Below are 288,358 nucleotides of genomic sequence, written 5' to 3' on the forward strand. Positions count from 1 at the left end.
TGAGACCAAGAGAAATTCATTTATAATAATATAATAATAGTATGTTGTTGGGCTTTCAATAAAATTTTATAGATTTTATCGCAACCAAACTATTTAAAATGTTTGCCTAAATATAATAAAAATTTCAATTATTTATACAAGTATTTCAAAATTAACAAAAACTATATTATGCTCACCTCGGTGTAAAAAATATAATATAATATTTAAAGAAAAACAGCTGTTAATTTAATTGACCAATGATATTCTATTCTGTAACAGATACAGCGCACCAAATAATTGTTTCAAATTAATTTATTTCTTTCTAAAACTTAAAACTTCTTATTTTGAATTATTCTCTTGCTATAAATATTATTACCCTAATCGACGCTAGAAAAGATCTTGACTGGAGCAATTGTGAGGGTCTGGAGGGCGAGACTGCATGGTATCTTCATAGGGTGGTATTGCTTTGTGATCTTCGCTGACTTTTTCCACCGCCTCCATTACCCTGAGAAGATTTAAGCCAGCCAGCTTCTTTAATTCTTCAATAGACCAGCCGTTGGCCATTAGTTCAGCAAACAATAGCGGGTAGGACGACACATCTTCTAAACCACGAGGTGTGCTGAAAAATTAAAAAAAATATATTTTATTATTTTATTTAAAGAATATGAAAATTATTTGTTTTACACTTCCGTTAATACTTTTGAGATATGATCAGATACATATTTGATGTTATTGTTTAATTTACATTATAAATTCCGGATGTTTTTATCATTCCATTTTCGTGGATTCCCATCTTTAATATAAATAGATATTCTGTGAAAGAAATCATTACAAATATTTCACGTCTACTGACTTTTATTATGATTGAGCATATAAAACGTTTTTGTTACTTACTTCTTCCAATCCTAAAATCCCAAAAATCTACATTTTGTACATTGACACAAAACATTTTTTTATAACAAATCATCAAGAAATATAAAGAATTATAAATTTATAAATACAATACCCATCGGGTGTAATATAAATAGTGAGAGTGTAATTTCCCCATAAATATTGTCAAAATGATTCAATACTGAACATAGTAATTATATTTCAAACTAACAATTTTCTTGTTGGGAGTTAAAGCTCTTTGGTTTACAAAAATATGTTATTTGTAATGTAAATTTTAATAATATAATTATGATAAATAATTCCTAAATGTTTTTAAACTCGAAATCAACATACCAAGAAAGATTTAGACATTTAAAATCCTAATGAATACTTGTTCTGATCTCATTGGGGTCACCAATTGTAGACGTATTTTAGTTACTGCTAATTCACGCTTTTATTGTAACTAACACACAACTATTTTTAATTGTTCATGTTTAATGATGGAATCAATATGAAAAACTGAAAAGTGACTAATTTATTTCAAAACAAATGAAAATAATAAAAAGTGTAAGCATGACTCGCTTATTTTTAAAACAAAATAAAATGCAGTAAAATGCAATACCGCTCGAGCTCTCATTTATTATTTTCGCCAATTGATATCACTACAATTTAACTAAATACACGAGACCATTATTTTATCGAAAAATATAATTTAAATTAACTTTATTAATAATATTTCAAATATAATATCTGACACTAACGCTACAACCAGATTATTTTTATTCAAATTTAAAATTCTTGCAATAATAATTTTTGAATAATATCGAATAATTTACCAAATTAATAAATAAATGTAATTCTGTACCACATAATATAACCTAATATTTTGACGTGGATATAATAACAGTGTCTATAATATGTCTTCGTTACAAATATCAAAATAAGGTATTTTCTGGTCAAAATGAATACATCCATTACTAATCATTTATGGGTCATATTCAAAAAACTTATTCATCTAGATAACATAATATTATTTTAGATAAATTGAATACCAAAGAGATGTATCACTTACTAATTTATTCCGTCATAACCAGCTCCAAGTCCCACGTTATCTACACCTGCTACTTCTCGTATGTGATTTATATGGGCTGAAAAACAAATCATGAAAGCATTAATTTTCCGACGAATCCTAAAAAAAAAGAATGTGTACACGTGGAGAAAAATATAAATAATTAATGTTATCAAAACACCTCAAATGTAACAAAATTTGGATTAAGGTTAAACATTGTTCTACATTTATTATTATTATTACGATAATAATATGTAAACGTTGTTTTTTTGCGTGCAATTATTTTTTAGAGTTGTATTAAAAAACGATCGTTATCTGGATATTTGCGATGTACTTTAGTTCATTTATCAAATTTTGTCTCAATTTTATGTCAAAATAACTGCAATAATTTTGACTCGGTTATGATATTGAAATATATATAGGTATACCTACAATGCATAAAACTTGATTAAGTTAGTTTATTTGTGACATTGGATTTCTCAATTAAGTTACATCCGATGGCCAAGCGGTTACGCATCAAGATTATAATTTCGCAGATCTCGGGTTTGAATCCCGGCTCACATGTCATTTTTCAATGTGTTTTTCACTAGAGTAGTTGAGCAAGTGACTAAAATCTGTTAACAATTTGTTATTACAGCCTCTACTTTTTTGAGTTGGTTTATAAAAAAAATAGGATACACAGTAAGAAACAACTAGTAATCTCAAAATATTCGTGCTGTCATCTCCGTTTAATGCGTAATTGAAGAATTTGGGGAGTGAGGGTAATGAATATAATATTTACTAGCTTTATATTATGAAGATTTCTCATTGAGTTATCTACTGATTGCATTATATAGAGAAGGAATTAATTTGTCAGAATATATTATACAGTTAATATTTTCAAATACAGCATTCAAGTTACTTAGGTAAGTTTGAGGTGAAAAAATATTAAATAATTTTTTTTAAATGATATGTTTTAATGTTTTTTTTTATTAAATAATATAAACATGTTGTATTAAATTTTAAGAAATACTCTTGCATAAATTAGTACATTGTTATTTTATGCATTTTATGTAATACGATGGATAGTTGATAGTTATATTTGATTTCCATAGTAACGCACGTATATATTAATAATTTAGTTGCTAAGATCGCTTCCTTAGCAACCAATAATAGTCTTTTACTTTTTACGGATTTTTCTTAAATAACTTTCCATACAAAAAAGAAAATTAACTGAAAATTAATTCAATTCTGCTTAAAGATGGCTAAAAGTATTAAAAGAATGCATTGGCATCGTAATCTGATATATTCTAAAAGTTTCAAATGTCTAGCTAGTCGGGAAGTTAGTTAAAAATCGATTGAAAGATTTGTACTGGACAAACAACCACCGGACAAACAAGAATACGAGCTAATAAAAACGTTGTAAAATAGTGTCTTTTCAAATCAACGAAAAACTTACATACGTACATATTATTTATTAATACATAGAAGCATTAAATTTGTATAATAATCAATGTATTGATCTGACACGTGTTTCGAATAATAATATTCTAAATTTAAATGTGTACTTTTTTATGTTCGTTTACCTCAGAATCAAAAACTTTTCAAATAATATCATAGTCTCCTAATATTTTTTTCATATCTCTCGGTGAATTTTAGTCTACCATTCGAGAAATTTTACACAAGTATGGATACAGAAGTATTACTTCAAAAAGTCTATTAATTAACTCAGTTTCGTGGAGGCACATATGATATACTATGTAGTTATAAATAAAATGATAATTTACTTTTAAAAATAATTTTTAAATTTTATAAGGGAATATTTTTTGGGTTTATCATAATATAGTTTTAATAATTGTGTATCCAGTTGCCTTATTTCAAAACAATGAAAATCTAGCATAGGTACACAGTTAAGTTTATTCTAGTTCCAATGCCAAATGTGCCTTGATGAAATTTCAAGTGAAGCGAGAAGAGATTAGCTGTTCTAATCAAACCAAGATTTGGCCTATTTCAAAGCGAGGCAAACAATTTTACTGCTATATTAATTTCTACAGTAAACTGCTTTCTCTGTTTGAATCCATTTGGTAATGAGAGAGTTCAAAATACACATGAATGATTTAGTGATTGGAGATTCTAATGCAACTAGATAATGATAGTACTATTTCAGAAGCGGAATATGCCGAGAGAAGCAAAATCTTATTTGAAATTCAAATACTTAATCGTCTATCTATCCACATTTATATTGAATTCAAATAAACGTTTATTAAAATGAATTCTTTGATTAAAATAGTAATAATAAAACGATGTCAGATTCCTTTTTTACTGTCAACAATATGACGTAGGTATAGTTTCACACTACGTCTAGAGATAAAAGTGAAATCAATAATTAAGGTTATAAACACATAAGTATAGCAAATTGGTAGTGACCGTAAATAATAATTTATTATGCAGAACCACTGAATAAAATTGACATGGAGTGCATTCGACTGTCTGAGCGTTTTTTTCAAGAGCGAACTCTCATTGTGTCTCGCATGGTATTTAAACACTTAAGCAATGTTCCAGCGCTCACATATTCATGTGAAACTTAGTCTCTTAGTAATAATTAAATTCGTCAATTAAAATTCTTTATTTACATATAGTGAACTTTACAAATTACAAATTCACGACGTTCACAATATAACATGAAAAAATAGTATTAAACAGTATAAACAATAAATACAAAATTAATTATAAAATAAGTACACGGAAGTACGCCAAATGAGTTAAGTAGACACTATTTTAAGAATTTATACAACAACGTCCACCTAAACTCATTCTCACGTTGGTGGAATATAATTGTGGGGTTCGATTTGAGATACCACTGTGGGAGTGGTCGATATGAGGGTCGATGGTGTTGTAGATGAAAGACAATCGTGGTTATTCTTGATGATGGAGAAGTGACAGTTCATTTATGGTTACATAAATACAAGGGTACAATAGTATGTTACAATACTTATGATAATGTTCAGAGGTCCGAGTTTCGGTACAATGAGATGTTGTGCGAAGCGATATAGAGAGTGAGATTCTAACAGGCCGGGAACTTAGATTCGAGTGACATTTCCGATGAATTATTATTTGCTATTTATACAATAAAAATATTATTCTTTTTACTGAAATAATCGACTCAGCTATTGTGTGACATTTGGGTCAATGGATGACTGACTAAGTGAAAAATGGATATGCAGAATTTCTTATTGAGCTCAGCTCCTTACCGAGTTTGTTATAATTTGACACCATGGAAAATAGATATTTAATTTGTAATTCTAATATTATATGAAGAAAATTGGTTTGACATAGTTATTTCCCGCCCAATTGGCATTACACATGGCATGTTGGTTCTTCATATTGGGAGAACAAACATCTGGAGTCAATTTTCTTTATGATCAATACGGTAATTATTGATGACGTAACAGACGTCTGACGCTAGTCAAGTTAGATTATTGGTGTTTTTCTTGTACTTATAAAAATAATGAAATGATTACTTTGTTTTATTCAACACTTATTTATACACAAGGTGTAAAAATTTCACATTCTTTATTAAAGAAAAAAAACTTTTTACCAATGTAATTGTGTATTTATGTAGATACCTTCCGCAATTTTATCGATTTTCTTTATCTAAATTAATTTGGACACCTTATTTAATACGTATGTATTACTTTGTTCATTTTATTTGAATTTATACTAAATACAGGATTCTGACTTTGTGATATCGTGTACAAACAGTTGTCCTGAATTCGACTAATTTTATTGATATTCTGTTCAAACCGCCGGATTTATTTTTTGTAAATTAATATGTATGGGCGAATTATTTTGGTAGATTTTTTTCTGTCACAACGATAAAGTACTCATTTGTCAACAGAACACGCCGACGATGTAACTTTTACTCATTAGTGGGAGGATGTTTTCAAACAAAATAAATGCTAAAAAAACCTCTAATGAAAAGTTTATTTATATCGTACCGCACATACACCTACGCAAAATTCCGTGACATGAGAATAGAAACAAGTATCGTACGTAATTATTAATCTATTTTAGTGGTATATATAAAAAAAAACACTACAAAAATAACCGATATTACTTCGAGTCGAAGAAAATTATATGATACATAAAAGTTTCTATATGTACTAAGTGATATCGCAATGGATTAATATATACGATTATGATCTCAGAATAGGTTAAAATAAGATTAAATAGGTACATATTCAATGTAAAAATATGACACATATCGTAAATTACGTCATTTTAGATAGCTTTAGATTGTTTTCTTTGCTGATAGTGTCAACCAATGATGAATTGAAAGGACTTAAACGTTTGTTAATTGAAAAAAACTGCACACCTTAAAAATCATATTAAGATCCTTAGATCCCTAAATTGCTAGATCCATAATCTACCAGCATCCTTAAAATTACAGTCCACTGCTAAAATCGCCACCACCTATTCATATTTTTAACATAGTTTATGATTTCACCAGCGTGTTCATTCCGATTTTGAAACCGTCGAGTATCCTTTAATTACCATAACATATCCATGCAGCCAGGCAGATGTCACCGTTGAATTTAAATAAATACATTAGTTAAATAATATCGTAATAAATCAATGTAAACATAATATATTAATTAATCATTTACTATCGAGTCTTTGCGTCTTGTACTTTTAAATTAAGATCTAAAATAATCGCTTAGCAAGAAGTCTTTGCTACTGGTGTCAACTAAATATGCCCAAGGGAAGTTAATATAAAACAGATACTTACCTATGTAAAAATAAATAGTAATTATGATATAAAACGAGATAAACTAGTTTAGGTAACTCGCGTTTAGATTGGCAGCAGCGTATCGGTAAGGCATCGAGAATAACGTTCAACCACGGAGGTGATTTAGAGAGGCATTCATTTGACATCGTTTTACAGTAAAGAGAAGAATGAACGTATAAGAACAAAGCACTAATGAGTCTCAACGGATGTTCGCTGACCGCTGAAGCCTTCAGATAATGTTTACAAAAATTCAGGAAAAAAAATCGGAACGATTAATATATTAACACTAATTTATATTAATATGTTTTAGTTAAAATTCTTCATTAATTAATTTTCTTTTATGTATATACCTAATTATATTTTAATTAAACGCATTTCTTTAATGAAGTATCATTATTTGTCAAAATATAAGTTTTCTCGTCTCTCAAAGTACGTATATTTTTAAAATGACTTCAACCCAATTTGTATAATGCTTTAAATAGGTATATTTTTAGCTTCTTTTATTTTGTTAACTGCCAATTCATGGTGGAACTGCATTGTATTTTTGTTTAATTTAATAAAACTGAGTTGAAAATGTTCCTCTGAGGAGGACGAAACCGGTCCTAATTTATTGATTAAAAGTGGAATAAGTACTACAAAAAAACTTGCTTTTCATTAAATTAAACAACAATATATTTTTAGCGTTTATTTGCGGTATAATATTTCAAATCTTCAATTCTTCAAATATCTGTGTAAAAATTTCTAAGCATGCGCTTCATGGCTCACGCCTCAACTTAATAATATGTTGTTTTAAGTGCGTTGTCTTTGAAAAGTTCCTTTTAATATTTTATGAATCGCGATGAAAGTTTACTTTGATGCCAATAATTTAATTTGTATTGTAAACTGTACATGGCTTGGTAGTTTTTTATTTATGTTATAACCAAACAAACGGACAGACAGAACATATACTTAGAAGTTAATTTACAAGCGAATGAATTATTTCAAGAAGTTAACTAAATATTTATTTTTTTAACAACAATTATTGAAATAAGTATAGTTTTACCATTTAATACAACATGGTGACCCTATGCCAGCCAACCTTTCCAATAATAATCGACACGTCTGAACATTGATCACTCGGCAGACGAGCAGAGCTCCTCACGAATACATGAGTCTTTACAATATACCCTTTTAGTATTCTCTTTTTAACACATACTGTTATAGACAGTGCTAAGCTACCTCTCAAATGAAAACTTATAATGGTGAAACTTAACACCTACAACTTCCAACAGATTTTTAGTAAGTGACGGTGACCGATACTTTTGTTGGTTGAAATAACTAATATGCATTTCAGAATTTACTTTACTTTACGAATTATGCAATTTATTACAATAAACTGATAATATACACTTAAAGAGACTTAAAGGTCGTGATCATTAGCCAGCTGCTGAAATACGTTCGCTTCCAAAATAGAATAATCCTTTCGAAAATGACAAAAAGATTTTTGAAATTTTATTTATTTTAATTAAAAATATAAATGTGTATTCTATATAATCCTTTTTATTTAGATCGAATTAACTTTCAGTTTTGTAGTTTTAATGGAATCAATATAAACCAGAAAGATTTAATTACGATTAAGTGTGTATTAATTAAAATAATTAAAAAATGTAAATTATCAGTTGTATTAAATTGCATGTTTTTTTATTCTACAGCTAGGTATCTTTAATAGCATGACACTTAAAAGTTAATAAACACTACATACTAAATTCAATTCTATGAAAACATAAAAACTGTCAACCACTAAAATATTGCCATATTATGGATACTGCTGGCTATTTGGCCTCATTACATTACTCATTTGTGAAGCGAAAACAAATTATAAATATTTAGAGTAGCTCGATATAAATTGTCGTCATTAAGACGTATGTCTTGATAAAGACATTAAAATTGTCCTTTAAATTTGATTTGACATATAAAATAGTGGTGGGGTTCTTACAAGAATTAAATAACTATAATTTTCCAAGTAATCAATAGTATTTGTATTTTTAATGTCCTCAACTGTTTTTCGCCAGAACGGTTATAAAATACAATAGTTTGTTATTATTTAATATTTCAGAACACAAAATACAATATGTAGCTGGTTGCACAAAAATATCTGTACCTCAGAGGCATACGGATGCAAGTGCCAAATACCCAATTGTTCAGGAGAGCCAAAAAACAATTTTTATTTTAAACGAATATTCATAACTTCCAAGAAAATATACGTAGAATAGTCATTATTTTTTGTATTCTAATTCAATTAAAATACTTCTGGAATATGTAAGAAAGAAATAAATATAATACAATTTTATATCTAAAAAAAAAAAAAACTTAGTGTGGATTTGCATCCTTCTGCCTCTAAAGATATTTTGTTAATGTGGACTTGTATCTTATTTACCTAGCCAAAATAAAACAATTTATAAATTTATAGGTATAAATGTAACAAAGCAAAACACATTTTTTTTAAATTTTATTATGTCATCATCAGCCTGAATCTATTCACTGCTAGATGAAGGCCTCGTTAATCTCCAAGCTGATTCCACTTCTCTCGTTCCTGTGCGTTGCGTTGCCAAGTACTTCCGCAGAACTTTATCATTTCATCGATCCAGCAGCTTCTAGGTCTACCTTGCGGACGTTTTGTACCTCTTGGATACCACTGGACATGGCCCCCACAAAGGGGGGGCTGATAGGGCTCTAGCCTGGAGGCCCGGGCTCAGGAGGGGCCCGGTGTAGCGAGTCGACCAGATAAGTGGGATATACATACATCACAAATTCTCTCTGATAGTAAAAAAAGTCGCCCGCTGCGCTATTTTTCTTCTATAATGTTATTTAAAATAATGTGGTTGTACGATACAATTTTTAATTCTGAATCGATACTCGACAACTCCATAATTCAAAAGGATGTATTATATACAAAAAAACACTACAATATAAACATTAATTTTACCGCGTACACCATTTGGAAAACGCTACTGTCGAGCGTCACACTGCCTTTATCGTTAGCGATAGGTAGGGGGTCCGCCAAAGATCCTTGCCTGGGGGCCCGCTTCAGGATATGGGGGCCATGCCACTGGATGACTAAATTTGTCCAACGATTGTCCTTTATTCGAGCTATGTGTCCAGCCCATTTCCATTTGAGGTTTTTAGCAAACTCTATCACATCATAAATCCTTGTCTGTTCCCTTGTCCACTCTTTCCTCTTTTTGTCCTTTTACGTTATGCCCAGAATGCACCTTTTGTATCACGTTGTGCTACTCTAAGTTTCTGGATCTCTCTTTTACTTAAGGTCAATGTTTCACACGCATGTGATTACGGGAAGCACACACTGGTTGAACACTTTGCGTTTTAGGCACAGTGGGAGGTCATTTTTGAAGAAATTATTTAGGCGGCCAAAAGCACTCCAGCCTAGCTTTACTCTGCGAACAATTTCATCAAATATACATCCATCTATAGACACTTGTGCCAGATAGATGTAGTTTTTCACCTGTTCGAGCTGAATGCCATTGATGAGGATATCTTTTTGGCCCGCAAAGCAGTTGAACATGACTTTCTTCTTTGATACATTTATTTTCAAGCCAACTTTATGTTTACTTCAGCGAGTTCCTGCATTCTGCTTTGGAGATCTTCTGATTGCAAACTACTATGTATTGTCATCGGCAAAACGCATATGTCAAGGGTAGCTGTAAATAGTTTAGGTGAGATTGTATCACCTTATTGGACTCCTTTGCTGATAGGAAATGCGCGATGGTTTATGATGGAGATGTTGTTGCGCTACTGTATAGGTATATTACTGAAAATATTTATATAGCTCCCGGGAATTCCTTGATTACTGAGTGCATCGAGTATTGACAATTTCTTTATGGAATCGAACGCTTTCTCATAGTCATAGTTAAAAAAAACTCATTTTCCCCAAAAATGGAGTTGCATCCGTCTGCCTCTGAGGTACAGATATTATCCAGTGAGATAATATTCATCATGTTTCACTAAATGGTAGCTATACCTTTGAACATTATTGTTTGTGAGGTTTATGTGTGTCTATAGAAGAAAGAAATTGTTTAATTAAAATAAAATATTTATATAGTGTATAAATGTACGTATATAACCGTTATAATATGATCATATTTTTAATAAAAAAGGTTTCGTGCAAAAACGGCTATCAAAATTTAATAGCCATTCGAATTTATTCCATTGTAGCTTTGTGAATCAAAATGCAATTTGAATCCCTTAGTAAATGCTTTACTAAAAAATATCATTAAAAAGCAATATCTTTCGAGGCATTCAACCACTTCGTCAGTCGTATATATTATGAATTGTAAATTAATTGTTTGCCAAACGCTTTATTCTTTATACTCATAGTTTGATTATTTTTTTTAAAAGAAAATTGATAGATTTTACCCATTCATTAAAATTAAATATTTTAAATATCGATCAAAAGTTTTTGATTACATATTTACTGCAATTAATTTTACCATTTGTCAATGTTATGTGGTATAATAGTTCAATAATGTAGTGAAATAATTAAACTTTATTATTTCCATTATACGCCAATTATGTTAATATAAATATGTTTAGCGTCAAGGCTCATTTTTGGAATAACAGCTTTGTCAATAAACAAAATTGACAAATCTGGACGAGTGAATATATTCAAGTGATCCATGGCCATCCATTTTATTCTGAAAATGGGACTGTCTGGTGCAGACTTTATGATCCGTATTTCTTCCGAGATGAGACCTATACTTTATTAGATATTTATGGCAACGGATATCGGTTCAATGATCTTGAATTTCTTTTGTTTTCAATTAGAATGTATTAATCTAACACACATAATTATTATAGTTCCAATAAAATGATGCGTACATGCAATATATCTCGGGTAACTATGGATTTAATGAAAAGGTTTTCAAAGATCACCGTATCTTAACAAAAACTCATTATTATAATAATATTATATTTCACATTCTAAATTAATGTAAATAACTCTGAGTAAAATATTCCATTTGAAATTACAAAATGTAATTGATAAAATAATAAATAATCCTACACCGCAATATCTCATTAAATGTATTCGCACGCCTTCCTCCCCACATACGCTTTGACACAAAACAGCCTTAAATAAGCATATTTGTATAGTGGAGGTATTTTGCGTAATCTTGAGATTCCGACGAAAGTGCTCCAATAGGACAAAAACATAGTAAGGCGATATGCGACGACGAAGTGACGTGCAAGATAAATAATTTAAATTATTTTATAACATGACAATAATGAGAAAATTCATACGAAATTACACTGCATACAATCATTCGTACCTCGCGTCTATTTTCTTCACTGATGGTAGAATTAGTCCAACAGTTTCTCATATCTGAGTCTGGATGGTTAATAAATATGATTTTATGTATCATCTATTCATGCGAATTTTACTTTCATTTGAAAACATTTTTCAAGAAAAGAATATTAATTTTCAGATTTCTCTCAAAATTAATAAAAATCTTACATGCATACTCATGTACATAGTATCTAAGGAATTGTTATGAAATAATTAAATATAATATTATAAATAATACGTTTTTCAAACTCCACTTCAGACCGAATACGTATAAGTATACATCCGCTACAATAATAGAGGTGGTTTAATAAGCTTTTTATGAGAATTTCTTGGATACGTTTTTTTCAGCCATTATTAATAAGTGAAAATATGGGAATGGAAAAGGGAATGATTACAAACACCTCTACTTTAAATGTTCCGATAGATATTTCTTCTAATAACAATATAATAGTATGTATATATTTCACCTAGACAACGCGATATGAGCAGTGGAACATTTAATCAGAATCTTATTAGAGTACTGTATATATAATATCCCTCAATCACTGGTGCACTTAGGTATATTTACAGTTACAGCTTTAATTTATGCGTCGTAAGAAGTCAGATAGATAAATCGGATATACTATCCCGATATTTTAATGTACGTGTCACTCACGTATTGTAACATCCATAAATCAGTCAATCACGCAGTTTAACTATGAATTCACAACACTGTCTATTAGAAGCTTGTTTTTTCATTTCCTAATTGATGTCTTTATCAGATCACAACTCACAAATACTACAAAAACGTTCACAAAATGTAATGTCACACCGTATTGAAAAATGTTAATATTAGATATCACAATATGGTTCTACTGCGCTAATCATCATCATCATCATCATCATCATCATCATCATCATCATCATCATCATCATCATCATCATCATCATCACCATCATCATCATCATCATCATCATCATCATCATCATCATCATCATCATCATCATCATCATCATCATCATCATCATCATCATCATCATCATCGTCATCATCATCATCGTCATCATCGTCATCATCATCAGCACTGACTGGTCCATCGGTTGGGCACTACCATTTAGGCACAACGGAAGGTCAACTTCGAAGGTTCTATTCCGGTGTCAAATACACGTCACGCCATAATTTTACTGAACATTAATATCCATGGTTTGCAATGAGAGTAATGTTGTAAAATATCGATTTTAAAAATATATATGTATGTAATTTAACTATATACGTATCACCCATGGTAGCATAGTTGTTAGACCGGTTCTCTTTGTAGAAATACGAAGCCGTGAAACGTACATTCAAAAGAAATACTCAATATTTTTTCAGTGTGTATATTTGATCAAATACATAAATCGAATGAATCGAGCGAATACCTAACAACATTCTTTGTAAAAAGTCTTTGCGGATCCTAAAATCTCTGCTTAAAAACGAATATTATAGAAATTTACTTTAATTCGACTATATCATAAAATCACCAGTAAACTAGATTGCATCTAATTAAAAACGAGTTGTCCGACTATTGAAACTCTGCTATCCTCGGTAATATTGACTTGTGTATCCATGATAATTATCTTAGAAATTGGGAGCATCCGTTGTTTGTTGTCTCAAGGTGCAGAAGTAAACTGCCATTGGTAATGCATATTAGGAGGGCAATAACTTTGTTAAATAAAATCGCTTTTAGATATTGATATAGTCCACTTACGTTTGAGTGAGTTTAGATAGACTTTTTTTTATAAATTTTTAAATTTATAAACTGTATAGGTATTTTTTATTTCATGTCGTGATGTTTTAAATTTTTAATATGTCATGTTCATAATAATATGTAAAATAAATAACATTGAATTTGAAAACTCGTATATTGTTAAGTAAGCAAAATATTATATAAGTAGGTATGTTAAAACTTTTTCCGCAATTTTATATATTTTAATATTTCTGAAAATATATTCCTATGTAAATTAATCAATGCCTCAAGCGTGGTAGAGAATTTATTTTAAGAAGTCAATGCTTAATAAAAAAAATAATGGTCCATGACACATTGTCGGAAGTTCAGGTGTTTGAAGGACATTTCGCCAATTTTACGCTATCTTCGTCTTCTCGTGTCACGCTAGATTCAGACGCCAGTCTCTTTTCGCTTCGTGAACATTAAAATCGCCCTAATAATATAAAAATGGAATAATATTCATGGAATAAATTGAAATGGCTATTAAATTTTAATAGCGGACTCTGCACGTATTTTATTAACTCTTTTTATTGCAAAAGGTCGTCGAGCGATTATTCACTTAAACGAATAAACAGAATCGTAGTTTAATAAAATAATTTTTCATGTAGCTACGAAGATTCTTCGTAGTGTGTACAAAAAAATTCGGAATGTGTACAAAAGAATATTTAATAATTATTAAATAAAAAAGTAAGTTGATAGTTTTCAATTCTAGTAGTTAATAATATTATAATTCTTTCTCTTCCTATTGATGTCCCTCACTGTAGACGATCGTGATTCATTAAAAATATCCTGGTTTTATCTCACCAGCAATCTCCGTATTACATCAACGTAAATCGACTACACGAATACTATAACAAGCATAACATATTATCAGCAGCATGATTGGTGCTTCTTCTGGTGAGACCCTGCCCTTACGTGCAATTACCGTACATAGTCACTGGCATAAATAAGTACACACAAACTGCATTAAATAATTCAATTTCGATGTTCCGTGAAAATCTGTAAATGTAAAGTTGAAATAAATAAAATTTGTAGGTACTGAATTTTTTTTTTAAACAATGTACTTTGATATTATTTATTTTGCAAACATAAAACACTATATTATTTAAAATCAATGCATTTTGTACAAATGTTTGATTCTCTGATAAAGATACCCTCATTTTCTTTACTGCGGAAAGCATTTTTTCCTATTTATCATTATTTTTAAATAGTACAAAAAGGCGGTAAGAGCTTTTTTATAGTTTATGGGTGTGCATTCTTAGAAGGTTTAATGTTATGTTATTTCTTTTTATAATATTTAAAATATTTGAAAGTTTGACGGGACACTAGAAGGACATGCACGTTCCACTGGTTGGAAAACACTGTACGAAATAAATTTTTAGATACATGGAAGAATTATTAACGAAATAATCGGAATTTATATTTCACTAACAACAATATTGTATTAGAAAATACGATATGGACGCAACCATATATGTTATATAATATATGAAAACGTAAAAATGAAATAAAGAATATCAACACAAACTAGATGCATGCAATAGTATCTAATTTATTCTTAATTATAAAGAACTTTATACGAGCATATAATAATTATGATTTAGGTAGATGTCTCATGTAAAATTATAAAAAAAGATTTCCTATATAATATGGTAACTAATTCCATTATCATTTGACTACTGCCAAGGAAAAAATCTGTCGTATATAATCATCCATATTGCAATAATTTCTTCTGAAAACTTCCAAAATAAATTATGATTTTAAAAACATTCTCCAATACTTAAGTGATTGCTTATTCGCGTGTATTTTTAGTTATAACTATTTTTCGTCCCGTAGCAACGCTACTTGTATTATTTGTTTTATTCATTTGTCATTATAGTCATCAACTGTCTTCAAGATTTTTTGAAATTGGTACAAAATAGAATAGCCCATTTACACATGCATGGATTAACTACTGGCAGCACGTATTGTCATGATAATAAAAATAGAATGCAAATGTAAACATATATTGTCTTGAAAGTTGCAAGATTGTATACGTACTCTTAGATCAAAAACGTTTAGCAGCTTATGAATATTCATATTGTAAAATGAGCATGGTGACTCTGGCACTTAAAAATTGTGCGACAATCAGCATTTTTATGTGTCACGACAGCAAAAAGACCCGTGAGTCTTCAGGTTTTAAAATTTGTAAAATTGTAAACATATTTGAAATAATATGGGCAGCATGTAGCCATAGAAGATAATAAACAGATTTTATAAATTTTCAATTATATTAGTATGCAAATTATGATGTACTTAACTGAAATATGTAGAATAGATCTATTCTTTTGGCAAATGAAAATGACAAGGACGCAATCTCCCACGCGTGACGGGACCCCCTCCGTGACAAATACACGCGTCAATTTAATTTTGAATAATAATTATTATTGTTGAACCCTCCTTAATGCCATATGGCTGCCGCATAGCGCCGCGTTATCGTGCCCGGGAAATTGAATTCCTGTTTTTGAATTTAGAATTTACATGAATGGAGAGTTTTGATCCCAAATCACGAATTTGGCGGATACGAATCTAGCCGTGCGTTTATTTGTGAATTAACCCCCAGCTTATTTCAGTGGCCATAAATCTTTTTTCGCACAGTAGAACAAGGAAGTTTAATTTCTCGACTTTAGATTTTGATTAATGCTTTTCGATTACAATTAAGATTTTGTCTGCATCGTTTTATATTTTAGCATTTGTGACTTCTGTGTTTTTTTCTTTATAAATAAATGAGATTTAAGTAATTACGTCACACTTCCACTATTCAAGCTTTAACCGTGGTACAAAACCACGAACAATAGAATTATCATGAACCATAAAATTTAGTATTATCAACCAAAGTGCGCTTTCAACTTAATACTGAATACAATTTAATTAAATTCTATATTCTTACGTTATTTTTTTACATACAGTCATAATCCCTCTCACTACATTTTGTATGAAGAAAAAATGAAAAATATTAATATTCTTATTATCATTATGCCGACTGAAAGACTAGCAGTGTAAGTATAAGTAGCGATCAAGAAGAATGGAAAGAGCTTTAAATATATGTACCTTAATTTTGCTAGTGAATCGACGCTGATTAAACATAATGTCAAATTTATTTAATGTTAGTTGAAGGTCACTTCTAACTATTGGATTATTTACTATAGTTATAGACGACTTTAAACTATTTTGTTGAATTAAAGTTTATAGTAGTTAATATTTAGCAATTCTATAAGGCAAATTATTTGTCTAAGCAAATAATAACCCAATAATAATTTTACGTCTTTCCCTAATATTACTACTATTAATTGATATTAGTAAGTGGCTGTTATAAAATTGTATTGAGATCGTAGGAACAGATTGAGTACCGAATAGAAAGATTTTTTGCTCAACTTCCATTCATTTCTCATTTTTTTTATATAATCGCAATAAATTAAGTAAATTTCACGAATTTTGACCATTCATGAAGTTTTAATTACGAATAATATTAAAATTAGTGTCATCAAAATAAATTTAAAATACAACTAGAATAATAATTATGTTTTTATAATTATGAAAGCGTAGTATTGACATCTCTAAAAGACTTTTCCAATCATCTTTAAGACAAAATTACCCTGTTTATTTTTATTTTTCATTATTCGTATATATTTAAATACTAAATAATATTATATATATATAGTATTAAAATATATTTTACATAATATGACACCCTCGGTTATACATTCCCAACTGATTTCGTATGCATGCCTCAATACGCAGATAAACTTATGGTCGGCACAAGTGGGATATTATGTACCAATTTCTGAGTTACAGAATTCTCTCAGCCACATACATATATGAAATAATATACTTTATTATACTGCTCAGTTATCTACAGAAACTAGAACGCGTTATAGAGAATACCATCGAGGGTGTAACATATGGAGTAAGTATATTATAGCGTCTTCATAATACAAAAAATAAAGCCAATATTGATAAGAACTGTTGGCAACTTCTTAGTATTCATGTGACTTTTACCACATAACCATTGTCTTGTAATAATGTTACATAAATAATGAAATAATATTAACACTTTCAGATGAATGCTGATGGGGGACCGAACTAATGCACTTACTTTTTCTCTACTTAAGACTACAATATAATATAATGTAGTAATATATTAAAAAACGAGGCTTTTTTTTAATTTTCTAGAGAGGAAAAGGATTTATTTAGGGTGATTTTATAACAATAATCAATATACAATTCAACGTCAATTACTTCTACTTTTTTATAAAATATATTTCCAAAGTATATTAATTTTATGTTCATACTCGTAACTATCAAAACCAGCTTCTGCAAAGTAGTTAACTAGTTAGTATTAGACAAGAGTTTGGTTGCATAGATAGTCAGTTATATTTATCAGGTGTCATTAATTATTTTAAATCTTTCATCCAATTTAAGCATGAATTTACAATGATGTTAATGTAGTTTATATTTGTATTTAATTTTATTTGGTCAGTTGCATTTTTAAAAATAGTTATTAAAATTTTTGCTAAAAATCTATTAACAATCCTATAGTTGTTAGCAGTTTTTTTGTGATTATCACAAAATTGTTCGTGGAGGTAATGGACTGTGAAACCAAAAGCCTTATGTGGTTGTCTGATACTGTCTTATGAAACATGAAACAGTATTTTTTTTAAATATTCATATAAAAATAAAATACAATTATCTATATACTAGATAGAATTTAAGAAATTATTTTATATTTAGATATTTTTTGTACCTATATAGTGGAAAATGAAGGGAATGAAAACCTTTGAAGTAATAGGCTTGCTTTATAAGTATATTTACTGAAGATTTCACTTCATTTTCCAAGAGCCATTTTACGTAAACATTTAAATAAAATACACCCAAGTCCTTTTAAGATTGAACGATTAAAAAGAAGATAAAAACACAAAAGTTTTTGAAGGAACGTATTTTGAATTATCTTTGCAATATGCTCAAAAAGTTTGTCGTTCTGATAAATAGTGAAAACAAACAATTTATCTCGGGCTATTTAAAATGAAATTCGTATTCAACGGAAAAAGACAATTAGAGTCAGCTCCATAAAATCAGATCAAAAGTTTCCGTTTTCTATTACGCGGATAACATAAATAAGACAAGTACGAAATTAGATGAATTAAAAGCCTTCTGTCACACGGGAGACATTAAGGAAATTTAACAACACAATAATTTGACGATTTAAATTATTAAAATATATGATGTGTAAGATTTTTTAATATAATTAAATATTTTTTATCTATGTACGCAATGAGTTAATTGCTAGAATGTTTACAATTAATGTGTGCTGTAAACCTTTCTACTTTGTAACCTTGTCTAATTATTAGTCCACGCTACATCAATAAAAATTCATGATTTTATATATAATATCGTTCGTCATGTTTTTTAAAGAACCAAAATATTTTTCGTTCGATGTTGAATAAAATAAATACTTATGTCTCATAAAATTATTAAATAATTTAAATACATACCAGTCACTCAATTATTTTTTAAAGTTTATAACCACTGGATAAAATATTGATAATTTTGATTGATTTGGAAACAAAGTTTTTGTTAATAATATAATATTTGTGTTACGTGAGTCAATAGCTATTTTAGAATATATATACTTTTTCTTTAAAAAGATCAAATATAATCCATTAATTATTGAAAGGGCGTTTACGGAGTAGGCTCCGTTATAAAAACTATTACAAGAAAATAGACCGAACTGGTCTTGAATCCACATAATAAAACAGATGTAGGTTCAATCGTAATCAGCTTCACAAATTTAGGTAAAGGTTTCAGCTCAAACACTATATAATATATGCAAAAATATACTAATTATTTCGCATCTAAGGCATCATTTTAAATTATTAGAGTGAAATAAAGTATAATAGCTTTTTAAATTATGTTGTGATTTAATAAAAATATATAAAAATGTTATTCAATATGCGGTTATTTAAGTTGACAGCTATTTCGAAATAATTGTTTGTTAGTAACGTTTTTGTTAATTCCACAATATTTGAGTAAGTATTTTATTTTTTAATATGTATATTATGTTTTACCGCTCACCGTGACATTAAAATAAAATCTGTGCCGAGTGTAACGAAAAATGTTACCATTACTATTTTATTATAATTATTCACATCATCGCAACGACCACGGTGGCCTTGCAGTCTAAAGGCTGCAGTAATTGTAAAAAAATGAATTGAAGTTCTGTTGGAGTGAGTTCGAATCCAACTTCCGATAAATATTTCATATTATATTTTATTACTAATATAAATATGTATTTCTTAAATTATTAATTTATATTTTTAACCTTAGTAAGATAAATATACAATAAAATATACGTTAATAAGTGAAGACTAGAGTAAAAAACAAACTGACGATATAAAATATTCTTCTATTTATAAAATATATAAAATTGTGTATGGTTTAATGGCATAATTAATTTTAGATATTTAATAAATAAATAAATATTTTTTTGACTATTATCTAATATGATAAAAGGTAACAAACACTATCTACATCAGTGGTCGGTAACCTTTTGAGAGACTGGGTAAAAACATATTTGGTTAGTGGGTCAGAAGTGCGTTTGAATGTGGATATGTGTCTTCAATCACTCTTAGACAAATACATGTTCCAATGTACTTCCGTGTAGCGGAGGTACTCAGCATCAGGCTACTGATGCATTTATATATTATGTTTGCTTGTAGATTTATTTATTAGTAAAATTACCGTAATCATTTCAAATGAACCAGTGCAATAAATCCTTGAATAATTTTAATTAATTTATAATAAAAAATACACAATTAATGTATATATCTTTTTTATGAAATATTAATTTACTCCTTTATATTTAAGGTATTTATTTTAAATTAAAAAATGTTGTATTTTTTTCTGTACAAGTAAGTTCTGGAATGTTTTTACCGTTTATTATGACAAATAATTTGTTTACAAATTACTAAATAAGGCTTGAATCGTAACGTAAATTGTTTTTAAAAACCTTACAGTAAAATTAAACGAATTTTTAACTACAGCACAGAACAGATTAATGCACGAATGATAAATTTCCCTTATTATCCCTCTGCTGAAATAAAACGTAACTTTAATGCTCGTCATATTTCAACTCAACAGCCCAAAATATACGCTAGTTGAAATAAGAACGCCGTTTCATTAAAATTAATGGTTCGTCCATTCTCATTCAAATGCTCCTATCTTAGCTGCGATTATTATCCCCCGGAAAAGAATGTTATCGCAAATTCGCGTTGAATTATTCGGACGTTTTACTTATGAGGTTAAATCTACAAATACATATAAATGAACCGCCTAGAAAAGTCTTTAACCCGACGCAATCCTTTTTCTAGCAAAAGGGATGGGACCCCCTAAAAGATATAATCGCACACAATTCCTTGAGTGCTTTTAGCTGAAACACTAGTATTTGTAGAAAAATATTGTTAGTCGGTTTTGGGTTACTCTATATTTATTTTGTGTTTACTTTGAAAGAGAAGGCCATAAAGTTTCCCATAAACTATCGCCATTATTAACACAAATATTCAGATAACAGACCATTTATACACTCGATACGCTTACTAAAAAAAACTACACATTACAACATTTACAATAAACATAATATGCCGGATAAATTTCAATTAATTATTTTGGCAAAGAGAAGTTTTATTATTCTTATAGAAATATATTATTTTCTCTTAATTTTTTTAGTATAATATGAAAACAACTGATTCCTTGAATTAATACAAATATTCATTCATAATATACTTAAATCAATCATTACGTAGGTATTATATGTTTATGATAAAGAAAATAAACGTGTATCTTAAGATCATGGCAATAACATTAAGTAGAGTTATCTATCATAAATTAGTATAATATCATATTATAGTATAATATATTAGTATTATATCTCCTGAGCCCGGGCCCTTAGGCTAGAGCCCTGTCAGCCATCGCTTTGTGGGGACCATGATCATAATGTTTCTTTTTTTAAATAACTGCAAAATGTATATTACATAAACCCATAGATATAGGTTTGAAATATTGGTACTGTTCTGTTATCAGGAATACAGCGGAAAACAGATTTTAAAAATACCCGATATACTGGATTATTTGTTAGTTTGGATTAGTTTAGGTTAGGTTAGGTTGGGTTAGGTTGGGTTAGGTTAGGTTAGGTTAGGTTAGGTTTGGTAAGGTTAACCTAACAAATAATCCAGTTTATCGGCTATTTTTAAAGTGTATTTTCCGCTGTATTCCTGATAACCGAACAGTACCGAAATATTTAATACAATCCTAATTTTACTTATATACAAATGGTATTATAATTTTCTTCACTATCGTTACAAATCTGTTTACTGGAATCCAGGTGGGAACAGCGCCTATTTTCATAGCCGATTTTGGCAAAAATCGTGAATTCAAGAATGATAACCTAAACTAACAAATTTAATAATCCAGAATATCTAAAACAGAACCAAAAAAAAATTATAAATATATCTGATTATTCAAAAATATTACTGATAATACGTGAAAAAATCTTTTGCACGGTACTCTAGGTCTAGACGTAGAAAAAATATGATTTATTCTTACCTATAGCATCTTGAACAGTCGCGACAGTGTTGCACGTCAAGAACTTGGAGTAAAAGTTCACCATCACCAGACCCCGGTTTGCAGCCACCCTCTTTAGCATATTGTCAGGGACGTTACGCGAAGAATTGCAGATGGCATGCGCCGATGAGTGGGAGAATATCACAGGTGCCTTGGAAACAGCGATGGCGTCCTTCATCGTCTTTATGGAGACGTGTGAGAGATCCACGATGATCCCCAGGCGATTCATCTCTTTGACGATCAGCTGGAAAATGTAAATTTCATCTGTTGGAATAACATTTATTTGCAGCGTTATATGAAGGACAATTTTCTTTTGAAATATGATATGACAGACGGTGAAAAAATTGTTTCAAAAAGAATATTTATATATTATACTTTTTTTTAAAACATTTTTTTATTACTTAATAATATATATTATTATCCAGTGTGTAGATAAGTTAAAACGATTGTTAGAGTTTATTAATAATCTATTATTAGGTTTCATAATGTATGTTAATGGTATTGAAATTTTATATTAATCTTGATATTGAACTTAAAACATCATCAATTCGTTTGTAAAAATATATTTTATATTACAAATTAAATAAATTATTATAATACTAACAATCTTTAATTAATAAATATATTTGTATTTTAAAATAAAATTATACAGTATATAGGTTTAAAAATACAAATGTACCAATTTGTATGGTAATTACATTAAATTTTGAATGATGATAATATTATACTGCAGTCTGCAATTTAGAAGAAATCTTTATTTAGCTACGTATTTTTTTCAACTTATACGAGGTATAAATGAGAACTCTGCCATTATGGGCAGTGTTGACCTGTGTGTCCCTGATAACTATCTTAGAAATAGAGACCATCAGTTGTTTATTGTCCCTAGGTGCAGAACCAACCTGTCACTGGCAATGCCAATTGGGAGGGCGATAGCTATGTTCAACGAAATTGCTTTGGGTGTTGATATATTCCACCTACGTGAGAACGAGTTTAGGTGGACGTTGTTTTATAAATTCTTAAAATAGGGTCTTCTTAACTCATCCGGTGTACTTCCTTGTACCTATCTAACTTATATACTCATCTATCTCTTTTTTTATGTAATACTGTCATTTGTATATATCTTTGTTTCTAAATGTCATGTTCTGAACGTCTTAAACTTATAATTTGTAATGTCCACAATATGTTAAAAAAAAATTGAAATTGAAATAAATTGAATTATTATTTCCAAATTACAATGTTTAAATGAGTCTTCGAGTCGCAGCAACCAATCTGGATTCAAAACATTCGATGGATATTTTTAGAACCCGTTTTTTTATAAATTACGTGATATTTCTTTGCAAATTTACGTAACTATCATCATTGTATCATATCAATAAATATTATAAAATAATATTATATTTATTGACGCAGTCATAGTAGATGATAAACGTATTCTGTGATTTTTTTTGTTAAATAGAAAAATTCTCCAACGCGGATTTTGTGACTCAACATCTCAAATACTTTACACTAACATAAATTAATTACAAAATTATGTTTGTTTTATATAACATTGCAATTAGTTGTTTTTTAAACGTGGTTGAACAATCTTATTGTATCTTTTTTATTACTGTTGCAATAAAATTACTTAATAAGAAGGTAATTGTAATAAAATGTGTGCCCTAAAAGGGCCTAGTAGGTTCAAATACACTAAATAGAATATAAAGGGAAAAACAAAATAAAGAACACGATTACTCATTATCTTTCCATTTCCGCTACAGGTATAAAGATGTTTTTTTACATACATACAAAGACACGCACTTAAATATATAATTTATTCATCTGTTTTGCTACATAAATATAAGGTTTCTTGATAACTATATATTTTACGCATATTTATGTTTAATAGATAAGAAAAACATTGTTGATTGGTTAGCAAATAAGCTGTAAAATATAAAATAATACAGAAAAGGTGCTTCGTATAACAATGAAATCGCAAAAAATATTCTATATTTATTTTTAATGGTTAAAATCAACGTAGAATACAGTAAGCTAAAAGGATACCAATGGAGTATTTGCTTTAATACATTCAACTCGTGGCTAAAGGGTGAAATATAAAATTAAATTACATTTATGAAATGATTCTGAAAACTTCTTTTATTAACATAACATGAATAATACAATTCAGGTTTCTTTGTATTTTTAAAGCAATTCAGATCACGAACTTAATTTTGCTCAAACTAATAATAAAATTCTGTTACTTAAATTATTACTAATAATAATAAGAAAACTTTGCAGACATGTGGTTTTATGTAGCTACGCCAAATATATAAAATGTAAATGCCTATTTTCTCCATAATTGAAGCCAATATGTTTATTAACTCTTAATTAACTTCTTATACGGAATTGTTCTAGGCCATTTGCACAACCAATTAACCCATTACTCTAGATTAAAAGTAATTGAAAATACAATATATAATATACTAGCTATCTAGTGCTACTGTCTATATGAAGAAATGTGATATAGTGTGGGACTTTCTATTTGGAAGTAATTTTAATATTAGATACAACTAGAGTATTATATGGCGATAATAAAACAGAAACAAACTGTGTTAAAAAACAAAAAAAGTGGATAATTTGTAAATATATCAACATAATTTAGCTTCCTTACTTCATTCCAGTGCGTAATAAAATTGAGAGAAAGAAACATTCATTTGTTTTGAATTTATATCATTAAGTATTGAATATAAAATGCATATATTTCAAAATTGAATTTTGACTTAACAAAAAGATGTTACAATATAAAAATATCTCCTCATTTCTATTATGCTATGTGTACTTATAAGATGGTCACTAATATTTATGATCACATGTATTATTATTTTTTTATTATTATTCATCATAGACTATTGATGTATTAAAGTCAGTGTTAATTCCCCAGTTATCTTTAAAACAACATTTTGATTTATGTAGTGAGTATTTTTCAATATAACTAGCGTAGTGAAAGACATGTTCCTGAAATGAATAAATGTAATTTAATAGACTGAACGATATAAGTATATAGCCTTCACCACAGTAATTGCAAGCGTAGCAAAAAATATTTATTTATTGCTGATGTATGTACTGAAAAAATTAAAATAAATAAATAACACGATTATAAATAGTAAATACCCCGAAAATGTTTTTAACCATGAGACGTGAAGTTAGTCTTTTTTATTTTGAGTGTGTACGCCTAACAACAAAAGAAAGATTACTTTCCCCTTCGCAGTGATTTATTATTATTTTTTCGAGATGCATGTGGAACGTGTTGAAAATTAGTTCGTCCTTAGAGAGTGGAGTGCTTTGGAAGCACGTGTCGTAGGAATTGTGAATGGTCATATATATGCGATATATTAAATCGAAAAGGACGTACGTGCTCTGCTCAATATTAAACGAAATACACATGGAGTGCCTATTTAATATTTCTATTCCCGCATGACCACAGTCGAGAAACAATCCATAGATGTTAGTTATATTTTCATTAGTTTGTTAGAAATAACATGTTTCTACTCCTAATAAAACTGGTAAGTAAAATTTGTATAAAATAGTGAAAGAATAATTTAAGAGAATGTGGCCAACTATTGAAATTGTAATAAAATACTTAAATAGAGTAAGTATCCCATTGAACCTTTTTTTATTACCAATCTTCACAAAAAATAATTATTTTGTAGTGAACATTATCAAATGTGAAGTATTCAACCATTGTGTGCTACCAGTACTCATATATACTTAAAAACATGGACTCTTAATGTAAGAGAAATATAAACAATACAATTAGCCTAACGTGGCATGATAAGATGAATGTAATGCATAACGACTACAAAATAAATAAATTTATAAGGAAGCAAACACGATTTCTCAATGTGATAGAGGTCGCTAAGTAGATGAAATGGCAATGGAGTGGACAACCACTGGAATAATGCTGTTATACAGTGGTACACAAGGAATATTAAACGATCACCGCCCTTAACAACAACTGATTTTATAAATATTATATTGTTCAAAGTTTTTTAATTATGTTTTAGTTATGTCAATCTGGATGAAACAAGTAGTAGGTTAAAATTATAAATTAACTGTGGAAAAGTACAAAAAAAATACAACTTTAACAAATTATCAAAGTATTTTTTTTTATTCCAATTAGGTATATTTTAATTGATGTAAATTTACTTATTTTAAGCATTCATTTTGATCTTATAAGATATTGAACTCTGTTATTTCACTTACCATATTATCACATGAAAAGTTAGTTAAATCATTGAGAAAATTGGCTTTTTGCAGAAATTCTTAGAAGTGACACTATTTGATTGATAACGTACTAAGTTCCAAATAGGAAACTAATATGGAAAAGTAAGCGTGACTTCGTAACTATAAATTATATTATATAAGACAGGTAATAACTTTTCATAAAATACTTACGTTTTTATTAATAATAGTAAAGTTAATAATGTATTATCTGTTTGGCATTGCTCCATATGTGTGCAAACGTCGCGTGGTGTGCGACTTGCTATTTAATAGTGATTTTAATATTTCATAAAAGCAGAACATTATAATCATACTGCCCATTCCACATCAGTGTGCAATGCTACATTATTTTATTTAAAATGTATATCACAATTGTAAAATGCGGCGCGATAAAAATGTATAGAATATTATTGCAAGTCATTGTAAAATACGCACAAAATAGTCCGTCGTTTAAAAAGTCAGAATAAAAGATATACTCTCAACTATATGTATGAGATGAACTCCTCAGTTATTTTCCCAAGTCACTTGGGAGGGGGTGAGGGTAATATCTTGGAAAACTCATCATAGGCAACGTAAGTGGCATAAAGGAAGAGAAAGAATTCTTGTATGTTAAACTGCTCAATTCGTGAATGTGACAGGATTTTTATCGGTGTCGGCAATCATTTAAGTTCTACGTCAGGAGCTCATGAATTGTACGAAAAGTAGTAATTATTCATGAAGATAATAATCCTCAGTAATGAGGCAATTTAATAAAAATAAATCGTACTGATTTAATTAATATCGTTTTTTTGTCATTAAACTTTCCAGGTGCACAGAATAAATCCCAGAACACTCGTCCAATATAGGTGTAAGTAGGATACTTTGAAAATATACGTTATACTAAAAAACCATTTTGAATATTATTTACATCTGATTTTGAAATCATTTTTGTGCTCTGTCATTTTGCCTTATTGTGTCGTCGCCCTCCACGGTATTGTAGACACGTGTACACGTGGACGTGCCCTCAGAGGTATCGAGCAAAATTTTGACAAATGTTACAGAAAAAATGCGTAGGAAATCGAAAAGCCACATACACGTATATTTCCTTATACCCGCCATGTTAGTAATGATTTCAATATGTCCATGTATAAACTCACACAGTATAATATGATATTGTTTCCCAACCTTTTACATATGACGGAATACTAACATAATTTTCGCGGGGCACTGAAAGGAGTTTTTATTTTTTTATTTATTTATTTTTAAGCATTTACACATTTTTGCAGATTTTATTTGAAAAATGGCCAGATGATTTTTTTTTTTAATAATGTTGTTTTGTAATAGTATAACATACTTATATTATTCAATGTCATATTAAAACCTAACGATAATAATTATGCAAACTTGCATGTCGCCAGATTTCATATAATATTATGTTCCATGACATCTAATACTGGGTAGGTACCTACTATAACAACTAATGCTAATAATTATCTTCAGTGTATTTTTTATTAAAGAATATGTTCATCATTGGCAATTAACAAAATTATTTGCTTTTGTGCTACTATATCGTTTTATACATTATTGTCATATTTATTTTTATATATTTCAAGTTTACTTTTCATATATATTTATATAATATATTTATTCTGTATTTATTTCAATTAGTTTACTTCATTTATTTCTTTAATTATTAATGGCCATAATTAGATATTTTGTAGTTTTCTTGTGTTATTTTATTGTTTCGTATTTTGTGTGATTTTTGGGGGTCAATTTCATGATTATGCTATCTGCACAGAGCTCTAAGAATTCATCACTTCTTCTCTAGTATTTGGCAGTAGTTAGACATGTCGCATTGTTCAATATGACATGTTGTCATCTTTTTTAGTCATTTATACTCCGTATTATGATGCATTTCCTAACTGTTATGAAATAATACTGTTTTAATAAATAAATAAATAAAATAATAATAGATAGTTCTATTGAACAAAACAATATTACAATAAAGTTATTCATCGGTGATTAATTCTTTAAAAAACATATATTTGCACTTGTTTGAGACACCACAGGTAATTTCTTCTTCGTCTATGCTTTAAAAAGCTGCTCACGATTCCTGATAAAAAATGTTTAAAATTACCTTTTTGAATTCTTAATTCAACTAACCATTGATGTATGCAACAAAATCTTGTACCTTACAATCGTTGGCAATATTCTAGTTCAGAAGCTCTGGTATACGCACAAAATATAATCTAATAGAAGAAAGGAGTAGTTTCATCAAAAAAAAAATTAAGTGAAAATATAAAATAAATAATATCTATCAATCATCACAGCAATATTGTATTATTGTACCTACGGCTACAAACAATGAATCTTAGTTAAAATGTTTTCCTTGGATTAGATTCTGGATTAGTTTTCTTTGAGTGTTGTTGGATGTAAGAATGTATAGTTACCAATTAACCTACTACATATTATTGTGTAGAACTACCTTCATGAATTGGTTTTTATTTGGTATGGCTAGTTGGTTATTTATTTACTTACTTTATTTAATGGAATATATACAATAATCATATAAATATAATGAAATGATGTAGGCTATTTACATTGTCATATTTATCTAAAATTATTGTTATCATACCGATGTATGTATTTTATAAAATGCGAATATAAATAAAATTCTCAAAGAAATCACTTATTTAGATTGCAGTCCATTATTTTCATTTTTCGAATAAGTTATTTTATTCTTTCTTTTTCTGTATCCAGATAATCTTAAAATCATCGTTGAATATGGATCATTTTTCCCATCTGCGACTTACACAAAGAAAATTTGTGTTCTTTTACATTCGGACAGTATATTATATATATATATATATATATATATATATTGTGATGTCAAAATAATGATGCAATAAGACCCATACCATAGCATTGATTACAGATACGATTTTATTCGATAAATTAATGATAATTATGGTATTTTTAAAAACAAAGTAGACATATTATTTGGTGCTTCTTAACTGACATACCATTTACTATATTATTAATATAAATGAATAAAATAAATATTCAGTCATTTTGGAGTTGTCATTTTGGACAATGGTTCAAAAAATTAAAACATAAAATATTATTATTACACTATAAATAAGTAAACGATAGTACGGCGGCATTATACGGCGAGCGAGGAGGTCTTTTCTCATCGAGAATTGGCCGTAGTAGGGATCACGCACACTCTAGTGCACGCCAACCAAGGTCTTGGGAAGTTGCTCCTGGGACACTTTCGGCACAAATTTGAACAGCGCCTATCGTTCGTTACGCCACGGTATACGCCTGCATAACGGGTGTGGAGATGTGGCGGGTAGTGGAGGGAAAAGCAAGTATTTAAAAAAAAACATTAAATCCGGAAATATACTTACACAAAATTGTGTTTTTAATGTAATGATTGTGGAACTGTTTTTATTAACCAATGACATTATTAAATGGACAACTCACTTCATACCGGCGCGCGCGAGAAATCGTGAATGAAAGTCATTCACAGATGTATAGGTAGATGTCACGTGACCATATGACGTATCCATTTCCATTATGCGATACAAGCTTCGAGAATTTATAGTAATATAACCTTTATTGTAATGGCGTATTAGTGTCATGACTCATTGCGTTAGAAACAGATCCTCGGTTACTTACGACTTCTCGGAGATTAGACGCATATCAGGTGACTGTCCAATGGTTTCTGTCATTCAATTGCATTGAATAAACATTATCTTAAAATGGCATTTTATAAATAATAAATAATACTAACACATGAAAAGTGATATCCCATCTTTCTTGGAGTGTTTAGTAGATTTTTTTTACAATTTTTAACTAGGCACATTGGCATTTTGTAACACAATAATAACGGTGGATTCAAAACCTGACAGTCAGAAATTTTGTATGGGCAGACCCAGCGGTGTCGCCAGACCGCTTGCAAGCAGAATGTTCATTTGAGCGTAGGATACCGATATTAAAATATGAATTTCGCCATCCGGCAGACCCGACACAAAGTGAGTGTCATTTTATTTTCTAGATGCTTCGTCCATATTAATGTCATTGTTATTAACATATTATATTTTAACAACATATCTACGTATATAGTGATAACTAAAAATTCATTAAAACTGTTTCATACTATACAACAGTTTAAGTAGCTATGTAAGAAAGATGTGTTAATTGTAAATGAAATTTCATTGCATCTTTTTCATTATATTAAGAAAATATAAAAAATATACTTCGGTATAAAAAAATGTTTCAATATATAAGTAATGAATTACACTTTTCAATAATAATACGTTGTATTTATTACATCCATGCTTTTATTATATTATAAATGCATTTGTGTCCTTAATAATATTACCTACATATTAATAAATAACCTTCATACTATACAAAATATAATGCTTTTTTTTTGTATTCCTTTTTATTATAAAATAACTCTATTAATTTGTAATTTGATTCATTTCTATACGTAAAAAGTAAAGGCACTTTTTTATAAAACGTGTACTTTTTATTCTATAATATGTAAAGCAAATTTATTTCCCGAAAGCAAGTTACAAAACATACGCAAACATTATGTAGGTACTGTAGTTGAAAATATACACTGAAAGTATTTTTTTTATAAAAACAAAAACATCTTTTCATGGATGGAATTACGACATGTCTCTACATAGCCAACGAAATTATAAATCTTAAATTCTTACATACTTCAAACCTATGTTCACGCTGTTTTACATAATATAATTAGTACATAGTTTATTTAGGTATTTCGTTTTTTATTATAGCTTAGTAACATAATTATTAAATTATTATAAATAATTAAACAATAAGTAAACGTGCGGTGTAAGTACAATTTACGAATTCGATCATGCGTTTTTTTGATTCGCTGTATTTATACTTGATTCAGGCATTGGTAACGAACTTGTTGAAATGCGTCAGCTAGTCTATAACCATTAATTATTGTTAAAACATCACCATTGGCTGATGGTAAAACAAAACGAATTAATAAAAGAGAGTAACCATCATACAGTGTTATTAATGGAAGAATAATAATACTCGTTTTACATACCGAATAATTTAATAATTGAAAAGTAAATTTTATTATTATCAAATAATGAAGTAACAAGATAAAAATGATATTGCCTAACGATTACTAAAATTTGATGGTTAAATCAGATATCGTAATTGTTATAAATAAAATATAGGAAATTCCTACTGTTTCAATCGTAATCCCAGAATTTTTGATGAACAATATCGAATCATTAGTATTCAATTTGAATTATAATGTTATATTTAAAAATTTAATCATTAATTAGATGTACTACTAGTTTATCAAAGTCATTGAAATGCCACTCAACATATTAAGTGTTTTATTAAAATTCTTTCCAAGTAGGTAAATCTAATGCTTCAAATACTTTATCATCACGTTATGTGCTGCCACGTGCCATCGACTAATTTGGTCTACGGTTTCGTCATTTTGCAGAATATTTTGAATGATCACTACCACTATAAATTCAATGATAGGGAGTGCCAAATCTAATGCATTAGTATTTTGAATTATTATGCATTATTCATGCTAACTTCAATTAATTTTAATAGTTTCTATGTATTCGTACGTTAAAATAATTTACGATATTGCATCCACAGATAATATTTTGAACAGAAGCCAACCAGGTGACCATATGTTGTAATAGACTCAAACAGCAGAAATAGATAATAGTTTAATAGAAAATCAACAGAGAAAACCACTAAAAACAAAGAAAGACTAAAATGCGTAGGAAAAAAACCTTCACTGTACTAGTGCGGTTCATGATGAAGCACGATACGCTTGAGGTGACCTCATTGTTGTTATGGCGATTTTGGCAGATTTCGCTAACTGAAAATGTTCATTTTAAGGTCCATAATGTTCTACGGGATGGGACCATCAGACTGATAACATTTTAAATACCAAGAAAAACGACGTTATACCTTTTTCCCCATAGCAGCAGCTTAGGCCATCCTCCCACGGCGCAACTGAAATCTGATGGAACTGGTTTGTGAAGGAACTCATAAACTGACCAATGTAATGCTTCGCACATGGCGCTACTGAAACCCAGTTGAAATAATAATCACATAACCTCAAACTAACAAACTGCATTGTCAGCTGTGTTGTGCAAAAACTGACAATACGCGCGCTGCAACGTGATTATAATCTATTTGAAGTATTACTGTCAATAACACAGTCAAGCAAAATCGTGTAGATAATTATTTGAGAAAGCCTAATTTGGTGAGTTGTAACTCTATAAGGTAAGTTGAAATTTTAATGATAGTCACATTATTTTCCCTGCCGTTAGAATGATATACAGCAATTCCACCAATTCTGATGTCAGACCGTTTGAATTTCATTACTAGCGGTAGCAAACATTTCGCATGCAGAAAACTTATATAAGTGTTAGGCACGTGCGGAAATTCTACTTGCACGTGATAGAACTACCTACGGTAGAATATCAACCGGGACGACACGAAACGTCCAAAAAAAATAAAGTGCATCGATGAGACGTAGCTTCTGGTAAATATGGAAAAGTCCCTTAGACTCTGGGTGCATATTTCTTTTCGATGAAAAACCTGACAAAAAGAAAAGCTAAAACAAGTTTCTAATACAGGCTTGTCCAATATACGGGAGAAAAGCTGTTCGCATTTTTTTTGTTTTTTAGAAGGTAGAGCAAAAAAAAATCTTTGGAGAAAAGGTGCTTGCTCGAATCAACATTTTTTTTTGTTTCTTCGCTCCTAAGTATAAAAATCTACGCCACCCCTGCACTACACAAATAAATTTAGATATTATGCCTACTTTCTCTCTATTTTTCAAACACATTTAGGAGCGAAGTATAGTACTCGTATAATATTTTTTGTCTGCCCTATTTTATCGAAGAGATCTGTTACATGTACACAAGTAAAAATAAAGATTAAGAATCCTGTTTAATTTCGGGCTCTTGTCATTATTATCAAACCAGTTTTTTACATATCCATTGAATTCTCATCTTAGACCACTTGTATCATTTTTTCTTGAGCTTTTAGATCATTTTTCATGTAAACCATAACAGACGTTATCATTAGCATGTGTTTATATAGTAAATACCAAGCGGTTTCTCGATCTGTAATTTCAACTATATTATCATTCATATTCCTAGAAATTCCAACGATGTCGAATTTAGAATATTTGAAGAATGTGTTCACCTCATTCAAACCATAGAAAATAACTAGTGTGCCATTAATCCACAACATGCAATGTAGACTTTAGTAATTTCTTTGATCGATATACCGTGAGAGTGACAAAGAGATCGCAGAGTGTAGTTCTCACTAAATATTTTCACAACAAAAATATTATTACTTATAATGAAGAGAAATATTAAGTAAGTATGCTAGTTATATAATTTTATTCAAATTAAGTTTGGCAAATATTTCATCCAGTTCCTTGGATGCCTCATGTGTTTCGAAAACAGTGACCGCGTTATTTCTTGATTATTATTTTTTCATATTCGCTTCGTTCTGTCGGTCAACCGACGATCAATCTCTGCCACCGCCTTCGAATTAGAGAGTCCCCAGGGTTGAAATGTCTCGAAACCCAGGAGACAGTATATGAATTATAGCCATAGGCAGTCATAGTCAAGAGAGCTGCTTAACTCGATGAATTTATGTATATAAAAAAATATAATATTATATCATTACTAGCTGACCCGGCAAACGTTGTTCTGCCATATAAATTATTTATAGTGAATATTTTGGTTGTTAAATAAAAAATAACGAATGTATCGCAAGTGTGTGGGGATGGGATCTATGACAGAAAGAGGAATAGAGCGCTGTAGACGATGACCGCCGATAAAAACAAAAAAAACATCAACTATTCATTTTCTCAATTCAAAATGAGTAATGATGTTCATAATGAATGAATTACCTGTGACAGGATCTCGTTGTTTAATGTTTATGCAATATCCGTCTTGTCCCTTCCAGAAAATTAGCGGATATTGGAGAGCGTCGTATGAACAGTGTGTGTCAGCGATGAACTCCAAATTATTGTTTCATCTTCGAATAACGATTTTTCGCGTCGATGTGCGGTCGCCAACCATGATTCCAGCAATGTCGTCAACAACAGGCACACGTGCTCTCCAGCTGATGTTTTATCGGGATTGATGACAATAGCGTGATTGTCACTTTGCAATTCGTGCATGTGTGCTTTGAAGGATTTCAATAATTCATTGTGCTCATTCAACAGGGCGTCCAGTTCGCCGACGATGCGCCTGGCATTAGGCAAATTGAGGCTATTGTAGCCGCAACGTGCATCCAGATGATTGATGTCCTCACCGCCCATGAAGTAGATTTGTAAAAATTTATGTGGTTTGTTTGGCATTGGCAGCAATGAGCCTACTTTGAGGTATACTTGGCCTTTGATTTTGAACGTAGAATGGAATTGTTGACCATTTGCCGCAGTATTGTGAACTATTTCTGTTGCTCCGGACGAAGTCATTTGGAAGCATAAATTGAATGCGCGAATGGACTTCAGGAACAGGTTTGAATCTGGAACCGTGCCGATGAGCAAGCCGTTCAATGGTTCTAGTGGTATCTCAATTCCTGGTAGTTGCACTTTTCCTGATGCGCAACATATCCCTGCTGACTCATGTTTGAATTTGAGCGCATGACAGTGAGGACATTCTTTGTCCATAGCACCAATCAGCACTTTCGGATGAGCGGAATATTCAATATCTGGCTCGTACTCGAATGCGAGACGAAGAAATGAAGCGGATATAAATGTTCGATGTACTTGTTGGCGTTGTCGGTCATTTGCTCTGCGTGTGTTAACTACGAACCGGTGCGCTTGGCTCCGTTCCAATTGTCGTTGTTGATTTCGTTCAGCTCATGCCTCCTGTGATTGAGATGCACGCAATTGCGACATGCTTACACGCACATTTTTGTTATCTTGTTGGATTTGTTCGTCTGTTCTTTCTGCTCTACTATTTCGCAAGTTTGTTGCTTTATTCGTTTGACGGCCCAAATGGCCCCCCCTTGCGTCTTGATGGCATTGTGACTTTGATACACGCACATAAAAATAGATAAATTAAAATAAATCGTACAAAATTTTGCATGCACTGCGTTGTGATATGCCGAATGAAATGTCAAAATGACGCGACGCTTCTCTTGAATTTTTCTTGGACGTAACGCCATCTGTCATTCAACAACATAAATAATTTCGTTCTGTTTGAAATACGAACCACGGTTAAATTTGTTCATACAAAAATAATATAATCGCGATTAAAAAATGGGAGTAGGAGAGCGAAAATTTGGAGTTAAATGTATTTTTTTATGACAAATAATAAAAAAAATACAAAAAAAAAATTGTCAAAAAAATAAAAGAAAAATTTTCTGGATAGAGATACCCTAATCACCTAGCGGTATGATATATACTTGTTGACCTATTCTCATACCTAACAAATATACATAAAAAAAATCATAAAAATCGGTCGAGCCATTTCGGAGGAGTTCGACCACAAACATCGTGACACGAGATTTATATATATATAGAGATTATCTTAATTGTACTAATTTAACTATCACTACACTTCATCAAAATTACACAGTATAATTGAACATTTTCTAGAATATAGTTAAAGGTCCCATTAGATCGATTGGATGTGAGATTAGGTCAGCTGTAACCAAATCGATACCTGTGTAATATTAAGATAGGGTAGCAAAATTGAATCAAACCTTTCCAAATGCGGTGAGTCCACCGTGCTCTAGTTTGGTTCGTGAGTCCGCCAGCGCGCACTCCGCCCAGGGTGTGTTGCAGGTCGACGTGAGGGTGAGGTACCGCACACCGACCCTGTAGAGGGTCCTCAGGACCCCGAGTGACCCTCCGAGCGCGTGACCGCCCTCCACGCCTACGAGCGAGCACATGCGTTGGCTGGCATGAGCCTCTCGTATGTCTAAATTAAAAATACATAAAGTAATTTTAATATTTTTACCATTATGAATTTCATTATAAATATTACATAAATTTTTAATACCATTCTATATTCTGCTATAATATTTTAAATATAAAATCATACCTCAAAATGTAAATATATGTGTATCAATATAAACTATTTCTTTTATTCAACAAATAATTCTCAAGATTCGAGAATGTAACACTTCAGTTATATACTAACTAGAAAAACTATTTTTTTCTGTTTTATACAACAGCTGATAGGACTTTAACCTGTAACCACTAGATTTGCGCCAATGTGCTTTACCAATTAAACTACGTGTATTTAACTAGAAGTTCTTACATGAAATGTATATCAAATTGCGCTCATGCTGGCTATCGAGTTTTGTGTTTTAAATCAAGGTATCAATTATGAGCCCTAATTATTAACTGATGCCTGGATCACTCCACATTTTATTTAAAACGTACATGCACTTGCTAATATTTTTGATAAACATTTTTCTAGTAGGTATATATCTGATGTATTTTTTTAATTATGTATATTCAGTGTATCAATATAGTTATTGTATTTTTTTTAAATAATTTAAAATATGAAATAAAGAAAAGATTTTTTCAAAAGATTCGGCGTTTACTTGATGCTAATTCATAATAATTTATAAAATGAGTTGATCGGATTGATTGACGATACGTGTTTAATTCACATATTGAGATTTTTTGAAGAAGTTGTTGCTACCTGATAAAAACTCACAATGTGAACAAAACGCGTCCCACAAAGCAATCTTTATAGGTGGTAAATAGTACCTAAGTGATAAACTTGTTTCATAAATTATTATAAAATCATTTTCAACTACGTAGATACTATTTTTATACAAAATTGTGTACATAGTATAACTATTTAACATATAAAATATAGAATAAAGGCCCAATTAAAAACAGTTTCGTCTTATAATATATTTTTTAAGACGCGCATTAGTCAATAATGAAAATTCTTTTATTTATTTATTGGAGCTTGCAATATTAATAGATATTAAATGTGCTAATTACTTTGAGGCAAATTTAATGTATATGATAATTTATTGAAAACTTAATACATGCTTAGCTATCATATATTATTATAACAAAGTTTTTTTTTTATTTTGTTGATTTATAGATACAATTGCAAATAGTAAGTTTATACAATAATGAAAGAAAATATATCAAAGCGCAATTTCCTATATTTTTTGTTTAATATATCTTACACGTTTGAATAACCTACGGAATCCATAATTCATATTTATACTATAAGAGAAGTCACTTACATGACCTCTCTTAAGTACAGAGTAAAATACTGCCCAAACATAACGTTGTTTGCTATTTTTATTAACAGTAATGTTCTGTAGAAAAACAGTTTTCTTGTACTTATAAATTTTTCCGAGACACAAAGTGAAAAGTTTCTTGGTAACAGCTTTTAAATCTAGCAAGATACCAAGTGAACTGCGGAGATAAAAAGGTAAAAGACCGTCGGGTGTTTGGGAGTGAAATCTAAACACAGACGTGGCATCTCTAAAACTTCTTATTCAGTACATTTGGCGCACTTTTTTATGCATAAAAAGCGAAAACGATTTTTCTCCACGAGTCATAAAACTTTCCAGACTAATGAAAAATATAAAGTTTTTCTCTGCCAACTGTGGATGCAAGTAATCGCAGTTTTGTTTCACGCAAGCTTAACTTATGGCAATATTAAGTTGCGCAATTAAATTTTACTGAACTCAACCAGAAGACAAGAAGCACTATTATGATAGTAATATTTTAATGTATGCTACTTTCATAATAAAATACATACAAAATTGACTATATTATGTATAATTCAGCTTAATATATTAGATAGGTACTAATCTCAATAATATTGTAGTAGGTAGTCAACCATTTTTTTTTCTTTTATGATAGTAAATTGTCCATTCTCGGTAGAAATATTAATTCAAATAAATCACAGTAAATAGTTGTCATACTAATGTTTCTGAAAAGATATGTAAATTGGATTGATTTATTTTTGAACAGAAAATTTCTTAGTATATTTAATTATTGGTTATATCTTCAATAAAATATAGTTTTGCCTTTAAATTGTCTGTATTAATATTTGTTATATATTATACCAGCAGATTATGTCTCCTTGAAGCTGATAAAACTGGTCGTGATTATTTAACTAAGTAAAACAAGTAGGTACCGTCTTATATTTTCATTGAAGTTTACCACTAAAGCACATGCGTAAATATAATGTCAACTAATATAATTTCAATCATTTCAAGAAACATTACCAACTGTTAGATATTATAAATAGGAGATAACCTATAGTGATATTAAATTGTTTCACTAATCATGATAATATCAACAATATTTAGTATAAAACAATTATCAGATGATATATGTGTCGCTAGATCCATAATAGAATAATAAGAGAAGAACAGCTTTTTATTTTCTAAAGTACACAGTCACAGGCGTGAATGTTTATATTATTTCGAGTATAGAATATTTAAAATTAATAAGTTCCACATTTCTATAAACTAAAATCGCATCGTCCGGTGTAATATAGCTGTTTTAGGCACTCAGGCCGCAAGATTGTGGTACGATTGCGCACTTTGCTGACGATTGTTTTTTATAAAGGCTCTACTAGTGCGCAACTTTTCATTTTATTCCCGTGGAAAATTGGATGCACGCCAAATGGCCTTGATTAAAAAGTTGATATGCCAAGTAGCTTGCTAACAGAATAATAGTACAAAGAGGGATAAATTATGATAAAAACTTTTCTAATGTAATCGGCGCATCTAAAAATAGAAAGCAAATCTAATTTAAAATTTTCAGCATTTAGAACAGACGATTTATCAAAATTGTTTTGCATTTATTTTTTATTTTTGTTCAGATAACTTTTTGATAAACCATGAGAACTTCTGCAAGGTAATTTTATTTTCAAAATAAATTCATAGCTTAATAATATACACATAGAATATTTTGATAAAATTTAAATATTACTAAAATACCTATTTACTTAATCAAAATAAATAAAAATGAATCATGTACTTAATACCTAGTTATTTTATATAATTTGTTAATGATCAGGATGAGTTTCGTCCACTTCGATAGAATATTCCTAACTGATCATATTATGTGGAATAATAATTAAATAATATTGTATTTTTTTACTTATTGTAATATATTTTCACCAAAAATTGATAATTAATTAAATGCTGTTTTTCGAAAACGTTACATGTCACATTTTAAAAAAGATTGGCATATTCTTCTTCTTCTTATTCCACCCTGTCACATCTCAACATTGGGGCATAGGACAAGCACAAGTTGGCGTCACTTCCCTCGGTCCATCGCCAACTCCTGCGCCTCCCGCCATGTCAGACCTGCAGCACGTAGGTCGCTTTTGTAGCACCGCTGCAGGTTCAGGGAGGGCCGGCCACGGCGACGGAACCCTTGAGGCTGTGCCACAAGGGTACGACGTGCCGCACTCTTTGGTGGCATCCGGAATACGTGTCCCAGCCACGTAAATCGTCTCCTCGTGATAATTTCAATCACCGAAGGCTGTTGTGTCTGCTCACGAACTCGGGTGTTTGTAACGCGATCGTACCAATGTACCCCTAAGATTCGGCGGAGACATCGATTCTTAAAGCTCAAAAGCCGAGGCTCTTGAAGTTTAGTAAGATGCCATGTCTCACAGCCATACAGGAGCACAGGTAGCACGTACGTGTTAAACAAACGACATTTGGTCCTCACAGAATACAGCCTTGACCTCCATGCGACTCCAAGTTGGTTGAACGCAGAGCCCGCCACACCCATGCAGATTCAAAGCTCACTAGAAATACCACCATCATCGGCAACCGTGGCACCCAAGTATTTGAATCTGGACACCAGCTCGACGGGCAGACCGGAAACCCGCAGAGGAGTGTCGGCGTCGATGCATGCAGCACTGCACATGGATTTGGTCTTAGCCGCATTCAGATGAAGACCCACACGTTTCGAGTTGAAACAACAGTTAACAATAATAAATACCATAAAATATTATTCTTCATATAAAAACTTTTCACTATCAATTTTTTTATAGGATATTTTTTACTATTTTGACTAACACACTAGTGACTTATAACGTTTTAGAAATACAGCATGTTTTAATAGATTTTATATCAATATCGGTACAATATTGATAAATAGATGTGCTAGCTCTAGTCAAGTGATTAAATTTCCACTTTTGGAGCCGTAGGTAGAATCATTCGTATAGCAGCTTCAGATGTTGTTTTGGATCCAGAACAAGATTTAAATTGCGTGCAGCCATTTCTCAATACAACAAAAAAAACTTTGAGAAATCTTTTCAGATGACGGCTAAGATCTACATCAGATTTTAGAAGTGATAATACTTTAAAACATCAGTAATATCATTGGAAAGGTTTTTATAACGGTAAAGATTAGGGAGTATTATAAAAAATATATTTACGTTTATGTTAGTAATAAGAACTTAAAATCGAAATAATTAAAATACAGTACCTTCTGCAGTAGTACAGAGTGTCAGCGAAGGTTGATATCGTTCAGTCAGACGTCTTATCAAATCAATTTGTTCAAACGCTAACTGAACAGCATCACGGTGCTGAGCATCGCAAGGAACATAGGCTGCCCAAAACTGAAATTGTAAAAAATAATAATTATAATAGTATGTTTAATAATATTATATACGATTGTACATAATATTATTAATTAAGTTATTCTACCATTTAAAACACCAAAAATTACTTATAATAGTTAATAAATAATGAGCACAAATAATATTCTAATATAGTTATCAATTACATAATATATCAAAATACTATTTAGGTACTATAAAACATTAATTAAATATAAAATCACCTACTCGTTTTACGACTTAGTGGTATCGATAAACAAAAATTCTATAGATAATATACCTATACCTAAATAAATACATACTGATATACTTATATACATAACATATTGTATATTTTCACACGTCATTATGTTATCACAAGGCTTATAAATTCTTATTATCCGCGAAGAAAGGGAGAATACCAAAATTTTGTGAAATATGACTTATTTACGTAATTTTCTTGATAAAGTGGTAATTTTTCCTGTTTATAGTCTATTATGTTATTTTTCAAGCTTCTACGACGGAATTATTGATGAAGTTGTTACATTATTGTATTTAATACCTTTAATTAAATTAATATTATAGCTATCCCGATTATACATAGACTCATAAAAAAACGTATTTTAAAATTGGAATATAAATAGGCTATATACGTACAATAAATCATAATATAATATTATGATGTCCCCACGGTGGCCGCGCGGCATAAGCGTTGGACTATAAAGCCGTGGGTCCCAGGTTCGAATCCTGGGTCTGGCAAGTACACATATTGTTTTTCAATTTGTGTGTGTCAGAGTATGGACCTAATAGGTTGAGCAAGAGGCTGACATCCATTTCTCATAAAAAACAAAATCTGTCAAAACAAACTTCCACTCTGTGGAGGCCCATATGATCCTATCAGGATCGGACATGGTCGAAAAAAAAATGATGTGATTATACATACTAAAACTTTAACCCATGTCTTTGCTCGTATCTGTATTATGTTGTACTTTTAATTGGTTTCACTGCATATGCTGCAGTTTTCTTATTAGCAAATCCGTTAAACCAAAAATAACCCACATCGCTGAACGTAATTATTTTGTGATACAACAACTGGTCAGTTTCCAATGCCCAAACGGCAAAATAAAGATACATATTATGATGGTCTCGTAGCTATAATTCTTACACCAACTGGATCTTATACGGGTATAGGCTAAGATCGTTGCGAAAAATTCGTTAATAGTGGACGGCCAAGGCCTAATTGCTGCGAATCGATAAGTGTGGATCTTCTTCCACACTATCATTTGCAGCGGCGATTACTGAAGACTAGGGAATCCAATCCCGAGCCAAAATTCTGATCCCGGGATTTCGGAATTACAATTTGACGATCCCGGGATCCTGGGACTGGTCCCGGGATTGGCATTCTTTTCCATTGTCATTTTTATAAATAACATTGATAAAATCGGTCAAAAATAAATCTAGTATCATTTATATTATTCAAGATATTTATTGTTAATATTGTATACGTTCAATCTTGGAAATACATAAGTTTAATGGAGTAAATATTATTGTAATATAAATATTAATGTGAATTTAATATGGATTGCAGTTTCTGATAGTAAAAGCATATTAAATGGGTTAGCGAGATTTAAAATAGTAAAGCAAATCGTGGTGTACATATGGCCTTTCCGCTTCATAAATCTAATTAGTCAGCCAAATATGAAACTGCCGTAAAACGTATGAGATCATGGTGAAATAACTTTTTTTAAAAGTGCGAAGCATTATTTTTTTCCAATCTTTCTCATTCTCAATAATTTATTTGAAAAAATAAAATGAATCGGCAACTTACACGTGGGTATAAATCAAACTTCATTCAAACTCAGTTTATTTCTAATGTTGTTATTTGTTATTAAAAGAATATTTTTTCTGTTATATTTTCGTTTTTATTTTATTTTCCATAAAAATTGATAAAAAAAAATCAAGTTTATCAATCCCGGGATTCATCGATATCGAAAATAGCTCGGGATCCCGGGATCCCGGGATTGGAATCCCTACTGAAGACTATATGCACAATATTTCTTCAACATGTTGACGTTATTGAATCATTTATAAACTAGGTATTTGGTACGAATTCTATCCACTATTCGACGGATGGCTTGCTCAGATGAGAGATTATAATTATGCGCCATGATAATCACGAAGTCGTATATAAGTTGCGCGAATCTACGACCGAGTTTTCAAAGTAAATTTGGATAATTTGGTAGCGTGACTTTATTCTTGATGATTTGCCATACCATAGGTACTGTTCATAATTTTTTTAAAGTGAACGCAGTATCAAAGCTTGATTTGACACTACTTAAGAGTATACATAAGTAAAACGGCAAATAATTTTCAACAATAGGTGGGATGAAATTTTGCACTCGTCGCCAATCGGAGAGCGGTAGTCGAGGTGTGACTACGTCAATTTGTTTTCTGTTATGACAAATTATGTTTTGTTCACTACGCGTCATTTGCACAATCCGCGCGTCGCATAGTCACGATCTTTTCAGACCATGCCTTAACGTAAATTTGTAAGTTATATCTAGCAACAAAAAAACACCAGTCAGTAGTAGAATTTTATATATAAAAAATAATTAATAATATTATTAATATAATAAAGAGTTTTGATTAAAAAAAGAGAGAAAACTCACACTTTATACGAAAAAGTTATGTATATGCATTGCTTATAAATAAAATGAAGAAAACACCGCGTACAAATAAATGAATGGTCTGGTTTGTTGCATGATGAATCCAAGAAACTTACTCGCACGTAGAGCCGTATAAGTTATATGCGAGTGAAACGATAATTAAGAATTAAAAATTATCCCAAGATCTTGCGCCTCAGATTGACGCTTTAATAAACTTTTTGACATAATATAATTATAATATTTAATCGGAGTTCTTGACCTAGAAAAAGTAATACAGAAACATTTGTCAGTATCTAATTTATTCTTTATTGACCAACTTTCAAGTGAACAGAGATTTCGCTGTAATATGCAACAGTCCAACTCATTGCGGATTGGTGCATATAATTTAAAATCATCTGCGAAATGTAAAAATTCAAATCCATCCATGGCTTTCATTATAACATTGACAATTTATAGAATGGGTTAAAACTCATGGTGAATTTATATGTCAAAATAATAATTGTAATTTCTTTGAACGTTCAGCTTTTTCAATTGATAAAAAGAATATCAAACAAATCCATTAATTTTGCAAACAGCACGACGTTTCACCTCGTTGCGAATAATACATTTACTGACACTAAGGATTTAGGGGATTTTTGACCATGCAAATTACGGTTCCAAACACGGAGTGCAACCGATTATAGCCATTTGCAGTTACATATTATAATATAAGCTAGTAAGTAGTCATCAACAGTTTTTATAATATGCTAAGTTCTGGATATCGTCACGAATTATTAAAACAAATAATTAGTAAACAAACTTTACAGCAAAAGCAATCTGACAACTATCGTTTCAATAAGTGATACCTACATTTTGGACATCCTCCAAAAATAAGCTATAACCGTCATTTGGCAGTCAAATAAGCGGTGTTAGCTGGAACCTTCATAATATGAAGATTTATTTATTTATGTACAAGTGACCATCAGGTGTTATTGCCATTTTTTTTTCGAGAAAGAGTCCTCAAAACTATGATAAAATCAAGGAATAAAATCATTCATATTACCGCTCATTTTGATCTATACTGTAACATTGGTATGTTAACTCTCTATTAATACCAAATTTATTTATTAAAAAAAAAAAATGTAAATTGTGTTGTAATTCGTTGTTATTCACCCACCCTACACTACATCCTGATAATACATATTATAATACGCTAACTCGGGGGCGTATCTTCAGCTACAGTATTTATTTTCGCGGAGCCTATTTTGGAAACGCTGCTCTAATAGATATACATCAGAATACAAGCATCTCATATTTTTACAACATGCTCCCTTAATCGTTGTAAAATGTTATTTTTAGTAAAATAACCGTTTAAATTGAATGACTCCTTGTTTTCTACGAAAGGTTGAAAGTGAATTAAAAAAGGCATTCCAATCAATATAACCGTATTATCTGTATACATTGACTAACAGCTTTATTTATCTTTGCACGGAAAAACATCAATCCAGGAATGTTTAATGTTTAAAGAAACACAATTTAAAGTCCACTTTATTTCAGATGTTTAATTCTATTAAAGGTTGCACTTTATTTATACGGATTTTTTTTTAAGAAATAAATTATTTCTGAGAATTCTGCAGTTTTATTTGTGAAAACGTGAAACATTTCTTTGCAAACGTAACAACAAAATATAATTTATATAATCACCAATCATAATGTAAAAAACATACAAGTGCGTTATCCATGTTTCTAAAAAGAAATTAGGTACATCTAAAATTAATGTCGAGAGTTTTTTTTTAGATTTCGTTTCAATTTTTTTTTCAGATATCGGTGAGATTTATGATTAATCTATATGTTTGTGAACGAAATATAAATTAATTCATTAAACTACTATCGAACTGAGATTTATGAATATTAATTTGGCGGCTGGGTTCAAATGCCTTGTATTCTTTTGCGATTATATTTTTGGTTAAAAATAAAAAATATCTGTTTAAAAGTTAGATACCACTTGTGATTTTAAATAAAGTTGTCAATATTTTATATATTCTGTTTATATAAAATTCAAACAATATTTTTAACAAGACCAACAAGACCATTTGCCATTTCAGTATTATGACATATTGTAAAATAATACGCTCATCATTATCCTGTTTATACGGAATAAGATTTGATTATAATATTATGTTAAGTTTATTGATCAATAAAAGTGACAATCAAAACTCACTTACTTATTGATAATACTCATTCCTGGTTTAAAGCTATATTATAAAATACAATACAACAATTTAATTAGTATTGTGCAAGGTATTATTTTCATAAAGCTACACCACGCTAGCCAAACGTTAACGTGTCACCATGTGATGTTGGGCTACATGTAAGTTGTACGTATGCAGTTCATCGTGGGATACTTATTCGTGCGCCCCAGTACGTGAAACATGAGTTCGTATAACATTTTATCAAATGATGAGTTCTTCGTTGAACATATCACCGTGGAATACATTTAAACGTATCTCACACAATGCTGCGATAGTTTGCAGATAGTACTGTTACAATTAGATTAACCCTAACCTAACCCAACCTAACCTAGTAAAGACATTTCATAAATTCGCCACATGTTGTAGCAGATGTACAAATATACTCCATGGTGAAATGTTCAACGAAGAACTCGTCATTTGATTAAATGTTACACGATCTCATGTTTCACGTACTGCGGCGCACAAATAAGTGTCCTGCAGTGAACTTTTTACGTACAAATTTCCGGATACGGTAATGTTCTGGGTCTCGAAATCGAATTTGTCTTAATGTCTGATAAATGCAAATGATAAAATTTTCAATATATGTTTGGCCTAATATGTAAAAAAAAAAAAACTGTTAATACAGCCTCCATTCTGTAAAGGCCTATTTATACTTTAATAATTTATAAAAATAACAAACATGAATATAAAAAAATAGATTAACAGGGAAGAAAGTCTGTAAACACATATTTATATCAGTGCAATTAAATTCCATTTAATCTCTTTGAAAACGTACATTTTCAGCAAAGGAACGCAATGTGTGCAAAAGATTTGTTGGGTACGTGAAATAATAACTACATTGTTTATTAAAGCGGATATTTAATTTAATTTACGAGAAAACGTTTCCCAGTTTATTTATGTATGTTGTAAATTCATTATTGGTTAGATACTCGTATAATAAATAATAAAGCACACGTTGCGAGATATTACTAACATAATATTATCTAGTTTATGCAATAGATACTATATAATAAGTTCAGTACAAAAATACGCTGTCACAATAATAAGCACTTAAAAGGGCAGATAAAACTAAGGTAACTATTTATCATCATCATCATTAGCCTGATACAATACAATAATATATGAAGACCTCTTCTATATCTTTCCCTAGGGGTGGCAGGTTATATGAAAGTATGGTGAAACAGGGTGGTATGGTGAAAAAGTATGGTGAGGCGGGCTGGTAATCAAGTTGTGGCAAAATTTCTACGTTAACATTATATTATATGAGTACGTTATGATGACCAAAGTTAATTCTCCGTGATGCTCTGATTTTTTTTATCGCGTCGCCATTTCTCTTAAGTTGTCGGCTATTGTTGGCCTGCTTCATTCAGTTGTATGAGAAAGCCGATTCCTTGCTCCTCTTTTCATTTAATATCTCTATGATCTTTCCACTTTTCTTGGTCCCTAGGTTTTCACTGTTATGTACATCCATCGAAACTCAGGTAAGTTTGTCATTACAGTTTTTGCTTGAGGAGAGATTTTTATTTTTAAAAATATTTTTTTGAAGCTGAAAACACTTTTTCCTTTGATGTCTCAGTTTTATAAAAGGGTCTATCCTGGTCTTCAAAATAATGCTTCATGCCGCTACTTTATACAATCATTGTTCGAGTCATTTTTCTCACGTCGAAATCTTTTACAAAAATGCAAAATATATTAAATCGACATTCATTAAAAGTGATATCGTGTTTTTGTCTGATATCAGATATTGCCAATAGCAATAAAATGGCTAAATTTATCTTCAAATATAAATTAAGTCGTGCCAGTTTATTATAAATTGTCTGATGCTGCATTTTTTTGGATGACCTGTGTTCTATATGCAAGTATTTATTTTCATTTATGGACTACGATTCTATAACGTACTTGATTTAAGTAAGCAATATTCATCGGTATATTTTAGTATTAATATATTAAAATAATGACAAAATCAACAATAATAAACATGGAATTGCAAACTAATTTTGTTTAATTTGTATATTAAATATTGTATACCTACTAATAGTACTTTTCTACTACTCATTAAACTTCATTCCGTTAGTGAAATTGGAAGTGAAGTCAAAATTAAAAAGAGTATTGATATTTTTTTTTGACCAATGGCGGTAAGTATAATATGATTTTCTAATAATTAATATGATGTAAAATGATTTAATATATTTTTGTCTAAGCAAATACTCTAACTGTTATCCTTAAAAATATGTATCATAGCTAATTTTAGTGAATAATAGCGCTTGTACACGTGCATGGATTATTTGCAACAATAGTGTGTATTTTAAACTATCGCGATAATAACTGTTTACATGTGAAAGTGCTCGCACAATCTCATTTTTCAAGAGTAAGCGAGACGCGATGTTGTCATTTTATAGTACGATCTGACAGGTCGTGAAAATCGGTTAATCTCAATATGAGTCTACGCGATGTAGTTCGTTTTTTTACCAGAAAATTTGCCACTATCGTTCTACTGCGCAGGCGCAGCTGTCGCGTAAAAATTCAGAAACTTCCGAACTTTTTTGATTCATGCATGCAATTTTGCATGATAATACATGACGTCTACACGTGCATTTTCTTGTCATGGCCACGATAATACGTACTGTCAGCAGCAAATCCATGCACGTGTAAACGGGGTATAATTCGAAGTTACAATTTATCAATGTAACTGATATTAGAACCAAACACCTCAAATAATTATGTCGTCATAAATGTATTGTGGGTGCAATTACAAAAAATATATTTAGTTGTTTTATAGTGAAATCATTTAACCTTGAATATATCCAGATGCGATATCTTCTAGTATGTTTCTAGTATTTATATATAGATGATGTGATTATTTTTATGATTTTTAATATAGACTTTACTTACATTAAGCATATTGCAATACTTTTCTCGATCTCCGCCCTACGTTTTTTTTTCACGCAAAAACTATTAAACTTCATGCTTATGTAGCTTGTTTATCTAAAAAAAATCTAGAGGTTCTAAACTAAATTTATAAAATATCAATAAAAATGTTTTCTTCTGGTTAAATTTCGATTCAGAAGCATTAAAAGCAAATTGGTAGATTTGTTTATGTGGAATGAATAAAATTCGTCTCGCTGTCGAATATCCAAGTACTATCATTATTCTATTTAATGTTCCCACTTTGGTATTGCAAGCTACAAACCGTCCATTTACAGGGCACTTTTATTAGAGTTTATTGCTGAGCACATATTGGGGCACATTGAACCTTCGGGCAATAGCCATTTTAAAATAATACTATAATCTCGTTGCATTTGGCAGAATGTTCAAAAACAGTACCCCGAGTGTTATTTACAAGCTGGCTGTATAGTGTAGTGGTGCTCAACACGTAGCATACTGCAAATACTTGGCACAATGTGAACTTTAATTCGGAAGGATACAAAAGAAAATTGACTTTGCTTTTGTGAAGAAAAATTCAAATCAAAATACTTTTTAAATAGTTTGTCTTTAAGAAACATAATATCATTTTAAATAATTTATTAAATGTTATTTTTTTTAGATTGAGCTATTTTAAAAATCTACACCAAGAATATAAAATTAAACAATAATATATTATATAATCAATATTATATCATCATCATCAGCCAGGCTCAATCCACTGCTTGATTCCATTCATCTCTCCCAAGTACTTCCACAAATTAGCAGCGTCTAAGTTTTGTACTTCTTAGGTATCACTGTATAACTTTATCTAGCGGTACTAAAGTATCTTAATGTACAGAACTTTGTTTTTTATACTTTGTTTATCCTTACGCGTTATTGCCAGCATGCACCTTGGTACACCACGATGTGCTTCTGTTATTTTCTGGAGTTGTATCATTCTGAGAATCTATGGTCTGTATGCATATTATGTAATTATAAGGGGTGCTGGTTGAACACGTTGCATCATTTTACGCATAATGTGAGGTCACTTTTTTTAGACATTCTTTATACGGCTAAGCGTATTCCATCTTAACCTTGATCTTCGAGCATTTTCATCAACCATACATTCATATATATATTGTTCCATATAAATGGATATAGTTGTTTATCAGATTAAACTGAGTACTGTTTGTGAATCTTTTTTCGACTTTTGTCGTTGTTAGTTTTATTTTTTTATTCGTAACTTCCTTCAGCGAAATTCTAGAAGTACCTAGTGAATTAATAATTATTTTTGACCCACTTTTCTGTACGTGAGATACATAACAATCGACACTTTTTTAGTTTTGACATGGGTGTGAATCCATATCGTTGATAAATTCTAAATTGAATAAAGTGACAACCGTATATTGGATTGACTTGACCATTGACCGTAATATAATGAGCAAAGACGCGACCCTTGTCGGTGGCTATGACGTATATTAACATAGGTTAATCCATTCGCTCATAATACATATTTATTATTATATTTTTACATTAATCTACCTCTTATTGGTTCAATATGAATATATTGCTATACTACAAGGGTCAATGGTTTTTCTGGGAAACAACTTTGAAATTGGGTATCTAAAATGTTTCAATTACTAACTGTTACAATTTAAAGTATTTCTTTTAAAATCAAACATTGCCATGATACGAGTAATTTAAAATTATACGTAAATTTATAATTCATCTAAACTCGGCAGTAGTTGCTATTCATTAAAGAGTCGAGTCCTCTTTAGAATTTGTTATCTGTGGTAAAAATTATAATATGCATAACTTAATTTAATTTTGATGGTTGATTAAAAAACATTTACGAACATGAAAAATTGCATATCTTACCGACTCATTTCTAATATCTCCAAGAATACGAACTAAACTACGAAGAATAAATTTACAAAGTGAAAGAAAATTGCCTGGGTGGCATCATTTTATTTGCTACAATAAAATCTTTAAAGAGACTCTTCATTGCATAAAATAAAACAAGATTTTATGACTAAATTAATTGGAAAATGTTGGCTTAAACACGAATTAAAGATGGCATTACGAAGGGATTTTAAGTTTTAACCAAACGTTTGCTGGGAAAATAAATTTTCCAATATCAACAAGAAAATAGCCGCTTGATTACAAGACATTATTGATTATATTTAATAAAACTATATACCCTTATTATAAATATAAGCAGATGTAACTGAGTTTCTAATTAACTAAGGGTTTCACTAAAAATATAAAAATTCTGGTCATTTATTGGTAGATATTTTTATGTGTGCTACTAGCGCGCCATTTACATAGTAGGTATACATTATTAAAATTTTATACAAACATTAATCCTTTTCATTATAAATATACATAGTTGAATCATAATTCAACATTGATTTGTAGGCCAGATATGTTTTAAATTTTGAAAAAATGTTAACAACATTATCTTTTTTTGTTATAGAATAAAATTTGTGTTCGATGTAAATACATATATGACTCCGGTAATATTCGGCGTTCAATCAAATTTATCTTGATGGAATTTGTTTACAGCTGTCTGACTCCTATAAATGAAAGTTAGCTCTCTGAATAAAAATAAAAGCTTTATTATCTACATCACTGGCATTAAAAATCAAACAATCCATCAATCCCCAGTGAACAGAGAGCCTTGAAACGTCATAAAAGTTAATATTGTTTTATTTCGTATCGAACATTCAAAATTCCTTAGACTAAAACATTTGGCATTTTAGAAAACCAATCGCTCGACAAATAGCGTTTAAATTAAATTGACTTAAGCGCTCGCTAAAGCATTCTTTGATAAACTTTTAGATTTTACACCCCGATTCGTAGGAGAGATCAAATAAAAAATAAACGTTCCAAATTTAAAATTGCGCTTTCTCTCCCAGGGGTGAGATGAAAAACACTCAACACGTTTGGGGCTATTGTAGTATTTCCAGTCTCCAATACAGACTCTCTCGTCTAAGAGATGTATCTCAAACAAGAGAATTTGAATTACAAATTGGTTCTCTGGCTGCGACTTCACAATGGTTTTGCTACAGGGTATCCCCGCTGGTAGCTGTGATTCATGCGGCAGCAAATTTTCAATGAAGAATCATATCAATTATTAGACTAGCACTCTATCGTAGATTTCGAGTGACTCCTTTTCAATTTTTCTCTAACCCGGGGATTTGGAGCGAATTGATCGATATTCCTTATAAAATAAACTTTTTAGTTCAGCTTAACATTATTGAAACTCCATCTTGTCAAAAGAGTTCAAGTAATAAAGAATAGTCTAGGGTTCCAACAGAGAGTATAATTTAGTGTCATTTGTCATTTTATATTCGGGTTTATAGAGACGAATAAAAAAGGTTTTTAAGGGTCTAGAACCGTAATATATTTTTAAGATATTACATTCTATTGCCTTTCACTATTCTTAATAAATAAACATTTTAAAGAATATTTAAATAACAATATAAAAACTACACGATATTTTTATTTTAATCTTTACAATTTATTTTATTTAAAATTGTGAATCAAAGTCAATTTATAAAACAGTCTTCAAAAATATACAATATTGGTTATATATAGAGAAATCACTCAATCAATAATTATATTCATATTTTTAATGATAAATTAAATTTCATAATAAACGTTTTGCTTCTGGATTTAACTGTTAATAATATAATTATAATAAAAACCCTACATTAACTATAAATTTATTTAATTTCTGAATGAAGTACAGGGTATGGAACTGGTTACAATGCAAATGAACTAGAGAAATATGTTAATCTTGAAATTATCATAATCCAGTGCTTGAAAATGTGGCAATTTCCATAAATCATTATCGGCTGATAATAATGAAAGGTATTCAACCGGTCGCACTAAATCAACAAAAGGGTAGTGGGTGTGTTTTAATTTTGGGGGAGTTCCACCTCTGAAGAGTCTAAAACACTCCAGCCAGGGCATTTAAACGTGACAAATCGATTTGTTCGAAGCCAAATTTGCATAAAATAGTATTTCGGGACATAACGCAGACAGCATTCGAATAATATATTACAATTAACGATAAACGCTAAATTTAATACTTACATCTAAATATATTTAAAATATTTGTCAGTATAATATCCGGATAACAAAACATTGCATAATACAGCAATATAAAAATATATCAAGGAAAAAATATCTCAAAGATTCAATGAATAGAGTGATTATTATAAACATTATATAATTAATTATTATGTCTTATCGCTAAATTTTTGATTTCAAAGATATTATTAATAAATTATTTTTATTTGATTTAGATATATGTGTATATAAATAATAACTTAAAACTAAGCCTGTGAGAAAATAATATAAACATACACACATCGGAGTATACGTCAAATAATAAAAAATAAAATACAGTAAGTACTAAATATAACACCTTTCATCCTAATTAATAAGAGTTGTTGAGTATTTAACAAATATAAGAGGCAATCAATTGAAAAATTAGGACCATGTGACCACATAGTATTATGTGCACCAATATTAATTAATACTGTTTTTTATCCAAAATTAGCAGCATTTATTTATTCCTAACATTGAATTTTATCTCATCTATATGGTATTCAAGCTGTTGTTATTATTGTCATAACGTACTTATATAATTTGATAAACTATTTTTTCAACGAATGGTTCACGTTATAATTATTGTTAATTTGGAACATTAGAATTCGATGGATTTCTGTGGTGTTAACCAGATTATGTATGTATATAATTTGAATGTTTTAGCATGACTTGTTCTCGTACAAATACTAAAAATATTAATAAACACTAAACATATATTTGTTATAGTAATCATGTATCATTTGAGAATAAGACTCTATTTACAGAATGTCGGAAACAAAAAACCATGTTGAAATAATTTTCTTACTATATATTAAAATATTTTACTATGAAGTTGATTTATCCAACACAGTTACTATTAATTAATTTGTATTATATTAATAATTAATTTAATCCTCATTACTTTGATTAAGGATTAAAATATTTGTTAAAATAATAACCAAATCCAGATTATATTTATGAACATGATAATTTTGTAGGTTAATTGTGTTTGTTGAAAACTTTAGTGGGGCAATTGGTAAATCAGCCCTGCCATTTTGTTGAGCAACTCCGCCCAAGCTATCTGAAGCAATGAGAGGAATGTCACTTGCCATTGTTTGTTCCAAAGTGAGCTCACTAACTTATTTGATGGAGAAACTTTGATTTTGTCCAGGGACGGTGTTTGTTATTCTTGATAAAACGTGAATCTTAAGTGAATATTGCTGTACGTGAAGGTACGAGGGTGGGTCAATAATTCCTTAGAAAAAAGCATTAAAACAGTTTTTATTTTTGTATTTTTTTTTTATTTCTCAACATAATCTCCTCGGAGCTCAATACACTTGGTTAGACGTTTCTCAATTTTTTTTAAACCGTCAGAAAAATAAATTTTCGGAAGGTCCTCAAAATAAGCATTTGTCCGATCGATGACTTCTTCATTTGAAAAAAAACGTTGTCCACTTAGCCATTTTTTTAAGTTTGGGAAAAGGAAAAAGTCACTGGGGGCTAAATCTGGCGAATACGGTGGGTGGTCGACCAATTCGAACTTCAATTCTTCAATTTTAGCCATTGATCGTAAACATGTGTGAACACGGGCATTGTCCTGATGAAAGAGGTTCTTTTTCCTGTTTAAATGAGGCCGTTTTTCTTCAATTTTGTTTTTTAGCTGGTCCAGTAAAGATGCATAATAATCCCCTGTTATTGTTTTTCCTTTTTCCAAATAGTCAACGAAAATAATTTCACGTGCATCCCAAAATACAGTAGCCATAACCTTACCAGCTGATTTTACGGTTTTCGCCTTCTTTGGACATGGTTTGCCTTCGCAATCCACTGCTTTGACTGTTCTTTCGTCTCGGGAGTATAGTGGTGTATCCATGTTTCATCTACAGTCAGAAAGCGACGAAAAAATTCATCCGGATTGCGTTGCATGAGCGACAACAGGGCTTTAGAGGCCACCACCCTATTGCGTTTATTGTCGACTGTGAGCAAACGCGGCACCCATCTTGCAGAAATATTTTTCATGCCCAATTTGTCATGTAAAATAGAAATGACGCTACCTTTTGAGATCCCTGTAACCTCAATTATCTTACTCAACTATAATCTTCGGTCACTTAACACCATTTTGTGGATTTTATTGATCATTTCTGGTGTAGTCACCTCTACAGGACGTCCTGAGCGTGGTTCATCCTTTGTTGATGTACGACCACGTTTAAATTCATTTAACCAGTTATAAATAGTTGCAAGTGAAGGAGCAGATATGCCGTGAACTAAATCCAACTCATTTTTTATTTCCTTTGCTGTTAACCCTTTTATATTAAAATGTTTAATAACAGCTCTAAACTCAATTTTCTCTATTTTCTATTTTTCCATTTTCCACAAGCAAATTTGTTTTTTCAATGTACGAGAAACACACAACAACCCGACCAATCTGATTGAAACTTCGCAGCATACTGAATCGGTAGTGCCGCTGCATGAAAACAAACCGCTTACAGTACTAGTCGCGCCACCTGTCGGCTTTTCTAAGGACTTATTGACCCACCCTCGTACTACGTGTGAAAATATAGACACTTCGATTAAGTTTCAACGGAGCTAATAAATAATCTGGCTAATAATTAATGGCAGGTGTTTCCAAGTTTCTACAGTTTAAAAATGTTTGAATTCTGCCCTTTGTTTATCTTTTTCTTAGATAAAATACGAGTATGTAACTATAGGTGACTCAAATATTTTGATTTGATTTGGTAAGCCAATAATTTTTAAAATAAATTAAAAAATCACTGTATTTAAATAATCATTTAAGTTAATCCTTCCAATGTTCAGACTTTGTTTACACGCCGTTTTCCTTTCAAGTACTCACACAAAAATAAATCTGGTACCTACTGCTAAATCGGGTGATCTTGGTGGTCAGTGCATTTTGTTAAAATGTGAAATTAAATTACCAGAGAAGAACTCATTGTTTGTCTTATTGTATTATAATATAATATTGTTCGTTTCTAGGTTTTGCCATCTGGGGTGACAGAATTTTATTATTATTATTACAACGTTTTTCTTAGCTCATATTTTTATTTGTCCGATACAAATCTTTCAATCGATTTTTAGCTAACTTCCTACTTCCTACTAACTAGCTAGACATTTGAAACTCTTAGAATATATCAGAACACGATGCCAATGCATTTTTTAAATACTTTTAGCGATCTTTAAGTAGAATTTAATTCATTTTCAGTTAATTCTGTTTTGAATGAAAAGTTATGTCGATACCGTTATTGGTTGCTAGGGGTCCTAGCAACTAAATTATTAATATATACGTGCATTGCCACGAAAATCAATATGAAATGATATTCCATTATTCAGTATTTCTATCAAGTACAATTGTTTTTGATCGTTTAAGCTAGTCAAGTCAAGTTTATATGATTCAACAGAAAATTTAAAAACGTTGTATTTAAAAAGTTCTTTTTATCTTTATGTTTCTATTATTTGTCTGCAGCACTCTCCATTCATTATTTTCGTGGCACCATTTTAGTTATCAAATAAATATGGTCTCATATTTTTTTCTTGGATTTTCAATTCCCCAATATGGGTCTAGGACAGATTCGATTCCGGGACATGTGGGTGCCACGCAATCGAATGAAATTCAAAAACAAATAGACGTTTGTGAATTATAGGTACTTTTATAAAATATAAATTAAACATTATTATTTATATTTAAAATATTATTTAATACTAAATATGCACACGTAAATAATTATGTAATTGTGCACATGTTTAAGTTGCAATGATAAGAGACTTTTTTATTTTTATATAAAGACCCAGGCGTAATAATTCTCAATTCACAATAAAAAAACATTATGTTAAGGGGGGACATGCTCGTCGAAGGTCAAAATTGAGTTTTTATTGTATTTTCAAACCATGATCCTGGACACTCCTTAAACGTTGTAGATAATCTATTTATATAATTTCGAAGCCTTATTATCCTTTATAGTTATTTTATACATTTGATGACTGCATGAAGTATTTTTGTTACATAAAATAGTATTCTTTTAAACCTCTCGCTCTAATGTTTTAGAATAAAGTCATATTTCGGTACAGAACTGTGCAGTGGTGTTAAGATTTTTTACATTTATTAATTTTTAAACGCATTTATAAAACCATTAGTATAATTTATTACGAGATAATTTTTGTAAAATATTCACGATAAAAAATTATTTTGATAATCTCTGTGATCCCAAATTTGACAAGAATTAGGCATTTTATTATTCAAAAAATCGGCAAGATTAACACATTTGAAGATGATTCTAAAGATATTTATTATAAGCTATGTTTTTGACCATTCAAGTGTGATAAAAATCTTATGAATAATGATTGCTTTATAATAATTATTGACCTAAGAATAAGGTAGTGTTTTTTTGAAATACGCCATTTCTTTTGTCATTCCCTAGTGGTTAAGCTACAACATACGGCCGTAGCCATAAAATGACAAACTATAATTAAAATAGGGAGTAAAATTATGTTAACGCGCGTGTTTGAACATGTACCTAACTGAATTTTTTTTTATTTTTTTTTAAACGGTACATGTTCAAACACGCGCGTTAATATCATTTTACTCCCTACTTCAATTATAGTTTGTCAATTAATGGCTACGGCCGTATGTTGTAGCTTAACCACTGGGGAATGACAAAAGAAATGGCGTATTTCAAAAAAACACTACCTTATTCTTAGGTCAATAATTATTATAAAGCAATCATTATTCATAAGATTTTTATCACACTTGAATGGTCAAAGACATAGCTTATAATATATATTTTTAGAATCATCTTCAAATGTGTTAATCTTGCCGATTTTTTGAATAATAAAATGCCTAATTCTTGTCAAATTTGGGATCACAGAGATTATCAATATAATTTTTTATCGTGAATATTTTACAAAAATTATCTCGTAATAAATTATGCTAATAGTTTTATAAATGCGTTTAAAAATTAATAAATGTAAAAAATCTTAACACCACTGCACAGTTATGTACCGAAATATGACTATATTCTAAAACATTGGAGCGAGAGGTTTAAAAGAATACTATTTTATGTAACAAAAATACTTTATGCAGTCATCAAATGTTTAAAATAACTATAAAGGATAATAAGGCTTCAAAATTATATAAATAGATTATCTACAACGTTTAAGGAGTGTCCAGGATCATGGTTTGAAAATACAATAAAAACTCAATTTTGACCTTCGACGAGCATGTCCCCCCTTAAGGGCAGCATGAATTAAAACTACTAAGTATTAGATAGAAACTGATTAAACTTGCTCGTCCACTTTCAGTATAAAATCGTAACGAATGTCTATTTATTTCATTCGACAGTGCGGCGCCCAATTATCCTGGCGTCCAGTTGTTCCAGTCCCCCCAATATTGCTTATTTTTTTTACTGATTTATGTTCATTTAGATAAAAGTGGGCTTTGTCACTGATACCTCTATACGTTAGCACAATTAAAAAGAGTATCGATTGTATGAAAATTATGAAAAATATTGCACATTCTGTTACACACTGTCTGCACAAAAATCAAATATGATAATTTAAAAGGAAATTACGGAATCTTTTAATAAGGTGATGATAATATATGCACCAGCCTGTATAATAGAATACTTAATATACAAAAGCGTACAAAAGACATAACAAATAAATCACAAATACACATCTTAAACTACTAACTACTGATTTTAAAAACTTTTGTAGAAGCTATTATTTATTTCAGAAAAAAAAGATTTCGCTATTGTAATGGATTAAAGTTGGTATATGTATGTTCATTCTTCTTTTGATGTCGTCTTCTATCAAAGGTTCGTGACCGAATTCCAACACATCTCTCTATCTTGTACCAACACAAACATACACCCTTCCAAACCAACCCACTTCGCACCAGACGCGTGTCAATCGGGCGTATCATGAGGCCATACGTTTGAATGTGAAGAATTGTTATGCCTGGGAATGTCTCAAGAGATTGAGATTACCGCATACTCAAGTTTATTTTAACTGAGTTAACATGACTTTAAGTTAAGAGTTTAAGAGAACAGCATGGAAAAGAAACAATAAGCATTAATATAATTTAAATTCAATTTAAATATAGAAATACAGAAAGCCATTATCACATTTTCAGTATGACACCAGATTTTTTTAAAGCAAAAGAATCGCTTTAATCGGTAATTCAAACTGTCAGATGGGCCAAATAACTGGTTGGACCAACTTGAGAAACTCTTCCATTTGTTTTGAGCCTAAACAAACATATGTATATATGTTTGTATACACAAACCAACCGTTCCATACCACACTCAGTTTTACTCCAGCGTAGCAAGGAGCCATGGGAATGTATTAGGAGCAGTTATAAAAGACTAAGGTCGCTACTCGCTAAAGTGTGCTTTGGTTGAAGTGTAATTGACGTTTTTAATAAAATGTGTTAATGGCAAAGAGAAGCACGCAGAACTAACAAAAATAAAAAAATTAAATAATATAAAAAGTAATTCAAAGCTGACGAACGTTAAATATGTGAAAATAACTTTACATTCAAATCCTTTATCTTAATCCAGTCATATCTGATCATCAGCATATTGAATATTGAGCGACTTACAGAGGTTGCGTGGTCGAGAGCATCTACTCCCTGTTTATAACTTTTAGAATCGTGCTGACACATTATGCATTAAGTTCGATACATGATCGCTAGATAAATTGGATTATCTAGTGGTAATCAAGAGGTACGCAACGTCTAAAGGACAAATTTAGATATTATTATACATAACTATATCGCGATAGAAAAAAAATTGTTAAAAAAGAAAAAGACATTAGAAAAGCTTCCGGGTTATCCTAGTGTATGGCTAAAACTTCTCCAGGGAAGGCATACATGTTGCACGACTCCGTGATGTTACGTTACTAAAACGACTGAATAGTTCTGCGGAAGTACTTTGCAATGCAACGCACAAGGGCTAGAGTCAAAAGAAATTAAACCAGTTTGGAGAGGCCATCATCATGGTTTGATCATAATAAATTAATGATATTTCACAAAATTACTTGTATATACCAGTACCTTTATATATACAAACCTACAATTGACCATTCAAGAAAAAATATATAGCATTATAATATTTAAAAGAAAAATATTTCTGGCACTGTAAGTTGTCATATTACATTAAAGTCATATTTAAGTTACCCGTTTACTCGTATTATCAGTGTTCTACTAACCTGTGCTGATATTCTTCCCTGCCTCATTCGCGGAAGATCAGTATGACTCCATGGGCTGGTAGACCATGGAGGGATTGTTCTCAAGTCTTCATCAAACCTTGAAAATAAAAATAAAACATAATACAACTATATAAATATTCAAAAAAAAAAATAATACATAATATTTTACCCAGATTTCTTCACATAATTAGTGTTAATTAACTTTTTATTTGTGTGCTTAGAGTGAACGCTTAATTTTTTCTATACAAATTACGCAAGCACTGAATTATACCTACTTGCATACCTATTATATTTGTTATTTACTTCAATTCAAATTTTGCTCGCCATTTTTTTAATTTTAAATTGTACCTACATCATAATATCTCATCAACTTTCTTTCGTCTCACAAAGCTAGCATAATGGAGTTTTAGCTCTAGCAAAAAATATCAAAACATTTTAATCTAAAATAAAATCCACTCCATCAAAACAAATGCCTTTAAATTCACATTTTAATATGGTCCACAACTCACGCTTGTAATAAATCCTTATTTTCTTTTAATGTTTTTTTGTAAAATTCACATACATTTCTGATATAACCGTGCCATCTTTAATCAAAAATCTTTTTTTTTAATTATGCATTTTTTTGTTTTGACTTTTAACGGATATTTTATAACAATTTTTACACATTTTTAATTTCTTCAAAAATAAGAATTTTTTGTTTTTTTATAATTAAAAACGTTTTACTTATATTTTTACCATAATATTATAATATTTGTAGAAGTAATTTATAATAGCACAATAAAAGAAAATACGAGATACCTTTATAAATACCATAAACATATTTATTTTTCTTCAATATTATCTAAATATACTTAATAAAAGTGGTACATATATCAATTATTATAAGATAATATTATATTTAGAAACTTCAACTTATAATATTGTATAAAACTCTATACTAATATATCTACTGTATATGTATTTTGAAAAAAAAATCTCTCATTTAATAAAATTGATTCAAACGAAAACCAATTTCCTATCAGGATTTGATAAGCTGGTATTTGACAGCTATCGAATCATCAGTTCTGTAGTAGAATTTATTTATTTTCCGTTCACATAATGCATTGCCCATATCAATCTATTGATATAAAATGTGAACTATGTTATTTAAAAAAAATATATCCTGTATACATGTAATGAATAATAAAAATATGGTTACAATTAGATATCAAAATATAGTTATATATATTTAAATCTATTTATAGTATTTTTGAAATCTGGCGACGCTCGTATTCTAATTCTTAAGGCACTGAACACGTCAAGGATTCCAAATTAGATTCCGGGTGAGTTTAAATTAGTTTATTATTTTATGATTTCATGAATCCTAGCTCGTATAACCAGTTTTAGTGTATAAACAAAATAAATATATAACTTGAAGAATTTTACAAAAATATTACAATACACTATTTTTCTCAATTTTCCAATAAATCCTTTTAAAATACGTTCTAACACGGCTACATTTAGAATAGGTACCCGACAAATTTAATAATAACTTTAAATAAAATTTAATTATATTATATTTCAGTATAATATTATTATACTCGTGATTTAATTTTTAGTAAATACTTTATGATATATATATATATTTTATTTTGTAACTATAAAACAAACTATGAACAAAATATCAACCGTAAAAGCTATGATGACGGGGTAAAAGGATATATTTTTATTGACGTACAAATGTTTATCTATTTATTTAAGTCTGTTTATTCTTTTCCCTTTCACTCATGCCTACAATTCAAGGGTTGAGTCCGATTTTATCGATCGTATTGTATTTTTCTATAAACCATTTCAAATCCCTTTAACCAAACAATATATCTCCATTCTCGCTCGGATTGGAGTAAATCTTTTTCCAATTCATTATTAACTAAAAGGGGTTGTAGAGCACGAGTGCGTGGATACATATCCCTAGTCGACGGGAAATATGAAAAATGTTTCCCAGCAGTGGTGGAACTCTCATGAATGTACTTGACCCGGATGCGTCATCTTGCAGCCCGAAACCTACGTCAAATGCGATTCCTCTCTCTCCTAGGAATACTCTTTCCCCGAACTGTCCGTCATGGCAACACATGGCTAGTTACAGACTGCCGCAGTTATCATACTGCAGTTTGTCTAGCGGTTAGTCTAGGGTTTACGAACCTATTTTATCCAAGGGCCTTTAATGCAGTTTTAAAAATTGTAGAACAAACATAACAATAAGAACTATTTGAGCGTAGTTATGCACAAAGCAGCCAAGCCACAATTTTGAAAAAAATGAGTTATTGTGATTTCCATAATCTCACACGTTTGTTTTACGTTCTGCACAAATCAACCAAGCTGCTGTCATACAAACATCTCATATAAATGCGTTTTAAAGATTTTGCAAATCGCAGAATATGACATTTTCGATTTGTATAAAGCATCCAAGCTGCTGTCATACAAAAATGTCATATAAATGCGTTCTAAAACTATGCAATATTCATTCTGCAAAAAGCAGCCAAACGATAATATTATGTACTTACGTAAATTTTAAAAATCGTGACTATAAGGTGTGTTTTTCTACATTCAATTAATAAACATTATTTTCTCAATTACATTATATATTTTTCATTTTATTATATATAATATAATATACAGATTTTTCAAATAAAAAATAGTGCCAGGCAGCTAAATATTGATGTATAATTTACAAGTTTTTCGAATTATTTTCAGAATTTTCAAATTCCCATAATAATTTAGTAACTTAGAATGCTATTTTTAAAGAAAACAATCAAAAATAAAGACTTTTCTTACAAAAATAAGAGATGGCTGCATTCTGCAGAATGCACATTCTAAAAAAAATCATTTTACTCAAAACACCTGGACTGCTAAAACACCAAAATTTCATAGATTATATGCTTTTATCTCTTCAAAAGTTATACAAAATCATTTATATATATAATATCTATCATTCAAAAAGTATACACAGTATACAGAGGCTTTGCTGATTTAAAGAAACACAATTTACATAAAAGTGCTTCTATCTCTGTTTGAGGTTTGTGTGGCTCGGCTGCTTTGTGCATAACTACGCTCAATGCCATATTTATTTAAATTTATATTAACATGACAACAAAAATAAAACTTAAACTGACATTTGAGCATGTTAAATGTAATTAAAATAAAACTTAGGTTTGTTATACTACCAAGTTTAATGTAACATTAAACAATCTTTAATTTCATTATTTTTAAGATTCTTTTTAAACCACATACATAATATAAACAGCAATTGAATCCATCATATTCCGCATTAATTAAGTAATACGTGCTATATTATCTAGTTAGTAATACTGCACATTGTTACTTCAAACAGCATACACGTAATATTTTAATTGAAATAACAAAAAATATATTTTTCAAAGAATAACACATTTTAAAAATATAAATACATTTATTTTTATTATTTGTCTTTTTATTAAACACCGCAATAGGCCGTGTAGCCCAATAATAGTAGTAAAACTCCCAGACTTGAGGAATTTACATGATTAGATTATGTAAATATATTTTGACCTCACCGTGAATCGAACACAGAAATCCGGGATGGAAGGCCAGAGCCTTACACACTGCACCATGATATAATTTTTACGTTGGATTTGTTGATAATATATTTCTCCTTATTGAGCATAATCAGCAAGACCCATTATAGTCAGGCCGTGTCATAAAACTGTAAACTTCGATTTGAGTACTAATTATTGCTCATACTCATAGAGTTTATAGCAAGAATATGTATTATAGATACCTACCTACATTATGAGATATTTTAAAGAGAAAGAATGATTTTCAATATCTATGAAATTGGTATTCTTTTTATCATCAAAAGTACAATACAACATTTGGAAAACACCGAGGATGCATAATACACACTTTATAGATAGGTACCTACCCGGTAGTTAGTTTTATTTTAAGTGTTTTTTTTTACTTTTTTATTTATTATTTTATAGTTATTATCAATGCTTAAACCTTACATTGTCGGACCCTATTCTAGAGTATCAATATTGTTGGCAGCAATTATTGTGACGTAAATCCCATATTTTTGCCCTACCTACTACATTAATCGTTGTCATCCAGAGACTTTAATCAATGTTAATTGAGTGACTTTTCAACCGTGTTTGTAAAAAGCTAGTTACCTATAGACCACGAGAGCGACAAGATATCCACTAGTTTGACCGTCAATCGTCACGCATACAGGGTGACTCATCCATCAGTTATCTTTCGACCTTCGTTGTCTCCTATATCTGCCATGATTGGAACGAACGTCATAAATCATATAAATCATCATAAACTCAGTACCATCTTTATCCCAAACAGGTAAAGTGTAACCGTGAGAGTGATAAACCGCACCGTGATAATACTACTTGTGTGAGTGCGTGAACCCGAAACCAGCTCAGCCATCTCAACATCAAAGGTTAGTGCCTGGACTAAATTCCTGTGTAACCGTCCTCCCCCAGGTTTGTAATACCAGTCGAGGCCTGGGGAAGGAAGGTCAAACTGTCTTTCTCCGCGGAGAAAACGAAGGCCTTATTCTTTACTAGGAGGCGCGTCTCTCCGCCTTCGCTGGTGATGAATGGGCAACCTCTATCTTTTTCTAGGGATCTTAAACTTTTAGGGGTTGTAATCGATGACAAACTAAATTGGTCAAAGCATGCGGACAGCATCTGCAAAAGAGCCGCGGTGACTTCGCTCAAACTAGCAAGAATGGCCAAACCCACATGGGGTGTATCTTCTGAAGCTCTTCAAATTCTCTACACTTGTGCTATTGAGCCTATGATCACGTATGCGGCCAGCATATGGCATGAAGCTGCCAAACGGAAAAACATAGCAAAAAAACTCAATACGGTTCAGCGAGCACTAGCGATACGAATATGCAGAGCTTACCGAACGGCTTCGCTCAATTCAACGCAAGCTCTAGCAGGACTTATGCCTCTAGATTTACGTTTAAAACAAATCGCTCTCATTTACAGAGCTAAGAAGGGCGAGGAGGGCCTCGCAGGTTTTCTGCCTGACGACAGGCTTTACGAAAAACCGGTGGACTATAGAAGGCTGCCACACCCGGCTAGACTATTTTCTGAAGTGATTTCTTATCCTGCAACGTTGGAAAGCAACAAATGCAATAACATGCCGATTTTCACGGATGGGAGCAAAATTGATGGCGGTACTGGTGCAGGGTTTGTGGCATACATTAATGGCGGTGAGATAGCGGCTCGTAAGTACCGCCTTGCCAGCTATTGTACGGTAATGCAGGCCGAACTCTATGCCATCCAATGCGCTCTGGAGTGGGCAGGCTCAGATCCAATTCAGCGAAAGCTCACCGAAAACCATAGTATTTGTATTTATTCGGACTCCAAAAGCTCAATCCAAGCAATTGGAAATCCGTTGTCTACTAATCTGATTGTCTTTTCTATTCACAGCGAGTCCGCTCTACTGAGACGGCGCCACCCCGAGGTGCACTTCAAGTGGATAAGGGGACACACCGGGATAGAAGGAAATGAAAGAGCTGACAAATTGGCTCGGCATGGTGCCTCTGAACCCAAGACCGCGGTAGCTTATGACAAATTTCCTCTGAGCTACGCGAAAATTACAATTTCAGACATGGTGAAAAACGAATGGAACTCACGATACATAAACTCATCGACAGGGGAGTTGACCCGAAAGTTTTTACCTTCAATTTTAGCAGCACGAGACGTCAGGGTGCATAAGGGACTGTGTTTTGAGATGACTCAGATTCTTACAGGTCACGGAGTCATGCGAGCATACCTGCACCGGTTTAAAATAACATCTGATGGAAAGTGTCCATGCGACGACGGAAGCGACCAGGACGTCTTACATTTACTCCTAGATTGTCAAATCTTTAGCAAGGAGCGGCACAACCTGAACTTTTTATTACAGATGGCAGACGCGGACATTCGAGACCTTCCGGGGACCATGGCAAACGAGGCCGGAAGAGATGCCCTTTTTAATTTCTGTATTGATGTAATAAAAAGAATAAAAATAATAAATGGTGACATGTAAAGATGATTCATGCCTTTCAGATCCAGTGACTGCAATCATATAAGATAGGATAAGTATATACTTAGAACATTAGTCCAATGCGACATTTCTTTTACCACGGGAAAAAACTCGACTACAAATCGCAGTCCTCAGTTCCCAATGAATACGACAAAATATTCATCAGAATCACCTCCGCCTTGCGCTACTAAGAATTTTCCAGGGTTTTTGCAAGGCGGTATCATAGGCCCTGGCCGAATTCAAATTAGCAATACCCGATGCGGGTAGAAGAACAGTTTCAATAAGGCATATTCTCTCAGCCGGCACAATTTTCATTTGACTAGCATCAAGTAGAGTAGTTTGCGTGCCAAAGTCCTTAAGAAACCTCGATAGTAAATGCGAGGTATCCATAAAGGCATCTAGAAAAAAAAAAAAAAAAAAAAAAAAAAATACCAGATTTAGTTTTTACGAGAAATGGGTGTCAGGCACTTGCTCAACCTATTAGGTCCATACTCTGTCTCATACACAAATTGAAAAACAATAAGTGTACTTTGCCAGACCTAGTATTCGAATCTATTCGAAGTATTAATCGTGACCAAAATCTTTCTTATTAAATTATAGTAATTAAGAGATTCGGTCCACTAATGATAAAGAGTAACGAAAAAACACTTGACATACATTACTTTTTATGAAATCATTTAAATTATAAATGTTTCATAATTGATACATAATATTGGAATAATATATTTGAAAACCGTAAATAAAATATACTTGTATTAATTTTATATCATTAATATAATGAAACTAGCTGACCAGGCAAACGTTGTTCTGCCATATAAATTATTTCTAGTGAATATTTTGGTTGTTAAATAAAAATTAAGGAATGTATCGTAAGTGTGTGGGGATGGGATCTATGACAGAAAGAGGAATAGAGCACTGTAGACGATGACCGCCGATAAAAACAAAAAAACATCAACCATTCATTTTCTCAATTCAAAATGAGTAATGATGTTCATAATGAATGAATTACCTGTGACAGGATCTCGCTGTTTAATGTTTATGCAATATCCGTCTTGTCCCTTCCAGAAAATTAGCGGATATTGGAGAGCGTCGTATGAACGCTGTGTGTCAGCGATGAACTCCAGATTATTGTTTCTTCTTCGAATCACGATTTCTCGCGTCGATGTGCGGTCGCCAACCATGATTTTAGCAATGTCTTCAACAACAGTCGCATAGAATCTACGTACGTTCATTGTGCTCATTCATTGTGCTCATTCAACAGGGCGTCCAGTTCACCGACGATGCGCCTGACATTTTAGGCGAATTGAGGCTATTGAAGCCGCAACGTGCATCCACATGATTGATGTCCTCACCGCCGCGCCCATGAAGTAGATTTGTAAAAATGTATGTGGTTCGTTTGGCATTAGCAGCAATGAGCCTACTTTGTGGTATACTTGACCTTTGATTTTTGAACGTAGAATGGAATTGTTGACCATTTGCCGCAGTATTGTGAACTATTTCTGTTGCTCCGGACGAAGTCATTTGGAAGCATGAATTGAATATGCGAATGGACTTCAGGAACAGGGTTGAATCCGGAACCGTGCCAATGAGCAAGCTGTTCAATGGTTCTGGTGGTATCTCAATTTCTGGTAGTTGCACTTTTCCTGATGCGCAACACATCCCGGCTGACTCATGTTTGAATTTGAGCGCATGACAATGGGAACATTCTTTGTCCGTAGCACCAATCAGCACTTTAGGATGAACGGAATATTCAATATCTGGCTCGTACTCAAATGCGAGACGAAGGAACGAAGCGGATGTAAATGCTCGATGTACTTGTTGGCGTTGTCGGTCATTTTCTCTGCGTGTGTTAACTACGAACCGGCGCGCTTGGCTCCGTTCCAATTGCCGTTGTTGATTTCGTTCAGCTCGTGCCTCTTATGATTGAGATGCACGCAATTGCGAGATGCTTACACGCACGTTTTTGTTATCTTGTTGAATTTGTTCGTCTGTTCTTTCTACTCTACTATTTCGCATGTTTGTTGATTTATTTGTTCGACGGCCCAAATGGCCCCCCTTGCGTCTTGCTGGCATTGTGCACTGTAATACACGCACATAAAAATAGATAAATTAAAATAAATCCTACAAAATTTTGCATGCACTGCGTTGTGATTTGCCGAATGAAATGTCAAAATGACGCGACGCTTCTCTTGAATTCTTCTCGGACGTAGTGCCATCTATTCTGTCATTCAACAACATAAATAATTTCGTTCTGTTTGAAATACGAACGACGGTTAAATTTGTTCATACAAAAATAATAAAATCACGATTAAAAAATGGGAAGATGGGGTTAGGAAAGTGAAAATTTGAGGTTATATGTATTTTTTTATGCCAAATAAAAAAAAAATACAAAAAAAAATTGTCAAAAAAATAAAAGGAAATTTTCTGGATAGAGATACCCTAATCACCTAGCGGTATGAAATATACTTGTTGACCTATTCTCATACCTAACAAATATACATAAAAAAATTCATAAAAATCAGTCGAGCCATTTCGGAGGAGTTCGACCACAAACATCGTGACACGAGATTTTTATATATATAGAGATAAATCATATTCCAACCATTTAAATATGTTGCGTTTTAATAATAATAATATGTGATTAATTTTCTTTTCATGACAAGTCTAAATTTAGATAACTTTTATTTTAGGTAGATTACTTATTGAAAGCGTAGATAGGAGTTCAATTTATAATGTCATTATGATAAAAATATTCACTGATAATCAAATGTATTTCACTAATGTTCTCAAATTTCTTTTGTTTTATTCGAAGAATTCTCTGTCACTCAGCTTGTCAGATGATCGTACTGTAGCTCACACGATATGTCTAAATATATTATATTTGATAGAAAATTTCACTCAAGCGAGCATGCAACGATGTCATAAGAAAATTTTCCTTGGCGGGCTACATAGTCTGAAGTTTTAGGAGCATGTCAGAATGTGTCAGTGCTAAACCTTATAACGGGCTTGTAATTTTCGAATAAGCTGTCTTGATATTATCTATTTTTATATTTTATCTATGTATGCGTGGCAAATAAGAGACTGATTAATACTATTACAACCTTCACTTCAAGGGCATTATGAATATTAGTTATCTTATAATGGAAATAAAAAAAGGTTATTGAAATTATACGCTTCACATAAAATGTGAGGCCCGAGGTAATTAGTATTTTTGAGGCCCTATTTATTAGTTTTTAAACCTTTTAAACCCAGGGGGGAAAAGGCCAGTGGGAAAGTCACGCACACGATGGGGTGATAACATTACAAAAGATGCCAACCAGCTGCTAAAAATCAGGAACTGAAAAAGACGTGCGGAGGACCGTTCCGGTTGGAGGACAGCGGTGAAGGAGGCCAAGGCTCGACTTGAGCTGTAGCGCCATTGAAGAAGAAGAAGAAGATTTATTAGTTGTACGTGGTATTTAATAAAATAATTATTAAAAAAAAAAGTTTTGCCCGATATTGCACTAGCAAATTTATTTTAGAAGATAATCTTAAGATATCCAGAGTTAAATACATCTTTCCGTAAAAAAAGAACAAACATTTTCATTGTTTTTATTCGGACAAGGTGTGTTCATATTTTTTTACTAATCCATCGGATGAAGCAACGCGTCATCTTGTGGAATATTAAATGTGGACTGTCCAAACTACATTTAATTTGATAAGAGTATTTATATGTGTGAACATTTATTGAGTTTCTAATACATTATGATAGTGAAAAAGGTACAAACATTGTATAATTTCGACTGTAGAAAGGAAAAATGACGTAATCCACACAAATTAAATTTTACAGGACGCACAAAAACGTATTTGTTATGGTTTTCGGTCGAAGTTAATATGTGAATACTGTGAAGTGCATTAAAATTATTAATTTAGTTTTTATATTTCTAATCTGATATTAATTATTGAGTCAATTAAAGATAAACCATTAAAAATGAAGGTTAAGTAAGTCGTTTTTCCAAATGCCAGCTAAATTTAGATACTAAATCGGCATTTTCAGCCCTTTGGACACAACGTGTATTTATTTTAATAGTTAGTGTCCAACGTATTTATCCAATAAAACCTATTTTAATAAAACTGGGGGTGACGTCCTTTTTCCTTTCTACAGTCGATTTTTATCGTATGTACATTTTATATATTATGATGAGTTTAGTATATTATATTTTGTACTTTTCTAAAGTCCAAAATTAGAATATTTATCAAGCGGCTGAAGATTTTTAATTACGTTTTCCTGAAAGTGACCTTTTTGGACATACGATAGGTACATTGGCTCTTGTGTATAGAAATTTAATAAATCATATCATTTTTCCTGTACAGTTAATAAATGATGTGTGGATGAAATTAATGAAACGTATGCAGTGAGTTCAAATTAATATCAAAATGTTGTCACACAATGTATTATTGTTAGAAGATAAATAACACATTATTATCATATCAAATGAATATGGTAGTCGCGTATGAGTTGAATGTTAGGTACAAGCAGAGTTTTGTATTCTCAATCAGAGGAATTAATTGATACTGACTGAAATACTTGAATAGGCGAAAACGTTGAATGAAATACAATATTGCATCATTAATCAGGCATTGGCCTAATTGTGCCATTGTTTATAATAATTGGTTATAATATGTTGCATTATTATGTAATTGATTGATATCAATTATATCTTACAACAAGAATAAAAACAATAAATTTAAAGAAGTATTTTATTTACTACATTTATCAAATTAGAATACGATCTAATATAATATACCTAAACATAATTTCGGTTAGACATAATATTATACACTTCCTATTTAAAACAGAAAATCCACTTTTGTTCAACTGTGATTATTTTACTTCGATGCTGAATATCATCCGGGATCAATCCACTGCTGGATAAAGGCCTCCCCAAGCTTCTTCCAACTCTCTCAGTCCTGTGTCTTTCGCTGCCACGTATTTCCGCCGAACTTTCCCAGTTCGTCAATCCAGCGGCTTTTAGGGCGACCCTGTGGCCGTTTCGTGACCCTTGGGTACCACTGGATGACGGCATTTGTCCAGCGGCCGTCCTTTCGGCGAGCAATGTGCCCCGCCCATCTCCATTTCAGCTGTTTGGCAACGTCTATTACATCGCGTACTTATGTCTGCTTTCTAACCCATTCGTTTCTCTTACGGTCCTTTCGCGTGATGCCCAACATACACCTCTCCATGCCTCGCTGTACGACTCTTAGCTTTTGGACATCTCTCGTGTTGAGGATACACGTTTTGTAGCCATACATGAGCACGAGTAGCACACATTGGTTGAACACCTTACGCTTAAGACATAATGGTAGGTCACTCTTGAAGATGCTATTCAGTCGTCCAAAACCACTCCATCCCAGCTTTATTCTTCGTACAATTTCATCGTGCATCCTTCCGACTATGGGCACATGCTGTCCGATATAGACGTAGCTGCTGACTTGCTCGAGTTGGGTGCCATTAATACAGATAATCGCAGGGTCCGAAAAACAGTTCCTCATCACTTTTGCCTTTGAGACATTTATCTTTAGGCCGACCGTTTGACTGACATCCGCGAGTTCTTACATTCTACCTTGGAGGTCTTTCGGGTCTTGTGAGAGTATAACAATATTATCTGCAAAGCACAAGTGACTGAGGTGCTCCCCATTCATTGGAACACCTTTTTCCTCCCAATCAAGTTTCCTGAATAAGTCCTCAAGAGTAGCGATGAATAGTTTAAGTGAAATGGTATTACCTTGCCGGACACCTTTGTTAATGGGGAATTTACACGACCGTTTGTGGAGTTTCACGCATGCTGTGGCATCACTGCCAATTAGTCATCGACCAATTAGTCTACTGCCAATTCTGTATAAGGTTTTCACGAAAATACTCTCAAACCGTCTCGAAACAGTTCTAGATGAGAACTAACCAAGAGAGCAAGCCGGATTCAGAAGAGGCTATAGTACTATGGATCATATACAGGTCGTCAGGGAAATCTAGAGCGCTACCAGGAATACAAACTGCCATTATATTTTGGTTTTATAGACTATGAAAAGGCATTTGATTCCATCAAAAAATTCTCAATTATAGACGCCCTTAGCAACCAAAGAATTTTCAGATGCTACATAAACATATTGATACTGAATATAGCAAAATATAATAATATGAAAGAAAAAAAACTGTCAGTATGTACCTAATATCATTTAAAATGTTAATTATTTACCTGTGGGTTAAAAACGTGGCTTAGCTGCCTTCATATAATACAATATACCAAAATTTGATATATTTAATAACATTACTATACCAGTAATTTCCAAGATTTTTGTTCGGCAGTATCCTTGAAGCATGATATATTAAAAATTCTGGAAATCCCTAATCATTACATGACACACATTAAGAAGGACAGTAAATTTTTTTGCAAGAACTGCAATTAAATAATTTTACAGATAACTTTTTTAATAATCAATATAAATATTTTTTAACGCTAAAATATTTTTATAAGCTTAAGCGTCGGCTTATAATTTTGTGGGTCCCAGGTTGAAACTCTGGAAACATTGTTTTTCAATTTGTGTTTGGAATCAGAGTACATACCTAATAGGTTGAGCACGTGACTAACATCAGTTTCTCATAAAACAAAATCCGTTAATACAACCTCCACCCTGTGGAGGCCTTAATGATACTCTAAGAATTCAACATGATGAAGTAGTAGGTAATCGTCAAAAAATAAACTTAAAAATTTTAAATGTGCGTTTTTTTGACAAAAAGATTTTATTGAAAGAAGATTGATCATATTTTATAAATATTTTCGGTGTGTACGGTACTGGATTTTCATCCGAAGTCTCCGGTCTCAATTCGCTTTGAGGGCACAATCTATTTATGTGATCATTCCAATTCTATTACTAGACTACTGTTTTGCTACACTAATACCAAAAGGATATATTTTGTATATAATATAATAATATGTAAAAGAATTAATGTTGTTTTAATTAAATAACCATAATATGTGGACAAAATAATCAATAGCTCTGAAATTTTCACACCTATTAAACCCATTACAGTGACTGACTAATCAGTCACCCACCAATGTTAAAATACCAATATATGCACTGCTGGGTTGACATATAAAGAGAAACATTAAATATGTAGTACTAGATTGAAGAATATGTTACGAAAGTATGCTTGCCCTATTTTAAACGATAGGTAGATAATGTAGTAAAAATATACCTAGCTCAAAACCTTAGCATAATTATGTGCCTCCATGTAATGAAGGTTGTATTAAAGATTACTAGAAATAGCTTTGGGCATTCGTTCAACTTATTGGACCTTTTCTTATACTGGATCAAATACAGATTGAAAATAAAAAAGATACATGCATTTTAACCAATGTTTGAACCGGCAACCGATAGCTTCGTATTTATACAAAAACATACTATGCCAACGTGAGTACTTCTGATAAAAAAAATCTCTTAATAAATTAGGTAAATCTTTACATTATCTATTTTATATTATTTATGAAGCATAATAAAACACGTCGATACAAAAAAAATCTTTTATATAAATGATATATGACGGCATCTGTAGGGTGACTACCTACTGAATTGGATGCCGTAAATTGGAAAACTTTTCATGTCAGGTTTTTTATTCTTATAAACTTTGTGGATCTAGAACTACCTACCCATTGTTTATCTGCTAAAATACATAACCAATACTATTTGCACGTTTAATATACTTTATATAATTATTATATATTAGTCCAAACAAATAAACATTATTGTGTATATATCTCGCAAATAAATTGTATTTTTTTTAACAATAACGTTTGAATCCACTGTCGTTTAATTTTTATTCAGTTAGTTGTAGTCTCTAATTGTAATCATTATACTTTTTTAGTCACTTAAGGTTCAAATAGACTATATGACGATCGGGCACATATATGCTAAGAGCGTTTTAGTGTCTATGATCAAATCTATGCCATTCCGACATATTATACATACATATTGTATGACAGCTACGACATCCTATTTACACTCTGTAACACCCTGTGACACAGGACGCCAACATAAGAAACGGGTTTTTCGACATATATATGACCGATCGTCATAGAGTGTATTTGAAGCATTAAAGACTTTTTTTTTTCACCGATAAGTGACTTTTTTATTGAACAAATATAGTCCATTCACTGCGTATTTACAATTTTCATATTTGTACTGTTTTTTTTTCTACTGAAAGTTGATGATGTGTCTATTTCCAGTATAAATTATATTGACATTATTATATAATATAATAATATATATATTTTCATTTTAAAATATAGTTGGTTACCTTCGAGAAAATACACGTCAATAGATAACAAGTGATTTACATGAATATCCTTTCAATATCATTTTCCGGAGCAATTTTTGGATGCTGAAGATGCTACTTTATATAATCTAACCCTATAAATAACTCATGTTTACAATTACGCCACTAATTCTTTTTTTGAATTGAAACCTACGATACAATGTTGTACCTACTTATCATAGTTTATTTAAATTTTTGTATTTATATATTATATTACATGTTTTCAATTTAATTTTGTTGTTTTTCTTTTTACTTTTTCTTTAAGTGTGGACGTTTTAAACTTATAAGTTTCTATGTTCGCACAATTTTATTTAAACTTGAATTTAAACGTAGAACAGTAGCGTAGAATAACAAACAAACGGAAACATTTACGACTAAAAAAGTATATTCGGAGTAACGAGTGCGATGCGAAATGAAACCCGATATTCCGTGTATTGCCACTTTGGATCCTGGCCGTTTTGCTGAAAAGGGATACTTGTCATTTAAATTCGGGCAGAGAACATGTATGCCACTTGAACGCGTTTGTAGTGCGTATTTATTAGCATACATTTCTTTCAAAATATCTTTTTTTACTCGGTTATCCCAAGAAAATGTGATGAACGAAAATGTTATATGAAAACAGAAAGCATGCAACGAATACTATAAATTTGTTATTGGATATAATAGAAAGGGCGAAATAAACCTACGTTAATACCTATTCAAGTTTAAATATATTGATTCCATTCGATGTACGAGTAGAAAAGTCTTTTCTTTATAATTCAATAAAGAAAAATCAGAAATGTCTTCAACCGGTCATAAAGTCGAATAATCCTTTCTGGGATTAATCATTAATTTAATTATAAATGGGAATGTCAGGATTTATTATTTGTTCAACTGTAAAATTTCATTGTGCCATTGTTAAGTTCATTTGAACCAAATAAAAAATAAACCCATTTACTTCAAAAATCAATGCTTTAATTTTGAAATGAGAATTTGTGCAACTTTTTTAACGCCATTATCATTAACAAGGTATTTTTAAATATTTCCTCATAGAGCTAAGGTATCGATATCAAGTTTTTGAAGTTATACTTCTTTTGGCGCATTTGGGAAAACAGATTAGACTGTATTTTTCGCGTGTGACCGGCCGCTATGTAACAAATAATTTTTATAATTTATATTCATTCGGGTTGCGTAATACTTAGAAATATTTATCGTTGTGTTAGGCGGATTCAAAGTTGTTTCTGTTAACTTTCCTAATTAATAATTAAGGAATGAAGCAATAAAATGATTTTAAACTAGCGGCGCTCCAATAAGCGGCCCTTATTCTGAGGTGTAATTTAACAAGATATTTAAAATAGTAATAGTAAATAATATTAATAAATACGGAATGAAGCAACAAGATAATTTTAAACCAGCGGCACTCTATTTCAACTTCCCACCAATAAGAAAAACAAATAATTTGGAACGTTCAATGAACCAAAGAAACACTTTCATTTATTTTGTGAACCTGATTCTAAATCACCACACCAGAGCTAGTCGAAGAATCTATGTTATCACAAGTTTTATTTTTGTTTTGTTACGCCAAAGAAGTATAACTTCTAACGCGCGTACATAAGTACACACACCGATTTTTTTACATTATAATAATATTATAATTCTTGACAGCATTTGATATAATAGTAGTTATTTTAATTTTTTAATTATTATTAATAATATGAAATAAAATTAATTATTAAGGAAAAGAATAAGAAACTACGAGGTTGACAGCATGTTTGATGGAAAGATTTGAGAAATAATGTATACACACAAATAATTACATAATTCCTATTAAGTGAATTACTTTTAAAACCAATTTACAGTCATCCAGATTTAATAACAGAATGTTAATAAGAATTTAAATTTGACGACATATTATATAATAAACAATACCATCTTCTATTCTATCAAATTCATACTATTACATAGTAACAAAAATTTTATTTAGTAATAAATTACTCCATAAAGTAAGAGAAAACGTATTTATTGTTAATAGTTGATAGAAATACGTAGTATTAGAAGTAACAAACATTATGTTAGTTATATCTTATTTTTCGTATTTACTTCCAAAATTATTACAATCAAGGTCGATTTCGACTTACGGAATATATCTATGTTCTAAATTCTCCAAAATCTGTCAATACAAACCTCCACTCTGTGGAGGCTCATATGATCCTATCAGGATCGGACATGGTCGAAAAAAAAATCTTCAATTGAATATTTATTATTATATTTATACAACTAATATAATGTTGTTATTTAATATGTAATTATGTTTTAAAGTTTTTGTTTCTTCTAATAACAGAAATTTTGTCAAAATATAATTTTTCGATTTTCAAACCTATAAATCAGAATATTGATATTATATTAATTATCTTATGACTAATTTCTATTATTAACATAGTAATTACTGACTATATTTATATTACTTCTATGTATATTCTTTACGGTAGCATTGAAAAATTATTATTCATTTCGATAAAAGGGATAAGTTACAAGTACCCACCGACAAATAAACAGACGTTCAGAATCTGGTGAATACCTGTTTTTACGAAAAAGTAAAAAAAATCAAATGGTGTGTTTCGGCCCGTAAACCGCAAGTTGGACATACCTTATCTAGAGTAAGGACCAAATATATTGGGTGCCTAAAAACTTAATAAACTCACACCGTGGAGATCCATATTATACTTAGTATGGATGTACTTAAAAATTAGAGATGTACCTATACAAAATATTTTCCAAATAATATAATCCAACTCACTTGAAATCCTTGAGTCGGTTATGTAAAAATTTCCTAATATTCCACGGAAGATCGTTGTGTCCATCTATAAGCGGCGTCTCGTGGAGAAGCTGATTGGCAATTTCCAGCCGCTCAGCCAGTGGCGCTCCCGCTGAGGCCCGCAATGCTATAGGGCCTGCGACGCCCGCGGCGCCTGCCACCAACACGAGTGCCACCACCAGCGACCATTGTCTGCTACGCATATTGAGCCCTGGAAAAAATAGAATACACAAATATTTAAAAGATATATACTTACATCTTACTCATACAAATACAAAATTATATGTGCAAAGAAATGGTGAGAATATATTATATATTATATAACATTACATTATACCCCGTTTACACGTGCATGGATTTACTGTTGACAGTAAGTATTATCGCGGCCATAACAATAAAATGAATGGGTAAACATGTATTATTCTGCAGTTTCAAGTTTGCATGCATGAATCAAACAAGTTTGGAAGTTTCTGAATTTTCATGCGACAGGGATTCGTTCGATATCTACGGTGAACCAGCCGCTAAAAATACGAACTACACCGTGCAGACTCATTTTGAGGTTAACCGATTTTCACGACCTGTCAAATAATACTATAAAATGACAACATCGCGTCTCACTTACTCTTGCAGAAAGAGATTGGCGAGCCAGTCAGCACTTTTACGTGTAAACAGTTATTGTCACGATAGTTTAAAATACGCACTTTTGCTGCCAGTAAATCCATGCACGTGTACAGGCGCTATTAGACCATCTGCTTTGAAGACGGTGGCTGAGATCTATCGTCGCTTGACTGATAAAACAGGTGAGTGCTGTTCAACTGAGTACATGAGATAGCGAATGAGCATTGAAAACCAAAGACGTAATGCAGTCGCTGTTTTGGATACATACACTGGAGGAATCTAGGGATCTGGAGGAGATATTTTATATGATACGGGAAACCAAGGATATAAAAATGTAGTTTTATAAATATTACCCACGATAGCCGCGCGGCTTAAGCGTCGGCATATAGCGACGTGGGTCCCAGGTTCGAATCCTGGGTCTGGCAAGTACACATATTGTTTTTCAATTCGTGTATAAGTCAGAGTATGGACCTAATAAGTTGAGCAAGTGGCTGACATCCATTTCTTGTAAAAACAAAATCTGTTAATAATACCTCCACTCTGTGGAGGCCAATATGATCATATTCGGACATGGTCGAAGTCGAAGAAAACTTTATTTATGTGTACTTATATCATTTAATTTTACAACTTTTCTTTTTGTTGTGTTGTGTTAGCTACTCTTTTGTTATTATTACGATATTTTTTAAATAAAAAATATACGAAACTTTCTATTAACCCATAGCTTACGGGCCGCACAAAATTGTGTTTTTGCTAATTACTTTTCAAATCCAAATTAACACGTTAATTACAAAATAAAGTAAAAGGGGTAAGCATTGTGTTAAAATATTCGTAGCCAATTATTTATAAAATCCGAGAAGTATTAAGATTATTGCGAATTTATTGTCTGCTTATTATATGTTTTATTGAAAGTATTATCACTCAAACGACAAATAATATTGAACATAATATTACGATGAACTAACTTTACTGTCTTTTCATAATAATAATAGATCGAACTAAGGTCGCTCAATAAGGACGTACTTGAAGAATTGGGGTTGGGTGACGACTTTGTTTATCTTGGCTCTTGCATTGCAAATACTGGAGGCTCCAAAAAGAGATTAATCGCAGAATTTCTATAGCAAAAGGAGCAAGGGGCTACCCAAATATTACGTAAGCATATTTTTTTGGTGATATACCACTCCTTCCCTTTTATAAGTGTCGCTAGATTTCAAAATCAGCCAAGTCCATAATAGATTTTTTGTTTTTTTTCTCAAATACACAGTCACAAGGATGAAAGTTTATATTATTTCGAGTATAGAATATTGAAAATTAATAAATTCCACATTTTGATAATGCAGAAATGTTAGAAAGCAGTAGTTCTTCAGCAATTCACAAAAAAAGTCAAAAATACCTAAAAGTGGACTTGGCTGATTATGAAATGTAGCGACATATAAGATAAAATAAGAAAACCGTATATACTCCAACGGTGGCCGCGCGGCTTAAGCGTTGGACTATAACGCTGTGGGTCCCAGGTTCGAATCCTGGGTCTGGTATGAACACATATTTTTTTTCAATTTGTGTGTAAGTCAGGGTATGGATCTAATAGGTTGAGCAAGTGGCTGACATCCATTTCTCGTAAAAAACAAAATCTGTTAATACAAACCTCCCATATGATCCTATTAGGATCGGACATGGTCGGAAAAAAAATACACTCCCCTATAGATCATAATATCGTATCCGAAAATTTGTACTTAATATGCGATTGGCCGTGTCACAATTCACCGTGAGATGTTGTGTCGTGAAAAGGTGATCGTATAGTTTCGAGATCAAATTCACGTGTAATTAAAACACTTAAAAATACGTAATATAGGAGAAAAACAAAGTAAAATAGGTAGGTAAATTTTGAAACACAATTACATCGAATATATTTTAATAAAATTTCTGGTATGGGATCATAAGTATCAAGTCACATCTATCAAATATTTGATAATAATGACAGTGTTATTATTAAATATTTGATACTAATTAATATTAAATTGATGTGGTTATTGAATTTAATGAAATTGGAACATTACTGTCATTCTCCACAAACAACGCACGACAATTCGTTACCTTACTTTGAAAAGGTTCTAACTGACACTTGGCCTAAAATGACTTTTTGGTGTGAAAAGGTTCCATTAGCCATATTCTATCGTATACGTTCATTTCAGAATCATCTATTGGCAGAGATGGAAATTAGAAGTATGCCGGACTTCTATCTATCTACATATTGTCTTTTTATATTGAAAATATGACCATTCCAAATTTCAAACGCTCATAGCTCAAAACATGGTCAAGTGCAATTAGAACCTTTTCAAAGTAAGGTAACTATGGAGTGTCGCTAGATTTCAAAATCAGCCAAGACCACCTTAAGGTATGTTTGACTTTTTTTGTGAATTGCTGAAGAACTACTGCTTTTTAACATTTCTGCATTATCGAAATGTGGAACTTATTAATTTTAAATATCCCTTAATCGAAATAATATAAACTTTCATCACAGTGATTGTGTAATTGAGAAAACTAAAAAGCTGCTTTTCTTCTATTCATCCATTATGGACTTTGATTTTGAAATCTAACGATACTAAATAATATAATATGTACAATTTACATGACTGTAACCACATAATATATAAGATTTTTAGCAAAAAATTACAAAATTATTTAATGTTTCAGTTGTGTTTAACGTATTATAATTGTTATATAGAATTTGTTCTCTTCTTAGCTAGTAAAAATAAGTAAAGTAAGAACCCCTTCCCAACCCCGAAATGTACTTACCGGATACTTAAACGACCTCTAATGACAGACTTCAACAAAATATTAAAAATTAGTGACATATAAAAAATTGTTCTAAGTTCGCTTAGTCAGGAGCTTGCCTTCTCCAGCTTTCTTCATGGTTTATACTTAGTACAAAAAAGAAAGATATAATGTTGATGCATATGTGACAAGGTGTTGGATTCCAAGCACTGAAAAGAAGACGAATATAATCTGTACTAATAAAAAAAATATGAATGGATGATTTTCTAAAACATTTGTCTCCAAAGAGCTCATCAGTTTTTTAGTCAGTTTGTCAGAAGGAAGGCAATAAATAGGATATAAATAATGTCTAGAACAATTGGTAGTAGTTTTGATCCTTTATAAAGAGAATGTAATATTATAAATATATATTCGTTTAAACAATACATCATATCTTGAACCTCAATGGCAGTAGTGTACTAAAACAATTAATATTTTAGTAGTAGAAACAAAACGATCACATAGACACTCCGGATTTGTGAAAACTACGTAAATATATTGTGACCTCATCGGAAATCAATCCCGGAGACCCTCAGTGAGAGCCTAGTGTCTTACGTCCTGGAACAGAAGGGCCAACATTAGTCATCAAGTGACTACACATGAGCAGAGTTCAAATGTTGTATGCAATTAAGTAGGTACTGTATGGAAAATCTACTGAATTTAAAAAAAAAAATGCTTAATCTAAAAACATATTTTTGGGTTTCCACCGCGTCGACGTTTCGGGTTCGTTGCAGAGGCCATTATCAAGAGGTGATATGTTTTATGATAAAAATGTAGTGTAGGTATATGAATGTAAACGTTGCTCTAAAAATGTCAAAAGGAATCCGATTACCTAAGAGCAAACGTTGCTCAGAGTAATGTGTCAATCGTTACGACTAGAGATACCCAAAAATTTACTACGATCAAAAACAATCGTGAAAGCCTCAAACACTAGAAATACTCATAATTTTTTTTCGGTAACAACGCAATAATTTTAATATTATTTATTATTAATATACCCTCGGAAATATTTCCGTGCATAAAAAAGTAATATTATTGCACAATATGAAAGGCACTCATTACTTGATTCGTTTGAATCATAGAAAATTTATCAAAATGCTATTTGACCACCTTTAGGTTAACCTAATATGATTGCAAACAACCATTTTCGTCAATGAACTAAGTAAATCGAATGGCGTAGGATTTTCTTATAAGCCACGTCTTCAATTATTATCTTTTAAAAGTCTTCAATTAAAAACCGCAAAAAAAATGTATATGTAGGTATCTACCCATTAACATCAGACTATCTTACTAAACTGTAAAAAAAATATTGTTGTATATTGTGTACATTTGGATTATATAATATGTTAGGTTATTAATCTTTTTTTTTTGATACATTGAAAAGAAACATCTTATAAATTGGTTTGTTTTGTAATTTTATTTATCTGACAGGCGACCATTTTTTTTAAATTTTTACATAAAATTTGATACACTTGAAAATATAAAATATTCGCCATCCCCAATATAGGAAAATATTATTATTATTGAATTTGTAGCAGTACAGAAATCTGAAAAATAAATTGCAAGTAACAATATTTTTTTACAAGATTCAATGCAATGCAATTAATAATTCATATACCAATGCCATATTCATATGCAATTAATAAATATAGAGATAATAAGTAAAATTATTTCTGGGATAAATATTATTGGCTAAAGAATTTTGCAATTCCAATTTGTGTTAGGTATATCGATCGATTTTGTAAATATATTATTCACTGTATATTGCTATGATCACGTTATTTATTATCACCACCATACGTGTACCTATTGTGGTTGCTATGTATTATGTTTATTCAGAATCGTTACTTTCTGTCATAAAAATACATTGTAGACTTCCTTTCAGTATCATATTACATAAGAAGAGCTATTCGGAAGAATATATCTTATATATTTTATTATAACTCCAGATCACCATATTTTTATAACGCACCGTTTTTATTTTCAGTCAAAAGTGGCACTTTTATCTTTATGTACCTATGCCTTATTTAATTTTGTGAACGTTTTCTTTTAAAAAAAAATGTTTTATCAAAAACTAAGAATATCTGTACATAGAAGTAAATACGTGCCTACCTACCAAAACATAAAATCAAAGAAATAAATTTTATGTTTCAAATTTCGTCTCTAGTTAGTGAACCCGGCAATGTAGTAAATAACCAAACTTGAAGCATATCGATTTTAAACTTAAAACTTTACTTTTTTAACGTAAAAAATACTGACGTAAAAAGAACTTCTCATCTCCTTCGAGGCAGTAGAGGCTACCTACCTATCGGAAAAGATTTCCGAGTTTTTACACGTCTCTCACGCAAAAATTATGACGACTGTGAGAGGTGAACTGGGCTTAGTTTATATTATATTTAACCGTGAGAATTCAGAAAATTTTGTAACGATCTGACTTTTGCACGCCTAAATGTGTCTTTCGTGATTATAAAGGACCGAAAAAAATATTCAAAGTTCGCCGTAGTTACCTGCTCGAAATCTGTTTGGTGCGCGAGAATTTGGAGCAGATATTGTTAATCAAGTTTGTAACACTCACCCTGAAAGTTTGCGTAAAATTTTCGGAATTGACGAAAGATGATTAAGGAGTTTTAAATACTTTGATACTAATTTATTTCGATTCGATGAACACAATTAAGATTATACGCCACTTCCTACAAAATAAAATGATTTCATACCATTGACAAACAATTTATTCAAATTATAGCCAGAGATTAAAACATATTAAAATTATTTTAATGAATCAATTAAAAATTTATCATTCGAACAAAATCTCTTAAGATATAAAATAATATTGGGTTCATAAATATAATATATATTTTTTTACAATTAAAAATGTTTATCCATTTATAAATAATATAAAGGAATCATTTATGTTATCAATATAACTGATAGATGCTTTGTAAATTGTAATATTAATTTTATTTTTCATTAAATAAATAGATTATTTAATAGATAATAAAATATACATTGCAAAAAATTCTGATGACCTCCAGACAATAATGCAAGACCTTGCAAAAGCGAAATTCAAAGTAGGTTTTAAGATAAATGCCTCCAAAAGAAAGGTCATGATAAACTGTTTTGTGGACTTGAAGGCAATCCATGTAAATGGAACCCAGCTCAAACAAGTCGAAAGTTACATATATCCCGGACAAGAAATGCATATATATGGAGAAATTGTCCAGAGATCAAAGCTGGGTTAGAGTACGTTTGGACGTCTAAAAATATTCACGAGTGACTTCCCACTATCACCGAAGCATCAAGTGTTTATTTATACTAATCATGATATTCTCCCAGTACTTACATAGATGTGCGAAATATTGACCCTTAATTTATAAGATTCAAAAAGTCATAGTAAGGTAGCGCAATATACTATATAGAGAGGCGCATCTATATTGGGCACAGTGGCGAAGGGTGGAGGTAGGCTGTTAAGATTCGTCATTAATAGTGTATACTAAACTTTGTCAGTCAAATGTTTTCATCAAACTAAGACTGTTATAATAATATGTAGATAGGGCTTGCTAGTTTTTAAAATTCAAATAAACCTTGACTAAACCATCCCAAAGTAGATAATAGTCAAAAGTATTCATTAATTTATAAAATATCTAAAATGATACAATTAAACCACATTTTATTTTAGATATTTTCTGTATACAAGCATGTTTTTTACCGATTGTTGTTTAGTATAGGCATAGCTTAACGAATTAAAACAAAAACTATCAAAACCATCTATAATTATGTATTCTTACGACATATTTGATGAAACAAAAAAGTATGACTGAAAAAGTGTGCATTATTCTTGTTGGATTGCTAGTATACCAAAACTATTATAGTTTGGTTTAGGCAGGGTTTAGTTGAATTTTAAAAACTAATCAGCACATATTGCAAATTGTATTCTTAATGTAATGAAAATAAATAAATATGGCTGACAAAGTTTAGTATGCATTATTTATGTCGAAACTTTACAACATACCTACAGCCTCGCCACTGGTTAGGCATAACGTGCAGGGATAATTCACGGCTATTGAATATATTATACAATGTAAGAGAGTAGAAGGATAGGTTACACTACACGAAGAAAAGATTATCGCTGTACAAATTTCATCAGTCAATCATCTCCAAGATAATGTACTAAAATATTTTATTGAATGTGAATAACAGCCCGCTGAATCAATTATAATAATATAATCTATTCATGGAACAGTACTTATGTGACAACGAAAAAATAAGTACCCAGTAGAGTGCAGATAATAATAAAGAGATCTTCATTCAGTAGTGGATTGAGTGTTGCCGCTATGAAGATAATAACATTTCGAGGATGGTGAGTGTAGAGATGAAATCTGTTCGGAGTTGCTCAGACGAATCGATATAAAAATAAACACAATAATAAAGTAATGCAATGGTTAAAATAACAAGGATGAAGTTATAACGAAGGTTACTGGTTTACTGGTATTACTGAACCAACTATATAAAAGAACTGCGATGTATTGAGGTGTTATGATCGAGTGACGAATGAGGAGTGACAGTTTCCTTTATCGTCTTTCGCTATATATACAACTGAATACTCCATACATTATAAGAGTTATTGTTTATCTAGGTTGCAATTTAATTAATCATTAAAGTCATTGTTGATCTAGGTTATGATTGATAAATCTGCTGACAGCTGCCCATCGCAACTTCGATTTGTTTTGATAACAAAATATGAACACCGAAATGTATCACACCTTTAATGCTGACATGGTATGATAACTACAATATTATAAATTAAATACCATAGTATAAGAGATATTTATGATATTGCTTCAGTACCTAGTTATAATATTACTTGCTTGAAAAATATGTCTGGTAATAAACGAGTATTTATTTATTTAAAAATTAATATAATAATTCACTGTGACTAGACATATATTGCCAAAAAAATAGATTATTAAATAGTATATTCTCCAAATGGAAATATTTTTGTGTGTGATACAAAGAATATTACAAGATATTTAAAAGGTTCATTAATTTATTGACATTTAAGTTCTAATTAAAATAATAAATTTTTCTATCTACATGAGATATAAAATAAAATAAATGTTTTTCCATCCATATACTTAACTCAAATTGTAAATGCATTTTCTCTCATCATCGTTTACTAAAATCCAATACATTAAGATACTTAGGAAATACTCAATTAATTGTGTTAACGATATATGGATGGTTTATATCCAAGTACCTACATTAGTAGGAAGATATATTACCATAGAAAACCCTAACGAAATGCTTTACGTGGTATGTTATGCTAGGCTTAAAACAAAATTGTAATGTTATATATAGCAGCATATTTATATGCCAGTACATTAAATAAACCGTATACACGAAGAGGTAGAGAAGAATAAATTAAAGATTTAAAATAAATCATTGGCATATTATAGGTATTAACTTAAAATACTAAAGGGTATTTAGTACGATGACCAGTGTTCTCTTTTTCCCATAACGGTATGGAAAGATGAACACTGAAGGTAAGCGATAGAAAAAGGTTGGTCGTTTTGGAGATAAGGTGCTGAAGGAAAATTCTCCGAATTCGCACGAACGCCTATAAACTGAATGGGCTCTTCCATTATGCGTTTGACGTATGCTCAGTTTCTTTGGCCGTATTGACCGCAGAATAGTCGACAATCTCGAAAAACTGACAGTCACCAAGCAAGTTTAAAATCGATGTGGAAGAAAACAGACTCACTGGAGTAACCAAGTGATATTCTGTCTACTGATAACAGTCGTAGTAGCAAGTCTAGGAGTAAATGACAGATAATTTAGAAGGGTAATGCAGCTGTTCTAGTCAGTGTAGTTTGCGACAATCTGCAATTATGACAATTACTAAAGTAGGTTCGATTCCTGCGGGGTGGGGTGGGGTGTCTTACTTTTTTCAAAAAAGATTATTTCCATTGTTTATAATATATTTTCTCAGAAGTATTTTCAAAATTATGTATGTTCAATAATTAGAATGTTACATTCTTAAATCTTATTAATTATTCGTTGAATAAAAATAGGTAATAAAAATTATTAGCAAGTTCAAGTAAGTTACAACAAAAAATCTTGGAGTGATCCGTGACGTCGGTTGGTAATTAAAGTAATACCTACTTTGATTTAAAATACAAAAGCCGTTCGCCAATATTATTTCAATTTGGAAAGCGGTTCCGAGAGTTTTAAGTGCAATTAGTTAAAATTTGTTGCAATTAAGTATGGCGCCTTTAGCAGAGTGGTCTATGTGCATGAGCGTGAAACCCGAAAGATCCAAGTTCGATTCCTGCGGGGTATCTTACTTTTTTCATAAAAGATTTTTTCTATTGGTTATAAAATATTTTTTTAAATAATATGTACGTTTACTAAGAAAAAGATTAATAATATATTTTTTGTATGTAATCATTCGTGTATAAAAATGTATCCAACATACAATACATTTTTGTTTATAATAAATAATAATACGTATTCTGTTATTTGGACTCGGATTTATATTATGTAAATATCTACATATACGTTGGTGAAAATTAAATGAGACACACAACATTAGTCCTTTATTTGTCACACGAATTTCATCACATAAATGTCCTGAAAAAACGTATATTTCGTCTAAATTTATAACAACGACACGTGTGCCTAAAACATTTTTTTTTTGTAAATAATGATTTATTACCATAATTCTGAAAAGATAATCGATCATTTGTTTGAACAGTGTTTGGCTATCGCGACACAATCCGCAATGAAATATGTTGAGACATGTCTTCGGATGGGGGATGCGTAAAGCATTGGAAGTGTATGTAAATGGGTACCGGAATCATAAATGACATAACAGAATGGGCTGAAAAGCGCGTTGGCACTCGATTCAATAATGGAACCGGCAGTCTGGGTGATTAATGGCAAAGCCTCGGCAGTGTTAGTACCCGGTGCCCGTTCCTGCTCGCTTTTCTCGTCCCGGTTTATTGATTAGATTGTACCTCCAAGACCTTTGGATGTTTTCCTGTATACAGATTTGCAAAGACGACAGCGGGGAAGTTCAGTCCGAACTTGTGTTCTCGGATATTAATTAAAAGTTTTCGCGCGTTTTTGCATTTTAAATGCCGAATTTTATTATTGCGTGGCTCGGTCGATTTTCAAAAGAAAGGAAACGTCCGTTGCATTCATTTATTTTGTATTGTCATCCGATAGCATTGTTTGCCGAACATTATTGTTTGCACAACGGGGACAATACTGATCCGGTTAACCGCCAACATATAAATGTGTACGATTTTATGATACACCTTATGATTTCTGAAAAAATTGCGTGTGCATGTGGAGTTGGAGACGGGAGGGGGGGGGGGGGTGGGTTTGGCGAACAAAACGTTTAAAATTAACAGTAAATTTTATTGTTTTTACTTTTCTGAAATAATATTATGCATACATAAGGTGGCGTGTTAAAATCATGTCGGGGTCACCATTTTGAAATCGGTTGTAGGCAATGACATTATAATTGGACAACGCACTCAGTACAGTAGCCAGCAAGTATATTCGCGCATAGCGGCATTCGCACATGTATAGGTAGACATCACGTGACGAAATTTCGCAATTTCCATTATGCGATATCACGCATCAGGAATTTATAGCAATGTCACCTCTATTGTAATGGCGTTAGAACAGTGTTTCTAGTGTCAATGTTCATTTGAGCGAGCGATATTGATATTAAAATATGAATAATGCCATTCGGCAGACCCGACAAAAATCATCGGGAATTTATAGCAATATCACCTTTATTGTAATGGCGTTAGAACAGATTATGCCATTCGGCAGACCCGATAAAAAAAGTGAGTGTCATTTTTTTCCAGATGCTTTGTCCATATTAATGTCATTGGTTGTAGGTGAGTTATCGGTGAAACAAGTGTGAATAGATTTGACTTCTGTTAATTTGATTTAATTAAATAAAGATGTTAATTTAGACTTGTGTGCTTGTGTAATACACGTGGTTTGCGCCCGGAGGCCTGTGATGGATTCGGTCATAAGTGAGTTGAGCGGGACGCTACAAGTATTTGTATTCTAAATAAAAGATTTATTTATTTATTAAAAGAAGTGAATTCAAAATGTCTTTCTTCATTCATAAAACATAAAAGCATAAAAAACACTAAATCTCGTAATGTAAGAAAACATGTTCCATCGAGATTTAAATTTGGATCGCCGTCGTAATTAGTGTGTTGAATTGGCGTTTCTAATTTATACATTTCGATATAATTATTATCTCTTGATAGTAAGTAACCTCTGCAAAAAACCCGAAACGTCGAAGAAAAAAGGAGGAATATGACATGGTGACACATGGTGACGACTCAAAATTCTAGAGCGATAGCAAAAAACCGTGAAAGTCTAAAACAATACGATATGTTTATTTCCTATTAAACAATTATTCAAACTTGCCATAATATGTAGTTATTTAATTTAATATAAACTAAAAGCGTTCATAAAAAACTGGGTTAACTTTCATAATAGTTTCCAAAACAATTAGTTAAATATTTATTTTATTTGTGGACCATTTAATGTCCAGTTTCAATTAATAATCTCGTACATAATATTAGAAGGAATCAAATTCGTAAAGCGATTTTTTAAATTATTTTATTGGAATCATCGAATAATCTTATTTTCTGTTTTTTTACGATTGCGGATTAATTCTGCAAGAGGTAATTTATCTGACAGAGAAGATTTTAATACTTCTAATAAAATCAATTATTCTCGTCATAAAATTAAATCAAATTCATGATATTATGTAGAAGATACAGATTAAATTTATATATTATAAATTGATTGAGAATTACCACGTAGTAAACGGTGAATCTATTGAAAAGATTGATCGTTTTATTTGGTTTTGCAGGGGTGAAAAAATGATGAATCGACGCATTGTAAAATATAATAAAACCTCAAACTTGTGCTTCACAGTGCAAGAACTTCGAACTATATTACACCAAGTTGGTTAGTGAAAGTTTTCAGCCTCTCAACACCCATTCATGACGGAACGAAAAACATTAGTTTGGTTTGAGATGCCAGCTATACCGCAACGGCTCGCCGCTCACATACTATGAATATCTTGTTATGTAATTCTCGTGTTTGCTAACCTCACAATCCGTATTTAAATAGTGAATAGCAAATAAATACCCCATATTTCACTTCGGTAAACAGACCCTTCTATATGAAGAAAATGGAGAACGTGATATATTACTTTATCACAGTGAATTTTTTTAATGCAGACACATTTTAAAAACCCTAATGAAAGTAAATGTAAATATTTTTTTCCGTTACGCTTTACGTACACATCTTTTTTGAATATCTCCCTGATAAATGTCACCTTTTATTTTTGAAAGAAATAAAAACTCATAAATAATCATATTTGCCAATACATTCCCGTCTTGATTTTAACTACCTTCAGAATAAGTTTCCATTCACTTAAATATTTATTCTAGAAACGATTTTTTTAAATTTTAGCATTATCCAACGAAAACCAACCAATCATCTCATATTCAGGTTTCCTATCTTCTTCTTGCATATTTACCTAAGTAAATATTTTTCTTTTGTATTTAGTTCAAATCAACTTAGTAATGCACAATGAAATTTTACAGCTTCACAAATAATCAACCCAGATATTTCCGTTTATAATTGAATTAATGCTTAATCCCAGAAAGGATTATTCAATATTTTGATCAGTTGAAGAAATTTTTGATTATTTTTTTGTTGAAATATTATAAAAAAGACCTTTCTACATCGACTGGAATTATTAATTCAAAACCTTGAATTTTTGAGTTGTTTGCTTATGTTGGATATCGATAATGGTGCAGATTTTTTGATGATAATACTGTATTGGTGTCTTCTACTTTTGAGATATTTTTGAACTCAATGTAGATTTTTGTAATATGTTGTTATGTGAAAAATTAAATACGTTCTCAACTAGGATAACATGATTTTTATCCATTAACTCTATGTGAATATTCGAAGTAATGTGTATATTTTTCTCGTCAGTTGATTACTGGACGAGTACATCGCTAATGGTGCTTTCTTTTTAACTCATTTTAATTCAGATTTCTTGATCAATTTATTTTTTATTTATTTTATTTTATTTGAAGAAGAGTCTTTTAGATGGTAGAGTGTTTTCCATTATTCTAATATTACCTACCTAATGGTAGCGATCTACCTGTGTAGTATGTGAAATAGTAAATGATTATATTACTAGAATTTAAGCTTTCAATTCAATTATGGTACACGGAGAGTATACATCAGCTAAAATATATTTATAGTGCGTCTGCATGTAAAACATTATTCGCGATTTTAACCGTTCCTATTCTGTGATGTAGAAGCACGTTACACAGATTCTAAAATATTTCATATTTCAGTTATGGATAATATTTTATTCATATTTTAAATATATTTAGAATCATCGTAAGTAGCAAAAATAAATAAGTACTAAATAATATAAGTGAATAATTATTTGAATCACGCGTTGAATAATATATATATATTATATTATTTTTTAAACTTTGCTCATTCGCAAAAATAAACTTTTTCTTATTATGATTAAATGTATGAATAATACGTCATTTCACTATTTGCTTATATGCTGAAAATAAATTGAATGTAAGATATCATATAGGTATTATTTTTTGCACCAATAATGCCTTTTAGCACAACTCTATAAGTTTGTTCCATTCTACTTGTGCTTGACTAATTTATAGATATTGCAAAAACAGTCATATCGTATACGGAATATGACGGTACAGAAAGAAACACAATTTATTAACACAATAAGATAAAGGTTAAATGCTATATAATCAGTTTTCAATATTTTATTAGGTATATATTTGACGTACATAATGTCGTGATACATGTATATTTTACATAATACTAAAAGCATTATCTATATATTTGAGAGCTATATGATAATGTTGGAGATGGATTAAGGGTCGTTATTGCTTGGTTGTTGAGATGAGAGTTGATAGGTTGATGCAAGAATACACTGAATATAATAATAAGGATAATGACGTGAGATTATAATCACGAGGTAATGATGTATTTCTGAGTTTTGATTCTATTAGATTAGAATAACAGATGTACTATTTCGAGTAAAAAACTCGTGACAATAGCAGTACCTACGTCTCGTGACGGACTCGATGAGTAGAATGTAGGTTCATAGATTGTTCTTCTTTTTATATTAATGTATTACATATATTGCCATAGGTAATTGTCATAATTCTCAACCAAAACAAAGACTACTGGTCTAGTTATTATTGAGTAAAAGCTGAAAATTATTATTGCTTATGTTTTGTTTTAATAACGCAACCTACAGAGTGTATCACTAATTTGATGCAAAGTAGGATAATCGCTACATATATATATGTAAGTAGGTACTTACTTACTTAATTTTGACATAGTATTCATAAAATATGCGTAAAAATACGCTTCTATTATCGTATGTCATAAAAAAGTCAAAATTACTTTTCAATAAGTAGTAAATTTGCTGTTATTTACGTAAATAGGATTTCAGCACGCCAGAAATGTTTTTCAGAATGAGGAAAGAAAATTCGCTATGTTGTCTGTCATATCAAGTTACTTATGAGTATTTTAAGTAAAAACTTACTTAAAAGCCACTAAAAATACCTTTTCAGAGTATTTTCTTACATTTATTTAGTAAAATAAGGTAAATATGTACTCTCTTGGTATTTGCAGAAAGTATCTGTATCATCGATGAGCAAGCAATCTTTAACGCTCGAATGATCGAAAACAATAAAACATAATTCTTTATATTATGAGAGTGGTAGACGTAAACAATGTTAAATACAAACACGTGCCGTTGATAAGTAACAAAAGGGCCAAAATGAAAAATGATAAACCCAGGAAACTGTGTAGTGTCGACTGAATGTGGTTAAGTACATTATCGCTTATATTTTCAAAAGCCTAGCACATTATGACGTGTACAATGAAATTTATTAATAACTCGCGATCACCTGTGGCCTGGTCCGCGTGAAATATGAAAAAAATAAACATATAATATACAGAATGAAGAAATACACCGATTCTATTTGAGTATGATTTATTCACATACTACTATAAAAATTAATAAGATGTACAACTATTGAATCTAGGTAGGTCCACCTCTGCACAATCGTTTGATTTATATAAATATCTAGTCAGTGCCGTAATGGTACGTTTACATTTGACACTAATATCGTCATATTTATGTATGACACCATATTCACTTAAGTGTAAACAGTAAGTATATTTGTATCTGCCACTTATTTTGCGTGTGTCGACTCTCACCTACCACTTATTCAATCTACTTATATACGCAAATGTAAACACCGCGTATTCGACAAGTTCGAACTTGTAGCGATATATCACCGAAGTTGGACCACCGTCTACTTTTATGTCAATTACCTGACACAATATTTGTAGTTTGACAGGTACCTAGTGAATTGCATATGTATATTTCTAAAACAACGGACAATCAATAATCATAGGTAAACCATGAATGTATGCCCAACGTTTACGTTAATAAATGTACTGTAGCGATCTGTCAAAAATCATAGACAATGAGAAATAAATCGGATGTGCCGTGTTCTATGGATTTTGTTCGAAAATAAAATATCGCTTGTTCTCGGCACGTACGATTAATTCTGATGCACTCTGTGAAGAAAAAATGCGCTTCAAATGGTATTACCTAATTCATTTTGGTCCACACCTGCACTCTTATTAGGTACGATAATATTATATTGAATATGCAATGACGATCAAGTGCTAGATATCACAATGTTACTGTTAATCGTTCTTCTACGCATTTCTGAATTGTGTGTCTTGTTTTTTGGCAAAAGGTCCAATCTTGCAAACTAAAGTTCACAAATTGAGTTGGATCTTCGATTTTAAACTCTGACATTAAACGGAAGGCACCTAGTTCTTCTCGTCGCTGAATCCATTCCCGCACCCATCTAGACCATTTTTTCCTCCTTTTTGTTGCCAAAAGACTTAAAATAATAACACTCGCTGCTTTCTTTTTTAACATTCCCATATTGACAACTGACATAACGTTTTTGAGAAGTATACAAAATAAGTGTCCGAATAAATTACAATATCATATGTAAACACCGCATATATTTATTCCAATGTTGCCATTGAATAAAGTGTCGAGACTTTATTTCAACGAGAAGTATACCAGAATTTTATGTCAGATCCATGCAGGTGTAAACAGTAAATGAAATTTTATGTCCGACACATAAAATAAGTATAACGGTATAAGTGTCAGATGTAAACGTACCATAAAACACCAGTATAACTCTCGAGTATAGCCAAGAGACCGACAATGATAAGATGAAGGTCATCTCACCACTCCATCGTTGCTATCTCATCACGTTATTGATCTGATGAATTATTGCATGTGCGTTATTTTTGTTACAAAGTACAATTAGTAATTATTCTACTATATTGTTGTATTGTTTGATTTTTTTTTTTAATTATTTTGTTTATAAAATTATTATCATTCATTGTTGTTGTTATTTTTTTTAACCATGTCCGATCCTAAAAAGATAAAATTATCGGCCTCCACAGAGTAAAGGTTTGTATTAACAGATGTCTGTTTTTACGAGAAATTGATGTAAGCCACTTGCTCGACATATTAGGTCCATACTCTGACTCCAAACACATACATATTGAAAAACAATATGTGTGTTTGCCAGACCGAAGATTCTAACCTGGGTCATTATAACCCGACGTGTAAACATCTCGGTCATATTGGGCATTTTTTTTGCGATAATGTTTTTTTTTGCTTTTATCTACTAACCTGATTTACCTACCTGTGCTTTCCTTTCTAAATATTGTCATGTTGTGAACGTCAATTTGTTATGTACCTACCTACTCAATATGTTTTTTTCTAATAGGTAAGTATATAATATTGTGAAATATCCACATAATCTATTAAATTAGTAAGTAAGTCTATAATAATATAAATTGTTTCATCAGTATGGATCCTTTGGTTTTTTTAATTACAAATAAACAGACAACCAATATTTTTTTAATTGCTATAGGTATTTTGCACATAAGTATTAAACATCAATAGCCAAACGCTAATTAAACGGAACATATTTTGAAATCACAGACACGCAAATTGTATTCGAAGTTGAAACTTTTGCATTTTTTTAAAAATACTAAATTGCTGTATTATTCACTTGTATTTCTTTGGAATTTACAGACTACAATAATTCGTACGTTGTATCATTACCAATCCAATCAATTTCAAATTACACGTCACATCAATATAACTCTCAGTTCAATCTCGGATTTCATTATTAATTAAAACGGAGACTGAATAGCAGTCAAACTAATCAATAATTGAGGTGCTGAGGATTGAACAAATACAAGTACACCGGTAGCCAAGTTGATGAAATCGACTTAAGATAAAAAAAAAATATGCGATTTTAAATTATACAAAACCGTTGTAAATGGGATGATTCCTCAAATGATACGTAATTAATATTCTGAGAAAAAAATCATATTATAAAAAATGGTATCTAAAAATAATACAGTACGACAATAATAAAATAATAGCTAAAATAGATAACAGAGGTAAATAAAATAGAAGACAAGACGTAATCATAAAAAAAGAAAAGTTAAAAAATGAACGTCTCAAAGATTAAAAAACAAGCTAAGGAGTTAACACAAAAATTTCATTTACCGTAATACTCGAACGGATGTATTAAGTATGCCAACATACGTACTATAAGAAAATTATGAATCTTTTCCATTGAAAAGTTTGATTTATAAAAATTCCATTTTTTTCTATGTCGAGTGGGAATACAAAACTGGATTATATTGAAGTACTCGAGGCAGTCAAAGATTGAATGTATGTTTATTATTATTTTCTGTCTTAGAAAAATACAAAATATTTAAATTATATATGTTTCCATGAAACTAGTAACAACATTATTTCACACACAAAATTTATTGGATATAAGGAATAAAATGCCTTTAAAACAAAACAATTACCTTATATTATAATATGTAGGTATCTATGTGGTAATCTAAAAACTACTTCAAACACATTTTAATTATAAATATATCGCTTACACTTGTATAATTCTCATCATGTCAATTAATTAAATATAAATTACGGTATTAATTAGTTGTATTATAGTTAAGACGCATATAATAATGATGCATTATGGATTAGTGGAGTAGTAGACACTGACAACTCTAAGCATATTGATTTGAATTCTGCTACACACTCAATCAAAATAAAATATTAATAATAAAAATCAATATACGGTTTAATTTACATAGGTACTAGTTTCTTTCTGATTTATCTAAAATAGATTTAAAAAAAACTGTTAATATAACTTTACCTATTGATGCCTATAATATTGTGATCTGCTATTGCATTACAATAATTATAAATTAACAAGGAGGGTAGTCTTGGTAGAAACGTTAATATAATATATGTGGGCAGTTGAGGTTCATAATTTGGTTACTTACCAGGTTATGCGATTATTTGGCGTTGAAAAAAAAATGTAGGGTTCTAATACAAATGCATGGCGATTTTATCTCAGTATGCATAGAAAGAGCACCCCGACAGTGTAATTTTTGTTAATTTTTTTGATAAAATGCGAAACAACTTGCAGCTAATCAAATAAACCACCTTAGTAACGTAAATATTAGTTAGATTTATAAAATATACTTATATATTATTATAACTCACTCATCTCAAAAGATTCTTTTTCTTCGAATATTTTGTAATTTACCTATCAAGATGTCTTAAAATCGTCGCCTTGGTACGGTAGTGAACATAGTTTTACCACGCAAATTGATTTCATTTAACTAATATATACATAATTTGAAAACACTTCTGCGAAATATAAAATAACATAGAGAAAAATTCATTTTGAAAAAAAAACTACACCAGTGTTGTATTGTTAGAACCATTAGTTAAAATTCGTCGCAATTGGATAAGATTCCAATAGCACAGTAGTCAATGCACGTGGACGCGAATCCTAAGAGATGCAGGTTCGAATACTGCTGGGTGTCGTACTTTTTTCAAAAAGATTTAAAAAAGAGAAGAATGTTATATATTTCTCAGAAGTATTCTCAAATTATGTACATTCAATAAAAAGAATGTTACATTCTTAAATCTCGTGAATTATTCGTTGAATAAAAAAATAGTTTATTTGACTAACATATCTTTAAAATCTATAATTGTATGGTGGTGAAGATATGAGAATATTTTCCAAACCCGAGATTCGAACCTGAGACACATTATATTTTATAAGCCTGGCGCGTAACCACTCGGCTATCGTGTGCATTTACTATAATTTATTATTATGTTTTATTTTAATATAAACAATATATTATATATTCACCAATAATTATTGTCATGTCATTTTCAATCTTCAGTCTATGATTATATTATTATTTTAAGTCATGTTTTTTTATAAAGAATTTTATTTAAACTGTTCGCATGTGCGTTGAAGAAATTTTACCGCAGTTAAAACAATTTTGCCATTTTTCGGCTATGTAAAAAAATAATAAAGTGAATGTTAAAAAATCGGAAATTTTATGACAAAATCATGCCAGTACCTGTTTTACAAGAAAGTTTAGTGAAGATTGTCACAACACAACGCAAATTCCCCGCAACAGGTGTTGATAACAGTGCTCGTATCGCGTGGGTTGTGAAAAACAATAAAAAACGTGAGTGTAATACCAACACAGTGTAGTGAAGTGTAACGTAGGGGGATCCCCGCATACGGCTATATACTGAAAACTTCCCCGTAACACTATCAGCCGAAAAGTAATAAAACCAGCTAACATTTTTAGCTGAAGAATTTCTGAAACGGTGATTTGGGAATAAGTAACTCTACGCTTTTATATTTTTATAAGAATGTATGTAATATGTAAAACTCTGATAAGAATATTCGTCGGTGTAGTGGCAGAAGACGATAAGTCAAAAATTGGCTGATTTGAGTTATGAATGCAGAATGATAAAGTTTAACATGCTCTATCGTCTGAAAAAACAAGTTCCGCCAAAGTCCATGTAGTTGTGACATAATTTAAAGAATTCAATACGTATTAAGTCACTTTCTTTCATACTTCATAGTGGCAAATAACAATAAGATGACTTAACGTTATTTGGCTTCAAGCTTCTAGTCACTTGTCCGTCATTTATATTGACTTATTGTCTATGCCACATACAGCTTGCAACCATTTGACAGTTGGTTCTGAATGTTGACATTTCGCGCGTATTTATATATCTCATATTTTCTACAATTGTGCTTGTAATCTATTGTATAATCGTTTTTACGACGTGTATAATTTAAGATTGGAAAATATTATGTTTCTGTATGGGCAACAGAATAAAATAAGGGAGCATGTAAAAGGTAAGCAACTTAATTCAATATAACCTCAAAATGAAGTTTGCTCTACAATTATTGATTATTTGTGTACTGATATCACATTTCTATGGCGTATTTTAATGTAATCGGAAAGACATCCTTACTAACGCATATATTTTATTTATATTTTAGATGATGCACACCAAAGTGATGTTGTGGATGGAGACAATATTAATAATAATCCTACTACTTTCATGACAACAGGTTTGTAGGACAATGGTTAAGTTTTTTAGCTCGTTCATTTGGTCCTTACAAATTATATTATAGCCTCAGGAAGGTTTTAGTAGGTAGTATAATATAAATTGTAGATGAAAAAGTATTTAGGTATTTTACCCTTGATTTACTTTCATCTTTACAATGCTAACATTATGCATTTGATTACAGAAGACGGATCGATAAATGATGAAGTTGACTTGGAGAATATACCGATAATCATGCGCTGACGAACATAAAATACTTGCGGTGACAACGGCAGCAAAATAATGTGTCAAATGGGAATGAAATTGGAAACTGAAATCTTGATAGTTTAATCACTAAACCCGGGGTGGGCTCATCTCCTCTTGTTTGTCTTGAATCGCCAGTCGGATAGAATGTCAGTATTTTCTACTTCATCTGGTCATGGTTTCTCCACGTGCGATTGTTAATCTGGTTTTACCATCCACCCAGTCTTAATAATTATAAATAATTAATAATGACAAAACATCGAGAGCGTCGAGAGCGTCGACAGCTTCAAGTACCTGGGGGTACACATCACGGGAGATAGCATTTTACAGAAAGAGCTCGTTATCCGAATGGGAATGGCTGGAGCAACATTCAACTCAATGCGAAATGTCTGAGACTCACGATTGTACTCGGTCAAAACCAAATGCCGCCTATCTGACGCTTGTATTCTGACGGTGCTGCTTTACGGTAGCGAATCGTGGCACCTTACGAAGGCTCAGAGCAACCATATACTGAGCTTCGAAAACAGATGTTTGCGATGAATACTGGGTGTGCGGTGGTATGACTTTAGGATCGAGGAGATAAGAGAATGCACCAAACAGCTTCTCATCACGCTGAGAGTGAAGAGGCGACGTTGGACCTGGCTCGGCCACGTGCTGCAGATGCCAGAAGAGAACCTCAACTTGGCTTTCCTGTTCTTCAAGCCGACCGGACTCCGGCGTCCTGGTAGGCCGCTAAATACTATCTATAGAGTATTTACGGCGAAGCTACGGGATGCTGGTTTGACCTAGAATGGAGCAAAAAGACTGGCGAGCGACAGGGATTCTTGAAGGCGCCGCGTGGTGTCCATATGCTCCAATTAAGGGGCGGTTATGGCCAAAGAAGACGAAGAAAGAGCTTCGAGCGCAAAGGGGATTTTATTTTAAGGAATGCAGACAGTGCTGCTCAAAAAACCCAAAGGGTACGAATTGCTGACGGCAAACTGCACAAGGACTCAAAATCATACCACTTTTATCAAAATGAATTAAAAGAAAGTATTTGCCAAATTTCTTTCTTAAATCTCCATATCGTTTATCCACCTGTTATCCGATGTTTCTAATAAATAAATTAAATACTGTTCTCGAACCCTTCGAGGTTGGCTATGATGAAGCGGAAATGATCTCTTAATTATATTTTAAGTTTTCTTAATTAATTTTATAGGATAATTGTTAATTTTAATTGTTTTCATACATTATTTTTGTGTAATCATCATCCCCATACCGTTTATCCACCTAACCTAACCTAACGTTCTGATAAATAAATTAAATAAAAATGTATTATTTTTATTATTTTTACCTAGTACTTAACTACACAATAATTTAATAAAGATGAAAAGTATCATAATTTAAAACAAGATTATTACTAATCGTAGATACAAAAATATCAAATTACTTCTATACCTACCTAATATTATTACCTAATAGTATCCACCTACCTAATATTATTTCTGTTTTAATTTTATTTTAAATTGGCCAGTTTCTATTATTATTAGAGTCCAATGTATTACTACTCAACTACAACATTTTATGTTTGACTATTCTATTAACTCAAAAATCGTTGTGGCAAAAAACGTTAATTCACCTTTTTGTAAATAAACTCAAAAAACTAATTATTATTACTATAAAAAATACTTGGCAATACTTAAATCGAATTCATAAATGATTACCGAATATCATAAAGTAGCAAGTTTAGGTAAAAATGTTTAAAATAATTAAATAGAGATGTTTCAATTTCTTGAATTTAGAAAAAGACGATTATCTCAAAACAAGGTTTTTTGACTTAACGCCTTTTGCCACTATACCGACGATATTATGTATGTAATGTAAATTTATTTAAAAATTATATTATAATAATATATAAGCACCATCATAATCATCAGCTTGAATCTATTCACTGCTGAATGAAAGTCTTACCAAGCTGATTCTATTTCTCTCATATTGTTATCATGAACTTAAATTAAGTATTTCATTAATCAATTATTGCTAACTTGGTCTATTTTTCGGACATTTCTTCCTCTTGGATACCATTGAATGACTAGATTTTTCGGCAATTGTCTATTTTTTGAGCAATATTTTTAATTTATTTCCACGTGATGTTTTTAACAATACTTCAAAAATTTCAAATTATTTTTCATTTTTTTTTTAATATTATCTTTCCTATCTATATGCATTATACCTAGCATGCACTTTTCATATCGCACTCTACTGTTATATATATTTAAACCTCTCTATTACTGAGTTTACATGCTTTGCCACTTTTGAAGTTATTATTACAACATTATATCGTAATAACGTAATCTGATATAGCTACATTCATACATTGACTGTTTTTCCTAGAATGGTGTAGTCCTTCAACCAATCGAGCTGAGCGTAATTTATAAGGAAATATTTTTGTTCAGTACACTTTTGTCTTTGTAACGATTATTTTTAAACTTACTTTCCTACTTACTTCGATGAGTTAATGTATTCTATTTTTGAAGTCATCTGACTTTTATAAAGTTAGGTAATTAATGTAGGTCATATTTCATTAAATTTCTTTTTATTCTTCTTCTAATGGTTCAAGCCGTGTAAGAGAAATAAAGCTCTTCTAGGTATATTTCTCAAGGTGGTACAACTAAAATATAATATATCGACTATTAAACTAAATTTATGGAATTCAATTTTATTAATATTATATAATTATAATATAATTAATTTCTACCAAGAAATTATATTTTTTTATTTACTATTCAAGGAGAAGTTAAAAAGCTACCAACTTTCAAGCTTTTCACTGATTGAAACTGGGCGATATAACTATGATAAAAGCTTGAGTATCCGAGTGCGAGAAAGAACATTTCAATCGTCGTCTTGAGGCGCTTCGTTTGGCCCTTTTTCATCCAAAGCTCTCGACGGAAATTGAACTCGTGTACTTTAAGCGGCAGTAAAATGCCCAAAGGGCTGTACTTCCTTGAGACTGTAGAATTATGCTAACCAAAATTTATATTCACCCCCCGATAATAGGTATCTTTCCAACCCTTCACATGACGTTTTCACAAAGGACAGTTCAGTTCGGTGTTATAAATATCCACTTGTGCTCAGTCTATGAACAAAGTTTGCGTTGCGATATTAAAGGTTCATTAATTGTTGTTTATGCTATTGTCATGGGAGCAGTGTAACAATAACTACTAAACAAGGGTCCCTCATTTTCCGGATCCACCTCAATATACTACTTAGTTAGCAATACGCCTAATGATATGCTTTATTCATTAAAAGTTATTTGCACAACTAGCCTACATATTCAAATTATAAAATATCTATAATACGCTAACATTAAGTTGCCTCATGATATTTTTTGCATCCTCAAATCATCGTCCCTTAAAAATAAAATTTATTAAAACTCACAAATTGTTTTAACCTATACCTATAGTCGCACATACAATATTATACAGGAAAAGATTAACCTGTGCTTTGGATACGCGTGGGACTAATACTAATTTGTAGCCGCCAACATTTGAAAAATAATAAACATAAATAGCCTTTCAATATATTTCAATATATATTTTCAATTCTTGAAATGAATTTTGTCCCAAAGATTTTTTCAAACAATATTTATTTTAAATATATCAAATTACTATTAGGGCTTCGTCATATTATTCTCATTTGTGGGTAGCTAAATTTTGTATGTAATAATAAATATAATTATTGATGCCACAGCTGGTTTAATAATTGAAACATAAGTAGATGATATTGACTGGTTAAATAATAGTAACCATACTCTTTTTGTTATTTTAAATTATTATGAAACTAAATATTATAATAATCGTAAAATTTACCTAAAATACCATTTAGGAGCTTTGAAAATATATTTTTTGTTATCATTAGAAAATAAATATAGATATGTACTATTCGAATTTAATAATCTTACCAAAATTATTTTAGATGTATATATTTCGCCAAGTTATAGTAAAAACACAATACTTAGTAATTTAATTATGCGATTACGCACATAGGTACTTATTTCATTAATAAACATTAAAAATGTGTAAACACAAATATTTTAAAGTGAATTGATGAATATTATAATAATGATAGCCGATAAGCTGAAAAACTAAAAATAACAAAAAACTACAGAAATTTAAAAAGTTATTATAAAAAAATAGTACAATGTTATAACAGCAAGCGAAAAATAATAAGAATCCAAATTATGTATTATAAAACTATCTAAAAACTATTATTATTGTCCAATAAATCATTTACGTACTCGTATATATCTACGTATGAAAAGTATTAACAATATAACATATTATTTTGTCTATCCTAAATATTTTTTTAGAGTATTTTTTTCATCAGTTGATTGAAAATAGAAGACATATGAATACATGTATATGATCGATGCAATGCTAAAAGAATATACAAAAACAATAACAAAACAAATATGGGAAAAAATAATGTAAATAATATTTGAACACACAAGGCATTCCTATATAAGTATGTTATGATGGCATTTATAAGTACTCTTTAAATTATTATAATAGTACTTACGCACAACTGAACCAAAAACAATCAACAATATATTCAAACATGTTATAAAATATATGAAATAAAATAACTGCGCAATGCATATAACTTTGACGTTCTGTGAAACTAATTACCTACTATATATGAAAGCTATGCATACTTATACACTAACATGACAACGTCACTTCCGGTAATCAAAAGGGTTGCTTTATCAGTAGATGATTGCACCAATACACTTTCATCGGATACATAACAGTTTCCTATAGCATTGGTATAGTTTTTATTAAAAATGCAATTGTATGTACCGAAAATAATGTCAACTGACGCATATGTATAATAGATACAAACCAAAGTTCAACAATTTGAATAACATAATATTATGTTGTATGTAATCAAAACTACTATATTTTCTTATTTGGGTAGATAATCGGTATTCAAAATCATTTCAATTTGTTGAAACACGATAACCAAAATTACCTATTAACTATATCTATTTAAATTCTGTTAATGATACCCTACTTGCGTATCATTAAACAATATTTCATTATCTTAAAATTGTATAAGGTGACTTATTTAAACAAAGAACACTATGCACGTGGGTCTAAGAATATTATAAGTGGTTGAGCCAATTATAGTCGCTTTCATCCCTCCTACCTCAAATCCGCAGTTATTGTCACAAGTTCAGATGACCATCAGTTACGAATGATTAATCGACTGTAATTGAATAACATTCAGTTACCTTAAGATAACGGGTGCGTGTAGGCTCGTCATAGCTAGACCATCGTCTAACTAGTAATTCCAAGCACAGACTGACTTAAAAATTTAAGTGCATACAACGAGCGTATTCAGTGCAACCGTCGTGGAAACCATAATTCTATCCGAGTCTCTGTGCAAACTTCGTTAATCAATACACATGACGTGTCTGTGTTACCGGCACAAGGTGTCTCCATATTTATCATGATATCATTTTGACATATCCCAAATTGACATCGACTAGTAATTAAAGTAATAGGTAAGTACCCACTTTGATTTTAAATACAAAAGTCGATTGCAAATCGTAGCTCAATTTGAGAAGCGCTTCAGAGAGATTATAGTATGTCAGCTTTAGCATAGTGGTCTATGCGGGGCGGGCGCGATACCTGGAGAGATGCAGGTTCGATTCCTGCGAATTGTCTTACTTTTTTCAAAAAAGATTTTTTCTATTGCTTATAATACATTTTTTCAGAAGTGTTTCTATATTTATGTATGTTCAATACTTATAATATTATATTCTTAAATCTTTTGAATTATTCGTTAAATAAAAAAAAATAGTTTATTATCATAATATCATTCATCAAAAGTGTACCGTGCGAGTGCCTACTAGGACGTGAAGGCATGCACCAGGGACCAGCTTCAGCCAGACCGGAGAACATCATAAAAGGTCAGTGCCTGGCTTTCTGCCTGGCATTGTAACCACCCTCCTAGCATCCACATTCACCATGACCATCGTTCCATCAATCAATTACAGTCGACCATGAAAACCGCAACCAATAAGATAAATAAAATCACTGCACAAAAATCAGTAAGTATTGAGATGCATCACCATAGAGCATATTTTTGTGCTTAAATGATTCAAGATTTTTACAAAGAAAAAGAAAAAGAATCAAATGAATGTGAACTGCAAAATGAAAACTAAGTTTTTAAAAATCATTTAATACAAAAAAAGTAATTAAAATTCCATGAGCATCAGTTAGTAAATGTTACCATGTCGTAGTTTTGCAATTAAGTAGAGAAAAGAAAAGTTACACCAATTAAAAATGTTTCATTTGTTTGCCCCAAATCATTAATGGTTTCGAACAATGTAGGTATAAAGACCGCTCTTAGAAAGCGATAAGTTAACACCGCCACGGTGGAATAAAATAAACGTTACCAAAATATAAACTGTTGGTTCTGTGCAAAATTTATGTTTACGTTTGTAAATTTTGCGTTTGCACGATTTCCGTGTGGGAAGGCAAACACTGAGAGCATAAAAGTATGAAATTGATGATATTTAACCTAAACCTTCATATAAATCAGGTATCTTTGAACCTATTTTATATGACGCATGGGATATACAGCAGTAACTTTTGTCCTTTCGTAAAGTAATATCGGGATATTGGCAGAGAGTATCCGTTACACAAATTTCAGATTATAATAAATTATCTATTTGCCGGACTGAGTATTAGCCAAACGTAAATCATTTACGAAAATTATAATTTCATTGTAGGGGGCTATCTTTAGGCTGTTTTGTGTATTTAAACTTACTAGATGACTTATGAAAATGGATTAAACTCTGATACATTACTATAGTGGCGAAGGATGGAAATAGGTTGTAGTAATCCGAAATAAACAGTGCACACTAAATAAACTTTATCATACAAACTTTTTTTTCATTAAAATAAGTATAACAATTGCAACTGATAGTGTTAGTTATTTTTTTAAATTCAATTTAAACCTACATAAACCAAACTATAATAGATCAAAAATAAAATTATATCAATAAATCATACAAAATTTTAGATATTTTATAGATAGAAGAATATTTTCTATTATAGTTTAGTTTAGGCAAGGTTTAATTGGGTTTCAAAAGTTGATTAACACCATCTGCAATTTGTATTCTTAGCTCAATGAAAACAAATAAGTATGCCTGATAAAAGTGAGCACTATTGTTGTCGGATCTTCACAGCCTACCTCCACTATTATGGTTTAGCTTAGGTAGGGTTCAAATGAATTTTAAAAACAAACCATTACCATCTGCAGCATTTTTTTTTTGTTTCAATGAAAACAAATAATATTAATACTATCGACTGAAGGTACTTGATGGAATTTAAATCTAAAACTTAAATTCATTAGAATTGAAAACAAATAAGTATGGCTAAAAAAGTTAGCGTGCATTATTTATGGTGGATCCCATCAGCCTACCTCCACCCTTGTATATTAATTTTTAATAATACCTTCTGAATAATATTGAAGTGTGTATTTTTTATAAATATATTCTGAAAGTTAAACTTCTTTAGTCATGGGTAAAGGTGGGGATATACTGTCAACACACTACACGCCGTGTCAACACATGGTGCCAACTGTGCACATCATACAAGCGCAACACTCCGAAATATCACCCAGTAATTAATTAATAAGTAGGTATGGATCATTAACGTATTATATCAATATTGTGGATATACTATATTATTATTCAGAGGAACATAAAAATAATAAATCAAAGTTATTTGAGAATGCGATGAGATGAAGAAAATTTTGGAAAACACATTTGATAAGTAAGAACGAAACTAAAATCTCGCATATCGTAGTTCACGGAAGACCCACTGGCCGTCGTTCTCTTGATAAAACTCAGAAAAGATAACTGAAATTGAAATCTAAAATAGATCTGACGTCCTAAAACAAGAATAAGAAAGAAAGGGAATAATTATTATCACCAAGTAAACGCTAAATTCTTCGAAAAGACTGTAAATTTATTAAAAAATAATGTAGCCCTAACAGTAATTCTAAAAGGTAGCTTAAATTATATGTCACAATTTTAAAAAACGTATAAACTCCGCTAAGCCTTTTTGCTAGGATTTTGTATCAGTGTATTTAACTTAACGAATGAGTAAAAGCTAAGAAAAGTATATTTAAAATTGTCTCTCTTAATATTCCAATATACCACAATGTCGTGCTTAGTAATTTCAGAAATATTAAACTTTACGCTTGTGTTGGCCTTTTCAAGGCTGTATTATTTCCTGATTTAGTTGCTTTTAGGATTATGCTGTATCCTTGCATTGACGACAGTGGCTTACTCTATTATAGTACCTACTAAAATTCAATGTCGATATTATTACACCGGTAATTAAATATTGACTTTTATATTTTTTTTTCTCCATTATTAATTATGTCTTCTATGAATGTCTTCAGACAATGTATATATGTATGTAATATATACATTGTCTGAAGCTACAGTTCTGATATTTATGTATGTACATTTTCGTGTTTATATTATATAATATGTCTTGTCACTATACAAGTCAATGACTGGACAGTCCATTTCCTGCTATTATATTATTTACTTGCTGTCTAAATAAGTTAAATTTTATGTTATATCTAATAAATCAAAATAATATATATACATAATAAATAATTATAATACGTATTTGTTTACTTGGACCCACATTAGTTTGGTATAAATACTAAGTCATGGGTCGCGGGATCGAACCCGTGGTTGATAAAAATACATATTATTTTTTATATTATGTTTATGACTCAGTGCAAAAAAAGACTTATTGGATTAGGCAAATGGCTAACAACTAATTCTCGTAAAAAAATTAATAAAATGTTCACTCTGTGGAAGTCTACATGTTTTGATTAGGGTCATAGGTACATGATAATTTACCTCTTTTACCTTGTGTATTGTAAACATTTGTTTCTTCCTAGTCTATGTCCGCTTTCCAGTTACTATGTGTATTTTCCAAGAATCCTTGAATCATTGTAGCTTTTGGCGACTGTGTGTTATTCTATAAGGCATAAGGTAATCGATATTTCAATGTTTGGTTGTATTTATTTATTTACTTATTTATTTATTTTAAAAATCCCAAAACCTAATCACAAGATTATCTTATAATAAAGAAAATAAATACCACATCCTAGGTTTATTGAAGTTGTAGCCCTGATCATATAAAATAATAAAAATAATATTATGTTTGATTTGGACTCTATTTAGTGATATACGGTCATCTTGAATTATATCAGTTTAAAAAATATTAATTATTAATATTTCATTATTAGCACAAATATACTTAGATGAGACCTATTTTGGTAATAAATAGTAGTAAATAAATACAATCAAAACGTTGACATATCGGCTACCTCATGGAATAATACACGGTCACCAAAAGCTACATTGATGCAGGCGCAAAAATTGCTTCGTCTGGCGTGTCAAAATATCTCAGGATTAGATTGCCAATGAGGTCACAATATTATATTTAAGGGATTTTCTCAAAAGTTTTAGTGTTTGTGATAGTTTCACTTATATGTATGACTACACTGCTGTTTTATTACACTACTATCATTAGGCCACATGACCTATGTAGTGATAATATAATATTATATATCTATTATTTTATTATATATTTTATCAGTAACTTTTAGGTCCATCGTATATGCTATTTATTTTATATTTAACGATCTTCAAGATGCAGGAATCTGGTTAATTTGATTAAAAGCAGGTAAAGTTAAAAGTTCTTTAAAGCATTTTCGTAACATGTGGCTAATTCAGTTCTAAGGTTGCATTTTCGCTTTAGAAGTGACTAAAGGCTGTATGATACGAAACATATAATATTATAAAAGCTCCACATGCGAGTCTTATTAGTATGGCAAAACAGCATCGTCAGAATGGTGAATAGACGTAACTTAGTTTCGACCGAATGTACCCAAAAGTAAACGTGCCAAAACAATATTGGGAAGTATCGTAATAAAATATTATCAATCGATATTCTATATAGTGTTAATTTTTCACCATCTCAACACAATGTGTGCTCTACGTATGCCACTGATTGAAAGCACGCTTTCCCCATGAATATCCCTCATTTTCCTTCTCCTTTCATAAATCGCTGTAATTCCGAGGGTGAAATGTAGTTTTTATTACTCCAATAATATATATTTTGGCGAAACAATCCACCGTAGCACATTTTATTTTTACGATAGTCATTTTTCTCAATCCAAATATATTATTTAGGTCAATCTTACCGTATTTATATATAGTATAAAGTATTACCTTTCGATGCAAAATTACCTATTAAATCATATCAGATTATTATAAAAGCGACTTCAAATATTGTCACACGCAATTTCAAATCGTGATATAATAATTATATTACATATAATAATATATAAAGAGGAAACCAATGACATACACCTCACTTTAACCCTTAAATTCATCATGGCAACACTTTAATGTATATATTACATTTCTGTGGGTCTATTCTATACACAATGCAACTATCGACCGCTAAAGTGATAGTATTTATTACATATATGTATTATAATTGTTACAATAAGTTAGCCGTCTAAACACTCTAATCAGTCAAAACTGTCTTTCTCACTCTAAATTTTATCACAACCAAGAGAGGTGCTGTTAAAATATAGCACTTATTGCAACAATTACAACCAATTTATTGTAATTGTTACCATAAGTGCTAATACTTTGATACAAACTTACCCTAGTTAGCTGTCGTATTTATCACTTTATCACTTTAGCGGTCGATAAGTATAGAATAGACCCACTGATCGATTACATGTAATGTTTAATAATAAATGAACAGTGGCGTCTTTGAATAAAACTTTGAACTATTTTATCACCACACTTTATTTACTACAGATAACGGCAAGTTTTTAAATAAAAATTTCATTCGACATATAAATATAAAGCAGTTATATATAAAACAGTTTGTTGCTGAAAAGCAACATTATGCCATTAAAGGTAAACCCGTCTGAATATTACGTTGTATTTTATTTAAAACTAGCGACGCCGACGTGAATTACGTAAAGAAAAAATAGACAGATATGCATTATGACTAAATGGACTGGTTAATAGTATTGTTGTCTATCTACAATTATCTACCCGCATCGCACCTCATTTTTTACAATTTATTAACATTGTATTTGTTCATTTTCCAGGCGCGCACTTTTCAACTCAACCTAGCGTGATATTTTTGTGTCTGAGATATCGAGAATCGAGATTAATATCTAAAAATAGTTAACTTAGCGAGTACCTATGTAATAACAACATAGTAAATAAGATTCATTCAATTGTATTTATTTTACATATACCTAATGAACACGACAAAGTAGAAATTCAAAGCATTCACAATATGACATAAAGTAAGTGCTAACAATTTTCATCAATATTGGTCCAGTAGCAATTAAGTTATAACCAAACAAACATACAGGTACTTACACTTTAGTTGATATAATACGAATAGATTTTTTTGTTATAGAGCGGTACCTGAAACATGCAACGTTATTGTAATCGAAATGTCAACGATTTTAATGGCACAGCTTGGTCAAAATGAGAATGCGACAACTGGACCCCGGACAATTGGACGCAGCTCTGTCGTAGACACGTATACAGAACGTAAACGAGGTGTTTTAATCAGCTTCTATCTACGAGTTAGAAGTTTTAAATCATTTTACTCTTAACATAATGTATTTTTTATTGCGGATTGAGAATTACCATGCCTAAGGCTTTATATAAAATAAAAAACTCTTTTTTCGTTATAACTTTAACATATGCACGATTAAATCATTATTTACGTCTGCATATATTTACATTCTCACCAACTATTAAATATAAATAATAATATTAAATATATTTTTTAAAGTACCTATAAGTACCTAACGTCTATTTATTTTTGAATTCCGTGGCGTCCAGTTGTCCCGGTGCCAAATCGTCCTAGACCCGTTAAAATCAACCAATGAATTGAGAAGATGGCCAATAACATCCAAAGGTTAGTTCAACTTATTAGGTAATATTTAAATACTCCATATTTAAGTCTAAAAAAATATAATATTATTATTTAATCCATCAGGAATTCAAAAAGAATAAAAATATATTATTCCTTATCAATCACAGGTACTCCACTTATTGTCTTCTGTATTTTACTCGTATTTATAATAATTAACCATCGATAAATAAAATTGTAAAAATATTTTATTTTCACGGTTTTTTCTTCATTTATTATTTTTTATAAACTACTAGTAAAAAATATAAATTTTTACGATGTTGTTTTTCTAAAAAATACGAAAAATATATTTTGGTATTAGGTATATGGACAACTTTGAAAAGCTTTTCCCCACATTATTTGAATGGTGTTTTCAAAAGTGTCCACGGAGAAAGCTTTTATGCGTGTTTTGAAATATAAAAAGGACAATGGGTCTTTTATAAGACATAGCCCATATGAAAATATAATGTAACACAAAAGCATCGATGGATAAAAAAACAAAGGATTACTTTATAATTTTTTAATGTCAAAAGAATATTAAGTATTTAATAATTTAATGGTATTATTTACTTTTACCGGGTTTTTTAATTGATTGATTTTGACACAATGTAATTTAATAAATATTACCAATATACCTACTATAACTAAAAAAAAAAACATGTCTGCGTTCCAGTAAAATTGTAATCCGCATGGGTGTGGCGAGGACTGCATTCAGTCTAACATAGACTTGCGTGTAGGTCAAAGCTGTATTCTTTGATGACTAAATCGTGTTTATTTAATGCGTGCGAGCTAGCTGTGCTGCTTTATGGCTAAAAGATATGGAATCAACCTAGGCTCTTAAGATTTTGAGCTTTCAGAATCGATGTCTCCACCGAATCTTAGGGGTGCATTAGTACGACCATGTTACACACATTGTGGATCATTGGCGGATACGGTGATTGAAGTAGTAACAAAGAGACACTTCACGTGGCTGGGATATGTGTTCCTGATGCCTCCAGAAAGTATGAAACTCCATACCCTTGTGGTACAAAAAACTTCAAGGGTTCCTCTCTCTTCCCACCTGCAACGTTGCTGCTAGCGATTTACGTGCTGCAGGTTTCACATGGCGGTAGGCGCGGTTTGCTTTCCTTTGCCCAACCCTGAGTAATATATGCCTAAAAAGTGCCCACAAAAGAGAGGATCATAAAGAACGAATAAAAATAAATGATCTTAATTTATTATCATAATATAACACAAAGCTAAAACCATACGGTTATACAAAACTATGTGAAGAGATTTTGATACCCGCAATAAGACGCTCCATTTTTTTTAATGATAAAAATACCTCAGTCGTGTGGATCTGCTCCTGAGACATTACCAGCCGTAAATAACTACTGATGCTTCATATTCAAACGTAGGACTTCATTATATACTCGATTAAGACCGATAATAGTGCGGAGTGCGTTGATATGGAGGGGTCCCTATTTGTGTTGTAATGTTTTTCACTTAGAAAATCTAAAATATAATTGACAGTTTCTTCTCATTAGTGTTTTGTGAATAAACTGATTTCCCATTATGGCGAGAATTCAGAGTATGACATTTAAAGATTTTATTTGAGATACCTAGGTGATGTTGAATTGTATTCGTATGTAAGTATAATTAATTTACAGTTTCTTGAGATAATATATTAGTGTTTTGTATATCCCTATCTCCTACGCAAAGGTGTGACGAGATTTCAGAGTGTGGCATCAGTTAATCAGTCATCTAAAATCCTAGCTGTCTCAGTAGACAAATTGTATGAAATAGTTATTTGAGCAACTAACAAACTATATTCGTCTTTCATATACATAAGAACAATGTGTAAGCACATCACGTGATAATAATTTTGACAAATACACTCTTCCACTGTAACATATTTGGTAACGTCGCTAACTAATTTAACGGGGGTCTGAGTTCAAATACTGTCAACTTTGAGAAATTTAATTGATGTTTTTTAACTTAAACAATATGTGTTTTTCTACCCAGAATATATTTTCTTAAAATACTCATAGGCAGTATCGCTTCTATAATATTATATTTTTTTAACTCGAGACTTTAAAAGTAATATACAATTGTTATGTAGTTATTAATGGTGTATCGCAAATATTTAGGTAATGCATACAGATTATTTAAAAAAATCTCATGTTGTTCCGATAGATTTTTAAATCTGTAGCAATCAATAGACAAAAATACTTAAAAAACAGACACTTTCTGACATTTGAGAATAAATTTTAATAATGAAGTAGTTTGTATAAGTGACAAAAATGTTGCAAGTCACAAAAGATTGATTAGATTTGTTTTTTTAATTATATATCGTAGAATATTGCGTTTTAAATTTGGAATGGTCACTTGTAAGAAAATATATTATATCGGAAAATACCCCGTACACATTTAAAATATATAACATATTATATATATTGTTAAAAATGTGTTATCAAACGTTTTCAATATGTAGCCAAGATTGACACTGGGTTGTTAATTAAACCAATAAAACTCCGAAGAGTAAGTTTCCAGTAAGTACCCAGAAAAAGTTTAATAATAATTAGGCACTAATGGCCAAATACGTAATAATATTTATCTAAATAAATAGGTTTATGTATTGAAAATCAGCCCATTTCGGGCATATAACAGATAACGCATAGCAAATCGAACGAGTTGCTTCCCTTTTGGTGAAATTAAAATAAAATACGCACCTGTCTAAGTGACATAATAATATTATAAACAGATATTAAGTAAATATAGTTTTAACGTGGTATATTTTATTTCCAATAAAAGGTAATTGTGTTGATACCGATTTAATAATATATATTTGTTGTATGAAAAATATCTTATTATATTATATGCGATAACTTAAATTAATTAATATTGTCCAAATGAAAGGAATACTTTATTACACTTCAGCGTCCAAAGTATTAATGCTCCATAATTAAATATATTAGGAAGATAAAAAGAAAGGGCGCAAGTACACAGTCTTGCTTCACTCCTGACGTGATTTCAAAGAGGTCAGATGATATCCAGGAGAGCGCATGAACAATCTATGCGCTGCATGTCTGACATGGCGGGAGGCGCAAGAGTTGGCGATGGATTAAAGGACATGGCGTAAACTTGTGCTTGCCCTAATCCCCAATGCTGGGTCGTAACAGGGTGAAAGAAGAAGGGAGAAGAATTAAATATATTGATTTACTTATACCTTATATACTTTAAATTTAGTTGTATAATTTAATAAATAATAATACCTGTGACAATATTAAATATATATAAAATCCCGTCATTCAAGTCTGGTAGATATAAAAAACGATAATGCTGCCAGGTTTGTTCCAGTGGCTGTGGCTATTTAGAAGTTATTCAACAAAATAAATTGAAACTTCACGTAGTAGCAGACTAAGCAGCGTTAATCAGCCATAAAATTTGCATAAAAGGTATTTGGATGTGTATAATAGCACAGCGAAGCTTATTTCGTAGAATATTACCCATATGCGCAGTATCAAGGCTACGCCAAGCAGAGTAAATTGGCTAGAGAATTGTTTAGTAAAATTCATCAATAATTTAAAGTTTTTTTCACTATAACACCCATGTATAAAGTAAATATTTCTATAAAATCGAATTAAATTTATAATAAAAGAAGGTACATATACCATTTTGTTTTATTAATATATATGCGTTATATATACGTAATTAATTAAGACTTAAAATACTAAATAACCGAAAAAAACACGTCGACATTACATAAAGCGGTCCAATTTTTTAAAAATATTATCATTATAAACAGCTTGACATATTTATAAGTAGTATGTCATGATTGTATCGTTGAGCTGTTAAACCTCCTATTTTAATTTTTATACAAAAGAACTGTCTTATAAGTACAATCATGAAGGTAAATTTTAAAATTTTCTATCCGTGAAAATTATGATTGATCTAAACAACTAGTAGTAAAATTCTCGCCATCATTAAGTGTTCATAATACCCCCTGAACTCGGAGGATTCTATAATTATTAATGACATTTTAACTTTGGTGGTATATAGAAAATTTAAAGTTTTATCTAAACGATGTGGTTATGAATGACACTAAAATAAAACGTTTTCAAAAAATTGTCCCATCTGAAATTTGAACAACGATATTTACAAAACTACGTTTTATAAAACATATCTATTATTATAAATATTTTAATTTCGTTTTTATATTTTATAATAGTTCAATAGCCATATCAATAGCAATCTAGGTATCGAGTAAAATGATGTCATTATTGAAGTATTATTATTATTCAAATATAAATTATTAAAACAGTTATTACAACTATTTGAAAGCATTTTTAATGTAATATTTAAAGAAGAGCTTTTGTTAATTAAAGATTCAGAAAAAAGTATTGAAACGGTCACTTATAAAATAACGTATATTTTATGGTAAATAAAATAGGTGATAATAAATATTAGCAATTTTTAAAACTATTTTTTTACAAATAAACATTGGCAATATTCAATTTAATTTTACTGTGGTTCTCAGTATAAAATATTTTCTACAATAAACAACACTCTTAGACCTGGTTCTGTTTTATTTTTCTCTGGGTTATGGATAAATAGGAAAGAAAATGGCAATACACAACCATCCTTCGGTAAGGGAATTATATAAGTCATTCTCGAGAGACTTTTATCATAAAAACCTTTCCCGGTTCTGCCGGTTTGACGTGGAAGTAAGTCCTATAAGGCTCTGTGGGATTTAAAAAAATAGGCGAAGATGATTTATATACGTATTACTGAGGCTCTTTGAAAATTCTATAGGAATCCACCTTACCCATCGATTTTTTTAACCAATAAGATTTTTAAAAATGTTTTTTGACCTTGGTTTTATCACCTACATATTATTTATATTATAATATCATCACCTTGGACCATTATAATGTTGAATGAAGGCCTCTCCAAGCCGATTCCATTCATTTTGATACTATGCGTTCCATTGCAGTATACTCCGGCAGAACTTAATTATTGCGTCAATCGAGCGGCCTCAAGGTCTACCGTTTGGATGATTTATATCTCTCTTTTTTATTCAAAGATTATATTTTCTTCTAACTATTAGCTTTAACAAACTGGTTGAACACCGTATTTAAGGCATTATGGGTAATTTTTAAGATGTACATACTTCTATATAAAATATCCATATATACTTGTTGGCCCATGTAGTTGTAGTTCTTCATTTATTTGAACTATGTCAGCAAATCAGTTCAAATATTTTTTTCTTTATTACGTTTATTTTTAACCCTACTTTGCTATATACATTCTGCCTCGTTGATTTCTTTTATCTCGCAAGAAGACTACTATATAATTGACAAAGTGAAAATTTCTCATAATACTCTCAAAGATACTTAATGGGGAGACCTTTTTCATTATAGGTAAGTTGCCTGAATAAGTAGTCAACGGTAGCTGTATTTAGTTTGGGTGACATTGACGGGTGCCTTTACTGATAATAAATAATCTTCATAATATAGTTTTTGGAGATTTTTTTAAAACTCTTGCGTTACTGTACCTACATATTATTAAAATATTTAAATGGCGCCTGCGAATTCCTTGATTTCTGAGTGTATGGAGAATTAATATTTCTGTTACTTGACATTATATTCCGCTTGACTTTGGCGAAAATTCTAGGTATTATTTATTATTATTTTTTCCAGAAAACTATCATCTAACTTTTACTTAACAAAAAATAAATAATCGCTCTGTGTAATTTGTTAGTCCGTGTTTAGAAGAGTGACAGATTAGAAGTATGCACCAAATAGTTTATGAAATTCATACAAGGTCAATGACACCCTCGCTAATTAATTACCATCTGCATAATCATTATACATAATATTATGTGTACAATAAGTAAAGACAAAACAATATGGACCAATTATTATATTATCCGATCTACAGTTAATTATGTTAATTACAAAAATTATGTACTCTTCAAAATATCATCAAGAAAAATGAATAGGTCATTCGTTTTACAATATTTAATTGTAAAAAATTGATACTTGTTATTTTTATAAATTTAATCTTTAATATTATGTCGTATATATTCCAATTTTTTTTTCAACCCATTAGGTACCTAGAACAAAAGATTTTTTGATTATAAATAAAATATCACTAGATACTCATATTAGATTATTTTGCCGTAATGTTCGATGATTAAATCGATGTTTAAAAAAATATAATATATTAAAACTATGAATTCGTCAAAAATATGTTTTGCAGAAAACTTAATAAACTAAATTTTAGTAATGGAGATTACCATAAAATAATTTGTAATAACAAGATGGTTTTTTTTAATTGTTATTAAATAGGTATGGAGTATTCACCTTAAGAAATTATCAATCAATAATAATATTTTATCTTTATATTATATTAAATTTAATATAAATATATACCATGTAAGTATTCGATTACTTAAAGTATACAATACACACATTATAGATTTTTCGTAACATAAGGTTGCATAATATATTTATGTTTATTATGATATATCAAACTCAACTTGTGCACGTATAAAGTTTGAAACTCACTTTCATATTAAGTTGTATCTCTTTTAAACAAGTTTCATCGTAAAGCAGAATATAAAAGAAAATTCAACTCTTTACAACAATATAAAAGAAGCATTTACGTAAAGTTGACAACACTAATAAATATTGAGGTTAGTGTCTCTTGACCCTTTTAGCATAAAAACTGACGACAACATGTTTTTATTACTTTTTTTACTAACTAAATTAGGTATGACTATTATTAATATCATTATCTTAAATGTTTTTATGAATATTTTTATCGAGAATTATTTAGGGATTATTATGTTTTCATTCGTTTAACATGGAACGTTGGCAACGATCCAGTATTCGGAACACTTTTCAAAGTATTATTACAATCATACTGGAGCTTTCGTAAAAAACATGTTTTCTTATTATTTTAGAAAAATAACGTTATGGAAATTTCACGAATAGTTTCCTTTATTCGGATACCTATTATTACACATTTCCCTAAATATTATTGCTTTGTGTAATATTCGAAATTGACTTATGAAAGACGAATGGAAATGAATATTGTAAGTAATAAAATTGATGAATTATTGAAATATGAGAAATGATTTCTGACCAAAGCTCTAAAGCATCAGCTTTTGAATTATAAAAATCGTTGCGCCGCCTTTTTTAAGGCCCTTAGACATATAATGAAAAATCGTACCGATTTATAACTGAAAATTTACTCAAATTTATCAAGGCACATAATATATCTAAGTCGATTGTCGGTTCTCAGTAACCACTTGAACGATCAACATGTCATCTACCGATGACGTCGTACTAACAGTTCTGGGTATAATTTTGTGCTGAAGAAAAAAAAATATTTCCCGCCGTGTGAGATTTTAAAAATGGCTTATAAAGAGAAAACAATATAGATATAATAGAGGAGTTAAGATTTACGTAAAAGGATTGACACAAATTTACATAGATGAATGGAAAGACTTACCTTACCTGTCTAAAGCTTTTGTCATTTGTTACTCCGCTTATTGTGAAACAAAACATTGCGATGAGCCAAGCCATAACTCTTAATTAGAGATTATCTGCTTTTCATGAGATTTCATGAGTTAACATCGATTAATTTGACTTTCTTTGATTTCAACTAAACTTAAATATTAAACTTCCCTAGATTCCGATTTAAAAATAGTTCACATTTGGAATCAATAAGCAATAAAAATATATATATATATAAATTAGTTAGCACGTTTTAATAATGCATTTTTTAAGATTTCGATATTATATTAGTCCACGGACCCCTTAAGCCCTTAAGGGCTCTGAACCTAGGTATTTATATATTTTTAGAAAAGTAGATTTTAATACATATTCTTTTGTAATGAAATCATTAGATACTTGTTTGCAATGACATTAATATGGACGAAGCATCTAGAAAATAAAATGACACTCACTTTGTGTCGGGTCTGCCGGATGGCGAAATTCATATTTTAATATCGGTATCCTACGCTCAAATGAACATTCTGCTTGTAAGCGGTCTGGCGACACCGCTGGGTCTGCCAATACAAAATTTCTGACTGTCAGGTTTCGACTCCACCGTTATTATTGTGTTACAAAATGCCAATGTGCCTAGTTAAAAATTGTAAAAAAATCTACTAAGCACTCCAAGAAAGATGGGATATCACTTTTCATGTGTTAGTATTATTTATTATTTATAAAATGCCATTTTAAGATATTGATGAATGTTTATTCAATGCAATTGAATGAGAGGAACCATTGGACAGTCAGTCGCCTGTGATTCGCTGAGCTCACTTGCGTCTAATCTCCGAGAAGTCGTAAGTAACCGAGAATCCGTTTCTAACGCAATGAGTCATGACACTAATACGCCATTACAATAAAGGTTATATTACTATAAATTCTCGAAGCTTGTATCGCATAATGGAAACGGATACGTCATATGGTCACGTGACATCTACCCATACATCTATGAATGACTTTCATGTGTGATTTCTCGTGCGCTCCGGGTATGAAGTGAGTTGTCCATTTAATATGTCATTGCTTGTTTGCCATTTGAATTGGCCCCATATTATGGATCGTTTCACGACTATTGGACAGGATTAACTACGGCCCGTCACTGTTTTTGTTACTTTTCAGCAGTGTTGATAATATTGGACAAGATTATTTTAGTGGAAGTTATTTATCTTATATTAAATTAATTATAATAATTATATCTGTATGTATATATTGGTATACATGCTTAAAGGAAAAATGAACTTAGTTTAAATTAAATAGCTGATTTTTATATTTATGTACTTATGAAATTTTAACTTTATACTACACATCAATTTAGATATTATCAAATCGGAAGTAATTAAAACATCATAAAATATACACAAATACACAGTATCAGATATTAAACAATATACGGTATTTATAAATTTTCAATACTTTGTTCCGACAATTGTGAAGTTTGAAACTAGTTGTATTATAACATTTTGATTGCTTTTCCGATTGTATTGAAATCCTGTTTTGGAATTTAATATGCTGGACATAGTATTTTGTTTGTATGCTGTGCATTGTACTTACATTGAAATACAGTATTCAGGGTAGAAATTGTTTCATATGATCCAATCTTCTATATCGAATAATATAGACCTAATATTTCAATTTTATGTTAAAATTTATTATCTTACTTTTGGTAATGGTATTCAAATTAATATTGAACATACATAATTTTGAAAACACTTCTGAGAAAATATATTATAACCAATAGAAAAAATCTTTTTAAAAAAAGTAAGACATCCCCGCAGGAATCGAACCTGCATCTCTCGGATATCGCACCCAAGCGCATATAGCACTATGCTAAAGGAGTCATATTCTATATTTTCTCAGGAATGTTTTCAAAATTATGTATGTTCAATGATTTGAATGTTACATTCTTAAATCTTCTGAATTATTCATTTAATAAAAAAGATAGTTAATTACAAATTAATATTATTGGGGAAAAAAGGTAAATTGCTATATAAGACTTTACATAGACACACTATTTAAAAAAAACTAAAAATATCCTGTTTATTTACTATTTTTATCTACTTTTCACATTATTCATTTAATTTTCCAGTGAATTTAACGAAAAAAGTACGTGCCTAACTTTTTTTGATGATGGCAAAACACAAAATTATAAATAATATGCAAAAACGGTAAAAATTCTAGTAGACACTGTTGTTTTGAATATAAATATCATTTTATACGTATTTTTATGTAACTAGTTTAGTTTGTCAAAACATTTATACTTAAAACTGTTTTAAATTGAATGTAAATGAAAAATTTAGCTATTTATGTTATATTTATATTCATTTAATATATTCATTTAATTCATTTATTTTTTTAACATATTGTGGACATTACAAATTATATTATGAAATATTTTAGAAGATGAAAATGGCGTGAAAGGACTTACTATAAAAAACATACTAAATTGTAAATTGTAGTGTTTTTTATATTTACCTACACACAAGACGATGGTGAAAAAATCTTTGATGACAATTTTTTATATTTTTTTTTAAATTTAAAATTAATTATTATAAACGAGATGTTTTTAAAACTGAGCTACGGATACCATCCGATATAATTATATTCAGTGATGAAATTTTCAGAATACCGAAGCCGCGATCTCTACTAATTAATACATTCATACAAGGCTTGTACAAAATAAACAATAACACCATGGTGCAATTGTTTTCGTTTTCTACTTAAAATATGAGTGATGACTGTTGAGACAGACGTCTTCAAGAACAAAAGCTATCAATTCGTTTGATTAATACATATTTCCACAGTAGCATGGTTGCTTCTTAGAAACCACATACTTCAGGGTTGAAGATTAAATAAAATTTGATATTATTATGAATACTCTTAAAAAATGATTTTTTTTGAAAATATATTATTTGACTCATTTTTATGCAGACGAGAAATTCGGCACGTTTTAATTATTTTTTTACCAATGATAATTAACTCAAACTGAAAACTATTTTAAACATATTTCTATTTATAATTAACCATTTCTTTTATTCAAATGAATAATTCACAAGATTTAAGAATATATCATTCTGATTATTGAACATATATAATTTAGAAAAACACTTTCTGAGAGAGTATATTATAACCAATAGAAAAAATCTTTTTTGAAAAAAGTAAGCCACCCGGCCGGGAATCGAACCCTGCATCTCCACGGGTAAACGCCCCAAACTTCGCATTTATCTAATATGCTACGGCGTGACGTACTAATTGCGACAAATTTTAACTATTGGTCACTTTTTTTAATACCTACTCATAAGCGTTCTTCGAAATCAAGCTACTTTGGCAATCGATTTTTGTTTCTTAAATCAAAGTATGTAACAATTTACTATTACTTCGATTACTAACTGACGTCGTGGAATTTCTCCAATATTTTTTAGATGTAACTACTTGCACTTGCTAATAATTTATAATTAGTATAAAAACATGAATACCGAAGTGTAACATACTTGTAATGCTGACATGTTATGATTACTACAACATTATAAATTAAATACGATAGTGTATGAGATATTTATGTTATTGCTTCAGTACCTCGTAATATAACTTACTTGAAAAATATGTTTTGCAGTAAGCAAGTATTTATTTATTTAAAAATGAATATAATAATTCACTGTGACTAGATATATATTGCCAAACAAATAGATTATTAAATATTATATTCACCAAATTCAAATATTTTTGTGTGTGATACAAAGAAGATTACAAGATATTTTTAGAAGGTTCATTAATTTATTGACGTATAAGTTCTAATTAAAATAATAAACTTTTAATATCAAAGTATAGGAGATATAAAATAAAAAAAATGTTTTTCCATCCGCATACTTAACTCAAATTGTAAATGCATTTTCTCTCATCATCGTTTACTAAAATCCACTACATTAAAATACTTAGGAATAACACTTTAAATGTGTTAACGATACATGGATGGTTTATATCCTAGTACCTACATTAGTAGAAATATATAATACCATAGAAAACCCTAACAAAATGTTTTACATGGTATGTTATGCTAGGCTTAAAACAAAATGTAATTTTATATAGCAAACATATTTATATGCCAGTAAATTAAGTAAACCATAGACACGAAAGAGGTAGAGAAGAATAAATTAAAGATTTAAAATAATCATAGACATATTAGTATTAACTTAAAACATTAAACGGTGCTTAGTACGACCACCAGTGTTTTCTTTTTCCCATAACTGTATGGAAAGATGAACACTGAAGGTAAGCGATAGAAATGGGTGGACTTGTGGAGATAAGGTGCTGAAGGAAAGTTTTCTGAATTTGCGTGAACTGAATGGGCTCTTCTATTATGCGTTTGACGTATTCTCAGTTTCTTTGGCCGTATTGACCGCAGAATAGTCGACAATCTCGAAAAACTGTCAGTCACCCAAAAAGATTAAAATCGATGTGGAAGAAAACAGACTCACTGGAGCAACCAAGTGATATTCTGTCGACTGATAACCATCGGAGTAGCAAGTGTACGAGTAAATGACAGATAATTTTGAAGGGTAATGAAACTGCTCTAGTCAGTGTAGTTTTCGACCATCTGCAATGATAACAAATACTAATAAAGCAGGTGCAATTCTTTACTTACTTACTTGTCTTACTTTTTTCAAAAAGATTTTTTCTATTGGTTATAATATATTTTCTCAGAAAGTGTTTTTCAAAATGATGTATGTTCAAAATCATTTAAATTGTTGCATAATTATTTCATAATACTCTTATGCAATCAACATAGACAAGTATATAATGAATACTTTAGATGACTATATACCATTTAGAAAAATATTTTTTTAAAAAATACGACACTTGATGTGACTTGAACCAGTTACAACTGGATTCTCGCCAATGTGCTTTATCAATAATTTCAACGGTTCCAAATGTCGAATTATGTTCAGCGATTCTCGCATGAAATAAGAATTTATAATATATAAATAATTGTAATAACAATAATCAAAATTGTGCCCACTGGATTCGTATCAATGTGCTTTACCAATTAAGCTACGGGCATCCTAATTACTAATACGATGAATTTAATTAACAGTTTTTATATGAAATGCTTATCAAATTGCATTAATGTTGACTACCGGTTTTTGTGTTTTCAATTAACTGATGCCCGAATCACTCCAAATTTTTAGTTATACGTACTTGCACTTTTCAATATTTTTTAAACCTTTTTTTATTCAGCAAATAATTTACTAGATCTGAGAATATAACATTATAATATATATTGAATATACGTAATCTAAAAGTACCTCAGATATTTACCTACTAGAAAAAATAGATGCTCGACGAGGCTTGAATCTGTTACCACTGGATTCGTGCCAATGTGCTTTACCAATAATTCAAATGGTTACAAATATCGAAATATAATCAGAGGTTCTCGCAAGAAATCATAATTTATAATAATATGTAAACAATATAGTAATAACAGTAATGAAAATTGTTATATTTCTCAAAGAAATTTACACGCAGAAGAAGTAAAGTTTTCAACATGATTATATTATTATTACATAGTCAGCAAACAAAACGAGAAGTTAAATAATAAATTTTTAAGATATGTAAAACTCAAAATCGTGATTAATATGACGAAGGAGATTGTTGAAAACTTTCTTTATTACAATAGAATTCTACCTCTTTATCAAGGTTGGGCAAATGAAATTACAAACATTGTTATAAAGTTGGTTGTTAGAATTTTACAACTCTCAGGTCCTGAAAGAAAGCATGTTCTGTGTGTTAACGAGAGGTGTAAAGCCAGCCAACCAGACGGCCAGAGGAAGGGTAACGGAACGCTGTGAATACCGCATAGGCGATTAAACCGGGTTAAGCATGCAACTACATACCCACTTGGTTTTTATACTTTACGATTGAGAGATCAGGATCATTTACAAATTAAAAGTATTATTATCACCAAGTATACTACAATTTAAAAAGATAATTAAAAGTAATAAACCCCAATCAATTGCCGCATGATAACCTGAATCCCAATAAACCATGGTAGGGTTTTGCTTCCCACAATAAAAGTCACTACTTATTCTTATTTAAAGTGAACATTCTTTAATTCGATACCCTCTAGTGAACTGCAAATATTAAAAGCTCTAAAAAGCTTTTATTTTTAATTGCTATATTATGTCATCAAAAAAAGTATATTTCTTTTGGATTTATGTAAAGCATGGTATTGTCATTAAAAGTGTACATTTAATTTTGGAGACAAAGTCTCCGTCTCTACCTTTTATTTATTTTTTATTTATACTACTGTATAGTGTATTTCATTATAATAATCTTTTTTAATTGTCTCTATAATCCCTATAATACGATTAATATTTTGATTATCTCACGAAAAGTTTTCCTAAAGCCTCAATTACATTGAGCTTCTTTACAAGCTGTTTATTGGTGAATTTACAATCTGCCTGTAAAGTCGCCCAGTGTAATCATCGAATAAGCTAATAAGCAGGTTGTAAACACTCTACCGAGAAAAATTGAAAGCCGGTCAACTTTACACGCTACACGGTTGGTACTGCGTCTGCGCAGTACCAACCTCCCGGTAAAAAAAACGAACTACGTTCCGTCAAAATAGTCGCTGGCTTGTGGCTTCTCAGCGAATGGAAAGTTTTGTGTGTAATCATCAAATCGCAGTAGCTGAATCGCCCGATTTTAAATTCGCCAATAAACAGCTCGTAAAGAAGCTCAATGTAATTGAGGTTTAAGTGATTATTTTAATTATCCATTCTGTCAACCTATTAAATCCATGCTCCGAGTTCAAATATATATTGAAAAAAATCTAGATTACTACTCGGCCATCACGGGTGACCAAAAACAATTGTCAGTTGCGCAGAATAGATTAAATGTTAAAATAAGTTCACGACTAAGGATAGCTTTCTATCATCCAGTGTGGTGCATAAAATAACATAAATAAATAGCACCAGCAAATTTGTCTCTTTTCATACACCCTAAAAAATTGTTGGAAAATACCTTATTTGCTAGTGCATGATCATTTATATGGTTCACATCATTTAATTATCTTATTTTCTCTATTTGGATTGATTTAACTGTAGTGGATTTATCGTTGGGGCCGTAAAGTTTGGCTTTGTGTATTTTTCTCCAATTGATCTTAATAGAAGTAGGGTGAAAGATTTTTCCTTAGAAAATGTTTATTTCTATAGCCAATGTCAAAGTTTCTGAAGCGTAAATAACCATCAATTTTATAAAAATACATTTCAATTGAAAAATAAAAAAACAATATTTCAATTTGACTATAGGTATTATAATATTTCAGATAAGTAACTTGTTTAATAAATAATTACTCGTAACTATTATCATCGTGTTTAAATAATGTATCGGCTCTCGTTTTAAATGCGACTTCTTCTTTGCAATAAACCAAAAGTTTACTAATAATAATTCTAGCATCACTCTTAATCGTTTTAGATATATTTTTATTTTAAAAAGCTTGAAATTACATAAATTGGTAGATCCGTACATCACGGGAGCGTAAAATGAAATGATAAATTTGGGGGCGTTCCTCATTTGAAAACGGAAGTGCGATTAGTTGCACTGGAAGGGATTGTTAGTTCACAGTTTGAATACGTGAAAAAAAGTTATTGTTCGGCAATATATATCACTCGAACCTATTGGTTACTTAAAATATACATTAAAAGTGTGCACTGCGGCGCCCGGGGCGCTGCCGCCTGTTCGAAACGGCGGAAGATATTATTCTTATTTCAATGCGCTAATGCACCATCATCATAATAATAGATTCGTATGCTTTGGTGAATATTTTCTTCAAGCGATGCCTAAAAAGTAGTGATGAGTCCTTAAGATTTATATTTCTTTCAAAAACTTAAAGATTTCTTATTTCGAAACCATTCTTTTCGTGGAAAAACGAAAAAAATTGCAATTAAATTAAACTGAGAAATTATTTTGCTCTGATTCTGGTATGTATACTTTCGATTATAATATGTAGCTCGGAAAGGATATAACAAACTTTCGAACCTCATTCTGATGGGATGATTTTCAATTGACTATTCAAAACATACATAATATATTATAATATAATAATATGTACCTACTTAAAACAATTTTTACACACTGTTTTAAAAAACAGTAATGATTGGTCAATTTTAAGTAAATTCAACGCGTGTGACTGGTCCCAGAAACCTTGTTATTTTGAATACAGTAAGTACTTTTTCAAAAAATAACTTTCAACGATTTCTAATTTTTGGCATAAAGCTTGATCGTACCGAAGAAATTTAAGAAGGAAGATCTAAAAAATAGCCTAGATTCTTGAGGACACATTTTTTTGGCAAGAAAGACTGAAAAAAGTCGCCAGCTTGGATAATAAACGTAAACAAATAAAAAGTAAGAATTATTCTTGACTCAATGTAGGTCTGTAAAGTCAAAAGCTTGGACACCTATGGCCTGAAATATTTTCCAAGTTTCTTTATCTTAAATATACTCGTAGAACTAAATATGTTATGGATCCAATTTTTTGAAATACCTACAGCTTTTTTCCTTTTATTTTGTTAACTGTCAATTCATGGTGGAACTGCATTGAATTGTTATTTGATTTAATAAAACGCATTTTTTAGTACTTATTCCACTTTAATAATTAAATTTGGACCAGTTTTGTCCGCCTCAGAGGGACATTTTCAACTGAAAATGGGACATTTCAGAGGGACTCTGAGGCGGACGAAACCGGTCCAAATTTAATTATTAAAATGAAATAAGTACTACTAAAAAATCCGTTTTATTAAATCAAACAACAATACCTACTGCTTTAATGATATCATATTTTCTGCAAAGCTTGTTATAACAGATATTTTTTGAGGCAAAAATACAAGACGTTAAATATTATTAATCAATACCTGCTTTCCAGATGCTATAACCAGTTTTACAGTCTCATTATTTTCACTACGCAAAACAGCTTTTATGGGCTGCCTCAATGACCTTCATTTAACTTCAATTGTATAATATACTCAACCCCAGAGAAACGAAACGAAAATTAAGTTTTAAAAATTTAAATGTTCAAAGATACGCTCGCCGTAGTTTTATATTGAGTTTTTATTGAAAATTTACAGTTTAATTTATTTATAATTGAAGCGCGCCACTTTTTTAAAAGTGCGTAAATAATGTTGGCGTTGATATTCAAAATCGAACGAAAATAGGATTTCTTTTAAATAATATTTTTTGTACAAACGTAATTTAATTTACATGACTTTAAAAATAACGCCCAATCGATAAATATAATTGATTTATCAAGATGATATCAGTAATAATATTTATAATAAAGTAATAAAAACTGAAAAAAAGATTAAGTTAACGCCTAAATTATTTTATGTTGATAAATTTGGCACATAATAAAGATACATACCATCAACATATATTATACCTTGACAAGTTATTATAACTAACTTACATTTCAAGCATTATTCATCGTGTGATTAATATCATCATCACTACTGCGAGTAATGTTTAGTAAACAAAATTTTGGTTTAATTTCCATCCAGACTATATAAATTTAATTTAGTTACAAATACTGCATTCGTTATAATACGAGGTGGGTCAATAAGTCCTTAGAAAAGCCGACAGGTGGCGCGACTAGTACTGTAAGCGGTTTGTTTTCATGCAGCGGCACTACCGATTCAGTATGCTGCGAAGTTTCAATCAGATTGGTCGGGTTGTTGTGTGTTTCTCGTACATTTAAAAAAAAAATTGCTTGTGGAAAATGGAAAAATGGAAAATGGAGAAAATTGAGTTTAGAGCTGTTATTAAACATTTTAATATAAAAGGGTTAACAGCAAAGGAAATAAAAAATGAGTTGGATTTAGTTCACGGCATATCTGCTCCTTCACTTGCAACTATTTATAACTGGTTAAATGAATTTAAACGTGGTCGTACATCAACAAAGGATGAACCACGCTCAGGACGTCCTGTAGAGGTGACTACACCAGAAATGATCAATAAAATCCACGATATGGTGTTAAGTGACCGAAGATTAAAGTTGAGTGAGATAATTGAGGTTACAGGGATCTCAAAAGGTAGCGTCATTTCTATTTTACATGACTAATTGGGCATGAAAAATATTTCTGCAAGATGGGTGCCGCGTTTGCTCACAGTCGACAATAAACGCAATAGGGTGGTGGCCTCTAAAGCCCTGTTGTCGCTCATGCAACGCAATCAGGATGAATTTTTTCGTCGCTTTCTGACTGTAGATGAAACATGGATACACCATTATACTCCCGAGACGAAAGAACAGTCAAAGCAGTGGATTGCGAAGGCAAACCATGTCCAAAGAAGGCGAAAACCGTAAAATCAGCTGGTAAGGTTATGGCTACTGTATTTTGGGATGCACGTGAAATTATTTTCGTTGACTATTTGGAAAAAGGAAAAACAATAACAGGGGATTATTATGCATCTTTATTGGACCAGCTAAAAAACAAAATTGAAGAAAAACGGCCTCATTTAAATAGGAAAAAAATCCTCTTTCATCAGGACAATGCCCGTGTTCACACATGTTTACGATCAATGGCTAAAATTGAAGAATTGAAGTTCGAATTGGTCGACCACCCACCGTATTCGCCAGATTTAGCCCCCAGTGACTTTTTCCTTTTCCCAAACTTAAAAAAATGGCTAAGTGGACAACGTTTTTTTTCAAATGAAGAAGTCATCGATCGGACAAATGCTTATTTTGAGGACCTTCCGAAAACTTATTTTTCTGACGGTTTAAAAAAAATTGAGAAACGTCTTACCAAGTGTATTGAGCTCCAAGGAGATTATGTTGAGAAATAAAAAAAAAATACAAAAATAAAAACTGTTTTAATGCTTTTTTCTAAGGAATTATTGACCCACCCTCGTATTTCGGTATTGATATTTTTCTTCTGACACCATTGAAATATTACCATATAATGGATAATAACAATAATTGACAATTTGAAGCGTGATTTTAATTTCATTCATTGATACATTTTATTGAGGTCACACAAATAATTACTACTTTTCTTCAATTTAGATTTGAAGATCAATGAAAAGATAGCACCTTCTAGACATTATGATTTCTTCTTGGAATACTTTAAATGATCTATTTTCAATCGGTACTTTATAAATATAATAAGCAGTAATTTAAATATTAGCGTATTCAGTGACCACAAACATATTATAATCCACGCAATTTAAGCTTATAATAATATAATATTACTTTACCAATATATCAACACAATGATCTCCATGAACGTCTAAAAATCACAATATTAAAAAAAATAAGTTTTCAAAACCTTGTTAAATGAATATATTATAAAACATGTTAAGTACAGTTTCGTTCATAAGCTTATCACGTAGGTTACCATTATATTGGAAGTTATATTAACATTTTTTTAAATGAACGGTTATTAACTATTCGCCCATCCATCACGTTCTTTTGCTGGATCAAACGTACCTTTATTTTTGACCCTGCCCTAGGATCAAACTTTCGATTCAAATATTCAATGATATTTCTATATTACCTAACCTTACATGGGTATTAAAAAATAATAAAGTCAAAAGTTTTTAAGCAAAACAAAATCATTTCTAGAAAAAAAATCTTATTAATTATTAATCTTATTCTTAAATAATTCTTAAAAATCTAGATGAACGTAATTTTAAACAATAAAATAATAAATATGTTGTTATAATGATGTCATAGAATAATAAATGATGAATATTTTTTTCTCTTTGCTTTTGTACTGACAATATTTTTATAAAATTGTGGCTTTTAAATTCAAATCTGAATTTACCAAACATACCATAAATTTGATATTAAACTCATTCCTTAAAACTGTGTGAATACTAGCAATTAAACAATTACGTCATCTATTTAACCACGCTCATAATATATGACTTTCTGCATATTATGGCGATATTTTTTTATTGCGATGATGCGTTGGCGTTAATAAATAAATCTCTATGAATTTATCCAATATCAAAAATTAGTTGCATATTTAGTAGATTTTTAAATAAATCAGATTTCTAATACACCTTTGTATAATAAATGTTTTCAATAGATGTTATATTGGTATTGACTTTATATACCAATATGATTTTTTTGTGTCGTAAAATTCTGGTCAATTTCATAATAATCTCAAGGTTTTGCTTGATATAAAAGGGGAAAGAAGATATGAATAGTTAGATATACACATCGGTTAAGTCCATAATATGCTTGTTCTCTGGACACTGATTCACCTACGGTCGCCTCCCGGTTTTATACGTTTTCCAGCCATTAGGCACACTCGTGGTCGTATTAGAACAAGAAACATAAATTTGCGTCATAAAACTCTTGCGAAAATGCAGAAAATACTTTTTATAACTATGTCGGCGACATAGATAAGTTTTTTTAGTGAATCCTCGAGGGTCTCTAAAAGCTTTTTTCTATTGAACAAATAGTATTTTCTTTTCGATAGTTTCAATGTATCACTTGTTTTATTTATTTTATAAAAATAATATTTAAATAATAAAAAAATACAGTCATTTTTACAACTACGAGTAGATTATACATAATTTTAAAACACCTCAGAGAAAATATAACCTCCAAAAATAATCTTTTTTGAAAAAATTTGGTTATGAATCCGCGTCATTAGGATTTTCACCCTTGTGCTCTACCAACTAATCAATGTGCATCTTAACTAATTTCGACAAAATTGTACTACTAGTATTTAAGGGGTGCGAATTCGTATCCCGCTGGGTGTATTTTTTATTTAAATCATTTTTTGTAGTGATTATATTTTTCTCTGAGGTGTTTTCAAATTATCTCTGTTCAATAAAATAATGTAACATTCGCAAATCTTAACTACTTATATATATTATTTGTTGAATAAAAAAATTGTTGATTCCAATAATTCAAATTAAAAATCAATAACTTTGTAACTTTCTAAGTTCTACAGATACCTATGAATTATTAATTTATGTTTAACTGTGTCAAAGTATAATCATAGTTGGCTTATAGCCGACCGTTCTGAAAATAGGTTCAAAGCGCGGAAAAGTTTTCTACATAATTAACTCAGGTATATTATAATTTACAAAAAAAGTTGTTTCAAAACCGTTATCGTAGAGCTCCACTAGTTATATTAGCTACTATTTCTTCAAGATTGAACAGAGCTAGAAGGCTATACGAATGAACAATTTTGTTATTCATTGCAAATACATGGAAAGGAAAAGCTATTGAAATATCTTGTGTTAGTAAAAAGTGGTCAGATAGCAGTGGCTGAGTTGTGAGTTAGTGGGCGGGCATCTATAACCAACCGTTAACATTCGCACGAGTTTAGTCGAAGAGAATAATAATATTAAATCATGAATAGGATCTAAATTGATAAAATAACAGAGGTGATGTGGAAATCGAATTTATTCATGTTTTTATTCTTTGTATTTATCCACTTTTTATCTTTGTATTTTAATCGCTGGTCTTAACTATAATTTGTATACTAAACCCTAATTAAATTCAATATAATCCGCGTACTGTAATAATTAATAATAGTTTTATGGTCTCATACTAATACGCTATGTAATAATTTCGTTATTATTACATAATAATATGATATAAGTTTTATTATTAATTTGCTATAAATAAAATCATGTAATTATTTATTTGTTAAAATGTGTGAGATTTTATTTCAGGGGAAAGTAAAATTGAATTGGTATTTGTTGAGAAATAATATATACTGTAACGGTAAAACAAAATTTGACAATTTGTATATTATATTATGAAGTATTTACATTATTTGACTCGCCCTTACACAAAATTGTATGCAAAATGCCAATATAATGACAGGCGTTGATAAGTCATTTGAAATATACATTTGTGTTTCAATTTCACATGTCAAGAGGAAATTTAATCTTGCTTTTCAAATACTCCTATAATTAACATTCCACCTGAATTTCTCCAGTACAAAAATTTCGCATTTTGAAATTTTTACAAACTCGTTTATCAAAATTAAGCATGACTAAAAAAGGTTAACAAAAAAGTGCTTTTTTGGTACGAAATCAAAAGAATATTAAAAATGGAATATTTAAATCGTTCAAGAGAGAAAAAATGTATTAATTTATGAGAGATTACAGAAAATCGTTTATCTCTTGAAATAGTAGAATCCTTAAGAGTCTTAAAACTGTCTCTTGTTTCTAATGATTGTAATAAATATTTTGTATTTAAAATATGCAATTAAATTATAATTATTACTGAAACGACCATTTTTTATTGACTTGGACCAAGGGCCATTAAGGTTTAATGAATATAACCGTCTATAAACTTAATTAAGTGATAATTTTTTCCCAAACCAAGATTAAAATCTCATTGAATAGAGTGGCTCAAGAAACGTTGATCTTTTTCATGGATTTCTTTAATTGTTCATAAAATTGGATATAACAAAAGGTTTTTAAGAAGATTTTCTCTATATTAAAGGAGCCTAATTATATGAAAGTTAAGCTAACGAAGATAAGTAAAACTAATAATTATTAAATATTATTTGGCATGTAATTTCGCACTGTAGATTAAGTCAAGCAAGTAAGATCAGTAGCGAAATTTATAATATTAACACTCGCAACTGTCAAAAATCTCAAGCACTTAAATAAATAGATGCACGCAATCACAAAAAATCGCAAATAAGAATTTTGATACCTACATATACAATTACTTAAAACGTCGAAATAGGCCGCCAGAAATTGCGGTTATAAGAGAAGGTTTATAGTCACATTCTTTCAATGTGCCAATGTTTCAACTTTCTGTCGTGGATCCTGGCCGTCTCATGAAGAAGTTTCTTAATGATTCAATAGTTCATTTACAGGAACTGTGTGTGATAAAATTGAAAAACAACATGAGAATTTCGGGAACCTACGATACAAATCCGAGATTTACGACTTCATGAGCGGCCACTTAATCATACGTCCATCGCGGACGCAAATTTTATAAGAGTGAAAATACAAATTCGCTTAATAATTAATAATGTCACTGATTAGGATAATATGAAACATTGTAAATAAATTGAGAATACACTTTTAGCGTTTTCGTTAGAATTTTTTACGATCGCATGAATATAAATGTTTACAATAGATATTTTATGTTTTCATTACAACGGAATCTACTATGGGCCCTAAATTTGACCGCAGGGTAATTTATGATTTTAATATAAGTCCAATGTTGTAGTTGGACCTATAGTATAATGAGAATAACTTTATATTTAAATATATTCTTGTGGTTCCTTACTAAAAAAATATTTATTTTGTTTTGAATTTATTAAATTTATAGCGGCGCTGAAACATTTTAATTTCAAATTTAGAAAAACAAGGATATACAGTGGCAGTAATACAATCATTGTATATGTTAACTAATTATAATATAATATATATTATTTAATAATCATTTTTATTAATCATATTTTGAAATCATCTAATTAACTACTGTCAGTCTACATCCATGATTGTCATCTACATCCCGTGTCTATTTAGAGCCTTCATACATAATGCCAAAAACTCGATGATATATTTTCATTGACTTGAATACATTTTTTTCTCTTTCTTCTTTCGACCATGTCCGATCCCAATAGGATCTTATGGGCCTCCACAGAGTGGGGGTTTGTATTAATAGATTTGTTTTTACTAAAAATGGATGTCAGCCACTTGCTGAACCTATTAGGTCCATACTCTGACTCATACACAAATTGAAAAACAATATATTGTGTACTTGCCAGACCCAGGATTCGTGCCTGGGGCCCACGATGCTATAGACCGACGTTTAAGCCACGCGGCCATCGTAGGAGAAATTATTTAACTACAAAAATGTATTTTATATATAAATTTAATGAAAGGTAGAAGAAATATAATATGTAAATAAAATTAGTCACTGAACTCTCGATTATCGTAGCCTTTTGACGCATTCAATAGACAACACAAATATAGTCCTGTTGTATGGGCGGGAGTTACCCGTTTGTCAAAAAGCCTTTTGTCTAGTTTGGTTTAGTTTATGGACATATTTATTTTCCGCGCGTTTTGCAAGACCTATGTATTTTGTATGACTATCCTAACATTGTTTTATCCTAATTGGCACCGTTACATATACATGCATAAACAGCGGTAATAGCTAGGTATATTATATTCTATTTCACTATATGCAAGGCCATAGTTTGGGTTGATATTTCTGCAAATAGTTATAAATAGAAAGAGTTTTTTTTATATTTTAAAACAAATTAATTCCATTTGAATAAACCCAAGTTCAATGATATAACTGTTATTATAAATGTTCAATTAATTCAAAAAAAATCTCTATAAAATGTGGCCAAACTTTATTATTATTCACTATAATATTTTCAATACGTTTTCGTAATTATATTTTTTTGAGCTTGGTGTATTGCCAGCTATGTTGAGTTACGGTCCGGACTTATCTTATTTAATCTTTTCAGAATATGCATCATTTACTTGACAGCAATTAAATATTTTTTGGGTAAATGTGCCGCAGAGGTGGACATGAGATTTTACAACTTTCTTTTTAGAACAAACAAAACCTAATCTAACCTAAGATAACCTAACATCACCTAACCTAATCTAACCTACCCCAACCTAATATTACCTCACATAATCTTAGTTTGTGATAATGGTGTATCAAAATGTATGAAAATTTCCAATTTTCAATTAACGATTATTGGATTGAAAAGCCGATGCGCCGACAGAAAAAGGTATTTATTATAATTGTCTACATGGAATAAACTGTTTTCGTAAAAAAAATGTAAAAGCTCGTGTCCACCTTTGCGGGCACAATTACCATTTTTTGTAGCGAAGTGTTGACTTGGTTTACCTATTTTTAAATGCATTTAAATTATAATCGCACTCAGATTCCTCTTTATTATGTAAGGTTACCGGGAAACGTAAAATACTTGCATGGTTGATTAAATTTTATGAAGTTTAATAAAATCAAACAAATACCTACTGCGGTCTTTATTTTCCACAGTATAATAACCAAAGGTAAAGTCAACCGAGCGAAAATAATCATCGGAGAACTCGATTTTCTCCAGAGACAAATAGCATTTTCAGAGCTTTCCGCGCTGTTTCCGCTGTTCGTGGGATATCGATTTTAAATTTACTTCTTATAATTTTGACGATTTGACTTGAGAAAAGAGCCAAGTTTAACGCAATCGTCTTTTGTTATTTATGTCGGTTGTAAAAATTTCAAACGACAATAAAATGTTAGTCATTTTCTCACTGAAAATATAATGTTGGGACACATTAACTAGAATCATTGTTAGCCAACTTTTGTTTAATAAGACTCTTGCAGGAAAATATATTGGCAAAGTTTTTACAAGATAGTATCCGTTATAAATAGAATACAATATACATTAATATATTTCGAAGGTCAAATAGTTGTAAAAACAGAGAAAAAAGACAAGACATTCAGCCGTTCTTTGAATTAATCGAAAACTAATTTATCTCTATACATATATAATTATATATATACTTTTTCGTATTATTGAAAATCTACGCTAATGAATAACACTTTATGTGGCACTTATAAAATAGGACCAGCGTAGAGTAGAAAAATATATACCGGTTATTACTTAATAAAACGTAGACAAAGAAATACTGAACAATTTACGAGTCTCGCTTGAATGCGCCGTGAGCCTAAAGAAAATAGACATATATTATTATAAAAGTGGTGGTTCCACTAATGTATCCACTCACTTCACTGGCGCACTCGCAATATAAATGTACAGTAAATGATAACATCAAAGAATGGCTAGAAGAACGATCTATCTATATTGAAACCTTCTTAAATTCGTTAATAGTAATTATTTCTAACAGATAAGTATTTTTTTTAAATACTTAATAAATCTAAAATAATTAATTGTATTACAGACATTACAGCTTACGTAGCCTTTCAACTAGAAAATTATCTGCACTTAAGTAATATTCTCAGTATAAATTAATATTACCTATTTTTTAATGAATATAAAAATTACTTAAAAATAACTACCAATTATGTTTAAATTCAAAGACCAATTATTACTGGTTTGCAGTTTTTTAACATCCTTGTGTTGCCATTAGAATGACGCAAGCCCTTAATAAAATAAAATTTATGATAGTTATATAACAAATAGAAAAAGGACAAATGAAAAAACTACAGATCCACAAAAAACTAGCTATGAGAAGTTAATCCCTAAAAAAATTACCAGGAAAGGACAGCAGAAACCCATTTCAGTTAATACTTCCTAGGAAATTACTAAAGGGATATGAAAGCAGTTGTCATGGTAGAGAAACATTTGATGCTAGACGGGAATTAGAAGAGTCGAGAAATTGTTCCCCATATTACCGTAGAAAGACGGTTTTGTCAAAGTAATCGTTAACGTCAAAGGAGTCTGAAATGGCATACAAAGAATAAAAATATATTATATATATATAGTTTATATTATATATAATACAAACATTTTGTCAGAAGACATACACAACGCCACACCGATCAATTGTTTCTTATTTATACAACATAAACATAGACCCTTCCAAAGTAACCAGCCCCGCACAATACTCGTTTTTAATCGAGCGTATCAGGAGCCCCTACGTTTGGTGTGAAGCATCAGCAGTTTTTTATGCCTGGAAATATTTCAGAAGCAGATACCCAAGAATGAGATGACCACCCTCTCAAATGAGCTTTGGCCAAGTTTACTGAAAGACGTTATTTAATAAAAAGTGCCATGGGAGAGAAAGACTTAAAAGAAATAAATGAATTTAATGATATTTTATAAAATACAAAAACCAAAGCTAAAACTATATCAATAAACAAAACTATGTGAAGAGATCTTCACGTCCGCAATAAAACCCCGCAATTTTTTTAAATGAAATATAATTGGGCTTTGTGGCGACCAGTTCGGACGGCTCGATGGGCCCAACAGCTGGGACAGACCGACTTAAGATAGCCGGAATAGGGATATTTAATACACTTTAATCACCGGATGACCAATTTAGTTTATCCATTATATGACGCATGGATGTTGTCGGCGGCGGCGAATTGTAAAAAATTGAGTTAATTTCTAACATAAGGGATTAGTTATATCTTAGTATTTACTTAATACCGGCTATAGGTTATGAATCATTTTGAAAATAAATATTTATTTATTTAGAAAAAGAGTATTACGGCATTACAACGATTAGCCAATATGCCATAATACAAAATTATAAAAATATCTGAATTACAAATAACAACTAATATAACAAGAAAGTAAAAAATACAGCATGTGTTTATGTAAATATTAAAGAAACATGATAATATATACAATTATAAATTTAACCTATTTAACACGTCCACACACATTATATAGTTAATAAAAAATAAATCAACCTTTATGGTGCCATCAAATAAGTTAATCGCACGATACACAGCATCATGAAACATAACATCTGTCTTGCGACAAGTTATCTTGAAGACCATAGAGTTACGAGTGATATTGGTGGGAACATGAAAAATAATATTTGCCAGTATTTACGGATTGTAAATGAACCCACGAAGAAGTAAAAAGAAATGCTTTAAAAGAGCAATCACTCTTTGGGTGGACAGGTATTGCATTATTAACATTGATTATTGATATTAACATTGATTTACTACACGGAAACTTTGTATGATAAATAATTTCCAGTGTAATTAATTAGCGACATTTCAATATCTTATTAATCTCATAAAATTATAAAATTATACTTTTTTCAGCTACGTAACGTAAGTATTTTTTACGATAAAATCAACAGTACGGATAGCCTATTAAAAGATTATAAATACTTCATTAAAAGTGTACGCACGCTGTACAGCCTGTCACTCTGTCCCCAGTTCCCATCGCGGCAATGCATGATTCTTTATCGCACCATCAAATTCGGCGTCGTTACGTTTCATTCCAGCCCTTCCCCTATTCCCATCACTCAGGTACTTGTCTGCGAGTAGAAAGTGCCAAGCGAGAGAAATATCTGAAAACGATTCGCGCCTCTCCCATATAGCACGTTTTAAAAATGACTTATAATCCTTTATATAACATAAATTCTCACCGGCAATCGGATGAGTGACACGTTTAATGGGCTTTTTCTCACAAAAAGTATTTTTGGACGTGCCTAAAATTTATGTGCCATTGTGTACTTTACTGAATTTTTTAAAACATTGAAAATTTTCATTATCTTAATAGATATATAACCATGATTTAAACTACGTAAATATACATATCTATCACGATTCGTACTATAAAAACAATTTAAATAATTACAAGATAAAAAGATTGTTTTATATACAACGTTTTTAAATTTTCTGTTTTTTATTTTGATCAATATGCTCAAACTTGTACCTACTTGATATGAACTAAATAAAAAAACAAACAAACAAACAAATACAGACTACTAAAATGTAATTTTGACATTTCATTTTGAATTCCATAGTAACACACGTATATATTAATAATTTAGTTGCTAGGACCACCCTCTTAGCAACCAATAATAGTCTTGTACTTTTTACGGATATTTCTGATATAACTTTCCATACAAAACGGAACTAACTGAAAATGAATTCAATTCTGCTTAAAGATGGCTAAAAGTATTAAAAAAATACATGGCATCGTGTTCTGATATATTCTAAAAGTTTCAAATTTCTAGCTAGTCGGGAAGTTAGTTAAAAATCGATTGCAAGATTTTTACTAGACAAACAACCACTGGACAAACAAGAATACGAGCTAATAAAAACGTTGTAAAATATCTTTTCATTTTAATGATTTTTCTAAATACTCGAGACATAATCTTTATTTAGGATTAAAACTAAATATTTTAAAAGCAGATCCCTATAAGTGAACAGTATCTTTTTGAAGTTATACTTCTTTTGGCGCGTTTAGGAAAACAGATCAGAGTGTATTTTTGGCCTGTGACGAAGTTGCGCGCGCTGATGTAACACATAATTTATTATTTCGGTCTCAAGGGTACATGCGCATGCAAATAGTATCATTTAGTTAGTCGTTCGATACAGCCAAGTATAATAGAGCACGTGTTGTAAATATAACCAATATTGTGTCATAAAAATATATATGTATATAAACAAATTTCTGGAGACTAACATTCTACACTGTTAATATATATTTATTAAACTTTATTTATATTGTAGTGTATATTTATTTTTCATTGTAAAGATTGTGTATCAAGAATTTAGGCTATATTTATTTAAGTATTATTTATGAGTAAAATTATCTATCAATAAATAAATAAATTTTGTGAATTTCAGTTGGTAAATAATTTTAATTCATCATGGGCACGTTTGAATCGATTATAACCGCTGTATGGCAAATATGAGTTTTGGTCCAATACAATAATTAAATTACAATTATCATGTGCTATATGAGACACAGATGAATCACGTATGTTTTCATCAATCTAATCCACTGTGATATTAATAGACTCAGGTATCGGCTTATTTTGTTTTGTTACGCCAAAGAAGTATAACTACTAAATAAGTAAATAAGTACACACACCCATTTTTTTTTATTTTAATAATTAAATATATGAAGTATGTATAACATATTTCAAAATTATAAAATTTATTATTTGGTTTTATCCAACGGATAAAAGTTTTTATAGAATTAAAATACTTTTTAAAATATAAATTAATCGCTCCTTTGAAAAGTTTCTGTTGTCGACTTAGTACGTGGCATGGTAAATACATCATGAATTAAAACTAAAATTGTAATCCTGCAGCTTACTGGAATGCTGTGCTAGTGAAATTCGAGACAATTTTTCATTCTGTGAATAACAATAAATTGGTTTTAAGAGGAGGGAGTAAAGGACACCCTTACCGGCTTTATTTTTCTTTTAATTTACTCTAAAAGCTGTATTTTCTCTCAGCTGAAATACAAATATTACCAAACAACACAATAAATATGCATAATTTTACGTTCTCAAATCTTGCGAATTATTCGTTGAATAAAAAATAATTTATTAACACAATAAATAATTTATAAGCCGTGACGTATCGTTTTATATTAATTTAGTTTAACTTTGGCACTATCTATAGTTATGGTCTAAGTCATTTTTCTTCGTTTACTTAAAAAATAAAAAAATAAAACGGATTTATTGAAAATAACATTTTCTAGAAAGTGGTGATATAACAAAAAGGATCAAAGTTTGCCTCAAAACTCTGGTTTTCTCCATCTTTCTATATGGTGCTAAGACTAAGACAATAAAAGATTTCTTTACGACGTGCATATTAAAAATTCCATGGACGATAATGACGACAAATATTTCCGTTTTGAAAAAATAATGTATATTGCCGCTTCTCTAAAATATGACTACAATAAGTTTTGCAGCTCTTTGGGAATTTATCCAAAATGAAAAACAATAATTTAGAAAGGCTCATCATCATCGAGAACATCTCACATCCCTGTAACAACAATTCTAATAAGTACGTGATCTTAAAAGTTTATAACTAATAGAACCAACATTTCAATCAATTTAAATAATATTTACTAACAAGTTAAATATCGTATAGTATTAATTTTCAATAACTTCATTATTTTTCTATTTCAATTCAATAACATTATTAACAGATATTATTTGGATGAGTCACAGGAAGATTGATAATTCTAAAAAGAAAAGCACTCATACGCTAGTGAAAGATATGAGTTAGAATACTTTATTTTTCTATATTCTATAGGTGCGTTTCATAAATTTTTAAAAATTATATATTTTTATTTATTGATAATATAAAATATTTCCTGCTCTGTTCTTGTACAGTTGAGTAAAGTCAAAAACTGTTTTGAAAAAAAAACAATACGAAAACCAGAGCACCCTTAAATTGTAACCGTGTTTTCTCGTAAATCGTATGAAATGTCTCGTTATTCTTTATTCGGCACGTCTATAAAATCGAAATAAGTGCGCGTAAAAATATTTTTTGAATAAAAGCAGGCATATGCTGAAAGCTTTTATTCGACTTTTAAACTGTAACCCGACGACTTTAAAAACGCGCTGTGCTTTTGGGACATCTATAAGAAACTTTGGTTGGATTACGCACAGATTTATGGGTACCCAATGAAAAACATCTTCTTAAGTAGATTTAGATTCTTTTTCAAGAGAATGTATAAATAGATGATGCCATAAATAACGTGTGTGAATTTGTCACTAAAGAGTATGTGGTTAGTTCTAATATAGATTTGAAAACCTGAAAGGATTTTTTATTGTTGTCTATCAGTGGCGTGCGGCGACTTTTACTCATAGGGATGCTATCATACCGAACATTAAATTTACTGCTTAATCTTCTTAGAGTTTTGTACCGGGAAATGTGTATTTGCACAATAAAATAAACTGTTCTCACTTAGTGCCGACAACATTAAAAAAGATAAAATTCCCATCGAATATTGATGGTTTTCACAAATGATCGACAACTTTACTGTCAAATGGTAGATTTTCACTATGGAAATAAATAGTTCTCACTTGTCAATAGATTGTTGTAACACTCAAAAATGAATAGGTATATCGAAGGAAAATACATTATGGTTAAATTAATAAAAGAATATTTTAACATGCGAATATTTTAAATTGTACATATAATATTCACACATAATAGAATATAGTAAATATATATGTCTATGAATTAACTCATCTAAAAAAGAAATCATAAATTTAATGAAACAAATTATTATATAGATAAAGCATACCTATTTAAATTTTATTTTGTGTCTTCAAAAATATTACATCGTCATTTTTAAAGCTAAGGGTGGTCCCAGAAGTACCCAACCTAACAAAGAAAACACAAAAAAATTGGATTTTTTTTTTATTTCTCTACGTAGTCTCTTTTCAGGTCGATACACTTTTTCCAGCAATGTTCAATAGCTTTGATACCCTGTTTATAGTGATAATCGTCGAGCTCCTCAAAATAGCCATTAACCGCTGACTCCACCTCTTCATTGTTGGCAAATCTTTTACCACCGAGCCATTTTTTCAAGTTTGGAAACAGAAAATAATCCGAGGGGGCTAAATCTGGCAAATAGGGTGCGTGAGGAAGCAATTTGAACTTTAACTCATTGATTTTGGCCATCGCGATAACGGATGTGTGAACTGATGAATTGTCCTGATGAAACGAAACTTTCTTTTTTGCCAAATGCGGTTGTTTTTTCTTGATTTCATTACTTAAACGCTGCAATAAGTTTGGATAATACACGCCGTTGATTGATTTTCCTTACTGAAGATAATCAATGAAAATTACCCCACGCGTATCCCAAAAAACTGACTCCATGACCCTGCCTGCAGATGGAACTGTCTTCGCCTTCTTTGGAGCCGATTCTCCTCTTTCAGTCGATTATTTTGACTGTGATTTCGTCTCAGGTGTAAAGTGATGGACCCATGTTTCATCCATGGTTATGAATAGATGCAAAAACTCTGCTTTATTGCTGTAAAACTTTGCCAAACACTCGATTGAAACATCCTCACGATGCTGTTTTTGTTCCATTGTGAGTAATCGCGGCAGACACCTTGCGCACAGCTTTTTCATGTCCAAATTTTCAGTCAATATGTGATGTATAGCACTTTTTGAAATGCCTATTATGTCTACTAGCTCGTGAAATTTCAGTTGACGTTCATCCAATACCATTTTGTGGATTTTCGTCACCATTTCTGGCATGGTCACCTCATTTGGTCGACCACTGCGATGTTCATCTTGGCAGCTCGTATAGCCTTGTTTAAACTCAGCCACCCAATATGTTACTGTTGTAAACAAAAAAACAGACACCCTCAGAGCAAAATCTAGCGCCGCTTTGATAATGGTTAGACTGAAGCCTTTCAAATGAAAGTATTATATCACATAAATATGACCATTTTTTTCCATGTTTACAAATTCACTGAGAGCGTTCACTATTGATGGCTGACAAATAATTACTGAACAATGTAGCATCGTCAAACTTCAAACTTAGGCTTTATAGGGTTTTTTTTTTTTTTTTTGAATTATTAGTAACCATGTCCTTGCTTTTTCGTACAAGGTGGTTGTTAGTAATTTTGAACAATCACAAACACCCAGGCTTTGAGAAAAACACATAAATGTTTTTGTCATGACCGGGAATCGAACCCAGAACTCTCGGGTGGAAGGCCAGCGCCTTACCCACTGCACCACGAGAGCCGCCGGCTTTATAGGGTTGGTACTTTTTATCATGGTCACTATTTTCAAACAACAACTGCTATCTATACGTCAGGTCAGGTACTTCTGGGACTATTGGTAACTAGTCAAAAACCAATGTTTTCTTTCATATCACAATAATTAACCCAATGTCAGTAGTCAGTACCTACTAGTCAGATTCATTTTTAGAAAAAAAAATATTCAGCAATAAAATCGCATTACCTATTATTTCATATCTAATTCTTACAATAATAATGTCAAATGTTAGAATAAGATACAATAATTACTTTCAATTCATATTCGACCGACAATTTCAACAGTAAAGTCATACTTTATTTGAAAGATCTAAAATATGGCGTGACCATAGCCGACAATAATGACATTAACCATGAGTAAGGATCATTACTTTTGCTTTGTGAATTTCCTCCTTTTTCTATATGATTAGTTGTCGAAATTCAGTTTTCTTATATTTTCAAAATGTTTGAATATTTCTTGCTGGTGTGAATTTTGACTAAGTAACACGATGTGTAATTAATTCCCACCTTTTTGTAACTAACTAAATCTTGGGAAGTGGCAGATAAATAATATAGTGTGTGGTATTGCGAAATGGTACTTCTGTAATATTCTCGAAATATGTACATATTATTAATACTATATTATTATTATCCAATTATTAACCAATTATATAATACATATTACATAGGTATGATTACCTACGAGTATATACAAAATAATATTCGGTAGTATTTTAGGTAATAGTTTAGTAATAGGTTTATAGTAAGGACACTGCGAATTTACAGCATCTATGAACCGTACACCACTGCGGGTCTAGGACGATTTGGCGCCGGGACAACTGGAAGCCACGCAATTCGAAATTAAATAGACGTTAGGTACTTATAGTTACTTTAAAAAAATATATTTAATATTATTATTTATATTTAAATTATTATATTATGATTTAATAGTTGGTGAGAATTTAAATATGCACACGTAAATAATGATTTAATCGTGCATATGTTTTAGTTCCAACGAAATAATAGTTTTTATTTTATATAAAGCCTTAAGTATGATAATTATCAATCCGCAACATTATGTTAAGAGTAAAATGAACTAAAACTACTAAGTAGTAGATAGAAACTGATTAAAATTCTTCGTCTACGTTATGTATACTTGTCTACGACAGTGCGGCGTCCAATTGCCCTGGCGTCCAGTCGTCCCATTTCCACCACTGCTGTATATAATAATTATGTCTTCTCTCTTTTATTGTAGATTTTATATTCGTATTTGTATTAATTGAAAACATCTTCGTGGTATAGTTTTTGATACATATTAATTATGGTAAAAACAAATATCTGTAATAAGACTAGGTAATGAAAAATTATTTTTTCGAGTTTAGAGTCATTAATATAATATTATTATTATAGATTATGATAAAAAATAGATGTTAAAACCACTTACTCAACATATTGAGTCCATGCTCTGAGTTCAAATCAAGGAACACAATAATAAGGGATTTGTTATTTATCATATAATACGAGTATATGTACTTAAGCACGCTAAACAATAAATGTTATTTTCTGTCAGTTTCAAAATAATAATTAAATTTTATTATGTAAATTACAGAACATTCAGGAAGCTTGGATTTTTTTGCATTTCATGGAATGATTATCACTAAATACCAAATTGTTGTCTTAGTCTATGGTGACTGACTGTTGAATATCTATCTGATTAATCGGTTAAGTGGTTCAAACACATATAAAACCATATGTGAAATGAATACGTATATTAATTAAGGCGCTAAGTACCAAAAAGATAAAAACTGACATTTTTATAGAAAAATGTTCTACATACCAACGCCAATAACTTCAACTATAGTCTAAGTGCCTCAAGCAAGTCAAAAAAATACAGCAAAATAATTAAACCTGTCGACGTTGTAAGTCCGTTGGCGTGTTTTATTTATAATGGTGTAAATAGCACTGCAGTGGTCAACGGCATTCAATATAACATAGCTGACGATGGTGTGTTGACACTTGCGAGTTCTTAATACCTAAAACTATAGAAGCTGCGGTGATTCCTTGACACTGTAAAACTACATTTTTCAAAAGGTCTGCTTCATAAAATTTTACTGCAATGACTCGGTATTTTGTAACTACAGGCAATACTACTTTTTGGTACTTAGAGCCTTATTTAATACATGTATTCAAATTACCTGACCCAAGATTTCAACCCGAGAAATGGAATTCATAAACGGATGCTTTATCCTCTCTTCCGACACAAGTACGTCAATGGACTCATTTGAAAGTAAAAATAATATTATATAATATATTAATGGTATGCCCACCATGGAGCAGATATTAGAAAGTTTTCTTCTTATTTCATCCATACTTTAATCTCACAGTTTGTTTTCATCTGCGATTAAGTGTGTTTCAATCAAATGTGTTACGTAACCTTCACTATTAATAATCTATAGTACCTACGCCGATATAGTCGGAAGAGTGATTACTCTATCTAAGTAGAGTAAGAAATAGTTTTTTGATTGACAGAGCCTTGTTTCGGGAAGCTAGTAGGTACCATCTGTGAATTGTTTCACTCAACATAAAAATTACGATCATGTTGTTTTATGGTCAAAAATTATTTTGTTCAGAAAACAACCGCTTAGATTATTATAAATATTAATGGATATTAAAACGTTAAGCATCTACTTTTAGTATACGCTACGAATGTGTTATTAAGGTTCTATTGCAAACTTTCGTATATGTGAATTTAAAAGCCTGTAAGTGACTTGAATAGACCGTATAGGACATCACAGAAAGCAAAATTGTGGGAGATATAATAATAAGAAGTCGCCCCTTCGTGTCAGTGACCATGAACAAAAAACTGGCCGTGTTTATTTAGGTCTCTGGGGTAGCTTGCAGGAAATAAATCAGACAATAATATATAATCTTGGATACTAAAGAAATAAAAACAATAAAAATGACATCTTTTTATGAGGATATCCCACTTTTCTATAGATTTATGAAACGCTTATAAAAATTACATTGGTTTTATTTGATAATTTACATAATTTTTGAAATGTTTATATTGAAATTTTTAAAAGCAATGTATTGTGCTATATTACATGTCCTGATTCTTATTTAAATAGTATTAGAGATGAAAAAAATATTGAATTACAACAGCTTTAAATACTTATTCGATTATCGACGTGATTATCAATCTCCATACACAAGAGAACCAAGATATACAAAGCTGAAGCTTCTAGACTCTGATATAACAATGATATCGATATTAAGTATCAACAACTTCACATGTTAATATTGTTCATGTCCCATACCGCCTTGACTAGTGCAATACTTAAAGACATGCATGCTAGGGAGCACCTTATCTAATATCCACTGAGCATTAGAAATAGCTTATATATTTCTTACTAAAGCTGGCTTTGAATTACAGTAGCGTCATTGTGACTTTTACAAGTTAAATAATTTTGATCAAAATGTCGGTCACTTAAAAAACGAGTAATATTGTCATAAACCGCATTAACATCGATAATCAGGTAGTATGTATTAATATTAAACTCGGTCGTATTGAAAAATCTTTACAATAATCTGTCGCAATTTTACCACACCGTATTTTAGTGGGTCTTAAAAAATTCTTTGTAAATTTCCGGAATATTTTTAAATAAATATAATTAATTCATTATTTTAATTATCGAATATTTATGGTAGGTAAGTCTAATGCCAAAGTATTGTTTAAATTGTTTTGTTAATTATAATTTACAAAATTATCCTAGATAGCTTGATGGTAGAAGAAATTTACTATTTTTTACAATATTAAAAACATCTAGAAACTAATAACCCTTCAATATTTTATTTGACATAGATTGAAATAATAATTTATTGATATGCAGCTTACTACTATCATACAAACTAATGTGGATATAAAATGTGCTAAACGTATCAATACCATATTATGTTATTTTTTTTACTATTAAGATACACGGGTGAAAACGCTTGCATATAATTTTTCAAGCAAGTCTAGTGTACTATTCGAACTTTTATAAGCTATTTGTCGAGTCGAAAAAGAAGATAAAGCTAATTAGCGTCAACTTTAATTCTGAGATTTATTTACCAGAATTTATTTTTATGAAATATTTTGTCAAATCGTGAATAATACTAGGTTCATTTAAAATAACTGAAATTATTTACTTTTTTATTTAAAATAGTGCATCTAATGTTGCTAACGGAGAATATTTATTATTATTTACTATTTTAGCTGTACTTTATAATAATATGTACTAAAAACTTCTGAAACCAGGTAAAACCCATACGATTAGTCGCAGTCTGAGTAATTTTGCAAACAAAAGAGCATTTGGCCACCGATTAATGTGTTCATATACATTATAGTTTGGTTAACTATCTTTTAACGCCCCGTAACTACAATTTCATACGCAGCGAATATAATCGCGCGACACAAATTATCGCGATTATTATTCGCTGACGGAGACGAATCAAGCGCTTTCACATTGAGCGGACTAGAATTAATACAATAACGAAAAAACATGATAATTAATTAATAAAATAAACAAGATAGAAACAGTCACAAACGAGGCATGATATTCGCTGATTGTAAAAATCGTGAATTAGCTCACGATTCCGGACCCAAATGGCGGACGTTTGTCAACTAAAACTACATATATATTAGTTTAAATAATAAATTTATAATATGCATAATACTTACTAGAAGAACTTCCCGTAACACTGGAACTCTGACTAGGAGGCGTCGGCCACGGCGGCGTACTCTTGGTGATAACGGTTGATATTTGTTGAGGCCCACTTCTTGGAACCACTCCAGCCAATCTTGTTGAACCAGCGACCCCAGTCCATGCTGTTACATCAGGTGCTGGTGGAAACCCTTTCTCGCTCTGAAGAAAAAAAATACACAAAACCATGAATAAATAAGTTATTACACATTTTTTTCATTGAAAATGTTGCTTACTACTAGTTGGATGATTTTTTTTAAATATTTTTTTCATATTACGATACATAATATTACATAGTGTCTAAATGGATCTTTTAAATTAAATATTTTTTTTCAATTATTATTAATTTTAAATTTTTCTTTTACTAAAAGTCTTTTACTAAAAAAATACAATAATGAAATGATATCATTTAATATTAAATATTTCAATAGGTAATAAAATATAGTTTTTATTGAAATATAAAATATAATCTCCGTTATTTATATTACATTGATATTTTTTAAGAGAGTAAAAACCATTTTTACCAAATATTAAAACATTCCTGTGTGATAGTTTATAATTCAAACTATCTGGAGTGTAACTGAGTGTAAACACAAAAACTATCCTGCATCCGATAACGGATAAATAGTGTATAATATTATCTAATCTACGGTGAAGTGTCATAAATTAACATCCAAACTTTTTCAGTCACGAAAATACCTAAATTATCTTGTTTAAAAGGAGTAGTAGTAGTAATTAGGTATTTGACAGTATACTCAATGGTACCTCGTGATGCAGTGCATAAGGAGCTGGCCTTCTATCTGGGAGTTCCGGGTTCGATGAGGTCACAATATGTTTATGTGATTCTCTCAAAAGCCTGGTTTGAATCATTTGACTCAAATGGAATAGTAACTTAAACACATTAGAATAAGTTCAATGTTATTCCTAATATAACATGAAACATATTATATGAGAAAAAAAATTGGTTGAACTTCATGTAAATTTTAAAAGTTGTCGAAATTCCCATGTTCTTTTATCTTACCTGAAAAGGAATGGTTTTAGAAGAACCTGCCTTGTTCTTTCTCAAACAGATATTTGCATTAAATATAGTACTTAGTACCTATATTCATTTTATGAACAATATAATGAATTTATGTTTATTCATATGAATTAATACATATATTTTTCCACTGCATGTACATATTTCTTTGAAAATTTATTTTTATTTTAAATAAATTTGCTAATTATATATGTATATATTCTTATTTTATTTTTCATTTATAGCAGAAAAATTAGACTACGTTCGTCATCTGTTATTTTCATACATCGTTCTCTATTCGCAAATATGGATCCCGGCAAACGTTAAGTTCTTAACTGTGCACGTACTTTTGTCTATGGAGACGCGCGTATCTTTGTTGATACACTACCATTGCCAACATTCATCCATTTTTCAAATCGCCAATTATTTCTTTAAAACCTGACACTAATGAATTTAGTTATACATCACTGTACATAATTCAAATCTGCGGAAAAATAAATGTAGATTTTCGTAGACCTAACTTAATTTTTTTTTTAAACGGTACATGTTTCAACACGCACGTTAACATGATCTTATTCACTACTTCATTTATCGTTTGTTAGTTTATGGCTATGGCCGTATGTTATAGCTTAGCCACTGGGAAATGCCAATAGAAATGGCGTATTTCAAAAGAATACTACCTTATTCTTAGGTCAATAATTATTATAAAGCAAACATTATTCGTAGAATGTTTATCACATTTGAATGGTTAAAAACATAGCTTATAATCGATTTGCCCATTTTTGAATAATAAAATGCCTAATTCTTGTCAAATTTTGGATCACAGAGATTATCAATATATTTTTTTTTGTAAATATTTCACTATAATTATGTTGACATAAATTTTACTAATAGTTTTATAAATGCTTTTAAAAATTAATAAATATAAAAAATCTTAATACCACTTCACATGGACGTACTGAAATATGACTATATTCTAAAACATTAGAGCGAGAGGTTTAAAAGAATACTATTTTATGTAATAAAAATAATTTATGCAGTCATCAAATGTTTAAAATAAATATAAAGGATAATAAGGCTTCAAAATTATGTAAATAGATTATCTAAAACGTTTAAGAAATGTCCAGGATCATGCTTTGAAAATAGTATAAAAGCTCCATTTTGACGTACGCTGAGCATGTCCCCCCTTTCACGAGTCTTTGCTACTAGTATTTTATAAGTAATGACTTTTAAGAAAGAATCTTCGCTACAGATTTTATCAGACTTTAAAATAAATTGTTAGCCATTCGCCCAATACATTGAACCCTTGTACTGGATTAAGCACATATTGAGAAAATAATATGTGTATTTTACGTGGCGTAAAATCGAATGGGTTACCTACGTTTTTAGACCTGTAAACCCTTTGCGGCCTATTTGTAACAAATGAAAGGGTTCTGAAAACAGTACCAGAAATTTAAAATCCTTCTCATCTTTTTACACCATTTTTAGACTCATGGTTTCAGCATTAAAAATATTTTTTGATCATTACATTGCATAGTAACTATACGTCATTATTGTTGAAATAGGTAATATTATTATTTTCTTTTATTTTGTTAACTGTAAATTCATGGTGGAACTGCATTGTATTGTTGTTTAATTTAATAAAACCCATTTTTTTTTGTAGTGCTTATTCCATTTTTAATCAATAAATTAGGACCGGTTTCGTCCGCCTCAGAGGGATATTTTCAACTAAATACATTTTTTTAAAACAATATTTATCAAACAAAATTCAATTCAAATCAAACAATAATCTGTCGCTTTAGATTTTGTTTGATGTTTGTTGTTTTAAAAAAATTATTCAGTTAAAAATGTCCCTCTGAGGCGGACGAAACCGGTCTTAATTTATTGATTAAAAGTGGAATAAGTACTAGAAAAAAATACGTTTTATTAAATTAAACAACAATATTATTATTATTCATAAACTTTCATTTAATTAAAACATCAATGTATGAATAAATAAATATTATTTTTTAAATATCTAAATTTTTTTTTATCCTTTACTTACTAATTATAATTATAATAAATAATTTAAAGGTTAGTTTTACCTCCGTAATTTTATTATTATAGAAGTATCTATTACATGAGGATTTTCTCTTACTTTCGGTCTAATATACATACATATTAATAACATTTCTATTAAATATGCGTGAGTCGATTATTACATAGTTGAATAAAATTTATTGATAAACACTTTTGAAAATGCATTTAGGCATTAAATACATGTTATCTAAAACTTTATGTAAACAAAGAATGGACCTAGGTAAGATAAAATTAAGACATACTGAACTACTCGTATAAGTTTTACATACGGAGAGTCTCTAACAATACTTCTTCAATCTGTTTACAGCTCTCAATGCCGTCAAACAGTAGGAAGTAGTGAGCCATGAACTACTTACGCCCAAAGCTATACAGAGTGTAGAAAAACTACTGATTACTTACTAAATACTGTTTTATTAAATATTTTGTATGATTTGATTATCATTCAATTTACATTATTCGAATCTAATGACGATACTTCAGTGAAACGGAAAATAATTTTCAACTATAGGTGCGACGAAATTTTGAACTCGCTGGCAATCGGAGAGTAAACGTCGAGCTGTGAACACGTAAATTTGTTTCATGATGGCGCCGTACGGGGGTATTAATTCTTAAATCGTGTAAAGATGACTAAAAAACGTTACCCATTTATTTGAAAAAGAAAACATGTCAATAAATATATTATTATTGTTACTAATAGAACAATAAACAGAACATTAAATGGACGCATGTTAGATTTATATGACGTATTATATTTCGTTCGGCACGCGTCATTTGCACAATCCGCGCATCGCCTAGCCACGATTTTTTTAGACCAAGCCTAAACTGAAGGTATTGAAGCTTTTTCTTACCCATAATCATATGTGGTAACATTAATAAATATTTGTCTTATCTCTGGAGCTTACAGTATTTCTATTTTAAATTTCATCTTCTTTTTTATGTTATAAATTCAATATTATCTAGTTAACTTTTTCAATCTTTATCTTTCCGATGTAATATGCAAAATTTTTTTAAAAAGATTTAAATGAGTACATTGCAATTAAATTATAAATTTTATTGCATATTATAAAGTGTATGCAATGTAGTCAGGGTGGCTGTAAAGAATACAACACTGAGTGTGGAAACAAATTATGCCATATCTTAGAAATAGTGTATGTTCCAATTATTAAATATCTTATTTAATCATCAGTAATACGTTTTATAATGTTTTGCATACTAAGCCCCGTCGTCACGTAAATTTTCTATCATTAACGTCGCGCAATTCAATAATTAAAATTGTTAATTTATTCATATTGTCATCATAATATGTAAATATAATAACTCATCAAATAATATCGTTTCACAAAATCAAATACGCTGGCAAATGTATGAAATAGTTAATTCCATACTGTTAATCAAGTACAACAAAGACGCAAGTCATATTTAATAATTACTTAGGTCACCAAAAAACTTCCTAATTAATACTACTCAACTATATAACAATATATAAAAAACTAAAATATGTCTACTTGAGACAACAAAGTGTTCGTAGAAGGATGCATACGATGACGTTATTGGCAGAACAAAATTCAGTTGGAGATATTTTGGTCGCCAGGATAATGCCTTCAATGGTGGCATCTCAATGTAGCTAAAAACAAAAAATATGACGAGTGTGCACTTTTCGCAATCGCATATGCGAACGAAACATGAACCAATAAAGATAAAAAATATATTATACAGAAACTTACAGTAGCTATGTATGCTGCTATGTAGCTAAAGCTATGTAGAAATAAATAGTCTGATTGAATAAATAAACAAGCTTAATTTAACAAAGTTAGCTAAAAATCTCTAATGGCAAATGTATTGGACACAACGCTTTAGTAATCAAATTGTACTCAGGAGGTAGAAAACGTTAGAAATTTAGATTCATAAATCGCTGAATCGACTAGATAGTTTTTCAGATGTAAGTGACAATACATATATCGTACTAGAGTGGAAGTGGAATCAGCATGGAAAGACTTTCATTCAGTATTCTATAAATTTAGGAGGAGGATAATAAATTGTAACGTAAAAACGTATTAGTTAAGGGGGGACATGCTCGTCGAAGGTCAAAATTGAGTTTTTATTGTATTTTCAAACCATGATCCTGGACACTCCTTAAACGTTGTAGATAATCTATTTATATAATTTTGAAGCCTTATTATTCTTTATAGTTATTTTAAACATTTGATGACTGCATGAAGTATTTTTGTTACATAAAATAGTATTCTTTTAAACCTCTCGCTCTAATGTTTTAGAATATAGTCATATTTCGGTACATAACTGAGCAGTGGTGTTAAGATTTTTTACATTTATTAATTTTTAAACGCATTTATAAAACCATTAGCATAATTTATTACGAGATAATTTTTGTAAAATATTCACGATAAAAAATTATATTGATAATCTCTGTGATCCCAAATTTGACAAGAATTAGGCATTTTATTATTCAAAAAATCGGCAAGATTGACACATTTCAAGATGATTCTAAAGATATTTATTATAAGCTATGTTATTGACCATTCAAGTGTGATAAACATCTTATGAATAATGATTGCTTTATAATAATTATTGACCTAAGAATAAGGTAGTGTTTTTTTGAAATACGCCATTTCTTTTGTCATTCCCCAGTGGTTAAGCTACAACATACGGCCGTAGCCATAAAATGACAAACTATAATTAAAGTAGGGAGTAAAATTATGTTAACGCGCGTGTTTGAACATGTACTTAACCGAATTTTTTTTTATTTTTTTTTAAACTGTACATGTTCAAACACGCGCGTCAATATCATTTTACTCCCTATTTCAATTATAGTTTGTCAATTTATGGCTACGGCCGTATGTTGTAGCTTAACCACTGGGGAATGACAAAAGAAATGGCGTATTTCAAAAAAACACTACCTTATTCTTAGGTCAATAATTATTATAAAGCAATCATTATTCATAAGATGTTTATCACATTTGAATGGTCAATAACATAGCTTATAATAAATATCTTTAGAATCATCTTGAAATGTGTCAATCTTGCCGATTTTTTGAATAATAAAATGCCTAATTCTTGTCAAATTTGGGATCACAGAGATTATCAATATAATTTTTTATCGTGAATATTTTACAAAAATTATCTCGTAATAAATTATGCTAATGGTTTTATAAATGCGTTTAAAAATTAATAAATGTAAAAAATCTTAACACCACTGCACAGTTATGTACCGAAATATGACTATATTCTAAAACATTAGAGCGAGAGGTTTAAAAGAATACTATTTTATGTAACAAAAATACTTCATGCAGTCATCAAATGTTTAAAATAACTATAAAGAATAATAAGGCTTCAAAATTATATAAATAGATCATCTACAACGTTTAAGGAGTGTCCAGGATCATGGTTTGAATATACAATAAAAACTCAATTTTGACCTTCGACGAGCATGTCCCCCCAATGAAAATATTGTTAAAAATAGGTACTAAATAAATATATTATCTAAATATAACATTATTTCAAATTATTTAAGGGGGGACATGCTCAGCTTAGGTCAAAATGGAGCTTTTGTTCTATTTTCAAAGCATGATCCTGGACATACCTTAAACGTTGTAGATAATCTGTATAATTTCGAAGCCTTATTATCCTTTATATTTATTTTAAACATTATTTGATGACTGCATAAAGTATATTTATTATATAAAACATAGTATTCTTTTAAACCTCTCGCTCTAATGTTTTAGAATATAGTCATATTTCGGTACATAACTGTGCAGTGTTTGAACATGTACCTAACTGAAAAAAAAAATCTTTTTTTTAAACGGTACATGTTCAAACACGCACGTTAACATCATTTTACTCCCTACTTCAATTATAGTTTGTCAATTTATGGCTATGGCTGTATGTTGTAGCTTAACCACTTGGGAATGCCAAAAGAAATGGCGTATTTCAAAAAATCACTACCTTATTCTTAGGTCAATAATTATTATAAATCAATCATTATTCGTAGGATGTTTATCACACTTGAATGGTCAAATACATAGCTTATAATGAGTATCTTTATAATTATCTTCAAATGTGTTAATCTTGTCCATTTTTTGAATAATAAAGTGCCTAATTCTTGTCAAATTTGGGATCACAGAGATTATCAATATAATTTTTTATCTTAAATATTTTACTAAAATTATCTCGTCATAAATTATACTAATGGTTTTATAAATGCGTTTAAAAATTAATAAACGTAAAAAATCTTAACATCACTGCACAGTTATGTACCAAAATATGATTATAATCTAAAACATTAGAGCGAGAGGTTTAAAAGAATACTATTTTATGTAATAAAAATACTTTATGCAGTCATCAAATGCTTAAAATAAATATAAAGGATAATAAGGCTTCAAAATTATACAGATTATCTACAACGTTTAAGGTATGTCCAGGATCATGCTTTGAAAATAGAAAAAAGCTCCATTTTAACCCATGCTGAGCACGTCCGCCCTTAAGTTACAAAAATAATTAAAAAAAGATATATTTTGTAACTTCTGTGTATTTTTCCTAATTATGCTATTGATGATGAACAAAACATTAAATGTGGTGTATTTATAATTGTGTATGAACTTTTTATTGCACCGTTAAATCTAAGAAGCATAGAGAAATGAAACAATACTTGCCATTAAAGAAACTCAGAAACAAATAGGTAATTTAAAACAACGAAATGCTAATAAAAGTTGAACAGCCCACAATACGATGGGTAGGCGAAAACAAGAAGAATGGCGCCGCTTTGAATAGAAAAGATAACGGAGACCTCCAACAAGGAAATCTGCCAATCCATGATGATGTTGATAATAATTTAACCAAAATTTGTCATTCGCCGTGAATATACGATGAAAAGCCGTGTTATAATCTGTTTTCTCAAGCTAGAAAAGCTTTCATTTGAATATTAGTGTCCACCATATTTTCTTCTCGGAAAATTTAATTATATGGAGAGTGTTGTATGTATGTAGTTGTTTTTCATTTTGCTCGTGATCACCGAGCGGTAACGTATTGGCTTATGAAGTCGTGGGTCTCGGATTTGAATCCTAGATCAGGCAAAAATACCTACTGTTACACCCCCGTATGGTTCCCATTTGGGGATGTCTCTGTGTATTTGGAGAGACCCGAGTCGGTATCAAATCCAACAAATAGTAAAGCGCTGATTACGAAAATAAATAATAATAATAATAGAGCCGAGCCGGCAATGCCGTAGATTATGACCGTTGAAAATATTGCAACGTCGCCGTTTTTCGACAACGCTTTCGTTGAAAGCAAAATACAAGATGGTGGGCAGAACGCTGCCAACAGCCAAATCGCAAACGCGTACATTTCGTCCTCCGTAAAATAAATTATTAAAAATGTAACTATTATATAATATTAGCTTAATTATACCTTGCCGTTTCCAAAACAATTCCGGTGTGTTATTTCTTCACCTCCACATCCCGAATCCAGACGAAAACCATACTTAAAATAAAAGTGACAGCTTGTTTTTTCACTTTCAAAAATGGAGGGAAATGATACTACATATTTTTATGTCAGTGTATTTTTATCTAAAAGAAAAGATTAAATAAGCGGATGACATCAGATTTTTTTATTAAAGATTATTACCTATTATATAATATCAAAATAAAATATATAAACATAAGTACAGAATAATCGTATTTGTGACTTCAAGATCTCCGATTTATCCAATTAATGGCATGGATCACAGTAGTGAACATAAATATTCTGAAAATCACTCCTTCAAAGTATCAATAGAACGTTTTGTATAACAATATATATTTTGAAATTATACAAATGTTTTTATATAATGGAATAATGTATTATAATATTTTCATTAAAAAAACATTGGGCGGCGGTTAATTTAGATTGTTACCCTAGTACAAAATATCAATATACTGTTCAAAAGTATAATATGTTTGTTTCTTAGATATTCTTAATTATTTATGTTCAATAAAGCATACTACATTTCTTAATCTAGTATAGAATATACAAAATAGTTGAATTAAAAATGAACGTTGAAATAAATACCTATACAAAATTTGGAGAGATAATGAAGCCGTCTAGGAATCAATGTAATTAGATATATTTTGTTGACACCTCAATTAAAAAATTATACAAGATCGTCGCCGATATTAACGAAATTTCATAGTACCTCGGACGCATAGTTATTTATTTATTTCGAAATGATTAGGTGTGATGCTGGTGGCTTAATTTCTAAATCACATAGGCTATTAGATAATTTAATAAGGACTATAAAAATATTAAAATTCACATGAAATTCACAAACATAAATAATCATACCTTTGAATAATATATAATTATGTAAAAATGGTACAAATTGTTAGTTTTTCCATATTTAATAGAAAGTTAACAAACACACTCTGTACACCAAATCAATGTTCACTAACACTCGACAGTCCTTTTCATTCATGCGTACATGTGTGTATTCACCTCGAAATTGCTCTATATTGAAGGTTTTCCTATTACTTTCGGCCTGTGCATATACAACTTACATAATATAATATATGCGAATATATTAGGTTATACAATTTTATATTATTTTATTATAATATATAATATTATTTTATCGATTTATCGTATTCTTTTTATAGCTTTTTTTAAAAACACAAAACGTGTTTATAGTTTATATTTAAAATTAAAAGTCGAAAAGTAAATTATTTATTAACTATTTCTTTAATCAAATTAATAATTCAGAAGATTTAGAATGTAACATTCTCACCTTAGTTATGCCTACCTCAGACTTAGTATAAACTACGGCAAAACTCTAACCCGCATCCATCTATTGGATTTGCGCCAATTTGCTTTACCAATTGAGCCATATACGTGTTATCTAATAACGACCATATTAACCAGTATTCATACATCCGAAGCGTTTTATAAATTGCGTTAATTTTAGCAAAAAGTTTTTGTTGCTTTAATCAAAGTACCAACAATAGATACTATCCTTGATTTTAACCGTTCAATAAAGAATTCTACTTTCTCAAGTCTCGTAAATTATTCATTGAACAACAAAAAAAAGTTAAATTATTGGCAATTACATGTAACTATTATTGGTGCCCTAATTCAACTCACAAAAATCAAATAATTTAATTTTACGCAATTTGTAAAAAGCTTTAGATGTATAAATACGTGTTGATTTTGTCGTCATTAGGTAAAATGTAGGTGGCTTATATTTGATACAGTATATTGACGCAAATCCAATGGCCCGGAATTTTTTTTTTTTTAGTAGGAATATAATATATAGGTATATATGAGGTGTTTTCAAATTATGTATCTTTACCAAATTATGATTTAAATCTATTGGGTACAATTAAAAAAAAACAAATATTTTAGATCTCAATTATTACACTATCATTTCATTATTTTGTAAATTATTTTTATATTTTGTATACCTACCTAATAAATTTTCCATTAAATTAATCCTTCAGTTAGTAGGTTTTTCTTTTGAAATGTATCAACTATCCTTTAAAAACTATTTATAAATTTACATATCTATATTATTTGTTTTCTGTGACACACAATATTTCAAAAATTCTGCGAAATTTATTTGATTTTACTTTTTATCAGTTTGTTTTTAAACTTTAGACGGATTATCAAAAGAAGCCGGATTATTATTGTGTTCTAGTTTGTTTTTAATACAAAAATTTCAATTAAAATATGTATATTAAAAGTATATTACTTCTCAACGTTTTAACCAAAAATGTATCTTAAATAATATATATTTTTAATACGAACTGAGTAAAGATTTCATAAACTAATTTAAGTTAAAATATACTTATCATGAGAGATACAAAATTTTATTTTATATTAAAATATGGCCTGGGAGTAGGAATTATGTGAGTATATACTATACATTATTTAATAATCCGTATTTCCTTTGATGAAATGTCAAATGTTATATTTTCCTATATTACAAAATTATCTCAAGTTGTATTTGACTTTGAATTGGGTAGATAATATAAACTTTTAAATAAAATGGAGGAATATTAATATTTTTCTCAGTATTGTATTTTGAAAATTTTTGGAATCGTTAATCTGTTTAAATTTTAGCAATGCTCGTTTTCGATTGCGATGCCACTTTTTCCCTTGTTTTAAAATTCAATTTCCTAATTTTACTTCCATTCAATTCTTCGCTTCGTATTGCAAAAAGCCACTTATTATTCAGAGTTTTTCGTTTCCGATTACCTGTAGTCGAGCTTAGATAATAAGGTTATAAGTGATTAAAATTTAAAATCATTATCTGAAAATATAACGATATTTTTGTCAAAACTTTGTTCTTATTAATTATAAATAACACGCTTTCACATTTCAAATATAAATTGAATCTTTATAAACTGTATAAACCGTCTTCGACTGAGTTTCTTGAAATCCAATCGAAGACGCAATAATAATATTATAATAATAAGGCTTCATCGTCATTCAAAAGGGATATACATCTATTGAATAGGTTCTTCAAAAATTATGATCTCATCACTAAATATAATTCTATTGGTTTATACGATAAGTCATTACTATTGAATAGAATTTAACATTATCACTTGAGTAAAGTTTACTACAGTAACATTAGTGAAGAATAGAATGTGTAACATTATTGCTGTTGATAGACGATCGTTTTGTTGCTTTTGTAAATTAAAGCTTATTTTTCCAATTTAACGTGTCATCGGCATTAGACTTCCAGAACCACTCCATCATTATTGAAGATCATTTAAGTTATCATTTGTTCTTCAGTATGGTTGTCATAATTTTTTGTCATCCTATAAGTATTTAAAATTATCCAAACGACATCATAATTTTAGTGTCATTTTCTGAAATAAACTCAGCGAACAACGCCCGACAGGTGTTTTCTTTGTGCAACTCTTGTTATAATATGGCTTTTTACCGCATTATGCATTAATAAATCAAATCACATATTAAAAAAATATTGTCATTCAAATGCTATTTGAAAGGAAAGGACTCATTAATACAATACATTACAAACGTACTCGTTTTTTAAACGATGTCCGATCCTTATAGGAATTGGACCTCCACGGATTGAAAGTTTGTATTAACGAATTTTATTTTTACGAAAAATACTTGCTCAATCCATTGGGTCTATACTAGAGATGGGAAAATTGCTCGATTTTGTATCAAGTATACTTACTACCAGTATAAAAATACTTAGTATCGAAACTTGTTCCAAAATACTTACTAGTATTTGGAATACTATAATATAGAGCGTTTGTCGTGCGAATGCGATAAAAGTTTCATACTTAACTGGAACTAAAACCAACTCCATAGTAGTATTTTTGAAATACGTATCGGCTCAGGGAACTCAGACTGTGTATCGGCTTCAATAGAATCGCTAAAAGTACGCTGAGCTCCGCTTTTCAAAATGTCCCATTTATTATAGAATTTTAAACACATTTTAAATTTATGAGTTGTTTTTCTGTTAGGTTATAATATTTTTGATAACAAAAATGAATAACAGTATTTTTTTTTATTTTAAACATGTTTTGAGCGGTCATAATTATCATCTCACTACTGTGATGTGACACAAAATTTATGACCTATTGTTTATACATTCGAACGCAAGAGACTATAAAAAATAAAATATACCTATATTCAAGTGCTATCTCGTTCGCGCGTATTTAATGTCAATAATGTTGAAAGTCTACCAACTGGCGATCGCACAGAACAGCGACTCGCGATGATATTATCATCACAAAATTTTTGGAATTTTTAGAAGTTTATTGCGCCGCACATACTGAGTATGGGTAGTTTTATCCGAGACTTGAGTACACAAAACTGGTGAGAGTATTTCCAACTCACCCATAGGCTAAATCTGACTTCAAACACAAATTAAAAAACAATATGTGAATTTTCCGGACCCAGAATAAACAAAGTAAATATTTCAGGGTATATTATTTAATGATATTTTTGATAAACTCGCTTTTAAGAAGATTTATTGCCGATAGGCTTAAAATAGCATTCAACCAGAGTTTCTATATTTTTCGATCCTAGAAAAAAATCATGTCGAAAATAGCATCGCCTTTAACATAACAGAAATTGTATTAAGGATAAAAAGGTCTCGATTTAGTTTTTGAGAGTTATTTTTCATGTCTGCCCTGAGACGATACCTACAACAACTTTTTCGGTGGACCTGAAAAAAAATGAAAATGGTCCTCGACTTAAAATTCTTTTTGCGTCAGTGCAATACTTTCGTGGAGATTTTTTTTACCAAATTTAAAATGTTTTCCCACTTCGTTTTTTTTATATCGTCCGGCATATTTTTAGGAATGATTCTTGGAAACACTAATTACCGTTAATGTTCTCAAAAAGCACTCAGACATTTTTAATATTTCAGACTATATCGTAAATATATAATTGAGAAAGTCAGTGACAATAATAATTCATATTATTGTCAATTATGATCATGTATACTATCATATCTCCCCAATAATTAATTAGCTACCTGAAGAATTGAAATTAACACTTGCTTCTTGTACAAAACTGTACAACAAACCTATATAGTATAGATGATGAACTTAGTAGAAAATAAAATTTATATTTTGATTTTTTTTTATATATTTCACATAACTGAGAGTCAGTTTTGATTGAACAACATGTAATTTTGATTTAACACTGAAAAATACAAGTTTTGATTAAGTTTATTAATCACAAAGTTATTTTTGTGTTTCACTATATGTAGAATACGGTTTTAAGTTATGTCATATTTAAGGTAGGTACATAATAATATGTGCTATTTTTCAAAATTATTTTCTTATTTGTTGTTGTACTTCACCCAAATTATATGTGACAAATCCCAATCTATGGGCATTATATTGATCTTTCTCGCTCGTTTAGCGTGAAGTTTTTTTTAATTATCTATTTTTCATTCCATTGTCCAGACTATATTATAACAAATGTCAAAATTTTTGCGCAGTATTGCAGCTTGGTTTGACAGTAAATTTGACCATTTTGTAAATTCTATCTAAGCAAAAAAACATCCGCTATAACCCGCACCTTAGCCATTATACATAATATGTTTAAAAACTAAACTTAATATATACATTTATAAACGTATAATATATGAATTTGGATAATTGACTTTTTGAAGCTTACCTAATGGCGAAGTTGATTGAAATCGTCCATTTAATTTTAATTACACAAACTATTGAGCTTAAAAGGCAATTTTTGGTAGCAACTCAAATAAGCAGTGATGGTTTGCTATCCACTCAAATGGTTTTGAGAAACTGTTGTTATACAACTAGAAGTTCTAAAGTCTAGAGTATTTCCAGGAAATCGAAGATGGAAATAAACGATGACGATGTTTAAATAGGATTATTACGACAGTGATGAATATAGGATATATAAAATACATAGGTACTAAATGGCGCGTAAGAAAAAAGCTGACCTTTATTATTTACGTGATAAAAATAGAAAAAAATCTTGTTTTATTAAATGATAAAAATACAAAATGTTGAAATAAATAGAAATCTTATATGTACTCACTTCAAATTTTAAAGTGATCTGATCCAAGCGAATCCAACTGACTAGATAAAATCTATCTATACCTACTCTCTGAAAAAAATATACGATGCCCAGCAGGACACGAATCTGCATCCAGTGGATCTAAACTAATGTGATTTACTAATTGAATCGTGTGCGTCATAAATTATTATGTCGTGAAACCTTATAATTTGTAATTTCTCATCACACGTAAGATAAATAATTTTTAATTTGAATTGTAAACTTCCCTCTTATAAGCAGTCTTCGCCAGTAATAAATATTAAACAATCAATACTTGCAAAAAAAAATACCTTAAAATCCTTTCACTGCGTGGAGATAAAAATAGTAAGTGACTTTCTTATATTTCAAAGAAAATTCAATATGTTTACTACATTAATTTGAATCGTGTTATTATAAATAGTATGTTGTCAAATAGAATTCTATAATATATAATACGGAAATAACTGACCTTGACATATATATATAGGTATAAAAAAATGCCATATTATATGTAGGTAATTAATTACAGTAGGTAGTTTTCCTTTAAAAAAAACAGAGAAAAAAATATTCGAGTCTTTTGTGTAATTATTTATAAAATTGTAAACGTATTAATTTTGAAACCGACAAAAGGTTTTTATTTTTGTTTATTTTTTTTATCAACATTTTGGAAATTTTAATTCATATAAATTAAAAAAATATGGTCAACCAAATACTTGTTTTTATTCAAAACTGTTAGTTGAGATACACGGGGCTCGAGATTTCCCAAAGGACCTGAGCTCTTCAAGTTAAAAACGTCCCTATTAAAATCGTAACCTAGAAAGACATTAAATTTACATTTCTACAATTCTCTAACTAGAAGTTTTATTCTCCAAGCACAAATAACGCTTTAAAGCCTGCTGTTAAAAATAAACCATAATGCCATAGGTATTCAAGAAGTGTGTTCCTGTTTTAATAAATTTAATAGCAAGACTAATTCTATATTAATATCAACACAAAGCTTCTGCATTAAATTAACTAACAATGCATATCTTATTATCCTTTACATGCGTCAGAAGTAATTGAATATTCATGAGGTGTTTGCCACACAATTAGAGAAACAGAGTTTGAACTCATTAGTTTTGGTATACCTATGAATCAAATTAAAATCTCCTGTCACAACTGCAGCTTATAAACAATGTTCAAAATATCCTATAGAAACAATATTCATTGCAAAATATTGATATCAAATTATATTATTCTTTTCGTAAAACACAAATTTTCTATACTTTTCGTTTTAAGTGTGAAGGTAGCGTTTTCTAATAAAAACTGCAATTTAACTTACAACATTAAAGAAACTAAATAAAATGTACATTTTTAGAAGTTTAATTTTTATTAGTACCTACCTATATCGTATTTATAAATATTTGTATCATTAGATGTAGCTTTTAGGTGACAAACCAATTTTTTGATGACACATAGTTATGACGTATTCTTTTATTTAAAACTATCGATATATAGTTTGTTACATACGTGTATTATAAATTTAATGTATTTGTTAATTTCATCCTATAATGCATATCTTTTTTCAGAATAATGTATTAACTAAATTGTTGAACCATGCAGGTAAATATGTACTCATAATCTCCTCTTACTTATGTAGTCGTGTATTGTAATTAACAATTTAATGATGACAAAGGAGCTTAAAGGCATTGTTTAGAGTGCCTATGGATATTTGCAGAGGAATTCAGAAATAATTTATCGCCATTAGTTTGTGAATATTGGCTATCCCAAAACAACTAAATTTTCAATATAATTGAGACTTAATGAATATAAATGTAAATATTTTGAAACAAATGAACATTTAATGTCCATAAGTTTTGAACAATTAATGCGTTATTAAATATAATGACTTTATGAATGACCTAGTAAAGAGACAAGAGATTAGTACCTACTCGGATATTAAAGGCTTATGACGAGGTAGGTGCTAACTATCTCTAATGCGAACACATTTTACGCAACTTAAAAGGGAAATTTTGATATTGTAATAATAAATTGTACGAATAATATAGCGAGGTAATGTTTACATAGTTTTAATTATTCTATGTATTTTTTTTAAATAATCCACATTCGTATTTAAATACTTATAATATAATATTACTATAATATGTAACTTAAGTGAATTTACTGCTCTTAAAAAGAACACATTCTATTATATAGTTAGATTATACTCTGGATAATAACTGAGGCCATATTGCCGTTGAATTGAAATGTCGAGTCTAAAATTCCAGGTCTGCTTTATACGACTAAGGAAAATACCATGTAGCTACGACCCAAGCCTGGGAATCGAATGAAAATGGTAAGATGCTATGTCTTTTTAGTCCTACTATAAGAAGTGGAGGCGTAAACACTTACATAAACAACCTTCATAAAACGTGAAGCTTTCAAATTTGACATGTTTGTTCCGTATCAGCTCGAAAGACAAAGTTACAAATGTCGAGGTAATTTTAAGGATAAATAATAAACTAATTAAACAATTTTAATAAGCCCTATAAAGTTTTCATATCACGTATGCCATTTACAAAAATATCAAATTCTGATAATATGTATCGTCACCTTACTATTAAGACCTTGTAAGTCCGATATTATGGAAAAAATAAGTTTTTTCGACAAAATTTCATATCAACAGCTCAGTTCTCTAGACTAGAATGCTGTCCATCTATCGATAAATTTTAAAATTCTCGTGTTTTCAAACATGGAATTAAAACCTCATATTTCACTTCCAATGTTAGCAGATTCATCGAATAGATAGGTGTTGTTTTATTGCGTTTTTTCCTTCCCCTCAACATCATTCTCAAACAGACTTACGAGGTTTTAAGAGTAAGGTGAGGGTATATCATTCATGGGAAAGTTTTCAATAAACAAGACTCTGGCGGAATAATAACGTTTTAGATCAAGAATCTCAAAATTCCATCTCTATTTAGAGGAGCGACAAACAGTGAAAAGTGAGTTAAAACTACCGTTGATCTCCGATAATGAATATGGAATAGAAATAATGACAATTATATTACTTTGCATCATACAAACAATATTTTAATATACATAATCACACTAATATTAAACATTAATTTTATTTGTTATATTGTTGCTACATTTACTTTCTCAACATTTTATGTTATTAACAGATATATTATTATATTAATTTAGATTGCCGATATACCTACTATTTATAAAATAGATTTAAGAATAATATATAAAAAATACTAATTTATTAAAATGCATTTATTTAATCATTAATGGTTTAAGAGTTAAAAACTCACTGGGTCACTTAAAATGTTTTTCATTTTTTTTTAATAAATATTACACTTCAAAATATTATAGTTTAATGTTGAGCCCGTGGGTTGGACAATTTGTTAATTATTATAATACTCTTTTATTACAGATACATTTAGATGACATAATACTAATGCGATCAAATGATTATATTTATTCATGTAGAAATATATTTTTGGCAGAGACACTGCTAAAAACAGTCTTGAATACTTAAAAGACTTATGTACAATATATATGTAATAATATGTACCTGAGGTTTATTGATCACCGTGAAAATGAATTTTATATTATAAAATTTAATGAGGAATGAAGAAACGCGTACATAATAACAATATTACGAATCTTTTGTGCGTTCAGACGCCGTTTTAAAAAGAATATAACTTCATCTAAAACGAAATCCCATAAAGAATTTTATTCCAGGTGAAGTTTCAAAATAAATATAAAGATAACAATAGAAAGGTCATTATATTTGCAACAAAAGAAATCGTTTTATATTTTTCCACAATCAACTACGTGTTCAAAAATTTTCCATGTCTACTGTTCAGAATTTTCATGACAAATAATCTTTTTTTAAATTAATATCTGCTGAAATAAATAACTATCGGATTCTTTTTACGCGAAAAAAACTGTATTATGTAATATTGAAAGATGTTTTATTTAAAAATCCGGTTAAAATGTAGCTTACCAAATCACGTGGGCTGTATGATATTGTCCAGTAGGTAGTTTGTGACTTTGGGATCACGTGGCCAAGAAATTTATTCAGTCTTCTAACTAATATAACAGAAAACAATAGATTTTATGAATCATTGTACGATTAATCCTTTTTTGAGGTTCATACAAGTCTAAGAACGAATACTAAATTTAAACTAGAATAGAAAAATAAATTAAAATAATCACACAATTAAAAAAAACTGATTCGTAGTGACATTGTTGAAAGAGTGATATTAGTGTTGAGTAGTCCCGTGGAATATAATATTTTTCATTTTTTTTAAATCGATGTCACATATTATTCTTTACAACTATATTTTGTTACGATATTGCATTACCTGTTTTATACTAAATTATAGTGCATGTTTTCATTAATATTGATCAGTACGAAATTCGTTGACACGTATTTTTATCAATCAATTTTTATATTTAATTAATACCTATATTAACACTACTATTCACTTTTGAAAACTGTAGTACATATAATGAAAAAAAAAGGTCTCTGCATAAAAAATGTCACATATATGTATGTACTCGTATGTATTAATATGCGGATATACTTCACTAATTTAAAGAGTGATAATATATGGATCTCAAAATACATTTTCTTCACCGTGTAGGTACTCAGATTAGTTTTCGTCTCCCTTGTAGACATCGTCGCGGAACAAGGAGAAAGTTTACAAAGAGACTGAAAATGATCGTCGGTACAAGGTCGGTAGAGTGTTAATATAATCGGCGACCATTATTATTTGTTAAATGGATACAATTCGTTAACCCACCAAAGAAAATTATTCTCAATTCGGGCACGCTGTATTAAGACCGAATTGTTATTTTTTTTATTAAAATAATAATTTTATAAGTAGTAAGAACTTAGTTTTACGTATTTAGCAGTAGCGAAGGGTGGAGGTAGGCTCTTAATATCTGATATAAATAGTGCACACTAAACTTTGTCAGTCAAATGTATTTGTTTTCGTTGAACTAAGACTGCAACGTGTAGATAGTGTTTGTTAGTTTTTAAAATTCAATTAAACCTTGCCTTATCCAAGCCATAGTTGATAGTAGTTAAAAAATATTCGTATATCTATAAAATATCTGAAATTATGCCATTAAACCATACATGATTTTAGATTTTTTTATAGAGGTATAGAAGAATATTTTGTATCAATTATGGTTTGGTTTAGACAGGGCTAAATGAATTAAAGAAAACTAACCAACACTATCTGTAATAATATATATTGTATTCTGAATTCAACAAAAATCAATAAGTATCCACTGAACAAGTCTGCACTATTTTTATCGGATCGCCCATAGCGTACATAAAGTATGATGGTTTGGTTTAGGCAGTGTTTAATTGAATTTTAAAAACTAACTTGCACCATTTGCTAATTATATTAGCAACAAAAACCAGACATATGACTGGTAATGTTTAGTGTGCAATATTTATATCGAATCTTAACACCCTCGTCACTGCTATTTAGCAACATTTGTTTACGAATTCGTTATTCTACAATACGAAGATGGTACCCATTTGGGAAAAAAAATATTCCAATGTATGAATAATATTGTCGTAATGATTTTTTTAAAGCGTATACAAAAATTACAAAGCTGCAATAAACGTAATTTTTGCAGGAATATATTATTAATATTATGCTATGCTTCTATTAATTAATGTTTTATCATTTTTGTTCTAATTAGTGCTTAAATCTGTTATTTTTATAAATAAGTTACAAACTGTGGTTTTAGGTATAGGTACATATTATTATGTATACATAAAACCACAAAGCTTAAATATTTTATATTATTTTATCTTATAAAACTTATGTTATTCGAATGGTAAAGCAATATTCGGAAAATAATTAATATTATACAAAATATACAAGGCAAGTTAATTAATTAAATTAGGTGAGCAAAAATTATATGAGAATTCTATGTATATTCAACGATATATTTGGTAATTTTGAAGTAATGAGGTTATTCAGAGACGTGTAATAAATAAAGTATTTTCTATAACGAACATGATTTATGTAACAAACTTTATTTTGAATTATTAATTATACCGTAGGTTTTAATGAGATTTTACATTTGAATATGTATGTGTTAATGAAGTACACGGTTATTAAAAGAGTACATAGAGAATTACATGGGGAATAGATATATAAGTACACGATATTGATAATGAAAGAGCTAAACAAAATAAGAAAATAATTAAAATTAAATTAATTAAGTAAATAATATACATATATAATTTCTTGATTATTTATAAAATACACTATTTATTAATATTTCCACTTATTTTAATATTAATCATGTTAGTCTTTTCAATTCCTAATAATATATATTGAACTCCTAGTAACTTTGAATTAATGAAATATTTATATTCATTCTATGCATCTTAAGCACTTACATGCGATTATGATAATGTTGTCGGTTATGCTAGATAAATTTTATTGATTTATTTTTGATCAGAAAATTTATTAGAAATATATTTAATTATTATTCATTTCCTCAATAAATAATTTTGCTTTTTACAACCTATTGATATAAACTATCTGTATTCTTAGTTGTTAGTTGCCAATGTCACTTTGAAAGAGACGTAACCGGTCCTGACTAATATTAAAATAAGTGGAAGTAGTATTTCATATTTGATTTTATTTTAATTATTGTATAATATATACCAACTAACCATTGGACTATTATTGATTTCTTAGGTTTCCGCTGGTATATAAAATATCTAATCCAGTCCCACAGATACCTCAAGAGTACTGAAAACAGAAACTGCATTACCTATTTAGATGTATATGCTTATTCGGAGCATTTACTTGTTTGATCAAAATATGGGTTATAGCATTTTTTTAAATATGGCTTAACCAATAATTTTCAAATAAATACATATACCATATGTTGAGAAAATATAGGGCATTGTAATTGTAAAAATATTTTTCTATAGAGTTTACCGGTTATTTAAGCTTCAATCCCGGTGCCAAAATGCCCTAAATCTTTAATTTTCGATGTTTTCATGGAATTTTTCCAATAAATATTATGATAGTAAGTATATGTAATACTTTTGGATAACGTTGTTACTAGAGATTATAATCAGAGAAAAGAATATGAATCCCAATATTATAATATCAGTATTTCATCCACTCCAGGATTAGGCGAAAATAAACGAAATTTTACAAAAAAAAAAAAAAAACAATTTGGTGTCTGGTACAATAGGTATTTCAATATTTTTTTAAGATAACTATGCTATATTTTATGAAAAGTGGATTAGAATTATAGTTGTTTTTAATATAAGTAATAGATCATTTGTAAAAAGGCGCTACAAATGTTGGGCTTCGTCTTGCGTACTTCCCGGGTCTTTTCAGATGTTACTGTATTAAAAATTCTTTATAATTCCTTAGTGAGAAGCCGGCTTGAGAGTGGGTCAATTATTTGGGCCCCGCATCAGTTGAAATATGACCTTATGGTGGAGCGAGTTCAAAAGAAATTTTTGAGACTCCTTTATTTGAGGTTATATGGATTCTATCCGTGGCTTTATCCAACTGACTTTCTTTTAGGCATGCTTACATATTGTAGTTTAAGTGCTAGAAGATATCAATGTTTGGTCACGTATTTTTCTCGACTTATACGTGGTGTGAATGAGAACTCTGCCATTCTTGGTAGTATTGACTTGTGTGTCCCTGATAACTATCTTATAAATCGGGAGCATCAGTTGGTTGTTTCTTCCGTGGAGCAGAACTAACCTGCCATTGGTGATGCCAATTGGGAGGGCAATAACTCTGTTCAACCAAATCGTTTCGGATGTTGATATATTCAATCTACGTGAGGATGAGTATAGGTGGACGTTATTTTATAAATTCTTAAAATAGGGTCTGCTTAACTCAACCGGTGTACTTCCTTGTACCTATTTTTTTGTATTTACACATTTATACTGTAGAATAACTTAATACTGATCTATCTCTTTTATTATGTACCTAATATTGTTTTAGCAATATTTCGTTGTTTCTAAATGTCATGTTGTGAACGTCTTAAACTAATAATTTGTAATTTCCACAATATGTAAAAAAAAAAAAAAAAAAAAAAAAAAAAAAACCAATTGAATTGAATTGAATACGTTACGTCTGTGGGATATTGTTTAGACTTTCTCCTCTCACAGTGATTTTTATATTTTTTATAATATTCTTAGCAACTAATTGGAGACGGTCTCTTCTGAATCATATTTAATTTTTTGACATGTCAAAATAAACGTTTCCTTTCAAAATCGGATATATACGATTTTTTTAATTTTATACTGATACTACACAAATCAATATGTAATTTGTTTGTATTTTACATGTTACAATATCTTATAATATTTTTATTTATTATCGCAAACAGTATAAGAAGTGAAAATGTGGTAGTACATGCAACTATAAACTTTTATAACTATCATTTACATGATTTTATAACTATCGCTTTTTATAACTATCATTTACATTTTTCGAAAAAAATAATTTAAATATTAAAAATATATAAACCACCTAGTATCTTTATTTACACTTCTTTGCTAGACATAAACATTTTTTTTCAAAAATAATATTAAAAACTGAACCAGTGTTTCAAATATTTTTTTTTCCAAGATTTTAGTTAAAATACGAGATCCCGGGATTACAAACTCTGAAACCTACACACCTGTTTACACAATTATTAAAAGTACTATAAAGCTATTAATGTTATTCATAAATACAAAAAATGTTCTAACATAATTTATTAATAATTATTGGATATATTATCTAGGTACTGCCGAGTGCCGAGATGTATCTAATTCGAAATACAAAATAATGTTTCAGTTGAACATTGATTATTATAACCTTTTTAAAGTACTTACATATTATTATGTAGATATAAATTATGATTATATATGTATAACCATAATACTTGTTGAACAAAATAATGATACTCATTCAAAGATTTGAATATGCAAATTATCATCAACAAAAAATTGCTTCATTCTATAAAACATAAAAAGAAAACAACATTAATAATAACCAACTCTCATATGAAAGGATTTAAATGGGACATAAATATATATTATGCGTGAAAACATGCTTACCCTCAAGTCTGCGTAATAGTACTATATTTATCATAACAGGTCTCATCCGACATGGCCCATAAACCACGCTGAATACGGTAATTATATTAATAATTATCCATGTTTTTCTTACCTGCGAATGAAAATATGCCGCAGACCTCTTCTTGTCTAGACTCTGCGTGTGATTATCGCATAAACAATGATGGTACCCTGCCAAGTTCTGTTTCGTTTCTAGCATTATCATATCGCATTCAGATTCATCGGCTCGCTTGAATACTCGAGCTTCATTAGAGCGTCCGGGACCCCTGCAAATGAATCCCCCTTCAATTGTTTCCACAGTTGGCTCCCTGCCGTCGTAATTCGCATAACTGATTGGCTCATTCGTCCCCGAATAACCAGATAACATTCCTTCCTTCCATAATTCATTATAAGACATTATCCGTCGCGGGGTCGAGCGTATATCTGAACAGAATCGATCCGCGTTTCTATCATCCAAAGTGACATTAATTGAGCTAACATTTATTGCCTTCGCTTTGTGTATCCCAGTCATTTCGTTATCATGAATACCGTTTTTACGCTTGAAACTCCCGCTCTGCGGCAACACTTTTCTTGTCTCCGGGGGATAATCGAAATTGTTAGAGACATTGCAATTTATAAAGTCAGGCGGGGGAATGCTATTGACGAAATTTGACGAAGAAAAAATGCAATTCGTACTGAAATCTCTATCGGATATTTTAAAATGTTTTGCCAAAGTATCCGATTTTCTCTGGGAAAAATCCAACGGGATTTCACTCAGCGGGAGGCCGAGATTATTTTTCTTGGACGATCCGTCTCCGCCAATCCGTTTGAGCGTTGACAAATTTCTTTTTATTTTTTTAACGAATGAGGAGTTTGGATCGGCATAGGCGATATGTCGCGGAATAAAACTCACCACGCTCGGGTTTTTCGTTTTTACGTGCTTGCGATCGAGGCTGCGATGATAAGAATTGTTAGTTTTTACATACGAATGTCTCGTTTTGAGCTTTTCGAAATCGCTAATCAGCTTCTCTTGAGACTTTTCTGATGGAATTTGTGGCAGAAAATTTGAATTTTCTGAATTACAATTACATAGAAGATCTATACTTGTTTCGTTCGGGTACGGTTTATTCCAAGGTTGTTGGCATTGGTATCTTGGAGATGGTGGATGACCACAAGCATCACAACCTACCCCTAAAAGCAACTCTTCGCTACTGTTGCGAAGAAAACTGTCGCTAAAGGTCCTCGGTCTAAATGGTGGTAACTCTCCATCAGGTGTCCATGTCGATTCGTTGCTCGTGAGGTCTTGCATGTCAGTATGGTGTGACACTTCATCAACCATTGTAGCGACATCTCTATTGACATGAATTACTCTTGGCGGGTAACGAGGCTGTTTATTTGGATCCTTCAGTCTTTTTGATGTAGTTGGTGAAGGCTTTTTTGTATGATGCATATTTTAATTTGACAGTATATATTTTACACAGTATAATAATATTAATTAACCCATTAACTCAATGATTAATATAACTTTAAAAGACTTATTATTTATGGAAAAAATTTATATTATAATGTACTTTAAATACGTATTTATAGCTACTAAAAATTCTATTTAAGCACTCAAATGAATTTATTATGAAACTTATTTACGACAAGAGAGATTTCTTAATAATAATTATAAAAGTATTCATCTTGCACGATCAAACCATTTTATAAAACAACCTCAAGACACATAAAAAAACACTTGTTTAACGAACATAATTTTCGCAATAATCAAAAACTTTTTTCGTCATATTTTATTACCTAGGGCTACATAAAAACAATATTTTATTACACTAAACAGGGCAGGCAACATACTGAGAAAACTTGGCTCGCAAACTTTTGAAATGTTTTTTGCGATATAAAAACGCAGGCAGTTGGAAAGCGTCCACGCGCGGCGAGAGAGAGTTCAGTACTAATCAAATCCATACAACGCTCTGGCCGTCGTAGCGGCGTAGAGGCTGCAAACCGTAGAGGCCACCATCCGTAGATGCTGCGGGCCGTACCCAAATGCCCCGCTACGAGCGGTGAAATGTTTTCTTTGCCCAACTTGGCGAGAAAAGGATGCACTAAAGTGACAAGGACAACATTTGTATATTTGACGGAGAGCAAGATATTCGGAAAACATAAATATTTTCAGATAAGTAAAGTGTTTTGAATTATTATACTAATGTCTTTTTTGAAATACATAGTCATTTACATATTTAAATAAAACTTTTATTTGTAAGTATATAATTATAATCGTCATAATACGACATGTCATTTTTATTATAGTGATCTAACACTATAGTTTAGTTTAGTTACTGATTAATTGTGATAGAGGTACAGCTTAATTTAACATGTATGAAGATATATACAGTTTTTATACTGTGATTTCTTTGTATTCAGTTTTATTTCAAATTCTTTAAATCCCAGAAGTTTGTGTATTATAATCAGTCAATTAATAATAATAATTGTTAGTCAAAGCCGTCACTATTAAAAAAAAGGTTACTTCTAATGCCAGCTATAAAGTATGTTAATAATATCCATGACATTTGATTAAATTGCAATATTGGTATGTAACTATTTCTTGGAAGAATTTGAAACTCTCAGATAGCGTAGTCATTAATTATTATTTGCAAAATAGTTTGGTAGATTAATGAATATCACCTATCTTCCAGAAAGTGAGAGATATGAATTCAACTCGCACTCCATTTTTTTCTCGTAATTATTTTCTAAAAATATATAAATACCTACTGTACCCAAAAATAATTGTATAAATTATATCTTAATAGATTATATATATGTATTAATAATTCTTATGAAATGAGTATTAATTTAATAAATAGATGTAATTGCATTGATACAAATTTCAACTTTTAATTCAAGGGTTAAGAGTTTTCGTTGTCAGTGCTTTTGGTGAGTGTACACGATGCCTGAAGATGCCGAAAAGCGAAACCCGGGTCGCGAGAAACGACTTAAATGGAATAGTACAGAGCTTGAATCCATTAGAATTCAAATGTATTTATTTTATATTGAACATAGCAAATGACAACTGTTATATGTTTCATTCCAATACTCGTATAGTAACAATACATTTGTTTATCGACATAACCTTTTGAGATTCACGATAAAACATTCAAATATATTTTACATAATATAGTGAACACTACAGATTACAACATAACTATATCATTAAAAAAATCGAAATCCAATCTATAACTTATAAAACATACATAATTTTGAAAAGTAAGACACCCAGCAGGTATGGTTATAATATATTTTCTCAGAAGTGTTTTCAAAATTATGAATGTTCAATAATTCAAATGTTACATTCTTAAATCTTGTGAATAATTATTTGTTGAATAAAAAAATAGTTAATTATAGCTTATGTTATATTTATAGTTATAGCTATAAGTTATATTATGTTAGTGCAATTTCATAACCATCTAAATTTGTATAGATATATTCAAACTTCATGATATAACGACGATTTGGAAACGAGGTTATACCATTATTTCAATTGCAAATATTGGCTTTTACAAAATGAGTCAAATCTAAAAAAATACATTTTAAGCCATGTTCCAGATTTTATAAATGAGAAAATATGGCAGGGTGAAAGTTCAACATAACCAACGAGCAATAAACCATTGTCTCGTATTTTTATACTCCTAGTTCAAGTCAAACAAAACAAAAACCAGAAGCGTGTCCGTTTTTAATAATAAAAAAAAAACAAAACTGAAAAAATCGTCGATTGGAGTCGTGAACAATGTCCGTAGGTAGTCGGCCATATTAAGTATTCACGAGGCATTCCACCATAAAGATAAAAAGTGAGTGTTTCTGGAGTCGTCGTAATTAAGTGGCCGAAAGTAAACATTACTTCCCTTGACTTATTAAGTGAACCAACTAACGCCTACTGAGGTAATGGCCTACACACCGTTTAGTTAAAATGACGTGCACTTGAAACACTTTTGACAATTTTCTTGATGAAAATTCCTAATTTTTCAATGTTGACGTTAGTTACTTAGAACGCCTAACTAATTGCATAATTATAAACTGATTTAGAATGCTTAGTCAGTCAATACTGGCTATAGGAGTATTTAATTAAAATATAAACTGATACAGGAAGCTTCCAAAATTGTTTTAAAAATATTTGTCAAAGTTAGAAATATATTATTGTTGGAGTCTGTCTGGCTGGAAGAGCGAGTTTTTATTGCAGCGTATACAGTTGGTACAAGAGTATGTTACAATACTTATGATACTGTTCCGAGGTCCGAGTCTTGGTAGAATAAGATGTTGTGCGGAGCGATACATAGACTGAGATACTAGCAGACCGGGAACTTATATTCGAGTGACATTTCCAATGAATTATTATGATCCGCTATTTATTGACGTAATCAAAATCGAAATAATATCTTGAAAATAATATTTAGGAACTAATCATTATAATTATTGAGTCAGCTAATCTATAAGGAGTTTACGTCATTGGAATATGGCTGACTATGTGGAAAAACGAATATTGCGGAAATTATAATTGCAGTAAGCTATTTACAGAGTTTATCATAATTGGACCTACGGGAAATGGATATTAAGGAATTTATAATCGCGGTTAGCTATTTAATATCGCCGATCAATATGCTGACACGGATTGAATTGTTTATCCCCATACTATCATTGATATACTAAACATAATCATTGGAAATGATAGATTTAAAAACAACTTCCCGCACATATCAGAAGACAAATACAAACAGCCAAATCATATTAGTAGTAATCCAATAGATGCTAGTTTGAGTCCCACTGAGTACTAATATTTTTTGAAGAAATATTTTCATATGTGTAGGCGTTTTATATTGTATCTATTCAATAACGAATACCAAACTATAAAATCTAGTAACTTATTCTAATAAATAATAACTAGTATTATTGTAGAGTGTTATTTTTTATTACTATACTATGTAAAATAGTATAAATTCTACTAGATTTAAGTTTTGTACTATTCCATTTAAGTCGTTTTTTGCTACCCGGGTTTCGCCTTTCGGCATCTTCAGGTACTGTGTACACTCACCGAAAGGCAAACACACTAATGACAATGAACACTATTAACTCTAACTAATATAACAAATCAATACAATAAAGTAGGTAAAAACTTTATCATATAATATAACAAACAGATTATGAAAGTGTTTGTAAAAACCCACCTTATCAATAATAATATTAAATCGTCAAAGCCTAATAATATATCATTAGTAATAATAAACAATAAAATTACTACACTCAAGATGTGTAAAATCGTCCATTCTGGGAACAATGGTAACGTATTGGGAATTAATGGATATATATGTATATATTTTTTAGTCATGGAGTCACAAGGCAGTGGTATAGTGAAACAGTAATGTAGTTGTAAAAGTAAGACAACCACATAAATAACTGACCATTGATAAAACTACATTAATGTATTGTGACGTATACGGGAATCAAATCAGGAGCTCCCTGACTGATTAAACAGTACATTACGCACAGGACATATATCATATCCAGCATGCGCCTTTCCATCTCACGCAATGCTACTGCTACTAAGTTTTTTGATCTCTCTTTCACTCGTACCGTCAATATTTCGCATGCGTGTAATGGTTAAATCCTTTCCATTTTGAGCACAATGGAAGGTGACTTTTAATGATATCATTAATTGGCGACCTGAATCACTCTCAAAGATGCAATTCTTCACCCGTTTGATCTCAGTGTTAAAAAAGAGAATATTCTTAGTTAAGAAATAGACAAGATTTATTCCAAGGAGATCAGTTATTAACCTTACGCTAGAATGGGGAGCAGATTAGGTAGTGAAATTAGAAGAAATGTTATTTTTCTACAAGAAGACTTTAAATTATTGCTACGGGTTTATTTTTATAAATACATAGTATGCTCATGCCCATTGCAATTTTCCACAAAATGAACTCAGTTATAGTGTTTACTGTAGAGTTTCATATAAATTTCATACAATATTATTATCATTTGCTACACAGACTTCAAAATGTCAATATTTTGGGTGTACGCCAAACGCAGACACTGTTGATTCTGGGTCAATATTATTGCAGTACGTTGCAGTAAATTGATTTTTACAGAGCAAAGTATTTTTTTTTTAATTTAATGATTTTGAATGAACATTGCGCTTATGAGAAAAAATGGTTTTATGTTTAAGATTATAAGAATGAATGAACATATAAAAAAATTATAAAGAGAATTAAATAGATATTTGAGTTATTTCGATTAATGTATGTACCTACACTATTCCAACATAAGCTATAAACCCCGGTACCGCATAAATTTAACGATAATTTATTATTATGCTTTCTTAAATCATGATTTTTTGTCTATTAATTCCAAAATAACCATGGTTTTACTTCGTTTTTTTCGTGCATGCATATTAAAGTTTTTTAGTCTTGTTTTATATTATTCTACTATTATTGAGCGGCCCTCGTAAACCAGAATAGATTCCCGGTGAGGTCACAACATATTTATGCGATTTTCTCAAATCCTGAGTGTTATTGTGTGATTGTTTAATAATTAATTATTACACCACTGTTTCACTACACTGTTGTCATTAGGCCTCATGGCCTACAGTAATGATAATAAAAATATAATTACAATCAAATAAATCAAACAAATATAATACTAAGTTAACGTCCTGTCTATAGGGTAGATGAATTAACGCATGGAACAACATCAACACCATGGAAAGTAAAGATTGAAGATTGCAATAACCAGTATTTCAGGGATATAATTTATAAGTTAATATGAATTCAACAAATAAATACTAGTTTATAATACGTAATAGGTATTAAAAATCATACGATAACCGCTTTGATTTTCCCAATATTTCGTCACAAATATTTGAAATTTTATTAGACCTCTAAATATTGCATTGAAATAGCTTAAAAATTGTTGGACGTTTGTTACGTGAAAAAACGTCTCAAAACTCAGAACGCATTTTTTTATATTTCGGTAAAACTTCGTTTAAAACTCTATGGTACTATTTATTTTATTTAATCTAAGATCTTTTTAATAGCATAATAAAGTAATGGTTACTTTTATCTTATTTTTTTTTTATATTTTCCACTTTTAAAAGTAGGCAGTGGTTTCACTGGTTTTTTTTTTAGAAATAGTCTAATAGAATAAATAGAAATATTTTTTTAATCAGTATTTATTGTTATTCATAGAGTGGAGGAACCCCTTATGATTTTGTTAAGATCGGACATGGTAAAAAAAAAATTTTTTGTTCACTAATAAATCCTGTTAATCATTAATTGACATATAAATTCAAACCATTGATTGAGCACAAACAACGTAATCTCATTCAATCTATATTCAATAAATGTTAACGCTAATTAAAAGTTTTTCACTGATTACGAAGGGGCGGAAAAATAAAACGTAAATCCACCCCTAATTATTATAAAGGCAGCCTAAAATTAATGAGGCTCGCAAAAATAAATGCTAGCTGGCGCTGAAATAAAAAGCATCAAATTTAATTTGATTCTGTCAGACGCAAGCTGGGAAATGGTCGCGCGCGAAGGCAAGACTGCGAAGGTGACGTGGGCAACCCCTGTGAAGTTTGCACCTCTCGCCTTCCATTTATCACACTTAGAAATATATCACCAAATCACAGTAAGATTATTCCTATTAGAAATGATTAGAAACCCTTGCCATACTCTAGATCTAGGAAAATTGGCCACCGCACACAATTGGGTGTAGACAAAATACACTCAGTATTATATTTTATGTAGGTATTATAATTTTTAACAATATTATTTTTTTTAATTCATAATTAAATTACGTAGAGGAAGAGAGTCGCAAATACGGCCTCCTTATTAATAGGAATAAGACCAAGTTAATGGTTGTTGATCGGGCCAACCTTCTACCAACACCAAGTACACTCCAAAACCTCGAAACAGTCGACGAGTTTGTATATCTGGGATCGACCATCAGTGGAAAGGGCGGATGCGAAGCGGAAATAATAAGGCGCACACAGATTGCAAAAAATGCGATGACACGCCTTACCACTATATGGAAGGATCGGAGAATTTCGATTGCCACAAAAATGATGCTTGTGCAAACATTAGTGTTCTCGATATTTTCTATACGAAGTCGAGTCGTGGACCCTAAAGGCAAGAGAACGGAAGGCAATTGATGCCTTTGAGATGTGGTATTGGCGCCGAATACTTCGCATTTCTTGAACGGAGCACAGGACGAACCAGTCAATCATCCAGAGACTGAAGATAAAGGAACGGCTCTAGACAATATGTCTGAGAAGAATTATGCAGTTTTTTGGACATATTGTCAGGCGCGGACCGGACAACCTGGAGAGACTGATAGTTTTGGGTAGCCTCTAGGGAAGGCAAAGCAGAGGAAGAGCGTCTGCGTGATGGAGCGACCAAGTGAAAGAGCTGACTGGGGGCACCATCCATTCTGCCTTGAGTGAAGCGGAAGATCGAGAAGGATGGAAAGTCTTGGTCGCTCAAAGGATGGCGAAATTTAAATGTGGTCACGATCCTCAGCCATGAGTGCACGACCATGAAGAAGAAGAGAATTAAATTACACTGGTTAAATGTCATGGCCCAGGATACGTGAGAAATTGGAAGACTACCTAATAGATCCCTCCAAACCAATCCACCCTGCACTACACTCGGTCTTAATCTACTACGTTTGGAGTGAAGCATCAAAAGTTTTTTATGCCTATGAATGTCTCAGGAACAAATGCCCAAGACTGAGATCGCCACGCACTCAAGTGTGCTTTGATTGAGTTTACTGAGACATCGTTTAATCAAAGTTCCCGTGAGAGAGAGGAGCACAGATAATTAACAAAAATAAACGATTCTAATTGATCTACATACATGTAAAAATAAAAATAAAATAATATAGACATACTACTAAATGTGAAGAGTTCTTCACGTCCGCAATAAGACGCCGCAATTTTTTTTAAGCATTATAGTTTACCTTTATGGCGACCAGATCGGATGACCCAATGGCTGGTTAGATAGATTTGAGCATCAATTTCCTTTCGGAGCACATTCTCGGACATTCCTAGAGGTTGTAGTTTACATCCTGTAGTTCTCCGCCACATGAACATATTGCTCGGGTGATAAATTCAAACTCAAAGAGCTTGGCAATGAATCCTCCGTGCCCAGTCAAGAATTAACCGATATGATGGCCAGGGGTCAAACTGGTCATCTGCAATCGCCATTGACTGGAGAAGACGACTTGTAGAGATCAGGGTCAACGCCGGTCTTTTATGCTACGAATGATGATGATGATGATTAGTAGATTCAAAATGAGCGCAGTGACGCCATAACCAATCTTGAGGGAAACCGCACATTTTTTGTTGTTTTTATAAACAATCACAGATAATATTTACGAGCTGGAGCGCGATCACACTTACTACTGATCCCATTATTGCAATAGTTATTGACCTCCAAAACTCCATCTGACAATTTAAATTTTATCATATATAATATATTTTATCATATCAAATATTAAAATCAACACGCGCGTTAACATAATTTTACTCCTTACTTTATTAATAGTTTGTCAATTTATGGCTACGGCCGTATGTTGTAGCTTAACCACTGGGGAATTCCAAAAGAAATGGCGTATTTCAAAAAAACACTACCTTATTCTTAGGTCAATAATTATTATAAAGCAATCAATATTCGTAGGATGTTTATCAAACTTGAATGGTCAAAGACCTAGTTTATAATTAATATCTTTAGAATTATCTTCAAATGTGTAAATTTTGCCAATTTTTTGAATAATAAAATGCCTAATTCTTGTCAAATTTGGGATCACAGAGATTATCAATATAATTTTTTATCGTGAATATTTTACTAAAATTATCTCGTCATAAATTATACCAATGGTTTTATAAATGCGTTTAAAAATTAATAAATGTAAAAAATCTTAACACCACTGCACATTCATGTACCAAAATATGACTATATTCTAAAACATTAGAGCGAGAGGTTTAAAAGAATACTATTTTATGTAATAAAAATACTTTATGTAGTCATCAAATGTTTAAAATAAATATAAAGGATAATAAGGCTTCAAAATTATATAAATAGATTATCTACAACGTTTAAGGAATGTCCAGGATCATGGTTTTAAAATGCAATAAAAGCTCCATTTTGACCTACGCCGAGCATGTCCCCCCTTAAGAAACGCGTACCTACTTAAAAATCAAATAATTTATGTGTGAATCATTTGCAAGTGAGACGCGTGCAGATAAGTTTGCGATTAGAAGTCGAACAATTAATATTACAAATCATAATACATATTTATTCATTGTGCATACTATGCCTACTTTAATTTCTGTATTTCACGCATATTGCCAATAATATTCAAGAAAATAATACAAAGAGTGAAACTTTAGTGAGAACTTATAAAATAATGACCAACTGAACTCACCACACAAGTGAAATATATGATAATCATCACTATCATTGTCATTCTAAGTTCTCCCAAAGATGTCTGGTTTTCTCTCATCTTCTTTTGATAAGGCCCAATGTAGGTCAATATGAACCTAATGACGGTTCGGTAAAATTTTATTTTGAGAGGAGTCTCGATTTGAGTCTCTGTGAACCGTAGTAAGATCCAGAGTAATTCTTCTTCTAACCTCTTAGCTGAAGTCGATTTAAGGGATAATACGTGATTCCAGATATATGAACTCTTTTTCAAATTCATAGCCATTGATAATGAGTGGTGAACTTGATGGGGCCTCATTCGCTGACATGTAGGTATGTATTTTGTTTTGAAATACTATTCACCTGGAATTCTAAAATACCACTATTACATAATATATATGTGTCTTAAGTCATTTGTATGTCTGTCTATAATGAATGTATACGAAAGAGTTTGCGTCTTTGTTGTGCGATCTTATAAATAAAATAACTACAGTGCATTCTTTCCATACGCACTGCACTTAATCGCTTAATCACGTATATGTCTTTCACTCGCACGCTTCCTAAGCCATTCTCTATATTGTATTAAAGTTTCGTTATTTTTATAAATAAAAAAACTATATTAAGATAATACCAATAAAATTCACCGGCTTTATCGAAATAGATACCTGCCAATATATATTAGTACCTATTTCAATCGACACGTTCATTAGTTATGAATACTGTTACCCAATATTACTTTGCTTATGATACCTATACAATATATTGTTATTGGGGCACTACACATTGGTATTTTTAATACCAATCTGCGGTATTAATAATAATTAATAGTCATCAACCGGTTCTTAGTTTAAATTGTTAACTGACCCACTAAACCGGTAGTAAAGTGTATAAGGTACATCACTGGCCGTACCCCACCCATCCGTCTAACAACGTGGGTTTCTTTGAATTGTTAAAAAGAATCCATTCTGTGATTTATCGCGACCATTTACCTGCGGTTCACTTTCTTTGCCAAGGTGCGTGCCAGTAAACGGACTTCTAAGCGGTATCCGGCATGCTCCTTTCAATCCGTGTTTTGCTGAACTAACTAAAAAACAGCTGACTTTTGTCACGGTCCAACTGCTTTAGCCGCGTTCTATGCTATCTCAAATGTAGTTTATATCAAGATACAGCCGGATCGGTTTCCAGTTACGATTAAACTTATACGACAGTTTATTTTCTTTTCAAATTTATAAAGTAGTCTTATTACTGACAGTTTCAATAATACTTCTAATGATGGTCCTTTCCTTAAATTGAAAGTGAAATGCCAAAAAATCAGGGTTTGAAAACATTTCTTTTTTGCATAACAAAAATCTGATGAACAAACCAAAATATAAAACTTTTCAATGATAAGGTATACCTATCCTTGTGAATAGAAGCTAAATATTTTTTAAGGATTCAGGGATTCCATAAAATCAAAAATTTTCGTCTAAATATTAAATAAATATATGAGATAATCGAATATTTCTTTATCGTTATAATATTTAAGTATGTTATTTTTTTATTGTTGTTGTTATTCATTTCTTATCAATTAATTGAATTGGATATCATGAATGCAGCATTTTCTTGTTTACAAAAATGATGGCGTAAAAATATATCTACGTTCTAGGATGTAGTCATTAAAATTAGGGATGTGTTGGACTGTCCTTTTAAGACAGACAAACAACATTATTATAAGCGATTTTGAAAGTGCAGTACCGATAATATAATATAATATACATATAAGTATAGGTATAACTCTATCCATATAATTTATTTTTACCTAACAATTTCCACATAATTTATTGCCAAGTTTATTATGCATCTTAAGTACTATACAATTTTAATTATTTTTTATTCAAGACTACAGAAAATTTATCAATGTAGCAGTTTTAAGAGGAGTTTGAAATCAAAGACGTACAATGATATTTTATTTTGTATACATTCTCAAGATGAATTGGTATGAATAACTTGAGATAGCTGAATAATAATTGACCATCAAAATATTTAATATAAATATTTATTCGACCACTCATCGTTGACATGTCGCATTGCGCTAATAAAATAGGCATCTAGGACTCAAGTCTCATTTTCTGTGTGAAATATATTATTATTATTATTTTAAACAATATATATTTAATTATTGTTTCTTTAATCTACTTAATCTACTTTTTATAATATTATCTCATAAATATGGATAGATATTAGTTTGTTAAAAAACCTCGTAAAACATCACCAACATTTTGGGCGTCACATGCTCTGCCCGGAGAGGAAATTTTAATGATTATTCTTGAGTACCCGAATATTTAAATCTAATGGCTGACAGACAAACTTTAAAAACTCTGACAACTCTAAACCGTAAAGGTATATTATGAATATGTATACAACATGTCTGCTCTTTAAATTGAACTCAATATGTACATTTGTCATATAATTTACTATCATCGATTTTTAGTTAATATTATACCGAGCGGCTTAAACATCAGCCTATAATGTCTTGTATCCCGGGTTCGAATCCTAGGTCTAGCAAATACATATAATGTTTGAGTCACAGTCAGCGGCGGCTCCTCTAATACCATGCAAGTGCTACGCACATCTCATACGCACACGACATCGCTCAACTTTTCATTGTTATTCATATGTGTATCACTCACTTCGCGAGGTAGAACATGTAGCAGTATTATGAAAAATACTACGTTCATGGGCGCAAAGCGATTGCGATCCAAATAGATTTTCAGTTTGCACAGGATTACAATGAGGTCATTGTATACTTCTTAAACCGTGGTCCAATGTTCCTGAGGTAGCGTTTTGTGTAGCATTTTTTACACACTTTATGATCGGCGCACGAAATTAGGACTCTAGAAACAAAAACGCCAGTTTCTGTTTTATAACAATGTTGACGAGCTAATTTTTAACATTTTTACATTTAAGATTTATAAACCACTCAAATGCATTCAATATAATAAAAAAAAACACCACAGCACTACATGAGTAGTAGGTCGTAGCTGAATATTAAATAAGAACGATAATATAAGATAAACATACTTTTAATGCCATATAAATACATCAAAAATAAAACTGAGTTCGAACGAACGTTGATTTACAATATAAATATTACCCGCGTAACTTTAGTTCATTTTATAATTTCACATAAATTAATAATAATGTGAGATTTAAAAAATAAACATACTGCTATCCACTTTTAACAAAGTGAATTACCCAGACGTTTGGCTGACGCATTGTGCGGAGCGTAAAGCCATAAACGGTGACATTTATATTGCTTTATTGATATTAAATCATTAAATGTTCAAAACTTTTTTAAGAAATTGAATAAATAAACAAAGACATATTTAATTCACCTTCTGAGAAGTTCGACGTTTCAGTCTTTTAACACTAAGATATTATCTTAGCTTATGGCCTTCGATGATTAAGGTAATCATGAATAGACGCTATACGACCTCTACGTGACTAGGCATGTGTTCTTGATGCCGCCAAAGAGTGTGACACTTCGTACCCTTATGGCACAGCATCAAGGGTTCCGTTGCCATGGCCGGCCCTCCCTCACCCTGTAGCGGTGCCGCAAAAGCAACCTACGTGCTGCAGGTCTGACATGGCGGGAGGCGCAAGAGTTGGCGATGGACCGAGGGAAGTGGCACGAACTAGTGTTTGCCCTATGCTCCAATGCTGAGTCGTGACAGGTTGAAAGAAGAAGATCTTCTCTTTATAGAAGGAAAATCATTGCGCACTACCAGAAAATGCTATTTTGAAGATCACCGGCCGCCACTGGTCACAGTATGAACCTAATAGGTTAAGCAAGTGGCTAACATCCATTTCTGGTAAAAAAATCTGTTATTACAACCTCCATTCTATGGAGGTCCATACTTATGATCCTCTCAAGATCAAACATGGTGAAGTAGTATTATTATTGAGATAAATATGGTATAATTTGTCACACATCAAATTTAAAATATCAAGGCGTTAAATACATATAGGAGTCATGCCACAAAATATAATAATAATAAGAGAAGTAGGTACAATCTTTATCTAAACTACCCACTCATCATTTGTAACAAGCCGATCTTTTTTGACATTCAAAAATCATTTTGTTACCCTAACATAGCGCTTCAAAAATATTTGAATTGACACAAGATTATATATTTATATATGTAAGGAAAAATATTCTAATATTATGAAAACTGAAGGTAGGTAGGTACATCAACGAGATATCGGAAATCGAGATCCGATATGTCTGTCCTGTCAACTGAATTGATATGGGTTGTTTTGAGTATTTTCAATTCCACATTTTTTATGTAAGTATGCTTTATTTTATAGAATTTTTCTTACATACCCATATACGAAATGTATGGTTGCAATTTGTTCACGACAATTTTATATTATATTCATAAAATACGATACATACAAAATAATACAATACAAATAGTTTTACTTAAATTTATGTTATTATTTTGAAAATTGTTCTTTCTTGTAGTTTATGTACTTATATATTATTTATCCGACCATAGTGCACTTATATTTTACATAGTAACAGTAACTATTTATATTTACTCCATGTAATGATTTTTAAAGTATTTATTTTTGGTAATAGTCTCAGAATGACAATTCTAACTTTTATTAAAAAGTTTAACGGATAAAATAAATGACTCTTTGGTTATTTTATTACCATTAAATATAAATAGTTTTATATAACCGTATTTAAACCAGATAAATGAATATGTAAAGCTCTTGAATCATATAACATTTAATTTAAAAATTCAATTGTTTTTTTGTCAACTGAATGGTCAAAAAAAACGAAAGTTGAAGCTACTTCAGAAAGCTCATTAGGCATATAAAAAAAATGAGGAAAATACGAACGAAATTCAATAGAACGCCAGACACTTAAAGCTTCGTGGAAGTGGCGTTGCTATTCACCGCATCCGCTTGCCCTAGTTGGACGTTTTAAAAGCCTTCATTTTAAAGTATTCAATGAAAACTATCGTGTGTTATTATTTTATTTTCCTTTTGTTTCAATGAAATGTGTAAAATAAGTTCACACCACAAAAAATAACCAAATATAGGTATTTTATGGGATGGGTTTTATTACCTCGTTTTTGTAGCGTCTCTGGAATATTATTATCACTCTCTAAAACATTGCAACAATGGTCGCTTTTAGTAGACTCTCCTCACTGTATTTCATCTCGGTACAAGGGCAAACCAGCATGTAACTGACGTTTTGCAAATCGTCACTCACGTGATACGTCCCCACCAGTTAATACCCTCACCTTTTAGGTTTGTTTTTCATTTTGGATCACCAATTCTTACCCTATTCAACACCTTCTAGACATTAAAAGGTAGTTTGTATTCAGATGAGAGTTTTTCTCTTGTCTCTTTTCAGGTATAAACTCAATGTTTCTTTTCATTTTTAATATGATTTTCCTTCTGGAAAAGAGGGTAGAGGATGTCTGGACTTGAGATTTTAGCTGTTTACTTTGAGAGTATATCTGGCCTGATTCGAATATTTGTGTACTCAAATTTAAGTACTATTTCTCGTCGTATGCTGATTAATAAGTAATTGCTTTCCAGGAGAGTGCATCGCATGCATCCCGCTATAGTATGGCTTGTCTTGTTGGATGTCATATCGATGTACATAATAAGCGATTCATACTGGCACTGCGTATTCTGTGGCTGAGAAACATTAGCGTACAGTAGACATCGAAGGGTGTGTATCTGTGCTCCCCAATATGACCCAGTTAGTTTTTTTATAATATTATTTCTCACGCAGAATTTATGTTTTGTGGCAATACCACAATGTTCAAACTACAGATTACGAGCCTGGATTACACCTAGATATCTTAGCATTAGATAGTGGTCTAGTTTACCGTCTCTCCAAATACACCTCTCTTCGGACTTTGTATTTTTCAATAATTGAAATGCGCAAATTTGAATTCGGTTTGTTATATTTTTTTATTGTTTATTTTTCTATAAATTTAGAATTGATTTTCAATAAATTCTATATCAAAATGTAGTGTTAGGTGTATGAGTGTTAACGCTATTTAAAAAAAATGTGGGTTGGTATCGAAAAAAAAATTCACTCTTAGTAAAAAAAAAATGCTAGACTAGATGTGGAACGATCCGATACGTTAAGAAAAAAATATTTTAATTATTTATATACCTAGCAATATGTTAAACAATAATAATAATTTTAATTACGTATTCAGCTTACCATTGTATCTAAGAATAATTACGGATTTTATTATCATAAGGTGAATGAAAACTTTTGCTTTAAGACTTTGCAAAGTGAAGGTATCTAAAAACATACAGAAGATCATTAAGTAAAGGTTAATGAGGCAAAAATATTTTACAAGTAAAATTAGACATCACCTTTTAATTCTATGTTAAAAATATTTTATTTATGTCTATAGTTTTATTTTCAATAATTAAATATGCATAATTTATTTATAGCCATCTGAAAAAAACAGGTATTTGAATAAAGAAATGGAGTGAAAATCTACTTCATGTCATAAGTCTAACGTAACATATTGTTACTTTTTCTTGTGTACAACACTAAACGGAGACTGTCGTATCAGATAGGTATCCCGATGTCGCTTTTAACAAGATTACGTGACCAAAAGAATGAATATAAATCTTTTCAGAAGAAAAAGTCCAACGCAAACGCAGATGAACGTGTATTTTTAGAAAATTTATTATGTACATGGACGATAATGTCTTATATGAGCCAAACGCCATCCATTGTCTTTTTACGGCTGAAATACGGTGGCACGACAAAAAGGTCTGTCCCTACGTTTCATTTGAAAGACTGCAAAACAAGAGTGGGAAAACATTTCATTGTAAATGAAAATTGTTGAAAAATCTTGAGACTCTCATTATCCTGACGTTTAATTATTTTGTGAAAAAACGCGTGTTTGAAATATTTAAGGTTCTTTTGGAAGAATGCTCAAGTTTCTCTTACGGTAGAATTCAAAGGTAATAATTAAATTTGGAACGCTATGGGAGACAAGCAAACAAATGAAATAATTTTCCATTCGCAGAACGTATTAAATCATTCTTCATGTATAATGGTTTGGATTTGTCTTCCATCCTTTTTGTTCGACGGATTCGGAGAAATTGAAAAATAGTGGATTGTATAATGGCAAAAAGTATGACAAATCCCATATCCCCTAAGCTAGTGATGTTGAACATTTGATATATTGCCAAAACACGTAGGAAGGCTTCTTTTATACTTTTCACGAGAAAAAACTTCACAGTGAATATTTATTATGTTCATAATATCATTTCTGTGTAAGTAGCAGGGGTTAAGGGTTCAGCATTTTTTCCACTTTTTGACGTATATACATAATATTTCAGTAGACTTCTAACAGAGTGTAACTTTTTACACTACACAATACACAATAAAATATATTACACTATTAATATAATTTCGATTGTTATAATAAGAGGAATACAGCGGAAAACATTTTGAAAATACCTGATATACTGGATTAGGTTATCCTAACCAAACCTAACCTAACTTAAACTAAGAAATAATCGGGTATTTTCAAAATGTGTTTTCCGCTGTATTCCTCATAACCGAACTGTACTAAAAATCTTTTAAAATATTCTTTGTATGGACAAAGATCATTCTAAATAATCATTTTAATTTAAAAATTAGGTTTAAATATAAATTTGACAAATATCCAACAAATCACTGTTGATGCATTTATCATGTTAGTTTAATGAAAAAAAATATTTAACATCGTGTTTTTCCATCGCGACAAATAACTTTTGTTGTTTTATTAATTATAAATAAAGCTTTTACGTGATGATTAATTTAGCGAACTTTCAACTACTAATATCACAAAACCAAAACTAAAACTGTTACATGAACAAAGCAGCGTTCGGTAGCGCGTACCCATGCGTTAAAGCGAATGTTTTATCTTTTATCCGGTAGATACGTTAAATGGGGAAATATTTCCCATAAACCGGTATATTCTAGTTGAAAAATTCCATCCCTTAAATTTTGGAGTCAATAATAATTATTATAATCGAAATCAATTGTCGTTTGTGCGGGTTCGTATACCATGAAGGGCGTATATTTACATATTGAATATTTATGAGAGAATCGAAATCGGTAAGCAAAAATATTCTTTGGAATACAGAAATTATAACAAATAAAACTTCGAGTATTTCTCAAATATCCACAATGTTTTTTTACTGATTTATAATTTCTTTCATATACATATAGTCAACTTAATTTTTTATAATAAACAGAAATAATAATAATAACTTATAAAAATTATGTCTTAGAATAAAACATTTTTTTTTTAATTAAGTAATCTTATCGAACTATTAAATAACACGGTAATAAGAATCATAAAATAAGTTACTCTGTTGTTTGAATATTAGGATAATAATATTTAGGTTACGTTAAATATTCAACCTGGTTGCAAATATTTATTGGTTAGGCCAATTATGCTAGCCCCCATTTTTTACTTCCCATCTACTTGACTAAGACCAGGCAACCAGCAGTTACGGGTTATGAGTCGACCGTGATTGTGAATAACATTGAATTACATCCAGAAAGCGGACGCGTGCAGGCTTGTTACAGCTAAGACGTCGTTAACTGATTAATTCGATTATACAGACCGATTCAGAAGTTGTTCGTGGGCCACGGCCGGATCAGCTTGATATAGTGTGACTGTCGTCCAAGCGATGCTTCTGAATACTGGGCCAAGCCGTGATACCGGCTTTCCTCATTTATGCAAACCTTCATCATCATTCATAAAAACAAGTGAAACCGCGCCAGCCCTCTCAACATAAAAGGTCAGTGGCATCCTGTGTAACCCCCTCATATAGATCGGTAATCCACTTCTTCTTCTTATTGTGCCATCCACTAACGGAGGTCAGCTACCATCAAGGTGATCTTATCTTTATCGTCTGCTACCCGGAATAGTTCAGTGGAGCTGCAGTCGTACCAATCACGGAGGTTCTTAAGCCACAAAATGCGGTGCCGTCCTCTGCTACGCTTACCGTAGATCTTTCCTTGAATTACAAGTTGGGGAAGGCTGTACATTTTTCCTCTCATAATGTGGCTGAGGTACTAACTGTAGTTTCCTGGTTTTGATACTACGTAGAACTTCTCGGTCCTTCCCCATTCGATTGAGAACTTCAACATTTGTCACCAGGTCAGTCCAAGGAATTTTGAAGATGCGTCTATACAGCCACATCCACAATCCACTAGCATCTTCAAATTACAGTCCACTGCAAAAACGCCACCATTTATATTTCGTTAGCGTATAATGTGGTGTACCATTAATATATAAATATTTAATAAAACTTTGTGCTCTTTTCTTTTGACTTGTAATACTTAATATTCTGATGTAGCCTAAGTATATAAAATCAATACATTGTAAAACTGCTGTTTTATTTACGTACCTACATTTATTATTATTAAATATTTTTTTTTTTTCATACATACATTATATAAAAAATATAGCTTTTCGTTTATTTTCACTGTCCAAACGAATATAAAAAAGACGTCGTGCAAATCAGTGATTCGTTAAATTTCGTATTTACATTTCTTTTTGTTGCGAATAAGATTTGATACAAAAATACATTTTTTGAGAAATGGAGTTTACGTGGCGCTGTACAAATGTTTTTGCTTAGCAATGTTTACGGTTTTAATGCGACTGATTGTAGATTTTGTTCCCTGGGCTCTTGTCTGATTTGCGAACTAATTTGCAAAAACGCTTTATATTTTCATAAATTCAACAAGATTTGATTTACAATTTCACTATCGTTCAATAAATAACGTACAATCTAAAAAAACTAATGAAATTAATCGAATATAAATGTTACTAGTATAATACGAGTATTTAATTAAATATATATATATATGTATGTAGCTGTCAGTATATTATTGACCACATATTTATTTTTAATATATCAAATTACTCGACTGCAATAATAAATTCCCAGGGACTCATACACCGGTAAAAAACTGTTTACCTGTGTCAGCAAATTGATTGGCGATATTAAATACGGTATCGCAATGGAAAATTAGTCTAATATCCATTCCCATTATATCATATTATATTATGACTGTAATTTAATAATAAATGAAATTCACAGCTACTCGTAATTAAACTGCTGACTTGTTCAATAAAATTATGTACTGGAATATAATGTTTAGGTATTACTTTTAACTGTATAAATTACGAATACTGATTTATCAAAATGTCACTCGAATCTGAGTACCTGGCTCATAACTATCTCAGTAAGTAATATGTACTGTCATTGTATTTATACTTTCGTACCGACCGTTACGCTGCAAATAAAACTCGCTCCTGCATACATCTTCGACTTCTTCATCATCATCCTCAACACCATAACCCACACATCGAACACTACATATATATAGGAATACAGTGTTAAATCTTAACATACTTGTTATGCTTGCCACCACCACTTGTATTTAAACTCATCATGCATATTCTGTAAAATTGTGCAGAGATCATCTATGAAGAAACTTCTCAAGGTTTTGGTTGACGAGATTCCTATTTTTTTTACAACATTTTTCTTAGCTCGTATTCTTATTTGTTCGGTGGTTTTTTGTCCGGTACAATCGATTTTAACTAACTTTCCAACTAGCTGGACATTTGAAACTTTTAGAATATATCAAAATACGATGCCAATGAATTTTTTTAAATACTTTTAGCCATTTTTAAGTAGAATTGAATTCATTTTCAGTTAATTCTGTTTTAAATGAAAAGTTATTACGACACCATTATTCGTTGCTTGGGGTCTGGGGTCCTAACAACTAAATTATAAATATATACGTGCGTTACTATGGAAATCGATATGACATGTCAAGTACAAATTTTTTTGATCGTTTAAGCTAGTCAAGTCAAGTTTATATGGTTCAACAGAAAATTTAGAAACGTTGTATGTAAAAAGTTCTTTTTATCTTGTAATTATTTATTCTGATGACGGCACGGTCAATTTAAATAAAGAGGGGCAAATCTGGTTGTCTCCATGCGCTACTTTATATTTTTTGCTAAAAACCAATGCGTTTATCTGCCCTTGTAAAAGGAGATTCATCGCTGTACTGATACAATTTAACTTTTTATATTCAAATATATATATATGTGGATAATTATAGTGGAGATGGTGGTGAAGGTGTAATGAGGAGGAGATGAGTGGAGTATGAACTGATGTATGAAGACTGATGTTTACCTGTTGAGCTGGCGAGTTTATTTGACAGATTGACAAGTACAGTTTACATGGATATAATGATAAAAAATAACAGAGGTATGTATTATTGCCCAAAGCACCATGCTATTTTGTGACAGTTCTCAACCAAGATAAAATGAGGACTAAGATGACCGTTGCAATTATCACGATTAATAAATGCTTACATTGAGTATCTCAGGCCTTCTGTGAGAAAATGCATTTTTTAACATAATAAATATTGCTGGGGTGAAAGTGGTTATTTTTCAAGCAGTCATTCGATTGTGTGAAATTTTTATGTTAGAAAAATATACTTATGTGATAAACAATAATTAAATAAATAATATCAATTTGAGAACTATTCATATATTACTATTTTACTCACACTGCTTATTCTCACGGGATTGCCACATATAATTTATATTAATTGGAAAATTCGCATGTAATTTTTCCTAGCCTCAGAAATTCAACCCTTTGACCACTCTCAGGCTCTTTGATTGCTTTTTATTAGTACTATGTACATACCTAATTGCTCAAGTGGATTTCATGTTTATGTTGACGTATGTAAATAACTACGCTTAAGATAAATTATTTTCTTCAAGTAAGACATATTATACAAAATGCTTTCTGTTAGTTTACTTAATTAAATAATTTAATTTTGTAGAAACTCTCTACTGTACTGTTGTAGTCTGTACTATATTAAGTTTTACATGATAAATATTACTATCATGAAAGAACGGTTTATATATATTTTTAGAAAATGTTTTGTTGATGCAGGCGTGCAAACAGAAACATAGTATAGGAAGGTCCATTTCTAAATATTATCCAATAATTTATTATTGGTTTTTAACACAGCGAGATAAGACGGGGTTAACAACAAGGTGCCAATGACCTTCGAATTTTCCCCGCCTATAACGTATAGCTTCTCGTCGTTTACCCACACACTATTCCGGGAACGTACTCCATACCGAGATACTCCGTACTATTGGTGTACTGTGATTTATTGTGATCTATCGCATCCATAAGTGGTTATCTAATGCGCATTTGCAAACATTGAATAACATATTATTATGATCGTTTGTATTGTCCGCGCTATTTTGACTCATCAAAATATTTAAGCGAACATTAAATCAAGAATGTCAAGTGTTCTTCACTGACACGTGACTTGCGTATCTTGTAGAATTCCGAAAGGAGTCAAGGCTCTCAGTACCACGACGATGCAGGTTTGATTCCTGCCGGGTGTCTTACGTTTTTCAAAAAAGATTTTTTCTATTGGTTATAATATAGTTTCTCAGAAGTGTTTTCAAAATTATGTATGGTCAATAATTTTAATGTCGTTGAATAGAAAGAAATAGTTCATTAAAATTATTAGGAAGTTCAAGTAAGTTACAACAGAAAATATTGGAGTAAACCGTGACGTCGGTTAGTTTTAAAGTAATAAATACTTTAATTTAGAACACAAAAACCGATCACCTACCGTAACTTAATTTGGAGAGTGCTCGTGAGCAGATATTAAAAAAGCCAATAGTTATTTTTTTTTACTTTGGTTCAGAATGTGCCACCTACTTGAAATACAATGAAAGACAATAGCAGACGACAATATTTTTCTAATCTGTCGAGATATTTTTAGTTATAAAGTAACACTGAAATGTCAAAGAATATCTAGCTGTCATTGCAACAACTCTATCATCGACCTCATTAGAATTGGGTAATTCCCGAGATAATCTGAATCTCGAGATTCGGGATTTCCAGAATTTCCTAAAAAAACCTGTAAAAATCCTAAAATCAGTGTAAAAACAAACAAATTCCAAAAAATGTGATTTTTTATTTATGTAAGAAGACAAACAAAATAGAAGTAGGAAAACAAAAAATATTCAAAACATTACTTTCAAACAAAAATAATTTAAAACATTACAAGAAACATCTGACAATCGCGTACGTTTTTGAGACACAAAATTCCCCGATGATGCAAAAATTGCACTCATTTTGAGTCGACGTTGGCTTAATTGGATCTTTGAACGTTATGTGTTTTTTGTCTACTTTTTTCATATAGAAAATCGTTTTTCAATTAATATTTGATAATAAAGAAATCCTGAATCCCGAGGAAAGATTCTCAAGATCCGAGATTTCCCAAAATGTTAAAAATTTCAATTCTCAAGATTCGGGATGGAAAATCTCAAAAATTTCTCGAGAATTCCTGTCGGGAAATTCCCGAAACCCAACTCTAGACCTTATTATTTATAGTCCCAATGCGCTCATTTTGTTTTTTCCGTCTTATCCTCCTGCTACCACTATTCAAACCTTTTTGCATTATTAATATGTTTAAACACTTTACACGAACTTGTAGCACGCATAAATAACGAATTTCAAATGAATGCACGGCGAGAGGAACGAAGAGGAAAGGGATATGGAGGATTGTAGTTCTCGAAACGGCCACGCTTCACGTTATACTTGCCACAGTCTAGATAGTTACATCAATTTATGAGAACCATGGATCTCCCAGTAGCCACAGGTCTTATATGTCGTAAAATACCGAGAGGAGTGAAGACAACCCGGTCATAGACTGTTCGAGAGCCAAATTATTCTGATCATGGGGTGCCGGACAAAATCCCGAAGACCGAAATCCCGAATGCTTAAATCCCGAATGGCCGAAATCCCAAATGGCCGAAATCCCGAAAGCCAAAATCCCGAAGGTCGAACTCCCGAATGCCGAAATCACGACTGCTGAAATCCCGAAAGCCAATATCCCAAAGGCCGAACTCCCGAATGCCGAAATCACGACTGCTGAAATTCCGAATGGCCGGAATCCCGAAGGCCGAAATCCCTAAAAATTAAAAAAATACAAACAGTAATATTTATCAACAACTACCAACTCGAAAGAAAAAAATACTACTTTTTATAAAAGAAAATGCAATAATAAAAATATATATGTATACTTATTGACAATTATTAATAGCTTAGTATCCATTTATCCACAAAAAAATGGTTTTTGTTTTTCATGTAAAAAATTGCGAAATTTTGACACTTAAATTGCGCAAATATTTTTTTTTCGGGATTTCGGCCTTCGAAATTTCGGCCATTTGGGATTTCGGCCATTAGGGATTTCAGAGTTCTGGATTTTGGCTTTCGGAATTTAGGCTTTCTGGATTTCGGCCATTCGTTATTTTGGCCATACGGGATTTCAGCATTCGGGATTTTGGCCTTCGGGATTCCGGCCTTCGAGATTTCAACTCAAACCCCTGATCGTGAGATCCTGATGGAGTCTAAAAAGAAGTAATATTCCTTTAAATTGTGTGCGCCCCTGTACTAATAATATACGTATGCTGAATCTGTTTTCTAACATAACACAATACTTACTTAGTTTAAGTTTAAAATTGTCCCGTCTTACAATTTCAGTTCTCATTTATTTAAGGACGATTTTGTTGAAATAATTGCGATAAACTCTCGTACAGCCTCCCGTATTACGCTGAATGTTCTGTTAGCTTGGTTCCAGTGTCGTTTTGGTCTTACACGTAAATTCCAATCGTACTGTGATGGATTAGACAGCATTTTCGCATCTTAGCGAAATATATACACTTTAGTTCGCAAGTTTCTGAATTACATACTAAAATCATGTGTACCTACGTATCAATAATAAATGAGTTCTGAAAAATATTTATTTCTTAAATTGAAAATATAACAAATCCGTATAATATTGATTGTAAAAATGCAAAAGGATTTAACCCTTGGTTTTTTTTCAAAATAAGTTTTATTGGAAAATGATGTAAGCTGTAAATGCCGAGTTATTATTTAAATTAAGCTTGTATTTTTTTTAAAGAAGGAATTAAAGTAGAAAAAAAGGATCAATCATAATTTTTGTTGTTCAATAATTATTAATATCAGATTGGAAAAATAAAACACAAAATTATTAATCATAATGCACTTCAATTTTATGACTATTTTATATCTTAACTTTGACCGAAAGCCACAACAAAAACGATTTTGTGCCTCCTGTAAAATTTAATTTGTGTGAGTTAAGCTTTTATGCTTTTTAATATAGATATACAAAGATAAATTTATAATATTTAAATTTAAGGCACAGGTGTGATACTAAAATATTGCAGCGACACATGTGCAGAACCTGTTTTTTATTCGTTTCGGCTAGCTTCGTGATACCATTGTCCTGGCATGTCCTCAGCAGACTGAATGTTATTTAGAGGCCTTCCAGGATACAGGAATCCGGATGGCTTGAAGAAAAAGCAGACAAGGTTCAGACTACTCGTATCTTGATACATCCTTGAGCATGTGACTGAGCCAACTCCAATATCAAAAAAATATTTACTCTTATTTGTATAACAAAAAGCCGAATGTTTCGTAACGTTTAAAGACTCTATGTAATTTAATTAGTTTCGAAGTTCAGCAAAAGGCGAATTTTCTAAATTGTAAATCAGTAATTTGTGAATAAATAAATTTTAATATCTAATGTACTAAAAAAGGGTCTGTTTTTATTCCTTCATCCTCCAATGTATATTAATTTACCAGCTAATATTGTGAACCTAAGAGCTTAAGAAGCCGGTGCTTGATAAAATAGTTTTATTTCAAGATGGAAACTATAATATTTAAGATGACTGCGGGTTCCAATCAAAAATTGAAAGCTATGCCCCTAACACACCGCCCAGCAGCCCCTAGCACATGGAAAAAATTGACGCTCTTTCATATACATATCTTCACATTTACATACTAAGCTACTATTAAACCATTATTTGTTTTTTTTTTATTTAATGAATAAAACAGAAAATGTATGAATACAGCATTCTTTTTATTTAACATACATAATTTGGAATACCTCAGAAATAGTATAATATAATCTTAATAAATACATTAGAATATAATCTTAATTTATAATACAAAACTTAATTCAAAACTTATCACGCGAAGTATATATCACTTCTTTGAGTTACACCGAAGCAACTGAATGGCCTCCGCCGCGCCGCTTGTTTGAGCTCGTGGTGAGTGATTAAATTCTACCCCGCCTATAAGCAGTGGTGTGGGCTCAAAGCCAAAGATATTGACCAGAGACAGAGGAGTTCACAAAGTTTCTGATGTGACACAAAAGAAGTGTTTGTGTGTATCATCTATCTTCCATCTACTATCGACACCACCTAAATAAATACAAAAATAAATCACTATTTTTAATCCACGTGGACTATAAAATTCTAACCCAATTATTTTAAAAATAAAACTTTTTTGCAGTATACTAATATATAAAAAATATTTAATATAGTACTATGTTTCTCATGAAGCCATTTGTTATTATTTTGTATTCTAAAAGGTGAGCGACATTTTCAAACTTATGAGCCGCATTAATTTTTTGGGTTTAAGCAAAGATAGAATAAGTAAAAAATACTTATGTCAAGTACAAGATATGAAATTAACATGATTTATAGAAACAAAATAATATATTTCAAACATATTATATCAGTGTGTGCAGCTTTATTTTTCTGATAAATGTGATTTCTGTGACTTTCATTAACCATAATTTTATTAAATTATCTACGTAGATTTTTTCAATTATTGTCTATCAAAAAATATTTCCCGTTGAAATAATTCAACTGACCACTTGTTATGTTAGTGTAGTAAAAAAGTTGCCGATATCCGACCACTGTTCGAGACCATGAGCGTTGTTAGCCCAAGAAGCAAAAGAGACTTTAACATTGTGTACATATTGACATGGTATGAGTCAGGTACTTGCAGATTTAAAGTCACATGCGACCTTATCTGCATTTCAGTGCGATCTTTTGATGGAATCCAAATTATTTAAAGTTAGTTTAAACGTAGTAGTTAGATTTTTACATAATAATGTAAGTCGTCTTTGAAGTATATTTAATTAAACTATCTTGAATGCGATCTCAATAGACTAACTAAATATGGCCTTCCCACCTTAAAAGGTTCCCCATCCCTGCACGATGCCAACACAATTTATTTCCAAACTAGTTTTTAGAATTCAAAAATTATACACAGCTAAGTACATAAATATTTCCTTAAAATTTAAAAAAACTACACTTTTATTATTAGATTAGAAATGAATATTATATCGTTCCCAGTGGGAGGTGCTGAAAAGAACTTTAAAAAGAGTTGATGATCCCAAACAGTTTGGTTATAGTGAAGCCTTTACAGATAAATAGAGTTTTTCTTTTAATTGTTAATTAATTAATTAATTAATTGTCAGTTAAAACTACGTTTGATAATTTCTTTATGATAAAAATATTTTTATTTTATTAAATAAGGAAACAAACAGTTACATTTCGATTACAAAAATTTAAAATATAATAATGAAAAGTTATTGCAACCAGCGAAGTTTCCATGTATACATTATAATATAGTTAAGCCTAACAAGATAGAGAGTAAGAATAACATAAATATAAAGAAATTACATAAGAAAATTACATGATAAATATGAGGAAGAATAATAAATAATTAAATTATATACAAAAAAGTAACATAAAATATATATATATATACTAGCTGACCCGGCAAACGTTGTTCTGCCATATAAATTATTTCTAGTGAATATTTTGGTTGTTAAATAAAAAATAACGAATGTATCGTAAGTGTGTGGGGATGGGATCTATGACAGAAAGAGGAATAGAGCGCTGTAGACGGTGACCGCCGATAAAAACAAAAAAACATCAACCATTCATTTTCTCAATTCAAAATGAGTAATGATGTTCATAATGAATGAATTACCTGTGACAGGATCTCGTTGTTTAATGTGTATGCAATATCCGTCTTGTCCCTTCCAGAAAATTAGCGGATATTGGAGAGCGTCCTATGAACGGTGTGTGTCAGCGATGAACTCCAGATTATTGTTTCTTCTTCGAATCACGATTTCTCGCGTCGATGTGCGGTCGCCAACCATGATTCCAGCAATGTCGTCAACAACAGTTGCATTGAATCGACCTACGTGCTCTCCAGCTGGTGCTTTATCAGGATTGATGACAATAGCGTGATTGTCACTTTGCAATTCGTGCATGTGTGCTTTGAAGAATTTCAATAATTCATTGTGCTCATTCAACAGGGCGTCCAGTTCGCCGACGATGCGCCTGGCATTAGGCGAATTGAGGCTATTGTAGCCGCAACGTGCATCCACATGCTTGATGTCCTCACCGCCGCGCCCATGAAGTAGATTTGTAAAAATGTATGTGATTTGTTTGGCATTGGCAGCAATGAGCCTACTTTGTGGTATACTTGGCCTTTGATTTTGAACGTAGAATGGAATTGTTGACCATTTGCCGCAGTATTGTGAACTATTTCTGTTGCTCCGGACGAAGTCATTTGGAAGCATGAATTGAATGTGCGAATGGACTTCAGGAACAGGTTTGAATCTGGAACCGTGCCGATGAGCAAGCCGTTCAATGGTTCTGGTGGTATCTCAATTTCTGGTAGTTGCACTTTTCCTGATGCGCAACACATCCCGGCTGACTCATGTTTGAATTTGAGCGCATGACAATGGGAACATTCTTTGTCCATAGCACCAGTCAGCACTTTCGGATGAGCGGAATATTCAATATCTGGCTCGTACTCGAATGCGAGACGAAGGAACGAAGCGGATGTAAATGTTCGATGTACTTGTTGGCGTTGTCGGTCATTTGCTCTGCGTGTGTTAACTACGAACCGGCGCGCTTGGCTCCGTTCCAATTGTCGTTGTTGATTTCGTCCAGCTCGTGCCTCTTGTAATTGAGATGCACGCAATTGCGACATACTTACACGCACGTTTTTATTATCTTGTTGGATTTGTTCGTCTGTTCTTTCTGCTCTACTATTTTGCATGTTTTTTGCTTTATTCGTTCGATGGCTCAAATGGCCCCCTTTGCGTCTTGCTGGCATTGTGCACTGTAATACACGCACATAAAATAGCTAAATAAAATAAATCGTACAAAATTTTGCACGCACTGCGTTGTGGTATGCCGAATGAAATGTCAAAATGACGCGACGCTTCTCTTGAATTCTTTTCGGACGTAGCGCCATTTGTCATTCAACAACATAAATAATTTCGTTCTGTTTGAAATACGAACGACGGTTAAATTTGTTCATACAAAAATAATAAAATCGCGATTAAAAAATGGGAGGGTGAGGGTAGGAGAGTGAAAATTTGGGATTATAGGTATTTTTTATGCCGAATAATAAAAAAAAATACAAAAAAAAAATTGTCAAAAAAATTAAAGAAAAATTTTCTGGATAGAGATACCCTAATCACCTAGCGGTATTAAATATACTTGTTGACCTATTTTCATACCTAACAAATATACATAAAAAAATTCATAAAAATCGGTCGAGCCATTTCAGAGGAGTTCGACCACAAACATCGTGACACGAGATTTTTATTTATATATAGAGATATATATATATATCTATTTATACAAAATTTTGGAGATAGCGCGTTTAAATGAAACAGGTGAATTATTAAAAGGATCAACGGTGGAGAAATATATATTATAATTTAAACAAGAGCGCCGAATAAAAGAGTATATGCATAATTAGAACCGCTACGACTGATATGGTACAAAGTTTGGTTTCGCGTAAATCTTGATGGACAATGGAAACCCACCTTTTCGAGTAGGTTTGGCGAGTCAACAAAACCATTGATAATTTTAAAAAGAAAATATTGATCAGATATAGAACGTCGACTTTCCAAAGATGGTACCATAAAAGTTGCAGCGGTCCAAATAGAATTAGATAAATCATAACAGTTAGCTTTAAAATTGACATGCTTACGAAATCGCTTTTGTACCGCTTCGAGACGATTTATATATGTAACGTACTGAGGATTCCACACGACAGAAGTCTACTAAAACCCTCTGCTCGCCTGTCGACCCTCCCGCTTTAGTAAATGTCGTAAGTCAGCATGGTATGCTTGCGCGGGGTATATAGACCATATGGATATACATATATATAAATGCAACTACAGGCGCCGAGTCTTTTCGATTTTTTGGCGTAACATTTTCCACAACCACCCTTATCTCCTTCGTCACAAATAAACACACCATATCTGATTCCCAGCCCCGTTTTAGTACATAATTTCGTCATCGTGGCTAGTTATTTCTCATCTTTAAACGATATTACAAGTGTGATCTACGCGCTGAAAGTTTAACATGTCAAGAGATTTTAGACATGACGCTGGGTCATTGGAAATGGTCCAATGCAGCAATGCTGGAACAAGGCGTGGCAAAATAAATATTACAAAAATCAAAACTCAAGTCATAAATATTATATTGACTGTAGTTGTCTTAGCGGCCATGTGCGGAATTATACTTTACCCTACTCGTTTACGTACATAATATATTTTCCCGACCTCCACGTCCGTGCTTCAGACTTCATACAGCGTTATAAAATCGCAGCTATGATAAAATGTTAGTGCAGAATGGGAGTATATTCAATATATTTTTTATGTGATATAACTAGTTAAAGTAGGTACTTTAAGCCCTCTCCTTTTCACTTTAAATAAATATTCCATAAAAACATCAGACAATCAAAAAAGGCGCTACGTGTACCATTTTTGCCAGTGTTGATATTCCATTAAAAATTGATTCTCTCTTGTTTCCGATAACGTTCTGTAGTTTTTAATGGAAAACCAAATTTTAAAAGCTTTTTATCATTAATTTGAAATCGCTTTAATGAGTGACCCATCTAGAAATACTTTAATATAACCTTTACAAAGATTACACAATTCTAATAAATTGATCATGGTAGTGACTATGTTATTAAATACTGAATTGTGACTTAGGCCCATTTCTTTAGACATTAATTAATCTAAATAATGGATAATAATTTTAACACCGCGTTGTTTGGGCAGATAAGCGAAGACTTTAGACTTGTAGAGTCTTCTCCTAAATTTAATTTTAGTACCAATAGTCCACCTTGTCAGCTCTCAATGTTAACGAAGTAATACACAATATTATACTAATATGAAATTTGAATATTTTAGAAGCATTAAATCTATCAAACAATCAGCATTGTGAAATAAATGATAATACATCATATATAGGTAATACTATTCATAAAAAATAAATAAATGTACGTAGTAACATATACCGGGGGGATGAAAGTAGTGTTGTTCTACCCCCGATGTTATGTTTAATCGACGAAGATTGCTTGATGTGTGTGTGACATGGTATGTTCGGGCAATGATGAATAATACACGGAGTTGGTATTTTCTTGGTTTTATATTGTATTAATAAAGTTTGGATAAACACGCCACAAAGAAATGACTATCACACTGATTTTAGTTTGAGTTGAAAGGTTAACATTAATTTGGAATTTAGATACGATGCGAGATACAGAACAGGAGACGTTTCGATTACATTATAGTAGGACTGAAAGACAAATGTTTCATTTTAGTTTGCATTATTGTCTATGGTATATAATTGACCATAGACAATAACATATCGGTTGTAGGGTTATAAGAAACCTCTACACATATCAATAAAGTAGTACTTACTCACTACAGTCTCCAAAATATATATTCGTATATATATAATATGTATATATATTACAACGTATCATATAATATATATTACATAACCAAACATTATAATTATATTTCTCAACGAAAAATACCTCGAACCAATACTAGAATATTATGACGTAGTATATAACTGAATTTATCTCAAATATAATTGAGTACCTCCTACTTAAATATAGCATAAAAAATCAACAAAAAACCTTATAGAAAATATACCTTCAATAACAAATATATCTAAGAAAACCAGTCAGTAGTAGCAAACCTGCCAGTAAAAAAACAAACTACATCGCGCAGACTCATTTTGAAGTTAACCGATTTTTACGACATGTCAAATAGTACCATAAAATGACAACATCGCGTCTCGCTTACTCTTGAAGAATGATATTAGTGAGACAGTCAGCACTTTTACGTGTAAACAGTTATTATCGTGATAGTTTAAAATACACGCTATTAGTACAAGTAAAACCATGTAGATGCACAGGCGCTATTTATTACTCACGAAGTTCCGATAAAGAAAATTATTATCCCACCATGACCATGTCCAATCCTAATAAGTTTGTATTAACAGATGCAGTTTTTGGAAGAAATTGATGTCAGGCACTTGCTCAACCTATTCGGTCCATACTCTGACTCATACACAAATTGAAAAACAATATGTCGTGTACTTGTCAGACCCAGGATTCGAACCTGAGACCCACGACGCTATAGGCCGACGCTTAATCCAGTGCCACTTAATTTAACCTATTAATATTGTCAATTCACCACATTGTATATTGTTATAAATCATTAAGCTAGACTCAGATTTACGTTACACACATTGATGAAAAAGACGAACAAACTGATAGAAAACTCAGAAATTCTATCACTTCTTTTAGTTAACCAAGTTTAGAACTCATGTACGGACCCCTCTTAGTTTCCCCATTGCGTATATAACTTTATATTCGTATCACGAAGTGAACGATTATTTATATACCATAAGGTGTACTACAACAATTTGAACATTGTTTTATGAATACGTAACCCAAATAGATACATCGTGAATATTAATTATAATATGTGAATTGTAAACTATTTCAAACAAGTGGTGATTTATTTGATGGGCTTGTTTAGTTTATGATAATTTAATTAACAATAATAAATTATTGGTTTCATGCCAAATTTCAGTATGGATGTAGATTTATTCGATACATGTGATATTTATCAGATATTTGAATAATGATTCAACATTGCCGTTTTATCGTATATTTTTTTCATTCGAGTAGTCAAAAATATACACATGGTTTTGCATATTTGATGGAGTGATCGAGTGATGGAGTGAAGAGAAAAAAAGACATATCACGTTGTATTGTAAATAAAATAGCAAGCATTTTTATGTATTCATAATATATTTCACAAAAACAAGACAAAATTAAACATAAACCTTATATTAGGACTAAAAACCAGAAAATAAAAATAAGTTATAAGCATTCTTAATTAGTTTAATCAATAGAGACGTGTCTGAATATATCTCAGAAAAGATTACATACTTATATATTATTATCTACTATTAAAATTCATTTTAAATGTGTGGAATTTTGTTTTCAAATATTATATATATTTTTTAATTATAACCTAATAACTGTGCCCTTACTTTTTCGTACAAGGTAGTTGTTAGTATTTTTGAACAATCACAAACACCCAGGATTGAGTAAATCACATAAATATATGGTATTCTCGCCTGGAACCAAACCCAGAGCTCCAGAATAGATGGCCAGCACCTTACTCACTGCACCACGAGAGCCGCCTCTCATATTTTATTAGCTTTGGCTGATAAATGTACCATGAACTTATAGGGACCAAGTAATGTTAAAAATGTAAAAATTAACAAAAAAAAACACTAAATCATATACTAAATAGATAATAATATTATTGTATAAACATTTTTTCCCTCGGTGGTAGAAGTAATTACGAGGAGACGCTTCAAATGGTTGAAACATGTGTATTGGGTGCCGCCATAGTTCATACTCTGTACCCTTGTGCACAACTCAAGGATTCCGTCACCGTCTCCTTCATCCTGCAGCGGTGCTACAAAATTGATCTACGCGCTGCAGGCGAGAGACGCAAGACATTTCGATGAACCGAGGGAAGTAACTCGATCTTGTGTTTGTCCCATGCAACAACTCTAGGGGTGACAGGATAAAATATTTTTTATTTAAAATATCATTAGTCTTTTAAAAAGAAAAGATTAATTTAAATATGGATCAATTATTACACTCTCGTTTTTCAACTAATTGAAATTAAATCATTTATTTTCGATGTGTGTTATAGAATTGCAGTTTTGGGAAATTTTCTTAATGATACTGTATACCTACTTTCTTATTGAAGGTGTATAACATATTTTTTAAAGATAGTTAGTTTATAATATTAATTTATTTACGCTAGTAAAAAAACTTCATTGATTATGAGTTTAAAATCCTATTAGAAAATAATGGCTTTTTAACACTGACATAAAAGTATATGAACACCTAACCTCTAAACTCAATAACGATAAAAAAATATTTTTCTTAAATTATTTAATTAATCCGCCGTCAACCAACACATTCGCTTACGTGAAGAATATAATATTTCTCATCAGATCGTACATATTTTACTTTAGAAATCATAGTTATAAAACCATATGATGCAAGGCGTGGAATTGATTTTTTTTATTATTATTAAGGTTCTTATTAATTGAGTTAACATTTACTTGGTAGAATTCCATTTTACAAGAAATGAAAATATAATTAATGTTAAATTCTACAGGTTTTTAAAAGGTTTGTCGATAGCTATTTCGGTTGTAACACCATTATCAAGACTATTCAGATAGGCCGTTTGCCTTTGCTTAAATACTATACGTGTATAGATAGAGACAGAATATATTTTCTTATTCGTTCCAGCAATATTATGAATTTGTACACTTATTATTAATTGTAATATTATTAATACTTTGAAAACCCTAAGTGGGTTTTTAATGGATATCAAAATTTACAAAATTTATCAAAATTACAGTGTTCGAGTACCTTGGTTATTTATTGACATTATTATATAATTAAAATATTATTAGTATAATTGTCTTAATCATGTGTTTAAATTATATTTAATAGTGGCGACGAATGCATTAACAAATTTTCATTATTTATGTGATTACTTTTGGATAATTCGCGATTAATTTCCAACTGTTCGAGTAAATTTAATTTTAGACCTTTATTATTATATATGCAAACATTCTGGTGTTTTATTATTACTGATGCTTTGCGAATTTTATTTAAAATTTTTTGCAAACTGAGAATCTGTTTTACCGTTCCTGAAAGACCGGAGGTGTTCTTCGAAACGAGTTTTTATTGGCCTGCCAGATTGACCAATGTAGCATAGACTACATGTGCCACATGTTATTTTATAAACTCCGCTTTTCTCCAGTTTGTTGATTTTATCTTTACTATTCTTTAAGTTTAATCGTAGATTATTATTAGCTTTGAATGCTACGTTAACGCTATGTTTAATTTCTTGATAAATTTTGTCTGAAATAATGCCGTGATAAGCAATGGACTTGTAATAACGATTTGAATCTTTAACGTTAGGGTATATTGTTCATCTAGCTAATTTAAGTTGTTTTTTATATAATATTTTATCTACCATTGAAGTTGCGTATCCAGTACTTAAGGTTATTTGTTTAATGGTATGTAGTTAAGCATTTAAGTATTTAAGCAAAGGCAAACGGCCTATCTGAATAGTCTTGATAATGGTGTTACAACCAAAATAGCTATCGACAAACCTTTTAAAAACCTGTAGAATTTAATATTAATTATATTTTCATTTCTTGTATTATGGTTCTTGTATAAGATAACTAAGCTTCAAATGTTTTTATCATAGAGAAATATGTATTATAAATCTGACTCACCATAATTGTGAGGTTGATGCCAAAATTTGATAAGTCAAAAATTTAGATAGCTAGAGTTAACAACGGATTATGTGTCAATATATAAATATATATGCTAGGAAAAATATTCAAGGTCATCAACATGCATATAAAGCACAATGAAATTAGAATTATGCCTAATTTTAGAGGGCGTGTCAAATTTCAAATTTCAATTACTCCATAACATGATATCGAGACTTACCAACTTTTGGTAGTAACCCAAAAAATATAAATTACAATAATGTAATGCGTTCATTTTTCATTCCAAGGAAATATAGAAAACCAGTAGTGTAATGAAAACTTTAATTAAACCCTTAATTCAATATTATACCCATCAATATACTGTCATTATTTTATCACTGTAAAGACTATTTAACATTACAGGAACGGGTAACCTAAATGTATGAGAATTTCGTTTATTGTCCAAAGCACTGGTCGTTCCCATGCAAATTGAACCCTTTTTATAATTAGTGCCATAAAATATATACCCAAGCTCTATCCGAACTTCTGCTCTTAAAATATCTAGAGAACAATTTTTGCAACCGAATCCCAATTTACAGCGTTTGGTGTTTTAATGTGACCTTACAAAAGGGTATAAAGTATTAAGTACCATACACACTGTTGAAAAATTAAGCCAATGCACGATTAATGGTCTGCGGTCGGTTCCTTGAATACCCCTTGGCCGAAAAAGGGTCGGGTTTGCGGGGACCAACAGTGATTACAGACCTTCAATTTCGTTGTCAACTTTTGCTTAAACTATATTGATCTTTAGTTTTATTTGATAAGACGATTTGTACTGAAACAATGATTTCATAATGCAAACAAAATATAAAATAATATAATGCAATAAAAATATATTCATAATATGTTCACTGTATTTATTTCACTTATTTGTATTTATTTTGTTAATTTAACTGAAATTGTTACGATAAAACTGTATCATATAGCGAAGTATTTAATTATTCTACGTTTTGAGTTTGTGATCCTGTTTGTGATATTATAATTATTATACAATTTAACAAGGTTATCCACACACTATAATTAAAATAGATCCTATATAAGATAGCCGTATAAATTTGAACAGTACAAAGGTTGACATTGTTAATCACTCATGTGTTTGATACATTCATTGTAAGTGAAAATCATCCAAAAAGTCTAAAAAATCTAAAATTAGTTAAGAGCGTACTTCAGTGAAAGGGCAAATAATTTTCAATAGTAGGTGCGACGAAATTTTTCACTCGTCGCCTGGACTCGCCAATTGGAGACCGATAGTCGAAGTGTGCGCATGTCGATTTGTTTTGTCATGGCGTCCGATGAAAATATTCTTAAATCGTGTAAAGATGACTAAAAAACTTTACGTATGTACCTAAAAAAGAAAACATGTCAATGAATATGCTATTATTATTAGTAATATAACATTAAATGGACGCATGTTGGATTTTTATGACAAATTATATTCCGTTCGGCTTGCGTCATTTTCACAATCCGCGCATCGCCTAGCCACGATCTTTTTAGACCATGCCTCAACTGAAGTATAGCCTTAAATTTACGAAATAAAATATAATTCAAAACTGAGAAAAAACCAGACGTATTAACTTCTGATATCCTTATACAAAGTTGTCCAAAACTCAATCTTCTTTTAGCTCTAAACTTATCTCCCTTTTATCTTCACACCAAAATTTCTTTGTTGATTGAGATAGCATTTTCTTGTAATAATCGTATTTCACTGTAAAAAAAAAAGAGATGAAATTTAATAGAGAACAACTTATTGTATATTTTGTATAATAAAAAAAAGATACTGGTAAGGATGAATCATCATTTATGTTCCAGGATAGAGTACCTCTACAGTGTATCATAGTTAAAATAATTTCATAAGATTATCTGTTAGCCATTTCCTGAATCCGAATACATATTTAAAATATCCTGATAAATTTGAACATTCTACGATATTTAAACCCGTGGCTCAATGAACGCGAGCATAGCTCACTACGTTGTCGTTAGCATTGAGTTAGTAACCTTTAAAATGCAAAATTATTGCCCATCCCAGGCACTCGAGCAGTACAGTTTATGAACACTTCTTGTCGTTAGTATTCGACATTAGATATTTTTTAACTTCTTAGATATAAGACTAACTGCTCGCCACTGCCTTCGAAAAGAGCACATGTGGTATTATGTGAGATTTTCTGTTTAATGTGATAATAAAATAAATATACCTGTCTGGGCCAATAATGGTAGCACTAATTCCTTACAAATTCCTAACCTACCTCCAACAATCATTGCTGTGCATCCAGGCACGTTATAAATAAGTGTGTCATATTACGAACTCCGTCGATAACAACACGAGGTGACTCATCCAAAACGAATCTATTCGACCTTCATTACGCTAAATCTGATATGGTTTAAGCAGACGTCGCGCCTATCATCCATCCTGAAGTTGTCATCATCATTCATCACGAAACACAAATGAAACCGTGAGAGTGACATTCCGAACCGTCCGTTTTGAGTGTATGAGTGCGTGAATACGGAACCAGCTCCAGCACGCCAGCCATTTCAACAGAAATATTAGTACCTGGATTGAATCGCTATGTAACCGCCTTCCCACACCATCTGGAATCCACTCCAATTGTATTCCACTTTGATCACTCAATGCTAGTTTTTACTACAACTAAAAGCAATACTTTTCAACAGCAAAAAAAAATAGTAGAAATTATCAGTTTAAAGAGTGCTTCTATGGTAGAATAAAAAAGAGTATCGAGCCGCCTGTTATATATTATATAATAATGCAGATAACAAAGAAAATACTGTAGTCTTGAGATAATAAATGTATTTTAAGTGAAAACTATATTCGCTACAAAGACGAGATTTATAATAATTTGGACTTCATGAGATTTGGTCCGCAGAGACATTAAATTTATACAAACCTACTTAGCCAGCTCTTCATACCTTTCCATCTTTCTTTAATTTAAAACTGCCTCTATTAAGGTTTTCAAAAGAATTTACTTGAAAAACTGTGTTGTTTGGATACCGTCCGTAAGCATAATTTAAATATAAAATGTTTAGCAAAAAGTTGTTATAAACCAAAGAGATCCTATTTCGTATATTATGACGATGGTTAGAGTAATCAATGAATATGATCGCTAGCCTCCTAATTTTAATTAAGGTTGGCATGCCTAATTGTTTTTAATAACCTAGTTTTTGTATAAATAAAAACGTCTGTCGTAAAAAAATCTGGCAGTTTAATATAAAAGAATGTTTTCAAAATTGGAATTTGGCGCGATAAAAAATATATACATTTCATGATTTTCATATATTATAATATATGATTGAATAAGTTAGAATAGTTAGATAGAAAATACATGCTGGTAGTCATCGATATACTCAAATACTGTAGGTGAGGTATATAATATGTAGTGTAGCTCGAAGTGCACGCTACATTTTTCATGTGGGTTACATTATTCTATCATTGCATAAATAGCAAACCCCGGGAGGTTTCTGTCAGAAGGCTAATAGGTATGCGGCAGAAGTTTGTTTTGAATTCTCGTTGCAAACGCCTTGGGCCGCACAGATATGGAGAAATTTAATAAATAATTCAGTTACGTTTTATAAAGAGCATTCGAAGAGAATAAAGGCTCTGGTCGAACCATAAACGAAATAATGTTTTTATTATCACATTTTACATACGGAAGGCTTTCCACAATGTTGATCCTCGTAACAAGATTTTTTTTTAATATAAAGTTAAAGAAATGTTCAAAAGATTTATACACTCGGTGTTCGGCTAGTTTATTAAAACTTTTACTTCTTTTTCAGATTTATTATTCCGTAAACAAACTTTTCTCCGAGATATATTTTTTATCATTTAATATTAAATATTCTCTGGCGTGAATACGAAATTTTTCTCTAAAATCGAACCAAAATACAGACGGATAATATTGACTTTAGAATAAGCAAATTGTAACATACAATTTCTCTTATATTTTCGCTTGTATGTTAGTTACACGTGAAAATACACGATATTGTTTTTAATGTATTCAATTATTAAAAATAAGCAAAAAAATAAATATGAAAATCTGCGAATTGGCAGGTTAAATTTGAAGTTGTCTTTTTATAAATTAAGTAAGTACCTACTTGGATTTATAATCCGGGGATCTCGATTGATTTCTTGATCCTATATTGCCAGGGTCAAAAATGCTGTAATGTCAATATTTCTAGATTGGTAAAGCAATAAACTGATGGAATAATTCCTGAATTAAAAAAAAAACTTCTATGGAAATATCGACTGTGACGTATAATTAGTATTTTTCTCTCTAATTATTGTAAATTTTAGCCAATATTATAACTCTATATTGTATATAAGTAATACGGAGTTTATATGGAAGATTTTTCGAAAAATCGCTTTACATTTTTTTTCTACTTTTTTTGATTACCATCATACAATTGGTACAATAAAATTTTATACTCAACCATAGTAAAAAAAAAGTCATTAAATATTAAAATTATTATTAACATTTTTACTTTTTTACTATGATTTAAATACCGAAAAACTAGGGTTTGAATAAGACCCATAATACTAATCTCAGAATACCGAAATTGAAAATTCCATCTATCTGGTATTGCAATCTATTGTACGTAATTTATTTTCACTTAAAACTCATCTTGTTGGATGTATTCTGTAGCGTTATGAACGTGAGTTAAGTACCCATCAATCGTGTCTCAGGAAATGTTCCAGAAGCAAACTCCTAAAACCGTGATTACCTTTTGCATAATTCCTATTCAGATGTTGTCTTAGCGAGTTTTCCTTGTAGATAGTTTGTTGTGGCTCCAGTAATTTTCTGTATTCCGGTACAGCATTATTTATGACGTTATGTGTAACTATAGATAATATTTTATAGCTTTATAATTTAATATAAAAATATTTTATTATTTTACCATAAGAGTTACGTTTCCTATATTATTTTTTCTTAGTGAAAACTTTCAAAAATTGTACTAAAATTCTATAAAAATGCCAGAATCAAATTACCAGCAAATAATATTATCGCAGATTTTTTTGAACATGTCAATACCTATACCGTTCGCTATCTACAATATTTGACAAAGGGTATTGTGCCAGATGAAACATTTCAGTCACTCTGTGATAAGGGGAAATGCCATTTTCATAGGATAATAAAATATTCATTTACGCGATTCAAAAAAAAAAAAAAGAAATGAGAAAATGTAGTATTCGATAGAAATAGTATTACGTAGAACTCTCAAATTATATACTATATCATAATAAAAGAATTATATGTATTTAAATATACATATATATATTATTTATAAAATATTTGCAGTGAGCAGGACTTACTTATTAAATCTGCATCCATAGTTTATGTGTTTAACAATTAATAAATTTATCATGTAAAATACTAATTGTGCAAATAGTAAAACATTTTTATTATTAACTCACTCAGATTATCGAATTACAAGGCTTAATATATATTAAGCGATCTTTTGCATTCGTAAATATTTTCAGTTTTTTTAGAACCAAAATTAACCAAACGGTAACAGAATTTCTAGATACGAGTATAAATCGATAATAATATGTTATTATTACTTTCATAAAATTATAACTGTATCATACAACTTTTATAGTTTTTTTTTAATATATATATATTGATTTTATTGTTATTCACAGAATTTTTCACAATCTCATTATAATTTCAATTTAAAAGTTTTAAAAAAATATAGTGATATATGAAATCATATTATTTAGTTCTGAATATAGTAAAATGTTTTTTTATAGATTTGGCGATTACTTAGTTATTCGTGATAATTTATAAAAAATATCAATACAATAGATAAATATGTTTTATTTATCATTTAATTCTATATTATTTTGTTGTATGTTAAAAGTGTTATCTATAATATATCTACCTACAGTAAAAAATACTATTTATTTTTTAATTTAACAGAAGTTTTAACAGAAAATTTACTTACTGTGTATCTATACATGTATTTTTAGGTGACCTCAACATTATGGGTAGATCTCTACCCGCTATCGAGCAGGCATTTAACCCTCTCCAATCGGCTGTTTTAGAGATCGGCCTACGAGTAAATTAAAATAAAACAAAGTTTATATATGGTGCAAATCCAACGAAACCGGAATGAGTTAGGCTAAATTGGATATTACAATTTTCAAGTTATCGACCGCTTTACTTGCCTGGGTTCATATATAAAAGATAAAACGAGGAATTATAAAAAGTAAAACAGTAAATATTCACTTCAAAAAAGTCGTACTTCAAACTGATATCAGTGAAAAACTTCTTACAAAAAATGAAGATTCACGTTTATAAAACTATCGTACGCACATTGAAGGCAAATGAGAGTGGACACTGATCACGATAACAGTTAAACTGATTGACGTATATAAAGATGATTTTCGGTGGAATTCTTGAACCCTTGAGAAAAAGTAAAGAAATTTTAACCAGCAGTAATTTAAACTGATATCGGTAAGATATGGGTAAAAAATAAGATACCATGCGAATTGACATTGTTTGTTTAAAAATCATTAATGAGAGTTTTTCGTAGATCTTCCAGTTCATTTATAAAATATACCAAGCTCCTTGTCAAAATAAAACTATACAGTCTGTCACAATATAAAATATGCTAAAATTCACATCACACACTTTTCCAATGGTGAGTGAAGTGATTTTAGTAAGAAAACCTTAAATTAACAATGATTATAATAATATTACAAAAACCAAGTTTCCAAATTCTCCATTTTTACGAAACTCCTGGGCCTATTTTCTGCACATTTCAGAGATATAGATACCAAAATGTAATTTTTTTGGATGTCACAAAAAAAGAATCTTGAATTTCATTCCATTTCTATTTGTAATATAATATATAAAATGGTGATCTGTATACGTCATGGATGAAAAAACTGTAATTCTTTATCGCCTACAAATACAATGGTTTATTTATTATGTGCTAGTGTTGACGAATGAGACTTGCTGGCGAAAAAGCACAAAAGATTAGGCCAACTGGTGTAAAGTGATGGTGGAGACTTAAGTTACATTTAGGTAACATTCAAAAATAAGCCTGAATCAGCATTTACTAAATATATGAAATATTTTTTTAGAATAAGTAATGATATAGAGAAGGCCTTCATCTAGGAGTCGATTGACTCTGGCTGATGATGATGATACAAAATTTAGAATATATCTACTCGTACGTTATCAGTTTGAGCTTAGTTTCCATGACTATAGTCAACGACATTACATTACAATTATTAACAACCACTGTGTTATAATATTTGAATTCAAATAAGTAGACTACGTATTTCAGTATGAATGGTGTTTTGTTATGTCTCTTACAAGTTTACTATTAACGCCCATGAATTTCTGCATAATACGATAAGTAAATTTACCAGTGCGCTATCTTAATGAATTCATTTCACTAACTAAGTGTTGGAGCGACGAACAAATGGAAACTTTGCCAAAAGTTTGCACAATCGAATAACAACGAAACACCGAGCCTATATTCGATGCATTACGAGCTGCCGTGTAAAGTTGTTAAATAATTTAACACATGGCGGGCAAATAAGTGAATCCGAGGCAAAGTTGTATGCACTGCCTACTGCAGTACAGCAACTGCATTCGGCAGAACAATCCGCAGCGAGAAAAATGGTCTGCATGATGGGAGCACTATTACCGAGATTGAAAATTGAACCAGGCGACTGGGGAAGCATTGCATGGGGAACGCGCATAAAATTTCAATATCTACGTGCTTTTGCTGTTTTGTTTCGAGACAACAAATTATATTTCATTCGGCAGATGCAACGGTCGTAAAAATTGGAAACAAATACGTAAGCCGGCTGATTTTGACAGAAATCAAATTGAGCATTCGTTCCGCTGGAAAACTTTGCTTTACATTTACAGTATCTTGAATTATCCAAACAGATATAATTGACAATTTTTCACTTTAAATTACTGGAGAGTAATAATTTAAATAGAAATATTATTGGGTTTATCTGTTTATATCGTTACTTAGTTAGTTCAGTTGGCGCTACAGACCATTTATATCCATGGCTGACTGCGCAACCGTTCTACAGGATCACTATCTAGAGATTTTTCTCCCCAGTTAATCACACTTAGCCTCTCAGCGCCCCACTCGACGTTACCCGCCTATCTTATTTGTAGCACCTAGTGCCTATTTAGGTTCCTTTATAAAATTTATGGAGACCTCTAGATCCATTGCATCTAATAAAGTGACCGTCCCTATTTAAGTTTTTCTGCTCTCAAAACATTGATATAATAAATACCTATAAAGCATCATGTTAAAAATATCATTCCTAAAGTAGACATATCTGATGAAAATCGACTTTATCGTCATTGGAGTAAAGTTCATTTTCAACTACAATAAATGTATCTTTGCAAAAAACACTTAGCGGTCAGCTGAAAAGTTATCAGAATCATACAATAATACGATATAAACAAATATTTGGAATAATTGACAATGTTGCAATGTAGGTCTATCATTTCCATCGATCTGTTTTATTTTCACGTAATGATTCTTTTATGAAAGCACTCTTGACCATCTATTTTTGCATGGTTTGTCCAAATATTATATCAATGTTTTTGTCATATATTTGTAACTGTTTCCAAAAAAAAATTTTAACTTTTAAACGGATTATTAACTTTCACGGACCCACTATAATTTCATTAATTCTTAAATGACACATACGATTTATTGATAAAGCAACTTCAAATATACATATGCTAAAAATGTATCAACCTAAATATATATGAAAAATGGACTCATGGTATACTTTTTAAATTACATAGCTGTAATTTGTTTTATATTGCAGATTCTTTTGTAGTAACCTCCTTTGTTTTCGCCAGCACATATCAAAAACCGGATGCATTTTAATACATTTCATATTCAATGAAACAGACGGTTCCATAAAATACTATAAAAAATTGATATTAATAAATAATTCAAGAAGTTGGTGATCTGAATTTTTTTTAAATATTAGCAAATATGAATAATAGACTATATTGTAATAAATCGATAATATATCATCAAATAGATTCTCAGATACAATTTAATGGTAAATATTCATGTATTCGGTTCACTGGTTCAACTGTAACATGTGTAAATAGAAAATATTTAGATTATTAATAATAAATAATATGTTTAAAAAAATATATCATTCGTATTTAAAAGAAAAAACAAATATCGTGGCTATAAATAAACCGCCATGTTTCAAAACTGACGACTTACAAAATTTAGCTTATGTCTCCCAAATCAACCAAACATTCTAGACATTCATTATGTTCCCTCTTGATACAGTCAAACTAGTTTTCAATGAAACGACATGTTATTAGAAATAACTATCAATCCAAATGTTTTGAATAGTCAGAATTAGACAAAAAGTAGTCCTTGAATCCTTGAATGTGGAAGGAATAATATTTTTTTATTAATTTTACTGTCAAAAATAAGATCATTTATGACGGAGGCCAAAAGGTGGACACAAAATAGTAAAATTCATAAATATTCCATTATATCACTTGTCTCCGCTGTCACACAATTCAATATATAATATCCGTATGATATTTGTAGATATATTTCTCTATGTATGCAAAATCTCGTATACCTATCACACATTCAAAAATAACACTATGAGAAAAACTCAATTGAGACCTTTTTGAGCTCTTAACTTTAAGATTTACGTTTTAAAAAATCTGATTTCAGTCATAAATAGACTCAAAGGTGGAAAGGTCCCAGTAATTTCTCTTCTAGACTACAGAAGAAAAGCCTTTTGGATTACTGAATGTCTTCTATGCTTGAGACAGTGTTCGCAACATTTTTCGCCCACAATAAATTCTAACCACATTTCATCGACTGGGAAATTCTAGCTGCATGTGATTTTTTGAATGAATATAATATGTTTTATTTAGTATATAATACTGTTATGCACATCAATTTATGTATATAGTAGTTATAATAATTTACACATCGATGAAAATGTATATTTTTCAATATATTATGCAAAAATTGTGGTATAATAATTATGAGTGGGAAGAATTATGGTCAAAGAATAATAATTGTAGGCAAAGAATGTTTCTAATGCTCAATAAAATCACCATACTACACGTGTGAGATATTTTTTATTCTGATATATTTATTATTATATATTAGATATTCTTTATTAGTATGCATACATATAAATAATAAATACATAATATATATTATATAAAATATCTAAAAGATAAATTAATCAGAATATACTCAAACCAATATACCGATCAGTGTTGTCAACTATCATTCACAAAATTTCCAAAGGTTTGAGAATAAAATTTATCTCTGGAAAAAATATCTGGAAACTAGCATTCAAAAAAATAAATCATAATTGATTATCAAAATTATTATGTTCAGTAGAAAATATTGAAGATTTTTTTATTTTATATTTAATAAAATAAATAGAGATACAAAATTTGGTAATTTATTTTATTGGTAAAATGTAAGGTACAATAGACTTATACAGTATCTTGATTTTAAAGCAAATTTGGTGTAATATTATACGGTATTTATGAGATTTTAAAGTAGGTTGTGGTATTAACAAACACTTTATTTAATGCTCTATGCCAAATATATTTTTTTAATGCTAGATACCTATTTAAAAATTGAAAAACTGATCTCATTACCAATAAGAAGTCAATACAATACAAAACAAGTCAATAAGACAAGAGCACATAGCTACTATCAAACATAGAAAAGCTGCATATTTCGTCGATATTTTTAGCAATAAGAATTGTGATTTACTCCAACTCATAATACAGGGGAAGGTAAAAAAAAAACAAAAGCGTATGTATTAGGAGATTTTCTTGGCCACACAACCTCCGTAAGTGGATCAATGTTCTAGGCTTTGGGAATCTCATTTGACTGGCCCAGGATAAGCATGTGTACTGCAAGTTGCAAGTGCAAGGCACCGGGAGAATAAGATCTGACAAGAAAAATACTAACCTAATACCGATTCAAGAAAGCTAAACAAAACACAAATCCAAACTAAGTTGATGCTTATTAAATGTATATCCATGAAAATAAATAAATGTGTAACCGGTACACGCCATTCACCACATACTGCGAATTGGTGCTACATCGTCGCTTCTCTGTGAATATACCCGTATATCATTTTTGAAAAATGAGAGACTCCATTATTACAGTCACGATTATATTAAATTTAAAATGGGGCCGTTTATTTTGTGACATACGTGAAGTGCGTTTGTTAGCTATGAAATATTACGCCGGACAATTTTTCATTTAAAAAGTTTTCTGTTTATTGTATCACGCTGTATCTAATTTTGCATTGTCCCACAAGCCATCAATCATTAGGTTCCTCTTACTTAAGTTAGATTATTTTTGTTATAATTATACAGTAACAACTTTACGTATTATAAAATATCAAAATATGTACAAATCAAATAAAACAAATCAACCCCGAGTAATTAGTTAATTGGTAATTCATCATCAGCCTAAATCTATCCACTGCTGAATGACAACCTCTCCAAGATGATTCCACGTCCCTTGGTCCCATGAGTTGCGTTGCCACGTACTTCCGCAGAACTTTATCATTCCATCGATCCAGCGGCCTAGGTTTACCTTCCGGAAGTTTTGTACCTCTTGGGTACCACTGGATGACTAGATTTATCCAACGATTGTCCTTTCTTCGAGCTAGATGTCCAGCCCATTCCCATTTGAGGTTTTAGCGAACTTTATTACATCGCAAACCGTTGTCTGTTTCATTATCCACCCATTTCTCATTTTGTCCTCTCGCGTGCCCAGCATGCACCTCTCTATACCACGTTGTGCTACTCAAAGTTTCTGAATCTCTCTTTTACTTATGGTCTATGTTTCACACGCATATGTGATTCCGAGAAGCACACACTGGTTGAACGCTTTAGGCACAGTGGGAAGTCACTTTTGAAGACATTATTCAGGCGGCCAACGTGCACCTATATTGGTCTAGTTCAGGGGTCGAAAAACTATGGCTCACAAACTAAACGTCGCTTTTTAATACGCTCCCGTAGTTCTTCGTAAATATTTTAATGATTACAGAAATGCCTGAAATAGTTGATACGGCGACCGTCTTTGACGTCCGTATATCGTGTGCTCAATCCCGCGGCTGTTAAAAAATTCTTGTTAAATTTGATCCAATGTACGGATCTAATGAGCTGGGTGAACGGCTTACAACGATTCCTCATAAAAAAAAGTCTGTTAATAGAACCTCCACTCTGTAGAGACTCATTTGTTCCGCTAAAAAGCGTATATGGAAATTTATTTTTAATTGCAATAAAATATTACGTATAAAATAGTTGATATTTTTTGTCCCACAAAGAATAATAAAATTAAATAATATAACATTCTTTTTCTCGAAATAGATCATATCATTTTTTTAATTCAGAATCAGATCAGGCACATACCTTGGGGGTCTAGGACGATTTGGCACCGGACAACTGGACGCCACGGAATTCGAAAATAAATAGACGTTAGGTACTTATAGGTACTTTAAAAAAAATATTTAATATTATTATTTATATTTAAATGATTATATTATGATTTAATAGTTGGTTAGAATGTAAATATGGAGACGTAAATAATGATTTAATCGTTCATATGTTTAAGTTCCAACGAAAAAAGAGTTTTTTATTTTATATAAAAACTTAGGCATGGTAATTCTCAATCCGCAATAAAGAATACATTATATTGAATTAAAACTACTAAGTAGTAGATATAAACTGATTAAAATACCTCGTCTACGTTCTGTATTTATACGTGTCTACGACAGTGCGGCGTCCAATTGTCCGGAGCCCAATTGTCCCATTCCCTACTTTGGATAGTTGAGATATTAGCAATTATTCACCCAGTTTTAAACTCATTATTTTTTTTTCTAGAATTTTTTTAATACGCTATGTTTCTAAAGATTTTAAAAATTATAAATTTAAATAACGACAGATAATAATTACAGATTTATTTGTATATACCTACTACATTTGGTTACGTATAACTTTACTACACGTCTTCTATGATTTCCGGGAAAAATATTTTCGAGAGCAATATAAAAGAATTTTCTTTCGGTTTCGTAATATATTTTAAACCATCTTATTGTAAATATATAATACCTACGACTTTTATTTTTACATCGTTTTTTACATATGTCAGCAAATATTATCTAGAAAATTGTCGGAAATTTCAAACAATTTCTTTTGAAAGTAAAAACGTACGTAAGCTCTTACCAAATATGTCGAAGCTATATCTCTTACGGAGAAGGTATTTTATGAAATATAAAAAGGCAGCAATTTTCATAATAATACACTTTTGTTTTATGCTTTTTCGAAGTAGCAGTAAATATCAATTCATAAAGGAAACTTTCATAGTGAAAACAGATCTATCCTTTTTTATAGAAATGAGAGTCTTCAGAGACGCTACCAACGAAACTTTTGTTTATGTGACTTTTAGTGGAATTCGTCCCTTCTAGAGTATTCTTGAAAAAAATATATAATACTTTCGAATATCTTAATAACAATTATCTTTATTTTTAAATTAAATGTAAATTATTGATCAAATAACTATGTCATTAAAAATGTTTCAATATAGTCGAAAAACGGTTGTAATATTACAAATCTTGAACCAGTTTAATGTGAAACAAATATATTAATAAATAATTATTAACACCGTACAATGGTTATAAGTAATATTTTAACAATTAATTATAAATGTGTTTTCAGTAGTATTTCTCATCTTTCGTATCTACAGCCACGAGATCAGTTTTATAACATCACAATAATATGTGTATCTAATTAGATAAAAACTTTTTTTTTGTAAGAATTTTGTTAAACATAGTATAAGGAACATTGATAAATAATTTTATTGAAAAAGTTAGTCTATTTTTTATCCCTGTTAAAGGTTATACTATTCACACTATCCCAAACTTGGGTAGATTATGCTACATTATTGTGAAAATATATACGTGTAATTCTCTAACGGTTAATATCTGTAAAATATTTAACTATGTATTCATTTTGTTATATAAATATCATAATTTTAAATAAACTGATAAATTAAAACAATTATAGGTCATGATGATTTATGGCACTACAAGTCTTGACGAATCTTGGTCTCCTCAAAACTTTTTTCCATCTTTGATAATCTACCCTCGACGCTTTCCAGTTGTTATATTCGAGCATTTCAATCGTCTAAGTCTTTTTTCCTCACAGTATGTGTATATTTTCCGTCATACTTATTCTTACTAATTCCCTACAGCCAGTCTCTGCATTTTTCTATTCCACTTTTAGGCACTTTAAAGAGTGTATATTTTTTCATTATACCCTGACTTTCCAATACCATCTTCTTTAAGATCCTTAAAAAATTATGTCAGGTTTCACCTCTCTACAATATCTGCCTTTCTCTCATCGTGATTGCCGAGTGTCAAATTATTATATATGTTAGAGGTATGTACTTTAAATCTAAAAATTTATAAAAGAAAAATATAAAACTTTCAAAAACAAATTATTTGGAAAATTTTAACGATAAATAATGAAAATCAAACATACGTCAATACTGCTGACTAAAATTAAATTAAATTAGCCTTAAATTTATGCGCATCACGCTCGAAAACTTAATCACAGTCCCCGATAAAGACGCGACTGGAAACTTTTAACTAAAATCGTTGAGTAATCGCCTCTTTGTTTTCAATTGTCAGTGTTTACAGGCGTAATAATATTCACAGGAGCTTTTAAGCGACGCAGTACCTGACGGCCATAAAAGCTCGCGTCGTCGAGACGCCGAAAAATTCCACGTCTCATCATTCGCCCGCTATCTGTCAGACGGATCTTAATTGAAAATATTTCAGTAGAAAAAAACTTGCAGAATTTTCGCGGTACTGATAATAATGGCATTTTCTGAAATTAAAACTCGTCAATATTCCAAGGGAAGCGTAGCGCATTACATGTTTACGGCCACAGCGATAAAGTGTGATATTCTTGATTTTTTTTTATTTGTACAAATTTTTCGTGTGTAGGCATATCATTATACTGTCTTTTTTAATATTCCACTGAATATTTTTCCTGTGAAAACGATTTTTATGAACACATTCTAAATTTAGGAAAAATATTTTTAATCTATATAATATATTATACAAATAATGTCATAATATGTACGATGGTGTTGATTTATGAAAAAGTTGGTTTGTAATATATAAAAAACATTCATTAGTCGTATTTCTTTATAACTTAATATAGTAACTTTTCAGCTAGTCTATCTAAATATACTTTATATTTTTTTTTATGTTGATCTCGTAATATTTTGTGATTGTGATCTTTGTCGTCACAATCACAAAATAAAAGAGTTCCTAAATAGGATAGAATAAAGTATAGTTAAAAGAAAAAGAGAGCATGAGACATGAGACATAAGCAAGGAAGGGCCGTGGATTACCTGATTTTTTTCAAGCCAAACAATAATTACTTCTGCAACCTCGCAACTGACAACTGTAAAATTTAGTTAGAAAACAAAAAGGGATTACACGGCTGAAGGCACGTGCAATCTATGGTTAAAGATGTACATAATAAAGTCCTGGACGCCACACGATCTTGAGACCGTGAAAGATTATAATTATTTAACAGTGTGGAATAAAGTGGGAACAATAAATAAAAGAGCAATTTATATGCTTGACAGAAACTATATTATCGTCAAAGCAATAGATTAGAAATACATTAAAAGGTTATTAAGCGGCTCGATACTGAAATTTGGAAATACTAAAATAAATACAAGCAGCTAAGTTTGAAAAGAAACATTGGAAGAGTAGTGAATCAAATAATAGATTTAAAATATCAAACTGGAACGATCAGAGGCTTCAAACACTGCGGCTGCAATCGTGCTTTAAGTGACGTCCATGATAAATGTCGGGTAAAACTCAAGCGGAGCACGACTATACTAGACGATAGTCAGAATAAAAAAGCCAAGTTGCTTGTTCCACACCTCGCGACGTCCGTTGCGGCCGGAGATTCCATCAGCGACATCTGTCAAATCGCGTACGCTCCATTAACGTGACCATAGATAATCGTCAGGGTTGCCAACGGTATGAAAGTTAGTTATGTTCATTTTTAACATAACAATGTTTCAATGAAAATATATTATAATAGATACATTATTATAGATAAAATATATTATAGCACAGGACCGAGAGCAGTGGAAATAACTTGGAAAGGCCTTCATCAAGCAGTGTTTATATCTACATATCTGTAATAAATTACACTTACAAATATGGTAAAAACACAATCATATTATATTGTACAAGATTTATAAAGAGTTTTTTATTATACTACTATTAATATTATCGTGTAGTTAGACGAAAATATTACAGCTACGCTATTTTGTGTTCAAAATCAATATTACTCTTTCTGTGAAAAATATATTCTATAAAAATAAAAATAAAACATTATAATATGTGTATTATAATATATAAAGAAAATGTTTGTACGGTTACTGCTTTTTCGTAAGTCTAGACTTTTAAGCCATAGCTTGATAATATCATTTTTTGGTTATTTTATTTTGCATTATAAGAATATATAAATAAGTATACTAATCAAATACTCTATCCCGCGATGGAAGAGTGGTAAATTGTCCGCTTATAAAGTTGTGGATCTCGAGTTCGAATCATGCGTTCGGAAAATTCACCTTTTTTGAATGTTGAACAAGTGACTAACATCCATTTCTCGAAATACAAAAATGTTAAGAAATCTCTTCAGGAGTTCGAGCATCTCTATATAAAAAAACTGCAATAGTCTAAAGCTAAGCGCGCATGAACGATAATTAATTGGACGACCGACAGTATACAGCGGATAGTAGCGTAAATCATTATTTCTATCGGCTGAAGTTCAGCATGAACGCCACGGCATAGTATGATTTTGTTCATATTTTGTTACACGTTTTACCCGTATGATGTCACTGAGTCAATTGAATTATCCAAAATCCACGCTAAACAATGACATAACGAACTTATTCAGTACCGATTGGTCAGAAATTTGTGAAAGGACATATTACATTACTTAACAATCGGCCGTTTAATTAATCGTTTATGCAAGCTTAGCTAACTGAACATTTCTATATCCATTCAGAGGCGAGAATAATTCGCGGGGTTTTTTACGTTTATCAATCTGTACTGTTAAATTGCAGTGGATTAATCAACATGCAATACCTATGCATTCCCCGCAAAATATCCATAAGTTCAAATTGTCCCAGAAATTTTCACCTGAAGCTACTTACTACTTTCCGCGATTTGTAGTGGACGATGAGCCTAATCCGTACACTGGCACAGCAGGAAATTTTCAGATACAAAGTCCAATAATCACATAAAAACTAAAAATACACTACAATGTGTGCTGTTACACTGCAAATAGCTTCGTAATGTGATACGTACACATTTTATAGGAAATGAGAAAGCATCCCCGAGTTCCAATTTTAGTATAGTTTTATACCGCCGATATCATACCTAATAGGATCACTTTTCTTATTGCACAATACGAAGTTCTGTTTTCGTTCTGATAGATATAAAACTGATTGTCTATAAAGTTTATGTCCGCTTATGTTCCATCGTATAAAGGTGGCATCGGTTACGAATTCAACTGAACATATAAATAAATTTCACCTGCGTAATTACACCTGGTGGATTTCATTAATAAAATAACAGCAATAATACCGCTCCAGTTATATTGCAGAAGCGTAAGAAAGAGCGAAATAGCATTCTCATACCCATTGAGACTAACCTAAATATAGATTGTGTATTAGAACCTCAATAAAAGCTCTTGTATATTTAAACTACATTAGTGTGCATATACAGCAGAAGTTATTGTGTTTTATAATAATATTATACATTTGGTATATTTTATAATTTTTAAGCTACAACCAGCAATAATTTTATAAAATTACAATAAAGTAAGATCTCTTTTTTATCTTCTTTATGGTACCATAACCATATTATGTAGCAGTGGCGTGCTATCTATGGATCCTATAAATGTGGAGTATCCTGACAAATAAATAAATCTTTGTTTAAAGTATTATGTAGGTACTGATAAATTAACTACACTAGGTTTTTTTGTAAAATTGCTATATCAGTAATAGCATAGCTATCGCGATGCAATATCATCCAATATACAACTTCATATCCGTCCGTCAGGAATGAGTTTCAGAAATTTTTATACAGATAATAATATATCGTAAATTCTATTTACTTCATATTCGTGGCTGAGGATCATGGCCAGTATTATTTGACCATTTAACAGCCTCCATTCACCATGGCTTGGATCTATCCCTTTTGGTATTCAGTTGCACGAAGGGCATATTATGTTAGTGGAAAACCCTGAGATTCTTGATAAATCAAAATCAAAAATTTAAATGAAAATCTGTCCATCCGATGGCATGTGTTTTTCGTGACTATATAATATAAGTATATTTTATTAACATCATCACACTAAGCCAAAGTCAACGCACGTGACAGAAATGTAAGTCCTGGCATCCTCCAGCATATTCTATCAGAGTCTGCCCAAATCCACTTCCATCCAGTTTTGGACGCCCAAGTTCATAAAATCCAAATCGATACTATTTTGTACAAGGTCGACCAGATCTTCACTTGCCGTGTGTTGTGGATATTGAACGATTGAAGATATTGAACATTACAAGATTCCAGCCAACGGGCGGTTGTTCAAAAAAATTGATTGTATACTAATTATTTAACTGGGAAGTTTTTATAATAAGCATCTAATTAGAATAAAAATTGATTGTTCCCTTATTTTTTTTAATACCTACTAATAATTTTTTAACAATTATATCCTTGTTTTGAGACAAATTATGTTATTTTAAGATTAAAAATCTTGTCATGTTGCAAATATACCTGATGAGCAATAATTATAAAAAAAACAGACGATTGGTTTTCTATTTTACATCAACTGCAAAGCTGAGACAAAAGAGAAGAGCTTAGTATTCCGATGTGATTAAGTCACTTTAACCTTGGCTCTGCAAATCGACGGGTCGCTTTTATAGGCAGTTTACGTTGACGGTTGCCGCTCGGATGGTATCCAATTTTAAATTCAGTATATCAATAGATTCATTTGGACCTTTTCTATAAAATCAGTGATTTTTAGTATAGTTGACGATATTTGATAGTTTTATCGGGTAGTATCGTTTTGAAGATAGGCATATAATAAAAATCATACCACTTATATGCCAACCTAATTGTTTATTATACCTTTTGATTAGACATTTCATAATTTAAACATATATAATCATATTAATTTATTAATAGTATATTGATAAATCTTGTTACAGTATTATATTTTAATTATACTCTTTATTTTTTATTTAAATAAACCTACTGTGATTCCTTTGAATAAATCATAAAGCTTAGAAGACGTAATCTCGAGTCCGTTATTATCGCTTCTGTAAAATTAAAACAATATTGTTGCCGTCTCCATTATTGTTTACATTGTCATAATCCGTATCCTGAATATCAGTTTCCTTCTAAACTTTCCCATTCCGTATATCTTCCAAATTAGTCCTTTATTTAAAATCTGGTTATAGTAGTTTTTCGTAATATATAGTTATCAAACCCGTCATCTTTTAATGTGATAAAAAATACGTTTTGGCTCTTCACTACTCTAACAGGGATCACCACCTTATTTTGTAATATTCGTTGATCACACACTCTGCCTCAATCTAAAGCGTCAATTACATTGAGCTTTTTTATGAGCTGATTATTGGCAAATTTAAAAGCGGGCGGTTCAGCTACTGCGATTTCATGATTACACACAAAATTTTCCATTCGCTGATAAGCCACAAGCCAGCGAGCGATTTTGACGGAACGTAGTTCGTTTTTTTGCCGGGAGGTCGCTACGCTCCATAATAATGTTTCCATTAAACGTCAAAAAGGTAAATTTCAAAATGAGTAGTTCGTTTTTCCACCACCACGCTCTACTGCGCAGACGCGATACGCCCACAAGCCGGCGTGTAGCTTATAAAGTTGACCGGCTTTCAACTTTTCTCGGTGGAGTGTTTACAACCTGCTTATTAGCTTGTTCGATGATTACACTGGGCGAATTTACAGGCAGATTATAAATTTGCCAATAATCAGCTCGTAAAAAAGCTCAATGTAATTGACGCTTTAGAGATTATTATTTTAAAGAGTATTTAAAGTCATGATAAATTGCACAATTATTCTCCTTTATTCTCCAGTTTAATGAGTAATGAAAATCTATTCAAGTAATGAATACAAGCAAGATTATGGAAGAATATAATAGAAAGTATGAAAACAAGTAATAATTAACAATGTAGTATTTATTACATGTTTTTAAACCCCCAATAATCTGATTCATTGTAAAATGACAACAAAATAATATAAGGTAGGTGCCGAGAATTAAATCAGTAGGTACTAGTGAAATACGATAATTATAAATGAGTTATGTAGTTCTCAAGTGATCACATACATATTTATGTGTGAAACAATCTTCAAACAAATTGATCAGTCTGAAAATTTGTATAAATTCTAATCTTAACATTAGGGTAAGTTCCGTGGAAAGATTTTATAATATTTTATTTTTATTTTTATACGAACTATTGAATTTTTTGGCCTTCTTCAAATACTAAAAACATAATCGATTAATATTTAACAATTATTATGTTAAATATCCGCATGGGTATGGCAGGACTTCATTCAGCCAACTTGGAGTCACATGGAAGTCAAGGCTGTATTCTGTGAGAACCAAATGTCGTTTGTTCAATGCGTGCGTACTACCTGTGCTCCTGTATGGATGCGAGACATGGCATCTTGCTAAGCTTCAAAGATCTTGGCTTTTGAGCTTTGAGAATCGATATTTCCGCCGAATCTTAGGGGTATTTACAATCCCATATTTTAACTTCATGAAATCGAATTGCTCTTGATCACTGCTATCATTTAATTGTCAGTATCTCATATTATAGCCCTCGTTACAGTTATTCATACAGATATATGAATAAAAATAGTCACATAATGTTGTTATAAGATAACATATTTTATGTTTGAAGAATCTGCATCGGTGGTTCAGCTGAATCACAAAGTCATTTTTCTGACCAGCAATGCACAACACAAAGTTTTCGGTTAGAAGACAACACATAAAGAACACAAATTGTACAGTAAGTGTAAAAGCGACAATATAATTCAGGCGTATAATATAATAAAACATTATTAAGCAAAGGTTAAATACTAAGTAGTCAAATTTAATATCGCCTCGTATGCGATCAAATTAACTGCTCGCATCATCTGTGATATAGTAACTAGTTGATGTTAACCATATTATGTGCAGAGATTAAATTGTATGAAATGTGTGCCGTCTTCAGAATTGAAGTAGGCATTATCCATACTAACTTTCTGTTAGGTTAAGTTAGGTCATGGTTGGTTTAACTTTATTGCGAGCACCAACCGCTCGTTAGCTTCGTGATTATTTATGAGTAGTGCCAAAAGTAAGTGGTTAATTAAAATGTTAATACTTCAAAGACCAAATGAGTGCACTATACTTATTAAATTTATTTTAAATGACAAAAAGGGAATTTAATAATTTTTGAGTGCTTTATTTTATTAAATAATTGAGCTCTTAATTTCTTAATAGGTTTTGATAATTATGTCGTTATAATTAATGGTGGGTTATTTCAGATTTCAGTATTCAATCAATATTCAATTCAAAAAAATGTGAAAAAAGTGAATAAACTAATTGATTAGTTATATAATATGTATCGCGGAGCTTATTAGTGAACTATAATTTGGGATGATTGAAAATATGGATGCTGGGGGAGGGCGGTTTAAACGGGAGTTAATCCGGGCACTAACTTTGGTGTTGTTCGGCTATATGGCTGGAGCGTACACTCACATACTAGTATGCAAATGGTTTTGTTTATCACTCACATGGTACATTGGTATTTTGGGGTTAATGATGACACTCAAAAGGATACCCATTTGATGAGTCACCTTGTATGCGTTTACAGTTGTTAAATCACCAGAGCTGGCATTACGGCTTGCCATGTGTTTAGTTCACGGAGTTCGTAATGAGACTCGAATTGAATTATTGCTTGGACGACGGTCACACCGTAGCAAGTTGACACGGCCGTGGTCTACGAATAACTGCTTTTGTATCAATCACGGATGACTGATGACTCGTTATATAGTTAAGCGCCTGGATACAAACAATAAATGAGGATAGTAGGTATGAGATATTTGTGCGGATTTAAGGATTGGATTGGGATCATAATCGGCACAACCAATGTAGTTATTTATTTATTAACGATTGACGCATGCCGAACATAAGTTAAAAATATTTTTGTTATGTATGAAAAATGGTATACAAATTAGGTAAACCAGTGACGCGTGGTCCATAAATGCTATAAATATGCAAATCACATCCAGAAATAAAACATGAAAATAAATAATATCTTATATTAATAATATTCTACTACAAAGCTTCCACCTCATCTCAAGATTGAATAAGTTACAAACTCTTTGTATTTAGACATTAATATAGTAGGTATATAAATTATCTTTACATAATTTAATAAACAATCACAATTAAAACAATACCTTGTTCCTAAATATGTAATATAATAAAATGCATTAATAATTGTAATCAATAATTAATATATCACGTAGTACAATAATTATTGTACCCATGGAATATCAATTATTCACTATTTTGTCATTAAATTTAAAATTCTACAAATATAAAATATTCAATTGACAGTTATTTTGATTTGAACGCTACGTTACAAGAGCGATATACGCGTTTCATTGTTAATATGGGAAAATGGAAGTACATGTAACGGGACCGAAGGAAGTTGTACGATATTGTGCTGTCAAAACGCCAAGCACACTGTATAATAGAACTCAACTGTGGCAGATTATTTTTATAAAATGTATACTGAAGATTTTTACAAATGACCACAAGTGTAATTTCAAAGATAGTTACGCCACTACTCTCAAATGGACACCTGGATGTTTCTTAGCCGCTATTTTGGGGCTAATATAAATAATTGAACACACTACTATCTCGAGATAATAGAAGAAAAACTTTCAGAAGATAAAGTGTAGTATTAGGCCGTGAGCGAAGGATAAAGTTCGTCTCACATTTTATTTATGGCAGCAGGCTTCCATTTATCTCAATTCGCTGTCGATTATTCCAGCCTGCCGCTTCTGCGAACTCGACCCGCCGGTCATCCTGAGGAAATTTTCCAAAGGCTTCGACGGAAGTCTGAAGAAGGCTGCAAAGTGCACAGGTGAGCACCGGAAGTGGCATAATTTATCGCGCTCACAATAAGCGAGTTTGACTTCGGCTAAGTCGAAGCGTACATTCACTATATTTGATTTTAATTAAGATCGCAAATTGCGCAGGTAACGTCATTAAAGTTTAATATTTTACGCAGAAATAAAATTATACCACACTCGCAGCTATAAATATGCTATCATTTTAGATATTCATGCACACAGACCATTGGTAGCATCATATACGAAATAACGGCAAAAATATATCTTATTTGTACATTGGCCAGAACACAATACGATATTCGACAAAATGCTTTAGTTATTCAAAGCTTTTTATAGTATACTTGCGTAACTATGTTATATTACAACATATGTAATAAAAACTGTTCTGATACTTTTATGCTGGAAAAATAAACATAACCCATATAATATAGGACAATAATATATTACTGAGTACGTGATTAAAATTGATCATAAAATAAATAAAACTTCTCCATTTATATACAGATTGTCATAAGCTATTTTTCAGTGTGTGTTTAGATCCAGAGTATAGACCTAATAGGTTAAGCAACATAAGACCTAATAGGTTAAGTTAACATCCATGTCACGTAAAAACAAAAATCTGTTAATACAACCTCCACTATGTGGATGCACATGATGAAACACATTGTACAAGCGTTATAATGTAATATTTTAAATTGAATAATCAATGTACTTGTATAGTGTTACTATTACAAATATTTTTGTGTGCGTCCACACTAGTATAGATACTTTTTTTGTCGTACCTACCCAGCTACTACCGGTAGTCTAAAGACATAGTGCGCGATTTCAGTATGATTTCTAAACTCTTTGACGAAACTATAAAATAATTAATATGACGTTTGTAAAGCAATATCCAGTTGATTTTTCAAAATGGATCATACTAATAAACGAAATTTACGGAAAGAATGAACACTGTCTATCAAATATTTTCATATACTAACCCACTTTTACGATTTAAAAATAATAATGTCGGTTTAAAAACATAGTTATCTTCTGTACGTATGTAATTAGTGCAATTTTACCGCTGAAAAATATTAAAATACAGAGATATTTCAACGTTCATTAAAATTCACCTCATAAAAAAGTTGGACATTTCCATACTATTTTTTTAATGCAGCTTAGACATGGATCTATATGGCGATATTAAAAAAACAAATAAAACAAAATCACAGATCTAGTCAAATTATAATTCAAAGTGGAACCGGCAAGGCATAAATCCATCCAATTGTTTCCTGTTTGGTCTGGTGTATGGTTGAAGCTCTTCCGAAAAGGCATTTATGATTCACGACTCTACTATGTTCTCCATGATCTGAATCTCACCACACTTGCAATGCCTCACTTATGTATCATATATATGCACACCTGGAATACCCACACCGGATTTGGTTTAGACACACGATATATTTGCGTAAAAGCCTAAAAGCCAAGAAGGTTGTCTAGCGGATTAACGATTAGGCAAAAATTCCTTACGTCCAATACTAGTCAATCACATCGCTAGGTATTCTTTTGGTCGCATATCTAAATATCTTTGGTGGAGTTATCTTTGACAGCACACGATCATCGAACCGGCATAGAGGATATGGTACCATTATCGACACGCATAGTTGCGTTAAGTTGTGTGTCGATATTGTTAACATAAGTACTTGGGACCAGACGATGACATAATTGTGTAGCTGTGCGTAAATATATAATTCACTACCATGAACCATGAAAGCAAAGAACAAAAAAACGATCGTATTGGAGGTATATGCGCATAGTTATCTGAACTGCTACGTATATCAATACACATCATATTACCTTTAAGCAAAGGATATAGTATAAAATCTTGAGCATCTGTTTGGAATGAGATTTTCAGTTATGGTCTAACATGGCGATTCTCGATTGAACGTCCGTGTGCTCAACCGAACAAATCAAGAATGTGACCGAATTTTCATTGGTGTATGCAATTCGCGTTGCTGGGTCTAAATGCCGTATTCACGTTGGTAACAAGTTGCTGGCAACCTCATTAAATTTTACGATAATTATCATAATCTCTTACCAGCTGCCGGCAACTTGTTGCCAATGTGGACACTGCTTAAGAACAACTGAAGAATATTTATGTGCAGAGTAAGAATTGATCATGAAGACCGCGATCCTCAGAAATGACACAATGGCTGGAAAAAAAGGAAGTATAAGTAGATACTATCTATCACCAGTACAATCACATCAGTATACCGCCACTGGATATTTTTTTTTACTGTGTTTAAAGTGTACATAGAGATGTTTTGTAACGTGTCGCTACTGTATACAAAAGGGTGCATAACGTTAAGGCCTTGACGTGCTTTCTTGTTTTATCATAATGGCTCATCCTTATTTCTCTATAGATGCTAAATGTTTTAATTTTTGTCAGTATTCACGACGATATTGTTCATACCACGTTACGAATATTGACGTCCAGCCGCAGAAATAATTAAATAATTTTTTCATAGATAGGTATTAAGTTTCTTTAATACATAATACTTTTTCTGAATAAATGATATCGGCGTTGAAAATTACTTTGTAATAATGTGTATCTCCAAAAAATTTTCTAACGTGTGCTTACTATTTTGCCAAAGAGATACCATTAATCTGTCATATCCCGTCTTCTTCAAGAGGTGTAGGGGACGATAAGTATCAGTACTTACCTATACTTCCATTGAGAAAGAATTTAATAATATTAAATTCAAATAAGTAATATGTTAATCAATATAAAATATTTGGATTTAAAATTTGAGTATTCTAATTGAAATAATATTTTTTTTAAGTAAATGGCTATAGTTGTGCAATATTTTATTCCCAAAACTAGATTTACATACTTAAATAAATAAAATTATATAAAAATAAGTTTATTATCCCTGTAGTGCATTTCATTGCACATTTCACGCCCAATGTTGAACTTCTCAAAGTGCATTGAGGATTACGAGCACAACGTGTATATACGTCTTTACTGCCGCTATAAGGGGCTATATTTGAGAGCAATATGATAAGCATTACTGCAGGCAATATCTCATATTATTCTATTGTATGAGAAGCTTTCGAGAATAAAAAGTTTGGTTGATTATATATCATATTATTTGGGTAGAAAGTAGTACCTATATAAAATAAATATGATTTTAGATACATAATTTATATAGTAGTGAATTGAAACTCATGCATAAATTTACAAGACAATGTAGTACGATGATAATATGTCAATTCTTAAAAGAGAAGAAACTGTTTGTTGCATTCAGTTTTTATAACTGAATTTGTGAGCAAGCATGTTTTTGTATGGTTGCATTTAGTACGGAGACTATAAAACATCAAAGAATGCTGTAAATTTTACTTGCAGCTAGAGAAAACAGGTGCGCACTTATCCTCAACGTTCAATTTTTTTTATAATATCGTTTATATTGTAACACATCAATAATATTGCAAATTTGTCAAAATACTTTTTTGTAATTCACTCTTTATAATTAAAATATATCAATCATTCAAATTTGTTTAAACATTTCAAAAGCTCCACCCCGGCCCTGACCCTTCTTATTAGTAAAGGTTTCAAATCTATGAACCAGGTAGATCATTAACTAAAAAAACTGTTGTTAATATTATATATAAACTACGGATTACAATACTGGTATTTCAAAACCGGTATTTTTCGATACCGAAATACCGGATTTAAAAAAAACAGACAATACTATTATATTTGGTATTGAAAGTGGAAACCAAATGTATTACTTAACTCATTCGCTGCTGACTATATAATGAGATTTTAATTAGCACCTTTAAAATGCACGTTAATTACATCGATCGGCCGCCTGGTCATTACGCGCATGTGCGTCTTCAGCGTCCAAAGTAATAATTAATATAAAAAGCTTTAAGATTATATTTTTTGCCGGGTTACGCAAAGTCTGATTTACTTCCGAGGTTCTTCATCGTCCTTGGTGACCAGCAATGACACATGTTATAAAATATTAATATATTAATGATATAATTATATTATTGGTACATCCTTTTGTTTTTTCCCTATTATTTTACGAATACCGATATTAAAATCGGTATTCAATGAGAAATACCGATATAACGGTATTGGTATTTTTATTCGAAATTTCAATCCTTAATAGGTATGGACAGAGTACCAGACTCTTCCGGATTTATTTATTTATTTTACCGGCTTATTCTTTCATATAATACAATATTCTTTTTAGCACTGCAACAGGCCATTAGGACCAATGACAGTAATTTAATTAAACAGTAATGTAATAATAGATTAACGATAACGATTTATGAAAATCATTAAAATGTCGTATATGATGAAATATGAAAAACTACCCTCGATAGCTACCGATAATGGTCGATAGCAGTCTTGTGTATAGTATAGATGAGTAGGACGGCGATATTTATTGATTTAATACTATTTCGAATACGTATTTGTTATTTCTAACAAATTCTGTATTATGATTATATTTTACTCTTACATAACTTTTAATGTAAGTTTTGATATATTTTTACTGTATGTTTACTTTCGTATTCACGTTTTACAAACGTTTTCACACTACTCATCAGTCATATCAGAACGAACAAAATAAATATACGCGGACCGAGGGTACTTTAATGTTTAGATAAACTTTAATCGTCGTGTGTAATAATAACAAGCTGAGGGTCTGGCGGCACAACAATGGCGGGCCATTAATGAAACTCAGCACGCAGAAAACGTTATCGCCGTGGAAAAGTGTCGCCCGCCCCCCGACCGAGAGAAACATTTGTGCGATACTAAAATGCAGCGCCCACCCGCACGCGCCTCTGTGCGCCTGATACTTAACGGTGTCCCTGGTATATTTCATCAACCAAAACGAGAATTTTCAAATTACAAAAGTGTAATAAAATAAAAAAAAACGTTTAACGGCAGAAACTTCTAGTTTATTATACATTTACCGAGAATATTTAACACTATCACAGATTCACAACCATATTAAAAATATATTATATATAGAACCATCAAAATATCTTGGCTCCGATTTTATAACTCTGTATGCAGTGTCACGGACTATAGCGGAGGTCGGGGACGTAGATTTATACCTGAAAGTGCGGGGGAGTCCGTAGTTTCCCAGATCATCAGAACAAAACATCATGGGCATAACAAATCAAAATTCAGGACGTTCACAATATGAGATTTACATTATAACAAATATTACTCTCACAGGAGAGAATAAGAAAAAAAAACATAATTGAAATAAAGTTTCAAAAATAAAATGCACAATACATCATTGAGATTATGTCCGTAGGCAACGTTCCTATTGAAATAGAGAGCCAAATGAAAACGTTTTCTTTCTGGCCATATTCGATATCATATTCGATTGTTTCGACCAATCGAAAATCTTACTTTCAGAATTGCATTTCAAAGCTTTTTTAATTTTAAAACTGTAGTATTATCTTCTTTCTTCATGCCGTCAATAACGGTCGGCTAGTATCAAAGTGATTTTTGTTTATCATCTTACACCCGCAACAGTTCTGTGTAACTGCACTTGTACTAGTCATGGAGGTTTTTAAGCCACCGGCGTCGTCCTCTGCTATGCTGAAATTTTGAGGATGCGCTCATACAGCTACATCTCTAAAGGCTCAATTATTCTCCATGGCAGCTTCTAGTTTACCATATAAAAGGATTATAAGAACATAACAATAAACTATAGTATTTTAGCGGACAATAATATATACATGTACATAGCACTGTTCATTCAGGTACCGTATAAAAATCGATAGTGAAAAAATTGTGGTATATTTGTGACTTGGAAAAATCCATACATATATCAAATATTTGTACTATAAAACATTATTATTTTAAACTGAGAATAAAGCCATAAGATATCTGTGGTTATTGAACTTTTTGAAATTACCATTTTGTTAACATGTATTATACCTTTTGTTTTATTCATAAATAAAATTATATAGTAAAATATATACACTAAAAATTCCATTTGAGCTTAAAATCGACATCTAATTTTGGAGGAATTTGTAACATTTTGCCATAATATATTAATTTATTGTGCACACTTTATTGACAGCATATTATTATACTAAAATAAAAAACATATTTATTTTTCATTTGAATCATTATATCACATAACTTTTACATTGCTTATATTATGAACCTGTCAAAAAATAAACTATACAATATCTTACTTGTCAATGTACGCAAAACGTATTCGCAAAGACAAGTAAATTTTTACGCCACTGACGCCTAGAAAATGACGCCAGTTTTTATCTTTATAGTAAACCTTTAATGTTTTCGTCCCGATTTTCATATGCTACGGGCGACGTGAATGTGTGCCATAATAAAAAATGGAATAAATACATTTTGCTCCAAGTTTTAGTGTCAATGTGAGATTTTACAACTATCTAATGGTCAGTACACGTTTAAAGTAAAAACAGAAGAAACGCAGAATCATCAACAATGTTTATAATAATTGTGCACAAAGCTGCAAGTACGGTCACAATGGTGTGCTTATTTTTGTTACGACTTAACTATTAACGTTGGTATTTTTATTTGGCAAAGTTACCAATATGAGTTTTAACATAATTAACTTGAAATCATCTCACATATATAACCACTAAAAAAGTTCATATTTAAAAAAAATATATTTGAAAAAAATAGGTCGAGCTTCGTATTTTTTTTCGCATTTTTTTCAAATATATTTTTTTTTCTAGTGGGTATATATATATAATATGTGAGATGTTCAATATATGGAATGTTACATTCTCAAAATCTCGTGAATTATTCGTTGAATATAAGAAATAGTTTATTAAAAATATGATTTTTAGTTCTTTCTCATATTAACTACTGAAAGTCGCAATTTCCAATGACTCTTTAGCTCTGATGGCCATTATTAAAGAGGAACCTATGGCGCCCTTCATCTCGTTAGATTATCAAAGATCCTTCCACGTTCATTTTGTCTTAATATTTTATCATTGCCTAACAAGCTCTCATGATTAATATTTAATGATACATAATAAATGACTTTAGTTACTTTAAAATAAAAAAATAAATATTTATAGACTTGTGACCAGGGTTGCCATATCAAAACAAAATGTTACAATACTGGTATCGACAAAAAATATTTTTTTTATACGACAGCTTTTCTTTAGACAAAAATGCAAAAGACGGAAGAAAGGTACTATTGGAAGAATTTTTATCCATGATAGCTTTTATTTAACTCCATTGAGCAAAAAAATATCTCAAGAGACGAGAAGTATAAATACAATTATTATATCAATACCTTTTGATATTCCCACTTATAACCCATATCGCGCAATAAATCATCGTATATTTATCTTATGTATGAATACTACCCTACTTAAAATGTAATTTGTTTTATCTAAGATAGATTTTGATAGCAATGAATTTAAAAAAGCTTTTCCATATTATGCCCCGGCTAGATGCACAAGCTTACCTGCACAAACCGGTTTGTATCGGGAAGCCCGTGTGTATGGATGGGAAAACTGTAGCTCGCGCAAACCGAAAAGTGTTCTGTATTTTTCGCACAAACTATACTACGCAGGCAAGTCGCTACCATCTGGCCCGCGCTTTAAGCACCTGAAATATTTGTTCATATTAATCATTTTTCTGTATATCTTTTATGAAAGAAATGATAAACTATTTTTTTAATACTTTTATGTGTATAAAATTATATGTTTAATGCATTTTCTAAATAAATAAATAAGTATTTATGTTGTTATAATTAAAACATTTGTTATAGTTAATTGACAGAACGTGCAAAATCACTTTGATAAATAATACGCAGAACTGTACAAATGGCTCGGTTGGGTAACTAGTAACAGAGCTACTTTAACGACTCTTGGAAATTAGTTTGTGTGCAACAAATCACAGTCAGCGTTCGTTCTCTTCGCCGTATCAATCACCCCTGCGGTTTCCATTTGCATAAATCCCCTTTTCCTACATGGCGGAAAAAGTTCTACCTATGCACGTGAAAGTTCCAACAGATTGGAACCACGTAAAAATCGCTAGATCTTCGTAGACTAAGTAAAAGTTTCCTGCACAATAAGCAGGTTAAAACAAACAGTTTGAACAATATCCAGAAGGATTTATATAAACTTTGTGTATTACTTGATAGCGATCTAGAAAGTTTTTAGTGTGGTTCATTAGATACTCAAAAAAATATACAGTTGTCATGAAAACTGCTCGCGTAGAATGCGATCAATAATTATCACATAAATATTATATTTTCGGGCTAATATAAAAAATACATTGTTACGAGTAGCTATTACCAAATGCTTGCTGCATAAATTTTTAAGAAAGTCACAATAAAATAAATTAATATTATTATTCAATATATCGTATTTTAATTTAATATTAAATTGCTATGTTTAATATGCTTATTTAAATTAATGTGTGTACGTATTATAAGCTTTGAAACAAAATGCTTATTCAAAACATTGTCCTAAATATTGGGCCACATCTGCGTTAAGTGCTTCGTGAGAAAATTGAGCGAGTGGAAATAAAATAAAATTGCCAACATGCTTTCGATATCCGGTTAGGATTAGGTACGTTCTATAGAAATATTATATTCACAACACTTTCCTTTTAATATACCTATATATGTTAGGTATATACAGATGTAATATCAAAAAAATGGTTATAACGTTAGAATTTCATTTTGATAGTGTGTGTAGTTTAAAAAATGTATTCCATCTTTTGTTATAGATTTCAAAATATCCAGACAGTTTTTACTTTAACTCATTGCACATATTTCCCTAGACGGGTATAATTCAAATGTTTATTCAATTAAAATGTGGATTTGAACGTAGAACCTGAATTAATTTATGGTTGTTGCTTATAACTGTGTAGATAAAAGGGGGGACATGCTCAGCGTAGGTCAAAATGGATCTTTTGTTCTATTTTTAAAGCATGATCTTGGATATACCTTCGACGTGCTCAGCGTAGGTGAAAACGGAGATTTTATGATATTTTCAGAGCATAACCCTGGACATTCCTTAAATGTTGTAGATAATCTATTTATATAATTTTGAAGCCTTATTATCTTTTATATTTATTTTAAACATTTGATGACTGCATAAAGTATTTTTATTACATAAAATAGTATTCTTTTAAACCTCTTGCTCTAATGTTTTAGAATATAGTCATATTTCAGTACATAAATGTGCAGTGGTGTTAAATTTTTTTACATTTATTAATTTTTAAACGCATTTATAAAACCATCAGTATAATTTATATTGACATTATTATAGTGATATAGTTTTTTAGAGAATCGCAATCCGCAGTTATGATGGTTACATCGAGGAAAGAGCTTATCATTTATTTTTCTTAGATGACCGTGCTCTTCTTTCCCAAGGGTACTTTTTATAAGAAACTCTGTAAACTCAGTTAAATCATACTTGAGTTTGTTGCGACCTCAGTCTTGGGTATCTGTTCCCAAGTGTAAAAAAACTGCTCGATTAAGACCGCGTGAGGTACGGGGCGGTTGGTTAAGAGTGGTCAATTTTTATAAAAACTTATTTTCCTATACTTATATATTATGTGTATGTCATGATACGAAGGTATTTTTTACCACGTTTTTATTAGCTCGTATTCTTGTTTGTCCGGTTCAGATTTTTTCTTGTGCAGTACAATTTTTTTCTTGTTTGTACAAGATTTTTAACTAACTTTTCGACTAGCTAAACATTTGAAACTTTTAGAATATATCAGAACACGACGACAATGTATTCTTTTAATACTTTTGGCCATCTTTAAGCGGAATTGTATTCATGATCAGTTAATTCTGCTTTGTATGGAAAGTTATTTTAGAAAAATCCATAAAAAAGTAAAAGACTATTATTGGTTGCTAAGGGGGTGGTCCTAGCAACTAAATTATTAATATATACGTGCGTTACTATGGCAACCAAAATGTAATATGAAAATGACATTTCAGTATTCTGTATTTGTTTGTTTGTTTTTATTTACTTCATATCAAGTACAAGTTTGAGCATATTGAGCATAATAATTCAACAGAAGATTTAAAAACGTTGTATATAAAAAGTTCTTTTTATCTTGAAATTGTTAGTGTTGATATTACCTTAAATATATTATAATGATTACTTCGGGCTTTTTTACTATTTTTAACACTGCGATCTGTCATTGGCGAAAATATTCGTCATATATTTGTCACAAAATGTTAGAAAAATACCATATTGTGTGGGGCAGTGACGAGGGGTGGAGGTTGGCTGTTGAGATTCGACATAAATAGTGCACATTCGATTTGCATTTGATACAATTGCAGATGGTGCTTGTTAACAGTAATATTTACTACTCACTATTATTGGTTGCTAAGCGGGTCCTAGCAACTAAATTATTAATATATACATGCGTTACTATGGAAATCAATTTGAAATGTCAAAATGACATTTCAGTATTCTATAATAGTTATTCAGTGTTTCTATCAAGTACAAAAAAAAGTATTTATTAATACATAGAATTGTCATGTTTATATGATTCAACAGAAAATTTAAAAACGTGGTATTTAAAAAGTTCTTTTTATCTTGTAATTATTGTAATTTTCATCGCTACGTGTAAATAAATAAATTTGGTTTTGAATGTAAGGTCGCACTGTAGAGCAAAGTTTAAAAAATGATAATGATGATAATTAAAAATATTTTACGGTAAGTACAAAATTTATGTATGAAACAATAATATTATTTTACGTCCTGAATTACCACCTTTTACAGCCGCTTCCTAATTTGCGTGTAATTTTGTTTTTCCGGGTCGTATATTATCATAAACTTAAGGTCGCACTTTAAGCCAAGAGCATTAATTCAACATATTTATATAAATACTTCGCGGTAGAATTATACGTAATCTGTATAAACACTGCATTTCAAACAAAGGATGCCATTAAGGGAGTTTACGTAGACATCGGCCTACTTAAGCCTTCTGAAACATTCGTATCGTGCTTTTATTATTAACAATAAAGACACATCTTAACATATATTTTCCATTTGAAAAAAGGAGAGACGGCCAATGTCGTGTTTTGTGTGTTGTGACTTATACTATAAATTTAACTCCATTCACTTTCAAAATTATCATGGTTTTTTTTTAATGAATAAAAACTATTATAAGAAATTTAGCGTTTACTAGTAAGTAATTCATGATAATTTATAGAATGGGTCATCGGGTATATATAAAGTTTCTACGACACGTGTTTCATTCACATGATGGATACCGAAATTTATAATTGAGTTTGTGTGTCAATGTTGTGTGGTGAGGGTATAAAATGAGGTTATATGTTTTAGGAAAGGGATAGTTGGTTAAATTTCAAGTCATCGTGGAAATTTCGAATGCGGAAATCGTAAGAAGTATAAAGCAATTGCAGTTTTAAAAAAATGTGTAGTAACAGTAGTTATTAATTTTTTTAATTGTTTCTAATGTTAGAACGTTTTTATTTGTATTGTTTAATATTTGGATATTATTATGTATAATAAAGTTATGATTATTTTGTGTGCAAAACACGTATCGTATAAATAATATCGAGATATTGTGGATTACTTAGTACCTATGTATATATTTCACCAACTCCTTTAATGTTATATCAATATTGCTGAGTACTTTCTTTCGCCATTTGTAAAATGTATTAATTTCTTATACGTAGATAATATAGATAATATGCTCCATTATTATTTTTTAGATCTGTATTTTATTTTTTTAACTTAGTAGTGCAGATTTGCGCCATTTACATACATGCTAAGTTAAAAAGTTACTTTAAAATAAAACGAAAGAGTAAAAGTCAAAGATGGTATCTATATATTATGGTATATAGAAGTGGCATAATTTTTACGTGAATAAATACGTATATATTTCATAAATGTACACTCAGTATTACATTATTATTTATACTACTGAACACTACGAATAATAGAAAAGGTGAATATAATGTAAAGTACCTTTTTCGATATTGGATGAACAATGCAGCGCAGCTAGACTATAACTTATGTAGATCTTTTATGATATCGATATAATTTTAAAAGATTTAAAGCTCTTGGCATTATAAAATAAGTTATAAATTTATATACGTATTGTTTTATTGTAAAATAAAATTCTTTCAAAACCCAAGGAAATATTATTGTAGTTAATTTATGGGTCGTTGATTTTGTCATTATGATTTTCGTTTGCAATAAATACCTTCAATGTGTATAATAAATCTCTTTTGGTATGTATGTTAAAGTTTATCGGATTTCTCTAGTGAATTTAATATAAAAATGGCAAAATTATTTTGCTTTTCATAAAAAGCCTCATAGCTTTCAATTCTTTTCCTTTATACGCCGTTGTATATATTTCTCGACGTATTCATACCGTCGTTGGGACGTATTTGCAAAATATAAAATGTATACAGTCATGACGAAGAAAAATGAAAGCTCTTATCACTCTAAAAGCTTGCATTGTCATGCGAGTTTATCAATTATTCACCGAAAATCGCACGAAGATGGAAATTATCTGAGGATCTGACACGTGAAAACTTTGCATAAATTATTAAGCCCTGTCGTAGAATGAGTCTTTTATTTTAACTTACAACAATAGAGTTTTTTAAAAGCCATTTGTTATTTTAGGCCTCTAACGATTCCGCTTTTGACATACGAAGTTTTTTCGAGAAACGATTAGAAAATCTACTCAAAAAATAAACAGGCCCGAAAAATAGTCGTCACCAATAAAAAACTAATAAAAGATCAAAAAAATGGAATTATAGATAATAAAATAATATTTTCTATGTCTCATATTGAATGAGATTGTAACAGTGGTGTTTAAATATATTTTTCACAAGTGATATGTACTCAAGTTAATAAAACAATATGTTTTAAAGCTAATTTCTTACTGAGGGTCATTATTTTAATATTTAATTACGAGTCATTATTATTGTCAACGATATCCGTTTCAATGTGTAATGTATTTACAGCGTTAAATTTACAGGAAAAAAGGTAATTATTTTTTTTGTATTGAATTTTGTACTTAATCAAAACTTACATATTAATATTTTTAATTCTATTCAAATTTAGACAAATATTTATATTCAAATATTTTCAAGCCGCACACGATACAGTCCAGTTGAAGTAAGGGATCTATACGCACTTTGTGTACAGTTCCAAAGAATTGTAATCCTTTATTTTCCTACTGGAACCCCTTAGGTAAAGTAAAAATAGTTTACCGATTTTTTGGGTGAAGGAAAGTAGATACGAAAAAACGTTTGTTGTTTTAAAAAAATGGTGCGCCCTCTGAAATCTATTGCCCTTGCTAGTCGCCGTTGGAAAAAAAGGGTTCGCTGATCCCTCCCGACATTAACTTTTTCCACCTCATTACCATTCATATAAACATGAAAAATAATGTTGAAGTAATTATTGAGTTATTGGCTCCATTAAATAATTTGTTATATATATTATGATTTAACAAATACATCGAAATAACAGTAAATATATAATATATTTTTTACACGTCATATTAAATAATCTTACTTGCTTTTTTTAATTAAACAATAAACTCTCAATTGAAGTTATTTTCACAAACATAATTAGTTTTCATTATTATCGATATTTCATCATTTAATAAACACTACAATAAATACACACAAAAAACAATCAGTGTGCTAAGTAGAATAGAGTTTTTTTCCGGTGATAAAATTTAAAAGCAATATTACACTGAGAAAGACATAACTATAATTTTATTATATATTTATCAAAATATCAATATATTATACGAATAAAAGAATGTAAAGCTATATGCCTTTAGTTAAGAATAATTTTAACAATATAAGTGTAAGGGCTAAAAGAGTGAGCCGCAAAATGCGGTCGACCGTGTTCAAACAGAAAAGGACGACCGCTGTCGGTAGTCATGGTTATAAAATTTTCTCTACTATTGGATAATGTATAGAAAGCTGGTGTTTTAATAATGTTCTAAGATTGTTTAACGTCCGATTCTTCAAAACGTTGAAAATAATAAACAGCTAACAATATTCATAACACCTTGGCAAATACGTATTATAATTGATTTTCCAATATTAAAAAGCATTCCTAAGTTTAATATTATGTATTGCACCATATAAAATACACTCTATGAGAAATATGCAGTTTTATAATTATTTATAATTTATTTACATAATAGGTAAGTACGTTTGATATATCCACATAATGCGTAAAGGCATTACACATCAATCTTCAAGGATTACAAAGCCAGTAGAATGCTATTCAGTTTAACATATTACATATGTATAGATTCTATGCACAGCAATACCACTGTAGGCAAATGTGAATAGAATACATACCTGCAAAGTGGTTTCTCAGAGTAAATATTATTCTTGGGGACAGCGTTATTGTATCGCCTTAGGCCCAGATCAGAATCAGAAGGGTTTATATGTTTCTACATTAGTATTAATACCTGGTTCCGGTTCTGTTTCATTATCTAACAAAAACATTCGGTTCAGCTAATTCAATACCTATCAATACAAATGGTTATTGATTTAAGGGATCTGACAACATGTCCAACAGAGATTTTGAAATTTATTGTTATACTTAAGTTTACGTAGACTATGAAATTTTGGAATTGTGATAAAACAATACATACGCCTGGAGTTAAGTAGAGAATACCATTATTTCTATTGTTTAATAATAAGTTTTATCAATACCTTACTAAAAAAATATTTGAAGTATTTTATAACATGTCATGCTATCAAAAATTAACAGAGAAAAACAATAATATGGGGAATACGTTATTCATAAAATAACGAGTTTTGATAAACATACTAAAAATTTTATGAATGGAGTAATATATAAAACGCCTAGGTACTGATATGTTTATGCTCAGGTCCACAGCATTCGAAATGGAAAATTTTACGTACCGGAGAACTCGATGATTTTCCGAAAAAATAAACATATTCAGTTTTTTTAGTTATAATACCTAAACCTACCTAGCTCAGAAGGCCAAATAGATTTACAGCATGATTACACAAATTGTAGCATGTAATGTTGTCAGAGTTGAAGTCGTAAATCGAGGTGTACAACATGTCGATGGCTCAGTTCCATAATAAGTCAAAAATTTCAAGATTTCAGTTATGTTAGCCATTATATTCGTATATCGCTCCTCTTCAGTTCTACAAAATTACAACTCCAAAAAATAACTAGTTGTTCTCGTAGGGACGATGTTTTTGTCACTTTTCTACAAGTCAGTATAGGTGAGTCAAAACTTTAATCAGCCATTACCCAAAACTACTAATTTCTAGTTGTAGCACTATGGAACTGAGCCATTGATTGTCATGAATATAATTTTTTACCATGAGTCCTACGAGTTTCATTTTAAATTAAAATAATAAATTAAATAAATAAAATATTATATAAAATAACTTAATATAATTTATTTTTATTAATTCACGAACAGGGACGCAACACTTAATTTTTCCGCGAGACGGAGCGATAATTTCGTGCCCTGCCCATGGGTTTGTATGTTGATTGTTTTGTGTAACTCGATTACTTGGTATCCAACAAGAATGTCAGAAATGAGGAAATAAAACGCAGAGCAAACGGGTGCTACCTTTGTCTGCAAAATCAGCTAAAGTTTCGTATCCTCTCTTGTCATACAAAAATTCTGATGTACAAGACGCTGATCCGACCAATGCTGACATATGGGTCAGAAAGTTTGACCCTTACTAAGGCCCATGAAAATGCGCTCGATATATTAGAAAAGAAGGTGCTACGTAGAATATATAGGCCCAACCTAGAATGAGTATATTGGCATTACCTAGAGTAGACCTTGCTCTACAATCTTTTCTAAGAATTATATTATATCTCCGCATTCATTAAATCGACAGTGCTCAACCGCCAAAGGGAATCCTGGATACCAGACTGGACGATCGGAGGTTGATTGGCATGCCCAAATTTTGGTGGTTAGATGATGTCAAAAAGATTCCAGAGGAGACACATAAAAGATATTGATGATAGTTAAGAGGTTTGCATCTCACGGTTAAATCAAACTGACATTAAATTCTCCGAACTGACCAATTATACCTCACAAAAAAGTATATCAAGGTAACCTCCACTTTATAAGTGGTCATATAACCCGCAGTACAAATTATAATTAAGTATATTTTTATTAGATTGCATAATAATATGAAACTTCAGCATGATATAAATTTATCAAAAAGGCATTGAGAGGAAAAAACATGAAAATGGTTATGCATGAGATAATAGTAATATAACTATAGTGTTATAAAATATTTTCTATAAAAGTTTTATATTTATTACCTTAACTTATAACATTAGTGCAACTCGATAAACTCAGTCCTTAATCAATAACTTCTTTGATTCATAGAATTATTTTCCCTTGTGTATCGTATCCTAACAATAAATTAAAACAAAAAACAAAATCTTCCCGTCGTTGGTTTTCGCAATCCCAGGATTTCACTCGATTCTGAAACCACGATATTTAATGTTTTGTAATTTTATAATTTAGGTATTAGTATTGTTATTAAAGATGTACCACTTAAAGTAGCTAAACAATTTACTTTGACTACAAGTGTTCAATGTGTCCTCGCTAAGTGCTGATTAAACAATATAATATTATGATCGAGTGAAACAATTTTATTATACAATTTTTATTATATACTTTTTTATGTCTTTCAGTATATTTTATTTTTTACTCTCTTAATAGTACCACATATGTGTTTTTCTTTCTTTTAATCTTTTTTAATAGCTCTCTCCAATGTATTTTTCATACCTGTATTTATTATTTTATTAAATTTAATTTAAGTATGCTTTCTGTATATACCAGATATTGAGACTATGACTTATTTCTTTATTTTATATCTCATGCTGTACTTATTCTTCTGTGATTTATCCTGTTGACCTAAATAATAAAAAGTAAAGAATATTAATAGTATTACAACCACAATTTAAAAGGTCTAAAGAGACCCTTTTTCTACATTATTATAAAATATGTGTCTTTTTAAACTTTTATGAGATACCTTTTATATACAAAAGAATTGCAAACTTGTTGAAATCGCAAATCATTTGTAATACAAACTTCAATCGATTCAATGCCTTTTTGTAGTAACTGTGTGACTAAAAAAGATGTGGCAAAGTCGTTCATCGTATCTATGCGACAACCCGACCATATCGCCCTCCGCCTTTCACGTCACCCTGCTCCGCCCTCTTTCAGTAGTCTGTCATCGACTAGCCGCCCTTGTTTTTTTCTTGCAAAAACGTTTTTGTAAAGGCGGGCGGTTGAAAAATATTCCGGAATGAAAATATTTTTCAATGTCTCACAATAATGATAAGTTTCATTCGGGTTTCGAAAATTTATTCTATTCGATCGATACTTGAAGCTTTTTCTCTCTTTTTTTTTGCATACTTATGTATAACGTGTTTGTTACGAAGATTAAGTCATTCTTTTATTCCAATAAGAAAGTGGAAAACGTTAGCGACGATGTCTTACTTGGATTTGTATTTTAATCTAACAATCATGTACATATAATACACTTTAACGAAAATATTTTATTGAATATAACTTCAATCGCAGAAAAAATATGTGGAAAAGTTAAGTAAAGCATATTTATAATTTTGGAATAAACTTTCGACCGAACACTGATATTATTCATACTAATTGAATTTTAAGTTAATAAAAGCTTACATACATTCATTAACCTCATAATAACATTACATACTCAAAAAATAGTCAAACTATTAGTAGACATATATGTGTTGTACACATTATTTATTTTTGGTTTTATTATCAAATTGCCACTTGTAATTATATTGTCGGTCAATTGTTTTTTGCATAATATGTATTTAATTGCAAGCTGAAAAGCTTATTGTATTAAATTAGGCATTAATAAATCTCAATCTACCAACATTACTATAAATAATATTATATTGAAATATAACAATAAATATAACTTATACAGTAGGTACATTAAATGTGAAAATTTCGTCATATTAATTTAAAACAATGTTTTCAAATTATATTCCAAGAATTTACTTTATTTATGTACGTGTCATTCAAATTAAATGGGATACAATATAATATAATATAATATCCCGTTTCTAAAGTTGTATCTACGTTTATACACCGTATTTTCAATTCACGCATTTTATTGAAAATACTGCGTCGCAACATTAAACTTATCTGTTCAACCAACTGCATTGATGATAACCCCGTATTCTAAAAACGGTATTAACTTATCAGTAATTTGTTACCATGGGCTCAAATGTATTATTGTTTTAATTAAATGCTATTTGTAATGTTAAAATAATTTTAATATAAATATATTCAAGATTAAATACTATAAATCAAAATAAGAATTAGAACTGCGACACAATTGCTGTTCGGATAAATTTCTAAATTAACATTTCCGCCCCAATAAAGAGTAGATACGAATAAGAACCTTTATTACGTAGAGAATGATATCTTAATAGACTTGTTGAATATAGTCTCGTGTTATTTTTCTAATACTTCAAAATATTAATAATGTGATTGTGTACATTTTTTTTAATATATATTTTATAACATCTCATGCAAGTATATGAATCGGAAAAACAGCATGAAAAATAAAAATAATATGTTTAAAAATAATTACTTTATCGCTTTCTAAGCCTCAGTGATAAGGGTATTTATTTTTAAATAAACATTTTAACTAACCTAATTAAAATGTTACATAATCACTTTAAAAAATAATTTAAGTCACCAACTGCAGTCTGGAGCGTTGATTGAATTAACACTTAAAGGAGTAGTTACGTTTAAAACTTACTTATTCCTTTGTGGTCCGACGGTATAAATTCTACTGGAACGAAGTAGATTGAATTCATAAACTCTACCACTGACTATTATTAAGAGTCAAAAGAATTTTATTCATTTGTAAAAGTAAAAATGAACAAAACAAAAACTTAAAAAAATGCGAGCCATATTTCTACTTAGCTTTATAATTTTCTTAACCACTTGACAAAATATTAAAATTTTAACAAGCAACTCAAATAATAATATAAAAATCATTATTTTTCATGTATATCTAGTTTTTTTTTTGGTATTTTTGACCTTTACTTGTTTTGCTTTAGTTTACGTTTTGTCTGGATTTATTTCCGTGTAAGGCGTGAATATGTTATAATTCTAATAACATCAATTCTCATGGCAACTATTTGTAAGGTTGGTATTCTGTATTAAATCAGATTATATATTTTTGGATTTTTTTAAATTTTAGTAATATGCTTGTAAATTTTCAATAAACTAAAATTTTAACATATTCCTGATTTCCCACAGAATACCTTTACAAAACAGAATACATTACAAATAGCTGCTATGGAAATTGACGTTTTTAAACTTATCAACATATTCACGTCATACACGGATTTAACCTTCGTAATTCCAGACTAATGCAATCGATATTAATTAAAGCGTATACAGTTATTCATATGTGTATATTAATTGTAGGCTACATAATCAAGAAATACAATTAAATGTATATTTCCAATAAGAAAATTAAAAGAAAATTCACCCCTTATATCACAATTCGATCGTTATATTAGTCAATGCCCCTACTCCTTAATATGGGCGTAGGTGTCACATTATACAAGTCTATTGTAAAACTAATGAATGGTTTTTTTTTAACTGGACTTCTTAGTCAATTAATTTATTTGTACTGTGAAACATGCTTTTCGGTCTTAAAAAGTATAATTTCCATTTTAATTAAACAAATAAAAAGCATTTCTTTGTTAATTAAGAGGCACTTCCAGAATCGTTTCCATTCATTTCAGAGGTCAAAATCTACATTTTAATAAAATTCGACTACATACATAAATTAAAGAAAACAAAAAAAAATGCCGGCTATAAATACGCATTCAGATTTGAATACCGCCTACACTTTTTGTTTTCGCTTTTCAGTCAAACAGTATTTCTTGAGTGGCTTTGTACAGATCAATTTCAATTAAGTGTACCCACCTACTTTAAACGAATATCTGCAATAAAATAGTATAAAACACCCTAAATTAGTTTTAATAACCACAATTTTAGAACATCCCGTTTTTAATAAACATCTAATTTATCTATCTATTCTAAATGTCATTGATTCTAACCCATTCGTATAACGGTTGATAAATAAACCAAATACCACATCATACAAAAACAAGTTATTTATATATATATATATATATATATATATATTTCTGCGAAATAGCTATATTATTATACCCTAGTGATAAAACATTGTACATATGCTATTTAAATATTAATAATTGAGGTGATGATGATTAAACTAATGTAAATGCAAAGTGTGATCAATTTTAGTAAGTTGACTTTAAAGTTAAATAAGTATGTAATTGAGGCTATTAGTTTTAAAGATGGCAACCTCAATGTTTACTATTTTTAATATTTCCGTATCAAATCAAATCCAGTGTGTTAGTTAAATTAAATAAAATCGGAAGTTAATTGCAAACTCGTTTATATTCATCAGCCGCCATTTTGTATATTTTTACGACTCACTTTAAACATTATTTTCTTATTTATTTGCAATTCCACCATTGTTCCAGTAAAATCGCTTAAATAGTATTCCAGAGTAATAGTAAATAATTTGGGTAAGATCGTGTCACCTTACCAGATACTTTTCCTAATATAAAACATGCAAGAATTATATTAATTTAAATATTTCAATTTTGAATTATTATTATTATTATGTCTATAAATAACCCATTGAGTTAATTTATCAAATTTAAACTAGTAGGTTATCTACTCAATGAATTTTATGTGTTTAATAAAAAAACTTTTAATTATAGTATTATTTATTTTAACTTCATGACGATGACCGCTCCCTTAGTTGGGGCATATGGATATATATCACGGTGTCTCCAAGAATCCATATTGCTCACCAGTCTTTTTTCGTCTTCGGAAGTCGTGCCACCATCATGTAGCTCTGCCATTTTATGGTATTTAGCGGCCTTCCAAGACGCCGAAATCTTGTTAGCTATAAGATCAGGCAGGCCAGAGTCAACTACTTCTAATGCATCCGTAACACGTGACCGGGCCAGGTCCGACATCGTTTCTTCACTTTTAATGTGATGAGAGGCTCTCTTATGTTCTCGTTATGTATTTACATTAGTAATAAAAATACTATTGGGCGTATATTATCAATATGAACTGGCAGTTTTTATTTTCATGTATATGTCATATCAAATTTGATATACATAGTCCAGAGTTGTGGGAAATTAGTTATCAAAAGTTATACAGTTCAGCAACGGGTATAAATCGTAAAAATGGTTCAATAAACAATTGTGCAACAAAAATTACGTAATATTTTTGGATGAAACCAAGTACCATCAATCAAACAAAATAGTTACGTTAATAAGCAAAACTGCCGAATTTAAAGGCTTGCAAATCTTCAAGTCATTTATGAGAAACTAATACATCCAAAAAAATGTACAGTTTGGTATAGTTTTTGAGCAAGAGGTATCATCGGGCTGTTTTTTTTTTTTTGAAAATACGATTGGAATTGCGCGTGGTGGATGGGAACCATTATGGTTCCAGCAGGATGGCACCACCTGTCATAATGCGCGCTTAACACGGGGTGAGAGCATTTTGGCAACCTTAACTGACCACCAAGATTATGTGATTTTGACAGCCTTGTACTTTTTGAGTCTAAAGTTTTTTCAAAATTAAATTACACGCTTACAAACAATCAATAAATAATTGATGATCTCGAAAATAAGATAACGCACGTCATCATTGGTATAAGACCGAAATAATGATCATAAATAGACAATTTAATTTAATAAAACGCAAACTTTTTATCGTACTTATTCCACTTTTATTTAAAATCTGGACCGGTTTCGTTTGCTTCAGAGGGATATTTTCAACTAGTCACAAGTTAGCTGAAAGTATTCTTCTGAATCGGACGAAACCGTTCCATATATTAAATAAAAGTGGAATAAGTACGATAAAAAATTGCGTTTTATTAAATTAAATTGATAATACAATGCATTTCTACTATGAATAATTGACAGTTAACGCAATAAAAAAAGGTAATTTAAATATCATCAGCGGGATTGTACTGACACTCTAGCTTTTAAAATAACAATGTATAAAATGCTATAAGTACCTAAGTATGTAAGCATGTTAAAATGGCAGAAAATAATTTATAATATAAAAGTGTTACAAATATTTATGAAAAATAAATGAAAATATTTCGCGAAAGTATTAAAATATTTCAATAATAGAATATTGTTTGTTCCATGCTCAAAATAATTATCTCTTAACAAGCTTTTAAAGCCACTTCAAGAAACGTAAGCAAGGACTTGAGCTAATCTTCTCTTGTTTTAATTATAGATTCATTAGATATAATGAGTTTAAGTTAAAAGGTTCAACGGTCTTACACAATAGAAATGAAAAGTTTAATGTTACAAACGCTATTAACAAAATCATAATGGAAATTTTCTCCAGAAATTTTAAACACAAGACTACATAGGCAGGTACATTTTTTTATTATTTAAGAAAATATTGTTTATTACAAAATTTTCAAATATTCATAGCTCTATTTATTTGATAAAATATGTCTCAAAGAGGTGTTCATTTGACTGAACATTTTTGTGAAGATTACTTTAACGGTTTTCGATTTATTCTTAGAGTTCAAAAGTTTATTGATTTGTTACCGTTTTCAGGGCGATTCAATAGCTTTGCATTGAGATAATTACAGTCAGTTACGGCTGATTGGCACTATATAAAATGTTCCGCAATGGCTGTGATGGAACGAAATTAATCTTTATGTAGCGCTGATAGCGGGCGAATGTTGAACGATCCTTTAATTAAAATCTGGAGGTCAAATAAAGTTAATTAAGAACGAATTAACTTTTCTGTGTTTATGAAATCAAACTTTGGTCAAAATTCGTTATAAATTGTATTATAAAAAATGACACTTTCAATCATTAAAAAATCTCAATTAAATTTTTTCAGATGTCTTAACGTTTGAACTTCGAAAATCGATGTCTCCGGTAAATGTGAGAAGTAAATTAGTACGAACGGGTTATAAATTCTCGAATTCGTGAGCGAACATGGCAGCCTTCAGTAATTGAAGTAATCACGAGGAGATACCTTATGGCACGAACCATTGCCGACTGAAGTAGAAAGCCGATACATTCACAACGACTGGTCCTACTTTTTCCGCCCGTCCCGTTGTTGTCTATGAATGACCTGTCATTGCCTGTCATTGTTCTATAGAGTACTCATACTGACGCGTCTGTCGTGTTCACACAAGGAATGGTTTGATTTGAATAGATAAGTTACATGATAATGCTACATATTTTTTAGAAATCTATATTACCACCGGTATTTTTTTAAAGAACTAGTCTGACTTTGACAGCTGATGAATAACAGGAATGTATATTATTTATAATTTATTAATAAATTCGATTTGGGATTTTTTTATAATTCAATTTGAAACGAGAAAGGGCGAATCAATATATCAAGCAATCTGGGATCTGATTTTGACAACTGAACAGTGGACCACTCGTTGCTTATGCAAAAAGATATTCTCAGGCTTTATTAATCTAAAGATGGCGCTGCACAAACTCAAAGGCTTCGTCGCCATAGCTGACGCTCCCGCACCCAACAGCTACAAAAGCGATATATGCCCCAATACTGAGGCGTGATAAAGTGAAATAAGTAAGTAAATAAGTACATGTATAACTCTAAATACCTCAATATAACCTCAACATATCTCAAAAATATTTTTTATTGAACCGTTTTTTAAATATTTTTCTATTATGTTCTTATGTTCCAAATTATGTAGGTACTTATGTTCAATACCAAATGCTACATTATTATCTTTTATACTTTTATACATTTCAGGTATTCTAAATTATGAATGATAACGATAGCTTTTATCTTAAATTTTCTGTATTATTCATTGAATAAATGAAATAGTTAATCAGCTATTTTATCACCCCCTCCAAGCAAGACATAAAATGGTTCTTATTGGATTAGATGGATTTTATATATGAATTAGAAGTCAACCATCGTCGTTATTAGAGCATGGAAATATGTCCGTTTATGAAATCGTGGGTCTCGGATTCGAATCCGGCGTCTAGAAAATTCACATTTTTTTCAATATGTTTGGATCTAGAGCATGTATTTAATAGGTTGAGCAAGAGGCTGATATCCATGTATCATATTATTATTTTTTGTAAATGACCCAATTCGTGAGGTGGACAAGATCCGCGTCAGGTTATTGAGCTGATGAAAAAAAAAATGAGGAAACTACAAACAATACGGTTTAATATGAATAAAAAATAGTTGTTAATCTTTATATTTAATTTCATATTATGTCATCTTTCCAACGAACTGCATTAAGGTGTGGTGGAAATCATATAATTTTATACCTGATGATCTTACCATATTACTTACTATTAGATACACCTTTGACTTAGATTAAACCAATTGTCACCATTACTATTGCAATCTATTTACGCCAAATCCCTTTACCTATTTTTCTCCTTACCTTTGCACATGTAAATTATCAACATTGATGAGTGAGACCGAATTAATTCTATGCAGTGTTAAAATCAGTAACATAAAATACGTCAACGAGACAAGTACTAGTAACATACAGGACATCAACTGTTATAACCGGAAAAGTATTGTCCATATACATACACAACATCATGATTAAAGTCCATGCTCCCACACTCCAACCTACCCCATCCATACAATCCACTTTAATCACAACCACAACCTAATATAGGTTTTGTCTGCTTTCAAAAAACAATATACATACCCCTGTCTCTATGCTAAGCTCAGTCCAGTATCGTAACCTCAGGGATGTTGTATGTCTTTCTATAGATTCTAACAACCTCTTTCTTTTTGATATATCAAAAATCTTTATAAGTGGCAGGGTATCTTCCATCCTAGTGATATTTTATGGTCTGCCAGTAGGGTGATCACTGTACAATGCATGGCAATACTAGTAATATGACGTAATATAAATATTGGTATTAATTTCTGTATAATTGTACCATAAGATCGTGGCGCAGTTTCAGTTGTATCCATATTTTGTTTTCTTCGTCAGATTTTTTTTATATAATAAAGATTTTCGGTACTCTACGATTATTTGTATTTCTCTGATGATTTTCCACCTAAATATTGTTTACAAAATTCAGTAAATACCCCATTATAAACATATAAATACATTGGTCAATCTGGCAGGCCAATAAAAACTCGTTTTGAAGAACACCTCCGGTTTTTCAGGAACGGTAAAACAGATTCTCAGTTTGCTAAACATTTGATATCAAATTCGCATAGCATCAGTAATAATATAACGCCAGAATGTTTGCATATATGTAATAAAAGTCTAAAATTAAATTTACTCGAACAATTGGAAATTAGTCGCGAATTATCCAAAAGTAATCACATAATTAATGAAAATTTGGTAATGCATTCGTCGCCACTATTAAATATAATTTAAACACACGATTAAGATAATTATACTAATAATATTTTAATTGATTAATAATGTCAATAAATAACCAAAGTAATCAAACACTGTAATTTTGATAAATTTTGTAAATTTTGATATCCATTAAAAAAAACCCACTCAGGGTCTTCAAAGTATTAATAATATTACAATTAATAATAAGCGAACAAATTCATAATATTGCTGGAACGAACAAGAAAATGTATTCTGTCTCTATCTTTACACGTATAGTATTTAAGAAAAAGGCAAACGGCCTATCTGAATAGTCTTGATAATGGTGTTACAACCGAAATAGCTATCGACAAACCTTTTTAAAAACCTGTAGAATTTAATATTAATTATATTTTCATTTCTTGTAAAATGGAATTCTACCAAGTAAATGCTAACTCAATCAATAATATAAATACATTCAATAAGTTAATGGCTACATATTTTTACAATAAAAATGTATGTCACACAATAAGTAATCTCCATTCATAGAGCTTTATCAAATACAAAACAGATTAGTAGCATAATAAACTAGGTTGAACTTGGTCGGAAAATGTATCTGATATTTCTTTATTTCTTTTGGCACAAAAATGAAATGAGCATTGCTGGGAATATAGTAACCCCCTAGTTTCATAAATGGGTCAATACAATTTTCAACTGAAATTGTTATTATTACTCGCCTACTTATATTGGATTGTATTATCTATCATCCAATTTATATGCTTTATCCAAGAGTATTAATTAAACTGTTGTTTACATGAGAGAGCTACATTTTAATGGGTTTGAATATATTTTTTACTAACTCTACAATATTTGAGTAAGTTATATTGGCAATTTGGCAAATAATTTAGCTATCATATTATAATCAATAAAAGAGGCTTCAAAACCATCTATGATTATGACATTGACACAACTTTGTGATATTGAGTCGTTGAGATCAAAATACTTTATAAAGTTTGTATCCATCAACACAATCATCCCTCAAACGATTTTTAAAAGATAAATATTTCTTCAACAAGCATGTACGTACCAACGTATTTCATTTAGCTTTTTATGTGTCTTTAATTTAAAAAAAATAGTGTACATGTTATAATAATTGGTTACATGTAAGTTGTACGTATGCAGTTCTTCGTGGGACACTTATTCGTGCGCCGCAGTAAGTGAAACATGAGTTCGTGCAACATTTAATCAAATGACGAGTTCTTCGTTCAATATTTCACCGTGGAATACGTATTCTACTACATGTGGCGCTAGTTTGCTGTTCCAATTAGATTCAATACGAATTTTATGAGATGTCTTTATTGGTTTTAAATAATTTTATGTTGAAACTACATAAATAATATACCTATACGATGTGATTGTGTTTATAATCTACTTACCTAGCTATTTTTTTAATGTGTATTCCTTGTATTACGATTGTTTTATTACGTACTTTTAAGTGTTATATTTTGCAGTGGCAAAGGGTGGAGGTAGGCTGTTAAGATTCACTATACATAGTACACACTACTACTATTAATACAATAAGAGAAAATTTTTCACATACTTTTTTTTATTTAAATGTTTTGGTAAGATTATAGGAATCTGAATAAAACATTTTAAATCATAATATTCTAATAATAAAGATAATCTCCTAATATAATATTTTACCAATTACCACCAATAGCTGTTGATAATTTATATCATTAAAGTGCAATATTACTTACTAATATACTAATACTAGCTAATACTAATATATTACACAGGGAATTATAAATATAATATTATTTATTTATAATATTTTACAAAATATTGCTATTTCGGTAACTTACAATATTAATGTCTAAATAAAACACTTAAAAATACGTAATAAAACCATAATAATACAAGGAATACACATTAAAAAATAGGTAGGTAAGTAGATTATAAATACAATCACATCGTATAGGTGTATTATTTATGTAGTTTCAACATTAAATTATTTAAAACCAATAAATACATCTCATAAAATTCATATTGAATCTAATTGGAACTGCAAACTAGCGCCACATGTTGTAGAATACGTATTTCACGGTGAAATGTTCAACGAAGAACTCGTCATTTGATTAAATGTTGCACGAACTCATGTTTCACGTACTGCGGCGCAGGAATAAGTGTTCTACGTTGAACTGTTTACGTACAAATTTCCAGATACGATAATAATTGTATTATATCTCCATTGTGAAGTAGTGATAGAATTCCATTTTCTATTCACCCGTGCGGAGACGAATCTCTTCTCTGGCAAAAAGCACAATATTTTGTTTTTCAGTGTACGTTTAAATTCAGAATAAAAACTCAGTAGGTTTGGTGGTTAGCTTATAATTATTATCCATAAAAAAAATCTGAGTGAGTATTTGAACCCCACTCATTGGATGCCTATGTACTTCATTTATAAGCGGAAATAGTAATTTATTTTGTATACTATAAAATAATATTATTGATTGACGAGATTGCTCACAGAATCAAACTGGTATGAAGTGCATTTGGTCGCCTGAATAGTATCTTCAAATGTGACCTTCTATTGTTTCTTAAACGTAAAGTGTTTCAACCATTGTGTGCTAGCAGTGCCCACTTATGCGTGTGAAAACGTGTGAGACAGTGGGTAATGGGCTTTAATGTAATAGAAATATAAAAATTTCTAGTCGCGCAACATGGCATGGGAAGTTGCATGTTGGGCATAACTAGAAAAGGCCAGAATCGATAAGAAAATAGTCGTTAGAAAATAAGGTCGCTGGATAGATATATTGGCAATGGGCTGAAATGTTGCTTGGCAAATAGACAACTGCTGGACAAATGCCGTCATATAGGTAAGTAGACGTGAGAATGTTGACAGGTGGTACTGCCAACTGATAATGTTTGCTCGTAACATATTTTAATATTGATATTATATATTCATATGTATCAATTTATTTTAATGTCACTTTTATATTATACTAGCTGACCCGGCGACCTTCGTACCGCCTCAGAATCAATAATCTTGTGTTAACTTATTAGCTGCATTAAATTCCGTTTTTTATTAAGTTAAAATGAATTAAGTTCAATAAATTTGCCAAAATCAAATCAAAATTAAATTGATTACATAGTTTTGGTTGGTTCAGATTTCGAAGCATAATGACTACCGAGCCAACCTTCAGTTGTAAATATGTCGGTTTTTCAGTCGTTTGAAGGTTTAACGGCAATTTCAATGCTGAATGAGCCGTTCAACCAGAAGAAGCAACTGCTACAGCAATTTCGGATCTCGCACGAACAGTGGCCAAAATCAATGACATGAGGAATGTCTTACCAGTTCCACCAGGCGCATCGAGGTAAAATAAGTCACCATTTCCATAATCAATTGCCTCCATTAACGTATCGTTCACTTCCTTCTGTTGGGGGTTCGACATTGGTATATTCGTTCGAACTGATTGGTTCAATGCATTTCGATCATATTCACGTTCACGTTCCAATTCTCTATTGAAAGCGTCATTCATTTCACGATGTAACGTTGGCATTCCTAACTTGACTAACTAACTGCCACACGTCATGAGGTAACACATGTCTTCGATTAAAAGCAAAGCCTGGTTATGTATCTCCTCATTCACCTCGACATCGGGATTCCCTGAACTGACACGAATTCGATGTAAAATGTCTTCTGACATGTCATCCTTGTACTTGTTCCACAGTTTAGGTGGATTCGATGGGAAGCATGTCGAAATAATGATAGCAAATAATGTGCGTATCTGACTCGGAGATGCAGAAACAATTGCTTCAGCGATTGTCATGTCCCAATGAGTATCATTTTCAAGCAAATTGAGCTGTTGACATGCAGCACAAAATGTTGGGCCCACTACACCATTGACAGTTCAAAGTGATTCAAATGATGTCGGCCCACAAACATTTACCAGCAACAACCACAAGTAGAAGCATTCGTCATTCTTCGGATGAACTGTGTCAATGCGACCAAGAGCATCAGTAGAACGTACACCCGGATGATCAGGAACCGCATCGCCTTGCTTCTGACGTTGAAATTTCTTCGATGAAGCGTTCCAAGTGTAATAACGTGGCATGTCAGAGTAGAGCAACGTTCGTGCAAACGGATCGCTTTGGCAAATCGAAAAGAAACTGGTCAATGTTGTCGCTGGAGGTGTTTCAGCACGTTGAGCAACATTCTATGCGTTGAAATAAACTCGTTGACCATTCTCCAGATGCACCGCCAAATGTACAGCAGTGGGATGACGTTCATGAATGGGGAATGGGGAATGAGAAAATACGCCAAATCACTTCATTGCAGCTCATATATCGACCAACTTGATAGTGCGTGATTTCATCGTTGGTATTGGGAGTTTGAACGCCAAAAACCACAATATCGCTGCCATTGGTGACATATTTGCAGATGTATTTAATGGACTTCACTGAATTGCAATACTCCACGTTGCAATGCGCCTTGAATGTTTTGGAAAGAAGTGGCGAATACGGAACAATCCAAGTGTTGTCAACCACGATATCATTTCCTTTTACTTTCGTTGTGATAGTTCTACCGTTATCATCGGGTGATCGACGCCGATACAGTGGATAACCATCATTGGCGGTGATAATCTCCGCCGTCAAATTTCGTGGATAACGCTTGGAACACTTGCCGTCGACCATGCACGGTGATTGGGGGCTGATGGCGCCACACGGTCCGTGAATCATGTTAGTACTTATAACATTATGCAGGTCTAGATTTTTTTCGGGATCAGGAATCTCGGCACAATATGATGTCATCTATTTGGTCTGGTCGAATTCTTTCGACTAACCAAATAAGAATGTGTCCATGCGGCAAGCCTCGTTTTTGCCATTCAATCGAATACATCCAGCATCGAGCATCTCCAAAGACGCGATGCTTAACAATGTAGTTCATCAGCGTCAGGATTTTTTGTTTGAAGACACGTGCGGTGATGTCGTGCCAATCATTTGATGTTTGTCCGGGGAGTAGCAGTTGAACAATTTCTATCCATTTCGGATTGCACGTAAAGGTGATGAATAGATCTGGATGACCGTAATGACGAACATATGTCATTGAATCTTGCGCATATTCATGCATATGACGCGGGCTGCTCATGTACGTCGCCGGTAGAATAGACAATCGACCAACCTTACCTGCATCTCCTTCGGTGCTGATTGCATCGCGTAAATGAATATACTCTTCCGAACGCAGTTTATTATTAGTTCATACTTTTCCAATGCGCGAGGAAACTTCTCGAGGCCGAGACGAATAAAAATAATTCATCGAAATCAGTCAATCAGTTCTCGAGATATCATCAAAAAAGCCGTTCCATATGAAATGTATGAGAAAATGAATTTTCTTCATAATTTTTTTTCCGTGATTTTTTCCGATGTTTTAATAGTTATTCTGCTATTCAAGGCGGAGGCAAATCCAACAAATCAAAGATCATAAAAATCGGTCCAGCCGTTCTTGAGTTATAAATGGTGTAACTAACCCGACTTATATGTATAGATTAAACACGTAACATTATGAATGTAAAAAAAATAGTCTAAGTCAGTTAAAATACCATAGAGTGTATGTATGGCAACCTAAAAGCTCTTTATAATAATATGCGAGTACGTATTGAGAATATTTTATCAGTGTGAATGTTTGAAACTCAAACTTTTGTCTATCGGTAGAAAGCTTATATTCCCACTATTTTCTCGCATATTTACATTTTATCATATTATTAGTAGACACATAAAAGGTATTGAAAATTGAGACCTTTATTATTGATTAAAAAACTTTCATATTTTTATACCATTTATTTAAATTTTCGATATTGGAATTTAGAGATGTGTTAGTCTGATATTTACTTTGGAATATTATATTCTTTTACTGTGATATATTCATCATATGACGATAACAAGACAAAAAATGGTTATCATTTTTAAAACAATCAAATAATATAAATTGTTTTGTGGTCTACATTGAAAAATATAATGATACTGTAGCCATTGATTCTCATCCATTTATTTTTGAAGACGAATGGTTGAACACCATTGAAGTTTACTTTTAATTGATGTTCTTTTTTTGTAATAATTTATCCATTAATTGCTTAAAAAAAGTACTCTTAATTTCCAATTGGCGTTTTTTTAATGGAAATAATATCTATCTGACAATAAACTAAAAAGAAATATTATTATCATCTGCTTGATTTCTATAATTATATGACAGTACAATTTTTATACTTGTTCTTAAAATCACTGTTTTAGTACTAATATTAAATCAGTTCACTTGAAAAATAAAAATAATACCGATACCGACAAAAACACTTTTTGTACCCACTGAAAAATTCACTAAATGTCAGATAGACACTATTGTCAAATCACTAAAGCTGGCTCAAATTTGATGTGAATAATATTATTATGTAACAGTGTTAACAATATATGTTATACAAAAAATGACTAATCAGAAAAGTAAACAGAAACATAAAAAAGTACATACAAGTACACCGAATAATTTATTTAAGTAGACTCCTAGCCCATGATGGCCGGGCGGCTAGGCGTCAGGCTTTTAATGTCGTGGGTCCCGAGTAGGGAATCCAATCCCGAGCCAAAATCCTGATCCCGGGATATCGGGATTACAATTTGACGATCCCGGGTTCCCGGGACTGGTCCCGGGATTGGCATTTTTTTCACTAGTTAATATTTAATTTTTATATATACAAATAACGTTGATAAAATCGGTCAAATATAAATCTAGTTAGTATAACTATTTATACTATTTAAGACATTATTTACGTTAATATTGTGTACGTTCAATCTTGGAAATAATAGAGTAAATAATATTGTAATATAAATAATAATGTGAAAGTAAAACAGTTTTATTTATTTATGAAAAGATAACAAATACAAATAGAAGTTCAATTAAAAAAAAATACCCTATTGTGTTGACAATAAATACAATATAAAAAATTAAAGATTTAAGTCATTAACACATTATTATGAATATGCCCAAAATAATACTAAAGCATCGTGCAAGCAAGTTTTTCTCATTTGATCTGGATCTAATTTTGGTAGGTACCCAGGCATATTTCCAAATTCCAATTGTTATTATTTTAAAAGGAGAGATAATAAATAATGTTTTTAACAAATGTATTAACTTCTCGGATGTTATGATAGAGTTCAGACTTTAATGGATTTTACATCGATTAAAATATTACGAATCACCTTAAACGACCGGTACGTTTCTTCAAAATGTTTTTATTCCTATATCGTAATAAATACGTTAATTAAAAATAATTGGCATAACTGTTATCGAGCATTAATACATAAAGATCGAAGAAACAAACTAAAAATATAACCGAGTGTTGAATTTAGCTATTATTGTTATTATTACATTATTTGAATAGTCAATTAGTGTAACTTTTATTGATGGCAAATACATTAAGATTAATAACATCAGTTTTTCGGCAAGAGTTATTGTGTCATCATATTACATTTCATATTTTATGGCTTCTTACTAATTTAAGCACAAAGTTGAATCCACACCGGTTGAAAATATTATACTTAATAATTTTCTTTTTTTTTATATTTATTTAATTTAAAGTATTTTTTCTGTTATATTTTCGATTTATTTTATTTTCCATAAAATTGATAAAAAAATCAATCGATTATGTTTACTAATTTTAAATTTATATGTATCGAAAATAGTTCGGGATACCGGGATCCCGGGATTGGAATCGCTAGTCCCGAATACACATCCCGGGTCTGGCAAAATATCACATTTTTTTTCAATGTGTGTTTGATGTACGGACCTAATAGGTTGACCACGTGACTAACATCCATTTCTCGTAAAATCAAAAATCTCTTAAGAAACCTCCTTGTGGGGTACCAAGATTCGCATAAAATTGTAGATCCAATTAAAAATTATTTATTATTAAATACCATCCATCTAAACCCATTCTACGCAATTGGAATATATTAATTTCCGAAGCGATTTGGTTGAAAACCTTTATTGCTCTCCCAATTGGTATTATCAATGACAGGTTACTTCTTCACCTTATAAAAACAGACAACTGATGCTCTCTGTCACCCAGATAATAAAAAAGTCAGTCAGATAAACCATTATAGTAATCGATATAGCCTCACGTAAAAGTGCGTATAAAAAAATTAAACCTTCTCCAGCATAAAGCTGTACTTCAACTGATGCAGGGCCCATAAAATAGACACACTTTCAAGCTGGCTTCTAGCTAAGGAATTTTAATACTGTAACATTCAAAAGGTCCGGGAATCTACTAAAGCGTGTTGCCTTTCCTTGACGATGTTTGAAATAACGTCCAATAGTGTTTTTATTATTATAATTTATTTGTGGACTCGAATCCTGCTCGGACCAAATACATATTTTCTAGGATTTTTTAAATATATGATCTTAGGTTTTTTCAAATTTTTTTATATATTATATTTACCTGCTTTAAAAATGAGTATATTAATACAAAATAAATAATTTACTGATAGGAAACAACTCTAATGGTTTTAGAGTAAGCTTATTCTGTCAGTAACTATCGAAAAGTCGAGCGTAGAAATCAAGGCACGGTAAATTAGAGCAAGACCTGGGGGAGACACAGGGTGCACAAAAAACAGACAAAGGTTCTGTACCCCTGGCGTATGATTTATACGAAAGGGAGCGAATTCCATTACACACTCATACACCAATCACATACATTCCCCATGGAAAATAATATACGTCTATACAAAATGTGTGCAATATAATTCCCCCAAACTCTGCACTGGAAAACTGAGAAATTAATTATTTTCCTTTCGTAAATAATGTTTTGCTAAATCATTTTTCTGTAAGCAGCATTATTTACAGCCTAGTGCATATGAGATTTTAAACGTACTCTCGCTTCCAACGGGCCGTTTTCTGTTTAATGTCCATTTTTTTCTATTGTTCTGGAAATATTTTTTTTGTCTACCATCTGTTTTAAATTAATGTATTTTGATTTTTCCAGTACTGAAAATACTTTTATTTTCAAAATTAAAAAAGTTTTACTATGTAATAATTATGTTTATCGTTTATATCACCAGCATCAGGACCACGATAACAGGGTGAAGCATAGCTTTCACCAACATATTATATTACCACCTGTATGGGTCCAAAATGGCTGCTCACTAATTAGGTTTTCAAATAATGGGTCAGGCATCGACCCCATCTCTTGGGCCATACTGATTCGCTGGACCCTCTTCACCACTTTATATGCTAAAAATCTAATAATATTTAGTTTATATAAACATGATAATATTATCATCCACGAATTGCAAATATATTATTCTCAATTCATCAAAGTTAATTTTAGAAACGAAAAAATTCCTTCTCTTTTTCAATAATTAATATGTACATAATATGTTTCTTCTGGGATCATATATATAGTAAATAAACAGATGAAGCGTTTACATTTAGAGGTTCTACGAAATGGTTTATCATAAAATTTATACTAATTTGACAGTCATATTTACTGAGAACGTCGCAACCAGCCACCATGGTATATTGTAACGGTTGATTTGTCACACTTCTACACCGGTCAATACCATCAGTATAATAAAACTTTTCCGTAATTTTCAATCGATCATGACTTGTCTTGGATGATATAACAGGTTAACTTGTAGATTTGATTGTTATCAGAAAACAACTAAAAATGATAGAAATTAAGAATACTAATTTATTTTACAGTGGTGTATTTTTATTGTTATGCTGTTCGTATATTGTGTTTTATCTTAATTATCTAATATAATATATTTATACTTAGAATTGTGTAATAATTAAGTAATAATAATTATGTAATAGTAATATTCTAATGGAGCAATAGGTTTTTTTGATTAAAATATATAACCAGTCTGTAACCAAAGATAATTCCAGCAATAAGCATGTTAACTTACAGGGCGTTTTAAGTGGGCGAAGTCGGCGATGCGTTGAGCGGCACGTGCAACTCAAACGTATAACCGTGTGTGAAAATGTTCGTAAACAGTCTTTTTTTTTGGTTGTACGTTTACACGGTTATACTTTTGAGTTGCGCGCGCCGCTCATCGCTTCGCCGACGTCGCTTACGTAAGACGTAGTGTTACACTTTACGTCGACGCTTTTTATTTTATTTTGCTCTCTTGCCCTATCTGTTTCTTTAATTACCGTGAATAGATACTATAATGGTTATTTCATTATTTTGTTTTGATGAGATGACTAATTTTTATAACAGAATTGTGAATAAATATTACAGAAATTGAATTAAGACCGATAAATCGCTTGCATAATTTTATTGTGTATAATATTATTTTACACGATAATATTGTTATTGTGCCGTGAAAACTTACTACTTATATGTTTTCTGAACAAAGGAAGCAACAAAATTTCAATTATTGAAATTGATTTTTTTACCAAGAATTTCGGCATATTTTGTAAGATTTTACAAGATTGTGAATAATATACGTTTTTAAACACTAGCAACATTCGATGAGGATTTTTGAGACGTCGTTAAATTGGCGGTACTGCGCGGAGATTTTTTAAGTTGGCAGCTTGCCTACGCGTGATTAAAAGGCGTACGGATTACTGTGAAGTCAGTTCAGTGTGGATCGCAAAGAAGCCAGGACGCTTATCGGCAGGCCGATCGGCCAGCCGGCCAGCAAGAAGACGCCATGACTCTACGGTATTTATTGTATCGATTTGTGTTTAAAGGACTAGATTCCTGACTCTTAAATTTGTATTAACCTTCCCCCGGTAACTCTGGTAGGGTGGTTAGGGATTTTGGCATTGGTTTCGAACCTAATTTTGTAACTTTTATAATGTAACTTCGGCGGTGGCCGCGTTGTACTTCCGTTGTTTTTACTAGTACTAATAAATATGCTTAGTGTCCATTTTGGACCATCCTCAAATGATTTTATTATTTTTTCTTGTCCTGATTTGTTCCTTATATAGAAATATGCCAGGAGAGGAGTCAGGCAAGATGGCGCCCTCTGATTTTGTAATTAATTGATTATTTTTCTTAATCCTAAATGCTGAAACCTGGAAGATTTATAACCAAAAGACCACGTGGAAGTCCACGACCTACTGTTTGTAGGAATTATAAACCTACGGGGATGGGATCCTCATGTTTTACCGCCTTTTTTATTGTTTTGTATTGAGCTATTCCGGATGTTTTAAGCGAATGATCTATATCTATTTTAGCCATGGTAGATTCTAATCGGCTTTCGTATCAATTTCTTCAAAATAATTCCAGAATATCTTTGATCCAGCGCTTGAAATGGAAAGGTTTACGAACTGACAGTTTTTTGAAAATATTTACATAGTTATAAAACTATATGTGTATTTCATAAAAATAAGTGTGTTAGATTTTCTATTACACGGCATATAGCTCAGTCGTTCAAATTATTTTTTCCACAAGACTGAGCGATAATTTTACCAATTTTATGAACAGGAACGGCGCTACGGTGCGCTCCAGTCCATTTCGAGCCCTGCTTTGATCGTAATCGATATTTCTTTCATTGATAAATAGAGTAAGTTTTTATTGAAATGAACTAAATTGACGTCCACTGTCACCAGATGAAAAAACCCCTGGCCCGCAGTTTCAAATCACAAATCCGCAACCTAATCAAACGCCTTCTAATTAGGGTTCACCACCCCTGATTTACGAAATAACATAATCACGGCACATTTCAACAGCGGCAAAAAGGGCGAGTACCTAAGCCCAGCTACTAGGAAATGGTAACTTGCCGAGAGACAAACAAAAATTTACCGTAATTTTGTTTCATCCCTTTGCCCCTCCCTCCTGTCTCATCACCCATAGATCCGTCGGAGATAATTGCAGGCAGTACAAATTCTCCCGGGAGAGTGGTAGGTGTCTAGGACCACGCGCTCAGCGTGGCCCGGTTGGCCCTCCTCAACGCGAAGTGCAAAGCCACGCTTGCCCCAATATGATAAATTAGTGAATCTCTTTCCCCGTTATTGCGTTAATAATAATCCCTATAACCACCTCAAAACCAGGCGTCGCGTCCTCGATAAAACGTTTTCGCGCCAGTTTGGCCAATGTGTTCAAACACGTGCTCCCACATAGTGACTGTGCGATAGCTAAATCTAAGACTCCTTTAAGTGTAATTAATAATGTAACCCAACCAATGTCTGGAAAGTTAATGTAATTAAACGTCCCTGCGCAGGGAAATTGTCAAATCAAAGACGTGTTTTATCTTGAATTATATGTCCTGATGTCCACACAACCCTCAATCAAGGTGATACTCGTGAAGAACGCTGCCAGCATACATGTTAGTTCTCCACCCATTCTTCTCGGTATCACCACATATAAATAGTTTGGAAGAAAGTATACTTAATTATTCAAATTGTTTTCATGGAAAACCCATATGTTATTATTAAAGAGCTCATAGCAGGTTTTGAGACGCAACGATTATATCATGTTGGTTAAACCATGCGTAGTATTTTCCTTCATTTTTTCTTCATTCTGTCTAGCGCAAATTTTATTAATTTATCTGTTTTATTCTATATTTTTCCATGATTTTTTTCATTTTATTTGATATTTAACATTATTTTTCATTCAGGATTTTATTTTATTATAAATTCAACTCGTTAAATATACGAAATTTCAAGCGTCTAAATTCAAAAAAATCCTAATCCAACCCTTCACATTATTATACTCGATCATAAAATAATGAAATCCGATTTTTTAAGCTAATTCCAAGATCAAAGTAAAACGAAACCTAAATACATACTTTTAGTAGTACTCGTGTATCATGAAATAATGTCTGTCAACAAATTCCCGTAGGGGTTCAAAAGCTTTTGTTGGATTTAACAAAACCTTTTTTAGATATATACCTATTGCACATTTAATAGGCTTATTTATAGTAATGCTGGAAATCAAAAGCTTTTACTTCGTCTAAATAAAACAAATTATACTGAACGAGGCTCTCGTAATACAAAGTAGAATTAACATTAAAACGATAACAGTTATTTTAAAAACATTTTATGTATTAAGTAAAATAGTCTCAACACTGTTATGGAAAAAAAAACTATATAAACATCTGATTAAACTCATTTATCTAAGCTTCGAGTCACTCATTCATAAATAGTATTAATCCATTACATTCATGGGTTCTTTTCAGAAAAAGTAGATAATCGTTTAAAATGTTACGATTTAAAGTATAAAATAAACTCTTTTGAAAAATAGTTTAAGCCGAATATTAAACCGCAGTGTATATTTAGTGTAGTGTGGGACTTGTGAAGCGGTTTATTTTGGTCAAATAGGCAAAAGTTTTGCTACCAGGTATAAAGACCACATCCAGTCATGGAAAAATGGTTAGGCATATTCCCAATCCACTAAGTACCTTTTGAACTTAGAGAATAGCCATACTGTAGCTCCTACCCAAGGTCCTATACGCATATATGAGACAACGGTCATCGTTTCAACTTTATGGAGCAGGTAGAGAGGAGCAAATACCTACCTACATTAAAAATAAATCCAAAAATCACCTTATCAATATACCATACAATAGTCCACTCTTTAAACTGTATTATTTGATGTAAATATTTAATGTAGATATCTAAATATCTGGGGGGGGGGGATAAGATATATGAGGACTACGCTACTGTTGTGAACGAAAATAAAAATCGATATTAAAATATATACATTTCAACCTTCTCGATCTATCACAACTGTCTGAGATTGGAAACAGGTTTTCCGAATCTTTTACTGTTTTGAAGATGGGCTTATATCCTGAAATAGCTGTCAACATAATTGACTCAGTTAAAGTAGAATTAACATAAATAACTTCGTTTTAAACCAAAGGGTTGGAGCGGACCCTTTGTTGAGTTACTCTGCGCAAGCTCCGCTCCAGGATCTAATAGTTGCTTTAGCTCCGCTCCAGAGTCTACTCCGCTCCGGGTAAAAAGTTTTAATATGTATGTTGGATGTAAAATAAGGTTTTTTGTTCGTCATTTTGATATTAAACAAAATTTCCGGAAGCAAATCGTCTTTCATTATCTGCCTCTTCTCAGTGTTGCAAAGGGTCAAATATAATATTTTCATTGTATTTTGGGACGAAAATTTAATAATGAAAAAAGGATCCGGAACAGTTGAGTACTACAAATTTGCGGTGCTCCGGGTAAAACGCCATTGCTCCACCGCTCCGTGCTCCTGCACCAAGCTCCGCTCCAACACTCTGTGATGTATTTTTATCTTGTAACCAAAACGATGATCATGACGTATTGTAACTATGTTATATAAATACTATTGATAGTCTATTCATATTTACGGCTTATTACTACGAATGGTAAAAACAAAAATTAGATTATCCTCAATCTCCTTATATTCAGAGTAGTCCTGTCCTACGCTTTTTTTATTATTAAAGTTATTGTTAATTCTGGAAGACGCAGCCCCTGGCGACATCCTACTTTCGAAGTCACCAGTTTATTTAGATCTCTTCTACGAGTGTGGCTAAATAATTAAAGGACGTGTCTCTTGCAGATAGACAAGCCTTTGATGCAAATTTCTACCAGTAAAGAGACATTGAATTTGTACACAAAGCATTGTCCTCCAGGACCGGATATACGCTTGGGACCCCCAAAAAACTTGTTAAACCAATATTTAACAATAAATCTCAACATTTCATTTATTTCAACATTTCAACAGACTCTTTAGATTGGAGAAAATCAAATAACTTAATAAATTTGACTAATGGTGTTGGGTAAATATTTTTTATTCGTGAAAACGTAAAAAAATACTTTCCGCCTCGTCGATTAGTAATACTGAGAAAAATATTATGTGTTATCAAGCTTTTCAACGACTAAATTTATTATCGTAGACGCCATTACACAATCTACATCAAGATTTTTTTTGGGTTCCAGGGTCCTTAACTATAGCAGCTCATAAAGTACTATTGTAAATCCTGCTATATATCCATGCTACACAATAAATAAAATTGTACATTATTATTGTTATCCTGTTACTTTGGAATAATAAATGCACTCTTCTAACATTAACAATACCGGAAACTCACCTCAATTTCGTGTTTTTTTTATAATTAATATCATATAATATATTAAACATACATAATTTTGAAAACACTTTTGAGAAAATACCTATATAATAACCAATAGAAAAACTCTTTTTTTGAAAAAAGTAAGACACCTAGCAGGAATCGAAGCTGCATCTCTCTCAAAATTTGTCGCAATTAAGTATAACGCCTATAGCATAGTGGTCTATATGCATGGGCGTGAAACCCTAGAGATGCAGATTCGATCCTGCCTGGTGTCTTACTTTTTTCAAAAAAAAAAATATTGGTAATAATATATTTTCCCAAAAGTATTTTCAAAATTATGTATGTTCAATAATTAGAATGTTACATTTTTAAATCTTGTGAATTATTCGTACGATTTAAAAAAAATAGTTAATTGAAAAATATATTTATTATATGATTATTTTTTAGAATTATTAATAACCATATCCTTGCTTTTTCGTACAAGGTGGTTGTTAGTAATTTTGAATAATAACAAACACACAGGCTTTGAAAAAAAAACACGTAAATATTGTGTCCTCACCGGGATCAAACCCAGAACTCTAGGGTGGAAGGCCAGCGCCTTACGCACTGGATCACGAGAGCCGCTTATATATTATAGTTTAATATAGAGCTCAATAGAAGTTAATATAAGTTTAGTTAAAAGTTGTAAGGCCGCTGTATACTATTAGAAGCCAACTTGTTTATTTAAGGATACGGTCTTCTACTTTTGCCGACAGAATACCTGTCAATTTAGCGAACGTTTTGTGAAAGATTCAGGATATTAACTTCTATTTGTTGCTCATGCCATCCAATACTAACACACTTCCAAACCATATATTTACAGAGACATTATTAAAAAGGACTTTTATCAGACATATCGCTATGTTCTCAAGATATATCTGTATTTATACAGCGTAGGTACGCGGTACGTAAAAAAACATAATCGGTACCTCTGTATATAAAGCAAAATGTTAAATAAGTACTTTTTTTGAAAATAGCAGACATCCACGTTACAAAGTTACTTTTTTCGTTTATTATAGCAATAAAGTATTACATCACTTCCATCATTAACATTGATAAATCCTTTTGATTGTTTTGATTTAAACTGCTTCATTATTCATTTAACCAGATGCTAAATTCCCGTGACTTGTTTCATGGATAGTGGATTCAAATCTACGTATTGTCTTTTTTCAATCAATATATTTGGTTTTTCGATCCGATGCATGTAGGTACGAGATGGGGAAATCAAATGGTTAACATTGAATATTATTTAAAAAAAATAAGGAAATCCATATCATATGTACTTCGTTACGGAGTTTAAATAAATGCTATTTAACTGTCAAATCACTGTGTTAATCTAAATATCTGCAAGACACGTGCCCACTATCATTTTTCAATAATATTTACAAATAATTATAATATCTATATTTGCCCTATTTGATTTTTTATTTTGTTTTTAACGGCGCATGCACATATGAAAGAATAAATATAAAATATAACAGTAAAACAAAGCACACAAAATAATAAAATATTTCAAAGAAATAATTTTTCGTTATTACCTATTACTAATTGATTAAATGTAAAATATAGTAAAAGAGAATTAGAATGACAATAGAAAGTTTAGTAAAGAAAACTAATAAAAATGCGACATATTTAATCATACAATGTATTGTGGTCTAGTAACGTGGGGTTCTTTTTCTTTTGATTTTAATATCTTAATATAATAAAACTGGATCATAATGATTCTGCTAATATGATAGTTTTATATAATTTGTCTTCTTTTTCATCCACTTTTTGAGTTTTTAAATTAAAATAAAATATCCATAATATACATACTTATATTTAGATATTCAAGTATAAGCAGGTACATATATAAAACCGGATACCGAATCGGATACGAATTGATGGAATCGAATCTTTAAAACTCGGGGTTGCAATACCTACGCAAAAATACAAAAAATAATATGGTAATATAAAAATATTTTCATGTTATACATTCAAATACCGTAAGTAAGTAGATACCCACGTAAAACTATTGGGGAATAATAATAGTGATTTATTTTGGGTAGGCAGCCTTCAACGAATTTTATCATTGTCAGATTTCATGCCTAACATTTTTGGAAAATTGATAATAGCATTCCGGAAAATGCTTTTATGCCGTTAAATCTGTTGTTCCTAAACGACGTGTGTTTGAATGGGTACTTCCCTAAGTGACAGTTCATCAATATGAATATTATTATTCCTTCGCCAATTTTAAGGAATTTCAGATATTACGGCCTACTTTGGTCGTGCGCCTTGCCAATTCGCGCCTACCTACTGTCAAAGAATATAATACAAACTGTCAGACCAGATTTCATATTAGCGAAATTTAATGAGTGTGGATGTAGAGAAAATAATTAATTCTATGAACCTGAGGAACAATGTAACTGTTTATTTTAACTGACTGTTAACTGACATTAAATAAATAACAAACCATTGTGTGTACAATTACGTTTATTTTGATTATCAATTCAGTTTATAAGCATAAAAATATTCAATATTTATTATAAATAGACAATAAATTATAATTAATGTGTTTATTAACAAAATTAGTATTATTAAAAATTATATGACATAGTGACACGTTGACGTCTTAACAATTTTGGAGTGATTAGTTTTGTGTCTCACTAGATACAAAAAAAAACTAATACGAATGTTTCTGAAATGTTATAAAGTGTGTATTAAAATATGTAATTTTATGAAGAATTAATTACTTATAATTACTATTAATAAAGTTGGTAATATTGATGTTACATAGTTTACCACATCTCGCTTAAATACATAGCTTTTCCAGTTAAAGTTTCTCTAAAATATTAGCAAAAGTATCAGTGATTATTTTCTATAATTACAATAACACATTTTTTGTCAAACTGTTTCTGTTGACAATCAAGGCTCATTTTAAACGTCCGAACTATATCTTTCCAGCAATCCCTGCATTCCACTAGACGCATAGCTGAATATATTGAAAGACCCGTCGTATCTAAACAAAAAACCAAATAATCATTTTATTTTTTCGTACATTGATATACCTATAATATAACATAAATAATCATTACGTACGATTAATAAATTTCAATTACGTAGTCGCAGCACTTATTCTGAGTCAGAACTATTTCCTCGTGTTAAGCTCATCAGGCACCATTAGCATAATTATTGTATAATATTGTTTATGTCTTTTTTAACATTTGGTATATACGTGTATTATAAAACTATGTCTTTTATTTTACTTGATTGATTATCACCACTTTTTTTAAATTTAAATCACATGTTGGGAACGTCCTGAATTCCGATTTCTTATGACTACGATGTTTTGTTTATTTTTAATAAACAAATTATTAAACAAATAGAATAGCTACATTGTTTATATTACTTCACTTAAAATTAAACACACTTATCTTTTACCAGTGACAGAGCAATTAATAAAAATGTTAGGGCTCTAAAGGGTGGCGAGTTCTTAAGATAACTTGTGAATATATTGAAAGAAGGTAGGAATACGTTACATAATATTTTATTATTATCGGAGGTATTTATTTACCTAAACAAGTAAGTACCTATCTACTTTTACCATAAGTTACTATCCATGGTAAATAGCTAATAGTTTTCAACAGATGTGCCATTTACTTGATGGTTATTTATTAAAAATTTTAAGAAATTTATCGATCACTTAGTATATGTAAATTGAATTAACATTTTAAAGGTTATTTGTATGAAAAGAAACAAACAATTTTAGAGTTTCATAAATATAGGTAGTATTACATATTTATTTCGCTACACTCTTTTGATATTATATTTTTTTTAATTACCCACCTAATAAAAATATTACTAAAAGTATATAAAACGGTACCTAGTCAGTATGGTTTTAAGCAAAATTATTAAAATTAATTACCAAATAACCAGCATTAAAAAATATTTTTATTAAGTTTATTATATTTTAAAATGAATAGATAAAATTCCCTGAATAAAATATTTCTAAGTAGGTATCTATTTTCCGGGAAGAAACCTTTTTGACGCATCAAAGCACACTTTGATCGCCTCGTCTCTCAAAATTCTTACTGAAATGTATACAAACTTACCTCGGCCGCAAATTAACGTACCGAGTAACAACAAATGGCCTAATAATGAGTTTCTCCAAGCTCATAATAATAAATCGAGTCCCTAATGATCACCAGCCCCCTGGGGAGTCGGTGCATTGTCGTACAGAAAAGTGGCGACATCTGATGTAGTCCTCTTTCGGGTATTTTCTTGGACAATCAAATGTTAACACGGCGTGACACTTTCATAGCCAAAAAATACGATATTATGTGAAATTTTTTAACATGTCAAAACATATCTAGATAATAAAATATATTTTTTAACACATTTTAAAATACTTTTTTAATGTTTTGGTTTTTATTATATTGTATAGGCATACATTTTTTTTATATATTTTTTAAGAATACTATTTTTACCAAAATATTATTTACAACGAGATTACTCGTTTTTTATTTTTCACAATATTTTTTGATAAACATTTTTTTTCTTCTTTTTTGGTTAATTTCTGCTCTTCAATTTGAAGCATATACTCGTACCTACCTATACACTACAGTACGCCTACAAGAATATAATATCTCTCAGCAGTCTTCTTATGTCTTTCCTGAGCATGTCAGCATCCCGCAGCTCTGCCGTGTGTTATGGGTTTTCGGATATTAAAACAATATTAATGTAAAACAAAGTTCATATATTGTAATTCACTAGCTAACACACAATTATTTTGTAAACTAATAAGTAAAAATATAATATTTAAATACCTAGAACTTGTCGCTAATGCATCCAGAACAAAAGTGATGCTGGTTTAGTCAGCTTTGCAAGTGTGCTGAAAGAATGTTAATGAGATTGGTATTGACAATTTGAATATATATAACATGTACATATATATTATTATTTGTATTTAGCGGCCTTACAGGATACTGTAATCCTATCGGCTTCAAGAAAAGACAGACCAGGCTGAGATTCTAGGTAACTGTAGCATGTGGTCAAAGCCAGACGTTGTTTCATCACCTTTGATGACATGGGGTAGATAGTCGTGACGATAGACAGTTTCATGAAATTTACTTATTACTCCACTCATAGGCCCGGCCCACATAGCTTTTATAATCAATATTTAAAATATCAGTTAAATGATTGGAATAATCTACATTTGTACTTTGTGATACTGAAATACCAGTTTTCATTATGTCTTATGTCTTAAAACGTAAAATATCTTTAAAGTGTTTTCGTTTAAGCAACTTTACATAAACACCCTTTATTTGTATACTCTAAATTGGCACCTACTCTAAATGTAATTTCGCTAAATTTCTTAACAGTTTAAGCAGTATACAGTAAAATTACTGTTTTGTTAATGATAATGCTACGCGATAGAATCTTTAATATTTAAACCCTGGTAGCATCGCGATACCGTTTCATTTTACTATGGGGGAATTTTTTATACTTTTAAATTATATGATATTAATTATTTAAATAATACAGTCTCATATTTTGATAGAGAATAATCAGTATCATATTTATTCATTTACTAATTAATAAAAAAAACAATACAATTGTATCATTTTACAATGCAATTATCGACGCATCATCTACCGGAAAACGAAATAAATAAATAAATTATTTAATAATTGATTATTAAAATATACACACGTTCTGTTGATGAAGTATTTTAATGATTAAGGTCATCAAGAGCGTTTGCATATAGTGAAGATGTTGGCTTATTCAACAATAAATATAGATGCTACTCGTCTATCAACAAAGAAATACAGACGAATAATTCAGGAACTCCAGCTCAGAAAGAATAGTAAGTATTGATATTTAGTTTAATGCTTTAAAACCAATAATTCCTTTTATTCGACTATTTTAACGTTCGCATACGGACGGATCTCATTGGAGTCCAGTAACACTTTTATAACAACAAAATTGACTTTGACGGTTGCCTTCGGTCGGCACCATTTAAATTTAGTTAAAGATGCAGCTTCTTTTAAAAAAAATGATGCAGTCAGTTTAAATCAAAAAACAAAGGAGAACCAGCTAAGTAGTTATGTATTTTTATTTTATAGTGTCTGCAAACCAAAAATCACAAATCTCTAATATGAAAAATACCATGTCTCTTTTTGCATTGATTTCAATTATATGTATGTTTACATACAAATAAGTAGTATAGTATGTTTTTTATTTATAAAAAGAGAAACACTTTCGGTTTAGTATTTATTTAGAGGTCACAAAGATTTAATCAATAATAACAGAGAATACTTCAAACGGTACACGAAAACAGATAAACAAGATAATATGACTCGCTCAACCAAATATCCAGATGAACTTGCCAAAGGATTCGTTCAGTTTAGATAGGTATCACATTTGACAACTAGAAACCATACTTATCACTAGAGATGAATGTCGATAGTGTAAGGTGCTTAGTTTCAAAATAAAGGACCTGTGTGATCAAAATAATCAGAGCTAATCAAACTACTCTAACGGGCTGTAAGACTGTGAGAGATAAAAATTACGGAATTAGCATATATTTAAATCATAATCTGCCTACATAGCGCTTGCGGCGTCCAGTCAATGGGCTGCGCCAGATATCGGTCTGTTTCCGAAGTCACGCCGCTACAGTAGTAAGTATATTATAGTACCAAAACATGTGGAATGACTAATATTTTGAGTAAAATTAATTTGATTTGAAATACCATGTCGACAACATCATTTTATCGCTTTTTGAGCCTTAAAAACTACGATTGCCGGATTCAAACCTTGCTCACAGAAAACTTGTTGCACACTCTGCCTTGCAATCAGCAAAGCAGTTGGTTAGCGTGACAAAAAATAACTATATATACTAACCTGAATGCAACATTTTTGTAATAATAAAACAAAATACAGAAAAAATTATATTCTCTTATATTTTCATAATGTTACGTAAAATATTGCAATATTGAATATAAGTGTTTCCGATTTAATTAAGTATTACTTGATAACATTCAATCAATCCTAACGTAGATTATATACTAAAATCTTTTTTGTTTTTTTTTTGTAACAGCATTATGAAATATCAATAATTAATGAAAATACCTTGTTATCAAAAAACAAAAAGCTGAGTTTTTACTTCAGCTGCTAAGTAATTAAAACATTCCGGAAATTACCGGCTTTTAATTAAGTCTTCAGACTTTTAGTCTCGGAATAAAGGCTACAGCATATTTTGTAAATGTTACGTTCAAAAAATATATCCAGAAAAATTAGCAAGTCTAATTTAGGTGTTGTTCTATAATAAAAACTGTTAAATTTTATTAGGTGTTTTAATTCATATTAAAAAAGGACCGGTTCATTTTTATGTCGAGTCAACGTTTAGCCCTATAGTATAAAGCGCGCTCATCAATTTAAATTTTCGTTTCTTCGCTTCATGATGCCATAGTGATATTCTACAAATTAAAATGAGCAGTAAAAAATATTAAAGTACTGTAACAACATTTTTAACAGCATGACATCGTGTTTGAAAAATTTAATAAAACCTTTTTTTTATTTTTCTCTGAATATTTTTTATTTAACAGCAGTAAATACCTGACACGTGCGAAGTGCTCTCACAGAAATGTCCTCGACTCTACGACTGCCTTTTTTATTAAAACTATTACCAACTTAAAATAAATATAATTAAATATTACTGTATTTTTCCACGTCACTAATATATACAGTAAATTTTAACGTACATACACATAACTTTACTATAAACACCAACACGAAATCACATTGTTAGAAACACTTATCATTAACCAGATCGCATATACAAACTCGTGTCGACCGCATCACGTCGAATGTGTCGATGTGATTCTGTTGGTATTACAAAAATACGTGTAATTTAACGTACATATACACATAGCTCGAATGCGAGATTATAGTTCATAAAAAAAACATCTGGTGTCACATGCAATAAATTTTACCCGACATGGGGCGCAGGGTATAATACCAAAATGTCACAATTCGTCATTCATTTTGGCTAACCGCGTGACGTCAGAGTCGTAGCCTCGCCTATTGTATGAAAGAATATTGTAACATTGTGTCAAGTTTTGATTTATGACTATATACCAGTCGATATGATTTTCAATGTGCGACCAGGCTTAGTCTCAGTAGTAAATTCAATATCAAAGAAATTATATATTTAATACAGATAATACAGTTTTATTATATTGTAGTAATACAACTTCGTAGTGTATTAGTGTTAAACGTATAATTAAGGAATCTGCGTGATTATATATATTATATACGTGACGTATACTCCCGGTACGATGGTTTATAGCTAATCTTAATCAGAAATAAGTACATTAATATACCTCTATGTTGTCGTATTATATTCCATCTGGGATCACAAATTATGGTGGGGTAAAAATCTAACTATCAAGCAATAACAGACAATTTCTAAACCCAGAAACGAAATGGCTTCGTATGTTAAGTAAGGCATTGTTCCCTCGGCATGGTATAAATATGTAAGTTTTGGGGTTTGCGCATATAAGTTACAGTTAACACGACATCGTCGCATGTTATCAAATTACTTCTAGTCAGAAGACATGTGAGTCAAGCGACATTTTAATTAGAGGACCGTAGAAATTCCCCGAACGATCTCGTACGAAAACGCAAAGAGCTTCGGGTAACATAGTGATTCTCAACCACCATGGGGGCGATTTCCGAATCCAGCGTAAACAGGAGTATGAGTTATTTTTCAATACTTAGAAATTTAACAGGAAACAACCCGCTGTGTTGTTTATTTTAGTAACCAAATAGCTCGTATCGTCACTGAGCTGTAAAACTTCCAATATAACAAAAAAATACAGGAAAAACCAAAACTATTTTTAGTTAGTCCATAAATAAATTGATTTGTCTGAAGCGTCAATTACATTGAGCGTCTTTACGATCTGTTTGTTGGCGAATTTAAAAGCGGGCGATTCAGCTACTGCGATTTGATGATTACACATAAAACTTTTCATTCGCTGAGAAGCCACAAGCCAGCGACTATTTTGACAGAACGTAGTTCGTTTTTTTACCGGGAGGTTGCTACTGCGCTCTACTGCGCAGACGCAGTAGACCCATACGCCGGCGTGTAGCGTGTAAAGTTGACAGGATTTCAACTTTTCTCGTTAGAGTGTTTACAACCTGATTGTTACCTTATTCGATGATTACACTGGGCGACTTTACAGGCAGATTGTAAATTCGCCAACAAACAGCTCGTATAGATCGTCATCTCAATGTAATTGACGCTTAATTATTATAAATACTGAAAAGCTTTTATTATTGAATATTATAGTTCAAAAACATATCCTTTTTCTAAGATAAGATACAAGGAATCTAACATTCTTAAACCTTGTGTATATTCAGTATTGAATAATATAAAAAAATATATATTTTTCATAAATACAAGAATGTCAATACTAAAAATATGGCTCGCGCCTTAAACTTTGACGATTAAATTATAAATGTATTTTACTTTAGTTTGATCACAAAGTAGATTGCCTCCTGATTGGTGTAATTTTAAATAGGCACCTCGGTTAAAATGTAGTTAGGTATAAGAAATAATGTGCATGAATCATAGCATAGTAAATCATGTAAATTCGAATCCCATTAATTCCAATTTTCTTCAAATTTTTTTTTTGGTTTTTCAAAATTATGTTTTTCTAAAATAAATTACCTACTAATAATAATGCTACTACAGCCAGATGTGGACCACGTCCAATATTGCTCTCTAGCTCCCTTGCCCGGGAATGGCATTTGGTCAAACCAAGTATCTAGTCCTTTTGTAGAGTATATGTTTCATAACTTTGTACTACGGCTCTAGGATGATGAAATGATGTAATATATTCTATAAATATTTTTTTTACATAAATATTATCTATTTATTTATTACTATATATACATTAACATAAGTGAATGTCATTTGATCTAATTTTATGCGAGGTAATCAGGCATAGAGGCGTAGCAGTGTAGTAAAAAGTGCAAAGTTATAAAACGTATACTCTATTCCATCAACGCTGATATATTTTTTGTTCCTCTATTCTACATTATGTCCATTTCAACGAAATCTTTTCATCATCATAAATTTTATGATATCCACCCCATTCAGTACAATTCGTTATTTAAAAAGAGAGAAAAGAAATAATAATCATGAAACGCTAGTTTTCGCGCTATTTCTAGGTTGATAGTTAAATTTTGATTAAATATGTTTTTCAATGGTTGGTATATTAAGTGGACCTCCGAATGGTTAAATACCCTCCTGATTACTGACGAATGATTAACCGACTAATCAGTCAATAACTGTATTTTTGTCTAAATCAAACAGTAATAATCATTACAATGTAGTAATCTAAATATACTATTCTCGAGTAGCTGTCTTTACGTTGAGAATGTCTGAGTTTACGGAATGCAGAAGTAAAATTCTCCATCACCTAACACAAATCTTACCAACCACCTTAACATATTTGACCCTTTAATTGCATTAATGTTCAAACAGCATCTCCAATTAAAATAACATACCCACGTTCCACAACCCTTCTGAATCTATGACTTAGTATTACAATTTTTTTTTTAAATGGTAATAATCTATTAAGTGGGTTTATCGCAACAACAAAGAATATCAGGGTTAATTAAGATACATTGAAACCGTATTGGGCCGTATGTATGAGATTCCGAAATTCTTTATAAGCTATTATTTAACCGATTTTCCACCATATAGAGTATAGCACTGTTTGTGACGTAAGCAATCTGACGTCACACGTCGTTCAAAATGGCTGCTTTATATGTCACTTTCAAATGTAATTTTAATAATGCATTCATTACAACAAACGTTTGCTTGAGGCCCACGTTCATTTTGTAGATTCTGTAAAATATTTGCGAACTTTAAAAACAGTTCCTAGTAGTGCTGTTTATTCATTTCATTCTTTCATTTACTCTTATTCCGTTTTGACATCTCATAATAGACGTGATTGAAGTGAAGTTCGTCATAATATAACTGTGTGTATTGCCACCAAATGGAAATGTTTACTGAGAATACTCTATCCTTTCGTACAGTAGAATTATAAAATAAATGTGATAAAATAACTGATAAATTATTTAAAGTTTATAATATTTATTCATTTATAATTATTAAATTTACATGGTACCGTTCGCACACTTTCCGACACATTTACAATTTCAAAATTTTATAAATGATCCTAAATACTAATAGGGAAGCTACAATAAAGATATAAATCACGTTGTTTGGAAATTCTCGCTTTATTATGGTTAAAAACGAAAGCTCCTTAAAAAATTAAGTACTTAGTCAAAATTATCAATTAATAGCTCAACCAAACATCAAAGCGTTTTTGTATATCTAAATGTGTGTGAGAGAATGTACCCTGCAAATAATAATTATAATCCCACATGATTGAAGTTAACACATAATAGTATGTACCTACCCATTATGTATAATATGTTATTTGTTGTTTTTATAATCAATAGTAGATATTATATAAATGTATAAGTGGACAGTGTATAAGTGGACAGCTAAATAAGTATCAGCTGCGACTTCGTGGTTTAATTTTAAAAAAGTCAATAGTAATTTCTGACTGTAATGCTCTAAAATTATTGTAGGGACATATTATTATATTTCTAAATTATTAAAATTACAAATTTTGCCTGCGTACTACTACAGGCCAGAAAATTAATGATTTCGCAAATGCCTGGGCATTTTTTCGGCGAAGGGCCGCATTGAGACTCTAAATATGAAAACATGCTGCCAAACAAAAAACAATTTATCGGTAGACGCAATTCACGATAAAAAAAACTTATATAAATACACATAGGCACAGACAACATAAAAAAGGCAGACAATTTAAAAATATTTACCTACCTGATTTTCAAATCAGATAGACTTTCGTTAAAATGAATACAATTATTTCATTATTTACGTGCATTTTATATTAAGTTTAATATTTTATATTTATGCTATTTTCATATAAGTAAGTACAGCTTACAGGCGGCTTAAAAATGTATATAATTTATCTAGGCTTCATCTAGATTAATCGATATAGTTGTCATATTATATGAAAACTATTTTTTTCATAATATATTCACATATTGTGGTCAATACGGGCGATTTTCGATAAATTTCGAATATACTAAAAATTTCCTTACCTCATAATTTATTAAATCGATACTAATACAATACTCAAAACACATTTACACATTTTTCGAATATCATGAATGAACAAAATTGAAACACTTCGTTCTATATTCGCTATCATTCGGCCGTTAAATATATGTTTATCTCTTTGTCTGTTGTATTCCATTCAACAAAATTCTACTATAATATATAGCAGTAAAATACTATACTATTTAATTTACAGGAATAATGAATAATGTATAAATAGAGATATTAGAGTAGCCAGAGCAGATACATGGAAGACACTGACTTAGGATAAAAGAGATGGAGGAAGGTCTTGAAGAAGACTAGGACCCGTTCCGGTTTGTTTGGCTTATGATGATGATGATGAAATTTTTATTTACTAATATTTATTTATTAAACTGCATAAAACTTGTAAGTATATATTTATTTTTATATTTTTACTGAGCATTATTGTAAAAAAATAACCCTATAAAAATGTAGCGAAATTTTAAGAGTGCGGTATAGTCGTGCTTAATAGTTTTTTATTTAAAGAAAAAAAAACTAATTGTCCTTTGTCTTGTTAGACCAATAGTACCTAATTAAATAAATACATAAGGTACCATACATAAGGTACCTAGATACATATCTGAACACTGTATCTTTTTTGCAGGCTATATTTTGCAATAACACAGCAGGCCACGAGGTTACGAATTACAGTAGTGAAATACGTCACAAAAACATCCGGGTTTAAGAAAATAACATAATATACGAGTATGGATTCTAACATCTACGGGAATTGAATCCGAAACCAGTGGAGTGATAAGTCAGTGTCTTATACATTGGACTACGAGAGAATCCAGACGATTAATGAGACATAAAATATTATTTCAGTGGCAATAACCTTACCCATAGAGATTATGTGGCAACGTTGTAATAACCCGAACTTTGACTTCTTTTCTCAAATAAGAAAATACAAAAAAGATACATATATCATCCGGTAATGATAAATTTTCCCTAAAAAGCTCCGGCGAAAACACTCAGGCTTTTCGGATTGTGAATCACAAACAGAAAAGACGAAGTAATTGCAACTAAGAGAACGTTTTGTATATTGGATGCCAGGTTCTTTCGCCGTTGTTTAACTTACGGCGAAATTTAACACTGTTGCCGACAGTTTGAAAACTTTTCGGCTGTTCAATAGTTCACCCGGCAATACTACCTATATACTCACACATAACGTATTATATTGATTCGATACAACATAAGACATTCAACATATTATTTTGTTTCTTGGTATTTTATTACTTTGTACGGCTACATGTGGGTCGTCCATAAATTACGACACACGTTTTTGGGTCACAAATTGTCACATTCTATCAGACCTCCTCCTACCCATTAAGACGTGATGTCATATTTGAACGACCCTTTACAAGAACTCTTGAATCATTCTTTGAAATATATTGCACTTTTGTCGAATGATGATTTTATTTAGGTTAGATATTTAATTTTAGGTATTCGTATATTAATGCAATTTACAAAATAATCTTTACAATAACAGTCGTCTTGCGTGAGTACTAGAGTTTTAGTTCTCACTCAGAAACTTGAGTCACGGGCTTAAATCTCGCTTCCGGAAAATTATTATTTCGTTTCTTTCTTACTTGTGTTTGGATCTTGATCATGGACCTGAACGAATAACGAACAAACCGTCTCAATAAAAACTGATAAAACCTCTTCATGCTGTGACCAAAATCCACAGGTTATTGTAGCAGCCAATAAAAAAGTACCTGGATCAGTGTTTCCCACGGTGGGGCATGACGCCTCAGAGGTGGGGCACCACGTTTCAGAGATGAGACACGTCGGCATTTCACATATAAAGGGGAATACTCATTGGTCATACAAAAAAATGCCTGAGATGTACAAAATTGAAGTAAACGCAAATTGTACTTAAAATAGAATGAAACCCATTACAATTTTAATAATTATCTAAAAACACAAACTGTGCAGGAGTATAATTGTATTTTGGTATTTTGTAAGTTTTTCTTTTTTTGCATTTTAATGCATACATTTTTGCATACTGGCAATACTGATTATCGAAGTTTGACGTTTGACAGCTACTTCATAATATTATGGCTACAGGTTTGGCCAAGGCCCTGTATTATTTTAGCAAAATGAGTGAACAACCAAAATCAAAAATAAGAAAACGTCAGTATTCGGAGGAATTTTTTAAATTTGGTTTTATACCTGCTGTGCACGACGAATGCCTACCTTTTTGTCTGCTGTGTGAGAAATCCTTTACCAATGAAACAATGAAACGTGGTCATCTTGAAGCGCATTTGAAGTCGAAACATAGTACTCATATTAATTCAGGTATTATTTTACTTCGAAATCTTAAGGAAAAATTTGGAAAACGTGCAACATTAACAAATCTATTTTCTGCCCAAACTGCAAATGTCGATCGTAGTCTTGAGGCTAGTTACCAAATTTCATTGCACATCGCTAAATGTGGAAAAAATCATACTATAGGAGAGGATCTAATCAAACCATCAATATCAGCATTTCTTAAAACAGTTTTACAACAAGATGACAAACTCGTGAGGGCGATGCCGCTCAGCAACACTACTGTTTGCAGAAGAATAGACAAATTGAGTGAAAACGTTGAAATACAGCTAGTTGAAAAGCTGAAAACACGGAAATTTTCACTACAAATGGATGAATCGACTTTAAGAGACAGTGAAGCCGTGTTGCTAGCTTACGTAAGATATATTGATAAGGGAATATTTGCTGAAGAAATGTTATTCTGCAAATCATTAGAAAGGACCACCACCTCTAAAGATATATTTAATAAGCTAAAAGAATATTTAGATCTTAAAAATATACCAATGAAAAATATAATATCTTGTGCTGCAGATGTGCCCCCAATATGATGGGCAAGAAAAATGGTTGCTTAAAATTAATGAAAGACGAGAATCCAGAAATAACTGTGGTGCATTGTGTTATTCACAGGGAAAACTTGGTGGCTAAACACATATCACCTGCTCTAAATGAGGTACTAAATTCCGTTATAAAGTGTATCAATACGATTAAAACCAGTGCCAAAAGTGAGCGTCTCTTCAAGTTATTTTGTGAAGAACAAAATGCGGAGTACGTTAGACTGTTACTTCACACTGAAGTAAGATGGCTTTCAAAAGGAAATTCCTTAAAAAGATTTATGGAATTATTCGATATCCTTAGTGATTTTTTAAGCAGCCGACCTGATATGAAGTTTTTGATGACGGTCGACGGTAGAGCATTTGTAAGCTATTTAACAGATATATTTGAAATGTTAAATATTTTAAATAGCCAACTTCAAGGATCGATGAAAACACTTGTCGATGCAAAAGCAAAGATATTTGCATTCACTACTTTCATTGAATTGTCTAAAAAAATATTTTAAACAACAATTTTTAAAAATTTGACTGGCTCAAAAAATGTGAAGTGACTGATAATGCTAAACATGTTATTTTCGACCATCTGCAAACTTTATTAACTGATTTTAAAGAAAGATTTGCTGATTTAAAGGAAATAAATATTCCAGCTTGGTTGACACAACCAATGCTGGTAGATATTTTAAATGAACAACTGTATCAAGAGGAACTTTCAGAAATGCAAAATGATGATTCGATTACAAATTTATTTAATATAAAAGGAATAATGGCATGGATTTGCGAAGAAGCTAACACAAAATATCCTAATATTACTTTGCATGCCAGAAAATTATTATTACCCTTTCCCTCATCTTATTTGGTGGAATGTGGTTTTAGCGCCATAAGCGATTTACTCATTAAAAAACGAAATCGATTGGATATAACTAATAGAGGGACCTAAGCACCTAAGACTGAAATTAACTAAGTTATATCCGGACATAAAATTTCTTTGTAGCAATCGTAACTGAATTTCTATAAATTAGGCGTCAAGATAATATGTGTGTGTGTTTGTACTAAATTTCAATTGTCATTTGTGTTTTATTATTGTTTTAATTTTTATTTTATTCTACTTAATTACATTTTCAATT

At 30.7% G+C, this 288,358-nt stretch overlaps 1 protein-coding gene across 1 annotated transcript; it reads right to left on the reverse strand.

Annotated features, from left to right (window-relative positions):
* Positions 1 to 366: 366 nt before the first annotated feature.
* Positions 367 to 173,603, reverse strand: LOC147066098 (uncharacterized). The gene is made up of 9 exons (XM_085955724.1): positions 172,269 to 173,603; positions 148,388 to 148,571; positions 77,576 to 77,804; positions 60,390 to 60,486; positions 41,164 to 41,296; positions 36,426 to 36,643; positions 22,410 to 22,671; positions 1,922 to 1,997; positions 367 to 598 (listed from the first exon to the last, which is right to left on the reverse strand). The coding sequence occupies exons 1-9, from the start codon at positions 173,601 to 173,603 to the stop codon at positions 367 to 369; spliced, it is 2,766 nt and encodes a 921-aa protein (XP_085811850.1).
* Between the last annotated feature and the right edge of the window lie 114,755 nt (positions 173,604 to 288,358).

Source organism: Rhyacophila brunnea, unplaced genomic scaffold (assembly GCF_057557595.1).
Source record: "Rhyacophila brunnea isolate RB1 unplaced genomic scaffold, BYU_Rbru_1.0 scaffold_5, whole genome shotgun sequence".
Lineage (NCBI taxonomy): Eukaryota > Metazoa > Arthropoda > Insecta > Trichoptera > Rhyacophilidae > Rhyacophila > Rhyacophila brunnea.

Bases quoted from the DNA above. Each gene is read 5' to 3' on its own strand.
- LOC147066098 (XM_085955724.1), bottom strand. From the start codon at position 173,603: ATGCATCATACAAAAAAGCCTTCACCAACTACATCAAAAAGACTGAAG. The intron at 41,297-60,389 runs GTTAGTAGAACA...TTACAATTTCAG, and splicing joins AGGGAAGAATATCAGCACAG to TTTTGGGCAGCCTATGTTCC. The intron at 1,998-22,409 runs GTAAGAATAAAT...TTTGTTTTTCAG, and splicing joins GACTGTTCAAGATGCTATAG to CCCATATAAATCACATACGA.